Here is a 286,946-nt window from a genome sequence, read left to right as displayed (position 1 = left end):
GGGAAACAAGTGTTGTGTCCTCCGCCAACCCGGAGGGATTCCACCCAATAACAAGTAGTTCTGTTACTGTATTATATCCTACAGTAAACATCAGACTGTTCTGCAGTGACTCACTAACTAAAACTTTGATAACCCAACGGATTATCAGGCTAGTTCTACAATGATTCATAGTCAACCCATTAAGCGCAACACCTCCTCATTTACATAGTTACGTGGCTCTCACATATATGAAATATATAAGTATAACAGAGCTCCCATAGGAAAACTGGGACACTCCTCTTTATCCTTTTCAACTCCATCACTCTTCCACTCCTGGTAAAGAAACATCATCAACATTTATCACTTTTAGATTTTAAGTTTGACTTGAAATATGAATCAAACTAGTAAAATTTAATTAAGTTTCATTTGCAATAAAACACTCAATAATCGATTCTAAAACTAATTTGGACTGGGGTTAAAACTTGAACTGTAACGTTAAAAAAACTAATTAAGAATTAAGAGTTATTCATGCCAAGTACGAGCATATTCCTCCAAACCCAAATGTAGGGTGAGGTTTGTCAAGTAGCAAAAGTTAAATATTAAAGAAAATGGAATGGTCACATGCAAGCAGGGCATTCCTTTTAAGCCAAGTATCCACTCACTGGTTAAACAGAGCACAAGTTAAAATTGTCGTCAATCATGCACGCTGCTTTTGATTTCTTCATCATCTTTAGTCCTTCGAACTTCGAAAATAAATCCATCTCTCAATAATTTGCATTTCAGGGTTAATAATATTAAAATCCCAAACTATGCATATGGAAAGCAAAAAACAAAAGGTCAATGAATGATGCCGAATGCTGTAATAAATTAACAGGAAAACGACATTTGCTAATTGATTTCGCTGCTTTCCTTTTTGTCTGTTATTTGCATCATATTATGTTATAAAATGTGCATGGTTTCATTCGAAGAGTAATGCAAACCCACTCCCTAAGCAGAGAGATATGATGGGGAGGCTTAACTTAGCTAATTTCATTGTGTTGCTTTAGAACATAGGAAGTTTGCTTGCTTCTCTTGGTTGCCCTGAATGTCCTTAACGCCCAACTCCGCCGCCCAAATGCCCTCCGGCGCCTAAGTATCCCCCCAAACATCCTCCCATTGTGAAACCTCCGTTTCACCCTAAACCGCCCAAACATCCACCGCATCCTCCCAAACAACCGAAACCTCCGGCCCTCCATATCATCCTAAACCATCTAAACATCCACCGCATCTTCCCAAACCGCCGAAACCTCCGGTTGTTAACCCGCCCTATCATCCAAAACCACCTAAACATCCACCCCATCCTCCCAAGCCACCTAAGCCTCCGGTCGTAAAGCCTCCCTACGTACCCAAACCTCCGGTCGTAAAGCCTCCACCTTACGTACCCAAACCTCCGGTGGTTAAACCTCCAACACCTTATTATCCAATACCGCCGGTCATATCACCACCATTTGTGCCTCCAAAGCCTACGGTCCCCAATAGTGAATCCACCAACACCTCCAATCGTGAAGCCACCAACTGTGCCTCCTCCATCACCTCTTGTCGTGAAGCTACCCCCGGTGGAGACACCATGTCCTCCGCCTCCGCCACCCGTGCCATATCCGTGCCCTTCGGCGCAACAAACACGCCCCATCGACACGCTTAAGCTAGGCGCATGTGTGGACGTGTTAGGTGGTCTGGTGTTCATCGGCATAGGCAGCAGCGCGAAGTCCACGTGCTGCCCCGTGCTTCAAGGGCTGCTGGACTTGGACGCCGCGATATGTCTTTGCACCACGATCAGGGCCAAGCATTTGGATATCAATATTATATTACCCATCGCTCTTCAGCTCCTCATCGATTGCGGCAAGACTCCACCTTCGGGTTTCCAGTGTCCGGCACTGATGAAAACTGAAACAGGTTTTTCCGACAAAACAAATATAACAAATGTCTCATGTCATGTTATTTGTTTTTAATAATCTCTGGTGTTTTGCTGGTTGATGCAGAAGTGATTTGATTCTCATCATTAAGACATGTCGAAGTTTTTTATGTTAGATCTTTTAATAGATGTTGATTATCCATGAGAGATTAATGTAGTACGATGTTGTTTCTTTCTATTTTCTATTTCAAAGGTAAGCTTGTTTTCGGTTTAACTTTGCCGGTTTCCAGCTTTCTCAAGGAAATTATTCATTAAATGGTTAGTGATGTTAGAGTAAATTTCTCTTTTTCTCGTTAATATTTTAAAAATAATGATCTATTCACTGATATTATTAATTTCTAAAAAATTAATCACTCACTGTTAACTGTTGGGATAACGAAAGTGTTAATTTGACACATTAGATCGATTGACATGTCACTGTTTGACCATACTAATTAATTACATCAATATGTTATTATCTCAGTAACAACTGTTAATAATAAATAATTGATTTGTTATAAATCGATATGGTCTATAATTAAATTGTTACTTTTTAAATATCTATAAGTAAAAAATTTATTCAAATATTAATGATTATTTATATAATTTACCCTTATTTAATTTCAAGAAAGGGAAAGATGTAAAAGAATCACATGCATGCATAAATCATAATCAATTATATTCATTTAGATTTGTCCGTACCTCCTCCAATGTGACTGAGAGCCAGTCGAGGTCTGATTTTCCTCATCTACTTTTCACTTTTCATGTAATAATAAGAAATATATATATATTGAAAAATTAATTATTTTAAATAATTACTAAAGTTGTCTTGATAATTTTAACAAAAACATCCTCTATTGAATAAAAAGAATTGAAACTCCAAAATCCATCGTCAATAACTATTAGTAATTTTATCAAAAATTTTGACCATTTATAGACTACTTTGATATCAAAAATTAAGGGGGGGGGACTTTAAGTAAACTACAAATAAATAATGTAACTTTGGATTGAAAAAATTTAATGGTAATAAAATTTTACTTACACTTAAAGTAAATTAAATATATTAATATTATTATAAGTAATTAAAAATATTAAAATAATTTCTGATTAATTTAGCTAAGCATCCTAAAATTTGTTGTATAATAGTCTTTAAGCATGTGTATAATTTACTATAAAAACATCTGTGATTATACCACATGTAAAAAAACTTATTTTTTATTGATAATACACCAAATAATTGTCCATTAATAACATTTATCGTGTATAAATCTGGTAATATTTTCAGTCTCAATTATGTTTCTTTTACAGATATTAAATCCCTCCCCTTACTCCATTAACGAAGATGACAAAGTATGAAAGCTGTTGCCATTCTAGAGCCATCCAAACAATAATAATTAGTATATTAGCAAGAAATATTAGGTTTCTACAAATATTTTAGGTTTTTAATTTTTTTAAATAACTTTTATTTTCTATTTTTTTAAAAATTAAAAGATGTTTAGTAAATAAAAACAAAATTTATTTTCAATAATATAAAATATGAAAACATATTTGATTACTTATTTTTAAATAAGTAGCGTGATAAATAAAATAAAGAAAATTGTAACATTTATATGAATTTAAAGTAGGGTAACAAATTGTTAAAAAATATGTTTTTGTGATTACATAGATTTAAACTTGGACCAATTCATTAAATTAGTTTTTGTTTATGAAATATGTTTTTAGTGGAAACAATATTTTATTGTTTTCTAATTTTTAGATATTTTTGTTTTGCATTCATATTCAAGCTGGAACAAATAATAAATTTTAGGAAAGAATACAATTCCCCCACCGGCCCACCATATAAAAACAAAAATGGCTACATATAAATGTATAACTTTCAGTTTCTTCCTTAACAAAAAGTGCATGCCTTCTTCCTCCGAGAAAGAAAAAGGGAAAGAATCGAAGGTGATTTTAGTTTCATCTAAATTGCAACAAAACTGGAATTGATTCATTTCATCGTTGTCGACGCTGTTGGTAGCATTAGTGGCAATGACATTGCCACAGCTTTTGGTGAGGTTCATACCATTATTAATAGGTCAATTGTTGGGCTGAGATTGAGAACTCCCAATGATAGTGGTGATAGCGGCGGCTAGAGCTGCCGTGAAGTTCGTATCCGTTGCAATGGCAGCGGTGGCCGCATTTACGGTGTAGGCCAGTGAATTTTCTTTGCCCTGTTGCAACAATGCCGCAGCCGCCGTGGACGGGGAATTGAGGTTGTGTGGTAGTGGGGTGATCGGAAATGGGACATGGACTTGGCCTGAGAACTGTGAAGGACTTGGGGCCTGTGTAAGGTCCAGGGTAACAGTGGGGAATGGAGGTGAAGCTGATATAGTACCCATGCTGGAGGAACAACGCAGGAGAGTTGTTGTGTTCGAGTTCATTAGTCCATCTGTACTGGACATTGAACCCGATAGCAGCATTCGTGCCGCCGATGATGTCGTAGATGCCATCTCCATTGCCGTCGGAGGCAAAAAGTGGTTGTGATTGCCTTCATATGTGGTGATGAGCATTGTTCGATCTTCTGCACATCTTTGTACCTGCAACATTAATATTCAACGGCAATCAAGTTAAATCTCCACAGATTTTTTCATTCATTTTCGATCTCTGATTTGGTACCTGTTTTCTGACAGGGCAACCAGTAGCCATTGTACATCGATAATACGCTCGAGGACATGGACTTCCCTTGGCCATTTTCTGTCCGTACTTCCTCCATTGACATCCATCTGTAATCTTTTCAAGACAAAATAATAACAATAACCCAAATTAACAACGAACTCTAATTTAAACTCAAAGGTAAAAAAAAAAAAAGAATATTTTCAATCGAGTTACATACCATGGGAGACTCTGATCTAGCTCCAACCGAAACTCGAGCGTTCTTCATGATGGCCTCAGTTTGATCAACGTTGAACCTGAGAACCTTATTAACAGCATCCAAACTATCCTCATGGTGGCTCTTGCCTTCCGATGAAGAAGACGACGGCTGATCGGAATCGGCAGCAGCTAGACCAAGATCCATGAACCGTCTCGGCACTATTTGTCTTCCTTTACGTTTCCTTTGTTCTACTTTTTCCTCAATCATTCGGTCTTCGTCAATTTTTTCAGCTTTTCCACCATGGTGCTGCATCATGGAACCCATATGAATTTTCATCGTGTTGTAGTTCTTAGTTACCTGAATCAACATCTCCCTTAACCGTTGATTCTCAGCTTTCATTCGTTCCAACTTAACTTGTAAAGCAGCTACCTGAAAAAAACAAGAAGCAATCGCACAGTATTATGCAACATGTTTTGGCACCTCCAGAATCACATAAAAAGATCAAATAATCACCTCAACACTAGCTTTTTTATCTTCCATGGCGGGAGATATCCCGTTATATTCCACTGTGGATGGAACTCTACTGGTGTTCGTAGTTAACAGATTCAAACCAATCTGAAAATCAAGAAACAAGATTCATCAATTCTATCCATCGGAAACAAAACTTTTTAAAAGAAACGAAGGGAGCATAATTAACCAACGTCGATATTAAGCTCGAGGTCAGTTCGATCGGTGGAGCCTTTAATGTCGGCATCGGAGGTATGCACAGAATCGGCATCATCGACGATAAGTTTACGATGATTGTTTTCAGCGAAAAAATCCCTTTCGGCAACGACCCTCCATTTATTATCATCAGAAGGTAACAAAGAACGGTTTAGTTTAACGGGGAAGTGATCAACGGCGAATGGAGGAGACATGGTTGCTACTGTAACATGATGGTTCATGATACAGGGAGTAGTAGGAAACATGATTTGGTCGTCAGATTTGTTGATGATAACGATGTTGGTGTTGTCTTTAGTGGTATCTTCGGGGAAAGAATTGAGGACAATTGGTTTGTGAAGAGAGAAAGTGACAGGATCCAAATCAATGGAGAGTCCACTGGCTTTCGCCATTGATGAAGAAGAAGAAGAAGAAGAAAGAGAGTCTTTGAACGGAGCAAACGACTCGGCAATTAAAAGAGCGTTGAGACTATAGAAGAAGACCAAACAGTAGTAGTAATTTGTTAAGCATTAAACATTAGTCTTTTCTTTTTCTTTTTTGCTATATGATTATTTATTCTGAACTTTTAAAAAAATAAATTAAAATTTAAGCTCATTGGACGGATCTTAAAAAATAAATTAATTCCACCTGGTTAGTCAGTTTTAAAAATCTTATCCATTTTATTCATATTATAAAAATAAAACTAAAAGTTTATTCACATAATTAAGATTTTTAATATATAAACTGAAAAACAAATCAAAATTCAGAAATTTATCTGAGATAAATATTATGAATTGAATACTTTTTTATATATTTTGATATACATTTATGTACTTTCATGTGAACACCATTTTCATTTATAGTATAATAAATATGGCATGCTTATATTTGCATTTGGCTCTCTTTCTATCATGTTTTTCAGCATGGGAAGTAACTTTGCGGTTCGGCAAAATCACTTACTACCAAATCTGGTCAAAGGAGACAGATGGCAAACAGGTGGAGCCCACATGATGTATGAGTGGACAAAAAGGTATCCGAGTCAACTCAAAGATGCTGGATGAGCGTTTGAACAGGGCCCCACTTGTTAGGATACTTGTTGAATTTTGACTTTACTAGTAGGATTCGGTTGGACCGGTGCTAACGGATTGACTCAGCAGCCTTGCCTTGTTTCCTTTTCATATTGAGAAGAGAAATGGAATGGAGAACCGAATTCATTGCGTTCATCCCCAGTTGCTCTCTCTCAAGATTAATGCTCATGTTTTTTAATTAATGTTCAAGAAAAAATGGATTTATTTGAAAAGTTTAAAATATATACATCGATATTGTTTTTTCAAATTGATTTCCTCTAATTAAAATGTTGTAAAAATCTAGAAGACGTAACTATTAAGCATAATGGCTGCATCCCATTACAAGTTGAAACAAAGGGAGAAATAATGAAATGACTTGGCCGCATTATTTGAAGCGTAAGTCAAAAATAGGGGCCCTTTTTGGACTTTGGTCCTCCTCTCCACTCACCCAACATATTATGGAAATGTATATTTACTATTTGTTACCTCATTATTCATTTAATTGTAATGCAAAATTTTATTTTTTTTATTAAATAGTTTTAATTATAAAGCTAAGGTAAAATTTAAAATTTCAGATTTATTAGGAAATTCATTTGATTTTAAATGATAGGATTAAAAATTAAAAGATCAATTCGTACAAAATTGTTCTGATTTATTCAAAATTTAAAATTTAAAATTTAAAATTTCAATGTAATAATCTTGATTTTATTTTTAAAAAAAATATTACTACTACTAATATCTTATTTAACTTAATCAGATTAATTTTTACTTAGATGCAGGAAACAGATAAAAAACGTAAAAGATTATGGGGAAGAAAACGTAGAAAACTTGATCTAAAAGACAACTCGGGTTTAAAAGGAAAACCAAAAGGAAAAGTAATAAAAGTTTATTACATACGCAGAAAGTGAAAAGGGTTGGAACTGAAACGTGATTCATTTAATTGAGCTATATATTGTAGTCATTAGAAATTATGAGGGGTTACTGAAGGTATAATCCCTTATACTAGGTCTGAAAGTTACAATCAAATCATGGTAAGAGAAGTGAACAACGAAAGTTGATAACCCGTTTTTTAAAATATTTATAAAATATAATATCAAAAATAAACACATGCCACCATTATAAGGAGTTTAAAAATAAATATTTAATCTCATACAATATAAAATTGAGACTACACCTCTGATAGTCAAACTTATCATACACCTAGATAATATGAAAATAAAAGACAAACAGAATGAGCTATAAAGCTCAATGTGTCCTCTAAGTACAAACAATTAATAATATTATAATGTAGATAATTCAAACATGATATAATAAACAACATAAAAATTAGATATTTTACCATCAAAATATCACAACATATATTGATAACCTTACCTTTCGCTCCGGACTAACAGGATAGGGACTTTACTCTCTGAAGAGTAACCTAAACAAAAAACAGAAATTAGGAAGAGGACGTTATCCTCTGAAGTGTAACCTAAACAAAAGAAATTGAAATCAAGATGAAGACGTTATCCTCCGAAGAAGAATCTGAGATTTCCGTAAATAATCACAACTCTCAATACAAAAATTTATTCCAAATAGCATATCATGCATAATAGATCATTAATAATAAAAAAAAGATATGCTAGTGCAATATATATAAATAATTAGAAAAAATAGCTCATGGCATGAAAAATCAAACATACAGTACAGGTCAAGGAACACATCTAGATCATCTAATTGATACTAACTAAGCCCTACGTTTTCCATGGTCGATAGTACTAGCTCCTAAATAATGTAAACCTAAAATTATAATAATATAGAACTATATGAGTACTAAAATAATACATACTTAAACGAAAACAACTAGTAATTCATTTAACAACACTCCAGTTTATCTCAAGACGAATGTGAGAAATCGAGCTGAGTTGTGCGGAGGTACTCTGGATCTATTGGAGAGCAATGGGAAGACTTTTGATCACCTTCATAACATAATATCATAGAGTAAGAATATAAATTTCAGAATTTACTTAACATAAATGTAACATTAAGCAAAGAAAGATGAAAACGAGACTTTTGGGTATGAATTTAATAAAAAGGACCGCAAAACAGATTCAAAGACATCGTAAAACATAAGAGCAAAGGTTAATAGAAAAAGTCAATGGTAAAAGTTGGTCAAAGCCGACATGTTAGTAGTTCGGGTTCGAGTTCAGTCCGGTTAACGGTTCAAGACCGGTTCGGTCAAATCGATTAAGGACCAGTTCAGTCAGAGTGGTTCAAACCTTTAAACCAGTTTGGCTACTTTGTAGGAAAACAATTTCAAACGAGCGACGACGGCGTGTGGACCGTCCTCTGATGTTCGGATTCATATCAAAATTTATAGATTTACGTTTTAAAGTATAGGGAGTCCCTTATCGAGGCTAGTTTGAGGTGGAGGACAACGAAAATGGGATTTTTCACAAAACTCAAAACAATACCTCATTCTCGATCGTTAACGACGATGGCGATGGAGGATTCGAGGGCATCATACGAATTGTAATGAAGAGACGAGTCAAGTGACGCCGACAGTGAGACTCGTAACGGCCTAAACATTGATGAAACAACATAAAATCGACGATAGGAAAAATAGAAAATGGGTGCAGTTGGTGGCCGTTAAACGTGAGAAAAGGGGGGAAAGGAAAAGAAAAGTAATGGGTATTCAAATACACAAACCCTTAGATTAGTTATAGAATAAGTGCTACAAAATTTGTAGACTTACAACCAAGCACCAAAATTTTACAAAGATACCAATTTAGTCCCACTTTTAAAATTAAAAAAAATTTAACCTCTAAATCAAAGTGTGACAAAACCCTTTAATTTCTCTATCTCAGCCGACCCTCATCACAACCTAGCTTCACTCAGCATCATACCCACGAACAATTAACCGTATAGATTAATCATTAATGTACTAACAATTCAAAGACATAGGTTTGTAAGTATCGAAAATCTTTTTTGAGTATTGATATCGATCTTCTAAATAACAGAAACTAGTGTGTTTTAGAAACTAATACCTCAATTGATATTATCATGGTCTTCACGTTCAAGGAACTAAAATGAGTATAATTACCAAAATGAATAATTTAAAGTTAAAGAAAATCATTTATTTTTATCAATGAAGACACATAGGTATTGATACCACCCTTATATATCAACACCAACTTGACATTGGAAATTCTTGAAAAATAAGCATGATATAGATACTCCTAAATGAGTATTAATACTATTATAATGATATCGATACTCATATGTGGATATTGATGCTAAAATGAGGTTTGAAACATTAAGTTAATCCATATTAATTCATGGTATTGATAATTATATTTGGGCATCGATACTCCTATATAAACCGAGGGTACAAGAGATTTAGTCATTTGTCATCATCGGATTCAATTACACATTATATATCTGTCACTCCTACATTTACACATTATCGATCATCGTCGATTAGTTGTCTCCTCCGGCATTCATTTGACTAAAAAAAAAAACTAGCTTTCGGGACCTTGAGCACATTTTCGACGTTCAATTCACCTAAAAAAAAATCAAAACTCGTAGATTTATTGTTGAATTGTTTCGAATTCTTTTTTCTTCTATCTCGCTCATTCATCATCAGATCTTCCTGGTTTTCATATATATATATATATATATTGTTTTAATGCATTCTGCCTCTCAGATCAGATCTGAAAAATGAATCTGATTGTCGACAATAGTTGCGGATGAAAGGTAAGGTTGTTTTGAGTTTATTTCGTCGGTTTTTTTTTTTTTTTTTTGCATTCTCAATTTTTGACAGTTCTGTTTATGGGTTATTTTAGACAATCTTTTAGGGTCTACTGATCCATTTTAGGGTTTCTTTGATATGGGGAATGTAAGGGTTTTGATTGGCTATTTTAAGGTTTTGGATGTCATGTCGGGTTTTAAATAAGGGGAGATTGCTGATGTTTTAACGATGAGATCAGATTAGAGATAATGGAAATCAAGGCACGACGTTTGATGGAAGATAAAGGCGATTGTTGGAGTGTTTCAAATTTGGTACAACTGTTTTTGAGAGAAGATGACGAATAGGAGATTGATGGAAAGTGTCTCTACCGTGGGAGTGATGATCGAGATGGATTTTCCAGTCAAATTTATGTTGTGGATTAAATTAGAGTCCTGTTCGGTAGAAAGGTTTCCGGTCAAGATTTGGGCCCCAAGTTAGGTTTGAGTTTGGGATGCTCAGATTGGGTTTGGGCTAAAACTGGGCCATGTTTTGGTGAATAACCTTTGTTTGAGCCCAAGTTAAATTTAGGCCTAACTCAGGATTTTTACCGCTGACATATTCTATGATAATAATGAGACATGTAGTTCAAATTTAATCAACGAACAAACTTGCAACGAAGGAATAATCGAAGAAACAAAACAATCAAATTAGATTATTCAAACTTAAATAAACTCAATTCGAACGCGAAATCCAATCCATGAATTCTAATCACAACTCAAATCAAATAATTCAAAATTAAAAAGAAAACAAGTCAAATTTTACTCACCTCTATATCCAACTAAATATTTAAGGAAGAAGACAAACGTCCAGAATAGGATATAGGAGATAATTCAAAAATGTGGAGCAAACCAGAGCAAGAACCAATAATATAATAAAAACTCGAAGAGGGGTTAAAATGGCTCCCGGCCATTAGAATGTTAATTATATTCATCTACTTTTGCAGGTATTGAGAGATTACTTTCTAATATAAATGATAGATCATTCATTTGTGACATAAATTTCTCTATTTCATCACTTTTTGAACGTGTTGTTGCATTAGAGAGACCAACATCTTTTGCAACTTCAGCTTCATTACTGCCTCTTACATTCGCATCAGCCATCCTGAAACATGTGGAAAGCAAATATGAGAAATTTCTCCTCAGATTCTCTCTCGAGTGCACCCACAAGACAAGCATCAGAAACAACATTGTGCTTTACACGGGAGAATCATGACCCTGTACCTTTGTCTAAATATGTATCGGACAAAAATATGGAAAATTGAAACTTAAGAAAAGACGGGCATTAATAAAAAAGCTGTGAAAAATTAGGTCTATTTCTAGTTAGGCTTTGTGAAAAGAATCATTCTAGTTCCTCTCTGGAGCTCTACCTGTTTTGTCTATAATTAGTTCTTTCCCAAAATATACCCTCAAGTATTCTCAATAACAAATAAAATAATTGAGTAAAAACTTAACACTGTACTGATTACCATAATGATGTCGAATATGCTAGAACCAAATTGCAATATATGTGTGTGTGTGTATATTAAAATTTCAGTTTTGTTGGAAGTAAAATGACAGAATAAGCGTCCACACCTGTCTGAAAGAAGAGCTTCAGGCCAGAAAATATTAGCGTCAGTTGAGCCATTCTGATTGCTGAATGCCCCTGAAAAGAAATCACGTTGAGATAAACCACCAAACTTGTTATTGCTTGAATTGTTATCCGTACTGAACAACTGTACTCCTGAAGTTTCAACGGAAGGCTTTTCTTGATGGACATTTTGTTTCACAGACATACTTAAGGCATCTTTCACACTAGTTGAGCTAGCAAAATCATTCCAGGCAGCAGACAAGACGTTATTATCATCAATGGTCTGATTATCAGTTCTAACAGCTTGTTTCGAAGAATTACTAAGAGAATCTTGCTTAGTAGTTGAGCTTTTGAAGTCGAACCAATCACCAAATGAATTATCTGATTCATCAATAGATTTTATATCAGATGCCTTCTGGTTACCTGTTAACCATTGATCATCGGGAAACCAATCAACGTCCATGGAGGGAGGATTATGCACACTACTAGCTGTTTCAGAATCCATGATGCTACCAGTTTCATCCAAGTTTTCAGCCTGATGAGTTAACTTTGAGGTAGAATTAGACCATAGATCATCCAGAAACCAGCTGTTCACATCAGACGCATTGGAGCTATCTTTTGTTTTCCCATCAAATATATCTTTTCCTGATGCAAAGACAGTATCAATGCGATCAGAAAGATCAAATGAGGAACGCACAAAAGGATCAGTTGATTTGGATCCCACGTGATTATTTTTAGAATTAGCAGATTGGAAGTCAGGGTTCCATCCAGAAAAAAGGTCTCTACTCTTTACTTCAGTAGTAGTATGGATAGCATGTTCTTTCGAAGAACTAACTGAAGAATTCAGGAAACCTGAGCTTTTAAAATCATTCCAAGCTGCAAATGAATCATCAACTTTGTTGTTGGTTCCACCATCAGCTGCTTTGTTTCCAATTAATGGCCATTGATCATCTTGAATTTTGTTTATACTCGCAGAAGAACTATTTGTATTTACCAAATTCCCATCATCTTTCTCACCCACATTCTCATCCGATTGCTCAGCAGGATGAACCATCTTTGAGGTGGAATTACTCCATAGATCATCCTGAAACCAATTGGTAGTGTAGGATGAAGTTGTATTATCTACTGCTGCTCCCTGAAAGAAGTCTCCTGTTCCAAAGACACCATCCATGTGAGTAGAAAGATCGGCAGAAGAACCTGCAAAATGATCAAAAGATTTGGATACCCTTTTTCATACATTGACTTCAAACCACCAGCAAAATGATCAAAAGATTGGTAGTGTAAAATGATCACGGTGAGTTTCAAAAATAGTAGATTCAGAGCCAGCCCCCAATCGAGAAAAAGAATCACCACCTTTTTCATACATTGACTTCAAACCACCAGCAGTCTGGTCTGAATAACTCTGAGCAACATCTTGTGCAATGGTGAAACCCTTAAAGTCATTCCAGTCATCAAAGGAATCATCACCAACATCGTCAGTTCTCTCAACAGGGGTATTGCTGGCACTGATTTGTGCTTGATCACCTGAAATGGAATTCCTTTTCTAATCACCTTGAAACCAGTTGGTTGTTTTGGATTCTAAAGAAGTTTGATTGCAATATTCTTTTCCATCAAATAAGCTTGTACCTTGTCCGAATACTGTGTCCATGTTGGAAGAAATATCTTTTGAGGAACTCGCAAAAGGATCAAACAATGAGTAACTAATAGCACCATGACCAACTCTAGAATCGGCAGACTGAAAGTCAGCCTGCCAACCAGAGACAGAGCCCTGGAAATTCCCAAATGAACTAAGGGTTTCACGAGATTCAAGCTCATTAGTTCCGGTAGAATGGATCCCTTTTTTTACCGCCAATGTCTCTACAGAGGGTCCTGGAGCAGAACCTTCTTCTCTTTCAGCTAAAAATCATCATCAATTCCAGCCAAATTTAACAGATTACTCTTTTTTAAACCATAATCAAATCCCTCTAGCTCGGCATCATTCCACCTTATTTCTAAACCTAAAATATCAGATAAAGCAGACCCATCTCTACGTTCTTTCCGCTTTCCATTCCCGTCTAAAGACTCTCCCACAATTTCCTACACCACCCAGATTTTATTTAATTAATAAATTTCCAAACAACAACTAAAACCCCTCATTCTTTTATGATAAAATAAAAACATAAACAAATAAATTAACAATAAAAAGTGACTTACAGATCCATCTAAGTTAAGGGAGTGAAGGAACCATCGGTACCCTGAAGTGGACTGAAATTTGATGGGTGGGGGCGGCGTTTCAGTCGGGCATTTGCCGCAGAAAATGCAAAGGAGGGATTGAGAGACCCGGAGGAGATGAGCTTTGCAGTGGTGGCAGCAGAGGCGGGGAGAGTTGGCGGTGGAGTGAAAGAATGAAGGTGGAGCTGGAAGCGACGGGTCGTTCGGATCGTAGGAAGGGACGTTGGCTTGCTTGCGAAGTGTAATCTGGAGTTCGGCAATTAAATTCTTAGGGATTTCAACCGCCATTTTTTCTTCTTCTGATTTTACGATCTTCTTGTAGTTCTCGTCTGTGTCATATCTGATCTCATCGGCATCGCTTTATCATTCCAATGGCGAGCAGATGAATGACAAACCGAGGGTGCTGGAGATTCGGTTCGTATCGGGACGGTGTCGTTTCATAATTGGCTCTCCTTCTGGGTCTTCGAGTTGCTTTTTATTTAATTGGGTCTTTTAAGTGTCGGCCCGTGTTCTAGTTGGATCTGATCATATCAAATATTTCAATATTTTGAGGAGGAATATTTTTTCGTATTTGAGAGATTTTAGGTATTTTTTTAAAAATTTGAACGGTGATGAGTATTCTTTAAAGAAGATAAATAACATATTTCTAAAGTAGTTTTATCATAATACTATCGAAAAATATCAGAATATAGAATGATAAATTTTTATCTAGTTTTTAACGGCATATGATCAAAACGAAACTAAAATATAATATTAATATTGATTTTAAAATAAAAATAATAAACTACATTTAATTTTTTAATAACTTCGACACCTAAACTTAACAATTGTACTCAAAGTGGTACCTATACATTTTTTAAGATCACTTTAGTACTTTGACTTGCCAATCATCCTTATTTTGTTATGTTAACCATTTTAAACAATAAAGGTTTATTAAATAAATTGGTACATGAACTTTCCAAATTGGAATATTTGGACATTTCTTTTATCAGATATCTAAAATTGTAAAGAACCCTTAAATCGGAACTTGTATTAAATTGGTATTTCGACAACTAATTATGTTGTTGATTTAATATCGACAGTTGAAAATGAATATGTCCTTAAATGTCGCATATGACAATCTGATTGGTTGTTAAAATACCATATCAACATCAGGTACTAATGTGAGAATTTCATTAAATCCAAGTATCAATTTGTATATTAGGTAAAAATAATTAACTTTAATTATAGATATCACTTTAAGAATGACTGTCAAATTTATGAGTTAAAGTGGCCAAAAGAAAATTTAGGTACTACTTTAAGATTAATTCTTTAAGTTCAGACGGTTTTTGTTATATAATGCCTATATATTTTATTTTAAGGTAAGCTACACATTTAATAATTCGGAGGTCTTCTACAGAAGTTGCTCTCAACTTGGTGTTGGGGGCAGCCTACTATCTTACCTCTCCTTACTCCATTACATATGGGAACAAGGGACATCCATTACACATTTAATATTCCAATTATCACTTTTATTTTGTTATGGTCACTTAATTGTTTTTATTTTAAAATCATACTCAATATTATTTTAGTTTCATTTTGATCATCTGCTGTTAAAAAATTAACAAAATTACTGACGTGGCATTTTAAAAAAATCAACGATTATGTGGTATAATTTTAAGGTGACACATCAACATCACCGTTAATTTTTATCAGTAGGTGATTAAAATGAAACCAAATTTAACATTAGGAATGATTTAGAAATAAAAGTAGTTGGGTGACCAAAACAGAATAAAAGTGATAGTTCGGGTACTAAACCTGTAGTTTACTCTTATCAATGTCTCCCCTCATACACCGTACACGCCTTGGCCCATGCCATGCCGCCATGATCCTACGCGTTTTGTCGCTCTGTTAAATGATTGTAAAATAAATAACGACCGTCAAAGCCATTTCAATTGGAAAACAACTAACAAGTCAAAGAAGATTTGACATTTGCCGAATTTTACCTTAAATTGGTCTTCGAATCTGTAAGATTTTGGCAAAATCTATCTCCATTTCGATTTCCCTGTGAACCCAAAATTAGTGACCGATAAAAAGAGATGGCGGTAAACCAGGCGGCGGCGGTGAAGGTGGGGTTGGGTTTATTGGGCTTATGTTTGTTCGGCTACATTGTTGGTCCACCACTGTACTGGCACCTCATGGAAGGCTTAGCTGCCGTCAGCCGCACCTCCAACACTTGCCCACCTTGCCTTTGTGACTGCTCTTCTCAGCCGCTTCTCACAATCCCTGAAGGTATTTCCAGATCTGGGTTAGATCTCATTTGTTTAGCTTTTTTCACTTGATTTATCTTGGATTTCAACAATTTCCCAAGCCCAAAATTACACCATAGTAGTAAACAACACAATTTGGCCGGATCTGAAATCAATTTGTTTTTTTCCGGAGTAGTTTATGCACGTGATATTCTGCCAATGTGTAATTAGCCCCAAAAGGCGTTATCTTTTTACTTAATTACATTTTTAAATGTCGGTTCTGTTATGGATTAATTTTAGGGGGGAAATTAGACCCGTGTTTTGTGCTGGTATTTATGGTAATTATGCGGCTAATTGTTGTATTTAATGCCTGCTTTTTTATGTGTGCTCACATATGTTGAGTGAAGTTCTTTATGTTCTTTGTTATCTATTTTTCTTCATGGGACTCTTTCGATAATTATTGCTTTCTACTATCATTCCTTGTACTACTTTCTATTGGTCCAAGTCTATGCTAATTTTGTGATTCTGTCTTTAATCTGTGTTGGAGACCATCGCCAAGTCTACCGCTCTTATCAACATGGATTCTTATGGGAATCTACTCGTGGCCGACGTTTCGAAAGCAATGGAAATGCTTTCCTTTTTCAAAACGGATAAATTTGAAACATGAATATCTAATACTATAAAAAATTTATATGACCATTATTGTATTTTTCCCCTTAAAACTATGGTTTTTACTAAAAGGTGTGGCTAGCAATTGTCCGTAATTTGACTTTGAGAGTGACGAACGATCAATCAAGTGTTTTCATGAATAAATCCCTCAAAACATCCACCATACTTTAAATTATAAAAGTGGTTTGTATTCAAGAATAACAAAACAAGACAATGTCCTACTAAACATCAGACTAAAAGTGCGTCTTTCCTAAACAACAAAATATTTATATTAAAGAAGCAAAATCAACATTCATGAACCCACCTTCACTCGTCCTCCTGGCTGCGCAACCTAGCCAATTTGTTGGTAACAACAACATTCAACTGAGCTGCTCGTTCGACAATTTCCTTCCTCTTCTTCGTTGAGATATCATGGGCTGTCTCAGCACAGTATGTCCTGAGAATGCAGCAACAATCAGCAAAACGCTAGAAAATGCTCACCAACAAAATCTGAAAAGGGTTGAACACCATGTATTATAGTATTATACCTGTTGTGCATCATGAGAAGCTCCAGCTCTTCGACATTGTGCACAACAAATTTCTTAAACCCATTGGGAAGATAGTGACGAGTCTTCTTGTCTGAGCCATAACCAATGTTGGGCATCAAAGTGCATCCCTTGAACTTTCTCCTAACACGGGAGTCAATGCCCTTAGGCCTTCTCCAGTTTGTCTGCAAATATGTATATAACTTTTAACAACATTGAGAGGCATTTTGTGTTTTTTTCCTAATGACAAATCAGGGGGCCAAGATGCATCAAAATATAGTCATAAACATCTATAAAGACCACATGACATATTAGCAGAAACACAACATCAGACATCCAAATGGGACAGAGACTGAAAGTAAAGAGCAGAAAAAATTCTAGGGGCTCCGATACACAATTATACATTCCTGACTAATTGAACAGCTGCATATGCACATATCCAGAAACTCTACCCTGCATGAATCTAACACTAGAAAGAAAAAAAATAGTATTGAGTAAAAAGTAATATCAAGGCTAGGGTCATGGGGTGTGAACCAAGACAAATATTAATAGAGAATGGTAGGGATTGCTTCCATACAAATATTATTCCACAAAAAACCAATAAACTAAGAACAAGCTATTGATTCGGCAATTGCCCTATGCACACCAAAAGATGCCACACCCAATCTTCATGATCTTGATAGTGAACCGTGAGTCAGTGATAATGCAGAAACACAGAAAAAGAAGTTTGCAATACTCTTAAACCACCCTGATGAAGGCAATCTAGCTGTAAATAATACTAATTCTGCTAAGATTGTCTCATTGAATCATCTTTAAAGTTAATGAATTCAAACCCATTCAGCAAACAGGCAAACCTAAAGAATGCAAGTTCAGTGGCAGTCTTGTTATCCATCAACTAGAAATTTATTTAACAAAATCATTCTCTCAAGGCATTCAGAAAACAATACCAAGGAGTCCACTAGCATCCTACGAAGCAAATTCTACTATGCCAACAATAATACTTCAGGGAGATCTACCTGCTATGATTTTAAGATCACAGTAAAACCAAATTACAGCTAAAAAATTAGAAGGCAAAACTTATAAGATAAGAGAGAGCAGATTTTGGTTTTGTTATAACCTTGACGGAGATCTTGCGGTCACTTTGAGGCCTCTTGAACTTCTTAACGCGCTTCTTCACAATCTTCTTCGACAGCAAAGGAACCGCCATTTCTTCCTAGTTACCAATTAATCAAACAAGAGCCAATAAGTAAAGATAAAGCATTTGAAGATTCAAACGAGAAATGAAACTCCAAAATAAGAAATTAAGTAATATATCGAATGAAAATTGTTACCTGTTGCCGTTATGCGGCTGGTGGTGTAAACCCTAGGATGAAGAAGCTAGAGAGAGACTTAAGCGGATTTGTGTTTATATATGGGGAAGAGGAATGTTCTAGTGTTTCAGTTACAGAGTAGCGCTTATTGTTCTCGTTTCAAAGTCCATCTCCATCATCTATCCACTACTGGGGCGTGTGGCTGGTAATGAAGTATTATCAAGGGTTAACTATGTATTTAGTCACCCAATTATCACTTTGATTATGTTTTAGCTATCTAAAATTTTCTTTAAAATCATTCCTAACGTCACGTTTGGTCATTCGTTGTTAAAAAATTAACAGAATTATTGACGTGACATTTTTATATTTTTTAAATGATGACAATATTATTTTATGGTAACATATCAATATTGTCATTAATATTTTTACGGTGAGTGATCAAAATAAAACTAAAATATAACATTCGTGATAATTTTGAGAAAAAATAGTTAGATAACTAAAACAAAATCAAAATGACAGTTGAGGGACTACATACACAATTTACCCTAATCAATAGTACAAATGATAAAAAACTGAATTTTCAAATTTGATAAATTAAAAGTCAAAAATTTAAAATTACTTAAAAATAAAAAAAATCAAACAATGTTATTCAAAATAAAAAAAAATCATAATACATTTTCCGTAAATAATATGCAAATAGTAGGATTTAAATTATATGATAAAATTTTTAGTTTGCAATTAAAGGATTTGCTTAATAGTAAAAGACGATTATAAGGATAATACATGTTAATAATATTTCTTAATTATTGATAACATATGCACACACTGACACGGATTTAAATTCAGGATTTTAAAAAAAGATCAAACTTCTATTAACCTTTTAGGTCACTCAATAAATTAATAATTTAAAATTTAATTATTTATCATCTTTAATTAAATTTAACATATAATAATTATAAAAAACTGATGGTAACTACAATTGTCTATGTAATATAGAGTGTAATGTTGTAATAAAAGTTAACAGTGTTGAAGAAAAAGTAAATAACATGGATCCGAGGAAGAGGAATTTTGTTGGGATCTGAGGCTGAGATGATGTCAATGAAAATTGAGTAGAAATCTAGAAATTTTCCCCAACTAAAACCCTGTCGTGGTGGGTTGATGCCATTGGTTTATTGCTTGATTTTGTTAGGAAAGAACCGTCGGCAAATTCATCCTACCTACAATCTCATAACTCCATTTTGCTCCAAAAACCATCTCCCAAAACTATATAAACATTATTTCTACACAAGTTGCTCTTCATATTTCTTGTTTATTTCTCAATCTCATTTCATGTTCTGTTTTGAAATGGCTCCGTCGGCGATGGCGACGGCTTTTATTTGCTCCACCTTCTTGGCTCTGCTGATTCCGCCGGCGGTTTCCCTTACTTGCTCAGGCCAGAAGTTCACCAAAAACCAAGTTTTCTCCACCTGCCTCGACCTACCTTCTCTTTCCTCTTACCTTCACTTCTCGTACGACTCTTCCAACACCACTCTCTCCGTCGCCTTCGTCGCCGCCCCTTCCAAACCCGGCGGCTGGGTTGCATGGGCCATAAACCCCAAAGCCACCGGCATGGCCGGTTCCCAAGCTCTAGTCGCCTACAAAAATTCCACATCCAGCCTCGCTGTCGTCCGAACCTTCGACATCAGCTCTTATTCTTCGATCGTACCAAAAGACTTGTCATTCGAGATTTGGGATAAGACGGCGGAGAGCAGAAGCGACGGGAGCTTGGTGATTTTCGCTAAAATCAAAATCCCAGCGGATTTAGCATCGGGCGGGAAGATTATTCAAGTATGGCAAATCGGTCCCGGAGTCGGAGCCGATGGCATGTTGGCAAAACATGAATTCGCCGCCGCTAATTTGCAATCTAAAGGAACCCTCGACTTGAAAAACGGACACGCTAGCGGTAGCTTTAGAGGAGACACCACGATTAAGAACAAAAACGTGAGCTTTTCCTTCACTCTTTTTTTAATACATTACTATATTTCCGGTGATTCATTTTTCACCAAAAGAAAAAAAAACATTTTGATATCAGATTCATGGGATACTAAATGCCGTGAGCTGGGGAATTTTGTTTCCACTTGGAGCAATGATCGCTCGGTTTATAAGAGCGTTTGAATCTGCAGATCCAGCTTGGTTTTATCTACATATTTTCTGTCAAATATCAGGTTACGCCATCGGAGTTGCTGGCTGAGGAACTGGTCTTAAGCTCGGCAGCCAATCCTCCGAGGATCACATATTCCGGTCATAGAAATATCGGCATCGCCCTTTTCGTTCTTGCTACCGTCCAGGTATTTCTTGAATCCGATCAAATTTCAGATTTTTACAATAACAAATTTGGAATAAATTGTTTTTTTGGCAGATTTTTGCGTTGTTTTTAAGACCGAAGAAGGATCACAAGTACCGATTCTACTGGAACATTTACCACCATAGTTTCGGATACGCAATACTCGTGCTCGGGATCCTCAACGTGTTTAAGGGCTTCAATATCTTGAGGCCCGACCACAAATGGAAATCGGCTTATATGATCGTGATTATCGCGTTGGGCGCCATTTCCTTGGCGTTGGAAGCCGTTACCTGGGCTGTAGTTTTGAAGAGAAGATCTGGGAAATTCAAGAAACCTTACGATGGATACAATAATGGCCAAGGCAGACAAGATGAATTTTTTTAAATTAATAGGATGTGTATTCGATTGAATCGACTGATTTTTTTTAAATTAATTAAGTTGATGAATTTTATTTTGTTATTCTAATTAAGTTTTAAGTTATAAAAAATAAATTTAAGACGAAATATATTTGAAAACCCTTTAAAAGTAATATTAGAGAAAATAAAAAATATTTTTTAAGATAAATTTGATTTGATAATTTATTATTTAAGGTCTTAGATGTATTATTTTTAAGAAAAATATTTTTTATAATATAATATTTTTTATTTTTAATTAATTACATTTTTATAAAAGGTTTTACTTTCTATAATTTGAAAAACTAAATTAATTATCCACGCGCGACGAGTATTATAGATTTTTTGTTTAAATATAAAACTTTATAGAGGCATTTATCCATTTTCGTATTTTGATTAATCCATTCTGAATAATCAAAATCTTAAATTTTATTTTCTTTAAATAATAAAATACTAATTCCTAAACTGCACAATCACTCACCGAAGACTCACACACTTCATTTTTATTGGCCACTATCTAATACCATGTCAGATTCTTACATTGAGGATTTCTTTTTACATTTAATTCAACAGAGTTTATACATTATAATAATTGATTGAATATATCATATTTATATAATTACATTAATTATATTCGAATTCAATTACCATGACTTTTAACTGTTTAAAAAAATACCATGACTTTTATCTATGAAAGATTTGTTGTTGTATGGTGTGGTCTCATCATTTTCCAAATCAAGTTCCAAATATTCTTTCTTTTTTCCTAATGAAAAAGGAAAAGGCTAAGTAAATACACCAGCTTCTAATCCGCAAATAAGACGGACTATGAACATCTCTATGGAGAATACGGTGAAGGTCAATAGGAATCAAGTTGAAAATATCTAGGAATCCATCCTCTTTGGTAATGTGTTTGGCCATGTAATCCGCCGCATGATCTGCAAAAACTCAACATACAACGCTTTTTGCCATAGGCCAGCAATGGCTCTCATATGGAAAAAAGGACTATTTGGAGACGTTGGTGAAAGAAGGTTAAGAACTTCACTATTGTCGGTTTGCACAATGACTCGCTCGGAACCATATTGCCATAAAATTTTGAGACCTTTGAGAACGCCCCATAATATAGCTTCCAAAACAGAAGAGTAGCCACGAGATTTATCGAAAGCGAAGATAAAAGCACCACGATGGTCTCTAAAAACGCCTCCAACGGTACCTTTGTTATCAGAAGAGACTGTGGCGTCTGTGTTAAGGGAATAAGTCCCTTCTTTCTGGTGATTGCTATTGTATAGGCTTGGAGTCGGGAAAAGTTGGGGAGAGGCCCGTGGAAGATGTAGAAATATAAAGCTTGCTCCACATGATGCGGACTTGGAGGATTATTGCAGCCTCGGAGGGGATTTCCTGAAAGATGAAGATGTTTCGGCGCTTGCATATTTGCCAAATGATGGAGGAGAAAATAATATGTCATGGCCCATTTGACGCTTCCCAAAAGCTGTCACAATCCAGATTAAGCAGCAACCATTCCTGCAAAGTTAAAGCAAAGAAAATGGGATGATGCTAATAGTTTGTATGTTTCTGCCAGAGAGCACGAGCAAGTCGACAATCCCGCAGAATGTGTAACATTGTTTCATCGGTTGCGCCACAGTAGGAGCATGAAGCATCTTGGCCGAGATCTCTCATACTACGATCGTGGTTTGTAAGGGCTGTCTCGAAACGCTAACCATAAAAAACTTCGGATACGTCCTGCGACTTTTAGTTTCCAAATCAACCGCCAGCAAGGAACAGCGTCGTTCCATAGAGAGCTAGAGATGGCCATGTGTGCACTTTTGATGGAGAAAATATGTTTTGGATCTTCTTTCCAGTAACAGTGGTCGCTGCCAAGAGAGGGGCTTCGAGGTTGTATATTAAGGAAGTGGGGTATAGTTTCAGGCAGTAAAATCTCGTGTAAACGACTCCAATCCCAATCCAGATCAACATCAACTAACTCGGCCACATGGCTGCTGTGGAAGTAGCTAATTGGGATAATTGACCCAGGTTTGGGCATTCCAAAATTTAATGAGATTGCAATTTCCAATCGACCAAGCAATATGCTTCCGAAATTCCAACCAGACCGTAGATAAGAAGCGCCAAAAAAGAGAACAGTTCTCCCGGTTGATAGGATTCGGACAAAGCTCAAACATTCTATATTTTTCTCTTAGAAGCCGAACCCAAAGGACCGCATCCTGGAAGTAAATTACATTCCATTTTGTTTCTTAAAAAAATATATATTCCATTTTGTTTATTGTTGGTCCATAGTTTGGGCATTTTGGACCGCATCCTGGAAGTAAATTATAGAAGGCCGAACACATATATTTGATCTTCTATACCATGGCATGAAATATCATGATTCGGCTTTGCTCCATTATGAGTGGTAAACTACACAATTGATCATTCAACTGTCAATTGTTTATTTTATTTCGAAAACTTATAAAATGATCATTAAAAATATATTTTATTTTTATTTAGATCGCCCATAATGAAATTATTAATGATATGTGTTAGTATATTGTTATGACATATATCACCAGATGATTGATTTACTAATTAAAATAAAATAACAGTTTCATATTTGAAATTCAAATTAAGACCATTCCAAAAAAAAATTAGTTACACCTAATTATTGTACCCGCTTGTTGGATTACTTATTGACTATATTTTTATTTTAGATTAAAATCAATGTTTAAATAAAAGCAAAAGGTTTTAGATTAAACTAAAGTTCAAATAATTACAAATACTATTAAATCATAAAATAAATATATTAAGTAAAATTATAACTAAATAGGTTAATGAGTTAATGGTTGAGGGACTAAAATCGAACGAATTAATAATATAATGGATCAAAACCATTCTTTTTTTAAAATCGTTGACAAAAATAGGTACAAAACGAAAATATAAAGGACTATTTATATAGTTTTTTTAGAAAGATATGGATTTGAATATCTATCCCAAAATTATTGTTTTATTTTCATCTAATCTTGTGATATTCTTTTAATATTTAGAAGCACCTTAACTAATTCAGACCGACTCATGTTGTACACATGACTTTGGTGGGTGAGTCTCCCAATAGAGTTTTTTGCATACACAAGGACTCGAAATCAAAACCTTGCTTAAGTGATATCAAATTACTTACCACTTGAACCAACCCCTATTAGTTCTTCATTTTTTTCATTATACATATATCATGCAGAGTCGAGAGACTCAACTCAAACTTAAAAATTGATCCACAAATTACAAAAAAATTGAGTTTTATTTTATAACTCTGCTCGAATTTGAAATTTTTTCGAGTCAAGTCAAGTTTATGAAAGTACGAGTTCAGTCAAGTCGAGTTGAGTAAAAAAACTGATTTTTTTCAAGTCGAGTCGAATTTTGCTCACCCCTATGCATATCCTACAAATGTAGTTACTCGAATTCAAATTCTATAGAGAAAATGATAGTATCTTTTACCATTAAAACTATTTAATAGGTTCATATGAAACTTATCGCCACGATATAGTGACACATTTCAGTAACAAAATTTACCATAGAGTGATCAAAACGATTTTTGAAATATAATTTTAGTAGTAATTTTGCAAGTTATTGAATTTTGATGACTAGAATAAAATATTTGATAGTTTGGTGACCCAAACGTATAGTTTACCCTAAAAACAATAGTAGTTAAGAAAAAAACAACGGAAAGAAAGCGGGGAAAAGAGGAACACGTAGTTGAGCTTTGGAGTTAAGGCATATGCTTCTTTGGCATCTTCTAATAAAACTAGGTTCCGCATTTCGCTAGTATCTCTTTCCTCAAATCTCAATTGTTAATATACCCAAACGCATAAAATTAAAATAGAAAATGGAAGTAAAATTATTTTGATCGAATAATCGAATCAATGCAGAGCAGAGTGGAGACGTGGATCAGGGATCAAAGAGCCAAGATCCTCAAAGTCTCATGGAGTCCGCTTCAGTGGCGGATGAGGTGGCAGTGGCCGCCGTGGAACACCGGTGCTAGGGAACACCGCGAGAGGTTTCAACAAGAGTACGAGAGACGAAAGCGACAGCTACAAGAGCTTTGCCGAGCTGTTAAAGCTGAATCGGTCTCGGATTTGCAAGTCATTCTTTGCTGCATGGTCCTCTCCGAGTGCTTTTACAAGGTAATTAAGGCCAAATTTTATCTTTTAGGAAGTTTTTGTTATTTGATAACTGAATTTTAGAAACATATGATTTGAAGTTGAATGATAACATTAATCAAATATTTGATTGCATACAGAACTGCATGTTCTTAGTTTGTTTGAATCATGAGCTAAAAGAAATTGATCATATCCTCAAGGATGATAAAAAATTTATGACAAAATATTCTGTTTTCCCTTGCGTGGTAGAAACCTGCTAATGAGATGATGCGAGCTGTAAACAAATTTAAGGCTGATTTTGGAGGACAGATTGTTTTTATAGAGCGCATGCAACCTTCTTCGGATCATGTTTCTCACAGGTTATCTATTTTTTGTGCTGTATAATCTGCATTTCTTGTTTTATTCTTGTCCATTACGTAGTCCTAGAGAATCTTTCATATTTCCAAGAGTTCAGATCAATTACTTTGTGGCAGAATAGCAAGCAGTGTCGGTGAAGATGATTAGCTTTTGTAGAGTGCCATATTGCTTCTTTACCTGGTCATAAACCTTAATTGTTTGAAAATGACAAAGGTGTATGTAATGCAGGCCTGAAAGCTTTTTTCCAATAAATTTAACTCAAATTTTCTTGTTACTTTTCAACTTATTAACATGCTCGTGTAACTTTGTCAGTGCAAACAAAATAGGGTTAAGAAGAAAGGTAAGGAAGAAAAGAACATCATGAATAAATTGGAATGCATGTGTGTGCATCCATTGTAAATTCTAAAAAATGGCATCACAGTTAATGAGATTTCAACTAGGATATTGCTCGAGATAGAGTGGAATGACATAAGGTGATTAATTCAGATGATTTCCATCTTTGCTTTTAGTTTCGATCAGATCTTTGATGACACTCGACAATGAATTACTTGTAATCAGTTGCATACATTGTTGTCTGAGATAATAACCTTTGAATTCAGCAGTTGTTGTTTCTCTTATTTTTTTCCTCTGCATCTTTCTCATTGCAGGTATCTTTTGGCAGAAGCTGGTGATACACTATTTGCTTCCTTCATTGGAACCAAGCAGTATAAGTAAGCATGGTTAGTTTTATAGCTTGACTAATATTTGTTACTTTCAAATGCTTGATTCTTTTTTTTTCTTTCTTCGTTTCATCAAGGGATCTCATGGCTGGTGCAAACATACTTTAAGGTGCTATATTTAATGAGGATGTTATGGAGGATATCAAACATAATGAAGTTACTGAAGCAAACCAAGGTGAAAGACAAAAGGAAATGGGGAAAACGAGTTCATTTCATTGGAATCAAAATCTAAGCCGATGAAAGATAGGCCTGAACCTGCCGCTCATCGGGTATGATAATTATCATCATTCATGTATCATTAGAGTTTAGTTTCTAGGATATAACTTAAAGCTTTGAGTATTTTTGCTTCTTTCACATTTTTAAGTTATTAGTTATCATGTATGGTAATAAATACTTCTAGATTTTTTTTAATTTTTACTCCAATTAATAACGTTTAGGGTTTCCTGGCTCGTGCGAAAGGCATACCTGCTTTAGAGTTGTACAGGCTTGCTCAGAAAAAGAAGTGAAAACTTGCATTATGTGGACATTCACTTGGTGGAGCAGTAAGTTTTACTTAAAACTTACCTGGTATGTTGCCTCTATTTCATGCCTTTTTTGTGTGTGATTTAAGAGGTTGCAGCATTGGCTACCCTTGCCATTTTGAGGATCATTGCTGCATCATCTTCATCAAAAGAAAGTGAAAAGGTTCACGTGAAGTGTATAACATTTTCCCAACCTCCTGTAGGAAATTCAGCCTTGAGAGAGTAAGTCCTCTACCCTTTTTTCTGAAATAATTATTCTTTGATTTTTCTTCTTCTGAAGCTTGTGTTTGTTCTGCATTCCTTTTATGCATCTTTGCCGGTTATGTTAATAGAAAAGATTGGCAGCAATATTTCAAGAGTTACTGCATTCCTGAAGACCTTATACCGCGTATCCTTTCACCTGCTTATTTTCATCACTATTATGCACAAAGTTTGTTTATGTCCTCTGATGTGGAAAGTACCATTTTGTCAAAATCAAAGAATGAACAAGGTTCACAGAAAGGAAGTGCAGAAAAGCTAAATGAGAATGAAGGGGAGCAACTGGTTATAGGTGTAGGCCCTGTCCAGGGTCCCTTCTGGAGACTTTCAAGAATTGTTCCATTCGAAGGTGTTAGAAGACAATTTAAAAAATACACAGGAAAGCAAGATGTTCCTATAGAGCTATCCGCAGTTGACTCTACAACTGCAGCTTCAATTGACAATGTAGTTGTTGGACCACAGTCTCTTGAAATTCAAGAGGGTAAAGATGGCATATCTCTTAAACCATTTGCTCAGACTGATAATGGGGCATCAGGCACAGGATCTGGAAAGTTAACAGGAAAAACCAATGGTAGTGGGGACAACAAGAGATGGAGTAGAGCGCCTTCTTTACCTTCATATGTTCCTTTTGGACAGGTACATGTTCCGAAGGAATACGTCATTTATTTGTTTCTTTGTCAGTCATCTTAATATGTTAATGAAGGTGGACAATATTGATAATAATTTATCTTTTCTGTTTATTTGCTATGCATAAGTTAAATAGCTATTTTGAGATTTTACAAAGGGAAATTTGACAATCTTGTTGCTTTGACGTTGTGTGTAAGCTAGTCCTGATTTGGAATGGTCCTAACTTGTAGGTCTTAATTCTGCTGGCCTATTTCTATGAGGTTTAGATGTTGTAATTTCATGAAAGTTTAATGAGCTTTCTTACGCATCAATTTGCCTTATTGCGACAGCTTTGGGAGTTCTGTAATTTTTTGTGATAGATACAACTGACAACTGTTGTCACTCAACTGTTGTGTAGGTCATTATTTAGTTTTCTCCAGTACCATGGCATCATACTAAGCTGTTCTCCTAATGTTACAGTGCTTAATGGTTGCCACAAATTTGTAGCACTGTCATTCTATTATTTATATGAATAGATTATTGACAAAAACTCACTCTTGAGTCTTGACAGCTCTATCTCTTGGGCAATGCATCAGTTGAATCACTCTCCGATGCAGAGTACTCAAATTTGACATTGATATAGGTTTCCTTTATTTATGCTGCCTAAGATTTGGTTTTTTATACTTCATGATTTAAGTGGGCGTCATTTTGAGTGGTCATTAGCGTTTATGATTTTTGAGCTGCAGATTATGTCTTCTTCAATCTCTCATTTTGTTTGCTTTCTTCTGGCAAAGACATTTTCAGGTCAAATCTGTGTTTGTTGAATTAAAAGAACGATTTCAATCTCATTCAATGAATTCTTATAGGTCTCGATTTCAGAGGTAACGATTGATATGCAATTTGTTAACTCTCAGCGCTATTTATTTTACTGCTAAGTAAGTTCTAATTGTAATGTTGTGATTCTTTTCTTCTGTTAAATCAGCTAGATCTTTTTTCTTCTACGTTGCAAAATTGGACCTGTATGTTGTGAACTTTTTATTTTCCTTCAATTTATTTATCACGAAAAAGCATTGTACTTGATACAGAGCACTTAAGTCAATAAAGCAATTAAATATGGCCTGTTTGTAAAACAAATTGAAGAATAAAAACATATATACTCCTGAACATATCAGCTGTTGGTGAGACCAATGCTGTTGCTTCGTAGTCCCTAGGAAGAACTGCTGTTTAGTCTATTTAATAATTATCATGTTATCTACTATTCTACTGAAAATAAATAGGCACCGCTAGCGATTGCTGACCAGGTATAGAGCAGGAGTTGGAACGAGAGTGTAATTTATGTAATATTATTTATTTGCAATTATCCATATACTATGAGCTCATTATTTATCTAAGTATTCTTTATTGTTTCTTCTTCCTTTCTAAAAATATTAATTATTGCATCAATGGGGTGGACTTATATTAACAATAGCTTCAGATCGTGGCATTTTGAGGTTTTACGTCTTCAGGTTCCATAACTGTTTCCATCCATTTGAAAACGTTAAATGGAACAATCATAAATTGACTGGCCATTCAAAAAATTGCTTGTCCCAGTTCTAAAAGTCTGTAAGAGTGTGTCCGGATGAGTGATTTCGAGGAGGAGATTTATTTTTATTAAGGTTTTTAAAATCCCAAAAATGAATTTCCCTGTTTGGGTAAAAATAATGGAGAATTTTAAAATTTACGAGGCATTTTGAAAGGGGATTTTGGTAGCCCAAATCCCTTATTCAAATCCCACCTAAAGAGGTTAATAATGCTAAGCCTATAGAATATCTCCAAAATTTTAAAATTTATCATCCAAACACACTCTAATTGATTCTATGGTCACTTTGGATTTTTACTGCTATACTTTACCATGTTGCTGGCTGCACCCTTAAGCTTAAACTAGTGAAATTGTATATACTTTATTGAGTATTGAAAACCCACCAATAGAACTCTTGGTTGGTTGGCAATTGATGATCTCAGATGGCTTTTTCTGAGCTTCTCGTTGCTAGGCAGCTTGGCCATTTCCAGTTATCTTCAAATGATGTTTTATTAATCATCATGTACTAGATATTGTTCTTCTCGTTATTCATGATTCTTTGTGCTTGCTATCAGTTCTTTCTGTGAGTACTTTTGACTATTTTTATGCCAAAAAGTAATGAAATTTATGAAATATCTAACATATCACACATGGCATTAGGTGGAATTTTGGGAACCCAAATTCTGTTGAGCATTTCTCGTGGATAACATATATCCTTATTTGGGATATTGGAAATGAATACTTCATTAGACACATTTGTTACATAATTGATTCATTATTTTCTTCATTTATTTATTTGCAGAATTTATAACCTGTGCAAGAATGATAGTGCTTCATCTTTCTTTGGAATGGAGCAACTGCAACAGTTTCCACATCTGCAACAATGGCTTGGGCTTCCGGTTGCAGGTTCTGTAGAGCTTGGGCATACTGTCGAGTCTCCTATTATTCGTACAGCCACTTCCATTGTGCCTCTTGGGTGGAATGGTATTCCTGGCGAGAAGAATAAAGATCAATTGAAGGTTGATATTACTGGATTCAGGTTGCATTTGTGCACTCTGGTTCATGCCCGAGTAAATGGAAAATGGTACGATTATTTATCACCATTTTCTTATTTTATTTTTACGAAATGTTCTGTCCAGCCAATATGGTAAGATGTAATCATAGTTCTCAGGATATTACTCTTTGAATCAAATTTGCTTCATGACTCTTCCATTCAAATATATATTTTGCAGTAATATGTTGCTGACATTGGGCAGGTTTAAGGAAACCGTGAAGGAACCTCAGGTATTCATAATTTTTTTTCCATATTATTAAAGATATTCAAGGAAGAAGCCAAGTTCCCCTCTGATGTAGTCATCAGGTTGTTTTTTCTGCACCGGCGTAAATATTTGTTGATGTTGGTAAAATGAAATCTAAGATGTCATTTCTGGGTGAGGGGACTTTTTTTCCGTTCTATAGATGTACATTTATCAGAACTTGTCACTGATTTATCAGGTTCAGCTGCTAGTCTACTTGTAAAGAAGCATTGTAACATTGAACAGGTAATCCATGAGCAGTTTGTTTAAAGCATTTTTAACTATAAAATTCAGATGTATTGCATTTAGAATATGTTTTTATACAAGTTTCTCTGTATCTGAAAAACAATCAAGTTGAAACCTGGTCTCTCTATTTTTATGAACTTTATGGAGGCTCATTCTTAGTTGTTGGCTTTGCCATGACTTCAGGGAAAAGGAATTGCATCTCTGACATCGGTGAGGCCAGTGGTTAGGAGAACCATAAGGTCGAACCCTAGGCTGAATCCAGAGTGCTTAACAGTTCCATGCCTGCGTAGATCTTGGTACCATTCATATTGATCTCTTGACAAGTCAAATTCCTTGATTCTGAAATCAGAAAACCATAGCAGACAAGGGGAAAATTAGTTTTTTGTTTCAGATCAATAAGGATATATTGAGAATATTTCATTCCACAAGAATAAATCCAAATTATAATGGATTCAAAGTAATTATTTGAATAAGTGGGATAAATTTAAGTTCACATCAGTTGGTTCTTGCAGTTGTCTTTAACAGGTGGCATTTAGAAAGCTCGGGATTTGAATCCGGAAAAAATTCTCAAGTGGGAGCACTAATTATGTAAACAGGTTAGTCTTTTGCACTATCACCCATTTCATTTGAATCCAATATTTTGTTGGCAAATCATTTGAAGTAGGATCACTACTTAATGGTGCAATGAAATTACAGTTGTATAAGAAAGGTCATTACCTTGTAGTTAGCATGTCAAAGCGTCCTTCACTTTGGCTACCTGTGATCACTCTTCCAATCTGCATACCATTTGTCCATCTTTATAAGCAATCTAAAGCAGCCTCTTTGGTTCAATTTATTTGTTTCAAGTTTTAGACTTACCTTGGGTACAACAAGATCAAAAGCCGCCACTATTTTTCCATCATCATTCAAGCGTACATAAAATGGCTTAACTGCTTTTGGAAAATCATAAATAATCACAGGCTTTTTATAGTGATCATCAGCCAAGTAGCTGCCATAGAGTTGATGAATGGTAAAAATCTTATAGGAAAAGTCTCATATTCTTTAGGATATTTGCATTCGACAGTTTTTGGTTAGCCACACTATACGTACCTTAGATGTTCAGCTGTTAAAGGGACGCCCCATCGAAGTTTTGTTTTGAAAGCCCCATCTGTTACCTGGTGTTGAAGAATGAAAAGTCTGTCAGATGAAGTTGCTAAACATAAGTCAGATATGTTGGTTGGGAAGTTATGTTACTTGGACTTGAGTAAGTTTGGAGGACCGTACTCCCAAACCCATATTTGATTAAGTATCGGCTACGGTCATCTAACACGGATTCTTCAAGAAAGATGAAGAGTGAGTAGCATGATAGGAAGTATATGTTGTCAAGGTTTTACCTTTCGCAAAATTTCCACTGCTTCTCTATAGGAAATCTTTTCATAAGAACTTGATATCATATATTCAAGACGGTAGACCACAGTCTTGTATATTCTTTTTGAGACAAACTTCATGTCTTGTGAACAGTGATCCAATATCCATCTGCAGAGAAATTTGAAGCAGTCCTCTGCACATTTCATGGAATCCTGGAAACTCCAATCAAATATATCAAGGATATTTTAATAAATCTTTCTTCTTTATTATATTATTATTTTTCTGTTGCTTCAGAATGTTAAACCCTGAAAGCCACCAATTGAAATATCTAATCTACTATGACCATGAAATTACATAAGATGCTTGATCCTAGAAGATTAAAAAATATTACCTCGAATTGTGTAAAAGCCATTTCGACCTCAGTAATCCACATTTCAGCCACTTGCTTGAGGGACACTGTTTTCTCAGCTCGAAATCTGGGTCCGAATGAGTAAACATTCCCATGAGCACAAGCATAGCTCTCTAAATGAAGGCGACCTGAAACAGTTAAATAACTCTGGCGACCAAAGAAATATTCATTGTAGTCAGGCTTCAGCACAGTTACTGGCTCCCCCTTCTTGCTTGTATTTCCTAAAAGAGTTGTCACCTGAAACTTTTCACTGAAACCTTCAGAGTCCGTAGTAGTGATTATCGGCACTTGCACGTGTAAAAAGCCATTGTTCTGGAAGAATGTATGGATCACAAAATCGAGTGCGTAGCGAATTCACGAGACAGATACAACCTGCAATTTAAAGCATAGTAATTAAACAGTATGTTATGTTCAGTTTCTAATGTAAAGTTTTTAGGAAAGTATGTAGAGAATACCGTAGTTGTCCTAGGACGAAGATGAGAAAACTCCCTCAAAGAATCAAGGGGTATTTTTTCCTTGACAAAGGATATGTATCAGACTCTAGTGTTCCGATATGAACTTTCTCGACTTTAAGCTCAATAGTTTGCTTTCCATGTGTTGATGGTTTTTCCAGCACCCTTGGGCTAATATACATGTTCCAGTAGGTAGAACCTGGCTTGCTGAAACTGGAACTATAGCTGAATCTATCACAACCTGAGAAATTTTCAAATACCAATCAGGGGTTTGCATGAATAATCAATCACTTTATAAGAAGAGTGTAAAAACAATTCAGGGTTTTAAAGTACCATAAGACTTGAAACACGAGCCTTCATTAACTTGAAGATAGAATTTAGAAGGCGGAGGTGGTTTGGGAATCGAAGGCTCCAACTTTTCTCGAACAGACGAGGAACTAACCGAGCCACCAAAAACTCTGATGATTGACCTGAAAAAGGGGATTTGAGATTGAACCATTTCAACACAGCTAACGTCTTTAGGCCCTGGGGAGGCTTGGGCCACTGCCGGAGGCTTCGATGCCACCGCTACGGGCTCCCTTTTCACCTCCTTGGAAGATTTCACCCACCCTCCAAGCACAACCGTTTTCCCAAACAATCCAATCTCATCATCACCACATTCCAATATGGCTTGTAATGCCACCCGATTCGAGTACATCAAAGGAACCAAAGGAGAACCTCTGGTAACCTTTTGGCAGTTGAGATTCCATCTTTTGTGACTCCATCATCTTTTTATGAAATCTAAATAGAAGAGAGAGAGAGAGTAGAAACAGGAAAGGGAATTTGTGAGCTAAAATCAAGGTTTGTAGAGTTAAGAATTTGGGGAAGGGGTAAAGATAAGGAAGGGGAAAGAAGGTGCTTTTTGAGAATGGGAAGGAAAGGAAAGGAAAGGGATTGTTTGGATGGATTGACATGGTCGTTTCATTTGGACAGGTGAATGAAAGTGGCGAAGGCACAGATTATAGAGAAAGAAAGAGGAGAGAAAGGGTTGGCGGCAACGTTAGGTATATTTGTAAAGTTGGGTTTTCGCTGGAGTTTCTATACCCCCAAACTGTTTTTCAAACATATAAAGTAATGGAACTGAGAACAAGTTTAATAATATCTGACATATATTCGTATTTAAGATTTTTAATATGTTTTTTTATATAAATTACGAATCTATATATATATATATGTACCAGGCAAAATGGGGAATATTTTAATCAATGTATTGTTTTTTTCCAAACATGAATTGTGTATTCTTATCAAATGACTCAATTTAACAGATACATTTTTAAATCTTTCTTCAACTAATTGACTTGGATCCCATTGTGAGAGTGTGATGTAAAATGTCACCCATAAACAATGGCGAAAGTAGATATATATCGGGATGTATAAAATAAAATAAAAATCAATTAATTATTTATTTTATTGATGATACCTTCCCTAAAATTTTATTTCTAGACCCATCGTTACTCATAAATTTATTGAATTTGATATTAAAAATGTAAGTCGAAGAGAAAATTCCAAAATCTTTGAAACCTAATTGTGTTCAAAGTGTTGTGGCAACCAAGAAGACATACAGTTGATATCATTTAATTCATATTCAGTCCGTGGCCAGATCCCTACACGGAACGCAAAACGCCGTATACACATCTAATCTAATAATAAAATAAAGGCAATCGACTTTGTTCACAGTCGAACTTGTGAACATATTTTCTTATTTTCACGCCGTAAAAAAATTTTGATTTTTGACTACTTCCAAAATATGAACAAGAATACATCATGTCAACGTTAAGTTACTTTAACTAATATGTAAAATATCCCTTGGATCACAAACAAAAACTCTATTAAAACATTAATTCTTCTTTAATTTAGACACACAAATTATTTAAAATAAATTTATACATAAAAATTTAGTCAAAACGTACTGCAAATGCAAAAGATAACATTAACATATCCAAATACCTTAATGTATCGGTGTATATGTAAACCAAATTACTAGTTTGTAGAAAAATATAAATTTATAATACTTTAAATATATTAATATTTTTTATTTCAGTCCACCATGTTTTAATCTGACTGATATGATTAATATTGTAACATTTAAAAAGATATGAATTCGGACATACTCAATATCACATTATCCTTTGATTTAAGAATTTAAAGTAAGCATGGTATAAAAAATCAAATATTATTAACATGCTGATTTAATTTGCTAGATTGTCATTATTACCAATACATTATGTAGAAATATACAAGTCTTAACATTTTTAAATTATTCCTATAAGATCTGAGTTTGAGTAGTTGCGTTTACAAGATATGTATACATTACTACTTAATTAAAATAAATTCTAAACATATACTACCTATAACATATTATTAACATTATTTGGGTTGTACAATCATTCATTCATGAGGAAAAGAAATCATAAATTTGGAAAGAAATTTTATTAGTTGGATTCCATAAATGGAATGTAATTTTATGGTAGGTTAATTTCTATTTATCTATTAAAGTAAATATGTGAGCCTTGTGTTACTTTATTAGAATGAGACCCCTAAAATATATTATATTAAGACGAAATTGTAAAATATTAAAATTTAAGAAGATTGAAACTAAGATTGATAAAAATAATATTTTTTTTGTCCATTAAACATAATAAATTTAGTATTTTAAAAAAATTGATTACAATTGAATTGTTGAGATAATAAGAGAGAAAATTAGAAGTATTTTTGTTAAATATTGCCAAGAAAAAAATAATTTTTCTAAATTAACTTTTTTTCAAAATATGGACCCTTAAATTTTGAGACGTTGTGACGTATCATGTTTTATACTTGCCAACGAACCAGCCTGATAACAGTTCCATCAAAGCTCTTGATTCTTTAGCATATATATGATTTACCAATTAGCTCAAAAAGACAGCCTAACACAGTATTCAATCCCTTCGTCTCCAAGAGGATCATCGAAGCGTGAGCCTCGATCTTCTTAAGCAGAAAATGGCTGATTTCGCCAAGGAAATGGATTGGGGTCAGTTCCACAGCCCTAGGAATCTCCTCTTGGCCCTGGTATTGATCTATATGCTTGCTTCATACGATTTTATGGTTCTTTTTATTCAACGTTAGCGGTGGTCAGAGATAGACTGATTTTGTCCTAAACATAAAAAAAGTTGTCTATCCCGGTAGTGATTATTCATGTATAGGTTGGTGAAGTGGGGGAACTGTCTGTGATATTTCAGTGGAAAGGTGAGGTCCAGAAAGGGTTGCCCGATTGGAAAGAAGATGACAAAATTCACCTGGGCTAGGAGCTTTCTGATTTTCTGCTTTACCTGGTGAGGCTATCTGATATCTGTGGCATTGATCTGGGGAAAGCTGCTCTTCGTAAAGTTGAACTCAATGCTATCAAGTACCCAGCTTCAAAGCAATACACCGCCACCACCACCAACAATGGCAGTGATGGCACTGTGGAGATGTGTGATTGATGATCTGATAATGTTCTCTTCTTGATCTTTTTCATCTTTCAAAAACATTGGTGAAAACACCCATGGTTTAATAAACATGTTATGATGTTTAGTTTGTTGGTTCTTTAGGGTTTTATGATGACTTTGCTAGGGTTAGAAAGCTATACTTACACTGCATGAAGATTGTATGTTTGGAATTTATTTCCACGTATTTTCTTATTAAGATATAATGGGTATAATTCAATTGAAAAACTACCATTTTTTTAATTGTAAATGATTTTTTTATCACAATCTATTTCGTAAAGTATAGATGGAATTGTGATAATATATTAATTCTTCTATTGCTTTTAACTAATGCTTGTAGTACCAAAATTTATATCAACATTTGCTTATTTAGTTAATAAATTAATAACATTTGCTTTTAGGAGTGCTTCAATTTTGACACCAAGCTTTTAAATAGTTCATTGTTTGACATTACACTTTTTTGACCGCCTTTTACAGCAAATCATCGCCTTTCACCATTCATCTTTCATGATAGATCAGTACCAAAAAGTTTGCGTTTCACTCCTCTTTCTTCTCTTAAAATTGATTTTTTACGAGATTCACTCAAAATTGATGAAATTAAACAAAAAATCAATATTTTTAGGGGTTTGGAATTTCGTCTGATTTGAGGGGATTTGGGTGTTTATTCAAAATTTGAACAGTGAGAAGCATTATTTTAAGAAGACGAACAACATACCTCAAAACTAGTCTCATTAGACAATTATCACAGAAAATTTAAGCATTAGCACGTTAAACTTTTAAATTAATTTTCATCAATTTCGAGTGAATTTTGTAAAAAAAAATCAATCTTATAAGAAAAAAATTAAACACAAACATTTTAATGTCAATTTTATTGCAAAAGATGATAGTTGATATCACATGCAAAATAAATTAAAGAATTCAAGTACTTGATGTTATGTAAATCACTATTTATTAATGTGTAATAAATAATTGATTGAGTCTTTAGAAAAATATAATTTTATTAATAATAAATTTATTTTGTTAGAAATTATTTTGAGGTGGTCATTAAAATGGTTGGAGAAAAACCTTGTAACACCCTAACCCGTATCCGACCCGAATATGGGTCCGATGTGTCACATTAACTTTTCAAACTTTGACACTTAAAGAAAACAGAGAAATTTTAAACTTTATTAAAACCAAATACCTTAATTTACATAAAAGAAACCACAAAATACTAAATCAATCAGAGCATTCGTAACATACACTTTTCTTACATGCCAACACTATACACGACAAAAGACATACTTTATATGTTACTTCTGATCTGATCTTCTAGCAGTGTTGTTGTTCTTACCATCCTATTTTCGCTCTTCCTGATTCTTGGTACCTACATGTAAATCACTCACACGCTAAGTCATAGACTTAGTGAGATATGTAAATATAATAATAATGCATTCCGTATGAATATGAACATGCAATCTATCTATTCAATCATGTCATATACAATTCAATGTAAACAATAATAATATGATAACATATAACTATAACAATGCAATTACCTTTAATAACCTTTTATAGGCCCATGTACATTTTTGAGAACTCAAGGTATTCGAGTACATTGAGGTTGTGCACTATGCTGTCACCACAGCTCGTATGGGTCACACTAGGGGCTATGAAATTTGTCCCGAAGGACCTATGTATTGTATTTGTCCCGAAGGACCACTCCTTAAGAACCATATACATATTCCAATGGATCAAATCTGTCTCAAAAGACCTTGTAAATGTTCCAAAGGATACATATATGTCCCTATCAGCCGAAAATCGATCAAATATAAAAGGGGATTTGGGGCTTTTCGATGATATTTGGGGCCCTCTCCACGGAGAACAGAAGTGAGTCTCGACGAGTGGCTAGCGAGGTTTTGGTTGGAATGGGGTGATGCTCGTACTAGTACTGGCAATGACGATCATCGGTGACTGACGATAGAGATTAGGGATGGGTGTTCGAATGATTTTCTCATGATTTAGGACAAACGGCGGACAATGAGTGTGAATTGAGGATCGGGGTGTGGTCGGGAGGCGACGTCGGTGGCGATGGTGATGGCAGTGTAACCCACCGCTGATCAGAGGTGGGGTGAACTGGAGAAGAAGAAAAAAACAAAGAAGAAGAAGGGGTTAACGACAGTTAAATGCCACGCCAGCAAATGGTTACGATAGGAACCTTACTACAAACGATTAAAAGTTGGGTTACGATAGGGACCTTACTACAAACGATTAAAAGTTGGGTTACAAAAATGATAGCTCCCCTAAAAGTTAGATGACTAAATTATAAGTTTCAAAAGTTGGATAACCAAAATGCAAGCACCCTAAAAATTTAGGGATTATTTATATACTTTACCATAGATTTTTGTACTTTTAGATTTATTTTAGTGTGTTTATAGTTTAAGTGGACTTTTGATATATTTATTATTGAATATGATACTATTGATAATGTGTAGTGAAAAAAAAGTAACGATAAAAATAAGAGAAAAAAAATAAGAATAAGAAAAAATATGTATTATTTTCTCAATATGAATTCTATATAATGATTTCTTTAAATTCTATATTTATAAAGTTAAGAATTAGATACCATAATAATTTTAATCTTAATAGATATAAAAATTGTAATAATAAAATATATCAAAATTTTATTTAATGTAAAATTTTAATCATAATAAATAGCTAAAAATAACAAATATTCATAATATATTAATTTATTGATCATTTAAAATCCTTGAAGAAAGTTGAAAAAGAAAAAGAAAAAGAAAATTAACCTAAAAAAGCTCAAAGTTGTTAATTCTACATCCATAGCAAAATGGTTAACGGGTACGGGTCGGAGTCGGCGGGAAATGCTTTCTAACTCGAGAGTCGACTCGGAATAAGTAGGTAACATTAACATATCCTTCATCCAGTTCCAATCCTCTTTCCTTCCTCAACTTTTAATCCTTCTCTGTTTTATGTTTGTTTCTCTAGAAAAAAGGAAAGAAAAATGTTTCTCAGTCAAGCTCTCATTCTTCGACCTTCAGTACTCCTTCCCCCACGAAACTTTAATTCCCCAATCTCCTCCTCCAAACCCAGCTTGCCTCCCTTTTCTCTCCCCATCAAACCTCCAAAGCCCAACACCAAAACCCCCATATTTTTACCTCTAGCTTCCGTTTCTCCTTCCACGATAATACCCAACGAAAGCCCCCAAATCCAAACTCAGTCCCCATTCAACGATTCAACTCGAACACTTAAGACCCTTTTCTCCTTGGCCCTCTCCGCCACCATTATCTTGACCAAAATGATCCAGAATGTCTCCATCAAAACAATCAACCATAACCCTAACGCTCTTTTCCCCATGGGCCCGCTCTTCTTCGCTTCCTTAAAAGACCGCCCTAGTGGATACCTCAACACGCCGTTAACGGTGGTGGCGGCGGGTTTAGCTAAGTGGCTCGATATTTACAGCGGGGTTTTGATGGTCCGGGTTTTGCTCAGTTGGTTTCCGAACATTCCTTGGGACCGGCAGCCCCTCTCGGCTATTAGGGATCTTTGTGATCCATATTTGAATCTGTTTAGGAATATAATTCCCCCCATTTTCGATACCTTGGATGTTAGTCCACTTCTGGCCTTTGCCGTGTTGGGGACTCTGGGGTCGATTCTCAGTAGCAGTAGCCGAATTTATTGATTGCTCAAGCCGCGAGGAAAGTGAATAAGAGAGGATAATTCAAGTTCCATTGTTAGCTTCCTACTTTATTATTATTATTGAATGCGTTTGTCCTTGGATTATGTCATGCTATAAATTTGATATTCTGCAGATACATAGACAAATTTTGGCCGCTTTTAGAGTACCCTGTTTTTGTGTTGTTTTGATGAATTTTTATGGAGGAATGCATTATAACTGTTCTTAACATTTTTAGCATGAGAATATATATTTGGTTGTAGAGGCTCTTAAACTTATGGTTGTAGGATCGAGTCTCACGGTGGATAATTTATATTTCTGAATGTCGGAGGTCTCCCCAGAAGTTGCTCTCAACCTGACGTTGGGTGGTCAGTTAATTTATTTTCTGTTATTGGAATTTATAATAATTTGATGGTTTTGCAAATTTGAATATAAAAAAATTGCTGGTTTTAGACTAGGTAACTTGCCAATAATGAACCTATTGAGTGATCTCGACGATAAAATAGAATATTGTTCTCCCTAGATTATCTGGGTTCGAGCAGCTCTATGTGCAGGGTGTGTGTGCGTAATGATACTAATGCCATTATATCGAATTTTAGAACTTCTGCAACTGGTAAATACATTTGGACTCGAGCTAGTGAAACATTAATTCTCTTATGGAATAGCTGGCCTAATCCTATAGTTGTAATCAGGGTTAAGCATTAGGTTTTATGATCAATGAACAATAACTTGCTTTGGAGAATATGAATGCTATGATCTGGATTAGTTGATGAGTCCTGAAGAATCCAAATGTGACCATGACACCAGGGGCACCAAATTACTTAAATTCCTGCAGGCTTAATGATATTTTTCGTCCCAGGAAAATTCATTTTAGCTCTTAAACTTTTTCCCTTTTAGATAATTTTTTTAATATTTTAATAAATTTTACAATTTTTAATAATTTATATGTTTAACAAATCTATTTTTTGTCAGCTGATTTAAGAGAACAAGTTATTTTATTAAAAAAATTGAGGAAAGGTGCCTAATATCTTGGTGGTGTATGCCAGCTCTCCATATCGTCAAATTGGATTTCTGGTTGTCATATTACATACACTTCTCAATGTATTGAATTATATACCCAAGCGCTCGTCTGGTTTTTGGCTGAGGTTTTAGGATTTAATTTAATTTTTTTTAAAAAAAGAAATATTATTTGTCATCTAAGTTAAACTCGGGTAGTTTAATTAATGAATGGACCGAATTATAGTATTTTAATACTTTAAACAAGCTCCTAAGTTTTAAATATATGTATTAAAGTAATTATCGAAAATTCAGATTTAAATTCAATTCTAAATTTGAGTTGAAAAAATAAAAAAAATGAAAGTCTATTAGCAATTCTGTTAATAGTTAATGGTCGATGATTTGATTGAAATTAAATTGAGCGTTTAGTTAGTTTATTGATAAAAAAAATTTAGTTCAGTGGTCAAAGTGGAATTGAGCCAACAGTTTAATAATCTTAAGAGTAATTTATCCAAAAAGGCATAGATTAGTGAAGTAAGATTCACTTCGTTATAGACATGAATTTATTTATTGTTATTGTTATTATTATTATGAAACGAAGATTAGATTTGGAAAATTTATGTAGATTCTGAAGCATAAGACAATTTAAAAGTAAGACGTGAAAAAAGTAGATGATACGGAGCGGGGTAATTCACGTAAGATTGTTGGTCAAGTTCTGTCCAACAAATATCTCGTATATAATACATTCACATAATTGAATTTAAACAAAATATTGATTTTTAAAATAAAAATCCGAATTAACTTACTGGACTTGTAAATAAAATGGCATGTTCACCTGAGATGCTATACTTTCAAGAGGGAAAAAAGTTGGTATTAACAGTTCTAACTAAGCTTGCAATACGGTGACATAGAAATGAAGTTTTAGTTGGCATTAAATTCCGAGTTTAATCCTAAACAACTCTTCCTCTCTATGATAAATCACATAGTTAAGCTGCTCAGAGTGTATTAAATATGAATCTAAATCTAAGACAAATGGTTTGCGTTGTGCATAAAACCTCATGTCCCAGAAAATGAAAAAGAAACCAAGCTTTTTGGTGTGTCCATTTCAAAGTGGGTCAGTCAGCAAAGGAAGAATCTACATCTAATATTGACACAAGTGGGGCAGTGGAGGGACAAATTTCCACTAACCAAACAAGTTAAATGATGCTCCATTGGCCTACTGATAAGGCTCACCCAATAGAGCACATGAGGCCTAGCATCAAACCACAAATTTTACACAGGAAATCAACCAATATCACGCCAATTTTTCACAATGATCTTATACACTGAGCTGGCCAATTCAAAACATTCACGGTTTCTTTTCAACACTTCACAACAAGCTGCTCAAGCCAAAAAATGTGTTGGCTCACAGCATATATTTGGCAATCTTCATTCTTTTACATTCTTGGGGGGGGGGGGGATGGTTCATCGAGGACGATCAAGTGTATGCAGTGTTGACCATTCCAAAAGCCAATAACTTGGATGCTACAACATGCTATTTTCAAAATTATCTCCCTAATTTCATTACTTGCCTATAATAAGCATCGGTCTGTTAATGCCCAAAAGTTCACCAATTTGGCAAACAAATATTCCCTAAGCTGAAGTAAATAAACGGGAAAAAACCATAAAACTCAAACGCGAGTGTTAATTCGAAAATCCTTGGGAGAGATATACTCCCATGATCATCACAACACAGTCACAAACCCCAGTTCAAACTGTGATAATGAAACCCCATCCGCTCGAGGTTTAGACCTGACCATAAAAATGGAAGCGTAAGTCCCTTAGAGTTCTTTTTTCCCCCATCCATTTCACTCATGGAACTCATGGTATGCAATGTACAGGAAGATCCATAAAGCAACTGAAACACAATATTCAAACACACAGGTAATGAAGTGAACCAATACAGTTTTATTATTGAACATTGATCGATGTGTTCTTATCTGTCTCATCAAACTAAAGCTTCTCTACTCCAACAAAAAGAGACTCAATTTAACAACCATATGAATAACACAATGAACAAACTAACATATAAATAAAATTTTGCCGGATTTTTATCACCTGAAATCGCCATTCCCATCGCAATTTTATCTTTCCATATGGCAAACCAACCATGACAATCATCTTAAATATAGCTTCCCAAATCTTCCATTCTTCCTCAATGGCCGATGACTGCACTATATAGAATAAAGAAAGAAAACACAAGCAGAGCACACATGATGGAAGCGTGCAAATTTACAACCTGTGGGGGACATACCCCAAAATACCACTGATTTGATTGCAAAACTGATTGAGCTATTGCACCACTTCCTTTGCCCGCCTTTCTACATTTCGTTTCTCCCAAAAATTTCTTCACCATGTTCATATCGATTCTACAAGTGGTTGATTAAAATAAATAAATAAATTACAGCTATTCAATTAGCTTATATTTCAGAATGTGTTAATCAATTAAGAGTAATGGAAGTAGAATTGAACCTTGGAGATTGCATCAGATGACAACTCGACATCTCCAATCGAATGACCGGATTCAGAATGCTGAACCGCCAAGCAATCCCTCGGCGATTCGAACAACGACAACGGGAACTGCTTGAAAACAACACCGACGTCAAAATAAATAAGACCCGAGTTTGGATAGTCGACCCGAATCCCTTTAACCGGGAACCAAAGAAACAATTCTTGAGCAGAAATACCCGACAACTCCCCGATCTGCCCGTAACTCAGAGTCCCCGACACGTTCCTATCGTAATGCATCTCGCTTTCGAACTTGGTCTTGCAGGGCTGATCCAAATGAACCTCGAACCGACCCGTATCGTCAAAGTCGAAACGGGTTATTCCTTTGGGAAGAAGTCCCTTGGGCAGTCCATGGGCTTTTAGGATCCCGTAAATAGTATCCTGCTCGCCATTGACAACCATGACGAAGAAAACGAAGTGAAGAAACATGGTTGAAAAATCCGAAGGAACCATTTTTGGTGGGGGAGTTTTAGTGTTGGAGCATGAGAAGCTTTTAGAAGAGAAATTTAGGGGTAGGAATTGGGATAAGAAGAAAGGTAGAGATGTAGAAGGAGACAGAGTTGCCAGCTTGAGTACAGAGAGGATCAGGAGAATGATCAATTATTGGTAACAGGCTGCTGTAGACCTTGTTATTTCATACATCATATCATTGCCTCATATAATATAACGGTTCAATTCTATTCAAGTCCTTGTATTATACCTACAAGTTCATTTTAGTTCCTATATTATTAAAAAGAACATTTTAATATTGTACTTTTGAAAAGCAAATATTTTTGTCTAAAACGCCAAATTTATAATCAATTTGTTTAAATATTTTGGTTTTAACAGTTTTTAGGGTTTTTTTTTGAAGTCAAGCAAATGAATCCCTCTCAAAACATATAATAAATATTGAATGAATTTCTATATGAAATGTTTAAAATTTTATGGGATCTAAATGCAAAATTAATTCATATTCTAACTACAAACTCTGTTGTCTTTCACTTACAAAAATATTAAAATTGCAAGCCATACATAAACATAAATTAGCTTCTACTATCAAACAAAGAAATAACACATAAAACGTATATTTTGTATTATGTTTTGAATTTTAGTTTGTACTATTATCGCAATTAAGACAATAAAATAAGGAGGATGAGCAGTGGTGAAAGTAAAGGCCAAATTAGGTTAGAGAAGTGATTATGGCGGTCGTACAATGATGCAGGTTGAAGTGGTGAGTGATTCGAGCCGGATTATGAAACTGGCATTGAAATGGTGGTGGGTGATATGGATGTTCAATTACCCTTGAAGTTGTAAGTTGATTCGTGCTTAGGTTGTAAGATTTTAAATTTTAAGATTTAAGATTAAAAAGGATATATTATGCAAAATAAATTTTAGGGTTAGTATTATTTATTTTAAAATTTGCAGATAGATTTAAAACTAATTATTAATGAACCTAATATTCATGAATTGTTAAGGCAAAACTAAACACTGTTGTAACACTGGGAAGCACTGTACATACATATTTTTGCTTTTAAATTATAAATGTCACTCGAACATATTACTGCATAATTATTCATTCTACTGAGCCAAATGCAAGTAAATAAATAAATAAATCTCCTTCAATGCAAATAAATATTTGTTTCAAAATTATAAAATGGTGATGCTTCGTGATGAGCATGACAGCATATAAACCCAGGTTTTTGGACAACATTTTTATGGTATCCTATCTTGTTCCTTTGTCTTGTTATAATGTTGAAATGAACTCAACCTGTCCGTCACAGGTTTTATATCTTCAATTCATACATTAAACATAACCAAATGTAAAAACTTAATTTTGTTAGATAAACATTATTTTTATCATATTTTTATCATTTTTAAAAATAATATTTTTAGAATTTTATAATTAATTTTCGGAAGAGGAGATTTACTATCAAATTTGATAAAAAAAAATTGGAGGAACTTACAACGTATCAATCAATCGTGGAAAAGGAAAAGTGATACAAATATAATAGGGGTTGGATAACTTATTTTGGATTAGAATTTTTTTTTAAATTTAAAATATAAATCGACTTGTAATGAAATTTTGGATTAGATCTAAAATTTTATATATTAATTAATTTGGATCAATGTTGCGAGATTTAATATGCTGATGATCTTTTTAATTCAATTTATTTCATTTACAAATATTAAGATTTAAACATCTAATTTTACTTGAAAGATTTAATTTCACGTCACACTAATCCATCAATAATTTATTTTGATTAAAACCTTCACACTTGATCAATATTTTTGAAAAATTACCTTCTTCATCTTAAATTTTCATATCATTCAAAATCATAAATAATTTATTTAATTAAAACTTCCTCATTTCTTGAGTACTTTTCTCATTGCACACTCTACATGACAACAAACTTACATTACTGTATGCAAATGAATCCTCCTGATTCATAACTATTTCAACTCGAAGATCAAACTGCCATGGAAAAGCTCCCTAATCTGTCGGTTAAAAGAATTTGGAATCCCAACCTTTTTCCTTTTTGCCGCTTTATCTTGAAATTACTATGTAGTTAAGGACATTGATCAAATCTCCATCTTTTGTCATGAATCAATAATCCATATTCTATGATTTGTAGCAGGACTAGTTCATGGTGAGTCACTTGTCTAATTATTAGACAAATGAAAAAAAGAATGGGACCCAGAACCAGAAAAGAAGTAATTGGGCCACAAGCGCCACCGAGCTGTCTCCAATTCTAAACATGGCCTCCTGCCATTGCCATTGCCATTGCCACTTTCCCTTGTGACAAAAGCTTAAGAAATTCGGTTAACCCTTGTATTATTACAGCTCCTCAACTCCCAGGAAGAGAAAGAACCCATATTTGTCTTTACTGCAAAGAAGATAAGATACCCTAAAAACTTCTATTTTTTTATTCTTTTTGGAGTTAGAGCCCCAATGGTTCATGGGTTTCAGGTTTCTTTCTTCTTCTTCTTTGTTCTGGGATGTTTGGTGTGTGGTTCTTTGGCAGGTGACCCTTATATCTTCTATGATTGGACTGTCTCTTACCTCACAACTTCTCTTGGTGATAAACAACAGGTTCTTTCCTCCTTATCTTCTCTTGCACCTTTGTTTTTGCTTGTTGAATTGATGCACTTGTTTAAACATTTAATCTTTTTTTTCTTTATAATTTTGGTGGGAATTTTGTTAAGTTTGCTTAAAACATAAAGATTGATGAGTGTTAAAAGTTTTGGATGAATAATGCATGTTGTGAGTTATATGTTGAATTGTCTGCAGATTTCCATTCTTCTCTGCTTAATGTATGGATTGTAATTACAGGGAGTGAAATTATTGGGGTTTCTTTTAGAGTTGCAGTTAAATTATGACAAGAAAACCATCTCTAGAATCAAAATTTAAAAATTTATAGCATGTCTGCATAATAATTATTTTGAAAGTCCTTTAATGCCAATTTAATTCCGTAACCAATTACGACAATTTACCTACATTAAATAATAAATGTCATAGTGGGTTGAGTGGAACGCTTATTGCCATAGTCATACATTTATGGAGGTTGATGTGCATCTTACCTCTTTGTTTCTAGACCTTTGGTTTTCAAATGCATGGCATTTTGCCATAGTCATACATTTGAGTTTAACATGTTTTCTGCTTCTGTCTTTGATATATAGGGTGTTAAACATATTAACAGCCGTCGGCTGTTATTATGGTCAACAAGGGGGCTGCTAAGGGGTTGCTAGGGGCTTCTAAAAGGCTGGTTTTTTATTATTTTGTAATAAGGATAATTACAAAATTGAGTCATTGAACTTTAGGGTATTTTCAAAGATTAGTCCCTAAGTTTCAACTATAAATACCCTAGCTCATTTAGCTTCAAAATCATTCCAAAACATTTCTTTCTTCCTATACTAGAGAGTTTTCTTGTGAGTAGTGAGTGTTTTGTAAACACCTGTAAATTTTCTCTCTTAGTAAAAGATCTGCAGCAGCCCGGAGACGTAAACAAAATTTGCTGAACTCCGTTATTAATTTCGGGTATTATTTTTCCGCTTTTATTTCGCATTCTCACTAATCTGGTTATAGGGAAATTACTCGTACTCGGTTTATTTCCTAACAACTGGTAATCAGAGCTTTTGATTGTGAATTTTGTCAATTTTTGCGATGTTACTATTCATTATTATTCACGTGAATAGTGAATTTCGTGAATAGTAAACATTTTGTCGACGATACGAATTTATCGACAGAGGTGTTCTAATACACGGTGGTTCGCAAGAATTGTCAGAAACGATCCAAACGAAGCCATATTCGAGTGAGAGCGATGGTTGCAGACGAAGGGAAGGTGAAAATTGAAAAGTTCGATGGTGCGGACTTTGGCTTTTGGAAAATGCAGATCGAAGATTTTCTGTACCAGAAAAATCTATATCAACCCCTCTCAGGAAAGCAACCAGAGGGCATGAAGAATGAAGACTGGACTCTTCTCGACATACAAGCCCTCGGAGTTATCCGACTGACGTTATCCCGCAATGTTGCTTTCAACATAGCAAAGGAAAAGACCACGGCGGGTCTTATGGTGGCTCTCTCCAGTATGTATGAGAAGTCATCGGCCTCAAACAAAGTTCATTTGATGAGGCGATTATTCAATTTGCGGATTACGGAAGGGGCATCGGTGGCACAACACTTAAATGAACTCAACACAATTACAACTCAGATGAGTTCAGTGAAAATTGAATTCGATGATGAAGTTCGAGCTTTAATTCTTTTATCATCTTTACCAGACAGTTAGAATGCTACTGTTACAGCAGTCAGCAGTTCGTCGGGAAACAACAAATTAAAATTCGACGATGTTCGGGATCTGATACTGAGCGAAGAAATTCGACGGAGAGAATCGGGTGAAGCATCAACCTCCTCAGCCTTGCACACGGAGTCTAGAGGGAGAACTTCAGAAAGAAATTCAAATCGTGGCAGATCCAAATCCAGAACGGGAAAGAAAGATTTTACCTGTTATAATTGTGGCAAGAAGGGTCACTTTAAAAGAGATTACCGAGCACTGAAGAAAAATACCGGCGCACATGAATCTGCTAACGTGAAAGAGGAGATAGGTGATGCCATGATTCTAAGCGTCAATAGTCCGATTGAATCATGGATCTTAGATTCAGGGGCATCTTTCCACTCTACCCCATGCTAAGAAATCATGGAGAACTATGTCAGTGGTGATTTTGGGAAGATTCATCTAGCTGATGATGAAACCTTGAAGATCGTCGGAAAAGGAGACATCCGACTAAAGTTGCCAAACCAGACCACCTGGAAGCTGACAGGAGTGAGACATATTCCTAGCCTCAAAAGAAATCTGATTTCTGTAGGACAGCTTGATAGAGAAGGTTATAATACAACTTTTTCAGGCTGTTAATGGAAGATTACAAAAGGAGCACTCATCATTGCTCGTGGTAAGAAGACTGATACTCTCTATGTAACCTCAAACTTAGAAAATATCATTGCTGCAGCAGATGCTGATGGAAAATCAAACCTATGGCACTAAAGGTTTGGCCATATGAGCGAGAAAGGGATGAAAATACTTTTGTCAAAAGGGAAGCTGCCGGATCTAAAGAATGTAGATGTCGGATTATGTGAGGATTGCATCTTTGGCAAACAAAAGAAAGTCAGCTTTGCAAAGATTGGTAAGACACCCAAGGCTGAAAAGTTAGAGTTGGTTCATACTGATGTATGGGGACCATCTCCAATTCCATCTCTTTTTACAAGGAAGGTGTGGGTTTATTTTCTGAAGAAGAAATCAGAAGTCTTTGATACCTTCAGAAAATGGAAGGCTATGGTAGAAAATGAGACTGGTCTGAAAGTCAAGCGGTTGAGGTCTGACAATGGAGGAGAGTACAGAAATCGTAGATTCAGAGATTTCTGCGCAAACAATGGGATCAAGATGGAGACAACAGTTCCCATGACACCGCAGCAGAATGGCGTAGCAGAGCGCATGAATAGAACTCTGAATGAACGTGCCAGAAGCATGAGGATACATGCCAGATTGCCCAAATTTCTATGGGCTGAAGCTATCAAAACTGCAGCTTACTTGATCAACCATGGGCCCTCGGTTCCTTTGGATGGCAGAATACCAGAGGAAGTGTGGAGTAAGAAAGAAATAAACCTTTCACACTTAAGAGTGTTTGGTTGTATTTCTTATGTACACATAAACTCTGCTGAAAGAAGTAAACTTGATGCCAAGTCCAACAAATGTGTCTTTGTTGGTTATGGTGGTGATGAGTTCTGTAACCGGTTTTGGGACTACGAAAATCAAAAGATCATCAGAAGCAGAGATGTCATTTTCAATGAGAATGTGATGTACAAAGACAGATCAACCATAGAATCAAGTAGCTCAAACATCGAAGCTGAAACAAAGAAATTTGCTGAGTTCGAAGAGATTTCTGTAAATGATGTTCAGATCAATCCTGAAGCAGCTCAAGAAGAACCACGCACACCAGAACTGAGACGCTCCTCCAGAATTCCTAAACCAACCCAACGTTATTCGCCTTCTTTGCACTATTTGCTATTGACTAACAATGGTGAACCAGAATGCTATGATGAAGCAATGCAGGTGGAGGATTCAGTCAAATGGGAGTCTTCCATGAAAGATGAGATGAACTCGCTTATGTCAAATCAGACGTGGGAATTAGCTTAATTACCACCAGGCAAGAAATTTACAGGATCAAAGAAGAGCACGATGGGAGCAAACGTTACAAAGCGAGATTGGTTGTCAAAAGTTTTCAGCAAAAAGAAGGTATTGACTACAATGAAATTTTCTCTCTAGTCGTTAAACTTTCTACTATCAGACTGGTGTTGAAAATTGTAGCTACAGAGAATTTACATCTTGAGCAATTAGATGTAAAGACAGCTTTCCTTCATGGTGATTTGGAGGAAGAAATCTATATGAGGCAGCAGAAGGCTTCATAGAGGCAGACAAGAAAAACTTGGTATGCAGGTTAAAGAAGAGCTTGTATGGTTTAAAACAAGCTCCTAGACAGTGGTGCAAGAAGTTTGATAGTTTCATGGGTAACAATGGTTTTACCAGATGCTAAGCAGACCATTGTTGCTACATCAAGAGGTTCGACAATAGCTTCATTATTTTATTATTGTACGTTGATGACATGCTCGTTGCAGGCTTAGACATGCAAGAGATTATACACTTGAAGAAAAAATTGTCGAAGCAGTTTTCTATGAAGGATCTAGGCGTTGCAAAGCAGATTCTTGGGATGATGATCAAGAGAGACACAAAGTCGGAGACTTTGATGTTATCACAGGCTGAGTACATCAACAAACTACTCTCCAGGTTCAACATGCAAGATGTTAAACCAGTAAGTACACCTTTAGGTGTTCATTTCAGACTCTCCAAAGAACAGTCACCAAAGACGGAGGAAGAACGAGCACACATGGTGAAGGTGCCGTATGCCTCAGCAATTGGAAGTCTCATGTATGCCATGGTTTGTACTAGACCAGATATTGCTCATGCAGTGGGAGCTGTTAGCAGGTACATGAATAAATCCATGCAAGGTACACTGGAAGCAGTCAAATGGATCCTTAGATATATGCGGGGTACCACAAACAAAGCACTTTGTTTCAAAGGTAGAGATACAATACTAACAGGCTATGTAGATGCTGACTTAGCCGAAAATGTCGACATCAGAAGAAGCACTACAGGGTATGTCTATACTCTCGGAGGAACTGCAGTGAGTTGGGTTTCTCAACTACAGAAGATAGTTGCTCTCTCCACAACTGAAGCAGAATATATCGCTGTTACAAAAGTCAGCAAGGAGATGGTTTGGCTCCAAAGTTTCTTGGAAGAGTTGGGCAAGAAACAAGAAAACAATGTCTTGTATTGCGACAGTCAAAGTGCTATCCATCTAGCAAACAATCTGTCTTTTCATTCTAGGACGAAGCACATACAATTGAGATATCATTTTATTCGGTCTCTTCTGGAAGATGGGATTTTGAAACTTGAAAAGATTAGTGGAGCTCAAAATCCGGCAGACATGTTGACAAAGACGGTGACCACGGAAAAACTGAAGTTGTGTTCAACTTCAGTTGGCATGCTAGAATAACAAGACTAGAAAAGTTGCTGCATTGATCGAGGTGTGAAGACAGATTAAAATCAGTCTTCAAGTGGGAGATTGTTAAACATATTAGCAGCCGTCGGCTGTTATTATGTTCAACAAGGGGGCTGCTAAGGGGTTGCTAGGGGGCTGCTAAAAGGCTATTTTTTTATTATTATTTTGTAATAAGGTAATTACAAAATTGAGTCATTGAACTTTAGGGTATTTTCAAAGATTAGTCCCTAAGTTTCAACTATAAATACCCTAGCTCATTTAGCTTCAAAATCATCCCAAAACATTTCTTTCTTCCTATACTAGAGAGCTTTCTTGTGAGTAGTGAGTGTTTTGTAAACACCTGTAAATTTTCTCTCTTAGTAAAAGATCTGCAGCAGCCCGGAGACGTAAGCAAAAAATTGGTTGAACTCCGTTATCAATTTCGGGTATTATTTTTTCGCTTTTATTTCGCATTCTCACTAATCTGGTTATAGGGAAATTACTCGTACTCGGTTTATTTCCTAACATAGGGAGCCTTAGTTTTTGGTAGTTATTGTCAATAATGTCGGAATCTTGCCTGTTCAGAACTTCGAATCATGCTACGAGTTATGACCTATATATGTGTATATAAATTAAAACCAGTAATCCAGGTGATAGGGATCAATGGGTAGTTTCCTGGACCAATCCTCAACATCACTACAAATTGGAATGTTGTTGTCAATGTCAAGAATGATCTAGATGAGCCGCTTTTGCTAACATGGTACGATTCAGGACCGAATAAAGGAGAAAAATATCAAAAAAGGAACAGAAAAAATGTGATAGTAATCTTAATATTCGTTTATTCTAATGTAGGAATGGTATACAACATAGGAAAAACTCTTGGCAAGATGGCGTTTCAGGGACTAATTGTCCTATTCCTGCTGGTTGGAACTGGACGTACGAGTTTCAGGTCAAAGATCAGATAGGGAGTTTCTTTTACTTCCCTTCCTTAAACTTCCAAAGAGCTGCAGGCGGCTACGGAGGAATCATTATAAACAACAGAGATGTCATTCCGCTACCATTTGAGATGCCTGATGGTGATATTACTATCTTTATTAGTGACTGGTATACCAAGAGTCATAAGGTCTGCAAAATATTTTTATTTTTTCTCAATGCTTCTGGTGTCTGTCAGCTAATCTTGTTTACCTTTTCTCCGGCACTAAAAGATTTCTTGTGGAAAAACAGGGATTAAGGAAAGATGTCGAGAAAGGAGTTGACCTTGGTGTTCCCGATGGTATCCTAATGAATGGATTGGGTCCGTACCGTTATGATCAGGCCCTTGTTAATGACGGTATTGTTTACCAGATCATAAATGTCGAACCAGGTACATAAATACTTGGTTAGCTGCTGTTAAGGCTCTTGGAACATTATCTTGCTTGGAGGAATAAACTTGTTTTGTTATCATTCGTATTCATATTCATCTTCCATATTCTTTTTCTAGCTAGTCCCTGGTTATGTGTTTCACTTCTACATACTTCCATGATGGATGATAGAAGATAGATGATATTCGTTATATTAGACATTTAAATCTAAGTATCAGTTATAGCCATATTTTTATATTTAATTTGAAAATGGAAAAACATACCGCTTTAGGGTCCACAATGTTGGGATTTCAACTAGCTTAAATTTCAGAATCCAAAACCATAACCTACTTCTCGTTGAGACTGAAGGATCGTACACAGTTCAGCAAAACTACTCGAACATGGATATTCATGTGGGCCAATCATACTCATTCTTGGTTACCATGGATCAGAATGCTAGCAGTGATTATTACATTGTAGCCAGTCCTCGGTTTGTCAACTCCTCTGATTGGGCTAAACTTAACGGTGTCTCTGTCTTGCACTACTCTAACTCTCAGGGACTTGCTACAGGTCCTCTTCCCGATCCTCCTAATGATTACGGCACATATTTCTCAATGAATCAAGCACGATCGATAAGGTTTTAGCTCATCTATTATCTTTTTATTTGAGCTGCTATAAAGAATGCATGCTTTAGAAAATCTCGTTTAAAATATATAGTAGTAGGAAATATCACTTTATCTTAGTCTTCCTGGTGCATTTATAGGTGGAATGTCTCTCTGCTGGTGCTGCACGCCCTAATCCGCAAGGATCTTTCAAGTATGGCGACATTACTGTGACAGACTTGTATGTGATCCTCAATAGGCCTGCTGAGTTTATAGATGGAAAAAGCCGTACGACCCTTAATGGTATTTCATACTTACCACCCTCAACACCTTTAAAGCTTGCTCAGCAGTTCAAGATACCTGGGGTATACAAGCTTGATTTTCCTAATAAACCGATGAACAGACCACCCAAACTCGATGTGTCTCTAATTAATGGCACTTTCAAAGGTTTTATAGAAATAATCTTTCAGAACAATGACACCAGAGTTCAAAGTTACCATCTGGATGGCTATGCATTCTTTGTTTTAGGGTGAGCTTTTAGCTTCTGATATCTTTCTTTATCCGTGGATGCCGGGGATACATGAAATTGACAATTTTCCTGCTCTTTCGTAGTATGGATTTCGGGGTATGGACGGAGAATAGCAGAGGCACGTACAACAAATGGGATGGCGTTGCACGCTCTACTACACAGGTATATCCCTACCTTGTGATCTTGATCTCAAATGCTTTCAAATGAAATTGCTTGGCAAAAAGCTTAAGAAGAAAGCACAAATTCAATGGAACTTGCAGAACAATTTTATATGTTCAAAATATCATGTATGGACAACCACTTCTAACTTATACCTGGTTGCAGGTCTTTCCTGGAGCCTGGACAGCAATTTTAGTTTCTCTCGACAATGCAGTCATCTGGAATCTCCGTACTCAGAATCTCGATTCATGGTATCTAGGCCAAGAAGCTTATGTAAGTGTTGTGAATCCCGAGGTTGATAATTCGGAGGTTCCGTTACCAGAAAATTCTATATATTGTGGAATCCTATTGTCGTTACAGAAGTAAGATATCAAAGCAACGCAGTTTAGTTGCTTCTGTAATTTTGCTTTATCTTTCCTTCGTATTGTTGTTAACATCTCTAATTTTCCTTGTCCTGCAGGGATCAGGCTCAGAGAGTTAATTTCTCAGGCGCAACATCGATTTCCAATTCAAGTAAAAAAGTAGTCATCATGTTAATCATAGTCTTAATTGGACGTTCATTCAGGTAAACATGGTGTGGGGGAAAAGAATGAAGCAAGCTCCATGATTTGGTGAATCAATCAGCAATTCAAAGTTTCTGTCACTGGCAAATAGTAGATCAGAGACCAATGAGATGGCTTTTCCTTGGTTGGAGAGAAAATTTATGGTCAGAGGAGTAGCATTCGGTATTGTTTCCTGTAAAGTCTTGTATAGTTTTTGGTGAACTTGGTATCATTCCACATTGTGTAAGAACTGTATGTTATGCCATTGAAATAAGTACAATGTAGAAGTTTTTGAATAGTTGACCGTAAAGGAAATTGTACGTGTTATGCAAACTGAGAATGCCGGCTTTTTGTTCTTTGAGTAAATGACACGCGAGGTACATTCTCAAACCTCAAAACTCTGATGTTAATATGAGCCCTGAATGCTTTATCGACATCTTTGTTGTTCAACAAGTTGATGGCAAGCTTTAGACCCTGAGCTACCAGGGACAAGAAAATGAAGAAACTGAAGGAGAGAACCTCCAAGATAAGGAGTTGTTTAACTACATCAATGTCGGTGTCCCAGGGGGCTCATTCTCAAGGCTTTCCTGGCCTGGGGTTGTTAGAGAAAGGCTGACGAAGACGGAAAAGAGGGAGTTGACATTGAATAGACTGTCCAAGGCTGTAACTTGAATGCTTGTTATTAATGACGAAGAAGTGGATGATGTTTAAGTCATTCTTCTGGGGTTACCGTAGTTGGTGCGATTGTCTTTCGGGTGCTGATCGGATCTGGAAAATAGATGAATTTAGTGTCAATGATCTTAAAGGCAAAACAGAAAGTTTCCAATGAAAATGAGGGGACATTAAAACATTATTCATTCTTTACTGATGTGAAAACACTTATGTTGATAGTATTTAGAGCTTAAAAAGGCAATCAATTTCAGTTGATAGTATTTTAGTTTTGGCCTTCACATACTTTCAGCACAGTAGAGCTAAATGGGAAAAGAAGAAAAAAGGAAAACACTTATGGATACAATCTTAGCAGGTAGAAGGGGGAAACAAGAATATAGAAGGAACATAAGAGAGAATGCGTGCACACTGACCTTGCATGCATAAAAGAGAAACAAAATGAAAGGATATTTCTAATAATGAAGGTCCAATACCAATCAATTAGGGGAAACGGATCTAGATTCTTTATGTTTTAGGTGTTGGTGATAGTTAAACAAGGTACAAAAGCCTCCGTGTCCAAGCTTTAAACCAAGATGATTGCAGATAGGGGTCATGCTATTCAATTGTAGGAACCTACTCGTCAATTCTCACCAAAGAACTTTAACTTTTAAGTAGTCAAATCATTAGATTTAGTTTAACCAGAACGTTTAACTAATCGATGCTTAACACTAGTAAACCTAAAAGTTCAGAATCAATAAACCAATTCTCAAGCAACAATAAACACTGTAAAACATGGTTTCAGGTGCTATTACCCACTTAACTCAATCACAAGCTCAACACCAATTCAAGATGATCACATTCTGTTTTCCCTTTTTATTTTGTTGAAGAAAATAAAGTGGTGCATAAATGATCAAAAAAGAAGAATCAAGGGCTTGAAATCTGCGAGTCCCTTTACCATTGAAGGGGGTAAAACTCCCTTGGAGAAAACGGGGCTAAAGAAAGAGATGAAACAAATTAAGGCATTTACTACCGTGTTTACCAGTATGAGATTTGAGAATGAAACACTACAAGGATGGGAGGTTTCTTGATCATGTTGCCTTGTAAGAAAGCAGACACAAAGGAGCCTAAAAATAAATAATCATGACAAACAAGAACCATTGGATTTCCATTCCCACTTTCAGAAAATCATGGAGAGAGAGAGTGCAAACTATCTTTAATTTTGCAAAGGAAGCCGCAGCCTTTAGTTCGAAGAAGGATACCAGAACCGGTTCTAGTTCAAGTATTTCCTCCTCGCTAGCTGATAGATTCAACTACCTCTTGAATATAGTTAACAAGCCTTATCCAAAGGCCAAATCTCTCTGTAAAAGCTGGGGGTTTTGAGGGAATATTAATTGAGTTGATCTTCTGTATTGCTATTTCACGAGAGCCTCTTTATCTTAATTATTTCATCTGTTGGTTGCTGTTGCTTTAGTGCTTTTCAACATCTTTTGTTATCTTTATAATAGGTACTCCAGCATTCTTGCTTCCTTTTGATGAACAAAAGATTTCAATTAACCTAGAAAAAATGTTTTAGAAATTTGTAAAACCATGGTTCTATAGCTTCTAGGCTCTAGAGTTAATTGAGGTAATTTAAAAGGATTGATCCTTGTGGAAATATTAGAAAACTATTCAGCTACTATGCTAGGACTGTAAACAAGAAATTAGGGTTAGGGTTGAAATCTGATGGGTCTTTTTTGAAGAAGGTTAGGGCTAGTTAGAATTTGGTAGATACCAAGTCTTTAAAAACGTAACAGCTGCTCAAATCTCATAAAAAGAAACATAGCCGCTCAAATCTCATAAAAAAGAAACATATTTGGCAGAAGATAAAATACCATTCAAAACCTGCAATTTCCAACAGATAAAAAACATGAGTTGTTCACTAATGCATGCAATTAATAGCTTATACGCTAAACTTCACATTATGTAGAAGAAATTTGGAAAAACATACCACCTCTTGTCTATATTTTTGTGTTATGCACTGTATGTTGAATGCCCTAGCAATAAAGGTAGGGAACCAAAAAGTTACAGAAACAATTTCAACTTTCTTCGTCGTTATATTGGCCACAAGTTGCCTCAAGCCCCCCTGCTTCTGCTCTTCTTATCATTATGACATATGCCTATGGTTCAACCCCCTCCTCTCTCCTTAAACACTAGTCTTTTTGTTTTTATCATATTGCTTTGGTATTGGAAAGACTATCTGGTTAATGGGTATTTTTATTTTAAGGTTTTCTCTTAAACAGCAATGAGGTGTTGCAGATGTTGATAGACCTTTCTCTGTTGTACTGAATGCAGATGATTCTTGCTATCCATATAAATTCGAATGACAACAATTAATGGTTCGTCCAAAATACATAGATTTACATCAAGTAACAAAGTTAAAAGCATATATATACGATCTACTTGATGTAGTAAGGAAGATCAAGGACATAGAGAAGGAAGTAAGCCCAAGTAACACCGGAGATTCCACCGAAGAAGAATCCTCCGGTGAACTTAGCCCATCCATCAGCCGTTTGCAGCTGGTCGGGCTCCTTCCTCCTCCCAGTCAGGGTTAAGCTCGGGGCTGTCGAGGGCTCTCCTTCGTTGAACGATGCAACGCCATACATTGTCAAGCAAATGCTGAGGATCACGACCAGACCTGCAGCTGCCAACGACCCGGCTTGACCTGCAACGGCTGTGTTCCTTAAAGGACCGGCCTTGACGAATGGACCCACCAGGAGGAAGCCGTGGGCAGACCCACTTCGATGCCTCTGAGAAGTGGGTTCACTGCCGTCCTGTAGGCCGGAAGGTTGGAGAGGTACCAAGCGATCAAAGGGCTTGATGTGATCGGAGTCTCGAGGCTTCCGATGAAAGGGTCACCGTTGATGGGTTGAATCACTTGGAATGTTGGCTGCAAATGGTTAAAAAGAAAGAAATTTATTCAGTTGCCTATCTTGTCGCCATTGATGGGTTTAAGGAGTTTTTACTTCACCTTGTCTGATTGAACAGCTTTGACAGTGAAGCAAGGAGTCCGGGTGTTGCCGGGTGAGACTCTGAATGGAGCTCCGGAAATGCCCTTGGGGATCACTAGGACTGCTCTTGCAACAGATGACGTGAAGCTGCTCTTGAGTTGAGTTGCCATTGGAGAACAAGTGGTAGCCATACGTTAATCAAAATTAAAACAACAAAGGGACTTGAGAAACTTCAAATTTGTACAAGCAGAAGCCAAGATAGAGACGATGGCAAAGAGGACATATGGCCAAGAAAGATGATCACTTTGCAGATTTTTTATTGGACGGGAGAATGTGAGAATCTTATCCATCTATCGCACCAAATATTGCTGGCATGTCATATTATCCGAGTCTGTTAATATTTTTTAATAATTTAATATAATGATTATATTATCTAATTTCTTTCTTTTATAAATTAAAATATTTAAATGCATTTTATCTTATATCTTTATTGTACTAGCTATAATATTGATTAAATTAAAATTAATTAAATGATTTTAAAAATTTTAAAAAAATATTATTCTTTTTTAAAAATATGAATTTGAGTAACTGTACATGTAAAATAAGTATATATTATTAATGAATTAAAAAAAATTCTAAATAGATATTATTTATAATTATCTCATACTTTAAAAAATAATATTAAATAAAAATATAAAATTTTTAATTTCTCAATAAAAGTCCAAATTCATAAATTTCGACAACGACAAATATTCTGTAGATCATAATTTGATAGTCGATAATAGACCTTAATTTGCTTCATGGTAGCACATCCATATTAATATATTAAATATAAACCCTTTTTTAAAACCATATTTTGACAAAACACAATTTTGATGAGCCTCGATAACCTTCGTGTGTGATACCAATCATAATTCATTATTCAGTTTCATATGCTGTTTATAGGAGCTAGTCATATAATATCTAGCATTATTCATTTCAACCCAAATACGTCAATCTACTCGAATCCAAAATGAAGGTAAAATTTTAAAAACACAAATAATCCCAACCTATAGTTGTTTTTTAAAGGATCCTAGCTTAACTCGGGGAATAAACCCATCACTTAATATAGGGGGAGCATGTCATCTGGCTATTCAAACACAGCCGTGTCAAATCCCACGATCCATACGAAATTTGGGGCAAAAGCATAAAACAGGGGGTATACATATAAAACAGACTGCATATATTAGAGGATCAAAATGTCTAATCTACACCATATTAAAATTAACCACGCATTTTTTTTTTCATTTTTTGTTGTTTCTTTTCAAATACTAAATTCATTCTTACACTGCACCTGCAAGGTTAAGGCTAACGGCTAAAGTGAGAGGGGTTACCTTTTCGCCATGTTTTTAATTAGTGAAGAAACGGAGCCTTATACCGGTATTTCCGAAGTAGTTGCCGTGGTTGGGAGAGAAGTTGTAGGTGGCAGAACCAAGAAGAGTGGCTGTGGTTGTCAACAGGTCCAGGATAAACATAGGGTCTGTCATACACGTACTGCACGTATCTATCGGTGACTCTAGGATAGAATGCTTTGTCAACAGCTACGTTAGTTACTCTAGGACCATATCCAGCACCATTGGCACGAGGCCTCTTCGGTTGAGGCTTGGCAGCTTCAGTTGCCTCTTATTGTCAGCCTTAGCCTTCTCTAACAGGAGAACCGCTTCTGAAGTGGGTCGACAGGGTATTGCTCCTCAAGATTATGCTCCTCAATGCACTTGATCACAGCCTTTAGAGCAGTCAACTCTCGCTCACTAACTTCAGTCTGAAAACTCAGAAGACAGTATTTCATTCATTTTCAATAATGCAGAAGAAAAAGAACTGAAAAGAAAAGGCTCACAAGCATGAATATTAGCAAATTATACTCATATATTCAACTTGCAAGGACAAATCAGCACATGAAAATAGATGTAAGCAATTTACTAACAAAATAGTCGGTTTGCTGAAATCTACTTAAGTAGGAACAAACTAGCCAAAATATACTTTAATGGTCAGGCAAGACCAGGGATGGACCGAGGAGGGCTGTCTCCCCTAAAAATTTCAAATTTCTATATATTTTAGATATTTTCTACATAAAATATGTTTTCGCCCCTCCAAATTTTTTTTATAAGTTCACCTCCTTAACATAAAATTCTGTGTCCGTCCCTGGGCAAGACCCAAGGGTGTTACATCCAGAAAGCTGGTCCAATCTGGCTTAAGACAAGGCCCTATTGGCAGAAACAAAATAAGTGTTGCCTCTCAAACATTGGTTAATGTTCAACTGAAATATAATCAGTCAATATACGGGAATCCAATCACCTAGAAGAAGTGGGATAAAGAACACACCGGGGCAGTGGGAGAGGCATTTCCAAGCTTGACAGGTGAAGCAGCTTTTCTTGCATCCTTCAAGTAGGATTTCATCAAAGGTACAGGTGAAAACTGCTGTGTCAGCTCAAATGCAACAGCCAGGTTAACTGCATCAATCTGTCTTCCATTATTCACCAGAACTTCAATTACACCTGGCATTTTCTCAGACAAGCCAAGGGAACGACAGAGATCAGCTGCTTGTCGACGACGAGAGACCATTGGTATCAGCCTCGAAAATTCTTCTTCATTGAAGTCAGAAACAATACCAAAAGTGGTGAGAAGCTGCAGAAAAGCATGAGCTTCCAATGAGTTACCATTACTAGCATCCATGTAAAGAGAATCCAACTTCGGTTTCCATTCCTCGGCAATTAATTTTGCTTGGTCCTTAATATCTTCTGAGATTAGAGAAGAAACAGAAACTGTATCCAGATTAGATAGCAAGAAGCTAAGACATTCCATCAACATGATACAGGTTCGCCTAAGCCCCAGTCGATTTGAATCTTTTTTTCCATCTGCATTTGGCACTTCTGAACGGTAAAATCCTTCCAAAGATTCCAGGACCAAGCGAGCTGGGCTTGCTGCAGTTTTCAATGCCCAAGGAATTTCCTCCTTCAGTGCAGCAAGGTTCTTACGGTTATTTGAAATAAACTTCTGCAGTCCTTCATAGTCCATCTCTTCACATAGTTTTACTAATTGAGGATAAGATTTCACCTTGAAATTTCCATTTTCAAAAGAACTTTTAACATCCTCAGAGTTATTTTCAGTAGCAGCTGAATCCGGTGGTTTCTCCTCAACTGAGAGTTCACCACAGCGTGCATTACAGTCAACATCGGCAGGCTCCTCAGATGATAATTTCTCGTGCTTCTCTAGAGCATTCGTAATGGCAAAAACAGCAGCATCTCTCTTCTCTTGTAGCCTCGCCAATGAATCTTGTTCTTTGGCTACTACAGCCGCTTCACGCTTCAGCAACATTTCACGTGCGTTCCTTGTTTTGTTTCTAACTCCTTTTCTTGGTCTTCCAACTCATGGAAGCGTCTCTTCAAGGACTTCTCTAGACCACTGAAATGTTCAAGTTCTTTCCATTTCAGATTAAGTGTTAAAGCACGCCGACTTTCAAGTTCAGCAAATGCTTTCTGAAGCTGTTGTATCTTAGAGGCTGTCGAGTCTATGAGTGTTGCAACTGACCGTGTATCTTCCATGGCATAAAAACTGAAAGAGAAAGAAATCAGTAGGTGTCAGATCCTCAGTGCGGTACGAGAGAAAGGATGTATAACCAAACAGATTTTCTAAAGATCGCAATCCTTCTTCGAACCAAAAGGAAAGATGAACACAACATAAAATAAGAAACAAAATAACATGGAAGATAAAGTTCAACATAACCAAACCCATTTTCTTCGAAATTTGAACATTGCCTCTGTAAACCAATAGTAAGCTACTAATCATACAGTAGTATCAACTGATCAAATTGAATAAAAGCAAAAAATGAGGACGTAGTTATATCCATAACTATGGGAAATACCACAACTTCAACACAAGTATCAAGAAAATGTCAAGTTGTCAACAGCTAGAACTATAATCCATTTTAAGAACCATATGTTAACTATGAACGAACACCCCGGTAAAATGAATGATGACTGCACCAAGCACAACAGCAGCCATGGTACTAGATGTTGCATTTAAAGTGAGGAATATTCGCAACAAGAATGTTCACCAACAATGCAACAACAACAATTGGTAGGAATAAGATAACTTCAGAAAACATTGTGAAACCCAAGATGCAGACACTAAGGAACTCTTCAAATCATCCTAATTCCAAAGAGTTTAAGATTACTCCTAATGACACTTTCTACCTTTACCAAGATTTCCTTCCCACACTTTCAGGATAAATAACAAAGTCAACGAAGACATAGGTACACATCCTTCTAAACTTTGCAGTATGCAAACTACATAGATACTTACAAAAGATAAGCATTGAATATATCAGTATTCTCAAAAAAAAAAAAAAAAGTGGGATACGGATCAGGCAGAGTCTGCTTGCTTGAAATCAATCAATCCACTGTAAAAGATGTACTTATATTACTCACATCACATAATGGAGCTGCTTCTAGTCGCAGAGATACCAAAAAATTTAAAATAAAGGGAGTGGCAATCCTTCAGTCTATTTTTTTTTAGAGGAAAAAGATGCATCTCAAGTTATCATAAAACAGAGAAACCGGACAAAATTACCGTCAGAATGTTACCGTTTACCCTTCTACGAAAGAAATACCATGCACACAACAGGCAAGTCACCAAGCAAAATTTACAACACAATTCCACTGGACCCATTTTCTAAAAGAATAGTAGCACCTTATAGGCAATTCTCTACAATTCTCTCTCTCCCCCCCCCCTCTCTCCTCTCTCTATGTCGTGTTTCAAAATTGGTCCTCAAAAATGATATCATTCCTTGATTAATCTCAATAAATAATTCAGAAAGCAGCAAGTTTACCTTGATCAGAAAGAAATTTTTTCCTCAACAAAAAATATTACTTATGCGGCAAATCAAAGTCCTACCTTTTTTATCTCCTAACTCAATAGGACCACTTAACAATAAGGTTAGTGCATTAATACGATCAAACATATTAACATGTTTCCAAATTTAAAAAATACAATTATCACTCAAAATTTGTGACATCCAAGTTTAAACCCTACATCAAATGCCACAAATAAGCTGTTAACACAAAAAGAAATAGATATGAGAGAGAGAGATCTCCAGCTTAACCCTAGAAAGTCTAAAATAGAGTCATCACTTACAAAACAAAAAAATAATTCGGATACAGAATTTTACAACAACTATAGATGCTCTCAACATTGATTTTACAAGCTACAAATTCACAAAAAGACGACGCCGAGTCCAAGATCGTAAACAGTAAACCAAGAAATCACCAACCTTAAACTACAGAAACACGACCAGAACAATGTAAAATTTCAATTTTCCCCGCAGAAACAAAGCAGATGAAAACATAAAATTTGTCTGCTCAAAACGAAGGACCCTGAAGCTTAAAAAGAAAAGGGAAAAAACTAAAGGAAAATTCGACGAAATAGTGTCGATCCGGAGAGAAGAGTGAAGACGAAAGGAATAGAGATACAGATAGGAAATTACCTGACTGATTCGAAGCGACTGGAGTTACAAAGTGACCTAATTCGACGGAAATTTGAACAAATTCATTTTTGGGGGTTTTCTTCGAAGAGTGGATATGCGAGGCTGATATGCCAATACTCTTCAAGGAAAGCGTGGTAAAAGCCAATGTTTTTATATTACGCAATAAGCACTGCTGTCAATGCATAGCAAATAGCATTTTTATTATTAAATGGAGCACTCTGGATTTTTGCTGTTGGGCATTTGAGATTTGTGTGTGCTTTCGTTGTAAGTAGTAAGTTAAGGCAAAGGTGGTGTCGTGGTGCTGTGTCAGTGAAATGAGGGTTGCTCTTCAAGTTTGATTCAGACAAAATTTGACCACTGTTTCTTACAATAAGATAACAATCTTGTCGGAATTTATGAACGTGCTGGGCTTGGCCCAATAACAAAATAGTTCAAGATAAATGCATTTGGAATTTTAAATTAATATACAAAAAATAACATTTGTCCTATATTTTTAAAGGGTTTTTGCGAACACTAAATCTATTGTCATTTAGAAGAAGATAAAAAAAATCATAATTATTTTCTAATTATAATAATAATAATTTTATTAAATAATAATAAAATAAATTATATTAGAGTACATTAATCGCATACTCAATTTTTAAACCATTAAATTATACAAACTAACCATAAGGAAGATAGAACCATATAAGAAAGAGTGAAAATTCTAACTAAACAACTTGAAAATGATATATTATATATACAACATCACTGTAATCAGTGAAAGATAAACATTATAAACACTAACATAAAAATACATATAATGCTGAACATGACAAATAATTTTACTATAATTCAATTGTAATCTATCTTTAGTGATTATTAGCACCTATCATATAAGATAATCAGTATAAGAGTTTAATCAAATAAATCAACAAAATAACTTATAGACAACAATTAAAAAGACACGCCCCAATCTATTCTATAAAGAAAAAGAAATAGATAATTATTAAAAGAATAAAGAAAGCAAAGAATACTTGTTAATTAAAATATTAAAAAACTTCAAATGGAATAAATAAAAAAATTAAAGACGAAAAGAAAAAAATAAGACGATAAAGAAAAAAAATCAGGATAAAATGGGTGATAATTATTTTTAATCAAAGACGGCCAATATTATTTTCTTAAACAAATAAAGAAAAAAACCAAAAAAATGAGAAGAATGAATTGTTGAAAAAGTTATGATAAATTAGATTAAAGATGGAGATTTGAATTATGAATTTATTTATTTATATTTTGCATTATAAGATATTTACAGCGTATTTTATATGCTTAAACGGTTGAGTGATGAATACGAAATTGATGCTCAAAGTAAAATACTTGAATTATGCAAGGAAAATGAAAAATTTATTTCTTATTGGTATATAATAAGCATGAGAAGAATTTATATACCAACTCAGTAATTATGAATAACTTGGATTGAATTGTCTCATGTGCAAGTATAGGGTGATGCTAGTTTAATTTGTGTAAGAAACTTATGCAATTACAAACTTTAACTCATTTCAATCTACTAATTTGTCAAAAATAAATTTTAAAGTTCTCTTCAGTTATTTATAAAAATATTATTTGTTCATTTTCGTCTCGAATTATTATATTAAAACATTAATATAAATTTATTCGATGTGGGAAATCCTAACTTGCCGGTTCCGTTTGCAAGCTGCTGACCAGTTCGAAATTGCTGGAATCTGCAGCTTTATCTTTTATCATGCTTACGACCGAAGAGTTATCGTACTCTACCAAAACTTGTCTGTTTATGCATTAATGACTGTCTGTATTAACCATTAAACAAACATTGATTCTGCCGCTTGCATGAATCTTGGATTTCGCCCATAGCCATATCTAACCCTAATAGACGGATGATTCTCGAAATGAGCTGTAATGTATCTTCAATTGCAGATGCATGTATGTAATCATATACACTCACCCAACAGTGACATAAACTTCACGACTTGGTTAATTTTGTACCCTCACTAACATGTAGTTGCAAGAAACCACCTTTTTCACATATATTACGTAATCATAGTTTCGTACAAATTTCTATCATAATAATCATTGATGAACCAATCTAGACTAGTTTAGCTACAAATATCTAGCTTTTATCTGAACTTCTATTTCTTCCATGGCCTTTTTTAGCCAAATTCTTCACTTATCGATTCTCCTTAACCTCTCTGGCATTTTCTCCTTTCACCGGTTCTTTAAGCACTGCTCGATCATCTCTCTTGTCACTAATCTTTCTCATTTCGGCGAGCCTTAATCCCATGCCCATACATCCTCCTTGCTTCGCGTCGTGATCTGATTGGTCCACAGCGGCGTCGCCAGCACCTGGACTCCGAGGCTCAATGCTTCCAGAATGGAATTAAGGCCGCAGGCCGCAGTGTTTGAGAAAGCAACATATCGACTCGTGAGACGGGACCTCCAATTGATGGCACCAAGTCACCACAAAGCCTTTCTCCCTAGTCTCCTCATTGAAATGGCTTGAAAGTTTGGCCTTTTCTGCTGTTTCCCTTACGACCCACAGGAAGTTGCAGTCTGACCATTTCAAACCCCAAGCTAGCTCTTCCATTTGCTCGACTTCAAGTGATTCAAGGCTTCCGAATGAGACGTACAGGACCGAGCCCTTCGGCTTGCCATCTGGCCAACTCATGCAATTCTGGCTTGAAGAGATTCACGCCGTAGGCTACGTCGCTATCGAGTCGTTCGTCCAAATACATTGATGGAACTGTTGGTCCTATTGCCCACACCTTCCAGAAACTTGACATCCAATCCAGCACCTCTTTCTCTAATTCGTAAAAGGTGTTAAAAAACACCCAATCAGCTCCATCTACGTTGGAAAACTGAATAACAATTACATCAAACCAAGCAGGGGACGATCCATAATCAGAAATAAAAGACGGCAGCTCTGAAACCTGAAGCGGTGGAAATCCAGGGATAGAAACAGTACTGTTCAGTGGCAGTGGCAGCTGAATAAGTCCCCTATTGACATGGTAATACACGGTGTTGACAGAACAAGTTTGAGTGAAAAACACAGTTTATGGTACTCCAAACTGCTTTGCAACATCGAGTGCCCAACTCAAGAGGCGTCGCCAGCACCTGGACTCCGAGGCTCAATGCTTCCAGAATGGAATTAAGGCCGCAGTGTTTGAGAAAGCAACATATCGACTCGTGAGACGGGACCTCCAATTGATGGCACCAAGTCACCACAAAGCCTTTCTCCTAGTCTCCTCATGAAATGGCTTGAAGTTTGGCCTTTCTGCTGTTCCCTTACGACCCACAGGAAGTTGCAGTCTGCCATTTCAAACCCCAAGCTAGCTCTTCCATTTGCTCGACTTCAAGTGATTCAAGGCTTCCGAATGAGACGTACAGGACCGAGCCCTTCGGCTTGCCATCTGGCCACTCATGCAATTCTGGCTTGAAGATTCACGCCGTAGGCTACGTCGCTATCGAGTCGTTCCAAATACATTGATGGAACTGTGGTCCTATTGCCCACACCTTCCAGACTTGACATCCAATCCAGCACCTCTTTCTCTAATTCGTAAAAGGTGTTAAAAAACACCCAATCAGCTCCATCTACGTTGGAAAACTGAATAACAATTACATCAAACCAAGCAGGGGACGATCCATAATCAGAAATAAAAGACGGCAGCTCTGAAACCTGAAGCGGTGGAAATCCAGGGATAGAAACAGTACTGTTCAGTGGCAGTGGCAGCTGAATAAGTCCCCTATTGACATGGTAATACACGGTGTTGACAGAACAAGTTTGAGTGAAAAACACGTTTATGGTACTCCAAACTGCTTTGCAAATCGAGTGCCCAACTCAAGAACCCGTCATAGGCAATAGCACCAATAGGATGATCACCGGCATCAACAAGTGTCTTAATTAAACTTGCCGAACTCTTAGGACCACCGACCAGAACGTTTGCAGGTAAACCGCCGCTAGGAGCCCCGTTATAGCCGAGTAGTTGAAGCCATTGGAGACTGTCTGAAGATCGATAGAGGCGTCGGAAACGAGGACTTGGAAAGGAAGACGGTTGTGACAGTGGCTTGACGCCTTGGAGGCTAAGCGTTTTGCGAATTGGAGCATGGGTTTATGTGACCTTGGAGAGGGAACGGAAAGATTAAAACTTGGGTTTTCTTGGTTTTATGTTCCTCTGCCATTGTAATCTCTATCCACTCACTATCAGTTTTGCTTGCTGTGCTGAGGCGTTCTCCAATCCTTTGCCCTTGTGTTGTATATATAGATAGATAACTAAGAACGGTGTAACCATTATGTCATATTCTTGATAAAATTATAATCATTTGATTTCAAATTTTTATATATTGAAAAATGATTGAAAAGGAACAAAAATAACTTAGAATTACTTCTTGACGTTCAGTTGCAGATAAAGTCATCCTTCTCTCAATTCTCCTTATCACCCTCTGTGTGTGTTTCAAAATTGGTCCCCAAACATGATACCATTCCTTGATTAGTCTCCGGTAATCACGGATGGACCGAGGGATTGGGGCGACCATCCTTCTGAAATTTTCTTTATATTTTTATTTTAATTTAATTTTAACTCATAAAATTTTATAATTTATTTCGATATAAGTCTTTGTATTTATCCTGTACATACAAGTAATAATTTTGGATGCACTAAGTTTACCTTGATGAGAAAGAAATTTCATCATCAAACAAAAAGGGTTACTTCATGCAGCAACAAAAAGTCCGACGTTTCTCGAGTCTCCAACTCAATAAGGACCAATTAACAATAAGGTTAGTAACATTAATAACAATAAAAAAGATCAAGATGTGATCTCTGCATATTATAACTTTGTCTGCAACTCAGTTTTGTTTGATGTGCTGAGTCGGTCTCCACTCTCTACATATTATAACCATATGATATTCCAAATTTTTATATATTGGAAAATGATTGAAAAATAGAATAAAATTTAGAAGGGTAAACTACACGGGACACCACTCAACTATAGTAAAAAATCAATGTGACCACCGAACTTTCAATTAAATCAATCAGATCACCCAACTATTTAATTGATTCAATCAAACCACCGGCTGTTAGTTTTTAACAGAGGTAGTGACTTGTCCGTTAAGCTTAATTGACATAATTATATATTTGGTCCTTAATATTTACATATCTATCAATTTAGTCACTATTTAATTCAATTAAATAAATTTAATATCTAATTAGAATGTGACATATGTCATATATGATTAGATATTTATTTATGAATTTTAAATTATTTAATTAAATAATTTTTATCCATTAGATGGTGACACGTGTCACCACCCAATGGAAGTGAAAATTAAAGGGACAAAATTATGCTGAAGGGAATCAAACCAGGGTCTTGGGGGATAGATCAACACCCAAACCATTATGCCAAAGGTCCCCAATAGTTTAAAGTCACAGCAATTTGTATTTGTCTTTTAAATGTTTGTTAAGGATAAAAAAAGTAAACAAATTATTATTTAATTAAATAAATTGCTCAAGACTAATAATTTTCAAATAAATTTGGTTCGTTTAAACGGTTAAAGAAATTTTTTTGATTAATACGGTTCGGTTAATCGAACCAAAATTTATTTGAAAATTATTAACCGAACCAAATTAATTTAAAATTATTAACCGAACCGAATTAACCGAATTAATCGAAGCAAAAATTAGGATAACTCAGTTCGGTTAATCAACCAAAATTTATTAGAAATTATTAACCAACCCGAAATAATTTTAAAATTATTAACCGAATCGAATTAACCAATTTTTTAAAATTATTAATTGAATTAATCGTAGCAAAAATTCGGTTAATTCGGTTCGTTAATCGAACCAAACTTTATTTAAAATTATTAACTAAACCAAATTAATTTGAAAATTATTAACAAAACCGAATTAACTGATTTTTTAAATTATTAATTGAATTATTTGAAGCAAAAACTCGGTTAATTCGGTTCGATAATCGAACCAAAATTTATTTGAAAATTATTAATTGAATCGAATTAATTTGAAAATTATTAATCGAACCGACAAATTTCGATGAATTCACTCAATTTTTTAATTAACAATTTTTTTAATTTTCTAATTTATATAAAAATTAAATATTTTTAATTAAAAAATAGTTTACAATGAATTTAATAATTTATTTAAACAAATAATTATTTAATTTTTTATCCTTAACAAACATTTAAAAGACAATACAAACTGTTGTAACTTTAAACCATTGGGGACCTTTGGAATGGTTTGGCGCTTGCTCTATTCCTCCCCCTTGCGTGACTCTGGTTTGAATCCCTTGGAGCACAACTTTATCCCTTTAATTTTCACTTCCATTGGTGGTGACACCTGATAGGATAAAAAATTATTTAATTAAATAATTTAAAATTCATAAATAAAACATTCCAATCATATATACACATATCACGTCTAATTGAATAGTTAAATTTATTTAATTGAATTAAAATAGTGACTAATTTGATAGAATATAAATATTAAGGACTAAATATAATTATGTCAATTAAGCTTAATAGACACATCACCACCTCTGTTAAAATTAATAGCCGGTAGTTAATTTAATCAATTAAATAATTGGGTGGTCTGATTGATTCAATTGAAAGTTCGGTGGTCACATTGATTTTTTACTATAGTTTAGAAGTCTCCCGTGTAGTTACCCAATTTAAAATTAACTCTTGACGCTGAGTTGCAGACAAAGTCATCTATAAGACCAGAGGGCTTTCTATGGTTAATTTTGGGAAAACTACACTTATAGTCATTTAACTTTTATGATACTCTAAATTTAATCACCAAAATAAAAGAACTTTCATTGCAGTCTTTTATTAAGGAAAATTGTTATTTTAATCACTAATCTATTGAACTGACATGACACGCCCACATATTATAAGTAGTTGAGTCAACATGTTCACATGTTATTTATTTAAAATGTGAACCATCTTATTAGTAAAAAAGTTGTTGAAAATATAAAAATATACATTAGGTGAGGGTGGAATTCAAACCTAAAACCCCGGTGAAGATTGACCTAACCACTAGTCAAGTTCTTAGTTTGATATATTCTTCACGAAATAAGATTTGAAAAAAGACTTTAGATCAGTGTAAAAATATGAAATAGCCTTGTAAAAAATTATATAGATTATGTATATAGCGTATATATAATAGAAAATCTGCTTTAGTGACCAATTGGCTTGCATAAAGTCCAACCATTCAGCAGGCTGCCTTGGTTCTTTCCAATAAATAGCCTCTCCCCCATATTCATTTATAGAACATAAATGCTCCCCAAATATTGTACAGGATCTGTACAGATATGAAAATTAAGAAGAAGAAGAAAAAAACTTAAGATCTAGCAGGCATATGTTTTGACATGTTGCAAGCTGCAAAACAACTAAGGTGATGCAGTTTCGTCATCAGAACCATCGTGTGGGTTCCCCTGAAGTCCGGGGAAAGACTGCAGCATCACGGATTCACCAGAACTGGGAAAGATTGTTGCATCATTGGGTTCACCGGAACTGGGAATTTATGTGCAGAACTAACAATGGTTCGTTCATTATCATGCCGACTTCCTTGCAGACCCGATTGAGAACTGTAAGGAAATCCCTGACCACCAGAAGATTCTAAATGGATGAGCTTCTTCCTTAGCTGAGTTCCCATGGAAGAATTGCGTAATCTCCTTCACTAGAGATAATGCCTCGTTCTCGTGGGCTTGAATCCTTGGAATCTCCTGCTCAGCCCATTTTCATAAACCTGTTCATCGATTCCGAAAATTTCTCTTTGCTCTCGTATGACCCATTGTTTCATTTAACCTTAGAACCTCACTGACGTGTTCAAGGCCTCTAGAAAGCTTGGAGACCTCGCCCCTGAGTACCTCTGAATCCATCGCGGCAGCTTTTTAACGTTGGTGAGCTCTGAACTGAGACCCGAAACAACTTGTAAACCAAACTTACTGCACCGAGCATCTTCGGTTGAAGCGGAGTTTGGTGTTTGGTTGGTATTTGAAAGACGAGCACCCTCACTTCTTATGATTTCTTGTACAACAAATGCAGGAGTGTGGTCTTACCATCAGCACCCTTGACATCGACAAGCTTAAGAAGTGTATCGAGTTTAAAGGCTTGCGCATCGCCTCGATTTGTCCGCAATTCATGCGGTTCCCGGTCTTGAGGACAGCCTCTAGAAGCTTCAAAAACGTCCTACTATTTCTCAATTCCTCACAGCACCTGTGAAAAGGAAAAAAACAAATGAAATTTATGAAACATTGACAGTGTTCCTAGGAAAGAACCATTGCTTGCATGCTTAGGTAGTAACAAGTGTGCAAAACAGATAGAATGATGGAAATCAAGTTGAATTACCTCTAGAGTTTCGAAAGAGTTCTTAAGATATTCGACTTCAGACTCGAAGTTGGCTATGTACAGCATTGCATCCACCCTTTTAAACGCAAAGGGTATATCGAGAACTGTCTTCAAGAATTTCTCAGCAGAACCAAGCTTAACTTGTGAATCATCTTTGTACTCCTCCAACTTACATTCTTCCTTTGTTGGAGCCATTCTCAATAAACTTTGAAGCAGTTCAGTACCGAGTGTATCTGCATTACCTGTACCATCATAGATGTGGAATTTTCGAGTTAGGATCATACAAACTTTTACACTATTAGTAGTTTTCATCTAATAACTCTGTTCAACCATATCAAATGTGAACAATTCTAGTTTGTTGTTTTAATTTTACCTTCTAAGAGGGCTTCAGAAACTTCCCCACGGTCACATTGAGTGCCTTCAACAAAATTGCAATGTTCTGTGCCATTCTGGGATCCAACACTCTGTTCTCCGGGTTTGATGATGGACAACCGAGCGCGGAGTCAATTGTTTTGGTTTAGAATTCGGCATATTTACGACAAATAATGTTTCAATCATCTCCTCATTCAACCTGCAGAAACAATACTCACAAATTATTCAACACAGAAGTAGAACAGCATTGAAGAACTAAACAAGAACTCCACAATTGAGGAAGGATCCCAATCGTACTTAAATGAGCTTGATCTAAGATGATCCCACACCATTTCACGATCAGAGCTGGCTCTCACTTTATCCCAATGTAATTGCTTTAACTTGGGTTTTGAACCTTCCTCCGACTCCTCCACTGCCTCGGACTCGGACCTTGTAGGCACTTCGAGAGGAGAAATCCTAAACGGCGTTGAAGATGATATAAGAGGAGGTTTTTCCCATTGTCGTCGAAGTGGTGGAGGGCGTGATGTTGTGAAAAAGGTACTGATGAAACAAGTTTTTCCCAGAGCCGTCGTTTCTGTGGAGGTGGTGGTGGGGGCGGTGGAGACAAGATAGGCTTCCGTAAAGCCTTGCTAAGTCTTAAAGGAGATTCATCAGGACATTTTTCCAAACTTCTTTCGGGTGATGAAGAAGCTAAAGATGACAAAGAAGGAGCCTTGTTGTAATCCGAAAATTCAACCTTCAAAGGAGACATCTCTGGGCTTTCCTCGAAAACTCTGTTTGGTGGAGATGGCGAAGCTGGAGATAGTGAAGGGGGCTGATTATCTTCATTCAAAGCTCTGACTGGTGATGTAGAAGCTGAACAAACTGAAGAATCATTAATTGGAGAGTCTTTAACCGGTGAAGTAGAACCACCAGCTGAAGCTAAAATCAAGGAGCCTTCATGTTTTGAACGAAATCCTTGAATTTTTAATGGATGCATCAAGTTTCTCGATCAATACTCTGTTTGGCGAAGACAATGAAGGATCGCACGCTTAAATTATCTGATTCTTTTACAAGAGCTCTATCTGGTGATGTAGAGGTCATAGACAACGACGGTGATCGAATGTGTGCATCAATGGACGCATTTGAAACTCGTGGGGAATCAGTTAAAATCCTCTCCGGATATATATAAGGTTGAATATGCACGGGTTCTGGAGATTTCGGGTCGGATCTTCGTGGACTCAAGCTAACCGGTGGAGAAATACTGAGGGACTGAGACCTGGCAGGTGAACACGAACTCGAAGATGAACAGAACAAGTACCGCTAGACTCCATTGTTTTCACATCAATCGCCGTAAATACTCTTCTTGACCCGGATCCGGTTCCACTCGAACTCTCTTGACCGCCCAACGATCCTCTTGGCGAATAAAACTTTTCTTCTTCTTCTTCTACTTCACAATCGTCTTCTGTACTGATTCCACTTCACCGTCTCGAAAGTTCCGGCCCGTGTTTTGTCGTGACAGAGGCGGTAATGGGAGGAGCTCCGGAGAGTACATTTTTTCCGAATCCAACCCGACATTTTCCGGAGAATCATTGGAACCGTCTTCGAACCGGCTTTGTGAATTTACAACAGTTCCCAAATAGAGGAATTCGGAACTAGTCGTGGAATTCGTTCTCTGCTTCCGAACACCAACATCGTCATTGTTATTATTATCGTTGTGGTAAAAATTTAATCTACCGCTGTTGTTGGATCACGGTCTTTTATCGCTAAAGCAATTATGCTCCCGCCTACGTCGTCTGCAGAAGACGAAGGCGATAACGCCGGCGACAATGGAGGAGGATAAGACGGCGAAAACGACAACCACAAGGAGCTTTTGGGAATTATGCTTGGGGGCAGGAGTGTGGGGGACAAGGGAGGAGATGTTGGCGGGAAAGGAAGCGAAAGTGGAAGGTGGAGGAGGCGGAGGAGCGGAAGGAAAGGAAGGAAGAAAGGGGAACCGGGAGGAGAAGTGACGGAGGAAGAAGATAAAGGGTATTCGGGAGTGGGAGGAGAAGGAGGGGAGGAAGACGGTGGATCAGAGAAAGGGTGGAATAAGGTTCGTGGAGGATCCTACGACTAGGAACGCAAAGCGTTTCACATGTTGAAAGCAAGCACCGTGAGAAGAAGAAGAAGGAAGAGGAAAGCATGGTGGGTTTTGGAGGTTTAAGGGAAGGGAGACATACAGGGAAAGAGAAAGAAAATGTAAGGAAAAGGATTTCAGATTCAGGGTATAGTTGTAGTTGAAGACTTCAAGTACCAGTAGCAGTAGGAGGAAGACTGATATCAAATTTTAATACTTTTTAAATTTAAATAAATATTATAAAAAAAAACTTCGAATCAGTGAGCAGAAATTTTGGCTTCCGAACGAAGAAATGCATCCAGCTAAGATTCTGCTGATGGTGGTGGAGCCATTGTTTACGGCGGGGAGGGTTTTTGCATTTGGTGGGGAAGAAAGGACTCTTCTTTTCTTTTCTAATTTGTATTTCATTTCCACGTAAAAACAAAACGGTGCCTTTAATTGGCAAAACTTTTGAGATAATGTTTCGAAAAAAATTAATTTACGAGCTATTACACTCTCAATATTAATTGTTTAAATAGGGTGAAATCCACGGTGTTGACCGTAGGTCGTCATAATCCGGGCGACCTTGTAGGTCTTGTAGGTCGCCACCTACCATTGTTCAAATAGAGAGAATGAACGTGTTGCATGGCACATGCACGTCCCAACACATAGGTCGCTATGTCCTCCGGGTGACCTACCCTCGTTCGGCTTGCCTCGGATTCCCTCGCATAGCTCGCTCGGTTACCTTCGGATGCCCTCGCATAGCTCGTTCGGATGGCCTCGGTCGGATGGCCTCGGATGCTCTCGGATGGCCTCGGATGCCCAGCGTGTTGGGACGTGCATGGCACATGCATCTCTTGTAGCTCGCCGGGAAGATATGGCGACCTACGCCCAACACTGTAGATTTCACCTTATTTGAGCAATTAATCTTGAGAGTGTTTTATCTCGTGAATTAATTTTTTCCATAACATTATCTCGAAAGTTTTGCCGCCTTTAATTTATTGTAATTTATGTTTATTTAAGAAAATTAAAAAAATAATTTAATTATCACAGTTAAATGGTACCTTTAAATCATTGATCTGAAATTTAATAGTCTTCAGTTTATATGATAGAGATTAATTAATATCAACAAGTGAATAATTTATATATAATAAATTTACACAATAAATTTCAAAATCATGTATTTTTAATAACTGGATTGTCAACCTTCCATCAAATCTTAGAATCTCATGAATAAAATTATTAGATTTGTCAAATGTAATATTGATGGGGGAGAGAGGAAAATTACAGGAGGGAGAGAAAAGACGAGGACGAGGGTTGGTTTTTATTAAAGGAAGGGAAGGGAGGACGGTTTGGGGTTATTTTTCTTTTAATTTATTTAATTATTTTTTAAAAAAATTAAATTAATTTTTTTAATATATATATATGATATATATATTTAACGAATTTTTAACAACCATTATGACATAAATACCTAAAAATATAACAAATACACCTACTTTTAACTAAAACAATTTAAAAACTTAAAATTAATTTAAACACAATTTTTTACATTAAATTTATTTTAATAAATTAGTCCGCAAGCATTCTGTAGTGCTTAGAGCAAATAGCAAATTAGAAAGGGAAAAAAAAGGACTATTTGATTGATAATAAGCAAAAAGGGCGCGAACGGGATATTCAGACATTGATTACCGACAATTACGTCCCGCATATTTAGGTCAATTTAAACGGTCGGACTTTCAACCTTTTCACTCTATTCTGCCTCTTGAGGGCTCTGATAAATAAATACATTGCCCGTCACTTCAAACCACACCTTTCCTTTCTAAATTCACACTATTAAAAAATACATTTATGTAATATTTAATATTAAATATTGAAATGGCAAAATAAGCCCTTAATATCTATTAAAATATTAAAATAATAATCATATTAATCAAATAATTTTATTTTATTTATTATATGATGATTAAATTAATTAAAATGTAACGGTATCAAAAGTCTACAGCTATCCATAATTCCATAATATATATAATTGATTTACACATTTTTTTATTTTAATGTTATTTATATAATTTAAAGTTTAAGATTTAATATAATTTAAATTATTGTACAATTTATTTTATATTTTAAATTTTAAAAACTAAAAAATAAATAAAAGTTTTATTAATGAAGATAAATGTGATTTTATTATTGACTACTGATTTTATTTAATACTACCACTATTATTAAAGAATGATTTGATAAACAATAATCAATGATAAATATCAAATAATAATCTATAATTTATTACTTATAAAGCATTAAATCTATTCAAAAAAGTATATACATATTATATATATACGTATATATGTATATATCTATTAAAAATATATATATTGAATGAAATGAAAGTATGATTTATATAAACGAACTTACTAAGTAGTTACAAGAGTCATTATTATTGCTAAAGGTTTATGAGTTCAAACACCAACGATTACAAAAATAATTAAATTATTATTAAATAATTGATAATAATTAAAACATATAATACTTCGTATATATTAACTTAATAAAAAAATTACAATTTTTAATAGAAAGGAAAATGAAAACAGTAAGTGTCGGTGCAGTTGTAAACAAGAAGACCTTTCACACGTGCTTTGGAGGATTTATTTTTTTGCATTTCCTATAGATATATTTATTTTTTAGTTGTCGCACTACTGTTTTGATTTTATATTTAGACTATATTTACATTACTCGACTACTAGTTAAATTATATTTCGATTATGAAATTAAATATTTTTGTTCTATATATTGTTCTTAATTTCTAGTTATTTTTACTATTTATTTTTATTCTGTCACTTCAAATGTGAAGATGACCATGTTAATAATTAACATAACAACTTATTAATTTTATATATTTTATCATTTTAATTATAATTATAAAAGTATCCTCGATATTTTATTTTTTAAATATTTATTTGTTAATTTGTTTTTTTTTTTTTCTCATGCCAATTATTAGTCTTGCTTGTTATATTATTCCGTTATTTTCAGAAAATCAAAATTACATGAATAATAAATAAGAGATTTTATTTATTAACGTCGTAAAAAATAAACTTATTCAAGAGAAGTACTAATACTCTTTTTATACTGATATTACCCTTTGATCTTAACTTATTAAAATCGATATCGACTTATAACAATAGTATCATACTACCCTTTATAATATCGATACTGTCATAATCCACGGCTATAGTTTTAATTTTAAACAGGTATCGATACTACTGTGTTCTAAGTAGCTTCTTTTGCAAGAATTAAACCCAACGATTATAGTTTTAATTTTAAACAAGTAGTATCGATACTACTCTGTTATATTATATTTCGATTATGAAATTAAAATATTTGTTCTATATATTTGTTCTTAATTTCTAGTTATTTTTACTATTTTAATTTTTATTCTGTCAACTTCAATGTGAAGATGGCCATGTAATAAATAACAACTTATTTAATTTTTATATATTTTATCATTTTAATTTTATAATTATAAAAAGTATCTCGATATTTATATTTTTAAATATTTATTTGTTAATTTGTTTTTTTTTTTATTTTTCTCATGCCAATTATTAGTCTTGCTTGTTATATTATTCCGTTATTTTTCAGAAAATTCAAAATTACATGAATAATAAATAAGAGATTTTATATTTATTAACGTCGTAAAAAATAAACTTATTCAAGAAAAGTACTAATACTCTTTTGATTATACTGATATTACCCTTTGATCTTAAACTTATTAAAATCGATATCGATACTTATAACAATAGTATCAATACTACCCTTTATAATATCGATACTGTCATAATCCAACGGCTATAGTTTTAATTTTAAACAGGTAGTATCGATACTACTGTGTTCTAAGTAGCTTCTTTTGCAAGAATTAAACTCCCAACGATTATAGTTTTAATTTTAAACAAGTAGTATCGATACTACTCTGTTATAAGCAACTTCTTTTGCAAGAATTAAACTCCCAACGACTATAATTCAACTCTCACAACTTCAAACGACTAAAAACTCATTTCAACATATAAAAACAATCTAAAAACACTTGAAGAAAGTTACTACATCTATCTAAACTTAAAGATCAAAAAAATAGAGTTTTCATTCTTTATTTCTTTATTTTCTCTTGTGCATAATGTATTGAGCTTTATTGAATATATTTGTATAAATTTTTTGTGAGCTAAAATTTGTAAATATCTACCTTGAGAGGTTTTTTTGTTTATCAATAACTTTATGGATCATTTGTTCTAATAAAGGAAAACATCTACCTTGAGAAGTTTTCTTGAAATACCTATTAATAGCGACGTATTTCGACAACTTTATGTTATCACACGAGGTGCATGATGGCACGAGCGACCTTATGGATCATTTGTTCTGATATAACATGTATATGGATATTTTGGAAGCTTTTGATGAGCTCAAACGTAAAGTCTTCTCAATCACCCTCCAAAGAGGTATTCTTAACTAGTACTATTCTCTTCCTCATAGTTCTATTTATGATTTTAGAGTACTGTCACAATATTTTGTAGGACACTTCTTTACCAATAAGATCACCATCAAGTCTGGAGTAACTCTCCTTAAAGTAGTGCAAGAGCCATGTAATCCCTTTAGGATTACGTTTTGGGGTTCAGTCAAACCACTCATAATAATAAGGATTGAAGTAAGATCTAGAAATTGTTGCTTTGTGTCAAGTTTGACACACGAACACTTGTGTTACACGATCGTGGAAAGAAAGTTGGACAGATTAAACAATATATATAAAATGAAGACCGAAGAAATCGTGTGAATAGTAAGCTCTACTCAAAACCAAACTCCGAGTACCAGTAGGACCATCTTATTTACAAAAAAAACAACATAAACCTTAGCCAACCTTCATTCAATACGACATTGACCCAAAATAATAAAAAATATTATTTTTATTTAATAAAAATATTAATTTAATTAAAAAAATATAATATAGAAAGATATTATTATAATTATTCATAAATATATAAAGTAAAATTATTTTTTCGGATCAGGTCAAATATTTTTTATTTTAAATCTAAATCCGACCCGACTCGAACATCATCTTTAAAAAAAATCCGACCAGATTTTATGTCCATCCCTAGTCAATTCAGTCCCCATTATATGCGTCATAAACCAATTTAACATCTTTTAACAGGTTGGATTCACAATCTATCCATATCTATATCTATATTGCCTTTTTTTTTCCTTTCAAATCTTGGTGACTTTGTCCTATTTCTTTATGGACCTTTTCAAGTTTATAAATAGGAAAATAACAAAAGCATTTGAAAATGTGTCTTCTCTACCTCATCTTTAGGGCACCATATGGCAGAAGCTATAGCCAAAACCTGCAAAGTTTGACCTAAAAATGAACCCACCCAACCTAATACAGTAATAAACATTAGTTTAATTAGTTCATGTATAGAGCAGTTCATATTTCAAATTTCTTTCTTGAACTTATTTCTAACTCAGGCTTTTAGTTTAATTAGTTCATGTATTATTTTTCGAATCGAACCTTTCATGGTAATTTTTATCTTCTCTTATTCAAACCAAAAACATCTTTAGGCATTTGATGGCAAGAGATTTTGCAGGCAAACTTTATAAAGATGCCTGATGGAGAGAAAAGGGAAATGAAAGTGGAATAAAGTTGCTGTATCATTGCATAAATGAAATTTTCATAAAGATTTTGCAGGAATTATCATTGGGGATATGCAGAGGAAACGAAATGATTGGGGATGTTAAGGTAAAAGCAATGAAAAAAAAAGGTTGAAGGATATCCTAGGGATTGATGGGAGCATGAACATGAAGAAATATATAGCAAAGGGATATTCAAAGATGGAGTAGGGTCCAAACTTTGACTTTGCCAAACAGCATCTAAGAGTATTTTCAACTTTAATTAACCCTTTTTCAGACTATATTTTGGAAGAATATAGAAAAGGGGATGCTGGTCACATCTTACGTTTTTTCCTGCATCTTATCGGTTCTGGTTTTACCTATCCATTTGGGTTGGATTTGAACTATAATATTAGTGGCCCAAGCTTAGCTCTACCCTACTGATTTTTCAACTTTTTAATATGCTATTTATTTTTATATAGTAGGTAATTTAGATCGTATATAAATGAAATAAATTATATATTACATTATAATGTAAATATTAAAGTATATATTTAAAATTTTAATAGAATATTTTATTAAGTTAAATTTTGTTTAAAATCTCTATTAATATTAAATCTTTAAGTGAATTAATGCCAACTATTAATTGAAAATTAACTTTAAAAAATATTAAAATTTAGTTTTAAATTAAAATAAATATTATTATAATGGTATTCTGTCCTTTCATATTTTATATATAAAATCACACAATAAAATAACTAATGTGTTTTAAAAATGTTACTATAAGAATATTTTTCTTCTTATATTTTTAAATAATCTTTAAACAAAATGATAAAAAAATTATTTAAGAAATTAAATGTCCAAAAAATTAATATGATTGATAAAATATATATTATCACTTCACTTATATTTTTTTTTGTTAACTTTTATAAAATAAATAAATTACTGACCCTTATTCCTATATGTAATGAGGTAGGGGGAGGTAAGATAGTAGGTTGCCCCCAACGTCAGGTTGAGAGCAGCTTCCGTGGGAAACCTCCTTATATGAAATGCCCTCCGTGGGACTCGATCCCACGACCTCAAGATTAAAAACATTGTGCTCTACCAACTGAGCTGATTGATTATTTCATAACTTTTATAAATATATCTTTAAATATAAAATGTTTTTCTTTCATCTTATTCTAAAAGTGGAAAAATTATTAGATGGACTAGGTTAACTACCTTATATATGGTATTAGTTAGAGGTGAGCGTTTGATTGAGTCGAGTCAAAATTTTTTAAATTATTCGAGTTGACGAGTCATATTTTATAATTAGGAGTTAACTTGAAATTTTTTCGAGCCGAATCAAAATTTTGAGTTTCTATTTAAATTTAATTGTAAATATTTACAATATTATGACATCATTTAATTCTTATTTAAATTATATTTTATAATCATATACAATATATATATATATATATATATGTTTTTTTGTATTTTTTTCATATGTGATTTACATATATCATACAAAGTCGAGGACTTGACTCAAGCTTCGACCTAAACTTGAAAATCAATCTACTAATTAGTAAATTTTTCGAATTATTCGAGTTGTATTTTACAACTCGATTTGAACTTGAAAATTTTCGAGTCGAGTTTATGAAATTACAACTCGAAGTCGATTTGAGTCAAGTTTTTTCAAGTGTAAAAAATCGGTTTTTCAATTTGTGTCGAGTTTTGCTACTCCTATTCCTGGTCAATAAAATTTATACATCTTATGTTTTTTTTTAAATGAATCTTTACCTCTTTCCTACATGTAAATAAAAAGTTGGTAGTTATTTAGAAGTTATTTTGAGATTAATGTATCTTATTAGCTGATATCACATATGACATGGTGAACCGAATTCATATAATATTTTTTTCGTAAAAGTGACACAATCTAATTTTAATAAAAGGGAAAACATATTAAATTATTATATATTAAATAAAAAATCATAAAATAAAAATTAAAGTGGACAGATTTAAAATAACTTTGAGTTTATATACAAAAATACATGATATACATGAGATGGAACTTATATTTACCTTTCGAAAATGCAAGGAGTAAAAAAAATACAAATAAAATTTTTAAATTTGATCTCATCAATTTAATCTAATAATTATAAATAAGTATAAATCCTATCTCAATGTAATAATATTACGTTTTCAACCCGACCCGATCATACCATGAGAGCGCCTGTTTTTTAAGCGTTTCAGCCAGGTCTCCCCTTTTAAACAGAAATGAGAAGTTTTGGTTGTTTTCAACTAAACGTTGTCGTTTAAGTTTTATACAATCGTACGGAACCCTAAAGCTTTAATGCTTATGCGTCAAGCCTGGTGTTTCAAGTCTTCTCCTTTCAAATTAAAAGGTTCCCCTTTCCATATTCAGCGGAAAATCCGCATTAAGGATTTCAGGTAATCTACTAATTTTCACCTTAATGATTTCTTTTGTGTGTGTGCGTGTTTTTTGGGGACTGTTTGCTTATCTTGCTTATTTCGATTATGTACCTGTTTTTCGATGATCAAGGTTCTTATGAGAAGAAAACCAGTTAGTCTATGTTTTTTAACCCTTTTTCTGGTTGAGTTTTTAAATGATTCTATTCTACACTTACGTTAATGTTTTCTAGTTTTGATTTTTGACTCGTTAACACTCAAATTTTCTACATATAATAAACTGGGCGAAGCTGATTTCATGTGTTACTGTCTTTAGGGTTTGAATACCCTTTGCGGCATTTGTTTCTGTGAATTTCTATCCAAATTTCATTTTTTTAATCTGCATTTTTATCAATATTTAAAGCTGATGGTGGGATTTTCGTGCTATTTTGGTGGGATTTCTTTCCTCTTGCATAAAGGCAACATGTAATCTAAATGTGATTCCAGTTTTCTCTCTGATATTGATAAATCAGGTTATCTAATGTTGTGTCTCTCTCTCGCCACTGCTTATGGGCCACTCTGATTTCTTGATTTTGTTGTTTGCTGTCGGTGTGCGGTGTACTGCATATATTACAGCTGCTATTATCGCATCATTACGGCTAGTCAATTCCTTGTGCTCATTCTGACTAAGTGAAGAAGGTTGGCAATTGGGAAAAACTATCATGGGCTATGCACAACTGGTTATTGGTCCTGCAGGCAGTGGGAAGGTGAGTTGGTCTATCAACTATCACATTCGGGGTTTGAAATAACTATTGCTTTCTTCAGTCTGCTTAGCTAATTATTTTTTGTTTGCATCATTTATTTATACTCAAGTGATTTTGTATTTTTGGTATCAGTCAACCTACTGCTCTAGCCTGTACCAGCATTGTGAAACCCTTGGACGGTCAATACATATTGTGAACCTAGATCCTGCTGCAGAAAATTTCGACTATCCAGTAGCCATGGGTACTCAACCTTTTGCTTGAGTGTTTCTCACTGGTTTCAACATTTTTTCTGGTTTTATTGCAAGGATGTTTTGTTTGTTTTTCAGATATACGAGAGCTCATTAGTTTGGATGATGTTATGGAGGAGCTTGGATTGGGTCCAAATGGGGGCCTTATGTACTGCATGGAGTATCCTTTCTTTTTTTCTTGTCTTGTTCTATATGTAGAATTTATATTTTTCTTCACCTTCCTATTACTTTGATTGTTTTGTTACTGGAAAAGACCTTTCTTTCTTTTCTGCTTATCTTATGCTGCTACATCATTGTATCAATATTTATTATTGATGGTGCTTTGAGTGTTATGGAACTTTCTGCTGGCTAACTTTTTCTACCTGCCAATGTTTTCAGCTTTGTATTTTGTCATATGAAGAGCTGCATTTTATTCCTTTCCTAGTTAGATTGTGAGAAAAGAAATATAAACCTTAATCACCAACTAGACATCTTGAAGATAATCTTGATGATTGGTTGAATGAAGAATTGGACAATTACTTGGATGATGACTATCTGGTGTTTGACTGCCCGGGTATCTATTCTTTCTTGGATGTCTATGTTAGTAATCTGGCAGTAAAATCTGGAAAAGTAATTTTAAGTTTGTTACCTTTTACTTTGGAAAAGTTTACACTTTGCATCTTATGTTATTGAGTTAGGCTGTCTGCCATAATATATTCTCTCTTGAACACTTCTAGAAATGGGATAATCTTGCTAACCTTCAGTTATTTTATATAGGTCAAATTGAACTTTTTTCACATGTGCCTGTGCTCCGCAACTTTGTGGAGCACTTGAAGCGTAAGAACTTTAATGTTTGTGCTGTATACTTGCTTGATTCCCAGGTTTGCAAAGATCTCCATCTTTCAAAATTTGAGTCTTCTATTCAAATTTAGTTGTGTTGTCTTCATATTTGGTTATGTGCATTTACCATGTCTATTTTTTGTCAGTTTGTCACGGATGTTACTAAGTACATAAGTGGATGCATGGCATCACTTTCTGCAATGGTCCAGCTTGAATTACCTCATATTAATATCCTCTCCAAAATGGACCTTGTAACAAACAAGAGGGAGGTTGAAAAGTGAGTATTGGTGTATTTTATTGAAATATTCTCCAACCCGGAGTCCCTTTTTTTTCTTCCATATTTTCTTTTTCTTATTTTTAATCAATGTCTTTGTTATTCATAGGTACTTGGATCCAGAGCCGCATCATCTACTGTCGGAGTTGAATGAGCGGATGGCTCCTCAGTTTAAAAAGCTAAACAAATCTTTGATTGAACTGGTGAGATGGTTTGTCACTTAGGATCTAATATCTACTTTTGGTTGGCTATTTGGAGTTTTCTGATTTTTTAAGGAGGGGGCATTTCATAAATGCATATATGTATATTAACTAGTAATTCAGAAGAAAGGGGTTTGAATTAATTTATTATATATAAATACAAATATTTTTGTTAACAATTGTTGTTAAAACTTGTCATATTATTGTTTCTTTGCATATCAGGTGGATGAGTATAGCATGGTCAGCTTTATTCCCCTTGACTTGAGGAAGGAAAGCAGGTGCATTGTCTCTCTCTTTCTCTAAATGTATTCCGTTTAACAAATTAAGTTCTTTTTAGTTTTAGTTTTCACTTGATATAATGGTGAACTGTCGCTATTTTCACAGCATAAAATATATATTGGCGCAAATTGACAACTGCATTCAATATGGTGAAGATGCTGATGTGAAGATCAGAGATTTTGAAGAAAATAACGATGACGAGTAGGCCTGTTGGTGCTGCGGAAAAAGCATTATCTTTGTTCAGAATTTTCCCATGTAGATAACTGAAGTGAAAACCGTATGAAAACTGGAATTTGGAAAGATGACACATTGAACTAAATATTTTGGTGCCATGAATGCATCACTTTCCGGATTTCTTGTTCACTTCTTTATTTGTTGATGACTCGATGAAAACATTGTTTCTCAACCGCTGAAACCTTGTTCTCAAATCAGTAAAACGGCTAAAAAACATGATTACACTCAAATTTGGCTCCATCACTTTTGAATTGAAGTGGATCATGCATTGATCGATACATTCGGAAATTTCTCTACGACGAGATCAAATCATTGTTTGTTCTACACATGGGGCTACAAACTGGCTCCAACTGATTCGATCTCATCCTTCCCTCTGCAGACTGAGACTAGCAGAGTTCGATCCTCCATCTCTTTCCGTTTTATTTCTTCAAATTATTCATCTGTTCACCTGATTTCATCTTTTGCTCTTTCTTCTGTTGTCGAATATAAGTACCAACTTGGGTGAACTCAATTTCTCTTTTAATCATTTACCGTGTTCAATGCATGATTCTTTCCACAGCTCGCTCTTGAGCGCATTAATTTCTGACAATAATCTCCAAGGTGGAACACCGATATCCCTGAGGTCCGATTTCTGCTCATATGCTTGTAATAATATAGTGTGTGTACAAGTTTACTGAACATTGTAAATTAGTTTTATACTAATATAAATAAATCCTTCTGCACTAACATAAATAAAGTACTTTGGCTACGAGCTCGATTGAACAAGATCAAGTAGTTCAATTTTTATTATGGATATAACTCAATCTCTGAAAATGAACTCAAAGATACTATAATTGCAAAGGGTAACAATCTGTCTGCAACAACATTGCTCGAGAATCAAAATGTCAAAATAAAGGTATTCTCCACTCATTGTTTCAACCTGCCAGAAAGAATAGACGACTGGATTAAGCAGTTTACGGGCATCAATCGATCAAAAGGTGAATTGATGAAAAAAATCTCCAAACAAACCAAAAAATGATTGTACGCGAACTAGCAAAATGAATTAAATTAACTTGGGAAACAGAAGTTTTTATCATGAATTAACCATATCATAAAGTCCTAAATTCTCAATGAAAGAACCAATGAATAAAGGTGTTCAGTACACACGTCTGACGTGGCCAGATCAAATTCCATTTCCTTGCAACCTTTTCAGGTGAAAAGTGTTTCCCAATCTGTAAACTAAAGAGTAAGTTCCTACCCAGAATATGCCTATTGGTCACAACTCTAACTACTAAAGGCATTCCACAACCAAAAAGCTTGTTTTGCGCCCGACCAGAAGACCACCAATAACAGAAGAAAAAAATAGAACAGAGTAAAAGAGAAAAGGCATAGTGAATCCTCATCCCAAATTTAGACACTGATGAGACTGAAGCCTTCAAATTCCCATCTTAGAGAGAGCAAAATGCAAGATAATTGCACTTGCCCAATGTCACTAGTGCTTAATCATACATTATAATTATTTTTTACTCAAAGAGTACAAACAGCATAAATACTTGTTATTTCTACCAATTCGGGGAATCCATAAAAGCCTTTTGTTTCTTAGTATATAAGGAAGCTCGTTGAGTTTTGAACTGCACTGATGGAGTATATAATCACCATATACCATAAAAATTATGAAGCATCCACAAGATAGTGGTCAATACAACAAGTGGATGTACATTATGTATATAATCATCATATACCATAAAAAATTTGAAGTAGCTACATGATAGAGGTCGACACAACAAAAGGAAGTACATTGTGCCTATCCCCAAAGATTAATTTTTTTTAAGTACCAACACGACAGGTCAATACAAGTTTAACATTCTTGCATCTAATCCATATCATGCGATTAGAAATTTCCTCTACAAATCATTAGTATTTGAAAGCCAAACCAACAAAAGATGAAGATATGCAGTAAATTTGCCAGAATTTCACTCTTTATATTCCAAATGCATTCCACAAAATGTAACATTTAAGAACTTATTTTTTGCAAAACTAATGCTATTATATACGTACACCTACACATGCTAAAACACAAACAAATAATATTATCAAGCGAAGCATCAAATTTAACCAGTTAATCGACTATAAAAAAAATCAATAGAAGTTAAAGTTTCTAGTTCAGAAGAAATTTAGGAGCACCTGATCTGGATTTGGATTCTTCGTAGGGAACGGATTCCAGATTCGAAACCCTAGCTTCTAAAGCATCAAATTTCTGCTTCATCTGCAATTTTGTTAAAATAACAAATAAATTAAAATCAAATAATACTAATGCAATTACTAAAACTTCTTGGAGAGGATTCATATTCCAGAGACCCAAAAAAAGGAAAAATGTTAGTACATAAGATTTAAGGGCGTAACGTTCGGTCCATAGGTCTTTATATATGAATTGAGAGATTGAAGCCGATGTGACCGAAAACCCAAAGGTGAACCATAGCAGCCGACTTCGAATCATTTTTCCAAGAGAAAACAGCCAGAATCCTGAATAGAGAGGAAGAAGATCAAAGGTTTTGTTTTCGTAACTTGTTTTTGGGCTGAATTTCAGCCCAAATTTCATTCTTGGTAATACTTTTTTGTACATTGAAAATTTAGTCCTTCTAATTTCATTTCTAAGAATTTAGTTAAATTCAAATCCAATTATTAATATCATAAAAATATATTGGTAAATTCAAATGTGATTTTTTTAATAAAAAAATTATTAACTTCGAAGTCATGTAACCATAAAATTAATTTTGTAATAAACATAAATTTAATAGGTTTTTTAACACAACTAGATTTGAATTTTTAAATTTGAAAAGTATAGAAATTAAATTCCTTAAAATAAAAGTAGAGAAAAATCCAAAGGAAACCTTCTAATTTCATTTCTAAGAATTTAGTTAAATTCAAATCCAATTATTAATATCATAAAAATATATTGGTAAATTCAAATGTGATTTTTTTAATAAAAAAATTATTAACTTCGAAGTCATGTAACCATAAAATTAATTTTGTAATAAACATAAATTTAATAGGTTTTTTAACACAACTAGATTTGAATTTTTAAATTTGAAAAGTATAGAAATTAAATTCCTTAAAATAAAAGTAGAGAAAAATCCAAAGGAAAGAGTACAGGGATCTAAAGTCAATTTTAACATGCTTAAAATTTTTGATTGGATGTAAAAAGAAAAAGAGTTTAGGGACTTTTGGAGCATATTTCAAAACATTCAATAAAGGTGAAACATGTTTAGATGTACGAGTCAACTGTTTCCCAAGTCCTTAAATATTAATTTTGTCGTTACCATATTTTGTCCGTACCAAAATTTTAGGCCCAAATTTAAACCCAATATGCAAACTAAAACCAAGACACATTAATCAACCCCAAGATTTACCCAAAATCCAAATCCATTTAAACCAAGCCAAACACGGTTAATCCATCAATCTTTCAACCTCTCCCACTCGCCAATTTCTCTATTTTCATGGCACCAAAATCTCCATGAATCTCGGCCAGTTAAAGAACCAAATTTTGAGGCATTATAAATGATGATCAGTTACAATGAATAGGGGGATTTGGCTACTGCACAGAGAGTACAGTGTCAAATAAAAACAAAGAAAATGAGACTGAAAAGAGAGGTGCCGTGGCTTTTCGGCCGTAGCTCAAAATCGTTCCGTTCATTAATCCGAACGGTTAAACAGTAGGCGACGACGTGAGAATCAACATATTCTGATCACAGCTCGATTCAACGGAAGTTCCATTTTGATTTTTGTTAGCCCACGGAAATTCACGTCACTTTTAAGCATATTTCATGTTTTCTAAAGGTATCAGGAAGTTGTGAACGTACTCTAACATTTCCCACATGTAATTGACTCTCGAAATTATTTTATTCAATTTTAAATGCAAATCCAATTTAAAGGTATTCATTTGTACCTAGCCCAAATGACTAATAGTGACTCATGTTTTCAAAATATATTTATTTGCCATGACTATTTTCAAACCACCAAAATGGTTTCTACAAATTCTGCTTTAAATTAGTCCATAAAAATCTTAGCGTTTTAATGTCACCCACAATTTATGACTCTCATTTTAGATTAGTCCTCAAACTTTTAAACATTTTAATTTCATACTCAAACTATGACAGTTATGCTAAATTGCTCCTCAAATGATTGAATATTTTAAGTTCATCCAAAATTATTGATATATGTTAATCACATCGTCTATTTTTAATACCATTAGGCCAGGCCAGTGGCGAATGTAAATACTTGCCCACCCTGAAATCCAAATTTCATTCGGTTAATTATTTATTTTATTGATTATAGCCACCATGAAATTTTATTTGTATCTACCTCAAACAAAAAGTTTATGTAGTTAATAGATGTGTGCCCACTTTCAAAAATATTTTTGAATTCGTCGGTCAGGCTATATAATTACATGTTTGGAAAAAGAAATAGGTTAAACTATAGTTGAAACTAATTATATATTTGAATGAAATTGGAGATGAAATTGAAAGATTGAAGAGTTTGGGGGATCACTGCCAAAATGAAATTGGAGATGAAATTGAAGATGGCATTGTGTCAGTGTGAGGGATTTTTTGTTCGTGATTCCAACACTACTGCTGCCTTGTATATTGCTCGTGATCCCGGAAACATTAACTAGATGGTATGAAATACATAGTTTTCTTATGGGAGAGTAGCATGAGTTTTCGTTCAGGGTTCACCCTCTATTTAAAACAATATATTTGATGATGTTATAGGTTCATGATTACTTTTTATTCTTTTAATTGTATTTAAAGTTTTTTCTTAATAAAATAATAAAAACAATGTATTTGATAAAGTTTAATTATGTTTTTATGATTTTTGTCACACCCCATAATTGCATTATAATATAATACATAAATATATCTTATATCACTATAAATAAACTAATAGCACTATAAATAAAAAAATAAACATTATAAATATTATAATAGCATTATGAATAAAATATAATGAAGTGGGAGACAATGTCATAACCACTTAGTTTTTTATTGTAAACATTAAATGGTGGGTTTATATATTATTAGGAGATAACCCATTAAATCTGAAGAAAAAAAAACCCTCTCCTCGTACAGAACCAAAAACTGATTTTTTTCAGTAAACCCATTCTTGATATCATTCAGCCTGTTTTCTTCGATCGGTGGTGTGGTGCACCGTCGTGTCCTTCAGTCTCGGCAGCAACAATCGGTACAACCCCGACTAACCCAGTTCTGAAATCTGTCACATATAGACTGAATCGAGAAGGGAAATCGACACTTAAAACCCCGATCGTCGTTTTAAGTTTTGTCGATTCTGGCCATTCCAACAACTGTCTTGTTTCGTTCATCCGCCGTAGGTAAAGTCAGATCATTTAATTTGGATAATATTTCAGTGTTTAGATTGAAAACATATTATAGTTGGTGTTGGTTTAGATTGCTGATAAATAATTTTAAAAGAGTGATAAATACGTAATTAATTTCAGTTATGGTGTTATTTTCGTAATTATTTTTAAAAGTGTGTTATTTTTGTATTTATTTTTAAAAAGGGTGTTATTTTCGTAATTAATTTTAAAACGATGATATTTTGGTAATTATTGTTAAAACAGTGCTATTTTGGTAATTATTGTTAAAACGGTGATATTTTGGTAATTATTGTTAAAAACAATGATATTTTGGTAATTGTTTAAAAATTGATATTTCTGTAATTTTTTACTGTGGACTATTGAACCCCTTTGACCATAATTTTGACCGATTTTAAACGGCCATTAAACGACATTTGATTTTGTTCGAGTATACTTATTCTGACATTTTTCACCGTGACGAATCCGTTTTCGAAGTCTGTTTCGCCAAATTCAAAACCGAAGGTCTCCAAATCATCAGTCAAACCTGTTGACTTTGACCAAAAATTTAAATTTTTGAAAAGTCATAATTTATGTTTTTCGACGTCCTAATTCTGATTTCGTAATATGTTTAGTTAAATTCAGACGCTAAAGTCTCCAAATTGATAGTCAAACCCAAAAAAGTGCATATGTACTTACGAGTTTTAGCTTTGAATGATTAAGTAAGACTTGAGACTGATAAATGATTATTATTTGAAGGTACAAGAGACTATTCTGATCACTCGACAGCTCGACCCAGCTCCTCTAGATCAGTTAAACCGCGTGTGCCAGTATTTACCCGTATGACCCGTAAATCTTATAATTTCAGAAATTGATTATATTACCCTCTAGTAATGTAGTGTTATTATGAATTAGGTTCGAAAACTGTAGCAGAGCGTGGCGAGGCCAGTACTCAGTAGATCTATAGTTTGATCCTATTATTAAGGTGTGTTCCCTAAGTACTATTTAATTGTTTTATCTGTTTTGAAATATGGTACATTGAAAGCTATGATTTATTGTTTATTGATGGTTTATGGACAATGACTAATATATGACTATTGGTTTTCATTAATATACGATAACGATGTTTACTGATTTATGGAAATTATGCTTACTGCGTAAATAGTATTTTTGAAATAATGATTTTTGGGTTAGATTGAATTACGGAAGTATAACTCTGATCAAGCTGGTAAACCTTACGGACTTAATGGACTCTAGGGTAGGCTCACGAGCCCCAAGATGCTCTATTAGGTTGGCCCTCTTTGCTGTGTGCTTAGAGTAAGCCCTACGGACCTAAGGATACAAGCCCAAAAGCTTATCCTTAGGTAGGCTTCCTTTTTGCTGTGTGCTTAAGGTAGCCCTACGGACGCGGTTCTAGGGAACTGCAGTTGTTGTATAAGAGAAGGGATTTAAACTACGAGTTTCAAAAGTTAAACTTCATTATGATTTTATGATGATTTACTGAACTATTACTCGGTTATTGTACCTACTATGATTTTATTGTACTATTGGGACACACTGAGCCTAGCTCACTTTTCGAAAATATTTTTCCCCTTTCAGATATTGTTAGTTAGATACCCCAGATCGAGCACTTGGAGAATCAACATATATCTTGAAGTACATCTATTTGTAATGCTTTTATATTTCAAGTTGACTTTATTTTGTTAACATTGGCCTTTATTTGAAGTATTTGTTTCAAAAATGAATATTATTCCGCTATTGATAATTGGTTTATAGTGATCCAAATTCTAAGTCATGTTTTAAAAATTAAATTTTTAACTATTTAGTTTTATATTCATGAGTTAGGTTTTATCGTAATTTATTATATCCTTTTATAAATGTATTTATAATGTGATTTTACATTGATCAAATAAGGGTTTCGGAAAATGTCTTTAAAAATCATGGATGTGATCAGCTAGACTTAGTCGAAACGCATAGGCTGGGTCTAGGGGTTACTTTTAATTGGTATCAGAGCTTTTAGTTTTTAAACCTCGGACTGTGTATGAGTTCAAATTGAAAATACGTTTTTGAAATATTTTTTAAAAAAAACAAGTTACTAAGGCCATGTCACAAAGTTTTTTATGATTTAAATTGTGTTCGAGACTCTAAGTGCTTATCTAACCCTAGGTTTCATCTTCTGTAGTAAACACGAGATCCACCAAAATGAGTACTAGACGTGGACGTCGAACTAGACGTGGGCGAGGTCGAGTGGCTAGATTCGCAGACCCGATCGATGAGATTCGAGTAGATCCCCCACCTCCGATAGGTGATCCTGCTCCTACGACCCCGACGAATTTGCCTCATACTGCTGCTACTGGCATGACTACACCGATCATAGGAGCGACTGATATTGAGTCTGAGTCTACCGGAGTTGCTTTGGATGAGAATTTTGGCAGACAATTTCTGCAGTTGATACAGGGAGCGGTAAGAGCTGTTGGTGATGTATCCGAGGTTCCTATTTAGCAGACTTTAATTGCCAATGGAGTCAGAACTTTTGGGGGACAGATTGGTGAAGCTCCTACTGAAGCTGAAGATTGGCTCCAGGATACTGAGAGACGCATGGATCAGTTGGGTTTGGACCCAACTAAGAGATATCTGGGTGCAGTTGCGATGTTAGATGGCAATGGCCACACCTGGTGGGAGTCATTGGTCAGTAGTGTTTTGGCTGATCGTTTGACCTGGGGTTTTTTTAAGGAGCGCTTTCGGAGCCGTTTTCTGGGAGAGCGCTATTTAGCTCAGAGACGACAGCAGTTCCAGGACCTGGTTCAGGGAGACATGACCGTTTCTAAGTATGAGATCGAGTTCTTGAAGTTGCTAAAATATGGAGTCAGTATGGTACCTACCGAGAGAGATCGATGTCGTAAATTTATCCTTGAACTCATATACGAGCTACGTAGGCAGGTTGTGACCCATCAGGATGAGATTTTTGATGTGCTGGTAGGCAGAGCAAAGGATGTTGAGGAGGCAGAGACCTTGTTGATCGAGAGCGGCCCGGGAGATTTTCTGGCCCAAACGAGTTCTCCGCACGTCCTGGAAAGAAGACTCGTACTTCGGGTCATTTGAGAAGCAATACCAGTTCTAGGCCTTCACCATATTCACCCTCAGTTGTCAGTCGAGCTGGTTCTTCATTGTGGCCTCATGGACCCCTTTGTGAGTATTATGGTAAACGACACACAGAAGAGTGTCATAAGAAAATGGGGGTATGCTATCAGTGTGGATCCAGTGATCATTTTCGGAGGGATTGTCCACAGTTAGCTTTGTCAGAGCAGACCGCTACCCAGACTCCTGTGCGTTCTTAGACTTCAGTACAGACCCCAACTAGAGGTCGTAATCAGGGAAAGCTAGAGATGAGCCTGAGGTTATTGCATGTACATTTACTATTTATTCTATTCCATACTTTGCATTACTTGACAATGGTTCGACACACTCCTATATATCGAGTTCAGTATCTCGAAACCTTCATATTCCGATTGAGAACACTGATAATACTGTTACGGTTACGAGTCCAGTAGGACAGTCAGCGTTAGTGAATAAAGTACTTCGGCGTTGTCCACTGGAGGTTCAGGGAGAAATTTTTCTCGCTGATCTTATGGAACTTCCTTTAGAGGAGTTTGATTTAATTCTTGGGATGGATTGGTTGAATGAACACAAGGTAAATTTGGATTGCGAATACAAGAGAGCTACTCTGAAGACTTCGGATGGTCGGAATGTTGTGTTAATTGGTGAACGACGTGGCTATCTCTCCAATATAGTTTCAGCTATGGAAATTGATCGTATGATCAGGAAGGGATATGAGACTTTCATTGCTTGTATTTTGAACACTAAAGGATCATTGTCCACGATTGAGGAGATTCGTACAGTTAACGAGTTTCCTGATGTCTTTCCGGAGGAGTTGCCTGGGTTACCTCCTGATAGAGAGGCAGAGTTCGAGATTGAGACTTATCTAGGATCTGCACCTATTTCTATGGCACCTTATCGCATGGCTCCAAAGGAACTTAAGGAGTTGAAAGTTTAATTGCAAGAATTATTCGATCGAGGATTTATTAGGCATAGTACCTCACCGTGGGGAGCTCCAGTTCTGTTCGTGAAAAAGAAGGATGGGTCGCTAAGGCTATGTATTGATTATCGGAAGTTGAGCAAGATAACGATCAAGAATAAGTACCCACTACCGATGATTGACGACTTATTTGATCAATTGCGATGAGCTACTGTATTCTCTAAGATTGATCTTCGTTCGGGGTATTATCAATTGAAAGTTTAAGGATCTGATGTTGCAAAGACGGTCATTCGCACTAGATATGGTCATTATAAATTCTTAGTAATGTCTTTTGGTTTGACGAACGCTCCTGGAGCTTTCATGGATTTGATGAATCGTGTGTTCCGACCATATTTGGATCAATTTGTGGTTATCTTCATTGATGATATTCTGATCTATTCTCGTACTGAGGCAGAGCATGACGAGCATTTGAAGATCGTTCTACGGACTTTGAGAGAGCATCGTCTATATGCCAAACTAAGTAAGTGTGAGTTTTGGCTTCAAGAAGTGTCGTTTTTGGGGCATATTATTTCTGCGCATGGTATTCAGGTCGATCCAAGCAAGATCGAGGCTATTTTGAATTGGAAGCGACCCAAGAACGTCTCTGAGATTTGCAGTTTCTTGGGCTTGGCTGGATATTATAGACGTTTTGTCGAGGGCTTCTCGATCATTGCTGCTCCTTTGACAAAGTTGTTAAGGAAGAACGTGTCATTTGACTGGGGCGAGGCACAACAGGAGAGCTTTGAGAAATTAAATGAGGTTTTGACTCAAGCACCAGTGTTGATTCAACCAGAGTTCGGGAAGGATTTTACAGTGTATAGTGATGCTTCACATTCAGGACTTGGTTGTGTTCTAATGCAGGATGGTAAGGTAGTGGCTTACGCGTCCCGTCAACTGCGACCGCATGAGTGTAATTATCTGACCCATGATTTGGAGTTAGCAACATTGATTTTTGCCTTGAAAATTTGAAGACACTATCTTTATGGAGAGAAGTGTTACATTTTCTCAGATCATAAGAGCTTAAAGTATCTCATGACCCAGAAATAGCTTAATTTGAGACAACGGCGATGGCTAGAGCTTCTGAAGGATTATGATTGTGTGATTGATTATCACCCTAGTAAAGCTAACATTGTGGCGGATGCTTTGAGTCGAAAAGTGGTATCGGAGTTAAGGTCTTTAATGGCAGGATGAATTTATATGACGATGGCACTCTGTCAGCATGTCTGCAAGTTAAACCGACTTTGGTTGATGAAATTAAAGCTAAGCAGCCTCTTGATAGCTCCTTGCTATCATCTTTGAGCAAGTAGAGCAGGGGGTAATCTCAGATTTTGCCCTTGATCATGATGAAGTTTTATGCTTCAAAGGTCGCTATTGTGTGCCTGATGATGTTGAGTTGAGGCAGACAATCCTTAATGAGGCTCACAGTAGTCCATATGTTATGCACGCCGGTGGAGATAAGATGTACCAGAATTTGAGAGAGAGGTATCATTGGGTCGGCATGAATAAGGATATCTCGAATTTTGTGGCTAGGAGTTTGACTTGTCAGCAAGTTAAGACAGAACATCAACATCCATCAGGTTTGTTACAGCCTATTAAGATTCCTGAATGGAAATGGGAGCGTATTACTATGGATTTTGTTACTGGCTTACCTATGACTCCTTCGAAAAAAGATTCAGTTTGGGTGATTGTTGACAGACTTACAAAGTCAGCTCACTTCATTCCTGTGCGGGTAAACTATACTTTGGACAAGCTGGCGAGATTGTATATTTCAGAGATTGTCAAATTACATGGTGTTCCATTTTCTATTAATTCTGATCGAGATCCGAGATTTACTTCGAGATTTTGGAAGGCGCTACATACGGCTATGGGAACAAGATTGGATTATAGTACATCCTTTCACCCACAAACTGATGGTCAATCTGAGAGAATGATTCAGATTCTGGAGGATATATTGCGGGGTTGCGTAATTGATTTTTGTGGTAGCTGGGAGAACTTTTTGCCGTTAGTTGAATTTGCTTACAATAACAATTATCAGACCAACATTCGTATGACACCCTACGAAGCACTCTATGGGCGTAGATGTCGCACCCTGATTTGTTGGACTGAGTTGCGTGATAGGAAGACTTTGGGACTTGAGTTAGTACGAGAGACGGAGAACACATTCAAATTAATCCGGGACTGTCTGAAAGAGGCATTTGATAGGCAGAAGTCTTATGCAGATCAAAGAAGAAATGATATACAGTTTGAGGTTGGAGATCAGGTCTTTTTAAAGGTATCCCCGTGGAAGAAAGTACTGAGATTTGGGCGTAAGGGTAAGTTAAGTCCAAGATTTATTGGACCTTTTCGTATCATGAAGAGGGTAGGACCTGTTGCATATCAGCTTGAGTTGCCTTCCCAGCTTAGTCGTATTCATGATGTCTTTCATGTATCAATGTTAAGGCGATACCGTTCAGATCCAAGTCACATCATTCAGGTTGAAGAGGTAGAGCTGAGACCTGATTTATCATATGAGGAAGAGCCCATTCAGATCTTAGAAAGGGATGAGCGATTTCTTCGAAATAGGCGAATTCCAATGATCAAAGTTCAATGGAGTAATCGAGGCCCCTCAGAAGCTACTTGGGAGACATTGGAGTTGATGGAGGCTCAGTTTCCTCATATATTTTCATAAGGTAAATTTCGAGGACGAAATTTCTTTTAGAGGGGAAAATTATCACACCCCATAATTTCATTATAATATAATAAATAAATATATCTTATATCACTATAAATAAACTAATAGCACTATAAATAAAATAATAAGCATTATAAATATTATAATAGCATTATGAATAAAATATAATGAAGTGGGAGACAATGTCATAACCACTTAGTTTTTTATTGTAAACATTAAATGGTGGGTTTATATATTATTAGGAGATAACCCATTAAATCTGAAGAAAAAAAAACCCTCTCCTCGTACAGAACCAAAAACTGATTTTTTTCAGTAAACCCATTCTTGATATCATTCAGCCTGTTTTCTTCGATCGGTGGTGCGGTGCACCGTCGTGTCCTTCAGTATCAGCAACAACCATCGGTACAACCCCGACTAACCCAGTTCCGAAATCTATCACAGATAGACTGAATCGAGAAGGGAAATCGACACTTAAAACCCCGATCGTCGTTTTAAGTTTTGTCGATTCTGGCCATTCCAACAACTGTCTTGTTTTGTTCATCCGCCGTAGGTAAAGTCAGATCGTTTAATTTGGATAATATTTCAGTGTTTAGATTGAAAACATATTATAGTTGGTGTTGGTTTAGATTGTTGATAAATAGTTTTAAAAGAGTGATAAATACGTAATTAATTTCGGTTATGGTGTTATTTTCATAATTATTTTTAAAAAGGGTGTTATTTTCGTAATTACTTTTAAAACGGTGATATTTTTGGCAATTATTATTAAAACAGTGATATTTTGGTAATTATTGTTAAAACGGTGCTATTTTGGTAATTATTGTTAAAACGGTGATATTTTGGTAATTATTGTTAAAACGGTGATATTTTGGCAATTATTGTTAAAAACATTGATATTTTGGTAATTGTTTAAAAATTGATATTTCTGTAATTTTTTACTATGGACTATTGAACCCCTTTGACCATAACTTTGACCTGTTTTAAACGGCCATTAAACGACATTTGATTTTGTTCGAGTATACCTATTCTGACATTTTTCGACGTGCCGAATCCGTTTCTCCAAATTCAAAACCGAAGGTCTCCAAATCATCATTCAAACCCGTTGACTTTGACTTTGACTAAAAATTCGAATTTTTGAAAAGTCATACTTTATGTTTTTCGACGTCCTAATTCCGATTCCGTAATCTGTTTAGTCAAATTCAGACACTAAAGTCTCCAAATTGATAGTCAACCCCGAAAAAGTGCATATGTACTTAAGAGTTTTAGCTTTGAATGATTAAGTAAGACTTGAGACTGATAAATGATTATTATTTGAAGGTACAAGAGACTATCATGATCGCTCGACAGCTCGACCCAACTCCTCTAGATCAGTTAAACCGCGTGTGCCAGTATTTACCCGTATGACCCGTAAATCTTATAATTTCAGAAATTGATTATGTTACCCTCTAGTAATGTAGTGTTATTATGAATTAGGTTCGAAAACTATAGCAGAGCGTGGCGAGGCCAGTACTCAGTAGATCTACAGTTTGATCCTATTATCGAGGTGTGTTCCCTAAGTACTATTTAATTGTTTTATCTGTTTTGAAATATGGTACATTGAAAGCTATGATTTATTGTTTATTGATGGTTTATGGACAATGACTGATATATGACTATTGGTTTTCATTAATATATGATAACGATGTTTACTGATTTATGGAAATTATGCTTACTGCATAAATAGTATTTTTGAAATACTGATTTTTGGGTTGGATTGAATTACGGAGGTATAGCTCTGATCAAACTGGTAAACCTTACGGACTTAATAGACTCTTGGGTAGGCTCACGAGCCCCAATATACTCTATTAGGTTGGCCCTCTTTGCTGTGTGCTTAGATTAAGCCCTATGGACCTAAGGATACAAGCCCAAAAGCTTATCCTTAGGTAGGTTCCTTTTTGTTGTGTGCTTAAGGTAGCCCTACAGACGCGGTTCTGAGGAACTGCGGTTGGTGTACAGGAGAGGAGATTTAAACTACGAGTTTCAAAAGTTAAACTTCATTATGATTTTATGATGATTTACTGAACTATTACTCGGTTATTATACCTACTATGATTTTATTGTACTATTGGGACACACTGAGCCTAACTCACTTTTCGAAAAAAAATTTCTCCTTTCAGATACTGTTGGTTAGATACCCCATATCGAGCACTTGGAGAATCAACATATATATTGAAGTACATCTATTTGTAATGCTTTTATATTTCAAGTTGACTTTATTTTGGTAACATGGGCATTTATTTGAAGTATTTATTTCAGAAATGAATATTATTCCGCTATTGATAATTGGTTTATAGTGATCCAAATTCTACGACATGTTTTAAAAATTAAATTTTTAACTATTTAGTTTTATATTCATGAGTTAGGTTTTATCGTAATTTATTATATCCTTTTATAAATGTATTTATAATGTGATTTTACATTGATCAAATAAGGGTTTCGGAAAATGTCTTTAAAAATCATAGATGTGTTCCGTTAGACTTAATCAAAACGCATAGGTTGGGTCTAGGGGTTACAATTTTAATAAAACATTAAATTAGTTATTCAAAGTATTAAATATGCTTTGGTTCTATCAAAACTCATTTGTAAATTTTTGCTTAGATTCCCTGAAAATGTAAAAAAACAACTATGATAAAATTCTTTTGAAAAACACAACAAAGTAAAAAAGATAAAGATAAAGATAACAGTATGAGAAACATTAATTAGACAGGTTGAGTTGAAGACTTGGAGTGAGAGGCAGAGGGGTGAGTGGAGCGGAATTCGATCTTGCAGCTGAAGCACAAACCAAAGGATTTGCGTTTCTTGCTCATATGGTAAGCTATTACCAGAAGCAGAATAGCTATTAATATTCCCGCCGCGATCCAAATAAGGGTTGTTGAAGAACTGCCGCTATTTTTACTAAACCACGCATTCGGATCACTGCCGTCGGCATATGAAGTCGACATTATCAACAACAACAAAGAAGAAGAAGAAGAAGAAGAAGAAGTAGAAGAAGTAGAAGAGGAAGTAGTAGTAGTAGAGTGTTTATTTGGCAGCGACTGGTATTGTTTTCAAGTTGAAGCAAAGTGGGTTGATTGCTTACATCATACTGTTATGTACCATGTTAACTCAACTTTAGATTCTTAAAATTTGAAACCCTGTTTATATTATGTATATTTTCACTTTTATTTGAAATCCTTTACGTGTTTTATAATTTATATATTTCTTAAAAGTCGAAGAAAAAATGTTCAACTTTACGTTTCCTCCCCCCCTCCTTTCATCATTTCATTTTTAAAGTCGTCAAAATAAGAGTTACACATTCTAATACTACTTTAGAATCATTTATGATGCTAATACAGTTACAAGTGCATTTTAACAGTTTTGAAAGTTGTCTGTGATTTCTATAAGAATAACGGACGGTGACAGTAGAGTTTCCTATTTGATAAGACCAGGGGTAGAATATTAAAGCATGTTTTGTATTTGATCGTTACACATATGAACAGTTCGTCTGGAATATTAAGCATAACTCTTTGAAGTTGCAGTAAAATTGCAGTTTCGTACTTAACACGTCGTGTTCATAAACCCAAGAATGAAACCCTACATCATGAACCAAGTATGGTCCCTCCATTGTGGTGTAACTTGTGTTGCACGACATTATAAATCCACCATCTCAAGATGAATGTTTAAGATCCTTCAGCGTCTCAGACACAGCTGAAAAGTCCAAGTCTCCCAGTCCCATGCTTCTAGCCTTCTTGAAAGCCTACAAGCCAAATAAATCAATAACAAGTTTTGGTTTTGTCTACAACTATTATAAAGATAAAGATTGAAACCTCATAGGCAGCAGCAGCTACTGGCATTGGAACTGCATTTTCATCCCCAAGGGCAAGAGCCAACCTCATGTCTTTCTGTTGATGTTTCAAAGGAAATGCAGGGGAATAGTTGTTCTGGAGCATGGCCGGTCCTTTTCCTTTGAACATCGGGTTAGCAATGGCACCCAAGTCCTGCCAGAAAGTAGGTCGGTCACTCCAAGTTACCACAACTTGACAGAATATTAAGCAGTTGCAGCAATCTTACCAGCACATCAAGAAGGTCATTCGGGTTCAGTCCGCTTCGATCAGCTAGTACGAGTCCCTCCGAAAATGCATTCATCATACTGCAGAAGAAAAATAACTATGGTGAATGCCTTGACCTTTGAGTTCATGGAGTTCTCAATCGATAGTAGGAAGGAAGCTAATGTATAAGCAAGTTGCATAAAGTGTTGACAACAATGCAAAACTGATCATTCCAATTCTATTACAAAAATAATTTAGTAATACAAAAGTTCTTTTGCTTTTAATTAAAGGTTTACCAACCATTCAAAATCGATCATTCCAACTTATTCATCAAAGAAAAGCTACATTACTTGGATTCGAGGGCAAGTTTTTTTTCTTAGAGTCATTGAAGGGTTACATGCTAAAACCCAGTTCGAATATGAACAGGACATCGAAAAGAGCCACCATTACCTGCCCATGATCATGTTGACAACGAGCTTCATTTTGGCTCCATTTCCAACTTTTCCCAAGAAGAAAGACTTCTTTCCCAAGATATCAAAAGCTGGAACTGCTGCATCATACAATGACTACATTTACAGAGAGTGACGTGTTGCAGTTAATACCAAAGTGAAGATAATCTTGCATGGTATAGACACACTACCAACAATAATGAAAGACAATGGATGTGTCTTCCGCTCTTTATCTTCTTTACATTTTTCACTATAGACACGAAAATGGATGTGTTTTATCATGATATGAATATAAATGGATAAATACGGGTATGTTAGTTTCTTCATGTATTTTGAGAGTGCAGAGAGCCATAACTCCATATATGTGTACAAATATGCGTCGAATATGAGTGACAGACAAGGGTACTTCAAGAAAAATGAAACGTTAGAGCAACAGATAAAAAAATTCACACTGGAGTCTGTTTCCAGAAAATGAGGTTCACTAATTGATTATATAGAACATGGAATGAGAAAAAAGGAAGCTTAAGCAACCCTGTCTTTGGATCAAGTTGAATACAGAACAGTACTTGTAAAAGAAACCTCCAATGGCAGGAATGTAAGGCTTCTTGAATTGAGATAAATGTAAAACTCGTTAATTTATTCCTCTTTTCTCTTTTCTTTTCAGTAAAAAATGCTCAAACTATATACAATGAAGTATGAACTTACAGTTTTCCTATGGAAAAAACCTGAACTTCTATGTACTCCATCTACGTTTTGAAAAGATGGCACATTTGATTCGTTTCAATTGGTCTAATCATAATTCTACTATCTTGAAATATATGTCCTTGGATTTGGATATAAGTATCCATTATGCAGATACGGATATGTTTCAGATACGGATATCAAAACACATACTTCACCGATTTACCTTCTCTCCAGCAGCAAGAATCACCAATTGACCAGTTTCTGCAGGCTGTTTGCTACCAGAAACAGGGGCCTCAAGGAATTGGCCACCTTTTGACGTGATCGCCTATAGATATCCCATGGAAGAAAGAAATGAGTTGATTCGTTCACTGATAAGTCAGTATGAGAATGTCAAAGTGTAAATCATATTTGTTTCGTTAGAATCCACCAGTAACGAGGTTTAAAAACATTGTTTTCTATAATGTCTTTGGTCTTTTATCATGTAAAAACAGTAACATAATAACATTGACACCATTTCAACAGTTAAGAGTTTCTTTGCATTCATCATGTGACAAAATGAACCTTTTTTTATGGGAAACATACATGGATTAAATTTAGACCTCAAATAATATAATACTTAAGTTACTCGGATTGGTGGAGTGTCATCAAGGTATGAACCCTTGGAAGGTCATTGTTGAAACATTAATGAAACACGATGAATTAATGACTAAGGAGTATCTAATTACCTCACTGATTTTGCGTGAAGTCTCCGGATTAACCGTCGACATGTCGATGTAACCTTTACCGCTGCAAATTTGCTCAAGAACACCATCTTTATCGAAGACAACCTAACCAATCACAAAAATACATATTCTGTTGTGATGACAGTTTATTGAGACTTAACATATATGTACAGACCACACCAAGATTTGTATTTACCGAAAGAGCGGCAGCAGGATCAGACAGCATGGCAATGGTGATCTTACACTTCTTAACCACTTCTGCTGGGGTTTGTCCAACTGAGGCACCATGAACCACCAGTTCATTACACTGCAATCACAAAGTTTCAATGCCACAAACTTTGACTGTCACAAGAAAACACAATCAACCATTTTGAAGCTCTGATTATTGTTAATCAATTCAATCAAATTCCCATACACAAAAAAGAAAAGAAAAAATCTTTGAACCCATAACATAAAACTAAAAACTAACACCAACCCATCAATCAGATCTCAAAATGGAAACAATCTGGAACTGATTGATGATGATATTCCAAAAAAAAGTAAGCTAAAAATGGCTGAGAGTAATGAAAAAAGTACCTTAGAAAGAGTTCTGTTCCAAACAGTGACCTTGAATCCATTCTTTAGCAAATTCATGGACATGGCTTTTCCCATTATTCCTAGTCCCAAGTATCCGACTTCCATTGTCTTCTTCTTTGTTTACTCTTCTCTTTCACTTATGATTTCTTTTACAAGTTCATCTACCATTTCTTACCTACCAGACTCCATCATCTATGTATAGCCAAAAAATGGTATAGAAAAAGTTTCTTATTTTAATTTAATAGGTTACTGAAATATGTTACTACATTATCAAGCACTACAATGTTTAGCAAGTAAAGTAGTCGTATAAATTGTGGTTAGTGGATGGATGGATGGATGAGTTCCACGTAAGCTCTTGCAAGCAGGGGTGATCGTGCTCCACTATTCTCGGAATCCTCAGAGGATATGTTACTCTGTGGTTTATGATCCAGGTTAACTGAAGTCGGGAACCAATCATATTTTGCCACGTAGTAGGTTAAGTGAGAGAGTAAAAATCTAGAAAATTTCAGAATACAATTTATTAATACAAAGTTAAAAAATTGACAAAACTCGGTATCAAAAATTAAAAATTTTAAAGTCGAATTAAGTAATTTTTTTGGTTAAATATGTTATAATTGAAAATGTTAATTTTTTTTTTGTTATAAATACTAAACTCCTTAACATAATTTTTTTATTATAATAAAAACTATTATAAATTTATATAATCTTTTAATTAAAATTATTTTTAAATTAACCTTAAATACATCAGAATTATCACAAAAATCTCGTATTTACAACTTGAGTCGTTGTAGTGGGTCGGGTTTGGGTTCGGTTCGAATTTGGGATGGTTGTATTTCTTTCTCACTCGCCCTTGCACCCCCGCGCATTCGAATTTCAAACGGCACTTATCAGCAGCAGTAGCAGAGCTCACTTCAACGAAATTGACATCAACTTGATATCTAATCTATCAATGGCGAAGAACAACAAAGGCAGAAATACGAAGATACCAAAGTCGATTAAACAAGAAGAAGAGATAGCGGACATGGAAGATTTGTTTAGCGAAGGAGACACCCGCAAGATAAGAGCTTCGTTGTTGGATTGGTACGACGAGAACCAGAGAGACCTCCCTTGGAGAAGAAGAGCAACAACAAAATATGGAAATGGAAAAGACGTCAAAGAAGAAGAAGAAGAAGACGAAAAGAGGGCATATGAGTTTTGGGTTTCGGAGGTGATGCTGCAACAAACAAGGGTTCAGGCTGTCATTGGCAATTATAACCGTTGGATGCAAAAATGGCCCACCCTTCAGCACCTTTCTCAGGCTTCTCTTGAGGTCTTCAGTGCTTTGAAATTGTATTAATTTATGGTAATTGGGTTTTAAACGAAAATTTGTTTCTTTTTCTTTTCCATGGTATTTTGCAGGAGGTGAATGAGATGTGGGCAGGGTTAGGATATTACAGAAGATCTCGTTTTCTTTTGGAGGTTAGCGCTAATTTTCTTTTTGTCCATTGATGTACGGTTTCTATTGTACAAAGGAATTGCAGTTTGATGCTATCATGAAATCTTGAAGCTAATTAGTCGACGTGGCAATGCTCATGATTCCCGGTTTAGTGCTTTCAAGCATGGTTATGTCCATGATGATTGTATTGATTTTGATTTCAATTTCTGCACGTTTTCCAAAATGTTTATTGATGCATAAATATCATTAATGCTCATTGCTTCGTTGTTTTGTTAGGGAGCCAAGATGATTGTTTCTGGGGGAAGCGAGTTTCCAAACACCGTTTCTGCCTTGAGGAAGGTTCCAGGAATAGGAGATTATACAGCTGGAGCAATCGCTTCTATAGCATTCAAACAGGTTATCTGCAAGATTTTTTTCAAGATATAACGAGTGGAGTCTTTCTGATATTTGGTGTTTCAGGTGGTGCCTGTAGTCGATGGGAATGTAGTAAGGGTGCTTGCCAGACTAAAAGCTATTTCTGCGAATCCGAAAGAAAAGCATACTGTGAAGAACTTTTGGTGAGCTTTTACTTGTGTCTGCAACACATTTTGTTTCAATTCCTTTACAATTATTCTGTGTCTGGGAATAGGGATAGTGAAGTTTTTTCTTGTTACAGGAAACTGGCAGCTCAACTCGTTGATCCTTTGCGACCAGGGGATTTCAACCAGTCTCTGATGGAACTAGGTGCAACTTTATGCACCCCATTGAACCCAAATTGCACTACATGTCCTGTTTCAAGCCAATGTAGCGCATTACGCAATTCCAGAAATGATGAATCGGTTATGGTAACGGATTATCCTATGAAGGTGGTAAAGGCCAAACAAAGAAACGATTTTTCTACTGTTTGTGTTGTGGAGATATCTGCAGCAAGCCAAGATAGATCACAACAAAGCAAATCCGACAGCAGATTCCTTCTCGTCAAACGGCCAGATGAGGGTTTACTTGCTGGTCTTTGGGAGTTCCCTTGTGTTACATTGGATGAAGAAGCTGACTTATCTATGAGGAGAAAGTTAATTGATCAACTATTGAAGAAGTCAGTTAGGCTTGACCCTCCAAAGAACTGTAGCATAATTTCTAGGGAACTTGTTGGGGAGTTTGTCCATGATTTCAGTCACATCCGCCGTAAGATTTATGTTGAGTTCTTGTCGTTACATCTCGAAGGTTCCAAACTCTCTTTCTCTTTCTCCCAAACATATACATACACACATATTTCTTATTGTTAAGTATCCATTGTTTTCTCTCTGTTGGTATGTAGGTGGAATGCATGACTTGTTCAAAGAGGATGGCATAAAAACCATGGATTGGAAATTTTTGGATGGAGAATCCGTTTCAAGTATGGGGTTGACATCAGCTGTAAGGAAGGTATTGCAGTCATGTCTGAATTCCATGCTTGATATTTCCAGTAGCTTCTAAATTTTGACATCTTTGTAAGTTGTGGCTGGATTGATATAACAGAAAGTTCGAAAAAAACTGAGAATCTTTAGTGCAAAACTCCATTATGTCCAGACTCCTCTCTCGTTTGTTGGATAAGAGTATGCATCCTACATCGGTATATTTTTTTTCTGTTTTGCTAAGGGTCCTTGGAGGTTCCATCAACATAACCATCCTTGAAAAATGAAGAATCAGAGCAATATATATAGCTTAAAAAGTTTCCACTTGTTGTTATCAATCTCCTTCAATCTTGTTTCCTGAATGCAGGTATACTCCATGGTCCAAAAATTTAAGCAGAACGTATCATCCAGCAATTCCATCCAATCGAGAAAAAGGCTGAAGCGTTCATGAACCTAGTCGAACATGGATTCAAACATCGAACCGATTCACCATGGAAGATACGGACAACCTTTGTTCATAAGGGTGTACAACATCCATGTTCTCAGCGACTCATGGTGTCTTCATGACGGGATTGTTTTAGCCTTATTTTTTGAGAAATATGAACTTGGTGTATCATATCTATAATATCATTTTCCCTCTAAATGCTTCCATTTTTGGTTCAACTCAGTCAGGTGTGGCGGCCTTCAATTTTACATACTAAACTGACCATGGAATTCTCTGCTCAAGGAAATGATTAACATTGTAATATTTAAGCAAATTTATGTTGTTTTTGTTATTTGTTACGATTTATGTTCGGAGTTTTTATTTATTTCTCGTAGTAATGTTGTTGTTATGATTATTATTAAATTAAATGTTATGCAATTTGATAGATAATTCTGCAATTTGCCTATTTCGGGGTAAATTAAGAAACGCCAAAAATAGACAATTGGTATAATTAACTTAACTACGTAGATCTAACAGGAACAGACATCCTTGTAACTGTCACTCTAGCTCAAATTTCCTTTTCGTTTTGTTCATGTTATTACATTCCTCACCTACGTATATAAAATCCAAACTCTGTTTGGTTCTCTTCAAAATTCCTGATAAGAGAGATAAAGAAACAAAAAGGCAAGGAGATTCTGCTCTGTTTTCACCCGGCATTTTCTGTGGCGCCAAAAAGATCCAAGATCCAATCAGTTTGGATTTGAAACAGACTTCAAATCTCCCAGATCTTTCTCAGGTTCTTTCCTTCAATCTTCTCTTCTTGTGTTTTATGGATTTAAATCTAATCTGCCAGTTCTCAATCTGTTTTTATGATTTTGTATTATTATGTGAAAAAGTGAGTTTTTTTGGGATGTTTTCTTGCATTTTGGTATTGGATGGATCTACTGCCTTTAAAGTTGATGCAATGTAGTTGTTTTGTATATAGGCATCTGAGTTTTCCTCTTTCTGGATTTTTGTTATTTTAGTTAAATGTTTGGTTGGGACTTATTCGATTGAAATCGGTTTTTCTGCGTAGATTCCCTTTGATATTGAATGCTTCGGTTTTAGGTAGCTTAGATTCAAGACGTAATCTTCAAGATCTGCCATTATCATGGCTTTCTCACAAAGGAAGATGCCTGGAATCTGTTGGAGTTTTCTATTACTGGTTCTGTTTGCGCATTCTTGTCGCGGATTTTACCTGCCTGGGAGTTACATGCACACGTATTCGACTAAGGATGCTATATATGCCAAAGTTAATTCCTTGACTTCCATTGAAACGGAGCTTCCTTTTAGTTATTACAGTCTCCCTTATTGCAAGCCTATGGGCGGTATAAAGAAAAGTGCCGAGAATCTCGGTGAACTTCTCATGGGAGATCAGATTGATAATTCCCCATATCGGTTTCGAATGAATGTGAATGAGTCTGTCTACCTCTGCACTACCAGCTCCTTGAACGAGCATGAGGTTAAGCTTTTGAAACAAAGGACTCGTGATCTGTATCAAGTGAATATGATTCTAGACAATTTGCCAGTGATGAGGATTGCGAAACAAAATGGGGTTAACATTCAGTGGACAGGATTCCCGATTGGGTACACTCCGCCGAATAGTAATGATGATTACATTATCAATCATCTGAAATTCAAAGTCTTGGTTCATGAGTATAAGGGGAGTGGTGTGCAGATAATCGGAACCGGGGAAGAAGGAATGGGTGTGATTTCTGAAGCTGATAAGAAGAAAGCTTCTGGTTTCGAGATTGTTGGTTTCGAAGTGGTTCCGTGCAGTGTTAAATACGATCCGGATGTCATGACGAAACTCCACATGTTCGACAATATCTCCTCCGTGAACTGTCCCTTGGAGCTAGAAAAGTCACAGATAATACGAGAACAAGAGAGGATCTCTTTTACTTATGAGGTTGAATTTGTGAAAAGTGATATCAGATGGCCGTCTCGTTGGGATGCTTATTTGAAGATGGAAGGTTCGCGTGTGCACTGGTTCTCGATTCTAAATTCTCTGATGGTGATCACTTTCCTAGCGGGTATTGTGTTTGTCATTTTCTTGAGGACTGTAAGGAGGGATTTGACTAGGTATGAGGAACTGGACAAAGAAGCTCAAGCACAAATGAACGAGGAGCTTTCTGGATGGAAGCTCGTTGTAGGCGATGTTTTCAGAGAACCAAATCATTCGAAGCTTCTATGCGTGATGATTGGAGACGGAGTTCAGATTACAGGAATGGCCCTTGTCACTATAGTTTTTGCAGCTTTGGGTTTCATGTCACCGGCTTCACGAGGAATGCTACTCACCGGGATGATCGTTCTCCATCTTTTCTTGGGTATCTCTGCCGGATATGTTGCTGTTCGCCTCTGGAGAACCCTCAAGGGAACGACAGAAGGATGGAAGTCCCTTTCCTGGTCAGTTGCATGCTTCTTTCCTGGAATTGTCTTTGTCATCCTCACAGCATTGAATTTTATTCTATGGGGCAGCAAAAGCACTAGTGCAATTCCCATTTCCCTGTATTTTGTACTACTATCTCTCTGGTTCTGCATTTCCGTGCCTCTCACTCTCGTAGGAGGATACTTAGGGACTCGAGCTGAAGATATTCAATACCCCGTACGAACCAACCAGATTCCTCGCGAGATCCCTGCACGCAAATATCCATCATGGCTTCTCGTTCTCGGTGCCGGGACCCTTCCGTTCGGAACCCTGTTCATCGAACTCTTCTTCATCCTTTCTAGCATCTGGCTCGGCAGGTTTTACTACGTGTTTGGCTTCTTGCTTATAGTTCTCCTCCTACTGATCATCGTTTGTGCTGAAGTATCAGTGGTCCTTACCTACATGCATCTCTGCGTCGAGGACTGGCGATGGTGGTGGACCGCTTTCTTCGCCTCCGGTTCGGTTGCACTGTACGTGTTCCTCTACTCCATCAACTACCTGGTATTTGACTTGCAGAGTTTGAGCGGTCCGGTTTCGGCCATTCTTTATCTTGGTTACTCCATGATCATGGCGGTTGCAGTGTTGTTGTCTACAGGCACCATTGGCTTCATAACTTCATTCTATTTTGTTCATTATCTTTTCTCGTCCGTCAAGATTGATTGATTAAAACATCCATTTGTTTGATCTTTGGAAAGACATTGAAACGTATAAGAGGATGATGAGTTTGATTCTTCATTTTGATTTCGCTCAATTTGTAACTTTTTTCTTTTTTAATCTGATAGAAAGCTTCATTTTATTTAATAACATCCTTTGCTATTTTCTTTCTTGTCTTTTAACATTATTTTTTAATGTAGAAATTAATTGCTTTTATTTTTATATTATTTTTAAAGAAATATGATAATTTATTTAAGTTGGTGTCACATAATTCATAACCCCAAATTTGATTAACATGAAGAGATAATATATGTTTAGGATTTTTGTAATTATTGATAACATATACACTTCTTGTAAACATGATTATTTGAACTAAGGCTTCAACAGAAAACAACACTCTCTCATAGATTTAATTCGTTTTTTTTTTGCTTGATACAATTATTGTAATTTTTAGAGATAATATATTTGAATTCTATCAAGTAATAATAGCTTCTAATTTAGTTTTTAAAGGAGTATATCTAATTTAAGCATTGTAGAAAAAAATTCAATGAGTAATTATATATATAAACTAGGGTGGACTACTCATATTATTATAATTTAATCTTGGTTTAAAAAAAAATCTTCAACATTTGAAAATTATATAAATTTGACTTTTTCTACATACATGTTTTAGATCATTTTCCTGGCAAAACTTTCGAGATAATGTTCTAGAAGAAATTAATTCACGAGCTAATGCACTCCCAAGATTAATTGTTCAAATAGGGTGAAATCCACAGTGTTGGTCGTAGGTCGCCATGCCTTAGTTCAAATAATCTATGAGAATGAACGTGTTTACAAGATTAATTGCATGTGTCGGGCGACCTACACTTGCTCAAACAGAGAGAATGAACGTGTTGCATGGCACATACACGTCCCAACACATAGGTCGCCATGCCCTCCGGGCGACCTTGTAGGTCGCCATGCACTCCGGGCGACCTACCCTTGCTCGCTCGCTCGGATGCCCTCGCATAGCTCGCTCGGCTGCCCTCGGATTCCCTCCCATAGCTCGCTCGACTGCCCTCGCATAGCTCGTTCGGATGGCCTCGGATTGTTGAGACGTGCATGGCACATGCAATCTCTTGTAGCTCGCCGGGAAGACATGGCGACCTAGTAGGTCGCCCGGAAGGCATGGCGACCTACGACCAACACTGTGGATTTCACCTTATTTAAACAATTAATCTGGAGAGTGCATTATCTCGTAAATTAATTTTTTCCAGAACATTATCTCGAAAGTTTTGCACATTTTCCCTCACCAAAAATGTCCTATCCAATTTCTCTTTACTCACTCAAAACAAAACCCAGAATTCGGTGCATAATGTCTCGTTGACCTTGCGTTTGGCTCTTACTGATAACCACTTGTTGTATCTGCTGACGCTACCGCACTTACAGATTGACTCGGGAGCATGATGGAGCCAACTCTCCAGCCACTGGGATCACGGATCACCGGTAACTTATGGCAGTTGCATATGTCGATCATGAACCCATCCGGGTCGTGGAAGAACAGTTATTCCACCTTCTTCCACCATTGTTCACACGCGTAGTCTATTTCCATGTCCTTCAGCTTCTTCTCCACTGCCCCCATGCTCTCGCACTGAACAAATTAAGAGATTGATTAGTTAACTAAGCTGCAAATCAATAGCTGCTATTATTAGTTCTTTATCAACTTATAATTATATCTTCTTCTTATCGTTCATATCACCATATGCATACAATACAAGGACCCATTCCAGCATGAACTTCAAAAAGAAAAAAATATATAAAAAAATTGTCACCTTCGTTTTCGTTTTATTCATTTTTTATTATTAATTTTTTTTAAAATATTTAAATTATTTATATTATCAACTCATTAAATTTTAATCATTTATGTTGTCCATTGTTACATTTTAGTTATTGAATGGTTAAATTATATTACTTTGATGACATTTTTTGTTAGGATATAATATTAATTTGGTCTTTGAACTTTTAGCTAAAATATTATTTTGAGATTAAAATTTATATAAAATATCAATTTCACTCTTAAATTCAAACAAATTCTCTCATCATCAATCATCATTGTCAGTCACTATTGGTTATTGATTATCGATGACTATTGAATTCCAAAATATTTAGTTTACTTATTTTAAACCTCTTGAATTTAAATCTAATGTGTTTCACTAAATACCATAATCTCAATAAATCTAGCCTAACATCATTCGATTTTAATTATGATATAATTTTAAAAATGTTAAAATTAAAATCAAATTATAATAATGTGTAAAAATCAAAGGTTAAATTTTATTATACCAATTTTGGTAATTATACAAAATATTAAAAATTTAATAAAAAAGATTAATTTATTAGTATTATTAGTTAAATAATTATTTTATAGTAACATTTTATAATTAAAGATTTAAAGGACTAAAAAAATGCCGAGTAACTATTTATTCTATCTCCTCTGATTTGATCCCTCTCAATTCATGCTCCTCTAGTGCCAGACCCAAGCCCTCTCTTGCATCCATGTTCCCGATTGATCATGAAATCAAATAAGGTAATTTTTGAAACCCTAAACTTACACATTTCTAAATACTTTAATCTTGGCTCGGTTTGCGTCATCTGCTCTCTGCTTCTACATCACTCTGATATATTTAATTTTCTGATTTCTTGTTACTCTTTCTCATCTCACACTCTCCCTCTCGCTCTCGCTCTCTCTCTATGTTCACTTTGTTGAGAAGGAGAATTTCTTTAAAAGGTATCGGGTTAGCGGAAATAGGAGACCCTTTATCGCCGCTATTTTCCGATAAACTATTATTTGCGGCCGTGATACGCCGCTGCTAATGTGAAATTTGTTCACACGCGCTATTGAGGTCTTTAGTGGTGGCGGACGGCGCCGCTACCACCACTAACTGAAACCATAAGAGTCATAAATTTAGTAGGACTTTTGGTTGTTTCTCGAGAAAAATGAAAAATCGTGGAAAATACTTGAGTTTCGAAGCGATTGAAGCCTTTTATAGGTAATGTCATAGTGTTCATCTGAAAAAACGTTTTACGCGGTTTAATGTCGAGCTTATATGACTCCTTTATCAGTTTTATGCTAATCCGTTATATTAAACTTTTGGCATAGGATGAAGCTAACGGAGAACACCATTTAGATGGTAAGAATCATGGAGCATCTGGGGATGCTGGTTCCAGTCAAATAAAGGATAATCATAATAATAGTAATGCTGATGCTGATGTTGATGGTATGGGTAATGTCAATGTTAATGATGACGCCCATGCAGACCTCGATGACAAGGTGGATGGTTATGAGGAGGTGATGGTGGATCCATGTGCTAGAAGTTACCATGCCAGAGACTTCATTGTTGTTGATTCTTTTAAAGGAGAGTATTGTTTTGAATGCAATACCAGAAGTGGTCAGGTTTTCGTCTGCAGCAAAAATGGATGCCCAGTTGTTTTCCATGTGGAGTGCATGGCTTGGAAACCCAATTTGATGATATGGGTAAATTCTACTGCCCTTATTGTTTGTACAGGCAAGAAGGGTCCAGGCTCAAAGAGTTCAGACCGAAAGCTATGTTGGTGGAGAAGGAAACATCCAACTTTATATGTTTGATAAGGGGTGGTGGAAGTCATTAGAAGAAGGAAGGTGGAATGGTGAGCATGAAAGGAGCAAGTGTATTAACAATGGCAAGGGAAGTGAGTTATGGTGATTGTGGAAATGGGCTAGATTATGTTGGCAAAGAGACTATACATCATAATCAGGATGAAACACTGGGTGTTAAATTCAGAAGCAAAGAAAAATCCCTTGAGCATAACATCTCTAGAGCCCATGGGTTTGACAAGGTCGGGAATGAAGAACCGATGCAGGAGGATATAGAAATTCCTAATGGTGAATATGATGAAACTGATAAGGTAGAGCCGGTGCTCCCAAATGCAGTAGGAACTACCTTCCACAGGTGTCAAAACCATTACAAACAAATAGCTATCAAGGCACAACCGCTTGCAGTTATTTTACCGGATAATTCATCATTTCAACCAAGTACCAGTGCAAATAATCTGGATTTGAACCAAGAGAGAAAAACTATAACAGAAAAAACCTCTGTGGAATGCCGAAAATCAACCAAGCGGCCGTAAGTTTATTCATGGTTTTTATTTTGTTTAAGGAAGGCAACATTCATAAAAAAACCATCTTGGGCATGGGATGCATCATAGTATAGGGCCTTGGTTTTTGGTTAACCACTACGCTCTAAAATACCTTATTTTTTCATCTAAATTGCAGCTTGAGTCCCATAGTGGGTACTGAAAAGCGTAGGAAACTAAACTGGACAGCTGAAGAGGAAGATATGCTGAAGGTATGAAATTATTGACGTTTTCCTCCCTTTTTCTAATTCTGTATTTGCTAACATGTATTAACTTTGTATAGGTTCAACTTGATTTTTACTATGTTTCTGTTTCCTTTGTTCTTCTTTACATTTGAAACATAAATTTCAATGGTTAACATGCATTCCCGCTTTCCTTTCTGTAGATGTGTATGTTATATTTATTTCTAAAAGTCCATGCATCCTTTGCTAATTTATTAAAAGGACGTCTCTCCTCAGTTCATGATCCTTAGAAAGATCCCATTAAATTAAGAATTTTAAGTTGTCAGCTTCTGATGCACAACATAACCACGTGTAGTTTTCTAAGTGCCAGTTATGCTAACAAAATGGTTTCTAGTTCCCCTTTTTTTAACAATCTTTAAGACTTGGTGCAAAAATCTCCAAGAGGTTAGGCATGCCTTTCTTCTGCCTTTTACCCTTACTGGTACATGCCCACGAAAGGTGCCTTGACTCTTGGAGTGGTCTGACTCTTGGTGCTTTTGCTAGATTGCATATTTTGGTAGTGTTTAGGCATGTATGTCTCTTGACTACACTGATCGGATGGACTAATTTGCTGGAATTGAAGAATTAATTTTCCCGACTGCAGGAATTAGTGCAGGAATTTTCAAGTAAAGTACACAAAAACATCCCCTGGAGGAAAGCTTTGGAACAGGGTCATTCTGTTTTCCACTCGACTCGACTTCCAGCTGACCTTAAAGATAAATGGAAGAATATTGTGGCTAAAGAGATCTCTAAAAGGTAAAAGAGGTACAGATTACAACTTGAAGTTTTGAACAGTAAGGTAATAGTTTTTTGTTGTTAATGGTTGTCATGCAGGATTTGGAATTCTCTCATGAAAGTAGGTAGGTGGTTCAAAGCCCTTTTGTTGTAAATATGTCCTACAAATTAGGTAGGCATGTAGTTCAATGTATCTTTTGTATGCCTTTGGTGACATTTACAGTAGGAAAAGCAAATGCGCCATTAGGATTCCATAAATCAAAGATTGATAGCAAATGTTGATCACAAAAAAAGAAAAACTATAGCAAGGTAGGTAAGATCAATGAACAAGAACATAATCAGGCCATGCAAACATCCCCCAAGATTGCTCTTTCATTCAAAGTTAAGTTAATTTTGTTCCTTTAATTATGGTTCAGAACTAATGATCAATAAATTTGGGGTCCAAATTCAGCATTTCCCCCCACTGATATGTTCAGATTGATATCTTCTTTCTTTGTAGTAAGAAAATAAATTAATTTGAGAACTTTTCCTGGTAGTTTGAAAAAGTGTCGATATGCCCGACATTCTCCAGCATGTATTTATCTGCTTTTTTCTTTTTGTATTGTTAGGTTAATCTTATCCGGATGATCTAAGCTCATGTTGATGCGTAGATTGTTAAATTTGTATATCGATTTGTCAAGATCACAACTTTATAGCCAAAGCATCAAGAAAGAGTGTAGTCAGCAAAGCTGACTGACTATTTCAAGCCGAGTTTCTTATAGAAGACCCAAGACCGGACCTTAATTTCCAACATACGAAATCTTACCCTACATTGATTCGTGTGTGTGTGTGTGTGTAAATTATAACTATTACTCATATAATTATAAAGATTTTTAATTATACAAATAACTGATCCGTATATGGAACAAGACTAGAAACTAATTATATTCAAAACAGACATTTACCGGGGCGAAAACTTGCTTCTAAGCCAATATTTTTTACATTTCAAAAGACTGAAAATTTAAAAGTAGAACGGACTATTTCAAGTTCACATGAAGTAGAGGATGTTGTTTTCAATAAATAAATCTTTAAGTTATCACTATGAAAAGAAATTGAAAAAAGAAGAAGAAAACATAAGATATAAAAGGGAATAGAAATGATAGGAAGAAGCAGCACCGTATGTTCTTTGTTGTTGGTTTATCTAACGTTTTGGTGGCTTTATCTATCGCTCGCCCATTCAACAATCCCTCAGTTTTCACCTTTACAAGGTTCAATTCTTAACCCCCTTTTTACGCATTTGATTATAATCTAATCCTCGAAATATTAATTAAATTCGTTAGCATATTGTTGTTTACATGCGTATTGATTGTTTATTTGGATATGATATGAAATATATGTGAATCAAAGTTGAAAGTTTTTACTTATTGCATAAACGATATAATATTTAAATTGTCTCTCTTATAAAAGTGCAATTTCGTTCAAAGTTTGATTCACATTTTCCAATATGCTTTGAATTATATCCAAAGCTAAATAAAAGGCTGATATTAAGGACTTTATTACAATATCTTAAAGTTTATGACATGATATAAAATTGATTTCAATCTCCACCGTACGGCAGAAAATCCGGTTAATCAAAGTTTGGCTCGTTGGAGTCTGCAGAAGGGTCCGGTACCCAATCGTCCCTCTTCGCTACCAAATAAACCGCCTCAGCATAGGAATCCGTCGCCTCCGAAACCAAGCTAAAGTCACAGCAGTCAGATGAAATGTAACCGAAATTTGAAAAAATAGATAATCCGCACGTTATTATTATATGTATTCATTTATTTATTTTTATTGATAATTTATTTTTATTTTCTAAAATTTTATGATTTATAATTTAAAAGACAATATTTGTTCTGGATATTTATTAATTATTGGCAATGCACACATCTTGCAGACGCAACTATTCGAACTCAAAATCTTTAAAGAAAATAATATTCACTTCAACTATCTAGATCACTTAATGGATTCATTTTTATAATATTTTAAAACATAAAGGACCGCCTTTTTTATGTGTATTGCACACTTAAAATACATTGGAATGTGGTGTGACACAATTATTAAGCTCAGGTTGGCAATAAGGTAAACATAAAGATGTCCCCTTTACCTTTCTTGTGCTCCAAAGGAAACATGTTAGTATTAAAATTGACCATTACCATATTATTTAAACAATTTTGTGCACGTATCTGTAACCTACATCCAAAGTTATTTCAATTTTGGATGCTCTTACAACAACTCAAATTAGGTATTAAAAGAGTGAAAGAGCCATTTAAGTGAAGAAGGGAAGAAAATTAAGGGAAAAGTTAAAAATTTGTAAATTTTTTAATGTACTTAAAATTTATTAATATATTTTTTTACGCTTCGACAATTTGCTTTAGTTAGGTTTTTTTAGTTCATATTATTATATTATTCTTTAATTAATTTTATTCTGATTGTCTTGTATTCAGTGATGGATTCAAGATACTAACTTAAGAGATAATGTGTAGTTGATAATTAATAGGATATAAAACTAAAATAAATTAAAATTAGGAGGTATAATTAAATATTTATCCATATATATCTTTTAATAAAAGAAAAGTGAGAACAGTGAGCATAGCTTCCTCCCTGCTTATGCTTTAATTTATTCAATATTTTGTATAGTTATAACAACGATTTAATTTATTCAATATATGTGTTGGTCGTTAGTCAATTAACGATTTCTACTGAATAGAGATTATTTTAATCAAAATTGAAACGTTAGAAATTAAAATGTTTCAAAAAAATTAGGGATCAAATAATCATTTAAACAAACATTGAAACTAACTTTATGATTATATCTATCTTTAAAATTAAAGGTGTAAATAGGTTATCAACAGATTATACGATGGTTAGACATGCAAGACGTATATTAATAAAAATACTTTTAATTTACATTATATGTTCCATGTTAAATACCTTTCGAAGCATTGAATTAAGATTGGTTGTTGGCGGTTTGTTAGGCATGAAACCTCCTGCCACACGTCAGTCTGCGTGTCACTTTTTGATTTGCTGGTATATTATTATTATTATTTTTGTTAAAAACAAGGAAGATTATTGCACATCTCCATTCGGATATTATAATTTAAATCCGAATTAAATATCATAACAAGATATCTCAATGTTGATATAATAATAAATTGTCACAATGTCATTTAATGGTAATTTTAAAATATTTTGTAAAAATGTATATTAATGACGTAAAATGAACATAAATAAGGAAAAAATCCTCGGATAATGCATTGAAATAAAAATTCTTCAGATATTGATGTCGAAGAATTATTTCCTGAAATGGAGTGATTACTATATTAATATTCAAGCATTGTTCTACACACAAAAGATTCAAACGCGAAGCACCTAAGATTTTGTTTAACAAAAACAGCACCCGGTTCAATGGCTTTAACGGCTATATCGAGATCCTGATTAGCTAACTCCGTTTCCTTTATAATTAATTTCATAAAAATACGAACCGATCTCAAAGCTTTATGGAGAGAATAAAAGAAGCTAGAGAAGGGAAAACAAAGGAGTTGGAGTTGGGGAAAGGGGGTGGTGTTACGGTGATGTTGGCGGAAGAGAGAAGCGACCTAAGTGGTCGCATGGCTTGCATGGCGACCTGCACAGGTCGTTCGGCTTGCATAACGACCTGCATAGGTCTTTTGGACCACCTGTCGACCAAGCAGATTAATATAGTAATCACCCCATTTCAGCAAATAATTCTTCAACAACAATATTTAAAGATTTTTTTTTTCAATGCATTATCTGAGGATTTTTGCCCATAAATAATGAAATAACAAATGTATATAAATTCACACTTCATGATGATACTCTACATCCGTCATTGGCATGATTTGTAGATATTGTGAAATAAATAACCTTAATGGGATAGATTTCGAAATTCCGGTTCAAAGTGAGGAGGATGCAAATCTTATACCCTTTTTATTCCGAATTCGTTACCCACTCTGGCACAAATGATGGATAGATCATAAATACAGGGATAAAGTGAGGTCGTATAAGAGTAGTATATTATCTATAATATATAGTATAAAAATATAAGGGAACATTTTTTGAATGGAATAAAAAATAATATATAGTATGTAAATTAATTATTATTTCATGTATTAATAGTGAAAAAATTATATACACGTTTAGAATATTATCATATATCTTATTTAGAGACCTTAAATTTATAAATCATAAACAATAAACTATAGATAAAACATACGATAATATTTAAAATATTTTTTAATTTTTTTTAATAATTAGTGTAAGATAATGATCCTTAATATTAATATTTTGATTATTAACAAATACTATAAACTATTTGAAACATATCTTTGCCTTCACCTCTTAGTCTTGTTTGAGTAAATGGAGTGGTTGCCTCATCCCTTAAAATAAAAGCATTTCCTTTGAAATAGGAAAGGGAGATTTTTGTTTGTTTAAAGTTTAGATATTTAGAACAAACACGTCTAAGAATATAGAAAATATCAAACAAAATTACAAACGTCCTTGTCACACACAAGGAAAAAGGGCCTACTTTTTTCACTCTCCCCATTTTGCCCTTTTCCTTTGTTTATATTTACTTGTTATGTATTTAGATAGATAAACCATTTAATAAAATATAATTATATAGAAAGAACGCAGTCTTTATCATACACAAGTACCCATAGTTTTATAGATATTAATTAACTCAAATTGAGTATAGTTTAGGTTTATGAGTTTTGGTAATAAATGTTGTTAGGCATGACTTAAGATCAAATTAAGTTTATTTAATATTACTCATTTAATAATAATTACACTATATTATTGAAATATTAAATCAGCCTATCCTGTATGGCCAAGTCGTATAAAAAACATTGTACTTTTTTAATATTTTATTATTTGTTTTTTTCTCTCTCTTTGCACTTTTTATAAGCTTATGTCATCGCATTTTCCATATGCACCACCCACCGATATCTATCTCTTCACTTCCATAACCAAAACTATCAGAGAAAGAAAAAGATCTGGAAAGCTCAAAAAAAAAATCAATAATTTTTCCAGTTCAATATTAAGGTTGTTACCGATCTTGTCCTTTTATTTTTTTTTTCTTGGTTTCTATTGGGGTAGAATTCAAATTCTCCTATTATTTTAGTTCTTAATTTGATTTTCCCGGGTTTGTTTTTCTTTCTTTCTTTGACTTAATTTTGATCTTGTTTTGGGTTTTGGATTTGCCCTTTCTTTGTATTTCTGGGTCTCTGCGTTTGTTTCTTTATCATCTGTTTTCCTGGTTTTGCTTATGTGATTTTGTTTGATTATGGAGTTGAATTATTCGGATTAAAGTTGCAATTTTTTCTTCGATTTATGGTAAATCATTGTACTTTTTTGTGTGTGGATATTTTGATTCCTTTATTAACATGTTTTTTAAATGGAATTGATCGTGCTTAGAATTCTATTCATGGAACGCTTATTCCCCTGTTTTTTTGTTCTATTAAAAGAAAAAGGTTTTTTTTTTGTTCATTTTTTCTTTATTTTGTTTTGACTGTTTTATTTGCCATCCTAATGCTTGATGAGCTATCTTTTGCTTATTTACTTATCCTTTTGTTCACATTATTTTCTTGTTTTATGTTTGTTTCTGGGTGCTAAAAACTGTTCACTTTGTGCCTGTGATTATATTTGAGAAATTGAGACTTTACCTTTTATTGTGCTGATCATGTGAACCCTTCCATCGTTATTGAATTTGATTCTGTGCTGTATCAATCTTGTATGATAAAGTTTGAAGTAAACCCAGCTACCCCGTGTTGTCGGTTGTTCCAAGTTTCTTTAATGCTTAGCTAGCTTTTAAATAAAAAAATGAATTTAATTCTCTTGTGACATTAATCTCCCATATGGCAGCTATTGAAGTACAAGAAGAAATAGTGGAGAGGGGGATCATCTGTGAAGCTACTTGTCTTGGTTGATATATTGTTTGCTTAAAAGATTGTAAATTGTGGAGGGAACTTTTAGGTTTTTGTCTGTAGTAGTGTGATTAGGAACATGGGTTATGCTTGTGATTTCTGCGGAGATCAAAGGCCGGTGGTATATTGTCGGTCCGATGCTGCCTGTTTATGCTTGTCGTGTGATAGAAATGTTCATTCCGCTAACGCGCTGTCCAAACGCCATTCGAGAACATTGTTATGTGAAAGATGCAATTCGCAACCTGCTTTTGTTAGATGTGCAGAGGAAAGGGTTTCACTCTGTCAGAACTGCGATTGGATAGGACATGGTACCTCTACCTCAAATTCGACACATAGGAGACAAGCGGTCAATTGTTACTCTGGTTGCCCGTCATCTGCCGAACTTTCTTCCACTTGGCCGTTCTTTCAGCAATCTCCTTCAGCAGGTCAATCTACATGTGAACAAGAACTAGGTCTAATGAGCATCAATGAGAACATGGAGAGTACTTCCTGGGACCCTACAGAGAACAACATTAGCCAGGACAATACTGGTTTGGCTGTGGTTAATGAAACCTGTGGGAGGGATAACGGAAGTGGCTTGGGTGCGTCTTCTGGACTCAAATCTGCACGACTTCTGGATCAGCCATCTGGACCAAAAGATGCGTCATTTTCCAAGGTAAATGATGGATTTTGAATATTTATCATTAAATTTTTTGGATAAACTGTTCTTGAGGTACTTTCAGGCCCATGTTAGTTTATATTTGCAAATTTACTCTCAAAACTTATTAACAGCGAGTGCTCAGTGATAACTGCTCTTTTTGGCCAGAAAACCAGCTTGAAGTTCTAGTAACAACTTTCTTTTCAGATTAGTTCCTTATGCATAAAGGAACTATATGGAAATATCTGTCCCTTGTTTTTCTTGATTACATTTTATGATGGAAATCGAAAGCGCTTCCAAAATATCTTCTAGACTTCTACTTGAACTTAATTGGGTTTTTGCATAAAAGTAAAGGATGTCGATCTTTCAGTAAGCCTCCGGTATACCTTGATCTTATATTTACTGGTCTCTTTAGATATTTCCATTTCTTGACCCAAAAACAACCTAACTTTTAGGTTTATATTGAATATAAAACTACTCAGTTAGGCCTTGAATGTACTTATAAAAAAAGGACAGGCCTGTCCTTGATAATAATTTAGAGGTACTTTATGCTTATTTTGCCACAGATTCATAAATTTTAAACCCAATGTCTCCTATTTGCAGACATTATTTGCTTTGTGGGTTGTACTTTTATTTTTATTTGAGAGGGAGAAGGGGAAAGTTTCTTGAGATTATTGATGATAGATATCAAAATTTCATTTTGATCATAAGAAAACTGATTAGAATACCCTTTCCTTTATTAGTAATTCTAAAGAGTTTTTAGCATTTGGTGTTTAAAGTTCACTTATTGAAAATCCCGCAGGATTCCTTTAATAATTAGCATTTAGCAGAGATAATATTTTCCTTTTGGGGAACCTTCGCTAATTTTTACTTTATTAAGTGCAGTCATGTTGCCCTTCAACAAAGTATCCTGGACTTTGTGAGGATGATCTCTATGATGACTTCAACATGGACGAAGTTGATCTGAATCTTGAAAAGTATGAAGAACTCTTTGGGATGACTCTCAATCATTCAGAACAACTTCTCGAGAATGGTGGAATTGCTAGTTTATTTGGGATAAAGGACATGCCTGCTGCTGATTCAGACTGTCAGGCGGCAGCGGTTGTTGAGGTTCTCTCATCTCTTTCCATCTTGCTTCACAGAATTTGTATTATATTTTTCTGATGATATTGTTGTCATATTTTCTAAATGCTATTCTTTTTCTGATGTTTTTAAATATATTCCTATTTATGCATTATCACTTTTATTTGATTGTCAATAGTGTCAATAACATCGATGTATATTCATGACTGATGTACCAAAACAAAGTTTACTGTCCTGTCCTTCCATGTGTTGGCTCTTCATTTTTGTATAGTGAGTGGAAATTCTTATGGTTAGCTCTAAATGTTCTTGTCCAGGGCTCAGCTGTTGGAGTGGGCAATGCAATCCAGCCAGCATGCAGCAATGCGGCATCTGCTGATTCAATGATGAGCAATAAAACAGATTCAATTCTGTATTTTACCGCTAGCCATGCCCATCCTACATTTTCTGGCCAAACCGGAGAGAGTACTGCTGGAGATTACCAAGATTGTGGGGCTTCCACAATGCTTCCCATGGGGGAGCCTCCTTGGTGTCCCTCAGGTACCGAGAACTCCTTATCAGCAAATAGAAGTGATGCTGTCTTGCGTTACAAGGAAAAGAAGAAGATGCGAATGTAAGTATATGCAAATAATCTCTATAGTTACTAGACTGGCAAAGAACATAAAAAAAATGGTTACTTGACGAGTGAATTTGTCAGTTTGGTGCTTCTTGTTTAACAAAGTTCTGGAATTTGAATCTTCTTCCTTGTAAGTTCTTTTCTGGTTCTGAACATCTAGTTCTACAGAAATGGCAATATGATTACTCTTCCTGCCATTGGAGGAGTTTAGTAAGAATATGGCAAATTTGCCTTCCATTGTTTATCGACACTCATTTGGAAAGTGAACATAAAATCTATACTGTGGGTCTCAACTCAGCATTTTATTTTACTAAGTCTTGTCTGAAATCCTCATTTTAAAATAATATATTTATACATAATCCCATCTTTCCAAGGAAAGTGTATGTTTAACTTCGTCCTTATTGCCTGATAGGTTCGAGAAGCGAGTGAGATATGCGTCTCGCAAAGCAAGGGCTGATGTGAGAAAGCGTGTGAAGGGACGATTTGTCAAAGCTGGGGATGCTTATGATTATGATCCATTGAGTCCAACCAGAAGCTTTTGAGAGTACAATTTTTTAACCATGCTTTCTTTAAAAAAAAACATGTTGGAAAGAAGTGGCTATTCTTACCCCCAAACTGGTGAACCTGACTCTCATACTTTCAACTTTAACTATTGACAGGTTGTATGGTTGTACATAAGGCACCAGTTTTTTGTTATTCCAAAGTCGGATTCGAAAATGACATGAATAAACTACCAAGGCCTGGTTCCTAGTTACGATAAAAGATTGATGGATCCCGGCACCATTCGGCAAGAATATGTCCGGGACACGTTTGCCGTGAAGCTGCCTCCCACATCTGCCGTATTATGTTCGAGCAAGTTCACTTGCTCAAATTCTTATTATAGTATACCTTCAGTTGTTTTATGTGCTTCTGTAAACGCTGCTGCAGTCATGACATGTACTAAGAAACCACACATTCGATGTGGAGTCTCAGTCAAAAGCATGCAGCCGTAATTTTGCTTCTTCTTCTTTTGTATTTCGACATATGTATGTATGTATGTACGTGGAGTTGAGAGAGTTTTAATGGCTGCCAGTGAACATTAGTTAGGTCAAAGAATGAGACATGGAGTTGTAATATTCTTTCTCTTGTGGTGGACGTGTACAGCACAGGATTAATCCTATATGCACTTGTGATGAAATTGTGTGTACCTTGGGACAAGATTTTATAATCAAGAAATTGATGACACACTCAACTCAATGGCCCCCTCCTTGTATTATTATTATTATTTGAAAGTGAAATGGTTTCATGAAATGAGTAGAAAGGGCAGTGTTTGTGTGGAGATGGGGAGAATTGACTTCTGAATGGTGCAAGTAAGATGTGATGAAGGTTGATTGAGAGCTCCATCAAAGCTTGTCAAATTGGGTATTTCGTAAAGCAGAACAAATCTGGGACGTTGTGTAACAACCCGAATATTTACAAAAATAATATTTAATTGAAATTTTAGAGGTTAATTGTGAAAATTGGTAAATTGTTGGTGACTAAATCAAAATTTATGAGAGTTTATAGGCCATTTTAGAAGTGAAGGAAATCCAAGGACCAAGCCTTGAATTTACCCTAAAACTGTCGGCAGCTTTGATTATAAGCGTACATTTGGTTCTGATTTTTAGAACCAAAATGCTCCCAATTTTCCTTTCCCATACGCAGTTTCCAACTCCGATTCCGACGCCGTCCAAATTCCGATCATCGTTTTAAACCCACCGTTGTGTTCATCATCGAGCGAGGAACAAACCCTTCAAATTAATTGAAGCGAAACGCGGCCAAACGTCGGGAATTTCCAGTCAAAGTAGCGACGGTTTTGTTAGCTCTATCGCCGAGGAAATCTTAAATTCACCGCTGATCGTTGCTCCGTTTACGACATCTCCCGCACCATCGTGTTCCTTGTGCCGTTCCGAGTTCACCGGTGTCAACCTTGTCCGCCGTAGACGGCGGCGCGTGAGGAGGTGGTGCAGTCAAAGATTCGGCCGATTTGAAATCGAGCTCTCCGCCGTTCAAAAATTTGAACCGATTGTTGTAAGTATCTTGAAATCGCTCAAAATAATTTTTAGAAATTTTTCCGGGATTTTTAGGGCCCCCGGAGGACGCCTCACGCGCCGCCGCAGGGCGAGTGGCTACTGGAAACCGGTTTAACCGGTTTTCAACCGGTTCTGACCGGTTTCAACCGGTTTGACCGGTCTGAACCGGCTTGACCGGTCTAACCCGACCCGACCCTTGACCCGACCCGACCCGACCGTTGACCGTTGACCGTTAACCGTTGACTTGCTTTGACCAAAACTTAAAATGGCTTTGACCGAGCATTAAACGACCGTTAATCTTTTCTGAGTATACCTATCCTGATAGTTTTCGACGTGCCGAATCCGTTTCCGTAGTCCGTTTTGTCAAATTCGAATCCGAAGGTCTCCAAATCTACGGTCAAAGTGGTTGACTTTGACTTTGACCAAGAATTTGAATTTTTGAAAAGTCATACTTTATGTTTTTCGACGCCCTGATTCCGATTCCACAATCCGTTTGGCCAAATTCAGACTCAAAATACCTCAAATTGATAGTCAAACTCGAAAAATACGTATATACTTAAGAAGTTTAGCTTTGAACAATTAAATAGGATTTGAGACTGATAAATATTATTGTTTGAAGGTACAAGAGACTCTCCGGATCGTTCGACAGCTCGACCCAGCTCTTCTAGATCAGTTAAACCACGTGTGCCAGTATTCACCCATTCGAAAACTGTAGCAGAGCGTGGTGAAACCAGCAATCAGTAGATTTGTTATTTGAATCTATTGTCGAGGTGTGTTCCCTACTTGTTATTGAACTGTTTTATTGGTTTTAATACGTGGTACACCGAATTCATTGGCTATTGTTTTATGGATGCACCAATTTAATGTGACAATTTATGGAATATGGCTGCTATCTAATTTTTGTTTTGAAATGGTATATGATTACCATGTTTTTGGATTTATGGAATTTATGTCACGGTGCAATTGAATTTTGGAATTGAAATACGATGGAATAGCTCTGATCAAGCTAACTGGGCCTAATGTGACTCTTGAGGGCCCCAAGATGTTTCATTAGGTCGGCTTTCCTTTGCTGTGTGCTTAGGGTAAGCTATATGGACTTATTGACTTGGGCTTAAGGATACAAGCTTCAGAGCCTATCCTTAAGTCGGCTTTCTTTTTGCTATGTGCATAAAGTAAGCTATATGGAAAATAATTTTGGGAACTACTGATGGTGTACCAGAAAAGGGTTTAAACTATGATTTTCAAAAGTTAAACTCTTTACGAATTTGTGAGATTACTGGACTATGATTTGTACCTATTGTGATTTTATGGAAATGTTGGGACACACTGAGCCTAGCTCACCTTTTGAAAATGTTTTCCCCCTTTCAGATACTGTTGGGTAGATACCTTGGTTCGAGCACTTGGAGGATCAACATATCTCTTGAAGTAAATCAGATTGTAATGTTTTTATCTGGCAAGTTGACTTTATTTGGTGACATGGACCTTATTTTAAAATATCGGATTTATAATGATAACACTTTTGCTACTACTCCTTGGTTTATTGTGATTTTGAATTTGAAGACATGTTTTAAATTAAATTATTATTATTTGTACTATATTTACGAGTTGGATTTTGATAGTATAATTGTTTATAATTTCATGTTATTTATAATGTGATTTTATATTGATGGAATAACGGTTGCGAAAAATGTATTTAATAATTATAATGTGATCCACTAGACTTAGTCGAAACGCATAGGCCGGGTCTAGGGGGTTACATTTATTGGTATCAGAGCTTTTGGTTTTTAACCCTCGGACTGTATATGAGTCCACATTGAAAATACGGTTTTGAAATATTTTACAAAACGAGTTACTAAGGCCATGTCACAAGTTATTAAGATTTAACTATGTATGAGACTCCAAGTGCTTATCTAACCCTAAGTTTTATCTTCTGTAGTAAACTTGAGATCTATCAAAATGAGTGCTAGACGTAGTCGTCGAACTAGCCGTGGACGAGGTCGAGTGGCTAGATTTGCAGATCCGATCGATGAGATACGGGTAGATCCCCCACCTCCGATAGGTGATCATGCTCCTACGACCCCAACGGATCTGCCTCATGCCGCTGGTATTGGTATGACTACACCGATAATAGGCGACCGATATTGAGTCAGTCTACCGGAGTTGCTTTGGATGAGAATTTTGGTAGACAATTTCTGCAGTTAATACAGGGAGCAGTCAGAGCTACTGGTGTTGTATCTGAGGTTCCTATTTCGCAGACTTTGATTGCCAATGGAGTTAGAACTTTTGGGGGACAGATAGGTGGAGCTCCTACTGAAGCTGAGGATTGGCTCCAGGATACAGAGAGACGCATGGATCAGTTGGGTTTGGACTCAACTAAGATATCAGGGTGTTGTGGCGATGTTAGATGGCAATGCCTACACTTGGTGGGATTCAGTGACCAGTAGTGTTCCTACCGATCGTTTGACCTGGAATTTCTTTAAGGATCGCTTTCGGAGCCGTTTTCTGGGAGAGCGCTACTTAGCTCAGAGACGACAACAGTTTCAAGACCTGGTTCAGGGAGACATGACTGTTTCTGAATATGAGATCGAGTTCCTGAAGTTGCTGAAGTATGGATTCAGTATGGTACCTACGGAGAGAGATCGATGTCGTAAATTTGCCCTTGGACTCAGATACGAGCTGCGTAGGCAAGTTGTAACCCATCAGGATGAGATATTTGATGTGCTGGTGGGCAGAGCCAAAGATGCGGAAGAGGTGGAGGTTTTAGCTTCTGGTAGAGAGCGTGTTGATCAAGATCGATCTAAGAAATTTTCAGGCCCGATGGAGTTATCAGCACAGTCCGGAAAGAGGACTCGTACTTCAGCCCCTCAGAGAAGCAATACACGTTTCAGGCCTGCAGCATCCTCACCTTTAGCTGTCAGTCGAGGCGGTTCCTCGTCGTATTATAATGGGCCCCTTTGTGAGTATTGTGGTAAACAGCACTCAGGAGAGTGTCGTAAGAAGATGGGTCTTTGCTATCAGTGTGGATCTAGTGGTCATTATCGGAGGGATTGTCCTCAGTTAGTTTCGTTTGAGCAGACCACTACCCAAACTCCTGTGCGTTCGCAGACTACAGTACAGACCCCAATTAGAGATCGTAGTCAAGGAAAGACTCGAGGATCAGCGTCCAGGACAGACAGTAGATCCCGACCTCAGCAAAATAGAGGGCCAACAGCTTCTGAGGCTAGACAGCCAGCTTTAGTTTATGCAACTAGATGTCGTGATGACAGAGATGAGCCTGAGGTTATTGAAGGTACATTTACTATTTATTCTACCCCATACTTTGCATTATTGGACAATGGCTCCACTCACTCCTATGTATCGAGCTCAGTATCTCGAAACCTTCAGATTCCGATCGAGAACACTGAAAATACTGTTACAGTTACAAGTCCAGTAGGACAAGCGGTATTAGTGAATAAAGTATTTCGGCGTTGTCCTCTTGAGGTTCAGGGAGAAATTTTTCTCGCTGATCTTATGGAACTTCCTTTAGGGGAGTTCGATCTAATTCTTGGAATGGATTGGTTGAATAAACACAAGGTAAAGCTAGATTGCGAATACAAGCGGGCTACTCTGAAGACTTCAGATGGTCGGACTGTTGTGTTAATTAGTGAACGGCGTGGTTATCTCTCCAATAGTTTCAGCGATGGAAATTGATCATATGATCCGGAAGGGATATGAGACTTCATTGCTTGTATTTGAACACCAAAGGTACATTGTCCACGATCGAGGAGATTCGTACAGTTAGCGAGTTTCCTGATGTTTTTCCGGAGGAGTTGCCTGGGTTACCTCCTGATAGAGAGGTAGAGTTCGAGATTGAGACTTATCCAGGATCTTCACCTATTTCTATGGCACCTTATCGTATGGCTCCAAAGGAACTTAAGGAGTTGAAAGTCCAATTGCAAGAATTATTCGATCGAGGATTTATCCGACATAGTACTTCACCATGGGGAGCTCCAGTTCTATTCGTGAAAAAGAAGGATGGGTCGCTAAGATTATGTATTGACTATCGGAAATTGAACAAGATGACGGTCAAGAATAAATACCCATTACCCAGGATTGATGACTTATTTGATCAATTGTGAGGAGCTACTGTATTCTCTAAGATTGATCTTCGTTCGGGTATTATCATTGAAAGTTAAAGGATCTGATGTTGCAAAAAACGGCCATTCGCACTAGATATGGTCATTATGAATTTTTAGTGATGCCTTTTGGTTTGACGAACGCTCCTGCAGCTTTTATGGATTTGATGAATCGGGTGTTCCGACCATATTTGGATCAATTTGTGGTGGTCTTCATTGACGATATTCTGATCTATTCTCGTACTGAGGCAGAGCATGACGAGCATTTGAAGATCGTTCTGCGGACTTTGAGAGAGCATCATCTATATGCCAAACTAAGCAAGTGTGAGTTTTGGCTTCAAGAAGTGTCATTTCTGGGGCATATTATTTCTGCGCGAGGTGTTTAGGTTGATCCCAGCAAGATAGAGGCTATTATGAATTGGAAACGACCTAAGAACGTATCTGAAATCCGCAGTTTCTTGGGCTTGGCTGGTTATTATCGACGTTTTGTTGAGGACTTCTCGATCATTGCTTCTCCTTTGACAAAGTTGTTAAGGAAGAATGTGCTGTTTGACTGGGGCGAGGCACAACAGGAGAGCTTTGAGAAATTAAAGGTGGTTTTGACTCAAGCACCGGTGTTGATTCAACCAGAGTCCGGGAAGGATTTTACAGTGTATAGTGATGCTTCACATTCAGGACTTGGTTGTGTTTTAATGCAAGAAAGTAAGGTGGTGGCTTATGCATCCCGTCAGCTGCGGCCGCATGAGAGTAACTATCCTACTCATGATTTAGAGTTGGCAGCAGTAATTTTTGCCTTGAAGATTTGGAGACACTATCTTTATGGAGAGAAGTGTTACATTTTCACAGATCATAAGAGCTTAAAGTATCTTCTGACCCAGAAGGAACTTAATTTGAGACAGCGTCACTGGTTAGAGCTCCTAAAGGATTATGATTGCGTGATTGATTACCACCCTGGTAAAGCTAACATTGTAGCAGATACTTTGAGTCGAAAGACGGTATCAGAGTTGAAGTCTTTAATGGCCAAGATGAATTTATATGACGATGGCACTTTGTTAGCAGAATTGCAAGTTAAGCCGACCTTGGTTGATGAGATCAAAGCTAAGCAGCCCCTTGATAGCTCCTTGCTTTCCATCTTTGAGCAAGTAGAGCAGGGGACAAACACAGATTACGCAATTGATCAGGATGAAGTTTTATGCTTTAAAGGTAGATATTGTGTGCCTGATGATGCTGAGTTGAGGCAGACTATCCTTACTGAGGCTCATAGTAGTCCATATGCTATGCACCCCGGAGATAAGATGTACCGGAATTTGAGAGAGGTATTTTGGATTGGTATGAAGAAAGACATATCTGACTTTGTGGCTAGGTGTTTGACTTGTCAGCAAGTTAAGGCAGAACATCACATCCATCAGGTTTGTTACAGCCTATCAAGATTCCTGAATGGAAGTGGGAGCGTATTACTATGGATTTTGTTACTGCCTTGCCGATGACTCCTTCGAAAAAGATTCAGTTTGGGTGATTGTTGACAGACTTACAAAGTTATCACTTCATTCCGGTGCGAGTAAATTATACTTTGGATAAGCTGGCAAGATTGTATATTTCAGGGATTGTCAGATTGCATGGTGTTCCATTGTCTATTATTTCTGATCGAGATCCGAGATTTACTTCGAGATTTTGGAAGGCGTTACATATGGCTTTGGGAACAAGATTGGATTATAGTACATCCTTTCATCCACAAACTGATGGTCAATCTGAGAGAGTAATTCATTCTGGAGGATATGTTGCGGGGTTGCGTAATCGATTTCATGGTAGTTGGGAGAACTTTTTTCCGTTGGCTGAATTTGCTTACAATAACAGTTATCAGACCAGCATTTGTATGGCACCCTATGAAGCGCTCTATGGGCGTAAATGTCGCACTCCGATCTGTTGGACTGAGTTGCGTGATAGGAAAACGTTGGGACCTGAGTTAGTGCGAGAGACGGAGGACACAGTCAGATTAATCCGTGACCGTCTGAAAGAGGCATTTGATAGGCAGAAATCTTATGCAGATCAAAGAAGGAAGGATATACAGTTTGAAGTGGGAGATCGGGTCTTTTTGAAAGTTTCACCCTGGAAGAAAGTATTGAGATTCGGGCGTAAGGGTAAATTGAGTCCAAGATTTATTGGACCATTTCGTATCTTGAAGAGGGTAGGACCTGTTGCATATCAGCTTGAGTTGCCTTCTGAGCTAAGTCGTATTCATGATGTCTTTCATGTATCAATGTTGAGGAGATACCGTCCAGATCCAGGTCACATTATTCAGGTTGAAGAAGTAGAGTTGAGACCTGATTTGTCATATGAAGAGGAGCCCATTCAGTTCTTGGAGAGAGATGAACGAGTTCTTCGGAATAGACGAATTCCAATGGTCAAAGTTCAGTGGAGTAATCGAGGCCCCTCAGAAGCTACTTGGGAGACATTGGAGTCAATGGAGGCTCAGTTTCCTCAACTATTCTCATAAGGTAAATTTCGAGGACGAAATTTCTTGTAGAGGGGGAGAATTGTAACAACCCGAATATTTACAAAATAATATTTAATTGAAATTTTAGAGGTTAATTGTGAAAATTGGTAAATTGTTGGTGACTAAATCAAAATTTATGAGAGTTTATAGGCCATTTTAGAAGTGAAGGAAATCCAAGGACCAAGCCTTGAATTTACCCTAAACTGTCGGCAGCTTTGATTATAAGCGTACATTTGGTTCTGATTTTTAGAACCAAAATGCTCCCAATTTTCCTTTCCCATACGCAGTTTCCAACTCCGATTCCGACGCCGTCCAAATTCCGATCATCGTTTTAAACCCACCGTTGTGTCATCATCGAGCGAGGAACAAACCCTTCAAATTAATTGAAGCGAAACGCGGCCAAACGTCGGGAATTTCCAGTCAAAGTAGCGACGGTTTTGTTAGCTCTATCGCCGAGGAAATCTTAAATTCACGCTGATCGTTGCTCCGTTTACGACATCTCCCGCACCATCGTGTTCCTTGTGCGTTCCGAGTTCACCGGTGTCAACCTGTCCGCCGTAGACGGCGGCGCGTGAGGAGGTGGTGCAGTCAAAGATTCGGCCGATTTGAAATCGAGCTCTCCGCCGTTCAAAAATTTGAACCGATTGTTGTAAGTATCTTGAAATCGCTCAAAATTTTTAGAAATTTTTCCGGGATTTTTAGGGCCCCGGAGGACGCCTCACGCGCCGCAGGGCGAGTGGCTACTGGAAACCGGTTTAAACCGGTTTTCAACCGGTTCTGACCGGTTTCAACCGGTTTGACCGGTCTGAACCGGCTTGACCGGTCTAACCGACCGACCGACCCTTGACCCGACCCGACCGACCGTTGACCGTTACCGTTAACCGTTGACTTGCTTTGACCAAAACTTAAAATGGCTTTCCGAAGGTCTCCAAATCTACGGTCAAAGTGGTTGACTTTGACTTTGACCAAGAATTTGAATTTTTGAAAAGTCATACTTTATGTTTTTCGACGCCCTGATTCCGATTCCACAATCCGTTTGGCCAAATTCAGACTCAAAATACCTCAAATTGATAGTCAAACTCGAAAAATACGTATATACTTAAGAAGTTTAGCTTTGAACAATTAAATAGGATTTGAGACTGATAATATTGTTTTGAAGGTACAAGAGACTCTCCGGATCGTTCGACAGCTCGACCCAGCTCTTCTAGATCAGTTAAACCACGTGTGCCAGTATTCACCCATTCGAAACTGTAGCAGAGCGTGGTGAAACCAGCAATCTTGGCTATTGTTTTATGGATGCACCAATTTAATGTGACAATTTATGGAATATGGCTGCTATCTAATTTTGTTTTGAAATGGTATATGATTACCATGTTTTTGGATTTATGGAATTTATGTCACGGTTGCAATTGAATTTGGAATTGAAATACGATGGAATAGCTCTGATCAGCTAACTGGGCCTATGTGACTCTTGAGGGCCCAAGATGTTCATTAGGTCGGCTTTCCTTTGCTGTGTGCTTAGGGTAAGCTATATGGACTTATTGACTTGGGCTTAAGGATACAAGCTTCAGAGCCTATCCTTAAGTCGGCTTTCTTTTTGCTATGTGATAAAGTAAGCTATATGGAAAATAATTTTGGGAATACTGATGGTGTACCAGAAAGGGTTTAAACTATGATTTTCAAAAAGTTAAACTCTTTACGAATTTGTGAGATTACTGGACTATGATTGTACCTATTGTGATTTTATGGAAATGTTGGGACACACTGAGCCTAGCTCACCTTTTGAAAATGTTTTCCCCCTTTCAGATACTGTTGGGTAGATACCTTGGTTCGAGCACTTGGAGGATCAACATATCTCTTGAGTAAATCAGATTGTAATGTTTTTATCTGGCAAGTGACTTATTTTGGTGACATGGACCTTATTTTAAAATATCGGATTTTATAATGATAACACTTTTGCTACTACTCCTTGGTTTATTGTGATTGAATTTGAAGACATGTTTTAAATTAAATTATTATTTATTTGTACTATATTTACGAGTTGGATTTTGATAGTATAAATTGTTTAATTTCCATGTTATTTATAATGTGATTTATATTGATGGAATAACGGTTGCGAAAAATGTATTTAATAATTATAATGTGATCCACTAGACTTAGTCGAAACGCATAGGGGGTCTAGGGGTTACACGTTGATCATAACGTAGCTTAGAAAAAATCATCTTGGTTTCCATAAAAACCAACTTGCCAATTTGTTTAGCTTATTAAAGATGGAAGCCGGTGGAAAGTAAAGTAGCCAAGCCTACTTGTAACCGTGAAACATCTTTTTTTTCATACACTTTGAACGAGGTAAAGCATGTTTAATAGATTTCTTAGTATAAAATACAATTCAACACAATATAAAAGACAATAATATGTTATAACATTAATATGTTAAAATTTAAAAACTATTAAGAACGGGGTAAATTATATATTAGTCATCTACCTATTCTTGTGATTCTGTTTTGATCACGTAACTATTTTTTTAAATCGTATATAACGTTACGTTTTGATCACTCTCGTAAAAGATAATAGAAATAATTAATATGGTACCTTTTTATTTTTCAATGATAATATGATATTACCTTATAGTAACACGTTATCATCATCGTTAATTTTTTAAAGGTGAGCGACTAAAATATAACAATAGGTATGATTTTGAAAAGAAAAATAATTGAGTGATCAAAATGAAACCACGAAAATAGGTGGCTACCTAAATATATAATTTATCCTAATATATTAAACACGATTATGCATAATAAACTATATAAAAAAATGATTGGATATAAATATTGTTAATTTAGTGCCATTTGGATGCCCCATGCAATTGGTCTTTTGACGGTTAATTTCAATCTTGTTCACTCCACTTGTCTTAAACCCTAAACATGTAGAAAGAGAAATGAACCATGTATATGCGTTGTGATTTATACTATTTTATATTAAATATAATAGTAAATTATACTATTGACCACTTAATTATTGTCTTTTTTACCTTGATCATCGATCTTTCAATTTTATTAATCAGGTCATTTAACTATTTAAATGTATTCAATCAAGCCACTTACCGTTAACCTTTAATTTAAATGTATTCAATTATGTTAAGAGAAAATAATCTCACTGACCGAAAATGCCTTATAATATACGATTTTAACCAACTTTTTTTGGATTTGCCAAAATGACCAACAAAATCGCAACGCGAACTCTAATTTTTTAACTCAGTTTCCAAATTCGCAACGCGAATATCCAGATTCGCAACGCGATTTTGAAAAATGTGTTGCGATAGTGAAAAATCCAAAATAAGTTTACATTTTAACTATTCCAAATTCACGTGGAGTTTGAAACAATAAATAATGTGTTGCGATAGTGTAAAAGATTCCCAAGCCATTTGTAAGGTCTTAGTTTGAAACAATAAAGAATGTGTTGCGATAGTGTAAAAGATTCTCAAGTGTTTGCAATGCTCAATCCACATAGTATGGGAAACACTATTGGGAATGGGTATTTAAGGTTGGATTTCCCACTTCCTTGTTGAGTGGAAGAGAATAAAGGGGACTCTCGCGCACCGCCGCCGCCGCCGTCCCACGTGTGGTCGTGGTAATACGTGTCTTCGACACGTCCGCGCGGATACTATCTTTTTAGAGAAAATTTTAAGAAATCGCAACGTAAACTTGGACTATCGCAACGAATTTGGACTAACGTAAATTTGAAAAATCGTATTGCGATTTTGTATTATCGCATTGCGATAGTTAGAATCGCGTTGCGATTATGAATTATCGCGTTGCGATTATGTATTATCGCGTTGCGATTATGTATTATCGCGTTGCGATAGTCAGAATCGCGTTGCGAATCTGGAAACTGATTTGCGATACTGGAGATCGCGTTGCGATTTACATATTCGCGTTGCGATTTTAGAAAATCGCAACGCGAATTTGGAAAATCGCAATGCGATAGTCAAAATCGCGTTGCGATTTAGAGATCGCATTGCGATTTTGTTGGTCATTTTGGCAAATCGAAAAAAAGTTGGTCAAAATCGTATATTACAAGGCATTTTCGGTCACTGAGGTTATTTTCTATTCTGTTAAAGGTTAACGACAAGTGGCTTGATTGAATACATTTAAATAATTGGATGACCTGATTGATAAAATTGAAAGATAGATGGTTAAATTTAAAAAGGTGTAATAGTTAGGTGGTCAATTATATAATTTACCCTAAATATAATTGAATAACAGCAGGATGTACAGGAAGGAGAGCCACTGGAAACCGCCAAGCACAGGTGCGATAAAACTTAACACTGACGGTGCCATGAACCAAGCTACTATAACTGCTACTGGTGGAGGTGCTCTCCGTGATGGCAAAGGTGATTGGATTCTAGGTTATGCCAGGAATATAGGTCGTTGTGCTCTATTCCAAGCTGAGCTTTGGGCCCTTCTCGATTGTCTCGACATTGCTTGGAATCATGGAGTGCGACGGCTGGATCTTGAGATGTACAACCTTGAAGCTGCCCAGAGGCTCAACGCCCCCGCTCAAGCGAACGAGTCCATTTTATTAGAAGAATTCGTAGCTACCTAAGTTTGCAATGAAACATCACGGTCAGCCACTGTCCACGTGAAATGAATAACTAGCTGATGCTTAGCTTGTCTTGGGCGTCAGCTGGAGTATTTTTGATTTAACTCTCAAGCTTTTAAAAGTTCATTTTTTCTACCTCATAAAAACCCTGAAAATGACTTTTTTTGCTAAAAAGAATCTGTATTCTCTAACTCAAACCCTAGACTTGATGTCATTGTCATCGTTTGTATTACCTTTGGTGAATAGGAACTCCAGAAAGGTTGGGAACTATCTTGACAACCACGGCTCCAATCGTCAACTTGCCAAGCGTACTGATAACTGTAACAGACCTTATATCTATAGCAACCCAACAAACAGCTCTAGTTGCAAGACCCATCGTCACGTTACTCCAAACATCATCACATTCAATCACTGCCACAACCCCGCTTTCTATCCTTGTATAAATCAAGCCCACAACATCGATTATATTCTCTCATGATCAACATGTATAACCCGAATTATTCAAGATCCGATTGATCTTGAGTTTCAAAGTATCGTTTTGCTTAAAATTCTTGAGATTTAAGAAGAGTTCGACGATTGTGTATGACATAATCACACAAATAAGCAGAGTCGATATAGAAGGTCAAATTTTTGCCTCAGGAACAACGTTGCTGAATGATTTTGATTTAGGGTTATTTACGATAACTCGGAAATTCAAGCTTTGGTATGGATTGTAGAGACAAGTGTTCAATTTTGATGTGCTTGGTCCAACTCCCTTCATCGGAAACAACACAAACACCAACTAAAGATGTCAGGAGCACCAAATTTAGAGTTTGAGTTAGAAAATAGAAGTTTTTTTTTTAAAAGAGTGTTTTTAGATTTTTTAAATGATGAAAAATAAGTTTTTCAAAGTATAAGAGTCAAATTTGAAATTAACATTTTTTTTATTATTGTGTTAGATTAAACTAACGAATATTACGATTCAGTGACTAAAATATAATAAACTAATAACATAAATTATCATACTCCAATATGAGATTAGATTTCTTTCCGTTTAAATATGAGTAATGATATGAAATTGGTTGACAAATAATTATTTATCATATCATTGTATTAATAAACAAATTGAGAATGATATAGTAGGTAGAAGTGGATAAATTATTGAGTTGGCATTCTATGATTGAAAAAAAAAATTATTATACAAACTCAATCATAAACACAAAAGTCTTTGGAGTCTGACAGAGAAAGCAACTATGATTCATCTTTTCGGTTTGTAATTCGATTATTTTCTTTTATTATAATAGTGGTGCGCCCAATAATACATATATTAAAGCAATCAACACAATCCAGAGCTTGGGCATATACTTAACTATTCTAGCATTCTTCGATGGATATTAGAAGCTGCAAGGAACCCTGAACTCATGCGTGAATTGATGCAAAACACTGACAGTGCTATGAGTAAAATTAGATTCTCTCCTGAGGGGTTTCAGAAACCATTCTCGGCGAACTAAACATAATTGTTCAACAAGGCGACGATGAACTCAAAAACAAATGTGTAGGAGATTGCTGCCCGAGGAACCTGAAGTCCACCTACGAGATCGGGAAGCGATTCTTTAAGAAGATGGATTCCGTGACGGAGCTGCTGCGTAAGGCGGAGTCTTTCTACTCATACTCTGCCATCGTTTTGAAGCTACCACGTAACCGAGTTCTAATGCCCGAGTGACCATTGGAGAACACTGTTAGCTTGGATTCTGCGGTTGAGAAGGCATGGGAAGCAATTGAGAATGAAAATGTTAGGACCATTAGATTATGTGGACAAGGCGGTATTGGGAAGACGACCCTTTTGAAGAAAATCTGTAATGAATTCCATAGGAGAAAGAATAAAAAAAAAAAAAATGAGGAAGCAAGTAAAGAAAGTATGCGTGAAAGAAAGTATGGAGTGAAGAAATAGTAAAGCACGTGGGTTGTGGGGAATTGTAGATATCATGCAAAAAAGGGGTAAACCACAAGGTATGTCATCCAAGTTTGGTGAGATCTTACCTTGTCTCTTAATTTCCAAGTGGTTATAGTTATGACATAATAGTTTTTACAAGATCAATTTAGTCCATGATGTTAGTAATTAAATATTACCAGCTCTTTAAGTTTTTAGTTATGCAAATTGGGTTTCCAAATTATTAATTAGATTTTAATAAGTTATTTTTTTATTGAAAGGAAAATTATTGGAAGTCGTATTTGTACGATAAAGTATCTGTGTTCATTAGAAAAAATATTGGAAGCTAGAAATCAAGTTGGTGAGCTGGAATTTAAGACTAATATCTTGGGTTTTGTTGATGTTCTGATTTTGAGGTCCGTTTCGCCAAATTCAAATCCGGTAAGATGTTTGTCACTGATTAGTCACCCGATTCGATCCGTTTTTCGGAATTAAGTTCCGTTTTGATAAAATTTCTGTTAATATGTATTTGAGGAATTATTGGAAGATGATTTCAAGATCGAGGGCGTTCGAATGGAATTTAATGGTCGATCAGTATTGCACAAAAATCGAGGTAATACTTTACTATCTCTTTATGCTTTATGGAATATGTTGATATTGATAAATGCATAAATAAGATAAGGTTTGGTTTTATTTGTGTAGTTAATTCTTTTCTACACTCGATCCAAATACGATAAAAATGCGGTAATGAAATATGGTTTAGATGATTAATATAAGGAATTGGAGGACAGTTGGTATTAAACTAAGTTTTGTGATTATGTTATAAATGAATCATTCTGGTTTTGCAACTTATATTTTTATATCATCAAAGGTTAAATGTTAAAGGTACTTGTATGGAAAATTGAGAAAACTTCGGTTTGGTAAAATTACGAAAATACCCTTATGTTGAAAAATGACAATAATTGTTCTTGGAAATTGATTAATAACTCTTGAAAGACTTATTGATCTGATAATACTACAGATGTGCATAAGAAATGCTAGTTTGCTTATAAAATTTGAATAATCGATTTTTAACCCTAAGAGGGTTGTGCAAGATATTAGAAGTCTGTTAAGGAATGATTTCAATATCAAAGAATGTTCGGGAAAGCGATTAATCATAGGATCTCTAAATTATAGTTATTTTTGTTAAGAGTTAATACTGAAATTATCTGGTTAAGAAATTATGAAAATGCCATTTAGTGGTAAAAATAATCCAAGTTGACGCTGAATGAGAAAGTAACCTAAGAATTTGTATTTAAACTGATAAATTACTGATTTAATTGTTGAGATCATACTTTTGTATGGAAAATTCCTGATAATTCGTCAGTAATATCTGAAATGACTTTTAACTTGGAAATCTCCGAGTTGTGAGTAAATACCTGAAGAATAAATTTATCAAGGGTGCTATTCTGTCAGAATTGTTCGAAGGGAATGAAATATATGATAAGTCTGAATTAAATAATAAGATCGGACGGAAGAGACATATTGAAATGCATTGGATATGCAAAATAACCAAAATACTCCTGTAATAGAAATGACTTAAGAATATCACCAAGCCCAGGAATAAATGGATATCATCAAGCTTTGAAATGAATGGAAAATATTGAACATCAAAATGACCAAAATGCCTTTATGACCTAGACTAAGTAAATGTCTTGGGTTAATTAAGGAATTCAAATAAACATAGGTGTTGTACTACCCTTAAAAGTAATGGACACAATTTAAGTGAGTAGATCAACCCTAAAGCTATGTTAATACTTGAATGGCATAAATATCACTTGAATGTGTGTTCGTCTTCTCAAGTTTAGATCGATGACAATTCTGGAAGCAATTGGCTCAGCTCAACTCTATAGCGTATTCGGTACTAAGAAGTGGATATTCATGAGACAAATCAACCACGAATACCATATTGACATTATTATATGACTAAATTAAATTGAATGGAAATACCATATGTATCTGAAATTCAGAAACATCTGAATTACTATGGAAAACTCTAAAGTAACTGGGATAGAATTGATTGTTGAATGAATTAAGTTACCTCAATGACTGATGATTAAATAAGTGATTGGATGAGTTTGGAAACACTGTTGAACTTACATGATGAATTGTCCTAATGGGTTGTACCATGAATCAAGTACGTCTGTATTTCCTGACATCGTTGAAACGTAGAAATGAAATAAAGACCGTTGGAAGATCTATTCAGCGATGATTATGGGGATAATCTATGGATTTACATTATGGTATTAAAGAGTGAATACACTGGAAGGATAATGAATTGAATTGTTGACATGCATCAGTTTGGTAGTTGTGTAACTCCAGTTGTTTGATAATACGATCGATAGTCATAAATTGTAAATGACTTGAATCTTCGATTTTATATTTTCATCTAAAATCACTTCGGTCATATTTGAAAACGCAAGTAACGCAGAGGAAAAGATTATGAATACCTCATTTGGTTCAATTGGGCTGAAATCCTATGAATTCAAAGTATATTCCTGAATACCCCTGATTGTTTGGGTAATGGAATCAATCGTAGTAAATCTGAATTTAGAATTATTATGTATAAAGGTTCCTGAACGTTTTCCTAATGCACATGGAAACTTAGTGGAATTCTAAAGTATCAATCTGAAATGTCTGATTAGATCGGTTAGAAATGAATTCTCTTCAATAAGATCTTATTCCTGGAATCCGATCAAATTGCACAAGTTCATGTTATCCATTCTGATAGCTACAAAATGCATCTGAAAAATATTTGGATTCTCTAGTGTGTTCCTTATATTTTGAAAAAGTGTTTTATTGTTTTAACATGTGGTACACTGAAATTTATGGTTACTGTTTTATGGATGCACCGACTTAACGGTGATGGCTTATGGATTTGTATCATTGTATAAACTGTATCTTGGAGATACAGATTTGTAAAGTACAACTCTGATAAAGCTGAAAAAATTTTATGGACCTAATGTGACTCTTAGGTAGGCTCTGCGACCCTGAGATCATTATCGGGTAGGCCCTGCGGCCCTAAGATGTGTTCTTAGGTAGGCCCCGTAGCCCCGAACTTTCTTGGGTAGGCTCTCAGGCCCTAAGATGTTCCCTTAGGTTAACTCTTTGTAAGATGGTTTTAAAATACAAGTTTAAAAAGCTCCACTACAGTATGGTTTATGGGATTTTACTGAACTATCATTTGATCAGTGTACATATTATGATTTTATCGTACTGATGGAACACACTAGACATCCTATTCAATCTCCTGAAAATGTCATACTTTGAATGCTTCCTATGAACTATGATCTTCATGGCTTCAATTTGATGAACTACTGATGGAACCCCAGATTATTTCGCAACGGGTATACGTCTGATTCAATAAGGAAATTATATGGCTTTCAATTTAACTGCATGTCATGTAACATCATCTGGTAGTTCTGTATTACTGAGTTTTCCGAAGCTCACTCTATTACTCATCATGACAGGTTACAAGAATTGTACCAGTGCAGCTGTCGACATCAATAAGGGAGTTCTTCCGGCGTTGCTTTCAGAGAATGGTACATGTGATTAGGGGGCATGTAGATTTTATTTTGTTTTATATCTGAGTTTGAAAAACCTGTTTTATTTTTTAATAATGATAAACCATTTTATGATTTTACATATTTTAAGAAAAGTTTTAAATTTTCCATTATTTTTTTTACAGTGGGTCGCTTCAGTGGCCTAATGTGACACTCCAGATCGGATCGGGCTATCTGCATGGGTCTGAGGGGGTTACATAAATTATAAAATGTAATATTTTTAAAATCAATGACCAGAATAAAACAAATCAAAAATTAGTGTTTACTCATATAATTTACACTTAATTTTTTTATAATTACAAACATCTAATTTATTATTAATCAATCAATCAAAATTAAATATTGTAAAAAATCATTTATTAATTTACACTTAATTTTTTTTATAATTACAAACATCTAATTTATTATTAATCAATCAATCAAAATTAAATATATAAAAATCATTTATAATATCAAAATTTAAAAGTACCTTACTTAAAAGTTAGTGTCTTTGATAGTATTTATTTTTTAAATATAATATTTTAATTAAATTAAAAAACGGTGTACAACAGCTCAGGACCTAGTATAGTCTAATGTAAAAATGGAGGTTACGAGGCTTAAAGACACGAAAAGACTAAGCTGAAGTAAAAGACAGATTGATGATATAAAGTAACCACGATAAAGAAGCCGCAAAACCCGGAATCCTAACCACAGTTTGTTTCAGAGTTAGGGTCGGGGGTTTGTTATATAAACCTAAAAAGGATCATCCCAGCAGCCATTGCCAGAACTTCAAAAAGCTTACATATTTCTTTCTCTGTTAAAACCCCAGTTTCCTCTACCCTCTGTTTCATCGGTATCATTGAAAGAAAAGTTCCTGTTTACTTCTTTGTACCTTTGCTTACCAATTTTGTGTAAGTTTTTTTTTTGTATAAAGAAAAAATGGATTCCACCCCTTTCTATAATGAAAGCCAATGATGGATATTAATTAAACTTTATGGGTGTATTTTCATATTATGGATGGATATGTTAGATCTCAGATCACCTTGTTGATGCATAAAGTACCATCTTTTTATTACAAATTTGATTTGATTACATGTTTTCAGCATGTTTATTACCATCAAGGTTTTGGGTATGGCTAGATCTTGGTGGTGGAAGCAAAGCTTAAGAACAAGGTGGTTTGTTTAGCATTAATCTTTAGTGGGGGATGTTGTTAACTTGATAGACAGTATTGAATGCTCTAAATTCACTTATTGGGTGCTTTTCATTTGAAATCACAATTGGCCATTTGTTTTCCAGATGTTTCATCTTACTATTTCTTTGAGCTTTTACTTCATGGAGTAGGTTGGGTGTCTTAACTCTTGTATTTAAATGAGGTCAGTAACAAGATGCCATTTTTAACCCATCCTTGTCAATGTTGGACTAATTATTTATCGTTATGTCAAAAATAAGAAATCTTGGGTGATTTTTCAAGTGGTATCACTTTACAAATTGAATCCTGGTTCTCTTGCAGGTTACCTGGGTCTTGAAGGTGTCCTCCCCTCTGCTTTCAAGGTAATTTTCAAAATCAATTATGGTGATCATCCTTCACTTTAGGAATGGTGTTTGTGTCTTGGTCACTGATTTGTTTATCTTTGAGGCTGTAGATTTCATGATTTACCTTTTTGATTTGCATAATTTGATAACTTTTGCATTGATTACTATCTTTGTATGCTATTCTAATGTGTGTTTTATGTTCTCCAGGTCATATATATCAACAAAAGAGTTTCATCATTTCCATCTTTGCTTGATTAGTTTTAAAATCATTTGTGCTAAACTAATCCTTGAACATCTCAAATTGCACAACTTTTTTTCTATTCTGGATCCCACAAAAATTCTTGCTTGATACAAAAATGGGTCTCTCAAGTCTTCCAACTCCATCAGAAGGAGTGCTATGTATACTCTTAGTAAACACAGCTTAATCCATATCTATAGTTAAAGGCATAATCCGATCAATCCTTCACATTGTTGGTATTCATCTCTAGTCATCCTCGGATTTTGCTGAAATTCCCTCAGAACCTTTTGAGTTCCACCTTAATACTCCTGATGGTTACGTTGAGGAGTTCCGGAGTAGGACCCCAGCAATTCGGTTTGATGCCCTATACAGCTGCAAGCAGCCACAGCATGACTGTTCGGTTTGCCTGACTCAGTTTGAGCCGAAATCCGAGATTAACTACTTGTCCTGTGGTCATCTCTTTCACAAGGCGTGCTTGGAAATTGGTTGAATTATTGGAATGTTACATGCCCTCTTTGTAAAACTCCTCTCCTGCCTGAAGAGGGAGGCTTCCTGCATTTGGTGAGAGAATATTACTAGGCATGCTGAGTTGAGGAAATTTCCATGTACATCGTATTTATTGTACAGTATATAAGTCACTGTTGTCATCGTAGGTTTTGTGTTAGGCTAGAGTTACCGTTACCCGCGAGTTTATCTTGATGTGGTGATGTTGTGTTACTGAATCAATGCACATGTTGGGAGTATTTCTGATGTTACATGCAGTCTTCACTTCTTTCTTGATCATCTATTGTTCATGGAGATTTTGTTTTATTTATTGCCTCACTTTTGGTGCAATGAGATAGATTGAAAAGTGGGGTAATAACAAAATAATTAGTGGAACTAAGATCAGTTGGCAGGATCTGCCTTGTTTTTGCACTTGGCTGTTCTAGTATAATATGTTGATGTTAGGTTTATGATGTTTTTATGGTATTTATCTGGCTTATATCTTGGAGCATGTTTTAAGTTTGTATGGTGTTGTAGATAATGAGATTCGAATCGAATATATGAACAACGAGCTCAGTTAAACTTGTTCCATTTTAGCTCTTCTGAAAAGGGAGAACAAGGAAATTGAAATGCTCTCTCATCCTCAATGACTGTTTAATTCACTGTTGTGTAGAATGAGTAAAAAATAGCATCTTCCAAAGTGTACTGGTGTATGTATTGAGAATGATATCCATAATCATATTCACAACAATAACAGCCATACAACTACAAATACAATGCACCTCTTTCTCTGCTTGTACTACAAAGCATGAACCTCTGGTTTTGTCTCTATATTCAACAGATGGCCTTGTCAAAACATCTGTATCCAACTCTCATGGGCACCACCTGCAATTTTGGCATTAACTGGTGTTTTTAATTTTCATCACAGAAGACATCTGAAACAGATTCATGTCAAGTTAACATCAAGGTGGTGTGTAGACATCGGAATCATGACAGAAAAGCAAATCTCCATTGGATTTAGTTTTGACCATTGCACCTAAGTTTTTACAAAGCTCCATGGCATACAGTCATAAACCACACCAAGAGGTTGAAGAGGAATACAAAATTGATTGGCTAACTTTAAGGCACCGCCAGAATAAATGTTTTTATGTGATCCCTGATCTTTGATGATCGTTCATGCATTTTCTTTGCTAAGTGTTCAATTTTGTTCCCCGTGGTGCTTGACTGAAGGTATCAAAAGTGAGCATGTAACTGTTAGAATTTGACTTAACAATGACTCAAAATCTATAAAGATTTCATTTTTGAGATATTTGTGGGATTCACTAAGATACTGTTTGGTGATCAAATTTATTAATTTCAGGGCTGTGGCTGTGGCACACGTCAGTTTAAAAGGCAAATTCTACCACAGGACAAGACAACAATTAAAGGCAGCAGATCAAAGTTTGCCTTAGAACCTCAAAAAATGTTGTGTAACATTGATAACCAATATTCAATTACAAGTAGAGAATTGAAAAAAAGCCACTCAATGAAAAAAACTACCAGGCAAGACAATAGCTAAAAGGTTACACGTGGATGGATGTGTACCTAAATGTTTCAACTGTCTTGGACCTCTTGCAGGTGTTAACACCATCTTTGCAATCATTGGATAGATCATTGAAAGTTTCAATCTGCTTCTTGCCTCTCACGAAAAATTCAACAGGAATTCCATTGTTAAGTTCTTTTGTCTCGGAATACCACTCACTGTTCTCATTTCAAAGATCCTGATAGTCACTAAGGAAATGAGTGGAATATTTATCTTTCAAAGGATCAAAGAAAGATATGTCAGGTTCATTTGTTGCAATATACACACTCCTCCCATCTTCAATCTTATCCTGCAAAGTTGAGATAAGGGCATCCGGTGAGGTATCTTGTGCAAGATTAGGCCACATGTTCATGTTCATCACTTTCTCCCCTCTCACGATGTGAACAGTCATAATCCCAGTTCAACCTTGATGAAATTGCTGACAATATCTCCATCAACCTTCTCGATTTCCATACCAGATGCCATGGCCTTCGAACAACAGATTCCGTCTCTCCTTCACAAACCCTATACTAGTAATTATCTGGCTCCACAGGTCCAAACCTTCTCACAATCAAAGAGTCTCTCACCTCAGAAAGTTTCATCGGTGTCACCCTAAAATCCTCGACGAGATAAAGACTCAATCCATCTTGTCTTTGCCATTGGTTCCAATCTTCCCAAAACTGCTGCTGATCCAACACTGATGCCGTCTCCTTCAGATGCTCGAAATCGAAGTAAAACCTGAAGTCCTTCCCTTCCTCGTTCTGATTTGACAGTGTGTAAACTGAAGACAAACAAATTGTCAAATCCATAACCAGAGTGCGATTCAGATACTGTGCTTCACCCAATGCACACAAGAAACTCCACAGATAATGGTACATGTTCTTGCACCTATCTCCACCTCCCACATAAATCAAGTACTTACCACTACTGAATGCATATTCAGACTCTACCACCGGAAGTGAATCATTTACTGTTTCCCCAACAACAGGAAAAGACACACCACCTTGCTCCTGTCTGCTAGGTGACTTGTCAAACCCAGGCTTTTGATACTTATGCTTCTTCCTTGCATTCATACCTGAATGATAATCCCCGATGCTCACAACGCTAAGCTTACAATTCTTCAATCTTTTAACAACAAAGCGCCTATAATCCTTATAAAAAGCAACTGTCTTCCCTTCCTTAGGCCTAAACTGCCATGCCATGTCACAAGTATTCTCTTTGGGACCAGGAGTCGGTTTCGCAAACTGATAAAAGTGGATATCCTTAAAACGCTCAATCAGCACTTTCATCATCAAATGGTACAATCAATTGGTCCAATCCAATCAGACTTGTATCGAGACAAGCTAGTTTCATCCGCACTCACGTCCTTGGTTTCTACTACATCCGTCACATTGATAAAAGTGGAAAATGCAGTCTGGTTGGCAGCCATAAAATCCTCTCCGGTTCTAACAACCGTGTTATCCTATTGAAATGTGGCATTTTTCGTGGAAGTGAGGAAAGTTGTGATCTTTGTTGAAGAGTGGAAAAGAGGTCCTCTGGCTCAGTAGCAGCAGCTATAATAGTGAAAACTAGTACACCTATTACAAATATAGTGAAACAAAGATTGCCAAATACTTATTAACCCAGAACGACCGAACATTTTCTTATGAACTAAATATACTTAGTAAGGCCACAACAGTACCCAGATCACTTAAAATGCAAGATTCAGTAAAAAGATTAACGCTTTGCAGACCAGGGATCATAGACCATATCAAACTTAAAATGCAGCAAGTGATTTGTGAACTTGACTTACCTTTTTGAAGAAGAAGATGAAGCTAAATCAAAAGAGAATCAATAAAGAAATTCATAACCCAGGAAGTGGCGCGAAATGCTCATGTTGGTTCTGATTATTACACGTGGATTTATAAGGTTACGTAGACGGGTAAGATTCGAGGGCAGGTGATGTGGTTGGTTCGTTTGCACTTGTGCTATTTTAGATGAGAATTAAAAGATGGCTATTTCTTCTTAATTTTGCATTAAACAAATAATATAGGCAAGCTTTTATTTTCTTCAAAGGCATATGTTTGCTTTTAAATGTTTTGTTACAATTACAATTGATCCAAATAATTATTAAAAATCAATTATTATAAATATAATCAGAAAGAAGATACTATGTTAATTAATTATTTGTTTTTGTTAATTTTTAGGTTCTACATAAATTATTGGCATTCCAGAAGGATAAGAAGTTAACTGAGGTTGATTCAAGGTTCAAGGACATGGAGAAATTTAAGCAACAAATCTTGCACTATGCCAACAAAGCAGCTTGCTTCAAGAAATAACATGCTATCCGGAATTCTTTGTTCTGAAACTATGCCGCTCGTTTGGCTGAGTGTCTGCTTTAGAGGGGACATTGTATCCATGGAGAAGATCGCAGATTTTCAAATAGGTAGACATCTGTGAAGGGTCACCTCCATTACTGCTTTGAGATGCCCGTGAGCTCTCCTGAAGCTTTATCTTTTCAAACAAATACTTCTTCTCGGCCTCTGCCTCGCTCAAGCGAAGTTTGAGGTAGCTGCTCGTATACTCTTCCTCTGATTTATCAGACTTAGCAAGAGCGATACTCTGAAGCTTCTCAGCCTCTTGTTTTGCCTCATTGGCCTTGAGCTGGAACATATCTGCCTCTGCGTGTTTAAGCCTTACTATTTTCTCCAGCTCTTCTATCTGCACGTTCTTTTTCTGCCTCTCCAGCTTCAGTTCTGCTACTTCTTTGGCCTTTTCCTCGAGCTCCCGCTCACAAGCATCAAGAGCCAAGCGAGCTTTCTTGAACATCCTCAACTTCTCATCGGCCACCATTTCCATCTTCCTTATGGCCTCCTGCACTACATCTGCGATTCGATTGCATGCCTCTTGGGGTGCTCCCAACTCCCCTCCTTCACCATTTTCCAGTCTTGTTGAAGATTCCATATCAAGCTCTATAGAGAGGAGTAACAATGATTAAAAGGAGGAGAAAAAAACTCAAAAGGAGCATGGAAAAATTCAGCAAGAATCACACATGTCAAAGCAGCGGAAACTTGCATATTGGACCCAAAAAAAAATGAAACCATTAAGTCAACAGAAAATCAGAGGGGAAAAACAGCAGGCGCTGTATAAAAAGAATTATAAATCATCCATTTTAAATAACTTTCACATTGTACTAATAGCTGCCATCAGGCTCTGATAAAATCCTAGTTTAGACTGGTGTTTTTGTTTTGGACCTTAAATCATGCTCACCTGTGGGAATGCAGGATCACCAGAAGGTTGATGAGGAAATGATTATGGCAACTAAGTAGGGTTCCCTACTTCAGTTAAGTACGAAAATAATTCTCGTGTTCATTAAATTCCATTGAAAGAAAAGAAAAACAAATGCATAACTGAGCATAGAACTTTCATCCCCACATATTTTTCACCGATAATTTGCAGGATAAAATAATTTGCACATGTTGTACCTTGGAAAAATATTAATATTGATCTGCAAGCTGTCGACTCTGCTAGTCCACCCCTCATTTTTTCTAAAAGTTCCTCACACTTCAGAAAGAGTTTCTTCCCTCTGAGATCATCACTGCCACGAAAAAGCCTACTAACAAAATCAAGTTCTCTCCTGAGAGCCTCCCTATCCCAGGCTGGAGCACAATGTTGGAAGACATCTTTAACCCAACCCAGCAGCTCAGATGTTCGATTGCAAGCTTGGCAGCGGAAAACCATTTCAGAAAGACCTGCACCACTTTTAGCATAAGGACCCATACAAATTTGACCATCACAAATGGCGCAATCTGTATGAGTCCAATGGGAACAGAAATCACAACCAATCCAGCGGCACGTATTTACTTCAAAATCAAATTTGTTGCAGATAACACACATGCAAAGATGGCAAAATCCACTCCTATTGGAACATATTTCACAGGCACAGTCATCTGCAGGTAGCTGGTTTTGGCATGCAATATTTCTGCATCTTTTGTACACAAAAACCTCGATGAGAGAGGTTTGGGATAGACTGATATTAGGATGCAAGAATGCCTGAATTCCCATATTTATTGCAACGAGGATCTCAAGCTGTGCCCGGTGTGCTCTAATCAATGTCTTTGCTGTTAAATCAGATCTGCTTTGAACAAACTTCTGAAGAATAAAAAATTCCTCCCGGCTCTGTGAACCACCATTGCCTTCTAGAATATTCTTGAGTTGATTCTTTAGCTCATCTAGAACCTCATCAGGTAGGCGATGCATCTTTTCAGAGATAACATCAATTCTTTCTCTTGCAATGTCTCGAAGGGTTATCTTATCAGCACTAGAAAGACGATGAATAACAGACTGCTCAGTGCTATCATTTTCAGTTTTCCCATTTACCATCTTCTTTGCCGTAACAGCATCAGCAGTAGGCCAAGTCTCTCGTGAGCTAGCACTCTCAGTAGGAGACTCATGAATGTTGTCTGAGTTAAACCTGGGCTCTTGGGCATTAGAAGACATGTGAGGATCTGAGGATACTAAGGACAATGAAGTCTGTAAGCTCCCTGGCTGTTGTTGTTGACGCGGGGGCAACATCTTTGACATATGCTGGTGGTTAATATTAGAACCAGATGATGTTCCCATCAATGAAGTCTCGATTACTCTGCAAATAAAAGAAACTCTAATGCATCATCACTCATCATCCAGCAAAGATTATAATATAAACTCAAGAGTTCCTTTAAAACTTAAAGCAACTAGTGGAAACAATATCTTAATTGTTCAAGATGAAGACTTGATTAACAATTTTAAAAGTAATCGTATACCAATATAATTGTTCCACATAAAACTAAGATCGTACAATTCAGCACAAAAAAACTACATTAAAACAATCCGTACTCCAAACACGCAGAAAAACAGGTCTTATCCATATTTAATCTGCGATCAGAATTCAGTTGACAAAAGATTTAAATAAAAAATTCCAAATCCATACCAATATCCAAGCACTGCCGTTCCAGAACTAACCCGAAATCCGTTCCTTCAAACAACTATTCTTCAGCTCTCGTACGGTCAATTATACGACACAGATGGTCAAAACCCTAATCTGAGTCAACCCCAGCTAGAAAAATTCAATCAACAATGAAAGACTTGAATAGTCGAGAAACATAAAAATAAAACCGGCAACCATCTTATTTCGCCAATCAAACAAGGACGAAAACTCAAAACTAAATTGAACTCCTGAAAGAAAACACTGTAACTTAAAAAGAGTACAAATGAAGGAAAGGTTATACCTTTAACACAGGGAGGTCGAAAGGACCGATCGGCAAAGAGAGGATGAAAGATCAGATCGACCAAAGTCAGAGTACCGTTGGTGGAAATGAGGAATTCGTATTTATGGGCTTCTTTGATTCCAACCGTGGTATCATTGTTTGCTTATCATATAAGGCTGCACACGTCGTTTCCTCGATGTCTACTTTTAACCAAACCAAAGAAAAAGTCAAAAGTAAGAAATAAAATAAATATATCAACATATCAGCACTTCCATCCCCACTTATATAAAATAAAACTAAATGATCATCTCCTATAAATACATCTAACATTACCCATAATCATCAAGCAATTTGCCATAAAAGAAAGATTTAATTAAAAAATTAGTGTTCAAATTATATATCTTATTAACTTTAAATGTTTAAAAAAAATTCTCAAAGTACACGTCTATTATCTTTTTTTGTTATCATTTAAAGTGTTTAGTTAACGATAGTTAAAAATCAGACATGCATTGCTCGGGAACGATAGACGCATGGTTTCTTAAGATGTTGGGCCTATAGCTGAACTTTTTCTACTGTTTGTATTCAATAATAATAATAATAATAATAATAATAATAATGATGATGGGATTTGTTTTTTTTCCTTTTTACGACATGTTTTTTTCTTCTATTTCTTAGTGTATTTTTTTCTCTCTCATTTTTTTTATCAAATGTTAACTGTAATGGATAGTTTAATAAATGATATGATAGAATTTATAGTTAATAACGGTGAAGAGGAACACATCCCGTTTGGTTTGAAGATCACACTCTCGGTTGCTATTTTTATGTAAGTTATTTTGTGAAATGTTTTCTCATATCTTGTGTTATGAATTTTTAATCAATAAAGTCTACACTGAAAAATATGCGACATCTAATGAAGTGAATCAATGGACCATCATATCAGATTTGAAAGAACCAATCTATGTTTAGGGTTTATTATAAGTACGACACTAAGAGGATAAAAAGGAGGGTATGTGAGATTTTAACTATCAACTGGTGTAACACAAATTGAAAGAAGGCAATGAGCCCACGATCGTTCCATTAGGTCGTACAAAATTATTAGGCGATGATGATAAAAATAGAAATTTGATATAAAACTTTTTAAACATGAACAATTATATTAATAATATGTTCAATATAAAACTTTTAGATAATAAAATGCAAATAATTCTACAAAATTTTATGTAATTTTTTTTAATTTAATATAAAAAGTTTAACTTATTAAAAATAAATATTACATGAATAATTTGATAAAATATAATTCAAAAAATAATTTTATATTTCTCTAATTGAAGATTGTAATCTTACATATTACGAAATAATATAATATAATATTTCCAGTAATTTATCAAATAATGTTATATCCTAAAAATTCTATTTATAAAAATAATATTACGTTTTTTGAACAAAAATATCCTATTATTAAAGATAATATTACATTTGCTAAATCAACCATACCCTAAAAATACTTTTGATAAGCAAGGGTGAATGAGGCCATATCAAATCTAAGTAGATGGAAATTTCAAATTTCAGCAGAGTAGAGGGACTTAAACCATAACAAGACATTTAGTAATTTAATGCACTTCAACCCTAATATCATCAATAGATGCTGAAGCTGGAATGAACAAGAGATTTCTTTTTGGTAATTTAAGGATGCTTAACGCGTAAACACGGTTCCTCAGTAATATTGAATCCTCAAAATTCATCAGGAGTTAATGTTTTGCACCGGCGGAAAACAGTAACCATGCCATGTGTGAAATGTTTGTACAGTCAATCTAAATGTCGTGTAAGAATGGTAAATCAAATGTCAAACAAATCATGCTTGTTTCCTGAATGGCTATGTTATGTTAAGCTTTGGCTTCCGATGCATCATGAAGAAGTTCCTCCGGAGTTGCAGCCGGGTCTAAATCCCAACATCGATCGGGCAAATCACCGGATGCTCCTTCAAGTAACCAAGCTGGAACCGGGTGTGAAAGCCGAAACATCTCTTTCCTCGGGATCCATCTAACTGCATCCTTGTCTGTGTTTCTCTGATACACCGTCTTGAAACCAATCAATTTGACGATGGGAGTACCCCAAGCTCCAAGTTCTTCGGAGTAATCCTCGAGCACCTCCACCATTTCATACTGGTGCCTCACATCGTCCGGAGTTGACCTGTTCCAATCAGGCGACCAATTCCGATAAACGGCCCAAACATCTCCTTTTTTCGGGAATATGCAAACACAACCTCCCCTTCCAGCCTTTTGTCCTCTCAGAAGATGAGAGAAGATGTTTACTTGATCAATAATGTCAGAATTCCATGCCCTGAAGTGTCCACAAGATTTAGTAAACCCAGAATCCACCCAGTTCACTAACCCAAATTCATTATCAGTTTTGGAGTTCAGGTAAGTGATGTGAATCTTGAATGGTTTTTCAGAGATAACCTGGCGAATCAGACAATACAAACGAGGCATTCCGTCGTCTTCATCATAAAGGGCCCATATTTGCTTTGGTTTGAAGCATTCCTCTGATCTATCTTTGTCGAAATCATGAAAGTCGGAGTCAGGGACTGTAATAGAGACTGATGCACCTTTATTTGATGCTGATTGATAAGCAGAAACAACTAGATTTGTCCTCTTGAGACCCTTTCCAGCTGCTAGTGATTGACCATATTCTTTAGCGCCTAATTTAACTACTGAAGCTGCAGCAGCTGCCTCCGAAGAGAACTTAATCTCTTCCAATTTCTTCCGAATTCCAGTCCTCGCCTTGTCAATTAACAATTTTCTGACATCAAATGCCGGTGTCTGTAAGCACCGCCTATTTTGGGGTTCACTTGGGTTGGAAAGCTTTGGATCAGGCTCACTCCCAATTCCATTTGCTAATCCTGCTTCTGAAGATTTTAATCCCTTGTCTTCAAATCCATTTCTATATTCGAGATCATTAATAACCTTCCTTTTCTTTTCAACCTTACTGGGCTTAGATACTAAAGATTCATCATAGCCATTGAACAAATATGGAGTTGGCTGAGAGGCAAAGCTTTTCGAGGTTTTTCCGTTGGCACCAGATTTCACCTTCGACCCTGCTACTCTAGCATCTCCATTGCTCTGATAAATGGCATCGGTGGAAACAGCTGATACTCCAATATGACGCACAAACTCAGTAGAAGTTCCAGAGAACGAGCTCCTTTGAAATGACATGTTAGGAACATTCTCGTAGCCATGCCCAGAATGATAACCTGAGACCCCATTTCCAGTGAAAAAAGTAGCGTTTGTTGGGGCATGCGTGACCCCATTTCCATGACTTCCATATCCGTTACTTGTCATATATGACCAAGGACAATACGGGAAGGAACCGTTCACAGGGGCTGATCCAGTTTCAACAGCAATGAACGTACCACGGCAGTTCTTACATGAAAGTCTCTTATTCACGTATTTCCGAAGATATTCATACTGAATCTTACAAGTTGTGCATACAGTCCAAAAAGTATCAAGTCTACTTTGTGAGGTTGCATTAACACATGCTACCCCAGCAGCATATGTTGAAGTTCGAACCACTCCCGAAGGCATCTGTTTGTTTCTCTTGATATCAACTTTTATTCTTATCAGGATAGAGTAACACTGCCAACTTTCTATACTGTTTCTTCACAGCATCTCTGTCTGCTGTAGGCTTCAGCCCAAGAATTGAATAATAATTGGTTTCACCACTACACTTAACCTCAGAGGCGGCATGCACTTCAAATGTGGATACCATCTGCGATATACCTTCCAATCCAGGATGCAGTGATTTTGCCTTTAAGGCATAGGTCTTAGCACCAGCAAAGTCTCTTTCACAAAATCGCTTCTCCGCGATCTCTTTTACGTTAAGGGCTTCCTCTTTGTTCGCTTCCATTCAGAAAATTTAGGTAAATTTCAAAACCAAACTCTCAAACAAAAGTTGTCATATCCCTCCCAACATGCTTAACCTTTAAGAATGAATTGACATATTCAACCATATCATCTTTTCTGCATATGGTCAACAGGAAAACAGTTAGTTCTTTCCCAAAATCAAGCTTCGTTTTTATAAGTAAAATACTAATACATCAATTCATGCAAGTATCAAACATCCGTAATTAATCATAATTACTAGTCTTTGGTTTCAAGATAACTCTTTCTGCTGTATTTGATTTCGGAAAACCCATAAAAAGGCAAGAGAAAGATGAAATTTTGAGCTAAAACTATCAAAATTAACCTCATCCAATCATTATTAGGTTATAACTTATATTAGAACCAAAAACATGTAAACCTTGGAGGTTATTTTCCTTTCTTTTCTCGTCATTTCCTCAAGTAAAAGAAACCCATTTGAACCGCCCCAAAAAAGGCAGCTAAATTTGCAGAACTCGAAAACCCAGATCACATTAATTTCGAAGCTAAATGACAAAAAAAAGCAAACGGATCCAAGTTCAACATGTCAAAAAATACTTAAATCAAGTAGTTTGACCAGCAATTTCTACTAAATGGTCAAGGATTTCTACAAATTTGAAGTGTTTACAAGTAAACGTTTCCACATAAACTATACTAGGGAAGAAAATGAACTCACCTAGATTTGAGAAGTGAAGCAAGATCTAGATCGCCACGTGCCCTTTACATCTTACAAAAATCAAGATTTTTACCTAAGTTCTGGATCTCGGTACGGATAAAAGGGAAACAAAAAATCAGATTTCTTTTCCTATTTTTGTGTTGTAGGGGAGTACACTGAACTAAGTGAAGGAGCAAATTAGGGATTCAGATAAGGATTAAAGAGGAATTAAAATCGGCAGCGGGGAATAGGGATTCCGTCTATCGCCGATCAGCAAAATGGGATGGGGTAGAATTAATAATATTATTAATAAAATAAAAACGATAATTTTCATGAAAAGTAAACGATGTTAGTAGCATTTAATGGTGTGTGCTATTACAGTCTGTATTTATTATTTGTTTTTATATTTTAATATAAAATTATATTTTTATTAAAGAAAAAGAATAATTAAGTTTTGCAATAATTGTAATAATGGAAATTACTATTTGTTTTGTTTATACAAATTTTCAAAAAAAAATACAAAATTAATAATCAAAGTAACATTCGTTTCAAATTATTTTTGAATTGATATCCTTTCTATAAAAGCGCATCAAATCAGAAGGGTTTTAACTCTGTTAATATGATAAAAGTCATTTAAAATTTTAAATATCAAGTTAAAATGGAAGAAATCAAACAAAAAATATGCAAAAATATATAAACTTTATCTAAAAATAATCCATGTATGTGGTATGTGTCGAAAACATATTTACACGAGCATGTTATGAGTAATGACAACATACATATATTATGCAAGTCTTCAATCACTCAATGAGTAAATGTTTAAATGTCTATACTAAAATACTTCGGGGGAAAACACATATCTAAATAATGTGAAATTTAACAATCTTTTGATAAAATATATAGATTTTGAACTATAAAAAAACATGTCTTAAACTATGTCAGTTATTGAGTATTGAAATATAAGGGATCCTAATATTAAAAATTATTTTTGATTATCATACTGACATAAGTACGATTAAATTTAGAACTTTTTTTTTTGGATAATCAATTTCATCACCCAAAAAAGTACAAGAGAACCAGGTCCTTACATTGCATCAAAATCTACTAAGCTATAAACCCTCAGGTAAAACACGAAACAAGCTTAACAAATACAGTAGGAAGACAAGGAGCAGTAAAGAAGGAGACTGCTTCGCAGCTTCACACAATGCCCCAGCTTACATAGAGGGCAACATTTCTCAGGTTCGTTTTATTGATATGTCAGGCAAACATCTGGATTCGAATAGTATCTTTACTATCATCTAGGATTTTCGTCATCAGTCTAGTCTTCCCCCCAAACAGTCTGTTATTCCTCTCTCTCCAAATGCCATATAAGTAACTCGTCAGAGCAAGCTTTAACACTCTCGTAATGAGAGACTTACCCTTAAAGCAGTGAACAGCCCAAGCTAGCTCACCGTCCCAATGGCAGACACTACGATTGACATCAGAGTTGGAGAATGGTTGTCCATAGACTTTTTGCTTAACCACACTCAAAGAAGATGTGGCTCCTAGTCTCATGCAACATGTTACAAAACAAGCATTTGTCATTCTCAATGATTAATCCCATCCGCAGAAGCCTCGCTCGGGTAGGGAGTCTATCTAAGATGGTCATTCATAAGATTATGCTATGTTTGGGGATATGCCGAGAGAAGCAAACCAAGTGGTGCCACGCAACCTTCGGGGCCATGGAACGCATGACCTCCCAAATCTGTCTGGTGCTAAGCTCCCTGTCTCGGCCAATAAATAAGTGATGAACGGCAGACCTCATCTTCAGTAACTTCCTAAAGTTCCAGCTGGCATTTGTAGGAGACTTCATCTGTAAAAAATCATAGCTTCTTATTACATAGGACCGAATCCATGCCACCCATAAGGAGCCCTCCTCTGCCAGTAAGCTCCTAATCAGCTTCACAACACAAGCCATATTCCAGCCAAGTAAATCAATAACCCCGAGACCCCTTTCAAACTTCAGTAAGCAAATCTGTTTCCAACTCACCCGAACTCCCTTGGCAGGCAAATCAACTCCCTCCAAAAGAAACGAGAGCAAAGTTGTTCAACTTTCTTGATCACCACAGCAGGAAGTACAATTTGTCTGCACCAGTAATTAGTTAAACTAAATAAGACTGCACACACCAATTGGATAGAACTTTTTGACAACTCAAAATCAACATGTATAAATATTAACTTTTCAAGTTTTACATTGTTTAAATATGAATTTAAAATTGCATTTTAAATATACATTTATTGAGTGATTGAAGATGAGACTAATATACACGAGTTATTATTATTGTTTAACCCAACTTGTACTTGTACAAATATGTGTATTTAATATGCATCAGACACATTTACTTTTTAGACAGAATTCATACAATACTATTCATGTTTTTTACCATTTTTTTATGTCATTCATTTTGGCTCAACTTGAGACCAAATTGCCAATACATAGACAGAAAGTGCGGTTTGCAAGGCGCCTCTACCGTGACACACATTTGTTTTAAATGACACAAAAAGGTGCCAATTGGATAAACAATCTAAAATAAATAATTTTTTAAGGTTTATTTGAAAAATAAGTGTTTTAAGTGTTTAACTTTTTTTTTATCAAAATAGGAGTTATCATTTTAAGATAATTTCTATTAAGACCATTGAAAAAATCGTTAGGACTCAAAATATGACACTTGATGCGTTTATAAATTAAAAAAAATTATTTTAGAAAAACTTAATATTATCATTTAAAAAAATCCCTAAAACCCCTAATCGTCACCGACATTACTGAACACCCATTCACCCATCATTGAATCTCATTGTCGATCATCTTTATTGTCATAAACCTCTAAAATTCCTAAGCTTTAAATCTCTAAAACTCCATAACCCCTAAATTCTCGAAATTTATGGTACCCAAATTCATGATCCATATTCCCTTCTTCTTCTATGAGAACTCACTGTTGGCCAAAATTGATTTCGACGATAACATTTGAGATTTGGGTGGTAGGGCTAAAAGTTTTAAGGTTTTAGATATTTGGAAATTATATATTTATGTTTTTTAGATTTTTTTTTAAAATAAAAAAATAAGAGTTACTTTTTAAATATTTTTATGATTTCTTAAAAAAAATACAAATTTTCGCTTAAATCTTTTTTAAATGTTATATTTGAGCAACAAAAAAAACTGTAAAATGTATACTTTTGTAAAATAAAATAAAATAAATTTCTTTTTCAAATATTGTTTGTTTATTCGAAATTATTCCTCCGTATAATATGAATTAATTATTGAAATTGAATTTAAATTTTATTTTATTATTTAAAATGTTTTTTCCAATTTATTAATCTTTAAAAATATTTAATAGCTAAATTTCATTTAAGAAAGATATCATACGACTGAATACATACATAATTTCCATTTTATTTGTAAGAACTTGTTTTTCAAGCTATATAATATTATTAATATTTAACTTAATTGAAATTAAGCTGATGATTAGGACTTCATAAGATCTCTATGTGGGATTTCTAATCTCAATTTTCTTGAATTTCACACAAATAAATATTTTAATTGCTACAACGACATTTCAACAGAAACTTTTACGCAAATTATTGAGTGTGCCATGAAATATATGACATCAATAACCATAACTTATCTTAAATTAGCTAATGAACAATTAAAAAAACATTATCACGAATTATCTGAAGGAAAATAAATAAATAATTATCCTTATTTAATTTCCAATAATCACATTATATGTTAATTATATGTGGAATTGAGATAAATTAAAGTTTAACTTCATTTTATTTATTTATCATATTCAAACTTTTATTTAAATAATGTTTATTTTTTCCTCAAAATCTGATAAAAATAATTATTTTTTATATACGAATAATTATATCAGTAAAAATTTACAAGATGAAAGTAAGTAGGAAAAGGCGTCGATTAATCAAACGTTGAGGGGCTTGCAAAGGAACATTAGAGACGACGATGAGGATTCCATCGCGACCTTGCCTCCGTTACTATTAATTCCGTCAACGCCGCCTAGTCTCTCGTAGCAATCAACGCAGAACAAAGACAAGGAGAGCTGGAATCCGTCGCAAACCATGTAGAGGCGTTTGTAGCCACCCAGCGCAGCGATGACGGAGCGCACACTGGAAGGTGGAGGAGAAACGTGGCGGAAGAAGAGGTGCTCCCAGAGGGAGTCGTTGCGACCGACGCTGCACCAGAGGATGCAGACGCAGGCGGTGACGCCGAGGGAACGACCGTCGAGGCGTTTGAGGATTTCGACAACGATGTCTTGGTGGTCGTTAATGAAGAACACGGGTCTCTTCTTTTCGTTGCTCTCGGTACTGCTGCACCATGGCTAAAGCTCGAGGGGAAAAGGAAAGAGAAAAAGTGGTGGTTTATACATGCAGTTGGAGAAAATTTAAAGAAATTTCATTTACAGTGTGCATGGATTGGTTTGGTTTAACGATGCCTGATATCTATTTTCGTCAACATAAAATAGTTATATTTTATGTTTGCTACTTTAAAACATTATATATTATTGATTTAGTATTTAAATTTTCATTTCGTAACTATTTTGGTACCTCATTGTTTTCTATCAAGATTTTTGTTACAATTTCCTATTTTTAGTATTATAAATACTTTTAAAATATTTTAAAATTAAAATTTTTAAAATATTACTATTATTTGTTTAAAAAAATTAATAAAATTTAGAAGCTTTTTAAAAAAGTAATTTTAAATACCTTTTTGTCCGGGTTTACAAAAAATATTTATTATTATTATTATTTTAATTTATATATTTACAATTTTGTAGGCCAGCCCAATTACAACATAAGCCTAACTGCTGACCCGAAGCCCAAACCAACTGGCTCAATCCAGAACACAGAAGCTGACCAAGTGACCCAGCATTTAACCCGACCCGAGCCAGTCTCCAGTTGAAGCCCAACAGCAGCAAACCCGATCCGAACCGGCCCATTAGCAAACTCAAATAGATTAAGGTTTCTAAACCCTAATCCAATAATCGCCGCCGCCTTTTTGTGGGAGTTGAGCAGCCATCGTTGGCGCATGTGGTACACGCGCCCGACGTTTCGTCTCCAGACCAGTGCGTGAGTTTCACAGGAGCCTCCTCAGCCGCTGACATCCATCGCCATCAGAACCTGCGAACAGTGAAAATATCACCAAATCAGCCCATATCTCATCTACAGTAGCCTAAATCCGAAAACCAATTAAAAAAACCAAACTAAATCCCGAAAAATTAGGATTTAATACTACCAAGTCAGAGAGCCATGCCCTACAATCTATATATTACCATCTCACCAAATAAAGCAGGAAGAGACGACAAAAAGAAAATGAGAAGAGACTTTTGAAGAAAAAAAAAATCAGAGAAAAAGGGTAGAGGATTCGTGTAAACAAAAAAAAAAAAAACAGAACAAAAACCCATCAAAAAGAAAGAAAAATCACTCACCTTTCGCCGAGATCTGGTTGTCGGTAACGCCATCGGACTTAGGAGAGCTCAGCCGGAGAAAAAATTTTTTTCTTCGGGTTTTTGGTGAAGTGTTTACATTTGTATTTTGGGGCTTTGGGGTTTAGGGATAAAAATATTTGGGGGTTGTTTCCCTCGCCGGAACCACCTATTTACGGTAGCTGGAGGGATTTGCGGGTAGCCTTCATCGGCAGTGGAGAGAGGAGGAAGAGAGAGTTGAGAGAGTATGGTTCTCTCTCTCTCTCTTGGGGTTGAATGAAAATAGAAGAAGTGAGGAAAGTGGCCGGTTATGACCTTGTGATTAGCCATATATATGGCTCTTGAAACGACGTCGTGTGTGAGAGAGGATCTGCGCGTTTTGAGAAAAGGAGAAAAGCACACTTTAGGTCCTCTTTATTTGTAATGTATATGTTTTAGTCACCAATGAAGCTTTGTGAAATCTTGTTTTGGGCATCTATTTTCCTCATTTTATATTCAAGTCCTTACCTTTTGTATTTTACCATTTTCATGGATGTTTAAATCGGGACTGACATGTTGTAATTTTTTCATTTTAATCAGTGAATAGAACTTTGAATCTTTTGATTTCCAGCTTCAAGTTTTGATTGCTCGTATTTTAGTCATTATCATTTTTTAATATACATTTGGTTTAATGTATATTTTAGGCTATTGATTCATGATTTATTTCATTTAGATCCTTATTTGTGTAATAGTGAATTTATCAGTATTTATGGCTTGGTTCTTGATTTTTTTCCCAGTCCTTAAATATTACTTTAGAAGATAAATTTTGAATTTGTTTCATAGATTTTAGATTTCAATTTCAGCTCATTTCGGTTACTGTTTTGGTCTTGTAAGTAAAATTATAGTGTTTATTACATATTTATGCTTTATTATTTTGTCTTTTTATAATTTAGTCCTTTTGTTATTTAATGTCTTTCGATTATCATAGTTCAAATTGTTTAATTAGTATGTTTTATTTATTTATTTATTTATTATACATATTGTTAGATGTTTTATTATATCATATATATATATATATATATGTTTAATTAATTTCTCTTAATCTTTGTATGATTATGTACTGTTTATTGCGTTATATTATTTTTTTCTCATTTATATTAATTTATATTTTAAAATTAACCCTTTGTATCGATATTGTGTGTCTCTCATACTCTATTAAAATGTTTAAGTTATTTGAATATTTTCAATAACAAAGATTTGTAGAATGGACGTGGAAAGCACTGCTTGATTGAAGTAGTGCGATCCGATACGACATTTGAACGAAATGTGTACTTGAAATAAATCAATTTTATTTTGCTAATTAATTTTTTATTTTAAGTTAAACAATGGCGTAATACATGTTTTTTTAAATAACAATTTTTTATTTCACGCAAATGTTGATTGTCAATTTATATTCGATTCACATTTTTTATAATCGAGGTGGAGTATTCTTTAACAATGAAAAATAGTTGAAATATCTTTCCCGACATATGATTGCAAATTTCAAGATTTTTATCGAGTTAAAGAATTTTCTTTAAATAGTTAGTTCGAAGTAAATTAATTATATTCAATAAACGGATCATATTTTTAATTTTATATTCAATTTATGATTTCTACCAGTTACGACTGTGTGAGCGACACAATACAAATTTTGGGCATTGTGGGGGTGTTAATCCCACACGTAATCGACTTCCGAACCCATTTTAATCGAATCTTTGTAAACACATATTAGTTTTTGTTTGAAAAACGTTTTTCTTAAAATTGTTTTTAAAAGTTATTTTTAAGTATTCGACCTACCTAGCCCAAAGGTCGATCCACTTTATTCCAAATCAATTCATAAACCCCCAATTTTCAAAATAAAAAGTCATAATTATTTTTTAAAATAATATTTAATTATTTTATTAAAAAAATGATCATGACAGTAATCTCACATAATCATTGGTACATAAACAATGATAGTAACAAACCAAACGTTAACGTAAACACAAGAATAATTAAGGGCAAAATCAATAATTAAAAGTACTATGTGATGTAATTTGTCAGTTCAAAGATATAGCACATGACCTGGTCGACAACTACTAATTTGATGCATATTTTCATTTTAAATTTACAACCACAAATTGGATCTTTTCAGCCCTAATTCTTTTTATAGTAACGTTTTATATAAATAACTTTGAGATGACTATCCAACTCAGTTGGTAAAGCACAAGGTTCTTAATCTTGAGGTCGTGGGATCGAGTCTCACGGAGGACATTTCATAATTCGGAAGTCTTCTACGAAAGTTGCTCTCAACCTGATGTTGGGGGCAGTCTACTATCTTATCTCCCCCTTACCTCATTATATATGGGAACAATGAACAACAATTTTTTTTATATATATAACTTTGGATTATTGAAATAAAATCATATTTTACATTTTTACACCTTTACAATAATCGGAGTTTCAAAAGCTCAAATGAATCTAATCTATTTTTTTCATACTCCCAACACTCCAACTCCTGCGGTACTTAATCTCGATACTACTACAACTGCAAATAATCAATTTCGTCACTGACATTTTATATCATATCTAATAGTATAAATTGTAATTATATAAATCTAAATTTTAAAACAACATTAATTATAAAATTGAAAAAACAGTTTAGTTACTAATCCTCATTTTATCATAATCAATTTAAACAGACTTTTCACAAACGAAATTAAAAAAAAAACCGATAAGCGGCTAAAAAGGTAACAAAAAAGGTCTACCATTCCGAAACTTCACGTTTACCGAAACTATTGTTCATATAAAGTTATCTAATACACCTTAAAAGTAAAAATTTGCCTCTTGTCTAGAAATACATGAAAGCTTAAACTTAATTTTTTTAGTATTACATATAAAGATTTCACCAAGAACTGACGTTGATGATGTTTTTAGTGGTACATCTTTTGGAGTTCGTCTTTGTACTTTGCCTTGATCTGTTCCCTCTTTATTTTGAGTGCAGCTGTGACCAACCCTGACTCAGGTGTCCATGGATCCGCCACCAACTTAATCTTTGCAGGCACTTCAAATTTGTCCAGTTTTGCATCCTTGGCCACCTGCACTTGCACAACTATCCCCCATTACTCACACCACCTATAATACCCCTTGTTTTTTATGTTCACTAAACATATCCTATGCATACTAACCGAAAACCTAGATGATACATGCAGGTTGTAATGCAGTGCGTTATTAATAATTTAAGGAAAATTCTGAACATATACGTGGAAGGCAAAACATACTTATGAAAAGGGGAAAAAATGAATGCTAATTTCTTATACCATAGATGACACGGAAAGCATAACCAATGGCAGCCATACAACAATGACACATAGTCCTGAAGAGATGGTCAAATTGTGTATAATGATAATGACCTCCTAAACGTGTTTAATTTCTGATTTGAAACTTATCTTGGTTGTTTAGTGAAAAGTCGATAGTATATAAAAAAAAATAAAGAAAATAAACTGACCTTTGAAAGGGATTTTTGGACCTCACTAACAGTTTCAGCTTTGTCACACAGTTCTGGGAAATCTTTGTACTCCATACCAGCTTCTTCGGCCCACTTCTCAAGAACCTCTCGTGACAGAACAATCAAAGCCACACAATAGCTGTGGAAGGGATCCGCATGTACCATCAAATTGTCGACATATTTGCTCGACATTAGTGCTGCCTCAGCCTGCAATCAGCATTTTAAAGAAAATAAGCATCCGACCCTGTATCGACAAATAAGTATTGGGATTTATTTTCTAATCACCTTTCCGAGAGATATATACTCTCCATGTTGAAGTTTAACAATATCCTTTTTCCTATCAATTATCTCAAGGGATCCATCAGGATGAAATAGTCCGATATCTCCGGTGTAAAACCAGCGCATGCCCCTCTCATCAACCTGGCAGGTGAAAGCGAACCATGGTATTAGTTGATACAAACTATGAGACAGTTACTTGTATACTCAAAACCACGCCCACTACAAATACAAAGCACGAACTCCACCTTGTAAACTTCATCAGTTTTCTCAGGATTGTTGAAATAGCCAGAAGTTACACTAAATCCCCCAACAACAATCTCTCCTCGAGGCATCGGTTTGTCGGATATTGTATACCCACCTTCTGCCCAGTTAACAAGCTGCAAAAGTAACCCGATTATAAAAGTTTACATTATGAAACTTGAATAAATACCGACATGAGACTCTAGTACTTCCATCATTTCTTTTCATTACAAAATACTCTCAAGGATCCAAGGGCTAAAAGGCACAAGCAGAAATGTGCTGGCAGCAATAAACACTTGAATAACCCTTCTTCAGAAAACAAACAAAACTGTAACTGAAAGCTTACTCGATTCTCTTATATTATGCAGCATACCTTAATGTAACAACAAGGAACGGGTGGCCCAACTCGGCCCACAGTTGTCTCATCCCACTCGGTGAAAGCAGATCCAGCACATGTTTCTGTCAAGCCATATCCTTGAGATACGGGGGCTCTAGTGAAGAAAAAAGACTTGTAAATAGAATTTTGCTGAGAAAACTAACATGAGATTATTTAAGCAATTTACAAGAGCAAAAGTCAACGTGAGAAAACTAATTTGCAATAATATTTTAAGGACCAACTGATTGGAATCAGCCCGAAACAAATGAGAAACTAATTTTTCATCGAACTAAATGGTAAGTCGGGGGAAGATAATAATTACCCCATGCAAATGTTGATGAAGCGTTGGGAATTTCCGGATAAAGGAGCTCCACCAGAAAGTATGAGTCGAATGTGACCTCCAAGGGCAGCACGTACCTTTTTAAAAACAATAACATCCCAAAACCCTCTCTCAAGTCCCCAAGCACCAAACCAGCTTCCTTCTATAGCTTGCAATCGCCGTTTATAAGCAATATCAAAAAGTTTCTTTGCTAATCCTCCGGTACCCTCAACCTACATAAAATCGGACCAATTTGTAACAGGTCAGATCCCTGTATATGAAACTCGAAATAGCAGGAATGCCTGCTTCACATGTAAAAGAATTAGCAAAGAGCAAGGAATATCCAAGTGAAAAGGCAGGGTCTTCACTAAACAATAGTATGAACTATGTTTTGACCCTTCATATTTTTCACTTAGCCCTCTTTATAAAATTTGTATTTTGACAATTTATTGAAATTTTCAGTTTAGTCTCGTTCATTATTGTCCTTTTCTTATTTGGTGGTTTTAGTTCGACCATTTTTTGTGTCTTTGATTCTTATTAAATATTTTTACATATGCAATATCAATTATAGTATGTGAATTCTAATTTTTTTCATAAAAGAAATTTATACATATTTGCAAATTTAATATCATTATTATAACTAGATCTGTTATTTTGGTATATAAGTTCCATTGCTCTTTTCAGCTCTACATATATAATATCGAACCCCAGGATTGCTAAAAAATTGACCCGACTACAATTCCATCCATTTCCCCTACAAGAAAGTCGCACCTTTTTCAGAACTCCATCCCGAACACGATCCAAAATAGCAGGAACGGCTGCCATGAGAGTGGGTTTCAATACAGAAGCATCTCCCTTGGTCCCTCTCATGATTTTACTAGAAGTATCTGTTAGTGTCAAAGGTGAACCGTAGCCAATTGCAGTACCTGCACCCAGCATCACTGACTGGATAACAACCAACCATAAGAATAATCTTGATACCATTTTATAGGCAACAAAAACTGGATATGAACCTACCTCAGCTGCCAGTTCTAAAACATGAGCTAAGGGCAAATATGCCAAGTATACATCATTTGTTCCCAGTCCTCGGATAATAGTCATAACCGCTGCAGCAATGGCTACAATGTTCCCATGAGTTATCATGACTCCCTAACTCATTAAAAAGTACATCATGTTAGCCTTTATAAACAAAAACAACCAGGGAACAAGCAATTTCTTAGTTGCATAAGACGATTTATCAGGAGAAAATAATTTCTTAGCATAATTTAAATAATGGTATGCAAACATGTAAATTGTATTAGAACTGTGTTCATTTTATTCCTCTACACTTTCAAGTAACTTATATGAATGTATACAAACCCTATATTGTCTTTCAACATGCAATCTATATAAGGGTAAATCCACAGATTCTGGCCATTCCAACCTAGGCAAATTAGCAAAGTTGCTAGCATTGTGCTAGGTGGGTACCTAAGTTTGCACATAAAAAAAATACTTCACAGGAAAAATAAGGAACTAAATTTAGTAGTGAACCTTTGGCAGACCCGTACTGCCGCTTGTATACATTATAACAGCTAAACTATCCTTGGAGGGTAGACTAGGAGGAACAGGTGCTCTTTCTCCAAGCAATTCAATTTCATGAAAAGAAGAAACATTCCAGCCACCCATGCTTCCAAGCAAATCAGAAATATTTTCATTCTCATCATCTTCGAAGTAGATGATATTTGTGATCGTTTTCAGGCTTGGACGTATTGCAGCCAACTTTTTTAACTGCTTCGATTCACAGATCAAGGTTGATACCTGGGTCTATCATAATTTTAAAACATTGAATGAGGACAACAAGCATTGCAAAAAGAAAGGCAAGAACTGAGGAAAAAGAACAATATTGTAACCATATAATCACATTGAACATTCAATTAACCACTTCTGTGCTGAATAATTCAGGATCGGAAAATAAACAAACGTGATAAATTTCTCACCTCATTCAGAGAATGAATCAAGGCATCTTCACCTAGTGAAGCATAAATAGTGACAACTGTTATATTCTGCCTAAGGCAACCCTGGAAGTGAAGAAAGAAATATGCCACTGCATCAAAAACTTTAATTGGAAAAAAAGGTGTTAAATTGAAGGATCATAGCAATACCTGAAAGGCAATTTGACACTCTGCTCGAGTTTCAGAAAAAATTGCAACACGAGTATCAACATTATGACCAAAATTAACAATCCCAGATGCAAAAAGGCAAGCACGTTGATAAACCTGTCCATAGGTTTGCCATTCATAATCCCCTAGGTGTAGCTTCTCGAATTTCCTTCCATCACTAGCAGTAACAAAGTCCTTCTTAATTACTTTTCTTGTTCCCATACATGGATTTTGTGAATACTTCTTACAACATTGCTCGAAAAGTGCAGCTATTGTATTGGCCCCTTCCCAAGGGAACTGAACCAACTGGGGAATGCGAGCATTGCGCACAGCATAACCTGCTTCACCGCCCACTTCAACTGGAACTCCTCTTTTTTTCCCCTTTTTCTTTCCCATGAGAAGGGAGAAAAACAATACATGTATAATCACAGTACTAGCAGCAGCAGCCACAATCCCATATGTTCCGTATCTATTCGTAAACGATGACAAATAATCATTGTCATCTACTTTTTGTGTCAAGGATTCGGTGAGCCTTGTTGCTTCATTATTCTCCATTCTGAATGTTTATATTAAAAGCATATAACATTCCCTTACAAGACAGACCGGATAATGTCCTAAAATACACAGAAAAAAGAGCTCAACAACTTGATTAACGTTCAATTACCACTCAATTAAGTTTTGTAAACAGAAGATCTGCCAAAAATAAGAGACCTCTTGATGTTTAACTATTCATGACTAAATTAAAGGTATAATGATCTTGACAACCTATATAGACCTAAACATGGACACACATATGACATAAGTCAAATTTCATAAATCCAAAATAAAAAAGATTGGCAATAGGGAGAATCATTAATCCTTTATCAAAAGAAGAAGAAGAAGACAAGAACCTAGAAAAAAGAAGCAAACCAACCTGTTGTCTATATTGAAACAGGCGTTTTTGACAAGAACCCAGAAACAGAAACAAACCCCAACTTGTTATTCTTTTTTGAAGCAATTAAGCAAATCAAAACCCAGATCCAGAAATCATCAAAAGAACCCAAAAAATATATAAATGAAGTAGCCACCTCGATATGTCTAATAGCAAAACTTAATCAACCAAAAAAGAATAACAGTAGAAATAAAAATAATCTAGAAATGAGATAAACAGATAATATCGATTAACAAAGTAAGCTGCTTCAGATTTACCTTCAACGCAACTCCAGACTTGGGGAGAAGGTGTGAGAAGAATAAATCGGGGGGGAATTGGAGTGTATAAATATACCAAAATGAAGTAATAAAAAAATGGAAAAAAGGACAAGGAGAAGAAGAAGTTGACGTAACCGATATTTTTCCCAAAAGGGTATTCATGCATGAACAAAATGACGCACTTTAATGCACTTTGAAGTGGTCACCCGGATTTTGATGGAGGGTAGTTTTGGTAGTAGAAAAAGAACACCATGGAAGGAGGTACACAGCGGAGAGTTATATTACGCTTTGTATTATTTTCCAAGGAATCAAGTGTCGGTCCGTGACACGTGGCGTAGGCGATGGCGTCATTTAAATAGCCACGTGGTTTTTTAGCCTACAACTTATGCACACATATCATATACTATGATTCACGTAATTAATAACGTGTTCACACTATACTTAATTTTATTATAAAATAATTATATTTAATAATATATCCACGTGTATGTTGAAGTTGGCACATCCCTCAATAATTTGTAATGAATGATGATTTCTAAGAATCTGAAGTCGAGTTTCAATGTGTCTTAAGGGTAATTTGCTTTTATTTTGAAAATTGAGTTTTAAGGTGCAGTGACATTTTTTTTTATTAATTTTTTATATTAAATTGAGGTGAAATTTACCCTCAAGTATTTATAAAATACTCCTTCTGAATTTTATAACTAGTTTTTATTTTTTAAATTATGTTTTTTATTTTTATAAAATTTTATAATATATATTTTAATTTTACTGTCAATGACAAAATTTCTAAGATTATAGATGATTTATTCATTTTAATTTGAGTATAGAAGATGGTTTTATAAAAAATAATAAATTGGAAGCTCTAAGAAGTATAAGGAATAACACGTGGAAGTGCAGTCTCATTGTTATCCCAATATGCATAACACGTGTTGCTATTGGATAAGACATTACATCATAAAGTGATTATGTCGGTAATCCACTGTATATGTTTTGTAACACGAGAATGCTTCACACGAGTTGCTATTGGATTACGACATTACACCGTAAAGTTCTAAAATTGAGTAAATTATACTGATAGTCATCCAACTATATACCATGTTGTTACTATTTTGATTTTTCAACTGTCATTAACATTGTAAATTATCGTTATTTTAATCACTCTTTGTTAAATAATTAAATGATGATATATTTTTTAATTGGTATAACAAAATATTTTGATCATTCAACTGTAATTAAATGATGAAATTGAAACTGGTTTGAACTCTAGCATGAAACTTTTGTATATTTCAATTTCATCCCCAAATTATGACTTATATTCTAAATTGGTCTCTAAACTTTCTGAACATTCTAATTTCATCCCAAAATATATGTATATACTAATTACTTTTTTGGATGAATTTAGGGATGAAATTGAAATATTAAAAAGTCCAGGGACCAAATTAGAAAGAGAGTCTTAGTTTAGGGATGAAATTATAATGTTTAAAAGTTTAAGGACTAATTTAGAATAAGATTCATAGTTTGGGGATGAAATGAGAATATTTAAAAGTTTAAAGACCAATTTAAAAGAGAGTTATAGTTTGGAGACATATTATGTAATTAACTAATATATATATATATATATATATATATATATAAGCATGCATTCTCATTAAAAGCTTTACACTTTCTTGAAAACTCAAGGTAATATTTTATTATGATGATTAATGAAATACTCTTCAAAATAAATGAAGTTTTATCTTTTTAATTATTTATAATAAAATAATATTCTTTATAAATTGAGTGGACGATGATCTTTAATTAAAAATAATAATTTAAATGCTTTTGATTTTAAAGAGTTAAGTGCATCATATGTCCATAGACTATGACCATCATTGCAAATTGATCTTTAAACGTTTAAATATTCCGATTTCATCCCTAAACTATGACTTACATTTTAAATTAGTCTTTGACTTTTGAACATTTTAATTTTTTCATAAGCAATGACACTCGTTCTAAATTGGTCCCAAACTTTTGAATCTTCCATTTTCATCCATAAATTCATCAAAATATATAATTAGTTTAAACCATAGTTTAACATAAATTTAATTTTTTCGAATATATAATTATATAACTTGGCATAACAATTTTATTAAAAAGGGGTGTGATTAGTATATACATATAATTTGGGATGAAATCGAAATGTTCAAAAATTTGAGGACTAATTTAGAATGAAGATCAAAGTTTGTGGATATAACTAAAATATTCAAAAGTTTAAGGACTAATCTAGAATGATAGTTATAATTTAGTGATGAAATTGAAATGTTCAAAGTTTTTGAGGACTGATTTAGAATGAATATCATAGTTTGGGGACAGAACTAAAATATTCAAAAGTTTGAGGACTAATCTAGTATGATAGTTATAGTTTAGGGATGAAATGGAAATGTTTAAAAATCTATAAACTAATATAAAATAAGAATTGTAATTGAAGGATGTGTGATGCAATTAACTCAATTTTAAATAAACTTCATTCTTTTACTAAGCTTGCATTAATAATTTTGAAGATAACATAATTTAAAATTAAATTTGAATTTGTAATTTTCAAAATCGAGACAATATGTATTTAATAAAACATCAGTTTCGAGAGTACTCTGACCTTTTCAATGACTCTTAAATCTATTTTCTATTATAGCTTAATATACATGCTTTTAGAGTTATATTTTAAAAAATATTTTAAAAATACTTTTATAAAAGATGATTTATATGTGATTGGTCATATATATAGCATAAAATACTACATTTTTAAAGCATACACACATTTTTAAAGATTAAATTATCGTCACACTAAAAATTAAGGATTAATTTAGAGTGAAGATCATAGTTCGGGGATATAACTAAAATATTTAAAAGTTTGAAGACTAATCTAGGATGACAGTTATAGTTTAGGGATGAAATTGAAATGTGTAAAAATATATAAACTAATATACATGCTTTTATAATTATATTTTAAAAATACTTTTGTAAAAGATGATTTATATGTGATTGGTCATATATATATATATATATATATATATATAGCCTAAAATACACATTTTTAAAACATACACACATTTTTAAATTTTATGGTAAACTACATCCATGGCCACTTAACTATTAAGAGATTTTATTTTGAGCATTGATCTTTCAAAATTTTCAATCAGACCACTTAATTATTTATTTTTTTGCATACAACTTTGCACTTAACTATTTAAGTGTTGTCAATCAATCTACAATTAAAAGATATATATTTTTACACATTTGATCCTCAAATTAGAAAAAAAAACAAATTGAAGGAAAAACGACATCTAGGGAACACATGACATAAATGTAAAATATAACCGAGTAACTTTCCATATTTGTTAATGAGTTGATACGTTTGTTATAAATCCTATTAAAGTTAATGATAGGAAAAAAAATGCATAAATAGTTTAGAGATGATTTAATTTGTATTTGTTAAAAATTTATTTATTTTTGTACTTTTGTGTATAAAGTGATATGACACTGTCAATTGATTTGTGTCATATTTAGTTACATCATTAATATCTGATAATGATTTACAGTTAACATAATTGATCTTATTTATATTCGAAAAAAATAATTTTGATATGTATGAAATAAAATTATAAAAATAAGATAAAATCTATAAAAATACTTAAAAAAATTAATTATCAACCGATCAATAGGAATGCAATGGCGTTTGGGTCATCAATGGAAAAAAACTGATGCGATGCTAGAGAAAAGTTGCAGACTACAAGAATGAAGAACTAGAGGAAAAAAACCCCGATGCAACAGGAACGAAAACACCACAAAGGAAGACCCCGAACCCTTGGATTCGACCACCAGCAGGTTGGTTCAAAGCCAACACTGATGCTAGTCGGAATCTAAGCGACGACAACACAACATGTGGGTGACTAACAGACCATACCGACAAATGGATCATAGGATTTTACAAATATATTTGAATCTGCTTGATACTTGAAGCAGAGCTATGGAGTATCTACACGGGAATGACTTGCGCTTGGAACTTAGGAATCACACAGTTGAAGGTGGAACGGACAGCCTATTCGTCTGATGCAGAAAAGGTAGGATCGGCAAACTATCAGCTCACACATTCAAGAGTTGATGAAGAAAGAATGGGCGGTGCGATTCCAACATATACCACAAGAAGGCAATCGGGTGACCGATTCACTTGCCAAATATGCGAACTCATCAGACTTTGAAGTACACTGCCTACCCAGGCCACCGCCTGCTGAATCTAACCTGCTTCAGGTTGATGAACCACTAATGTAGTAGATAAGTAGAAGTTTCCAGTCATTGATTCCACCAAAAAAAAAAGAGGAAAAAAATCATCAACCAATTTATCGAGAATAGACGAAATTAATAGTATAGTTAAAATAATTTTTTAGGTATCATAATTTAAAATTTATATAAAATATTTTTTATGACGGATGTGATAAAATATCTCTAATACATATCAATTATTTTTTAAGTGGTGTCAGTATATTATTAAAATAATATTAATTTTATCTTTAATATTTATATATAAATATAAATATATTAAAAATTAAGATGTTTATTGACACGTTCTGAACAATTAAGAGTACGTTAATAGATATTATCTTATAGGGATGACGATTATTTATCTAGATTTTAATTATTAAAATTAGTGTTAATTAAGATATTAAAAATATAGTTATATAAAAAGATTCTAAAGAAAATGATGAGAAAGAGGCACACTAATTCACCATACACAAACATTATATACACTCCACTCCACTCCACTCCACTCCACATATGGACGTTGCTCCTCACTAACATTTTCTTCTTCCTCTTGCTTTAATCAATTTAAATAAGCATTTTTGTAAAGCTATACACTCCATTTTCTCTCTTCTTTTTTTACACTAAAAATAGCACAAAATAAATACTATTATTATTAATTTATATTCTAATCATATAGAAAAAATATATAGTTAATAGTGGTATACAAAAGGTAATTGGGAAGGAGAGAGCGCTTTGTTTGAAGCGGAAAGTGGGAAACAAGAAAAAAGGGGGAAAACCGATTTGTCTGAGAAGATGAGCGGTGGGGGGTTTAGGGTTTCATCAATCCCCAACAGTGTGAGGAAAACGATCCAAAATATAAAAGAGATCACGGGTAATCATAGTGAAGATGAGATTTATGCAATGCTCAAAGAATGTTCTATGGATCCCAATGAAACCACTCAGAGGCTCCTCCTTCAGGGTACGTTTTCCTTTTTTCCCCCGTCTCTTTCTCTTCTCCTTTGAAGTTTCTTTTTAGCTAAGTTTTCGTTTTTCTTTTGCATATTTTCAATGGGGTAGTTGTTTCTTCCTCGGGCAGGGGTTGAATTTTTCTGTTAATTTTTTTTTTTGGTTTTTGTTGTTTTATTTTGATCTATGTTTTTTGAGTCTGTCTTTGATCTTAATTTCATTTTGGTGATTTGGTTGTTAATTGTTATTGGTTGGGACTGTAGTATGTTATTTTGGTACCGATGGATTGCACTGTTAATTGGGTTATATTAATTAAATCCTGTTTTGATATTGATTAATCTTTTCTCTCTCCCTCTCTCTCTCTCTTTGCTGATTCTTTCATATATAAATGTCAAGCTTTGTTTTTTTCCCTCTGCAAATTACAGAATTGTTTGTCATCCCATTTTTTAACTTAGCTCTAGAAATGGTGCTTTTGATTAAATTGCTTCTTAAATTATCGTATTCTCTGCAAAATTTTATCCTCTTGAAGGTCATTTTTTTTAAATTTCCCGCCTTCAATAAGTCAGAGAATTTGATTCTGTTGCATTTCACAAATCCATCTTTTTCTGTTATTAGATTGGAATAAAAGGTTTATGCTTTCAATATCCTCATTTTTTTTTCCGCCTTCGAATATTTTATTTTTAGGCACATAGCTACTACATGTGGCATTTACCATCATAACACTAATTGTCTTTCTAATGAATTGTAAGATTGTATGCCTGTTAAGTGAAGCTTTTAGTCAGTATTCAATACAACATCAAGTGTTTTGAGGAAGTTTAACGTGGCGATATGTATCTGCTCAAACTGTGGCTTATTAGCCCTGAGAAGTTTTAGTGGGTTAAGTTTTTCTTTTATCTTTTGTTATTGTTTGTTCTTATTCTATGCTTTCTGATATTTAGATGTTGGTCGTTACTTCAGTTTGGTATCAAGTTGAGCATTGATATCATATTATGGCCTTTTTCATGTAAGCTTAATGTTTCCTTTGTTCATATGAGTTATGGCTTGGTCTTTAGCAAAGAGCTGTAAGAAATATATATGTAGTTATTATCTTATGGCACTTTCTTGTTTATAATTTATTGCTTGCTTCTCATATATTACAATTTTAGTTGGTGCATTCTTTCTAACCAATTCACTATCATTTCGTTTTGCTTCCAAATACATGACAAACTTGTATATTGTTCCTCAGATCCTTTTCAGGAAGTCAAAAGAAAGCGTGACAGGAAAAAAGAGGTAAGTGATTCTAAAGAAGAATTTGAAGTGTTTACTATTTTTTGGGTTTCTGTAAGTTCAACATTTTTCTGTTTTTGCTATGTTGAAACTTCTTATTGATATTGGTTTAGAAGAGTTGCAATGGTATTATATGATGAGTAAGCAAAGCAAAAATTTTCTTAGTGGTAGAGGACGGAAGGCATAGATAACTACCTCCCATTTTTTGTTTTACCCATAGTCAATTACATTTCCTTTTAAGGTCACTCTGTAGGCAGGAAAATTTGGGGTATGAAGTGTTGATGGTGCATGGGTTGGTTGACAACAGCAGGATGGAAGTTTGAAGAGAGAGTACAAAAGGTACTGGAGAGACTCTTTATTCCTTGTGTTAATGTGCTATTGTCACTTGTTATTGCAGAGTTTGAACAACAAAGAGTCTGCAGAGTCTCGGTGGCGACCTGGCTCACAGGGAAGGGGGACTAGGGGTGGCCAGGGGAATTTCCCTCCTCGTTACGCAGCACATGGTAAACAGAAATCTCAGAACCCAAATTAGTTGACTGTACCTCATAAATTTGCGTTTGTTTTGCCCATGTGACTAATTTACCGCTATGTCAATGAACAAGTTAAGTTTTGTTTTGAACATGCTTTTCGCTTGTTTTTTTACCCACACCCTTGCATTTTTTGAGTTGATTTAGACATGGTTTCAGTTACTAACCTGTGCTGCTGCTGCGGTGGTTATTGATGTGCTATTGTGATTATACTTTGCAATTCTTTTAGTTTGATATATGAAATGGTCATGAATCTGTGCTTATTTTAATGTCATAAATCTTATCCTATATTTTTATATAATTTTTTTGTTAGTGATTGTGTTTATTGTTATTGTCGTACTCGTCTTCTTATCTCATCAGAGACCGGTGTTTCTAAGAGTTCTGGTCCTGGGAGGGACAATGGAATGAATAGAGCTGCTGAGAAAGGCAGTGGTCAATCCTTGTCAACCCTGCAGGAGACAAAACCTAAGGAATCTACTCTCATTGCCAGGTGGCTGCAACTTACATATCTGCTATCTTATAATTTTAATTTTTTTGTCCATTGCTGAAAATATGGCTTCACGCAAGTACAGTTTGTTTGAATTACATTTTTATGTTTTATAGTCCTGTATCTGCAATGGCCCATGGTCCTACTGGTGTAGTGGTTGAAACCTTTTCTGCACCTGCAAGAAAAGCTGCCAATCCACCTCAAGAAAATTCATCTGTTGGTAACAGTGAGTCTAGCAGTGCACCATCCTCTGTTGATGCAATAAACAAACCCAGTATTGCATTTGGAAGTGGGGACATGAGTGGGCAGCCAGCAGCAAGCTATAATGACTGCTCCATGTCTAGTGCTCCAGCATCTTCATCAGCAATCTTCTTCTCGTCTTCAAAACCTGAACTAGTTCCATCCAGTGTTCCTCGGCTCCTCGGCACTTCAGACACTATCAAAGGTGAAAGCAACCAAGCTTCTACAGAACCAAATGCAGTTATTCCTACTGAAAACAAATTAGCAGTAGAACCTTTCCCTTCTTCAGAACCTGCGTTAGTTCCATCCAATGTTTCTTGTCTCCTTGGCTCTTTGGACACAGTCAAGCACGAAATAGGAAATAACCTAGCTTCTACAGAACGAAATGCAGTTATTCCTACTGAAAGCAAATTAGCATCTGGTCAGGACTTTGAAACCCTATCTGTTTTGAACAACTTTTATTCTGTTTAATCATGAAACTTATTAATTTCTTTCTTTGACTTATAGCTGCTACTGAGCTTAGTAGCTCTTTCCTGCAAGGAAAGATGCCTAGCAAGTTCCCTGCAGTCGTAAAACATCCACTGGGTGAGTCTTCTCATCCTTCATCTACAGCAACCCATGGTTCCTCTGCAACTAGGCCTTCATCCAATTATAATGGCCGCTCACAACAAATAACTGGCCCTCATAAAGGTAATTGGGATATTCTATTGCACAAAGCTGCACAAAATATTGCGGATTTTGTGCTATAATCTTTCCATCCTTATACATAGACAAATAGAGAAAGAAGCTATTGGTGTACTAATGTGTCTTAACTGGATCCTACATAGGTGCTTATATTTTCTGGATCTAGCCTTGGTGTCAAGATCTATTGGTTTTTGGAGATGGCATTTATGTAGGTTTATTACTCTAGGAAAATTTTCTTGATTACATGTTTGCTTGAAAAATGTTCAGACTCGTTAGTTTGCCCCTTATAATAATTGGAATATGTAACCATCTTTGTTAAATGGGCATCATTAACCTTTTTGTTTTTAACCTTTGAGCAATACTAAATTCTGTAGTTGGGTGAAAACCATCATTATAACTTTGTAGGATAGATGATGACTTCTTATGCGAACAAAAGTAGAACCTTAAATGTCAGTTTAACTGTTAGAAGGGATAAAATGGCTAATATATTGTATCTTTAACTCAAGTTTGCTTGGTTTTTTATTTTCATATTATTACTAATGGTTGAACAATCTTCAACGAAAATGTGTGGTCTTGGAACCTATTTAAGCTGATACTGACAAATCATTGAACCACTTTATGTTCTTATCTTAACATGGTTGAAAGGTTTGCTAAAGATAAGTATTAATAGTTCCCTATGTGCCATCAACAGTTGGTTCTAACAAGGAGTGGAAACCAAAGCCAGTAACCTCTAATGTTGTACCAGGTGCCAGAACGGCTGGTGCATCTGAAGTTCCTATTGTTTCACTTGAAACTGATGCTCAGTCGTTGCCTGTTTCAAATGTTCTCAACTCAGAAGTAGACACTTCAAAATTGCAGAAAAAGTTAGAGGAATTACATCTCCCACAACGTCAACATGTAATAATTCCCAACCATATCCATGTTCCGGAATCTGAAAGAACGAAGCTGAGTTTTGGAAGTTTTGATGCTAGTTTTGGAGTAGCGTTGAATTATGTTGGAGGTCAGGAGAGTGATAAGTGTTCTACACCTTTGTCTGAGGCTTCTCAAGATGTTGATGAGACTGCAGAAGAACATGGCTCAAGGTTTGTTAAAAGTTTCCAATGTATGTAACTTTTTATTTCTCTTTCTTATTAGCAATGTTGGCCTCTTTTTTCCCCAGAATAAGAAACTACCCTTTTTAGATATCATAATCTTGATACTATTTGGTCTCTTTTGGAGTACTTGTCTCATGTTATTTTCTTGTTATATTGTTGATTCCAGCAATCAAAATGCATTGGAGACTGCTGAGGAAGGAGATTGCACTGATCGTCCTCAATCACCTGCTCATGCACCTGGAAATTTGTCTGGTGCTGGTGATGTTGCTAGTTCCATTCCAAAGAAATAAACAAACAGGAGAATGCATTGCTCTCTGGAAGCCATCATCAACACTCTGCAGTAACATCTCCTAACTATAGTTTTGGAATTGTGCCTCCTATGTTAGCACCGTTCGGAAATGCTGAATCTCAAGCACGTGAAGTTTCTCGCCTTTCAAGCTTTGTTGTGAGCATCCACTTTCACCGTTCTTTTCATTAATATATGTCGCTCTTTTGGTTTCTATAACTTTTTCGAACTTAATTTTTAGCACTACTTTTATGTAGACAATAGAATAAATAAATCGAATTTCGAATTTGCAGGTTTTTATATTCTCAGTTTGCATTTGGTTTTGGTCATTCTGCTGGTTGCTATAATCTGAAATATTGTTTAAATAAAGTCAATTGCACTATGCCAATTGTTGGCTCTAATACTGCTTCCATTATTAAATGCTTCAATCATCAGGTTCCTCAGCCATTTGACCCAGCAGCTTATTACGCCCAATTCTACCGTTCAAGTTCTGATACTGATGGCCGTGTTTCTCCCTTTGCCTCTGGAGTTGCTACAAAGTACAATGGGAATGTCGCAGTTTTTCCTCCACAGACTTCACAGTCTCAAGAGGTTTGCAGATATTAAGATTCAGTACCTTGCATTTCTACTTTTTGAATATGTTATATATCTGTTATTGGTTGAATGAGAATATTGCTTTTTGTTCACAAATTTACTTAGGTTGAGGTTTGCAAGTTATATTATGCTATATACTGAAGAGCTGTGGTTGGCAGTGTTCTGGTAACATTGTTGACAACACATCTTCTTTGCTTTAGACTTTTGCCTGCTTGCAATTTGGTCCCAGGATACTTTTTGAACTTCACATGGTTAATGGATAGGATTACTCAAGGCAATTAATTTGGGGAAATTGACTTGGTAAATTATATCTCTGGGGGGTTGGTGTATTTATTTTATCAAACTTTAGGGTAGTAAGAGAGTTTCTTTCAAACTTAATAACTGTTGGATATTGGAGCTGATTTTCATCTCTTGGCAGGGTGGAAACTCTTTGGTACTGACTACAACTTCGTCTCCAATAGTGACTCAAGCTGCTGGGATGATGCAAAGTTCTATTGCTCTGACTCAGCAACCAGTCCCCGTCTACCGCTCAGCAGCGGGGGTGCATTTACCGCATTATCCTCCGAACTACATTCAATATGCCCCCTTTTACTCTCCTTTTTATGTTCCTTCTCCTGCAATCCACCAATTTATAAACAACGGGGTGTTTCCTCAACAGACTCAGGCTGGTACTGTTTATCCTTCTGCACCAGCAGGACCAACTACAGGAGTCAAATTTTCACTACCTCAATTTAAGCCCGGAAGTAATACACTAAATTCTGCTCATATTGGAATGCCAAGTGGTTATGGACCATATGGCTCCTCCCCAGCTGGTTATAATCCAAGTTCTGCTGCGACTACTGGAAACTCAACCACAAATGAAGATCTTGGTGGTGCTCAGTTCAAGGAAAACAATGTGTACGCCAGTGGGCAGCAGGTTGACACCGTATTCCCATTTCTGTCTCTTTCTGTGATTTATTCATCTTATTTCTTAAAGAGTTTTATTTATGACATATGATGATAATGTTTGAAACAATTATTTTGTAGGTTCATGGGTCATGGCCCAATTTTTTCTAGTTTTCTTTTCCCAGTAATGATCACATGTATCATATAACACAATCTTTATATTATAGTAGATACTAGCGAACCAGCCACATAATATGGATCAAATTTGCAAAATAAGACAAGAATGTAAGAGCGGGCTAAGTGCGGAAAATAAGACGATAATGTAAAACTAGTAGCTTTGATCTTGGTTTGTATTTACAACAAACCAGTGCATACTCTGTAAAGTGTTTGTAACGGCAGAGAGAGGATGACCTTTCTTTTATTTTTGGGAATTTTTAGGGCCATTAGTTCATTGCTAGTGGGAAATGTTGTTGGTGTTTGAATTGGGCCCCTCATTGAGTGATTTTTCTCTCTTCATTTTCCATTTCCTTACATTGCAGTTTTGAGAAGCCTGTAAATGTAAGTGGACTTCTTTTTCTGTTTGTTCCGGTATAGGGGGTCTCTGTGGTGAAGTTGATCCTTAGTTTGTGCTTCATAATCAGGATAAATCCCTATCCTTTCTTGGACCAAGGACATTGACGCACGAAGTTCATGTTAATTAATTGCCCAGCATGTTTTCATCACTTGATTTGTTTGTCTATTATGGTTCTACATGGGACAGTTGCTTTTTTCCTTTAAGCATTTTCTGTGCTCTGATCAGGATAAACATGGGTTTCGGAAAGAAAATGTCATTGGGATTTTGACATTCTTGAAAATATAGTGTTCCTTTTTATATCCAAACAACCTTCCCTTCTAAGATGATTGTTTAACCTATTTACTTTCTTGCAGAGTGAAGGTTCAGCTGTATGGATTGCTCCCCCTGGGCGAGATATATCAAACCTGCCAGCAAGTTCATTCTATAATCTTGCCCCTCCAGGTCAGAATGTAACTTTTGCGCCAACGCAAGTTGTACCTGGTTCCTTTGCTGGTATATATCATCCACAAGCGGCAACAGCCGCAGCTGTTCAGCCTCTTCTACAACAGGCTCAGACTATGGCTGGAGCTGTTAATATGGGGGGATCTGCTGCCGGTGTTTATCGGCAGCCTCAACATGCACAGATGAACTGGTCCAGTAACTACTGAAACAGTGACAAATATCTTTTTTTGTAAACCAACCAAGACGTTCAATATCCAGTCTTAGAGTATTTTTGGGAACTCCAATAGGTTTGAATGGAAGGGAGCACCAAGAAGATACATCATTGGCCAGAATTGAAAGTGTAAATCCGTTCGAAGAGGCCGAAAAAGAAAAACTCGTCAATAGTATCATCTGTTTTGCTAGGGTTGAGAGCATAAATGATCCAGTTCGCTTGTAACTGTTATTGATCATTAAATGTTAGTGAAGATAAGGATCTGCAGGTCTTTCTCTTGCTATGTGGTATTACCAATTTTCCTTTTCTTAGTTTAAAGCTACTGCACCTCCCCACCATTTTTTGTTTTAAAGTTTTTGAACCAAGAATTTTAACTATCGAGTGGTGAGAATATGTTCCATTCTTTTTGATTCCCAGGTTTTTTTTGAGATTCTAAGGTTGGTGGACAATTCTTTAGTCTTGTCATTTACCTGTAAAGAGAATTTCAATAGTAAGGATGTACGGATCTGTTGTAATTGGTATACGCAAAAGCCAACATTTTCCAACTGTTTCACTCGAGTTGAGACTCAAGTAATTTGTCACTAGTCTTCACAAAGATTAATATTAATTACATTAAACATTTTTCTTAGATCCTACTGTTAATCGGTACTACTGCTTAACATTTCTGTTGTCAAGGCAGAAGATTAAAAAGAAACGGCCACTATAAAAGCCCGTACTTCTACTCACTTCACATGGCTCCTACAACGTTTTGTTACTACTATCTTCTTATTTTTGCAAATAGACGAACCTAAAATGACAATTGACACTTTATCTCAAGGTTTTCAGTATATATAGTATGTATGGGTTTTGAGATTTGCCGGCGTACAAACCGTTTTCTTTTCCAAGTTCTCTGTATCCCTCTCTAAAAGGAAAAAAAATGTCCATCTTCTTGGCCATAAGGGTGATACTTCTTCTGCAACTCATGTCAGTAATCCCTCCAAAATCAGGTTTCGTTTCTGCTAACCTATAACTTGTGTTTTTGACTTTTTCAGACTCCAAATATTGCCATGATTGTCAACTTTGATCTACATATATGGGTGCTTAATAGTGTCGATGTTGTTATATGATCAGCCGGGGAGTTTGAGCAATGGTGCATAGCTGATGAGCAAACCCCAGACGATGAGTTGAAGGCAGCCACGGACTGGGCTTGTGGGAGCGGCGGTGCAGATTGCAGTAAGATTCAGATGAAGCAGCCTTGTTATTTTCCCAACACCATGAGAAACCATGCTTCCTATGCCTTCAATGATTACTTCCAAAAGTTCAAACACAAGAGCGGATCTTGCAACTTCAGAGGAACTGCCATGATTACAGAACTCGATCCCAGTAAGCATAGTTACCTAGATTAACTATACATTTTTTCCCTTTATTATTTTGCATGTAAAATAACTTCTGAAAAAAAAAATCCCATTTCCATGCATGCATGTGCCTGGAAAGTATAAAGTGCAAGCCATGTGGGCATTAGCTGGGGAACACGTAATATAGGAAGCAACTTGCGTCTTAACAATGCTAAAAAGCAAAGCATTAGGGTATTAGCTGAAGCAAAAAGGAAGATAAACATGTTAACAAATCAGGATTATAATCCATGTGGGTGCCACTTTGAGTCAATCTCAAAAGAAAAGCAAATAAAAAAAAAAAACTCTTGTAAGAGTAAAAAATGAGATGTGTTTAGAAAATGAATCAGGGCTTTAGATACTCTTGTTTCTGATTGATCTGGTCTTTGTAAAAATACCTGCTGCAGGTAATGAAAATTGCCGATATGAGTTCATTCCTTGATCAAGGAGCAATTGCTGATGATTGAAGCAATACAAATCAGATTCAGATGTTGGTTTTGTTTAGTTTTGATTTGTTGAGATTATGGAGATGTAACATATATTGTTGAAAACAATTTGGCCAAAAGCTTTCCCATTCCAAATATGGCAGATCCTATTTTCCTTCATTTTGTATTCGTGATATATATTTATATAATTATGAAAACTAATTGAAATACGAACTGATTATTAGAATATATTATTATCTAAATTAAAATAAATCTGAATTAAGTTAATTGATATTCTCAAATTTGATACATTATTTAAGTATATTTTGCGTTTATGATAATGGAACCATTTTGAGGTCAAGGGAAATATATAATACTCTAAAATAAAATACATAACGAAATGATTAAATTTTATCATTAATTTTTATATTATAATAAATGAAATTATATATATAACACGAATTTAAAGTAATTTAAAGAATTATCTTATGTGGTTGGTTGTCCCTTGTTCCCATATGTAATGGAGTAAGGGGGAGGTAAGATAGTAGGCTGCCCCCAACACTAGGTTGAGAGCAGCTTCCGTAGGAGACCTCCAAATTATGAAATGCCCTCCATAGGACTCGATCTCACGACCTCAAAATGGTTATCCCTTATTCCCATATGTAATGAGGTAAGGGAGAGGTAAGATAATAGGCTGCCCCCAACACTAGGTTGAGAGCAGCTTCCGTAGGAGACCTCTAAATTATGAAATGCCTTCCATAAGATTCGATCCCATGACCTCAAGGTTAAGAACCTTGTGCTCTACTAACCTAAAGAATTATCTTATGTGAGTGGCCTAAATTGTGGTATGCGTCATGTCTAAATGATTGCCACATCAACCTAAACTCTATGTGGAATGAATTAATTCTTAATTTAAATTTGTAAAACAATTATAATTGATTTACTATTTCAGATTATAAAATTTAATGTTATATATTAGAGTATAACTAGTATTTTTTTTCACGTATAAAATAAAGGTTTTAAATTTGAAATATTATAATTGTTTTAAATATATATTTTTAACTGTCTTTTCACTTTCCAATTAAGAAAAATATATTTAATGGTATAATTGTTTTTAATATATTTTGCTCAACAATATAAATTTATATTTAAACATGGTTGGTATTTTTACGTAAAATTGTCTTGAAAGCAACCTTTTCTTTTTAAGACAAATTAAGGAAGAAAATGAGGGTCGTGTTCCATTTTTGCTGAGAGTCTGTTTCTATTTATAAGTATATATTTTCCACAACATCTCTATATCTTCATCTTCCTCCCTAAATAAAGCTTGCGCATTACCAATTTGTCTAAATATTTGTAACTGAATTTGCATTTTTGGGTATAAAAGAAAAGAAAGATTGGAATTATTTTAAAGAAAGGCTACCATTATAAGGAAATATTATTTGAAGGGAGAAGGCAAGTAGAAGAGGGGGATGAAATTAACCTCCTCTGTTCTTAATTTTATCGTGCCTCCTCTCAGATCTTAGTTTTCCTCCCCAGATTTGGCACTTGGGGTTTACTTTGATTGGTGGGTCTTTTTGTTTTGCTGAATCTGACTCTGGATTTGAGATTTTGTTTTAATTTGTTTGTTTTATCTGTTGCTTGAATTTCCCAAAAACTTCTGCAGCTGTATTGATTGATCAACCATCTGAGTTTTGTATTTTTTTGGTTTTTTCCTTTTCATTTCTGAATTCAGGTGAAGTTAATTTCTGGGTTGGTCGGTTGATTGATCGTGGAAAGAGCTGCTTGTTTCTGAATTTTGAACCAAAGAGAAAAAAAAATCCTTTTTTTTTTTGTATCGGATTATTCTTGTTGAAATAAAGGTATTGAATTGTATATTCATTATTGTGATTGGATTGCTATATATAGTCAATAAAAGGCACCCCTTTGATGTGTTATTAGTAATTTGATTCACCTAAAAGGAATGGTTTGGTATTGGTTTTTGATCGGTCTATTGTTGTTATTGTTGAAAATAATTTTTTTTATGTATTGCATTGAATCCAATAATGAAATTGACTTTCTATGTTACGAATTTAGAAAAAGATGTTTGAGAATGGAAAGCTATTTATTGGTGGGATAGCTTGGGACACAAATGAAGAGCGTCTCAAGGAGTATTTCAGTAGTTTTGGTGATGTGATAGAGGCAGTGATCATGAAGGATCGAACGACGGGGCGTGCTCGTGGTTTTGGTTTTATTGTTTTTGCAGACCCGGCTGTTGCCGAGAGAGTCATCAAGGAGAAACACAACATTGATGGCAGGATGGTGAGTTATTAATCTATAAGCACACTTTGTTAGATTATTGTTGTGCAATGTACTATTGATCAATTCTATTAGGTTATTGAAGCAAGTGGTGAAACTTAAATTTCTTCGGAATTCGCATCATCTTGGTTCCTTGTCCAACTAAATTTCAAAGTTGAGCCTTGAGTAATAAATTAATAATGCTTCTTATTTATCTTCTTTCTTTGCAATGATGTTGGTTATGATTGATTTTCTCTTTGATTAGTATTGTTACTTATATTGAGCTGAAAGAGTTTGCGTTGTATAAGTTTTATTTTCACCAGAGTTACTTATGCTCAGGTTGAGGCAAAAAAGGCAGTTCCTAGGGATGATCAGAACATTATGAGTAGAAGCGCTAGTAGCAACCATGGTTCACCTGGTCCAGGCAGCACAAGAAAGATTTTTGTAGGAGGTTTAGCATCAACAGTCACAGAGAATGATTTTAAGAAGTATTTTGATCAGTTTGGGAATATCACAGATGTTGTGGTGATGCAAGATCACAACACCCAAAGGCCTAGGGGTTTCGGGTTCATCACTTATGATTCAGAAGAGACGGTGGACAAGGTGTTGCTAAAGAATTTTCATGAACTGAATGGTAAACTGGTTGAGGTAAAACGAGCAGTTCCCAAAGAGTTATCGCCTAGTCCCAATCATAGCCCTCTTTGTGGATATAACTATGATGTGAATAGGATCAACAACTTCCTTAATGGCTACACTCAGGGATATGGTCCAAACAATGTAGAAGGCTATGGACTTAGGATGGGTGCGAGATTCAGTCCGGTTACTAGTGGCCGAAGTGAGTTTCCTCCTTTTGGTTCTGGTGATGGAATGGGCATAGACATTGAGCCCAGGTTAAATCCCGCTTTTGGCAGTGGTGCAAATTTTAGTAGTAATATGAGCTATGGACGGGGATTGAGCCCTTACAATGTTGATGATACGAATAGATTTGGTAGTCCTATTGGGTATGATGGAAGTAGCGGAGGTAATACTTCATTTTTCAGCTCAGTTACCCAGAACCTTTGGGGAAACAGTGGACTCAATTATAACACAAAAGTTTCTCGTCCCGGTGCATATATGGGATCTGGAAGTGGGAGTACCGGAGGAAGTTACTTTGGAAACAGTGGAATAAATTGGGGTTCTGCAATATCCAGTCAATTTGAGGGGAATAATGTTTCTAGCAATAGTGTTAAATTTGGCTATGGAAGTGATGATAAATGCTGTGGCTTGGGGACAACAGGGCATGGAAGAAATAGCCAGACCAGTTTAGCGCCAACATCAAATGGTGGTTATGATGGAGCCTTTGCGGACCTTTATGGTGGTGTTTCGGTTTATGGGGATGTCACTAGGCAATCATCAACATCTGAGCCTAATGTTTCCGGTTCCTTTGGCTATGGACTTGGCGGTGCCACTTCTGATGTTTTGGGTAAAAGCTCTCCTGGTTATGTTGGTGGCTATAGTGTTAATAAGAGACAAACAAATATAGGTAAGTATTGTTACCTGCATCCTGAGATCTCTCTATAGTTTTCACTTGAGGAAATTTCTGCTAAATGCTTCACTAGTGACGTTCGTTGGAGTTTAGTAGCCCAATCTTGTTTAATATTGTAGAAGCATAGCTTAAAATCTTTCGTATGAGGAATCTTCTAGCTATTTTTCGTTGGGCATAACGTCTTAAATTTGGCAGCACATTCCTATTTCTATATGATGTTTCATTTCTTAGTAACTGCATCTGCATGATGTGCTTGCCAGTTTTATTGTTAGGTTAATAGACAACCTTGGAACATGATCACCGGTCATTCATTCATTTACTAATGTGCATATCAACGGTCCTGATTGTCATTTTAAAGTTCTTTTATGATTGAATGATGTAAAAGTATTAGACTCAGAGTTTGGATTACTGATTCATTGGTTGTGTGAAAAGTTTTATGTTTGCTCATTTCCGCCAGATGATCATTTCTATATAAGTTTGGCATGATTTAATTCAGATTAACATACAGAATCGGAGAAGACTGCTCTAGTTGTGCCTTTATCAGGGCAAAGAACCCCTCCACATCCTGCATTACCTTTCTTAGCCAAACCATGCACACTAGATTTTACATAACCAGCTTCCACATTAGTCCAAACCGAGGAACATTGGGGACCTGCTGTGAAACATCTTATTGGGTTATCCCACCACTCATCAATAGGTCTTCCTGTACTGCTTTTATCCAAACCAGGGATCCAAGTTTTGAATAGAACATAAGATCTTTAATATTAGTTCCCTTCTCATTGAAAACCCTACTTCTTCGACAATCCTTAAAATTTACTTGGAATTATAAACTAAAAACTCCTCAAAATATCCGATGGCTTACAATTTAATGCATTCAATTTCAAATCGACAATCCAAATACAATTGTAAACAAGTCTAATCTTCGACAATCCAAAATATCCAAATTTTAGTTGAATTTCTATTAAGTTTTGAATGTGTTGGATGTAAGTACATTATTTGTAATAAACAGAATTAATGAAAACACCTAATTAAAAAAAATAATTCTTACTAATATCAAATAAAAAACAATAATTAGCTGAAAAACTTGATCAAAATCTAACCTAAGTATTCTAAAAAGAAGATTAAACAATTGCGCCCATTTCACGGCTTGGGAAAGCTTTGACATCATCTACATACTTGCCCCAATAAGGGTGATTCTTCCAAACAATGGTCATTTCTTTGATGGGGACTCCCTTTGTCTCGGGCAATAACTTATAGATAAAAACGCTCATACCTACCGCACAAAATGCAAAGAAAATAAACATTCCAAACTTCAAGTTGCAAAGCATAACCGTAAAGACTTGAGCAATAGCGAATGTGAAGATCATGTTGACTGCAACCGTTGTACTTTGAGCAGCGGGACAGATTTCAAGTGGGAATATCTCACTGGGAACTAACCAATCCAAAGGACCCCATGAATATGCAAAACCGACTATGTAAAAACACATTGCTACCACAACGACAACGGAAAACCAAAGTGGAAGTTGACCCAGATTCCCACTCTTACCGAATTTGGAAGCAATTGCAATAGTCATTACAAGCTAAGTAGAAAGGAGGGAAAAAAACGATGAATTTAGTAAGCAAAATCAAAATGCTTAAATGTTGGTGAATTGAAATAGTCATTACCTGACAAAGAAACATTTGAAGGCCACCGGAGAGGAAAAGAGTCCTCCTTCCGTACTTGTTGACGGTGGCAATGGAAACAAGTGTTGCACAAAAATAACAATGCTAGTGATGAGTGCGGACATAAGGGAAGCGTTGTTGCCAAATCCCATGCTCTTGAACAAAACAGGAGCATAAAACACGAACACGTTCATGCCGGTTAATTGTTGGAACAAGGGAATCAATATAGCGAAGGTGAGCTGAGGCCTGTATTTCCTGCTTATAATATCTCTCCAAGGGTTTTGAACCTACTTGGCTGCCTCACTGGCCTTTGCCAAATCTTTGAACTCTTCATCAACATTTTCGATGCCACGGATCTTTCTCAGCAGATCTTTAGCCTCTTCTAATTTGTTGCGTTCAAGCAACGAGTTTGGCGAGTCGCAGAGGAAACAACAACCAAAGAAAAATATCAAACCAGGGACGACGGCTCCGCCCAAGCTTATTCGCCAACCCCACCCACCTTCGATCTTTGCAGTGAAGTAGTTCAACAAGTTGGCAACTAATATACCAATGGTGATTGACAATTGGAACATAATGTTCAAAGCTCCTCGGTATTTAAAGGGAGCTATCTCAGATAGGTAAATCGGAACAGACTGCAAATAAAATTCAGATTAAACACAAACATACTTATATGATATCCAAACAAATAAATGAAAAACCGATGAGTACCTGATTGGCAAATCCAATGCCAAAGCCGTGCAACAACCGGCCAATAATAAGAATGGGTACGTTTATGGCTAAGCCGTTGAGAACGGAACCAATGGAGAAAAGAAAACCTCAGAGCATCATCGTCGTCCTCCTCCCAAGTCGTCGGTTGATCCGAGATGCTGTCATGGATGACAGAAGAGCAGCCAAATATAACGAAGACGTAAACAACGTTAATATTTGGCTGTCAAACTTACAGTACTGATCATCTGAAGGTTGGACAGATATTTCTTTATTATAAACTTCCGGGATGAATTTTTTTAAAAAGGATCCATGGATGTAACTTCAAGACCACGGCCACGATCAGTCGTTGCGATTTTGAACTATCGTAACGAATTTGAAATAAATCGCAACGCGAACTTCGACTATCGCAATGAACTTGGAATAAATCGTAACGCAAACTTCGACTATCGCAACGCTAACTTGAACTATCGCAACGAATTTGGAATAAATCGCAACGCGAACTTCGACTATCGCAACGCGAACTTGGACTATCGCAACGAATTTGGAAAATCGCATTGCGATAGTCGAAGTTCGCGTTGCGAATCTGGAAACTGATTTACGATACCAGAGATCGCGTTGCAAATTATCGATCGCGTTGCAAATTATCGATCGCATTACGATTTAGTTGGTCATTTTGACAAATCCAAAAAAAATTGTTAAAATAATATATTATACATTTTTTGTCAAATTATTTTCTCTAAAAAAAAAAAAAAGGAAAGAGAGAATGTTTTTACCAGAAATCCCAAGATCATAACCAAAGATTAATCCACCCGAAGCCGCAACAGCGCAAGCGAAAAAGACCTTACAAGTAAAATTTCCGGCATAGCTTTTCCCGGGACCAGAAGAGATACCTCCACCGCCGCCCATTCTAATAACTCTGAAGCAAAGGAAATCGCACTGGCACCAAAGGCGTGAGGTAAAGTAGAAAGATGATGATATGTTTTGTCTGTTTAATCAGTATATATAATGTATATGAAACTTATCCTATTTCAACGTTTACTCCTAATAATACTACAACTAAAACTCTATTCATTCTTCTTAACTTCTAAAACATAATTATATTTTAAGAGTTTGATTTTATTTGTACGTATGTATCCATGCAACAACTATTCAAGTATTGCTATGTTAATTATTACTATCTTCCTTAATAATCTATTTTATTTAAAAATATTTTAAAGATAAAATAATTTTATCATTTTAAAATTTATGTAAACTTTTATGTAATGTAAACTTTTATTTTTTATTTTATTAATTTATTGATTTAATATTTATTTTATTTTTTTATTATTACAGGATAAGACAATTCTACTGTCTTAATTAGAATTTATGTAAAACTTTATTTAATGTATAATTTAAAATTTTTAATTTCAGTAATTCAATAATAATTTATTAATTAATCGACCTGGATTACCACTTTTCGGATGTAGTTTACCTGATGAAGTCGATAAGGGCAAGTGCCAAGTAGTTAAGAAATACGGCTCTATCTTAGAGATTTAAGATAAAGGTCCTCTCAAAACAGAAGAAAGAAAACGAGAGATAGTGCGATCAAGAAAATCAAAATGAAAGGCACTGGGGATAGCAAGATAGAAATTTCTGAGACTTCCCTTTCGGAATCTGAGAAACTAAAAATACCATAGAACTTGGGAGAATATTAGGGATTCGGTTTGAGGACAATAAGGAAAACATCATCGAAGACTTTGTTCAGGTTGAGGAACTTTGAAGACTTCAACGTGGTAAGAGCGAAGTCGTTGTCGCCTCTTGAGGATGTGGTTTTGTTGTTGAACGTTAGGGAGATGGGTTCTAGTGAGTTGTCGCTGATCCATAATATGGAAATGTCTATGGAGGGTCAAAATCATCAATCAGTAGCTCAGGGATCAACTGTGTTGATAATATATGATTGGTCCGCGTGGTTCTCTTCTTTGGTGTGTTTACTACTCTGATGTTTTGGGAGTTTCCTTTTGAAGTGTCAATCATCATGCATTTCATCGTGAGTCGGTTGAGAATCGATCATTTTAGTAATTATCCAGCTCGATTGTCATTGAGAATGTTTTTCCGGAGTCTCCCCTTTCAAAAGTGGAATTGGAAAGATAAGTCGTTGTTGTGTCTTTGATCTAACTTAAATTCGGGATGATAATCTGCTAATTGCTTTGTTTGCATGTGTTTGAGGATCTCTGCTTCCATGCGAGTTAGGCGCGGTAGTCTTCGTTATTTTGTTGAGCAGATTCAATTTGACCTTATCCTGCAAAGCTTTTGTGGTATTTCTATGGTGCTTTTCTTCGGTTTTTCCCTGTTGGAGTGATGCCAAAGCCCTCTTGATGTTCAGCTTTGTCCACCCGAGAGTTGTTTGAAGGTCTGGACAAGCTGGTGGCAAAGCCCTTTTATTTAATGTACTATTTTAATTTTTTATTTTATTCAATAATAACTTATTGATTTAATATTTATTTTAAACTCCATCAATTAATATGCAATCAAAAAAAGTATTGATTTAGAAAAATATTATTTGCCATTAAATAGCTGAAAATTTTCAGATATCATGCGATCAAAGAAATTCAAAATTGTTCATAAGATAGTCTTATAGACAAATATTCCCTAGTACTAATACTATAATATATAAACATATTTTAATAAATTAATTCAATTTTTTATCAAAATAAATGTATCAATAGTCAATAATATTGAAAGACTGAAGTTAACAGCTCATGTTATTTTATTAAATAAAAATATTTTTTGTTTTCTTAAAAAAGAAATTAATAGTTTAATTTAAATTATATTAACAATAACCACTACAAATAAAATAATAAACAGTGTCCTGGTCCTTAACTATTTTTTTTTTTTGGGGGTTACAAGTGTCCTGGTCCTTAATTAATTTCAATAGTTAGAGTAGATTTCGGATCACCACATGACCCTTTCCAACTTTGAACAAAACACAATTAACAAACCAACACCGAGAGCTGTCCCCTCTGTCGTGCCTGCATTTGAGTTTTCAACACCAAAAAGAGGCTATCAGACAAGGACCAATCTATCCACAGAGACAAATATTGTTACCTTTTTTGTCTTTTTTTTGTTCGGGGGAGGGTCAACAGTACTGGTTTTTGGTTCTTCTTTTCCTCCACTGTTGATGTCTTTGTCTGTACCAAGTCGAAGTTAATATGGCGTCAGATGGCAACAAGGGCAAGGAGGAAGCTAAAGACACGACCGGGACCCATCCTGAAGACAGTGATGATGATCGTGATGAGGCCATTCCATTGGGTCCACAGCGCACCCTGAAAGAACAGCTTGAAAAAGACGAGGTTTTGTTTGTTTTGTTCCTCACGCTGTCTTGTTATTATGTTCTGTTCCTGGATTCGTTATTTGTATCTGTAGGATGATGAGAGCTTAAGGAAATGGAAAGAACAGCTTCTCGGAGGTGTGGATATTAACAACATTGGAGGTACACACCAAACTAATGCATACAGGTTCAATCCAGTACCAATGCAGAATTATGAAGCAAATACTCGTATACGAAACAGAAACACTTGATCCAGAAGTGAAGTTCCTTAGCGTGTCGATCGTCTCGGCGGACAGGGCCGACATGGTTCTTCCGATTCCGGAAGACGGAAAGCCGCAGGGCTTATGGTTTACACTGAAAGAAGATAGTCAATATCGGTTGAAGTTCTCCTTCCAAGTAAGCAACAACATTGTATCGGGCCTCAGGTACACTAATACTGTATGGAAAACAGGTGTCAAGGGTAAGCCTTCTGTGTCTTAATTGATGAAAACAAAATTGGAACGCTTAAAAGTGTTCTTAAAAATGTATATTATTTTTGGTTCAGTTTATAGCACAAAAGATATGATTGGGACCTTTAGTCCTCAGCTAGAGCCTTATACACATGAAATGCCAGAAGAGACAGCCCCTTCTGGTTTTTTGGCTAGAGGATCATATACTGCAAAATCAAAGGTTTGTTCAACCAACTTCTATCTAGTCTGCAAAACACAAATCACCCAACTCGCAATTTTGGTCAAGTTCCCTTGAACCTTTTTTCTCATCAAATTAACCCCTAAACTTGATAAATCTAATCAAATTAGCCCCTAAACTTTTCTTTCAGTAAAATTGCCTCTAAATTTAGCAAGTTTGATCAATTTATCTCCTAAACTTTGAAAACGTAACACAAAATAATCTCTAAAATTAACACAATGATATTTGAAAATAGAGTTTAAAGACCTCCTCCTTACAATGATATTTGAAAATAGAGTTTAAAGACCTCCTCCTTTGTCGATAATATCACCACCTTAGTGGCCCGCATTGATGGAATATTAACACACACATATATTGTTAATCTTAAGGGTCATGTCACCTTTTCAAAATCCATGAGGTAATTTGTCCAAAGTTATTTAGTTCAGGGGCAATTTTAATTTGACCTAACTTGCAAAGGGGCCAATTTGATAAGAAAAAATTTTGGGGAACAACTTTGATTAAAGTTACCAAGTGCAGGGATGATTTGTGTTTTAAGTCTTTTTATTATCATCAACTTCGTCATTATATTCATAGTTTCTGCTTCATTGTTTAACTGGTATATGTATAAAATGGTATATGTGCCCATGAATTCATTCGTTTAACTTAAGCTTATATATCAAATAGGTCCCTCTAATTGTACTAAAAAGTTAAGTGAATCCCTAATTTGAATCATGGATCAAATATATTCTTATTTGAATAATCACAATTAAATAAGTGTTTAAACAATGAAAAAAATTACAGAAAATATGATCGTTATTTTTTTAAGTAAAGACTCGTTCGATCCATAATTTTTTTAAACAAGGACTCATTTGATAACGTTTTATATAAATACTTATTTGATCCATAATTTAAACTGGAGATCTAATTTTTAAGTACAATCAAAGGAAGCAATTCACAACTTTCGTTTCTGTTTTGTTTCAGTTTATTGATGATGACCAGAAGTGCCACTTGGAGATCAACTATACATTTGACATCCGCAAAGACTGGACTTAGAGCTCTACCACCCTTTCATTCACTCAATGTTCTTATCCTATTTTTTATATGTTTATTCGCTAAGAAAGCTTGTCCCCTTCGGACATTTTTCATCTGCTACTTCTTCATGCAACCAAGTGAAGTGAGAAACAATCTCTCTGCGAAAATATTTGCTATAATCTAAAGGCAGAGTTAGCGATTTTTAGGAACATATTTGGTTGAATTCTACATATTGTTCTTGTTCCATACTTGTCTTTGCGTCAATGATTTTGTCTTTCTTGTTGTGTTGGGCAAGTCTTTTGCTGCCGTTTCTTTTCCTTCTGATGAATACCGTTGGCGTTGTTATTTAGTCTCAGGAACTTGTTTGAATGTCCCCGACGAGATTTTTCTACGATGATGTTATTCAACCCATATTCATGTTTCTAACTACACTATACACACACACAAACATGTATGGTACTATATATAAAACATGAATCGGTTAACTCTAATTACCCAAACATATACGACGAGATGTTTCATGTAATAAAACATAAATTGATAAGTCAAGACAATCTAATAAAATATAAAACCCAAGTTAACTTATTTATTCTTTGCATGTTTGTATCTCAAATTATCCTTGATTAAAATGACTTTCAGAATCTCCCACGACAATCACTTGGTACGAATCAATATCCCTCATAAACATGTTAATACAAGAGCGAAATAAAGATTCTACAAAATTAGTATTAAAAATAATTTATTAATAATAATATAATTTTCTTGAAAAAATAATTCACTAATAACAATAAATTTTAATTTTTAAGATATCATACTAGGAATTATATAACTCCTTAATAAGAATGTTTGATAGGAGAATTTTTATTCTAATATTATCAATTTTGTACTTTTTCTTCAAGTTTACTTAATTTGAATATGAATCATCTGACAGGTTTATTTTGATAAACATATCTTTATACGTCTTGTTGTCTTATAAATAAATATAAACTCTTCCGTGACTAAAATTATCATTACGTTAAAAATCACATCAGTGAGTGTAATCGACACCCATAATCAAAATCTTTGTAAAAATAACTTTAAAACTAATTGTCGACTTATCAATTCCAAAATGGTATCCAAAACAAGAAATTCGAACCAAGACCTTACATTTTGTATGCATTAAACTTCAGATGAAATTAACTTTACTTGTGGCCAAAAATAATAATATTACTTTTATCATTTGTTATTATATTAAGTTCTAACTATAAAAGAATGTTTGTGAGAAATCCCTCTTTACATTTTAGCAAAATGCATGTGCAAATTGGGGGCATGTCCACTTTGAATAGGCGCTCTGATTTTATTTTTTTTATTAAGTTTATATAATATGATTAACTGGTTGGTAAATGCAATTATGCATAAGCTTTGAATCAATTTAAAAAATCGTATGATTGGGTATGATTAAAGCTTTGCATCTACGGTTATTATGACTAACGAATGAAAATTGAGGGAAGGAGCTGTCCATAATCAAACACGGATTGATTATAAGTTAATCCAAAGGATCTATCTAGTTTATTTTTTTAATAGTCAGTGGAGTGTTGTTCTCCTTTGAAGTATTGGGTTCGGACAATTGTGTTTAAAGAGTGTATGTGGATTGTTAATTAATTAAAAATATTCTGAACAAATACTACTTTATAAACATTCTAAATATTAATTAAAATTTTGAATGAAATCAAGATTGAATTACAAGTATACATTACAAAGTTGGCGGTTCAGTTATTACCTAAACTCAAATGAACAGTTGACATTCCACATAATTATGCAAACACATATTTTTACAATTAAAAATAATTATAAAACATAACAAAATTTTGTAATAACTAAAGACTTAATTATAAAAATAAGTGTAAAAATTATGGTTTTATTGACTTTACGTGTTTAAAATTTTATTTTTATTAAAATATATGTTTAACGTTTCATTTTGTTCTCATTTATAGGTCACCCATTTAAAAAGATTTGTCCAATAAATACGTGACACATGACCTTCGTTTATCATCTTCATTTCAATTTTCTAGGAAACGAAGACATGTAAAACTTAGTTTTGCAAAATAGATCCTTTTTTTTTATTAATCTAGTGTAACTATAAGGAGGAAATATATATTCAAACATAACTTTCAACCATTTGACAGCGAACGATCATACATTTAATATTTATGGTGTTCAAATCTTAGATCTAAGAAATAACAATAATTTTTTTACTACTAAAATCACTTGGTTTATGCAAATGATACTTTTATTAAAAATTTCATCCAATTTATCATTAACGATGTAGCATTTTTTAAAATAACATGAAAATTAGTGTTGATTAAGATTAATATTAGACAAATGGTCCTTTTATTAAATAGGGACCTTTAAACCACACACTTTTCTTTTATATATATTTTTACAGGTTTATACCATGTAAGTCAAACCCATATCTAGTTAAACACCTTTTCTACAAAGTGTAATTAATTGGTTATGTTTTTATCTTATATGATACAAATAAATATTGTTTTTAGTAAATAATCTTAGAAGAATGATAATTTAGTAGAAAACCTTAGGAATTGGTATATATGGATAAAACCAGCACAGATCGTAGACCCATCGACAAATTTACTTTATTTGTTTGTTTGTATTTTTATATAGGGTAAACTATACGGGTGACCACTCGACTATTTCACTCTTTCATTTTGACAACCAATGTTTCAATTTCATCAATAAGATCACCCATCTATCTAAATGCTTCAATCAAGTCACTGATCGTTAACTTTTAATGGTGAAGGTGACGTGGCTGTTAAAAACTAGAATAATTGCACATTTGGCCTTTAATATCTATACATTTTATCAATTTAATCCTAATTTTGTAATTAAATAAATTTAATCTCCAATTAACTTGGTTCAGTGGTTCAATCGTTTGTAGAGTGCTCCCATGTCCTTGGTTCAATAGTTTAATCTGGTAGTGACATGTGTCATTATCTAATTAGAGATTAGATTTAGTTAATTTAATTAAAATTGAGATTAATCTGATAAAATGTATAAATATTAAAGACCAAATGTATAATTATATCAGTTTTTTAATAGCCACATCACCTCCACCATTAAAAGTTAACGGTTAGTGACTTGATTGAAGCATTTAAATAGTTGGATTGTCTTATTGATGAAATCAAAACATTGATGGTTAAAATGAAAGGGAACAATAGTTGACTGGCAACCCGTGTAGTTTACCGTTTTATATATCTTAGAAGAAGAAGAAAATTTCTTTATATTCTCCCACTTTATTTCAATCTGTTACATTGGTACCCAAAGCACCAAACTCTCTCTCTGGATTCATCTAGTCAGGTTGGTTTCCTGCATTTGTCAGCTCTCATTGTAGTTTTCCTTTTGTTATAGTTCCATTTGATGTACATTGTGCGGCTGTGGTTTCTTCTTCCTTTCATTTTCTCCTTTTGGTTCTTGAGGAACTTACTAGGCTTTTATTTCTGGGAAACTTCTAGTATGAAGTACCCAGAAGAAGTAATGTTTAGTTCGAACCATTTGTAAATTCAAGGATTTCTTGGGGCATATGGTAAGTAGTAATTTGTTGAAGGAGTTCAAGAAAAAGAAAATGATCATATATAAATTCAGTTTATGGTTATCAATCTCAAAAGTTCAATGTTCATTATTTGATTTGTTAGATGAGCTAATCATGATCTGGTTTTTAATTACTTTACATTCCTGCAGAAGGTTGTAGATGTTGTTTTATTTATAATGCTTACTTGGTTTATACAGAAGATGGAGCCCTAGATTCTGATCTGGATTCTGACGGGGCTGTTCTTATGGAATTGCTTGTTGGTTTTTTATTGAGGTTTTCACCATTTAGCTGCAATATAATTGTGAAAGTTTGATTCTTGTAGGAATTTGGAGTGGCCACCGCTGAAGCAAAACCAAATTTCTTGAGGGGGGGGGGGGAAATGGAGTTTTCCAGGATTCTTATGATTGGTTCTTCTGTGTTGCTCTTATGCTCCTCCTTGGCATCTGGTCAAGCTGCTAGTCCTCCGGCTCCTGCCGCGATGAGCCCCAGTCTGACACTGGCACCAGCACCAGCTTATGTAAACCTCACTTATCTTCTTTCTGTGGCTGGTCCATTTCACACTTTCCTCAACTACCTTGAATCCACTAAAGTCATGGATACCTTCCAAAACCAAGCCAACAACACCGATCAAGGCATTACGATTTTCGTGCCAAAGGACAGTGCCTTCAAGGCCCTTAAGAAGCCTTCTTTATCCAATCTCAGTGACTACCAACTTAAGTCGCTCATTCTTTTCCATGCCCTGCCCAAATTCTACTCCCTTGCAGACTTCACTGACCTCAGCGCCAAGGGGCCAATTAGTACACTTGCTGGTGGCATGTACACTTTGAATTTCACAGACAATTCCGGCACTGTGCACCTCGATTCAGGATGGAGCAAAACAAAAGTCACCAGCGCCGTACACTCGACTGACCCTGTTGCAATATATCAAGTTGATAAGGTACTTCTTCCAGAGGCAATCTTCGGCACTGACATACCTCCAATGCCTGCTCCTGCCCCGGCCCCGGCCCCTGATATTAGCCCCGTTGCAGATGCTCCATCAGCAGACTCCAAGGGAACTGCTGCTTTACCTTCAACTTCATCATCCCATAGGATTATGAACTTGGGCATATGGAGTCAGCTGGTTTTGGCACTCGTAGGTGGGTGGCTTCTGTTCCTCTAAGACAGGGACTTCATTGAGTTTAATTTATGTTTGGAGGGGGAAGCATATCTGGTTTTCTCAAATTACTTTTGAATTTTTAAAACGATTTATTCATTTATTCGTTATTGAGATTGTGTTAAGAATGTGAGTTCTTGTGTTGCTGTTTCGATTCAAATGGCTGTTTGCCTGAATTATCATCCCTTGTAAGAACACTGAATAAACTTGCAAATTTTGAAGTTCTTAGTTGCTTACGTTCCCACCATTGCCATGCATCAAGAATTGTTTTTGCTGGTGCTAACTCTAGCATTAACAGCAATTCTTTCAAGTTTATGCACACAAGCTTTCTATCATTTTTCCAGGAAAATTTTAATTTGTTTCCCATACTCGTATTTGAATTCGTCTTATTGAAAACAAAAATAAAAAACCAAACAGCAGAGAACAATTTTGCATAATGGAAGAATGCAACGTGGTAAATACAGAAATGAGAGGTTAAAGATAAAGGATTCAAGATTTGAAGATATTTTTTATTCTGATGCCCTTTTTATTATAAAGGAGGAATACACTCATGCTGATGCAAAATTAAGATTTATTTTCTTACGGATATTAATAAAAATACAAATAAACACTCTAATATAATTAATCATCAGACTTAAGTCAAACGTTAGTTGAAGTAAAAAAAAAAAAAAAGCAAACGTTAGTGATCAAGTTTGTAAGATTTCAAAATATCTTTAAAATTTCAAAATATTTAAACAAACTCTTTATATTATTTTACTAAAACCCGTCATAAATCAACACAAATAAAAAGTACTACATATTTACCGTATGAAATAATAATTTTGTGTTTAAAATTATGAATAAAACGATGGATTAATCATTATTTGTTAGGAAGAAGTGGTACAAGGAAAGAAATATCACAATAATCATGCAAGCATGAGATCAATGGTGGATCCATCCATTTAGGGTAGATATGTGTTCACTTTAAATTTTAAATTTATTTCGATTAATTATATATTTTATTAATTATATTTATATATTTATTCTCAAATATATTTTTAAATCCGTGATCGTATGAGAAGCATATCACTCGGAAACTGGGAAGATCAACAGATGAAAAGTGGGTTCATCATAATCCCATGAGAAGTGGAATAATGTGACATTGCTGACAATTCCATCAGCTACCTACACCTCTACTGATTACACCTTTAATTTATGACCTTTTGAATTTAAAAAATCGCTGGATATTAATTTAAATAATGTCGATGAAAATCTATTATAAGAGTCGAGGCCTGCCCGATGAATGATCTTTTTAAAATCTACTTGTTCTAGATTTTTATATTCTATATACACTTGTTATCGAGAAAGGAGCATAGGAAAACCAATAGGGAGACGAAGAAATAATTTTCTAGATACCTACAGCTTAATTAATGTGCCTATTAACAGGACCCCAATATGGAAATTAAATGTACCTATGGCTATCAAACCTAGTTAATGACAATCTATAATAATTTACTTATTTCTATTATATTTTTTATAATTTATGTTCAAATTAAAAAAAAACTTTATTAGTAAAGAGGGACTGTTTATGTTAATTATGAATTAATTAAGAGGGTGGGTAAAGGAATTAATTAGCAGTGAAAGCGACGCCGCCGTTGATGAACTGTACCAACCAACCAATTACGTTATTAGGAGGAGCAGGCTTAAAATGGGCACTGTTTTACATTTTTAGAAACATAAACTAATTCATCCAATTTCGATTTCGTTAAACTAAAACAATGTTTTCTGCTAATTTATCCTATCTAATGTCAGAGAATAAATATCAGTTGGTACTGGAACATTTTCCTTTTTGTAGAGCATATATTTTTATATTTTGCAATCATATATGAATGCTGATGCTTAATATATTTAGAACAAAAGTTACATATTGCTTTAAATTCTGATCATAACGAAAATAATCAGGTAAAATTTGGATGAAAGAAAGGCAGGAAACAAACCCAGAAAACAGCGTGAAAGAAAGAAATGCCTGGCTTTCCCATGTACGCCGCTGAAATGAAACCCCAAATTTACGCCCGCCCTACAAGTGGCCGATGATGTTCATCCGTAGTACGTCGCCATAAGAGAAGAAAAAAAAACTTGAGAAACTCAGAAAGCATTCCAGAAATCACTATCAAAGAGATGACATTGTTATAGCACCCAGTCTCCAAGCGAGAACATCGTATTTCTTCCTCTTCTTCATAGCTTGTTGGGTTTCGTGCACAAACCGAGATTTGTAAGAAGGAAACAGAAGAAAGGGATTGATCGAATTGTCGAAAGAGAAATAATTTTTGTTGTCGAAGAGGACTTGACGCAAAAGAAGAAGATAAAATAAATGGGGTGAAAGGATAATAAGAGGGAGGAAGCTAGCTAAGAAAAAGGGAAGAAAGGTGTTCCCAAGAAGATGAAGAGCTAGCGTTTCCCGTTGTTGCTTTTCATCATTTTAAACGTCAAATATAATATATGTATGTTTATATATTGAGTGGGTGGTTCATGCCAGCTCATGCAAGTTTAAATGTGATTGTATAAAATAAATTTTGAATTTTATATATTTTTCATAAATTATTTTATAAAACTATGTATTTAATATTTTTTTTATCACATTAACTAATTCGAACCGATAAAAAATTAAAGTAAAAAATTATTTTAATAATTAAGATATGATATATTAAATCTTTTAAATAATATATAAGATTTATATTTTATACTGTATCAATAGTAATAAAAATATACACACGAAATTATATTAAATTAAAATTGATGATAAAAGAAAGAACAAGCATATTTAATTAAACCAAGTAAAGAAAACCCTGGGTCAAGTATAAGACAATAAGTTACTTTATGTTAATATGTATTTAATTAAACCAAGTAAAGAATTTAATATATTGTGATTATAAAATGATAATTATTTAAAAGATTTTTAACTATTTAATAATGAATATTTAAACAACTTTACAAATATTATATTCATATTTAGAACATTTAAAATTTACGGTTATCTTTGAATCGCAGCTAACCATATAATGTAAAATCAAACAGACAAGTCTACCTGCGGGCTGCGAATAAGCGTTTCCTTAACCCTATCAAAGAAATATAATAGTTTTAGTTTGAAGGTCCTTTAAATGACCCGGCCGACTTTGTTGGGTATGTTATTTATTTGTCAAAAACCATTTTTATATCTTATATTATTAAATTAAGGGTTCTCTCAAATCATATCATATTCCGATAATTTATTAATTTTATTGTACAATTGTCTTCATGAGACTGTAAGTGTTGAAATATATTATTTGCAGATATATTACATTAATTAATTACGAACCAATCAAATATAAACTCGTTATATATTTTTTTTCTCTTTTGGATATGTAAATTGCCAAACGTACTGTTTTAATTGGTTAATAATTTTGCATATAAAAAATTTGTATTAGACTTTAAAACATCACTATGGTAATCCACGGTAATTTTTCCCATAAAAAAACAAGTATGTAGTTACCTTTATTATTTAGTCGTACTGAATTTTAACTGGCTTGCCTTTTAATGAAGTTAATTTTTTTTACAAGTATATTATTGTCGTGTGTCAGCACAGAGATTAAAAAGTGAATTCTTTATTCAGTTGATTTAATTTTTAGAATCAAATATGTGGGCAAAATACAATCGATACAGTCACACCAACTGAGTTATAAATTAATGAAACTTGTAGACCATATTTCACCTACATCTTTATTTTATAAGGCGCAATGGTTGGGCAGTTAATTATTAAAGTTTGAAGTTCACCTGCACATATTTTTTTTGTAGATTTTAAAATTTAATATATGTATATGTATTACTGAAGAAATTTTAATCCGATTATGAAATTAAAAGTCAAATTTGATTAAAAAAAATTTACCTAAAAAAGATAAATTGGATAAATGTGCTCTACATAGGGAATTTGTTTATTTGATTTTTATTCTCAAAAATATTTTCATTCTTTTAATTTATAAATTCAAATTCAATTGTTAGTAACATTATATTTTTCATATTAAATTCAAGTTTATTATAACATTAGTTTTTTAATATAAGATTATTAAGTTGATATTTTTTATTTTAAAATATCACATCAATAGATTTAGCAAAATAATTTCAATTGTATATATTTGACTTTTTTCTAATAAAAAAACTTTTAGGTCTAAATTTAAAGGTTACAAAATTAAGAGGTTCGATTCATAAAAGTAAATATATCTCAAATATATAAAAGTTACAAAAACTTGAAATATATTTGAACTTTTTGAAAAACTCACAAATTATTTATCATTAAATAAGTAGTTTGTTAGCTCCCAAATTTAATGATACAAATCATTAACTACTATTAATAGTAACTCTATTTCGGTGCACAATAATTTGATATAACAATCTTGAGTTCTTGGTAAATAGTACATCAATTTTTTTACACATTTAATTTTATAAATTAAATTTCCTTGTTTAATAATCTTTTATTTTTTAAAACAATATTGGCTGTGAATCTTATTGCTAGTTTAAGAAGTGGGGTAGAACTCACCCTAAACTAATTAAAGTGGGGAATACAACATCGTCTAATGGTGGCGGTAAAGGACAATCATCGCCCTTTTATGGTGGCGCTGGAGATAATGGTCACGGTGGTGGTGGGGCAGATTTGATGCTTCAACCACGGTGGTCGACGGTGGGACATCGCCAATTTCTGAGATAAATCGAGATAAAAGTTAGAAAAGCAAAGAAGAAAAAAAAAACGATAATTTTAAAGTCTAGCCCAAATATTCGATGAATTATTTTAAATTTGGATCGAGTTTAATAATTATATAAGTTTTAGTGATTTAAATTATTATTATACCATGTTATATCACCATTTTTATTAAGTTAATGGTTAAAATTAACAGTTAAGTGACCAACATACGAAAAATGTAACTTTTGTTAAAAAGTACCTAAAGTATATTTTTGTATCTAAGTATCTAAAGTATTTTTTAATTAAAAAAAGTACTTAAACTTATCTTTTTGGTCAAAATAAGTACTTGAACTTATCTAATTATATCATCTTTTTCATTTAAGTATCTAAAGTATTTTTTTTGCTCAAAATAAGTACATAATTTTTTTTGCCAAAATGGATACTTAGAGTATTCAATTTCTTTCATCTAAGTACCTAAAGTGTTTTTCAATTAACGCCACATGTCATTTTCTTAAAACTTAGATAAAAAGATTAAATACTTTAGTTACATATTTTGACCAAAAAGATAACTTTAGGTACTTATTTTGATCAAAAAATACTTTAGGTACTTAAATGAAAAAGATGATATACTCTAGGTACTTATTTATGATATAAGCCTAAAAAAGAGAAATGACATGGATGATATATGGATTATGTGTCAATAAAAAATAGACCACGTCACCATAAATGACTGTCATGTTACCCTTTATTGTAAAATTTAACACCTAAATGACTAAAATAAAAGCAATTCAAAACTTTAGTGAGTAAACTTTAAAGACCAAAATAGGAATATGAGGAAAGCTGAATGGTGAAATTTATAATTTATCCTTTAATTTATCGGGTCACCCGAATTGTTTCTATTGGGCTACAAATTTGGCCTTTTGAATTTGGAGCACCGTAATGGGCTTTTCCCAAATCTGGTCCATCACATATTTTACGAAGGGGTGCGTTACGGAAACGCAGCGTTTTCCCTCATCCCCACTAGAACCTCACTTTCCAAACCCAAGCCAACTCCCTCAAGACCTCCTGCCATTTATCCAAGATAAGCCGTGCCATAGATGAAGAAGAGTACCGCAAAGCCAGAGCTGCTGTCACCAGGAAGGGTATTGAAGTTGAAGGCTGCTTCATTGAAGGACTCTCTATTGGTGGCCATTAAACGGACCTGTGTCATAGTCCCTGAATTGAAGTCTGCTTTTGACATTGGGAGGTGCCCTTCTCGTGCTATTCATCAGAATTTCGTTTTCATCACTCATGCACAACTTGACCACATTTTAAGTTCCATGATTTCGCCAAAAGATGATGTTTTCAGCCATGGTTCGAAAATCGTGTACATTATTCAGTTGTTTTGGTTTGTTCAACTTCAAACACTAAGTTCTGGGTATTACTATACTCTCATATGGCGTTTACTGTCTCAGGGTGGGCTTCCAATGTATGTAGCTAGCCGTGGCTTGTACAACTTAAAGCCTCCGACAGTATTTGTACCTCCATGTATTAAAGAAGATGTGGAGACGCTGTTGGATATTCACAGGACAATGGGAAAAGTGGAACTCAACCTTGACCTGGTCCCGCTTGATGTTGGTATCTTGGTTTCATCACAAGTTTCTTTGTGTTTTCATGTTTTGTTTTCCCTTTAAGATGACTTTACTAGGCTTTTTCAGGTGAAACTTATGGACTGCGGAATGACATTGTCGTCCGACCATTTAGAACTCATCATGTTATACCAGGCATGCCTTATCAATATTTCTTCTAAGTATGTTAATTTTATATAGAATAGAAAATATAGACTATGAGTTTTGAGTGGGATGTGCAAGAAAATATGACTAGTTTCTGCCCTTGGTAAATACATTATTGAGGTTGAAACATGGATGCAGATGAAATTTTTGTTTAAGTTATTTAAATTTGGATATTTTACAATCTAAAGTATGAATTTGTGTTTTTCTTTTCTTTTCAGGGTTATGTCATATAATCTGTTAGGAAAAAGCTGAAGAAGCAGTATATTCATCTGAAAGGGAAACAGAATGAGAAATTGAAGAAGTCTGGTGTTGTGGTCTGTAACTTCAGGGAAACAAAGTGGTCAGATTCCTTAGTTTTTTTTTTTTTGGATAAGTTGAATTTTATTTATCCAAGTAAAAGTACATCAAACAACACTCATCCCAAAACAAGGAGTATAAACACCAATATACAACAAAACAAAGTTAGTCTATACTCCAAGAAGTACAAACTCTAGAATTTACATAATCAAGTCTATTAATATTTTTATCTTTAAGTTTGATCCACACATGCTCCTTAATAGACTTGAGAAGATGATCGGCTGGTCTTGTTCCTTTGTTGAAGATTCTTCTGTTTCGTTCTTCCCATATGAAGTAAATAAAGGCTGTCCAAGCAATCCTCAATATGATGGAAAGCAAAGAATTTCCCTTCCATTTATGTGCAGCCCACTCAATTTGAGATTCCCAATTCCTGTGAGCATTTCTTATGCTTGAAAGCATCATAATAGAGTTCCAAAGAGAAGAAGCATAAGAACATTCAATAAAAAGATGATTTCGGGATTCATTTATCTCATTACACAGAACACATATTATGTCAGAAGTAATGCCCATCCTAAAGAGTCTGTCACGAGTTGGAAGACGATCCAGAATAGCCATCCAAGTGATCATGCTGAATTTAGGAATATGATGAGGAAACCAAATCACTTTGTGCTAGTAAACCTTTTCTCTTGGAACTCTGATATCTTCCCAGATGTCTTTAGTACTCGAGATTCCAGCAGCAATCGCTGAGGTAGTATCATTCCTGAGTTTTAAAAGTTTTCTGATGGTCCAACTATAGGAAGTGGTAGCACTTATGTCACTTATAGCATTATTTTTAAAAACATAGCAGTAAATCCAAGCTACCCATAAAGATCCCTGTCCAGCCAGAATTTTTCTGATAAGTTGAATCATACAGGCTTTATTCCAAGAGCGAATGTCCTTCAAGCCGAGTCCTCCTTCAGATTTGGGGCAACAAATTCGATCTCAGCTAATCCTAGCACCTTTGGCAGCAGTATCATTACCTTTCCAAAGGAATCTAGAGCAAAGCTGTTCAAGTCTATTGATAACCTTCTGAGGAAAGATAAATTGTCTATTCCAGAAGTTAATAACACTATGTAAAACAGTTTTAATAAGCTCTAGACGCCCAACATAACTTAAATTTTTTCCAGACCATTGATGAAGTCTTTGTTTAATATTATCAAAGAGAGGATGACAATCTTTTTCAGTTATTTTCCTAGTGACCAGAGGAACACCAAGATACCTTACCGGAAGAAAGCCTTGTTTGAAACCAGTGGCGGATTTAATGGAATCAAGAATTCTGCTCGAAATACCAGCAGCAAAAAATTCAGTTTTGCTAACATTTAAGTTCAGACCAGATAGAACATAGAAATGATTGAGGATACTGATAACCCCCATAATAGAATCAAGGTTTCCTTTACAAAAGATTAAGAGGTCGTCAGCGAAAGCTAAATGGGTGATACCCAATTTTTTGCACTTAGGGTGATATCCATAAATACCTATGGCAGCAGCAAGGTTGAGAAAATTAGAAAGAATATTCATAGCAATCACAAAAAGTGTTGGTGATAGGGGATCAACTTGTCTAATACCTCTCTGTCCTTTAAAGTACCCTATGAGGCTACCATTGAAGGCTATGGAGTATCTAGCTTCTTTGAAACATGTTTCAATCCAACCTATGAAAATATAAGGTAACCCTATGGCTTTAAGAATAGAGGAAATGAAATCCCAATTGAGGGAGTCAAAGGCTTTTTGTAAGTCAATTTTGATAGCACATCGAGGAGAAATATTTTTCCTTCCATAACCTTTTACCAATTCTTGGGCAAGAAGAGTGTTATCAATAATGGATCTACCTCTCACAAAAGCAGTTTGGTTGAGTGAAACAAGGTCAGGCAGCAGCTGGATTCCTTAGTTTTAGGCTTTTATTTGACTTAAAAGCCTTCCTTGGAAGATAACAGACACTGTATCGTCTCCAGAGGTGACTTTTACGGAGGATACTTGATCCACATAATGCCGATGCCTTGAGGGCCAAAGTTCTTATAACTGAGGTATAGACTGAAAGTATTTTTCGCTACTTCTGTGGTAATATTGTCTTTTTATGTTGCGACAAATAGTGTAATCTATGATCTAACTTAAGGTTAAGGACAAAGCACAATTGGATGATATGATGAGACAAGTACAATGCTTCATGAAATCCATGATTAAGTCGTTATAGGATCCGTCGTTCATGCGTGTCACTTGCCAATAAGACATGTCTTCTCTTTCCCTTCTTGCAAGTTATAGCAGGCGTGAGCTTAGCTGTAAACTCAAACAGAAGACCTGAACTATTCTATACCTGCAGTTTGGGAATTATTTTCTTGCTTTGTCTAATATATAACTGCACAGAAATGATTCCATTAGTACAAGTGAGTTTCCATGACTATGAATCTTAACCTTTATAATAGCGGAGCATAAGTTTTCAAGTATATGCACTGATTTTCGGATTTCGATTTTGCTTCATATAGAGCTTTTCCACCCCCTCTTTGGACCATCATTTGCAACTTTCTGTAATTTGTAATATTCATGTTGCTGATGTGAAAATATATTTTGCAGGCAACGTTCCTTGATGAAGGTTATAGCATTGATCATGCAAGACAACATGGTCATACTCATTTTTCCGAGGTATGTTTGATCTTTTATCGTCCCATTGTATTGTTACAGCATTGTTAATGACTTTTAACGTTATCCGATACAAAATTTTAGATCATTGAACATGCTCAGTGGATCAGGAATAAGGTTGTCTTGTTAACTCATTCTCTTCCCGCTACAGCATAGAGATAAACATTTAATCGAATTACTCGTCTTTGTTAACATGCACGAGGAACACAACAACTGTAAGTCATATGATATTCCATTCTTTACGTTTTGCAGGAAATTCGTCAAGCTGTTTCAAAGTTGCAGCCTAAAGTGTCAGCAAAGGTGATTCTTCCAACAGAGGGTTTCAAATCAGGGTGCACATGGTCGTCTTGTCAGGTGATTCCTTTTTGTAATATATCATTTTACAGAAATATCTATTCACGTTGTCTATTAGTCTTGAATTTTTGTGGGTTTGTTTACGTATTAATTAATGTGGGATATAATATGAAGTTCAATCACTTGGTTCATAATCAATATAATCATTATGAAATATGATCTCAAGTGAGCTCATTTATGCAACTACGGACAGATCACAAGTCAATTTCTGCTTACTGAATGTTAAGATTAAACGTCAGCCATTATCAGCATTCGGTTGTAAAATGAAGCTTTTACAGCTAAATTCAAGGACGGATATAAAAACTCATATCAAGGGCGTAAACTTCGAAAGTTAGATTTATAACTTTAAAGGTGCGAAATTAGGTCATTAATAGAAAATACAAATAAGACATGCCAATTAACCTAAAAATTCCCTTAGTTGAACAATATTACAAAATTTCCAGCTAAATTCAAGGACGGATAAAAAATTTATATCAAAGGCGTAAACTTCAAAAGTTAGATTTAAAATTTTAAAGGTGCAAAATTATACCATTAATAGAAAATACAAATAAGACATGCCTATATTCAAGGACGGATATAAAAATTTATATCAAGGGCGTAAACTTCGAAAGTTAGATTTAAAATTTTAAAGGCACAGAATTAGATCATTAATAGAAAATACAAATAAGACATGCCAATTAACCTAAAAACTCCCTTAGTTGAACAATATTCCAAATTGTCACCGAAACTGAGGTTCACTCCATCTCATCGAATGGTTGATTATGCTAAATTGTATGTTTAAGCATGTTGATGAAGCCATGCAACAAGAAGTAATATTCCGCTAAATAGTAGAATCAAAGTTGGAACAATAGCTAGAAAAATTTGCCCTCATAGTTTAGGAGAGAGAATATCCACATAATATTAAAATATGCTGACAAAAAGAAGGTAAAATACCCATTGTATTAAAAAAATAATAAGGTAAAAATTGCCCTTGTACTTGTACAAGATTTGACCAGGGGGAAAAAATCCTTGCTTCTTTACCTTATGGATCCTCAAGTGAGCTCATTTATGCAACTAAAAACAGAAGATCACGAGTTAATTTCTCCCTATAGAATTTTTAGACAAACTTCAGCCATTACCAACACATGGTTGTGAAATGAAGCTGGAAAAGCTTCTCTCCAAGTTTCTTGCCAAATCTTCTCTGCCAGATTTCTGGAGATGCTTCAAGATTTTCATATACACTGAAAAGTTTGGTTTTAGACCCTTTTCTATCATCTCCGAAAGCACAATTTGTGCGGTAACCGGTTCTCCCCTTTTTCTGTGAAGGTTCGCCAACAAACTGTAAATCACATTGCTTGCAGCCTTATACTTATCACTACTAACAGCCACATACTGGCGTGCCTCCTCATACTGCTTTAATTTGAAGTAACCCTTGATAAAGGCAGCATGTGTGGTCGGCCGAGGATCAATGCCCTTTGATTCCATTTTATCAAGCCACTCCAATGCCGTATCTAATTTCCCATGGCTGCAGAAATGACAAATGAATATCTCAAACGTTAATGCATCAGGAGGACAGCCCCTTTCCAGCATGAGTTCAAGCAGCTGATCAGCCTCGTCAGTTCTATCATTCTTGCATAAACAACTGAGTATATAGTTAAAAGTCTGGGAATTCAGTTGACAGCCCATTTTGATCATCTCATCAAGTATGCGCCTTGCTTCTTTGAAATGACCTATACGACACCGTCCTCGAATCAAAATACTGTAATTCGACAACCTTTTCTTTGTATTTGCAATCGCATATTCAGCCATTTCAAAGGATCCTAGAAAACACAACATCTCTATCAAAGCATGAATACCAGAAACACCACATGACCCACCTATTTTATTCAACACTTCGATCACTTTGCATATAGAGTTCCTCGTTGCAGCTTTACTAGAAATCTCAACACGTAAATAACCAAAAGCCTTTTGATTCAGACATATATCATGTAACCTAAAGTCGTTCAAAAGATTAAATATCGAGTCAAAATCACCTAATCTCCCACAATTATCTATAACCAAACTACAAATATCAGAGCTATGATGAAACGCAAGATGGGAGTGTCGAATCCAATCAAAGAAACGCAATGCAGAAACTTTCTGGTAAGTTAAAGTTTGAAAAATGGCGTTCAACGATACCTCGGAAAGACGTACATTCATGGCATCCAACTTGGATTCTAAATCGTTATCGCCCCTTCTAATCAAATTGGTAATCTCTGAAATTTGCTTTCGACTCACAGTAACCCTTGAAGAAGAAGCAGAGAAACTACGAAACCACCAAAAATCGGATCTATTGAAAAATCGAGAAGATGGGTATGGCGTAGAAGAAAACGAGGAAGACCCAGATGAGGAGATGGCGAAAGTAGTCGAAGAGTAGGAAGAAGAAACGGTGTGACGTTGATGGGAAGTGAGAATTGGGGTTTGGAGAGTGGAAGAGGGCGATTTGGAGGAAAGAGCAAAGAGCCTGAGATTGAGATGTTTTCGGGAGAGACGATACATCTCCATTTCGTTAGAGCAATAATTTCAGGGTTTTATGGGAGGTACCGGAGAAGAAACCCTAAAAGCCTAAAGCAAAGCAACCATTGTGTTGCCTGCATCGATGTCTTTTTTTTTTCAAGAACTGTGAGCTAGGGTTTTATCTGATAATTTTACAACATAATTTGATGATTTTACGGTTGTACAAGAATACCACTTTATAAAGGTAAATTACATATTTAATATTTAAACTATCAATTTTCATTTGATTTAGTATTTAAACTTTTATTTTTCAAAATCATACATAACATTTAGTTTTTATTTTATTTAGTACTCCGTCGATAAAAATTTGACGGACGAGCTAGCTGACAGTCGCTCCTCAATCGTTGTTCGTCAAATCCTTCGATCGATGAAGCCCAAAATTTTTAGTCTATATCTTTTTGACCCTTTGAACGCAATTCCGACATTCATTTCACCAAAGAATGCCTCAATCTCCTTAAATCGACAATAGACTTTATGATTTCTTCATCATCTGATCTCTATGGTCCATCGTCCGATAGGCTTGAAACTAGACAATGTTGGCCAACTCGTCATTCTCTCGTGGTCTACCGTTCGGATTGGTCGTCTATCCAACGGAGCTATGCCACGTTATCCCGTCCATTAAGTTTTTAACGGTGGGATACTAAAATGAACAAAAATTAAATATTAAGTATAGTTTTGGAAAAAATGAAAGTTTAAGTATTAAAACGGATCAAAACTAATAATTTATGTTAAACACTTAGTTTATCCTATTTTTTAAAATGGTTTTGATAAATGTATAATTCTTTTTATGTTTAAATAAAATATTAATTTTTTTAAAATATTGTCAATAAAATATTGTACTATATTAAAAGAGAGGAAAGACCAATCAAATATGACACATCTTAATTTAGGGTAAATTCCACCGTTTTCATTGAACTATATTCTCTTTCTTATTTTTCTTATCTAACTTCTAATTTACTTAATTTGCTCACTAAACTTTTCAAAGTAAATCATTTTGCTCACTCGGTCGTTAACTATTTAATAGCGTTATGACATGACAAAAAAAATGACATAAGCATTAAACCGATGTCGTTTCAAATCCATTATAAAATCTTTTTTCTTCTTTATTTCTTTATTTTTTTCCCTTTTTCTTTTCCCTCATTTTCTCTAACTTTGCAACTGGTTGCCGTCACCGACCACCACACCATTTTCATTCTAGCTACCGTCCATCGTCGTTGATGGTGGTCGTTTGGTCCCAAATTTCATGGGTCGGTACATCTCAACCCCTGAGTCCGAATCTGATGGTTGTTTAACCGTAAAATGTCTCCAAACCATGATTTTGGACTGAAACGCTTCGATTTTCTTACTTTTAATTTCAAATTTGTGGACTTCGAAGCAAATTCTGACAAAATATAGGTTAGATTCGGACTCATGGTGTCGAGGTGAAGCAACCCACAAAATTTGAGACCGAACGATCACCATCTACTGCGATCGACGATGATCGATAGTGACATCCAACCACCTTTAATTTTTTACTTTCTCAATTATTTTATATTAAAAAATAATAAAAAATGACATATCATTAAAACATTGAAGAGATAACAGGGAAGTGAGTAAAATAATTCAATATGTAAAGTTCAATGAGTAAATTAGAAAAATCAGAAGTTGGGTGAGGGAAATAGGAGAGATAGTATAGTTCAATGAGGAACGGTGTAATTTACCTCTTAATTTATATAAAATTTTATAAACATGAATTCAACTCTTTCGGTGTTTAAAGTGAGTGTTGTTCCACTTAGAATTTTTAGATTTGAGTAGTTATGTGTGCACTATGCAAGATGTATATTGCCAATGACTAAAAAAATAATATGAATATATATTATTTTGTAATCACCTCAAACTATTTTTTTTTTAAATCTTATTAACATAATTAAGAAAACTCATAAATATACAAATTAAAAGGGTAAATAACATTTGTGGTTTCTTTATTTTCGGTGTATTTGATTTTGGTCATCGATTTTGAAAAGGTTTCGTTTCAATAACTTATGTTATCAGTTCATTATATTTTGATCATTGAACTGTTAATCTTTATTATTCCGATGACATGATCTATTAGTTAAAAAAGGTTAAATTTTAATTGAATTATCTAATGTTAGATATAATAATTATTATATCTTCTTGATTTATCCAAACTATTTTAGCCATTTCGTTCCTTTATCGTTACTGATTGGAGAGGATCAAGGACGATTGCTCTAATGTTCTTCTTCCAATTCTTCTTGGTCCGTCGGAGTGTCGATGACGACAACAACAACAACAGCTCAAGAAGCACCTCCAGGAACAATGTCAAATTAAGAGAGTTTTGTAGGGACACTTGATCGGAAAAGCCATTTTCTACACACTATTAATTGTTATCTCACATTGATTAAATCAATGTTCACATCATTCCCAGAACATATATATAAGAATTATTAAACTCATTTTTATTTTAAATCTTACTGTTTAAATTTTATATGGAACGTACACAATTATAAATCATATATCAAATTTATTTTAGCAATTTATATGCTCTCATACCTTAAATTAATATAAGTTTAAATCCTCACTTCCAATTTTACTTGTTTTCCTACCATTAAATATAATATGAGATGTTGTCTTTCGTCGGATTCTGTTTCTTTGTTTATGGATATGTTATCAAACTCTTTACATTGGCAAGGTTCTTGGCTGATTTTGGTTTGCTTTGGTGAGACTCAAGAATTGCTTGAGTTTGGTGAGTGGTTGTCAGGGGCTGTGGAGGTTGAAGGGTCTGGTCTTGAGGTTTTATCGGGGTTTAAGAGGAGCTGGAGTAGTTTGATAAATAGTTTTTTAGTGTTAGGATTTTAGTAGGCTGTTTTGCTGTGGTACAAGGTTTATTGGTTGATATGTTGCTTTCTGGTGGATTTCTTCATCTCACCGTTTTCTGTTTGGTGGGTGTGGTTGTATAGGGGCCTGTGTTATGATGGGTGGTGTCGTTCTTGTGCTTTGGTGATCTGCCATTTTGAATGTGTGTTGTTTCTGCAGCTGTTTTGTGGTTGCTTTTGTAAGTTAAATGTTCCCTGGTGTTGCTTATTAATGTTGTCCTCTGTCCGCTCCGGTGTTTGCGTAATGCATTGTGTGATCATTGTTACCACTCCGGCCGGTGGTGGAGCGACAGATACATCATAAGTCGGTGATGCATTGTTTTCTAGGTTGCAGGAGAGTTCTGCCGCATGGTGTTCCTGTTGTGGTGAGTGAGGGAAATAAGAGAGATAGTATAGTTCAATGAGGAACGGTGTAATTACCTCTTAATTTATATAAAATTTTATAAACATTAATTCAATTCTTTCGATGTTTAAAGTGAGTGTTGTTCCACTTAAAATTTTTAGATTTGAGTAGTTATGTGTGCACTATGCAAGATGTATATTGTCAATGACTAAAAAAATAATATGAATATATATTATTTTGTAATCACCTCAAACTATTTTTTTTAAAAAAATCTTATTAACATAATTAAGAAAACTCATAAATATACAAATTAAAAGGGTAAATAACATTTGTGGTTTCTTTATTTTCGGTGTATTTGATTTTGGTCATCGATTTTGAAAAGGTTTCGTTTCAATAACTTATGTTATCAGTTCATTATATTTTGATCATTGAACTGTTAATCTTTATTATTCCGATGACATGATCTATTAGTTAAAAAAGGTTAAATTTTAATTGAATTATCTAATGTTAGATATAATAATTATTATATCTTCTTGATTTATCCAAACTATTTTAGCCATTTCGTTCCTTTATCGTTACTGATTGGAGAGGATCAAGGACGATTGCTCTAATGTTCTTCTTCCAATTCTTCTTGGTCCGTCGGAGTGTCGATGACGACAACAACAACAACAGCTCAAGAAGCACCTCCAGGAACAATGTCAAATTAAGAGAGTTTTGTAGGGACACTTGATCGGAAAAGCCATTTTCTACACACTATTAATTGTTATCTCACATTGATTAAATCAATGTTCACATCATTCCCAGAACATATATATAAGAATTATTAAACTCATTTTTATTTTAAATCTTACTGTTTAAATTTTATATGGAACGTACACAATTATAAATCATATATCAAATTTATTTTAGCAATTTATATGCTCTCATACCTTAAATTAATATAAGTTTAAATCCTCACTTCCAATTTTACTTGTTTTCCTACCATTAAATATAATATGAGATGTTGTCTTTCGTCAGATTCTGTTTCTTTGTTTATGGATATGTTATCAAACTCTTTACATTGGCAAGGTTCTTGGCTGATTTTGGTTTGCTTTGGTGAGACTCAAGAATTGCTTGAGTTTGGTGAGTGGTTGTCAGGGGCTGTGGAGGTTGAAGGGTCTGGTCTTGAGGTTTTATCGGGGTTTAAGAGGAGCTGGAGTAGTTTGATAAATAGTTTTTTAGTGTTAGGATTTTAGTAGGCTGTTTTGCTGTGGTACAAGGTTTATTGGTTGATATGTTGCTTTCTGGTGGATTTCTTCATCTCACCGTTTTCTGTTTGGTGGGTGTGGTTGTATAGGGGCCTGTGTTATGATGGGTGGTGTCGTTCTTGTGCTTTGGTGATCTGCCATTTTGAATGTGTGTTGTTTCTGCAGCTGTTTTGTGGTTGCTTTTGTAAGTTAAATGTTCCCTGGTGTTGCTTATTAATGTTGTCCTCTGTCCGCTCCGGTGTTTGCGTAATGCATTGTGTGATCATTGTTACCACTCCGGCCGGTGGTGGAGCGACAGATACATCATAAGTCGGTGATGCATTGTTTTCTAGGTTGCAGGAGAGTTCTGCCGCATGGTGTTCCTGTTGTGGTGAGTGAGGGAAATAAGAGAGATAGTATAGTTCAATGAGGAACGGTGTAATTACCTCTTAATTTATATAAAATTTTATAAACATTAATTCAATTCTTTCGATGTTTAAAGTGAGTGTTGTTCCACTTAGAATTTTTAGATTTGAGTAGTTATGTGTGCACTATGCAAGATGTATATTGTCAATGACTAAAAAAATAATATGAATATATATTATTTTGTAATCACCTCAAACTATTTTTTTTAAAAAAAATCTTATTAACATAATTAAGAAAACTCATAAATATACAAATTAAAAGGGTAAATAACATTTGTGGTTTCTTTATTTTCGGTGTATTTGATTTTGGTCATCGATTTTGAAAAGGTTTCGTTTCAATAACTTATGTTATCAGTTCATTATATTTTGATCATTGAACTGTTAATCTTTATTATTCCGATGACATGATCTATTAGTTAAAAAAGGTTAAATTTTAATTGAATTATCTAATGTTAGATATAATAATTATTATATCTTCTTGATTTATCCAAACTATTTTAGCCATTTCGTTCCTTTATCGTTACTGATTGGAGAGGATCAAGGACGATTGCTCTAATGTTCTTCTTCCAATTCTTCTTGGTCCGTCGGAGTGTCGATGACGACAACAACAACAACAGCTCAAGAAGCACCTCCAGGAACAATGTCAAATTAAGAGAGTTTTGTAGGGACGCTTGATCGGAAAAGCCATTTTCTACACACTATTAATTGTTATCTCACATTGATTAAATCAATGTTCACATCATTCCCAGAACATATATATAAGAATTATTAAACTCATTTTTATTTTAAATCTTACTGTTTAAATTTTATATGGAACGTACACAATTATAAATCATATATCAAATTTATTTTAGCAATTTATATGCTCTCATACCTTAAATTAATATAAGTTTAAATCCTCACTTCCAATTTTACTTGTTTTCCTACCATTAAATATATGAGATGTTGTCTTTCGTCGGATTCTGTTTCTTTGTTTATGGATATGTTATCAAACTCTTTACATTGGCAAGGTTCTTGGCTGATTTTGGTTTGCTTTGGTGAGACTCAAGAATTGCTTGAGTTTGGTGAGTGGTTGTCAGGGGCTGTGCAGGTTGAAGGGTCTGGTCTTGAGGTTTTATCGGGGTTTAAGAGGAGCTGGAGTAGTTTGATAAATAGTTTTTTAGTGTTAGGATTTTAGTAGGCTGTTTTGCTGTGGTACAAGGTTTATTGGTTGATATGTTGCTTTCTGGTGGATTTCTTCATCTCACCGTTTTCTGTTTGGTGGGTGCGGTTGTATAGGGGCCTGCGTTATGATGGGTGGTGTCGTTCTTGTGCTTTGGTGATCTGCCATTTTGAATGTGTGTTGTTTCTGCAGCTGTTTTGTGGTTGCTTTTGCAAGTTATATGTTCCATGGTGTTGCTTATTAATGTTGTCCTCTGTCCGCTCCGATGTTTGCGTAATGCATTGTGTGATCATTGTTACCACTCCGGCCGGTGGTGGAGCGACAGATACATCATAAGTCGGTGATGCGTTGTTTTCTAGGTTACAGGAGAGTTCTGCCGCATGGTGTTCCTGTTGTGGAAATGAGGTGGCTAGGTAATAGTTTAGTCGCTGTGCCCATATTGTCGTTTGATGGGCTGACGGGTGTTGCGGATTTGAGTGGAGCTTGCTGTTAGGCGACAAATTTGCAGAGTGTTCCTATATGCAAGTTTCTGTTATCGATGAGAATTTTTTTCTTCTTTGCCAGATGTGTTGGGATAACTGGATATTCAAAATTTGCTGGAGATTTACCTTGTGTCTGTTGGTAATGCTCAATCCCACATAGAGTTGGAAATACTAGTGGGAATGGTATTTAAGGTTCACATTCTCCATTCCCTTGTTGAGTGATAGATAACAAGGCATGGTAATATGTGTCTTTGACACATCCTCACGAATACTATCTTTTTAGAGAAAATTCATAAGGAATTTTTCTCCGAAAGATTAAATAATAATGTGAAAGATTCATCTGATATTTATAGGCTACTGAGATTGTTAAAGTTTGAATATTTCAGATGATAATAACTGATTATTAGTTGTCTGAAATTAAATAAATTAAACTGTTATTTTCCTAAATTAAATCAGAATTTAAGATATATCTGGACTGATTTCAAGCTTTGTTCATGGGAGAGACAAACTGTTAATATAAGGAGTTACAAGAGTTATCTGATTTAATTTCAGGAGTTATAACTGTTTAATTTTTATGCAATGAACATGGACTCTTTTTTGAGCCAGATTCATCAAGTGGAGTTACAAAAAGGGTTTAAATTCAGAATTAAAATCAAATTTAATTTGATTTTCTTGTTGGACGGATTTACCCTTACTTCTAGCCTATAAATAGAGAGTTAAATTCAGTTTCTCAACTCACACTCTTTACAATTAGAATTCACTCCCTAAGTGTTTTCTAAAGTTGTTCTCTCTGTGCTTTCCGATCAGAAGTGCAATACCACTAGCAGTCCACTCCGGTTTCGGGTGTATGGAATTCGGAGCGACCATGTTAACATTGGGGGACGGTCCGCCTATTGCAGCGATTACACACATCGGGGCGAATTCGTTTCTAATGCAGTGGTTAATACCACGACACGGTTAATTGGTTCTTTGTTTACATATTTCAATATATATTTTTCCAGTCAATGCTAATGCCTCGTTTTGCAGTAGTCTATTTTACCAACAATTTAGAAACGAATTCGAACTGTTGCATGATATTTGTAAAAGGAACGATGAAACTACATGTTGGATTCGAGTTTGTAAGTGTGAACTCAAATGTCGGTTTAACCTTGCATCAAAGTGGTACGTAATATTTTGATATAGATTATTATTATCGTGGTTCGATGCAGCCTGATGCAAGTGACGATGCCATGAATTTGAGTGGTTTCTATGTTTTAATGCTTGAATTATTAATATTTATGTGCTTTCAATGTTTTAAATATTAGCTATTATTTGGTGTAACATTATGCTTAATGATTTTAAGATGGATATACCTTAGGTACATTTGAAAGCAATTATAAATATTTTAACTACAATCAACGTCCTATAATAAATGCTTTATGAAGTTTAAAAGATAACAATTTTATTATTAATTTGTAGTTTTAATGTTGTGTTATAAGCTTTTGTGCATGATAATATGTTATCATGATTAATCTGGAATGTTGGTGTTTAATGTACATCGGTTGAGTATACATTAGTAGTATTTTTTTTAATTGATGATTCATTTGAATTTTAAATGGATTAATATTTGAATAAAAAATTAAAAATATTCATGTGAGTTGTGAATAGATATTTATTAGAAATTATAGCACTTTAAATGCTATTGTGAAGAATGGATGTACATAAATTATAAAATTTATAGTGGTAACTTATGTAAATAAATGTTTTTGACGTTTGCATTGTTTGCATTGTTTGCATTTATAAGTGCATAATAATATATTAATCATGTGGGTTGATAGATTAATATTATATTAATACATCATCAATATGATAATCTTTGAATAATATTTACATGTTCTATCATGTGTTAGTTAAGTGAATAGTGATGACTGATTCATGAGAAGATATGTAATTATTTAATTATGTTTTGAGGAAATTAGTATGACACTTGAAAATCAAGGTGAAATAATTATAAATTATTTTATCATACTAATAATTTCATTTGCGAAATTTATTAAAGACAACATGATAGTTGTAATTTTGGAGAATCGCGAAGATGATGATGTTGAACGAGAATATTCTTCAAACCGAATAGTTATTAAATTCGGGTTTGATTCCATAATTTCTTGAAGATAAGGAACCCAAATCCTAAAGATAAGGATCTTGTCACTATCAATAAATTATTTTAATTATTGTTAGTAAATTAATTTCGTGACTAACCATGTATATTCTTCATTTGACTTTAGAAGATACAAAATAGATGTTGGTTCAGATGAAGTGATTGTCACGATGAATTTTGGGATCATGTTGATTAAAAATGATGATGCAAAGAATGAAGTTGTATGCATGGTGAACAAGTCTATTTGGAATTGTGATTCTACCTACGAGGTCGGATTATTTATACTTGTTGCCTGTTAATTCATGCCTTTTAAATACATGAATTAGATTGCATGAGCCTTTAAGATAGTCTTTAAAACTCGGTGGATACTATGAAATGAGATAAAACCACTAGTAAAGGCTAAGGTAATACTACTAAGGCTAAGGTGATAGTGTGAGGCCAAAAATATATATGCTTAATAAGATACTATTATGAGTAAAAGTATCAAGCATAATTCTTTAAGAAAGCCTTAAGAAAGAGAAAATCTATAAATAATTTATTGGAAAATAGTGTGATGAGTATGAAAGTGCATGTCTAGGATTGGTTCTATGAAGACTTGGTACTTAAGCGTGCCTAGTGCACCACCTCTCTTTCATAGAAACCTACCTGGTGCATTGTTCATTACTATGCTCACTATTCCAATTTATAAAATACTATGACAAGATAAAAACTCTTAAAACTTAGTGCAGAAGTTAAAAGAGTAGAGATTAATTTGGTTGAGTGGAATACCAAATTTAGTCATAGTAAATAAAATATATGATGATCTCTTTAAGGCTAATATGTTGAATATCATGAATGAGAATATGCTAGACACTATTGCTACTAAAAGTGTGTTGTAGCTATTAAATCTCTTTAAGTGATTTTCCTAAGTAGTGGAAAGAAAAGAGATTATTTATTTCATAATGGTTTATGAATTTTAATCTTAATGATTTGTAACTTCTCAAAACTTTGAGAATTATGTGTAAATAAAACTTGAGTTTGTTAAAATATAGTTTTATGGCTAAAACTCATAACAAACTTTACTCTAGTATGAGTGAGTATTTGTTTACACGTTTTACAATACACTTATGGATATCCTAAAATGTTAGAAATGTGGGGTGTCTTAAAATGTAGATTAAATGCATAAACTTAAATAGAAAATATTCTATCAACTTCTTCTAGTATTCCTGCTAGGTCTTCTCAAGAAATTGATTTCGAGACTAGAAGAAGTAAAAGGCTATTTGGACAAAATTTTATCACTTCCTTTATTTCTGAGATAAATGATTTAGACTCTCTTTCTGATCATATAGCTTAAATATTATAAGAGGATCCTAAAAGGCTATAAGATCTATCGATACTAGTTCTAGAAAAGCGCTATTAATGATGAACTAGAATCGATAATGTCTAATCATACTTGAGAATTAGTTTACTTGCCTAGAGGATTTAAACCAATCTGTAACAAATGAATCTTCCAGAAGAAAATGAGACCAGATGGTTTGATCCATTGGTATAAGGCAAGGCTAGTTGTCAAAGGGTTCACTCAAAAGTTTGTTTTAGACTACTTTGATCCTTACTCTCCCGTTATGAACATCTCAATGATCCGTGCATTATTTGCACTAGTCTCCATTCATAAGTTGCGAGTACATCAAATAGATGTTAATACTGCATTTTTGAAAGGAGATCTAGATGAGGAGATCTATATGAGAACAATGGTACAAGAAATTTCATAAAACTATACTTAGTTTTGGTTTTGTTGTGAATGGTTCGGATGCTTGCGTGTATTCGAGGATGTTTGATACTGATTGCGTCATCATAAGTTTTGTATGTTGATGATATGTTGATTTTCAGTTCTAACATTGAGTCCATTAACAAAACATATTGTTTCTTGTCCACTAAATTTGAGATGATGGATCTGGAGAAGTTGATGTAATCATAGGAGTCAAAATTACTGGAAAGGGATTTTCTTTATGTCAAGCACACTATCTTGAGAAAGTGTTAAAGAAATTTGACAGTTTTGATGTCGTCCCTGTTCGAACTCTTGTGACACTAGCATATATCTCTTTAAGAATAAAGGAAGTAGCGTTTCCTAAACAGAATATGCTAAATTAATCGAAATTTTAATGTTCTTAAAGAACTATACTCGGCCTGATATTGCTTATGCTAAGAGTAGACTAAGTAGATATACTCATAATCCGAGTGGTGAACACTGGATTTCTCTTAGACGCTTACTGAAGTATCTTAAGTGTACTTTAGATTGGAAACTTGAGTTTGTTGGCTATCCTGCGGTACTAAAAGGATATTGTGATGCCAACTGGGTTTCTGATAATGATGAGGTAAGCTCTACGAGTGGGTATGTTTTTACTTTAGATTGAGCAACAATTTTGTTAAAATCATCAAAGAAGACATGTATTGCTCGTTCTACCATGGAGTCAGAGTTTATAGCTCTTGACCTAGCTGGGCAAGAAGCCGAGTGGCTTATAAGCTTGTTAGCAAATATTCCGTTGTGGGGAAGACCGACTCCTCCGATTTCATTATTGTGTGATTCACAAACTGCGATAGGTGTGGCTAAGAACCAAGCTTACAATGGTAAGAAAAGACACATTCGCATAAGACATGAATCAGTTAGACACTTAATAAAGAATGGAGTGCTCTCTTTAGAGTATGTGAAGTCGGAAAGGAACCTAGCAGATCCTTGGTCCTAGATTCGTCGAGGGGATGGGCCTAAAGCCCATTGGTTGAGGAATTCATGGTGGATACACAACTTAGTTATCTAAGTTCCATGTGGTCAAACGAAACCATGGAAAGACTCATAGTGCACATTCATACTGCCTATCCCTATGATGAATAATGTGCATGCCCAAGATGAGCTTAATTGCTCTTAATAAATTCATAGCCCAAGCTTTGGGTAGTCTTAGTGAGAAAGACTTGATGAATTTACCGATTTTGGTTGAATATCTATTCTTAATAAGTTCATAACCCAGAGTTGAGTGGGTAGTTCTAATCGCGAAGGACTAGATGAACTTACCGCTTGAGATGATGAGTTTTATTAAACTCTTAATGAATTCAAACCCAAGAGTTTGGGAGTTCTATTGAGAAGGACATATTGAATGGGAGTTCCTAGTGAGAAGGACATATTGAATTCACTAAATTATGAGGTTGAATATTTATTCTTAATGATTTCTTAGCCCAGAGTTTGGGTGGTTCATTAATAATGAACTTGAAGAAAGTCACCATACCCTTTGTGAAGTTGAGCTTTTATAAAAGCTCTTAATTATTTCATATCCATGTTAAGGGTGGTTTATATCGAGATAAACTTGATGAAATAACCTATGTAAGTGAGAAGGGTTAGCCGCCTTCTATGAAAATTGTTGGGCCATTTTTCTAGCACACTTACTAAAATCCTGAGGTAAGATGGCCAAATATATACTTTTGTATATATATATCTTACACATCGAGGACTCAGGTGGATGAAGGGGTCAGTTGTGTGTTATGAGTTTACCCCCATCTTAGAAAGTTCCAGACTAGTTTCACTTACCTAAGAGAATGATTGCTCATCATCACTATGTGCAAGTTCCAGATACGTTCATTAGTGCTTAAGCAACTAATCTTGCTATTGCTCTTCTGGAAAGATTGTTTTCGAGTTTTAGAAGAATTCTTTCGTAATAGTGGGGGAATGTTGGTAATGCTCAATCCCACATAGAGTTGGAAATACTAGTGGGAATGGTATTTAAGGTTTACATTCTCCATTCCCTTGTTGAGTGATAGAGAACAAGGCATGATAATGTGTCTTTGACATATCCTCACGAATACTATCTTTTTAGAGAAAATTCATAAGGAATTTTTCTCCGAAAGATTAAATGAAAAATGTGAAAGATTCATCTAATATTTATAGGCTACTGAGACTGTTAAAGTTTGAATATTTCAGATGATAATAACCGATTACTAGTTGTCTGAAATTAAATAAATTAAACTGTTATTTTCCAAAATTAAATCAGAATTTAAGATATATATGGACTGATTTCAAGCTTTGTTCATGGGAGAGACAAACTGTTAATATCAGGAGTTACATGAGTTATTTGATTTAATTTCAGGAGTTATAACTGTTTAATTTTTATGTAATGAACATGGACTCTTTTTTGAGCCAGATTCATCAAGAGGAGTTACAAAAAGGGTTTAAATTCATAATTAAAATCAAATTTAATTTGATTTTCTTGTTGGACGGATTTACCCTTACTTCTAGCCTATAAATAGAGAGCTAAATTCAACTTCTCAACTCACACTCTTTACAATTAGAATTCACTCTCCAAGTGTTTTCTAAAGTTGTTCTCTCCGTGCTTTCCGATCAGAAGTGCAATACCACCATCAGTCCACTCCGATTTCGGGTGTACGGAATTCGGAGCGACCGTGTTAACCTCGGGGGACGGTCCGCCTACTGCAGCGATTACACACATCGGGGCGAATTCGTTTCTAGGGTAGTGGTTAATACCACGACACGGTTAATTGGTTATTTGTTTACATATTTCAATATATATTTTTCCAGTCAATGGTAATGCCTCGTTTTGCAGTAGTCTATTTTACCAACAGTGTCAAGGGTCCATTATTGATTGAAGGCAGAGTTTCATATCGGACATTGTAAGATTAAGGTCGATTGCATCGTGAACCTGCCTGCAGTGGTAGTGGTGCTGGGTGAACATATCTTGTAACATCCCAAAAGCCGGATCAGTGACTAAAATGTAAATTTTGGAAACTGTGTGCTCAATTTTGAAATAAGTTAAAAGTGTTGGGATTTAAGTAAAGAATTTTGATGATGGATTGAATAGCATAGATGGATAATTAAAGGGGCAATTTAGTCTTTTCAGCTTAAAGGATATTTTGTATTTCCTTTAAATACAGGTGAGATACGTGGGTTTTGGGAGAGTTCTGGAAGCCTTCTTCTTGCTCTCTTCTTCTTCTTCTCGTAGCTCCAGCTTAAAGGTAAGTTTGATTTTTAACTGTTAATTTCTGGAATTTATAAGTTGGTTTTGAATCTTTGGGGGGTTATATAAGCTTAAGGAAAGCTTGTATAAACTTAAAACATCAAGAAGGGAGAATTAGAAAGGAATTTCTATTAAAAGATTAGAAATGAAATTTTGATATAGAAAGGTTTTTGAAATTCTAAGGATGAATTTGACTTGTCATCAATCTAATTAAGAAGTATAAAGTGTTAGAATTGGATTTAGAACACATTGAAAATTGGTATGATTTTTTGAATCTCGTATGGAATATAGGATTTTGAGGTTTAAGATGAAATAAATGAATATAGATTGGTTTAAGTATGTGTACTAGAGTTAAGAATGAAAAGGGGATGATATATGAAGTGTTTGAGAGGAAATGAAGTAATTTTCGGGTTAAAAATATGATTTCTGGGCAAGGGGAATCGGTACCCATTCAAGGGGAACCGATACCCCTTCAAACGACAAAATTTCCAGAATGTCATGAGGGAATCGATACCCCCTCAGTAGGGAACCGATTCCCCCTAAAGGAAAAATGGGAATATTGGTTTAATAAGTTCGTTTAAGTTGCTAGTATCTAATTAAAAGGTGTAGGTATCTAATGATTACCTCGAAATGTACATTTATATAGATTCTACGCATAAAGAAATTCCGGAACGTTTGGCAAGTAAGATTGATCAAGGGAAAGATAAGAGATTGGAATTGACTAGTGAGGCCAGGTGAGTGCATATTCAATAGTATACGATGTGCGATGGGAATAAGACTTGCGATGAGTCTATTTCCTAAAGTGTTACACATGAATTCATGATTAAAGGCATGAGTGGAATATGCATGTATGTATGCTTGATTATATGGATTGATCTGTTCTTTTATGTGTTGGATGATAAAGTATAAGTAATTCCATAAGAAAGGTTATGAATTATATGAGATATAAACTATGTGATCATAGTAAAATATAATTATTATTATATGATAAGTGAAATAAGCTGGATAATATTGATCTATAGGATGAAGTGAGAATAGTACACTAACTAGGAGATTTGAACATAAATGATAAGATGAACATATAAGATAAGCTAGATGGGAAAGATTTATATGTTTAAATAAAACTATAACACATGGGTTGTATGATAGAAAATTATGAAGTTATATGAGAAGATTATAGGAGTTATATGAAATTGAATTAAGTAAACAGATTAGATTATATATAGAGAAATAATAGAAGTGAGATATGTTTATAAGTCTGCCCTAGATGAATATGAATACGAAATATAAGAGTGCTATATGATTTATATTAGGATAATCTTGAGGATATATATATATAGATAGATATGAAATGAAATGAAATGAGTTATATGAATACACAATTATGTGATGAAATGGTGGATTACCTGAACATGTGAATATATATATATATATATCTAAGAGAAGGCATAAGATTAAGATATAAGCAATGTGACTATAAATATATGTGCTCTAAGTGATATGACTTATAAGTATTTCTATTATAATGTTACACGATATGTTATGTATGTTAAAGGAATTATGTGATGGTATAAGAATTGATATGAAATATATATGTGAAAACAAGTATATGTTATGAGACAAAACTTATGATTATAAGCTACGTGAAAGTGTTCCTATCTGTTATATGAAGTATATGATCATATGTGAACAAGATATGATGAGTATGTGTACATGAATAAAGGTGATTGGGTGAGAAATGATAGAAATTATATGAAAACATGACATATGTGACATGTGAATTATATGGAAATGATATACGTGTAAGTGAACTACGTGACTATGTGATCATATGAAAAGAAGCTATGTGATAAGTGATATGTGAAAGTGAATTACAAGTTTATGTGAATATTTGAAATGAAATAAATGATAACGCCCATGTTATGTGTCATGAGAGCTAGGGGTATAGTTGGCATGCCAAGAGTCGAGGGTCTACGCGGTTCTTCGGGACATATGCATATTCTTTGGAACATGTGTGAAGTCTGGAAAGACACATACTTGATCCCTAGCATATGTATATGATTCTTAAAGAATTATATGTGGTCCTTATGGACATTATTATATGGCACTACGGTGCAATTCTACGCGGTTCTTCGGGACATATGTATATTCTTTGGAACATGTGTGAAGTCTGGAAAGACACATACTTGATCCCTAGCATATGTATATGATTCTTAAAGAATTCTATGTGGTCCTTATGGACATCATTATATGACACTACGGTGCAATTCTACGGGGCACTTCGGTGCATTTATACGAGCTGTGGTGACAGCATAGTGCACAACCTCTATAGACTCATATCGATAGTTCTCACATATGTACATGGGCTAATCCAGAGATATGAACAAATATAAGTTAGTGGTATGATAAATGCTATAGAAATGATATGATGTTGTGTGTGTATAGTGTTTGATTGAAAAAGTATGTGATTATATGATAAACTGTTAATGATGAATTATGTGTATGTATGTATTTACTGCAATTAATCTGATATGATTTTATACGATATGAAAAATGCATGGAATTGCTATAACATGATAGAACAGAACATGCATGTATCAATATATGTTTTAAAGTGCATTATAAGTTGTTATGCCTCACTAAGTCTTCGACTTAGCGTGTGATTGTTTCACACGTAGGTTTCGAGAAGAGTAAGGAGTGATGCGGAGCAAGACAGGTCAGTTTTCCTTACCAAAAGATCAGATCAGAAATATTTGACAAAGTATGTATTTGGTTATGTATAAAGTGTTGGCATGTAATAAGTCATTAAGTACGAGCACTCTGATAAAGTCTTTATTTTGATTTAAATAAAGTTTTAAAAATTTTCCCGGGATTTTTCTTAAGAGTCAAGGTTTGAAAAGTCAATGTGACACTTCGGAATCGTATCCGGGTCGGATACGAGTTGGGGGTGTTACATTTAATGGTATCAGAGCCATGGTTTAGCCGATTCTCGGCATAAACCGAAGTCTAAAATGTCATAAAAGGTGTACATGCCAACATAGATTGAAAAATTTCTGATCTGATAGTGTAAGGAATACGTTGTCTTGCTAATAAAACAAGAATAGTTTATTACAGTAGAAATCCGATCGTGATAATTTCGAAGTAAGTGAAAGGTGATATTCCTGATTGTGATAGCTATTCACTTGCTCTGGCCAGGCAGGATGAAGAGCGGACACCTCAGGAAATGCCTAGTAAGATCAAAAGTTGATTTCAGAAAGCTGAAATCATATCTGAATAATGATAGAAAATTTTCATCGTTTGGAATCGGAAAAACGATGTAGAGTAGTTTTGCTATTATGTGAATAAGATAGAAGATGGTGAACGGGTGTCACCATAAGAATGTTAAAAAGATCTAATGACGTGATGATTACGTATAGAAGAACTCAAGGATAAGTGCATCAGTGACAAGCGTATAAGATGTATAAGTCAGAGCTTATGAGTTTGAAACGAAGTGATAATATTGCGCATAAACAAGAGTATGTTTATGATAAGGGTTTGCAGTTAAGATGGAAAGAGTTAGCATTGGCTAACTAGAGTATGTGATAAAAATGTACTGGAATTATAAGATTATAAGATATTGTCAGGATATGATAACCAGATCTGCAATGGATCTGGATATAGTTGCATATTTGGATCATAGTAATGAGGTATAGTAAAGGAAAAGGAAGTAAGAATTTGTATATTTAAGTAAAGCTGAGGATTGATAAGAAGAGTTTGAGAATGTGTATATCGATGATCAGATTATAGGACATAGGAAGTCAGAATGTTGAGTTTGAGCAAAAGAAATTTCAGGGTGTATGAGAATAGAGGTGAAATTGATAAGTGGAGTAAGCGAATTTTGAGATAATCTAGATTGGAAAGGATGTATATGATTGGTATAATAGGGCTTGTGCCCTAGATTTAACAAAAGTTATTATCTAACGGTCAGAGTAAAGGTGCTAGAGTTTTAAGAGTGGAGGAAAGATATAGTGGAGTTAATTGATTATGATGTGAATTTGAATATAGTTGTATATTCTGAGCAGATAGCTATGATGTAGAAACAGAAATAAGTATTTGCATGGAACCTTCAGGAAGGAAATACAAGTATAATAAATGATAAAGAATGAAGCTATGTATAAGAAATGGGTTATCAGAGTAATGAGGATGCAATGAAGATTGGTACATAAAGATGAGTATAAGTGATAAGACCAGAGTATGTGAATATGAAAGGAAATATATGATTGATGTATAAGGAATAAGGAATAAAGAAACGAAAGGGATTCATTTAAAAGAATCAGATACGATAAATATGGAAGTATAGAGAACAATTTTGATATAGAAATAAGACAAGTGTGCAAGGTGATGTGAAAATATTGTTTGATTCCTTAAAGTATATGTTTAATCACATTGAAGAAGATCTAAAGTTGTGTTTTGGTCAAATGATGACGAAATACAAGTTTGGTATGGTTATGAGGTAATTAGAGAGTTATGAAGAAATAGATGGATTTATGATATAGAGTAATGAGATGGATGTACTGTCAACGTGATGAGTGACATTATATGGAATTTTAGAAAGGTCAAAGGAAAAATGCATAATCGAATGAGAGAAAAGACAACAATGGATTGGTATTACTGGTTATTATTTATATGATAAGCAACAGAAGAGGAATGTATAAACGAAAAAGATCGTTGGAAACTTAAGGATTGAAAAGTAAGTTTCTTATGATGACAAGAAAGAATAAGTCAGGGAAGCAACATAAGAACATTAGAAGATATGTTCTTACTAAGATGTTCAGTGAAAATTCGAGGGCGAATTTTCTTATAAGGATGGGAGATTTGTAACATCCCAAAAGCCGGATCAGTGACTAAAATGTAAATTTTGGAAACTGTGTGCTCAATTTTGAAATAAGTTAAAAGTGTTGGGATTTAAGTAAAGAATTTTGATGATGGATTGAATAGCATAGATGGATAATTAAAGGGGCAATTTAGTCTTTTCAGCTTAAAGGATATTTTGTATTTCCTTTAAATACAGGTGAGATACGTGGGTTTTGGGAGAGTCCTGGAAGCCTTCTTCTTGCTCTCTTCTTCTTCTTCTCGTAGCTCCAGCTTAAAGGTAAGTTTGATTTTTAACTGTTAATTTCTGGAATTTATAAGTTGGTTTTGAATCTTTGGGGGGGTTATATAAGCTTAAGGAAAGCTTGTATAAACTTAAAACATCAAGAAGGGAGAATTAGAAAGGAATTTCTATTAAAAGATTAGAAATGAAATTTTGATATAGAAAGGTTTTTGAAATTCTAAGGATGAATTTGACTTGTCATCAATCTAATTAAGAAGTATAAAGTGTTAGAATTGGATTTAGAACACATTGAAAATTTGGTATGATTTTTTGAATCTCGTATGGAATATAGGATTTTGAGGTTTAAGATGAAATAAATGAATATAGATTGGTTTAAGTATGTGTACTAGAGTTAAGAATGAAAAGGGGATGATATATGAAGTGTTTGAGAGGAAATGAAGTAATTTTCGGGTTAAAAATATGATTTCTGGGCAAGGGGAATCGGTACCCATTCAAGGGGAACCGATACCCCTTCAAACAACAAAATTTCCAGAATGTCATGAGGGAATCGATACCCCCTCAGTAGGGAACCGATTCCCCCTAAAGGAAAAATGGGAATATTGGTTTAATAAGTTCGTTTAAGTTGCTAGTATCTAATTAAAAGGTGTAGGTATCTAATGATTACCTCGAAATGTACATTTATGTAGATTCTACGCATAAAGAAATTCCGGAACGTTTGGCAAGTAAGATTGATCAAGGGAAAGATAAGAGATTGGAATTGACTAGTGAGGCCAGGTGAGTGCATATTCAATAGTATACGATGTGCGATGGGAATAAGACTTGTGATGAGTCTATTTCCTAAAGTGTTACACATGAATTCATGATTAAAGGCATGAGTGGAATATGCATGTATGTATGCTTGATTATATGGATTGATATGTTCTTTTATGTGTTGGATGATAAAGTATAAGTAATTCCATAAGAAAAGTTATGAATTATATGAGATATAAACTATGTGATCATAGTAAAATATAATTATTATTATATGATAAGTGAAATAAGCTGGATAATATTGATCTATAGGATGAAGTGAGAATAGTACACTAACTAGGAGATTTGAACATAAATGATAAGATGAACATATAAGATAAGCTAGATGGGAAAGATTTATATGTTTAAATAAAACTATAACACATGGGTTGTATGATAGAAAATTATGAAGTTATATGAGAAGATTATAGGAGTTATATGAAATTGAATTAAGTAAACAGATTAGATTATATAGAGAAATAATAGAAGTGAGATATGTTTATAAGTCTGCCCTAGATGAATATGAATACGAAATATAAGAGTGCTATATGATTTATATTAGGATAATCTTGAGGATATATATATAGATAGATATGAAATGAAATGAAATGAGTTATATGAATACACAATTATGTGATGAAATGGTGGATTACCTGAACATGTGAATATATATATATATATCTAAGAGAAGGCATAAGATTAAGATATAAGCAATGTGACTATAAATATATGTGCTCTAAGTGATATGACTTATAAGTATTTCTATTATAATGTTACACGATATGTTATGTATGTTAAAGGAATTATGTGATGGTATAAGAATTGATATGAAATATATATGTGAAAACAAGTATATGTTATGAGACAAAACTTATGATTATAAGCTACGTGAAAGTGTTCCTATCTGTTATATGAAGTATATGATCATATGTGAACAAGATATGATGAGTATGTGTACATGAATAAAGGTGATTGGGTGAGAAATGATAGAAATTATATGAAAACATGACATATGTGACATGTGAATTATATGGAAATGATATACGTGTAAGTGAACTACGTGACTATGTGATCATATGAAAAGAAGCTATGTGATAAGTGATATGTGAAAGTGAATTACAAGTTTATGTGAATATTTGAAATGAAATAAATGATAACGCCCATGTTATGTGTCATGAGAGCTAGGGGTATAGTTGGCATGCCAAGAGTCGAGGGTCTACGCGGTTCTTCGGGACATATGTATATTCTTTGGAACATGTGTGAAGTCTGGAAAGACACATACTTGATCCCTAGCATATGTATATGATTCTTAAAGAATTCTATGTGGTCCTTATGGACATTATTATATGGCACTACGGTGCAATTCTACGCGGTTCTTCGGGACATATGTATATTCTTTGGAACATGTGTGAAGTCTGGAAAGACACATACTTGATCCCTAGCATATGTATATGATTCTTAAAGAATTCTATGTGGTCCTTATGGACATCATTATATGACACTACGGTGCAATTCTACGGGGCACTTCGGTGCATTTATACGAGCTGTGGTGACAGCATAGTGCACAACCTCTATAGACTCATATCGATAGTTCTCACATATGTACATGGGCTAATCCAGAGATATGAACAAATATAAGTTAGTGGTATGATAAATGCTATAGAAATGATATGATGTTGTGTGTGTATAGTGTTTGATTGAAAAAGTATGTGATTATATGATAAACTGTTAATGATGAATTATGTGTATGTATGTATTTACTGCAATTAATCTGATATGATTTTATACGATATGAAAAATGCATGGAATTGCTATAACATGATAGAACAAAACATGCATGTATCAATATATGTTTTAAAGTGCATTATAAGTTGTTATGCCTCACTAAGTCTTCGACTTAGCGTGTGATTGTTTCACACGTAGGTTTCGAGAAGAGTAAGGAGTGATGCGGAGCAAGACAGGTCAGTTTTCCTTACCAAAAGATCAGATCAGAAATATTTGACAAAGTATGTATTTGGTTATGTATAAAGTGTTGGCATGTAATAAGTCATTAAGTACGAGCACTCTGATAAAGTCTTTATTTTGATTTAAATAAAGTTTTAAAAATTTTCCCGGGATTTTTCTTAAGAGTCAAGGTTTGAAAAGTCAATGTGACACTTCGGAATCGTATCCGGGTCGGATACGAGTTGGGGGTGTTACATATCTTATTGAGTATGGGTGATTACTTCTTGAGTGAATGGAAGAGCCGTTGATGTTTCATATTTATCTTTGCCTCCATCTGAGTCTGTCAATTTCAGCAAGTGTGGCTTTCCACGACTCTGGGCTAGTGTTCGTTTAAGCTCTGGTTGCGGGTGATGTTTGTTTGATGTGTTGGGCTGGAGTTTGGTTTGTGTGATGTTTCAACTTTGTGTTTTTTATTTGGATTATTACCACCTCAAGGCACACTCTTTTTTCTCCATTTAGAATTAGGGAGGTTTTTTAATGAGATCCTTGAAGTGGTGTACTTTGTAACCGTTCTTAATACAAAGTACCCTCTTTCAAAAAAAAAAACTTCTAGGTACAAGTCTTCGTATTACCAATTTTGTTTCCTTGTTTTTCTATTTACTAATTATAATATGATATATAAAATATGTTAAAAATTATTGTCAAATTTAAGGTAGGCCTAACTCTCATTCTAAATTTCAAGGTTAATCTATTTTCAAGTCAAATTTAATTTATTTTGTCTGTTTTTGATTTGAAAATTAAATTTATTTAATTAAATTAAATTAATTAAATTTATGACATACCTACTCTTACTCTAGGACTCAGGTTTGATCTTGTCTTCGAATCAAATTTAATTTATTTTATCTGTTTTTTATTTGTAAATCAAATTTATTTAATTAAATTAAAACACGAACCAAGCAAACTCATTGATAAAAAAATTATTATTATTCATGAGGTCCCAAATTCGAGCACCATAAATATCAAGAGTATGAGCATTTAATTTCAAATGGTTGAGAGATATTGAACACAAAATACTTTGTATTTACCTTAAACAAATAAAAAAACTAAAATTAAGATCAAATTGATTAAATGTGTATGCAATGAAAACTAAATATATAAATATTTCTAGCTACCACGTTAGTCATTCCATCAAATATTAACAACAAGTAACTTGATTAACAATGTTTAAATAGTATCCCTTATAATTAAGTGATCATTGGTGTACTTTATCTTAAAGTTAATATCACTTAAAAATTTTAAAAATATCTTTTCCTTCTAAAAATCTGTTTACTTAAATTATATATATATATTTGTGTGTGTGGGTGGTATGGTATAATCTAATATAAACAATTTATAAAAAAATGTCATTAAAGCACTAATTACTTGTAGACTATAAATGGTCTAATGATATAGAAGCATTAATCATGAGACGAACATAACTCCAAGAAATAAAGGATCTTACAACTTTTCACCTGCGTTTTATTCACCACAAAAAACAAAACTTGCCTTGTCCCCCAGAACTTTGCACATATCAAATATTCAGGGGGGGGGGGAACCTACAACACTGTCAGATCACAGGTGAAAGGAGGTGCAAGAGGTACAGTATCATGGAAGTCTTCTCCGATGGTTTCGAATTAACAAAACAAAACAAGTTAAAAAAGATGATAAAATGACATGGATTAAATCAGTTTTAATCTTGTGAGGTTTTCGACGAAGTCTGCAATGAATGTGGTAAAGCAACATGTTCGAATGGATCGTCTGAATTCTTAGTTTCCAAGTTCTGATGTTTCTTGCTCACGGGGTTGGCTTTTCGTGCCCAATCAGGAAGTCTCGATGGCAAAGGAGCTTCGGACAAATGGACTGTTGGTGGCATTCTTTGATATGCTAGAAGAGATGTACCGAACACAGGTAAAGGAAGGCTTGGAGCATAAGGATATCCCAAATAAGGGTGATCGAATCTGCATGTTGGCCCGTACTTGCACAATCCATACATACTGTAGCTAGAACATACAGCTTGCCCCTACATACAAAGAACAACAAATCAAACAATTATTTAGCACGAGTATTTATTATCAAAAGTGAGTTCCCCCCCCCCAAAAAAAAAAAAAACCTACTTATAACTGACGAAAATGGAAACTGGCATATGAATTCCCGGGTCGATATTTAGTACCCATACCTAATCATGTAAAAATACACACGAAACTTACAGGTCTCGAAGGAAGTCCAAGAGGGCCAACACTATTAATGGCTGAATTTGCAATCCTCTCCTTTGGATGATGGTACTTGCAATCAGATCCATATTTGCAAGTTCCAGTGTTCATATAATACCTACACTCTGGTTGATCAGGTCTTTCAGGATGGTTAGAAGCAGATGTGGATGACAAAAGCATCTGTCCACTAGAACCAGACTCTGTGGGATTCATCGAGTTGTAAGCATAATTGGATCCAAGAACACCAGCTGAAGATACGGCACTCATATTTCCCTGATCAGAGTTAAATTAGTAATGAAGAAAATAAAATGTGGCAAAGGAAAGAAATTCCAATCGGCAAGAGCTACCCATAAACATTGTTTTTCATATAAAAGAAAGAAAGAAATAAAACAAAAGCAAAAATAAACATGCTGTGTGAGGCATGTAGTTGCAGGGATCTGTCAGATATGTACATGAAATATGCAAAGCTGCCATGAGTCACATCTATGTAACTTTGTGGTGATAGACGTGCATGAAATATCAAATACGTATGCAAACACAAATTTGCAGAATACATAGCAACGCTCTCTTTTAGTTTTCCGAAAAGAAACATATAGTAACACATTTAAGACACGATTTTGTTTGTTTTGGATAACAAATACTTGAATAGCAACAAAGTTAATAATTTTAAGTATACATTTCATATATAAAGAAAAGCATTCCTTTCAGACTTCCTCAGTAAACAGCTAAAGAAACAAGTGAGCAAAGATGAAGAGATCTAACGGTCTAACACTTACAACTATGAAAAAGAAAATGTGCCTGATAGTAAGTGAGTTCGTATAAAAGAATGGAGTCAAGACCAGGTAATTTTATCATAACATCTAAATGACATTCACTTCCGGTTAGAACAAGTCATTAACTAGCCATTCGTAGCCAAATGTCAAACAAATTGTCAAATGTAACAGATATGGGATGTAGCAACATCATGAACACTGAAAACAAACAACTAATAAAATGACGTTAGCTGATAAGATGAAAAATCATATCATGAGTCTTTCTAAAAAAACAAAGTAAAAGAAGAAAAACAATAGGACCGACCTTCAGGTCTTAATTACATATGGAAAACGAAAGTTCATAAAGCAATATGTAAACAATAAATACTGTGTAACTTCATTTTAAAAAATGGCAACGTTCACATTATTCTCATATTCAGCGATTGGAAACACGACATTTAATTTGGCAATCAAAAGTTAAATTGAATTGAAAGTCAAGGAGATCAACAAATTGTTTACACTTGCAGAGAACTTTATGGAGCTTGCTTTAGGACAAGTGAAACATTTCACAAGTTAAGAAGTCGGTCCAATATACTTTGCATTTTACACTGTCAAAGAATGGAAAAAGGAAAGCCTCGAATGATGGCACCTTGCAGAAATTAGATTTCATTGACTACATTATATTGGAGCCTGAAGTTCAGAGAAACATTACTCAACAAAAGAAACATTCACTTACAATGTAGGTGCTCCAGCCATTTGCAGGAATTATGTTTTGAGGAGGAGAAACAACAACAGGCATGTAGGTTTGGGTTTGTAAACGCGGGCCAGAGACAAATGGTGCCCTAGGTAATGACAATGAGGGTAATCCACCAGCATACGGCACACCTGTTGGTGGCAAAACTGATGGTCCCACAGGTCCATTTACAGGTAAGCCAGCCCCAGGTGAAACAGGCTGGGGATGATGGAACTTGCATGCAACTCCAAATTTACATGATCCGGTCCTCATGAAATAAGGACAAGATTTTTCATCCTGAAAAATATAAAGCCAGCATGAGACTACATAAGGTCAGGCGAGCACATTAAAGAAGAGAGAAAGAAAGAACCTGTCGCATAGGAAGACCAAGAATGTTAAATGTAACAGGTCCAGCTCCATTCCTGTCCTTTGGATGATGATATTTACATGTGGATCCATATTTGCAAGCTCCTGTCTTTAAAAAGTACTGCAAAGGAGGTTAATGAAAACTACAAAATTAAAAGCTTTCTAAAACAAATGCATTGTTAATCTTGACAAACATATATATATGACAGAGAGACAGCATAGACATATTGTCAAAACAGTTTAGCACTAGATCAAACATATCAACGAAGACCCTGAGCTACATTAGCACACTGGTAAGATTAAGAAGATCATAGTCCCTGCTGTCCACCGGTTAAACATTATCATTGACATTACACCACCCAAAATAAAAGCAACAGTAAAATGATGACTAGCACAATCAAAAACTCCATAATGCCACGTATCATGTTAACAATCTCGCACATCTACACAAAATCATGTATGCTATGTATTCCAAAGTTCAAGTGAATGATAATCCAAGCAATATTCATTCCCCAAAATTTTGTTTCTAATTAAATAACATCTACTTGCATAACCAACCGCATTAGTTGTCTTCCATTTTCTTAGGGAGAGTTAGCAGCACAAAATAGTAACACAAACACCTACTAGAAAAGGAAATTTAAGTAACCGATCTTAAATGAGAAAGTAATAATACCCCACAGTCTGGCTGTCCAACTCTTTCAGGGAGTTCTTCCTGATATTGGCCACCCTGCACCAAAAAATAACATATTGAACCACTACACCATGAGAACAATATCTATGTAAATAAGAATCTGAATCCACGGGTTTTTGATATTGAAATAATCTGTCAGTATATTCAATTCAATTCAATTCAAAAGAAGAACAAAGACTTCATTACCTGAGTATCATAAGCCGGATGATTGAAACGACAATTACTTCCATAACCACATGATCCAGTCCTTAAATAATAAGAACAATCCGGTTCACCAGGACGATCAGGGTACGTGGCTGATTTTGAAACACCCACCTCTTGATTATTAGCATTAATTTTCAACCGCAAAATTGTTTCTGAAAACATAGGGAGAAAAAAGCAGGATCTCGAAATTAATCAAAATTAGAATAACTCAATCTATGTAACAAACTTGATCACATTTAAGAATTGAAGTAACGAACTTTGAAACAAAATTTATGACTACTACAATTTACAACAAAAAAGAAAGAAAATATAAAACAATTGTAGAAGCTCCAATTAAAGAATAACAAACTTTCAAATTAAAGTATACGAAGTTGCTTATTTTTATTTACTGGATAGAAATTTACCCTTTTCACGAGAATTTAAAAACTTTGATCACAATGGAAATTGATCACAGCAAAGAAATTCTAAAATATAAAAACAACAGGGAAAGGTACGAAGCGGCATCAGATCTTTGTATGATTTGAAGTAACAAAGAGCGCACAAAGAATCGGTGCTACCTTCAACGTTATCAGCGGATTGATTCGACACAACATTGTTCTGAACTTGCCGATTATCTGGCATCGGTGGGTGCGGCACAGAATTCTGTGAAACCGTGATCAAAAGGATCAAAAACCAAACAATGAGCAACAAAAGTTAATTTCTGGGCATAAACCAAAGCAAATTTGTCTGGTTTTCAAAAAAAAATAGTTTGATTTCAAATCAAATGATGATGACGACGACGATCAAAATACTGAAACGAGAGAAATTTCGGGGTCTTTTTCTTTTTGTGGAAACAAGGAAAGAGATTATAATGAAACAAAAAAGTGAAATCCTATAAAATATTCCAATTTGATTTTTTTAAATTAAATTATTTTCTCCTGGATTTTTTTTTCAAGTAAGCTTTGAACAGAAAATAAAAGGCTTAATTTACTTTTAAGTGTCTAAACTATAATCAATTTGATTTTGGATGCCTAAAGAATTTTTACTAAAATTAGATCTCTAACGTTTTCTCCACTATACTATAGGTGTCTGATAGTTAAATTTAACCCTTATCTTACATGTACCAAACTTATAAAATTTTAATTTCTTTATTTTTTTAAAAAATATTATTATTAAAAAAAACATTTTTTCGAGAGAAAAAAATGTTCAAATTCCAGTCTTATAAGTATTTTGTGACGTTCTCTACGACATTTGATGACAATTTACGCGGCGTGGTTGGTAGGATTTTGACAATAGCAAGAAGACGTTTAAAATGTCATTGGCGGTGACGATCATGGGTTGACGATGATTGAGACCGAAGACGAGATGAAACGATCACTCACGATTTCTGACTAACTACGGACAACGAGGGTGAACGGATGGTTGGGGTTTGGTCGATGGACGACGACGTTGCGGGGTGGTGACGATGCGCACCACGAATGGCCAGGGAAGACTGATTAGCGATGGCAGCAACTTGTGAGTTGGTTCGATGAAGTTAAACGAGTTTCAAAATCCTACAAGTCATTTTGATATTTTTTTAACATTTGGGTTGTTTTTATAATTTTATTTTTAATAAAAAATTTAAAAAATATGAGTTCAACATGTGTCAATTAACTGTTGAATTTAATAGGCGTTACAACTCAGACATTTAAAAGTGTAACGAAAAAAACGTTATGTACTTATTTCAAATGAAAAATTCTTTAAGCAACTACTGTTAATTTTGGGTATAGTTTATATACTTATTTTTATATTAAGTCAAAATAAAAATTTCTTTTAATCAAAATTTCGAATGAAAAATGTCTTTTTGACATTGTTGCCCACAAGTTCAACTACTCTCCTTGAGTTATTGACCGCAATGGTTTTTTTTAGTTACAGTGACTTGTGTTCTACGAGGAAAGTGATGAGTTAAATCAACTAACCTATCCTATCCTATCCTATCCTATCCTTATTTAAGAAATTTTATGAAAAAATATACACAAAAAATATTTAATAAATTATGTTAAAATTTAGAGTAATTAAAATAAGGGTAAAGTACACAAATGGTCCTCCAATTATATGATATTGCTTTCGTTTGAGATTATATTTTATCATATCTCAATCAGCAGGTTAACGTCCAGCTTACACTGTCGTCAATTTTTTTTAACAAAAAATGACGAGCTTGAAATATAATGAATAGTCGAGTGACCATTTTGTAACTTTTAATAGTCGATTAACTCAACAAAACAATGTCATATAATTGGAGGACCATTTTAAAATTTTAATAGTCAGAAGACTTAATAAAATAATATTCTATAGTTGAATAACCATTTATGTACTTTACCCTTAAAATAATGCTAGATAATACAATTTTATCAAAATCCTCCTTTGCTTAGGTTTTCAAAAAATATTGTTATTATGAAAATTATCGATAACGGCAAATAACTCTGATAAAATTAGTAATGATTTTTAAAATATTTTTTATAGACAAAGAAAATAAAAAATATTTTATTTTTTAATAATATTTAGTTTTAGAATGTTTTAGTAATTATTTTTAATATTATATAAGATATTTGATTTTTTTATTTTAAAATTATCAATCATAATTAAACACGTACTAGAAGAAATTTTAATTTCGTAATATGTCATTCTTATTTAATTACTTTCGAAATATATATGGATTAAATTATTATTTTTAGAATAATAAATTCCCTTAATAAATTAATAATTTGATATGAATTTAATAGATATTTAAACTCAATATTTTGATTCAATTAATAATAAACTAACATTTGGATTGAAATATATACTTTTTTCAACGTATAGTAAAGGGACTAAAACAGATTTTTTTTAGTTTAGTAGACTTTTAATTGTTGAGTGATATAATTTAAATTTAATTTTAGTAAATATGAAACTTTAATTATTTTAAATTAAAGTACTATCTATATAAAAAAATTCTTCAAGTTTTATATATATATATAGTAACATCTTAAATTATTTAAATATCATTGTTTAACTTGGGCCATTAAATAACAAACCTCTTTAAATTATAGTGATCATTTAATAAATTTAGTTTATTAATATTTATTATGTTAATTTAAATCAAATTGTAAATTAAACGTTATGATTAAATTTTGTTCAAAATAATTACAGTGTTCAAGTAAGGAAAAATTACAGTATTTTAAACATAATTGATTACCAAATTAAATTTGTGCAGAAAAACGAGGGTATTTATGTCCTTTTACTTTTATTAGGAAGAGACAGATAAGCGTGAAAGTTACGGCAATAAAAGCTCTTTCTCCTTTTCTTTTTACAATATATATTTTTAAAATATTTTAAATTGAAAAAATCGACACCGTCAAAAGCGTGCGAACTCGGGGGCGTGGATGAGGTCTGAGCCAGTGGATTTGAATCTACGATGGAGTGTGACCCGATATAAAGTTTTCTTATACGGATGTTTCACCCCAACGACGAAACTGCCCCTAACTGTCACATGGTGCACGAAGCAGCTGAAAAGGGATATAACTGTCCTTCCATATTGTTCAGTTATAACGTGGCGCTAAATAAATAACTACATTAATTAATTTATTTCCGCTTATTTTCCTTTTAAACAGAGAGAGAAAAAACTGACACGTCGAAGCTACTGTGATATCCGAATGGGTCGTTGGATTTTCGGAGGAGTGGGACCCACGTTAAAGCATTGTGTTTGTGTGATCTGCACCGAACCCTCGCTGCTTTTCTCGGAAATTTAATGTTAGAACAAATTTTAAACGAAAATTGTTTTTCAGGTTAAAGGTTAAAATGATTTTTTATTAAAAGAATGCAGAAATATTATTTAAAATTAATTCTGAGATTTAATATTAATTAATATTAAAATAGTATTTTATCTGTATATAGTAAATTGAAGGCTTTAATGTACGATTGTCTTCTAAAATATGTCATTTAATTGGGTCTTAAAATATTTTTTAAGACGTTTTGTCCTTTAAAATTTAAATCGCTAGTTGATTTACTTATAGCCGTTAGCTAACTCAGTTAGAAAAAACAATGATAAATTACATATTTAATCACTAAACTATTAATGTGATTTCGTTTTGGTCACTCTACTATTTTTTTTCAAAATTATCACTAAATTTAAGTTTTATTTTGTTTTGGTCACCCAATTTGATTCAATTTATTTTTTAAACTTGTAACATATAAGAATTTATTTATATCACATATTTTTTATTCAATATATAAATTTAGTTTATAATAATAAATAATATTATAACATAAATAATAATAAAATTGGAACGATAAATTCATTTAATTTATAATAACCGACTGAGAACTCATTTCCCTTCAACTTATTTAGCTTCCTAGATTTCATTTTATTTCATTACATTACATGCTGCTGTTTGAATGAATGAAATCGAATATTTGTTGAATTGAGCTCGCAATATCTTCTGCGCTGAACCCAGGTTCACCCGATACATACACATGCAGATGCTTTCACAGGTCGAATCTTAAAGCAGTTGTTTGTTTTTTGTATTTGCAATGATAAAAATTAAGAAAGACAATAAATATATTAATTGTATACCTTAACATTGAAGGAATATAGAACTGTTTGTTGAATGGTGGTGTGAAGGATATTGAGCTGCAAATCTTCGAGAGCAGCCATGGTTTTAGCCAGTTGGCCTGGTGGTCTCCTACACGGGATCTTAATCATTGCATAAAACCTTAAAACCTTCACTTCAACATCGGTCAAGCATGATTTGTTTTCGGCCGTTCCTTCACGGAGTCCTACTCCATTAGCTTGGTTTGATCGTTTGGGAGAGACGACATGGGAGGAAGCAACGGTGGTTGTGGTTGTTAATGTTGTTCAGTCCGCATGGATGTATCTCCCATCTGCCTTGAAGCTTCTCCATACATTCTTCTTCTTTTCTGAGATTCCATACATTGGAATTGTTCTAATTCTCTCTAGGCTTGATCTCCCTATAAAAATCACCCAATACGAATTAAAACAATGGAAAACAAGAGATCGATTCATGAAATAATCGTGTTCGATCGAGAGATTACCCTTTGAACTGCCTAGCATGAGGGATCTCAGGACTCGAAGATACTCATTCATTTGCTTTCTTCGACTTCTTTCCATAGCTATATGTGAGTCATCCTTTGGCTTTCAATTTCTTCACTTATTTTGATAATTCTTGGCCACTTTCTCTTGTTCTTAGCCGCTTCTGGAATTATAGGGGTCTTGTTTTGAACATCAATATTCTGCAAAGAAACCAAGTTGAATCGCAGCATTACATTATTGTTCCCCTTTTCTTCCATAAATCCTTCATGAGGAACATTGACAAATATTATTTACGTTATAATAGTATTTATTATTATAAACTAAATTTATATATCGAGAAAAAATATGTGATATAAATAAATTCTTATATATTATAAATTTAAAAAATAAATTGAATCAATTATGTGACCAAAATAAAACTAAAACTAAAATTTAGTGATGATTTTGAAAAATAAATAGTTGGATGAACAAAATAGAATCACATGAATAGTTGAATGACTAAATATGTAATTTACCGTTGCTTTTTTAAAAGAGTTAATAATTTAGAACAAACAACGCAACTATACATCCCGAAGAATACTTTAAAGAGCAACTCAGTACAAATGGTATATTTTAGGAGACAATAATGCATTTAATTCTAAATTTAATCATAAAAGTTTAAAATTATGTTTTAACGAATTAAATGAAAAACATACAGATTGTTTTATCATAAAACTATCAAAATATTTACTCTTGTAATGTATAAATTATATTTTTAAAACATATTGTACATATTTTCAATATAAATGCACCAGTTAGGCTATTTGAGATGAAATATTAATTCACATTGAATATTTAATTTGATGTAGATTAAATTAAATTAAATTAAATTAAGTGCAAGTAAAATAATTTTAATGAGTTAAAATTAAAAAGGGTAAAGTACACAAATGATCATTGATGTTTGAGTAGGTTTTTCTTTTTCTTACTGATGTTTTAAAAGTAACGATTTGATCATTAAAATTATCGATTTATAACAAACCGGTCACTCACAAGTTAACACTCTTTACTTAGGATAACAGAATACTAACGTGACACACTACAATCAGGTTAATCATACTTTGAATTCATAAAAAAAAGAATATATTTATTATAAGCTCCCTCTCTTCTTTTTAAACCTTCCCTTCTTTTTATCTTTCACCATCTTCCAAATGAGGACTGCAACAATGAACTTCAGTTTGGTGGGTGCATTTGGTGTGCTCGCTCCCGGACACAATATTCTACACACCACATGCCTCGAAAACTTTTGCTATGACTGCAGCCGAGATTTCTTTTGTCAATTGCTTTGCAGCTCTTTTCTATATATGCAGCAGGTAATATAGTGACATTCAAAACCTATGCGACACACTACGAGTTTGAAGCTAAAATTCAAACTCGGTTCAAGCTCGAACTCGAGTCCGAACCAGAATCTTTAGTACATGAAAACTTTATATTATAATTTCTATAAAAAAATAACAAAAAAATGTTAATATTATTAATAATAAAAAACTATATATTTTTTCAAGTTGCTCGTGAGTTTTTCGAGTCATATACCAAGTAGCTCGTTTTGTTTCATTAAGAACTTGAGTCGAGTTCGAACTCGAGTCGAATCTATTCAATTCAAGTGTTGATCAAACTTTTAACGAGTTGAATTCAAATAACTCACGATCTGTTTCGTCTCATTTATAACCTTAGTAATAGGGTTAGGGTATTCGTACGCTACATTTCTTTTTTGTTGTTGTATGTTTTTTTTCTAATTCCCTTTGCTTTAAGATTATGTGGGGTCATGTATAATATACAAGGTTCGTAAGTTGACAAGATACATTTAAAAGGGGACCAAAACACTAGCGTACTTCACAGTGGGAAGAAGCTTTTTTTCCAAGGCATAAAATGAAATGAAGTATACGAATCAGTATTATATCTAAGGTATTATTCCCTTTCTGTTATCGATCTTGTGCCATTTGGATAAGGGACAATGTAGTTGCTATTATATGGAGGCCTGCGGTGTGCAGAATGTTGCAGTCCCCATTTGGAACAGTACGAAGGACAAAAAAGGAGAAAGAAAGGTTGGAAAAGGAGGGAAGGGGCTTAAAAAAATAAATTCTTTTTTATGGAGTCAAAATGTGGTCAACATGGTTATAACATGCCACATTAGTATTCGGTTAGCTCAAGTAGCGGCTATTAACGACGAGTTGTTGATTTATTTTAAATCGATAATATTAATGACTAAATTGTTATTTTTGAAACATCAGTGCAGAAAAAAGAAATTTACTCAAACGTAAATGATCATTTAATGTAGTTTACCCTTAAAAAAATTAAGGTTGGTAACGACGGGGTAAAAGCTAATGTAAATGTGCTTAATAAGAAAGGTAAACTACATTAGTCATTAAAGTTTAGATTTGTATTAATTTTAGTACTAAATTTTAAAATATTTTAATATGAATTCTTAATTTAGTTTCAAATTCAATTAAAATAAAAAAATTAAAATGAACTAATAGCATGATATTCGTTGTTGATGTAAAATAAAAAAATATTTTATTTACCTCATCATCTTCTTTATTAAAATTCAAACTTTTTCCTCAATTTTATCTAAAAGAATTACTACAATGGTCTTCGTATAGGTGTAGTGAACTGAGTTTGAATGAATAGGATTGTGTTTGTGTTTGTTTATTTATTTTTGAAGTTGTTCGTGTTCGTTCGTTTAGCATTTTTGAGAACATGTTTGTTTTAATCATTTATATATTCGTGAACATGTTCGTTTAACGTTCATTTAGTGTTCGTTTATATGTTCGCGAATATGTTCATTTAGTATTCGCGAACATGTTCATTTGCAAGCTAAAAATTGGTAAAATTACGCCACTAGAGTCCTTAAGCTTCATAGTTTAAACTCCAAATTTCGTCATGTGATCAATTTAAACCCTATATTCCCTAATATTTAAAATATAAAAAAATAAAAGTAAACGAGTTTGTTTATAAACATAAACGAACATGTTGATAAACTTACTTATAAACGAGTTTACTCGTAAACATAAACTAATTGAACATACCTCTTTACATGTTCTTTCATTTATTAAATGAACATAAAGTTTTGTTGATACTCGTTTATTTAATTTAAGAAAAGAATGTTATACGAATAGTTCACGAACAGTTCATCGAACGTTGTGCTCATTTACACCCCCTAAATCTTCTTATATGACATAGGTAAATGCTCCCTTCCTCCCATCTTAGAAGGAAGGACACCGTGCATGAGTGTCGGACCTCGAGTAAATTAGTTTTAAAATCGAATATTTTGGTAATTCGTTTATTAATCTTCCAATATTTCCCAATACATACACCAATCATTCTATTTTTTTTAGCAACATGTTAAGAATATAATGTTATCGCAAGTAGTAGAATCAAATCAGTGATTTCAATTCACAAAAATAATATACTACATATACCTAAGTAGCTGCAAATAAGCCCTTTCTGTGAAGAACATTCATATACACATACATAACATAGATAATTAAAGAAAAAGATTAAAAAATATATATAATGATAATATGACATGAGAAAAACTATACGTAGACGTTTTCAATAACCAAATATTACATCTCAATCAAACATTAAATTTAAAGAATAAAGAAAACATTAGAATAAAGGTGATGCCATTCTCAGTGAAGAGTTCTTCTGGCCTAGTAGATTTCCTAAACGGTTGTGCTTGGGTGATCCAGAAGATGAAGTTTTATCTCCTGAACAACACGAACCGCCAAAGTTTACGTATATGCAAAATAATGTAATATATCAAGATGCTTATGTGTATATGATCAGGGGCGGTCGTAAAATTTTATGTTAGGTAAAATTTTATATTAGGGGGACGAATTTTTAAAATTTTAAGAAAGAGCGAACTTATAAAATTCTAGTGAGAGAAAACAAGTTATCAATTAAAATACATAAAAACTATTTAAAATATATTAATTCAAATTTTTAGGAGGATAATTGTTCCTACCCGTCCCCTCGATCTATCCATGTACATATCTCACTGGCTCGGGTCGCAGGTTAGAATTGTTGTTCAGGAGACTCCTTCAGTACCAATACCATATGTCTGTGCTCATGAAACTGATGAAAATTGCTTATATACCAAGAGAAAACTTCTGAAAGCATGTATGTCTACGAAATTGGAGCCTCATGATCATCACTTCATTTATTGTCAGGATTGTCCCTTAGACAAATCGAAGAATGAGTATAAGCCTGAGAAATACAAGGGCCACTTTGTCAGGTAATTCATTAAAGAGTGCTAGAGAAAATGTAGATGTAACATGCAGTGCGGAAATCGAGTTGTACATAGAGAGAGGTATTACATGTAAATTGCAGGTAAAATTCAATACATTTATTTGTGAATATGTTGGAGAGATCTTGACTAACATCATGTTATTCTAGCGGAGTTCGAAAGGTTGTGGCAACGAGAGACATACATATCATGTTACACTGAATGAGGAATGGAGCTCTGAATTTTTTTTAAAAGTTCATTAATCATAGGTAATTTTCTTGACCTGAAATAAAATATATGTTGTTAAGCATTATTGCAATCTTGGTCTTATTTCGTTTCTTTCTCGTATTATCATATGAAAAAAACAGGATCAAAGACTCTACAGAGAACATGTAGAGTAAATATTGTTTGTGTGATCTTGGCATTTATTGTTCAGATCAGGTGCATGTAGTTCAAATTTTGTCAAAATAGACTTAAAATGAAGGGGAAATAAAAAAAAATATAAAAAAACTAAGTAAAATTGGGAGATTAAATTGAAAAATGTTGTCAAAAAGAAGAGTTGAATGTACATAGATATTCTACAATCATTTAGGAAAATATGGTTCAAATTTGGCAAATATAGACTTCAAACACAACTTGAATAACTCAAAAATAAATAAATAAATCAATTTTCCCCTAATTGAATTGAGTTGTGTTCACTCATATTTGTCGATTATTATCATGGAAATATTACTAAAAACATAGCTTGTGGCTACGACATTTTAGATCTATATTTTCCTTGAGAACTCAATTTTTTAACCTTAATCGTAATTTATGTCTTTGATTTAAGATAATACACAATTATTTTTTTTTTTGGTGCTTCATGCTCTCTTTTCTCTTTTACTTGCTCTTAAACATGAGATTTCAGACACTCTAATTCAAGTCCATCAAACCATCAACCCATAACAATAACCAGAAAATAATACATTGTTGTAAAGTAAACATCTTAATTCGAAAACAACAATGCTTAATGTTACTGATTATTGTATTCTAAACTTTCTAACATTTGCAAGGACGTTGGAGTTCTTTTTTAGTTGTCTTTCATGTTTTACTATATAGATTCTTAATAATGTTGAAAATGAACGCTCATACTCCTATATATGTATTGCTTAAATCTGAGACTTCAGGTGATAACAACAAATTTCTTAATCACTAGGGTTCCCTTTAAATGTATTAAAGTCTACAATTTTATTGAAAATAACATTTTCATTAATATGTATATTAAAATATAATCTTCTTGTCAACAATCTCTAGAACATATGGTTAAAAGTTTTTAATTGACACATCTTTTCACTAAATTATGGGTTCAATACCTTTTAGGAGCAAAATTCCCCTTCTCCTCCTCGTAAGTAGGAATTATTAAAAAAATATGATCTTCCTCCTACATTAAAGCATTTAGAAAAAAATAACATACTCATATTCAATACATTCATATGATACAATTAGAATAGAATAGAACACTTTTATTAATACAATTATAATATTAGATACTAACGCCACTATTATTGGATTCTCTAACTCTAAGCTCACATACTTACATAACTCACTCGTAGACACTTTTGCACACTTACAACAATGAAAACCCTCACCATTATTTATAGATTTTAGCGATTATTGGATTGTTGACACATGTCAACATATTAACCATTAATCTTATAAATATCTAGATTCTTCTATAGATAATTCTAGACATGGTATAAAATATTATAACTATCTAAATTATTTTATAAGTATTTCTAGAATTATACTATTAGTATTATTTTAATAATAAATTTCTAGATAATTACTAAAAATTATCTAGAAAGAAAAAAATTGATAAATATTTAGCATCCCCTCAACGAATTTCTCCACAAATGATTTGTAGATCATTCTGAGTGATTCTATAAACTTCTCAAACTTTGATATACTCGCTCTTCGTGAATATGTTTGCAACTTGCTCATCTATCTTTATTGGCATCATCTTGATATTTCCTTCAAGGACTTTCTTGTAAATATAATGATAGTGCGCTTCTATAAGTTTCGTCTTTGTATGAAAGTTCAGATTCTTTGCTAGACGCAGTAGCGGATCCATAAATTAAAAAAATGAGATCCAAAATTAATACTCATCTTTTAACAAAATGAATATGCAAATTTTATTATCCAAAATAATGGGATGCCTATTAAGATTATTAGGATTGCTCGTGTATCAACTAATCACTCTAACTATATAAATTATGTCTCGTCAACTTGGAGTGAGTTAGATAAGGGTTTCAACCAACTGTTGACATATGATTACATCTTCTAAATATTTTCTTTCTTATGTTCATTGTTTTAGATTAGGATTCTTAGTAGATACTTTTGTTTAAAAAAAACCTTTGTATATTTTTATTGTCTCAAAAATAATATTTTCTTTATGCATTCTACTCTGAGTCTAAGAAAATGTTTAATTTATCCACGTTCATTAGCATGAAATTTGATATTTTCTTTCTTATGTTCATAGTTTTAGATTAGGATTCACATAGTAGATACATTTGTTAAAAAAACCTTTGTATATTTCTATTGTCTCAAAAATAATCTTTTCTTCATGTATTCTACTTTTAGTCTAATAAAATGTTTGATTTCTCCACATTCTTTCGCATGAAATTTGATAGAAAGAGTTTTTTTTTTTTAGATTTCCTCACAAATAAATTAGAATTTGAAAGAGCAACTATAAAACCACCATGATTATTATAAGATAGTATATGTTTATAATTTTCTTAGTACATGATAATGTGTACACACCTTGCATATATAATTATTCGAACTCAATTCTTTAAAAAAATAATATTTTTTTACTATTGAGGTCAAGTTCACGGCGAACTGATTTAAGAAATTAGATATGGGGCAGTTTGAACTGCATAGAGCCCAAAAATCTATGTTGAGTAGATTTGGGCCTAGAACTGACCCGTTGATGGCTTTGGCAAACCTGATGACTGGATGTGGACAAAATATAGTGGCCACCAAATATCATCAATGCTTTCCGTTCCCTCGTGTCTTTGCAAGGCAACTGCTCACAATTCTTATCGTGTCATAAGTTGAAGTGCTCTTTATCTTTTTTTCACCAGAATCTGAAGCTGATGTTGATAAACTACTATTACCAACCTCATTCCACGGTATTGATTTATCCATAATCTCCTCATTACTCCAATACTCAAAACAGCTGGAAATTCCATGGCTAATTCCCATCCCGCTGCCCTTGTCACTAGTTGCACGATTAACAGTTTTCTCATAAAGTAAAAAAAATAATCATAACTAATATCAATATTAAAAAGAAATCCGGTTATCTTAAATTTTGACATAAATCTTTGGGACAAAGCATGCGTTGCCTGTTGATGTAGTTGCTTTGAGTTGTCTTCCTCTGTGGCTCTAAGGAAAGTTGTTGAGGATACATTGAATCCGTTTAAATTTCTGCAAACTTTATGCAATCTGATCCTTGTGCATGCGAAGATCCACCGCAACTGCTTTTGCAAAAGACGGAAAAGGAAACTCCATTGCCAACAAATTATGATGAGAAAAATCCCATTGTGGGGTTTTTTTTTTATCCTCAACAAATGCTTTTAATACGCTACTTTGTGTTATTGCTTTTCGTCATTGCATGCATTATCACCCATCAGAGAGATTCAGATATCTTTAAAAGTGGAAAATAAAGATGTTTGATCTCTCTCTCATGGATTCTTTCTTCATTCTCCTTTTACACTCTCTCACACACTAAGATATATATCGATCGACATATAATTATATTAACGTCTTATTACTTCTTATCATTTTGTTAATTCAATTTTTTTCTAAACTATTGTTAACTCGAACGACGATTGAAGATAACGATAAAAATAATAATTTTTTTAAAACGTCACATTATAACGACGATAAAAGTTTAACAACCCATTGATTAAAAATATGAATTTGAATCAACAACCAATTAGTCTAGTGGGATGAGGCATTAGGTCTCTCAAGCAATGTCATGATTCAAATCCTGACATTTGCGAATGGAGCAAACTGGGTTGGGAGGGTCGTCCTTGCTTCTGCAATATCTGATTTAGATTAGTCGATTAATAGATCGGATACCAGTTATTAATTTAAAAAAATATATATGAATTTGAAGGTGGTCGCAACCACATTTATAATTCCTTTCCGCACAATTCGACTGTAGCCCATCATGAACTGCTCGGTGCTCATAGCTCTGCTTATAGAAAAAGAAAAATATATTTTTTATTAGTGTTATGATATCAAGAAAAATGATGAGTAAATAAATAATATTGTAAAATAAAATGATATAAATCTATATAATAAATAAATAAAAATATTATAGATTGAAGAGAAAATTTTTATTATGTTGACAAATAGAATATAAGAGAGATTATGAAAAGTATAGCAACCGTAACACACGTGCATTATATACATATTTAATAATTATGTTCACACAAAAAATATTTTTATCACATGTAATCTCTAAATATCTTATATACATATTTAACATCATACTTTGGATGATATCTTATTTTATTCTCTTCTCATTTTGCTCATTAATTTAATAATTATGTTAAGACATTGATGTTCTTGTTTTGTGACTTTCCTGTCCCAAGTTTCTTTTCCTCCAAAAATCTAGCCCCAGTCATAGGAATATTTGGTTTGTTAAAACATTATTCGCATTATGAACCCATCAATTATTTTAGTGATTAAAAGAAGTGTTATTCTCTTTAGATGTTTTAAGTTTGAACAACAACAGTAATGTATGTTGACAATAATTAACAATGATTGTGAACACGTACTATTACAACCATCCCAAATTATTAAAAAACACTAGCTTATCATGAATGTTTGTTTCCCATTTAATAACTAATATTTAACTACTAAATTAGTCAATACGGACTTTTTTTAGAATTCTTTAATTCAATTTTATTATCTTATTATTAATTAAATCTATTTTATGCTAGCAAGTTAATGAACTATAAGTGAGGTCACTTGACCAATTGAAATTTGAAACTTTATTTTTTATAAATGTTTCTGTGCAAGATAAATGATATTTATTTGATGCATGTTTATAAATTAAAATTGGACTATCGCAACGCGAACTACTATCGATACGATTTACATATTCGTATTGCGATAGTCCAAGTTCGCATTGCGATAGTCGAAGTTCGTATTGCGATAGTCGAAGTTCGCGTTGCGAATCTGGAAACTGATTTGCGATACCGGAGATCGCGTTGTGAATTATCGATTGCATTGCGATTTAGTTGGTCATTTTGGCAAATCCAAAAAAATTTGATTAAAATCGTATATTATAAGCCATTTTTGATCAATGAGATTATTTTCTCTTAAAATTGTGAACAAATACAAAATTTGAGATGAAGAAATGGCAGGTGTGAATTAGTTTCCTTGCATAATAAAGATTGTTCACGCGTCAACTGGAAAGCCGACCAATTGGGTGTCAAGACCGACATATCAAGATTGGACATCATAAAGGTTGCATTTCCTGCCCTCCATAGTCCATACTGTCCCAAACTTCTAAAGCAATAACTGGAAAACAGCATCTTTATCAATCAAATTCCAAACTTTCTATAGGAACCCAGTTTTGAAGTATAGGTAGAATTAAATATGATTAAATTACGTTTCAGGTTGGTTAATTACAGATTAAGAAAAACAAACATGAAATCATTTCATTATTGCAAATCTTTATATTCCGCCTCTTCTTTCTTGTGTTTATTTCTCATTCATGCTGAGTTTTTTAATAAAAAAAAAAGAATTTTTGGGTTTATTCTACGATAATATGTCATAAGATTCACCCACAACAATAGAAAATTCAAAGATATTATTTATTGAAAAATACATAATAATAAAATGGCAGTGTAGAAGTAGACATTGTTGGTTACTGTTTAGAATAGTCACCAATAGTAAACTATTGGTTTTTTTAACACGCCACTAAAATGCTCAAAATAGATGATTAAGAGTAGCCATATCTTGATCAACTCAAAATAAAATGCTCAGGTATGAAATTTTCTTAAGCTGTTGAAATTGGAGCCGCTGTTTCTCTGGCTTTCATGGCTTCGAACCTCGGTTCCTTGGCCTGAAATTTCAGTGCTGCGTAAAGCTCATGTAATCTTCAAACACAAATTTTGGGTACAACTTTTTCTTCTCATCCGCCGCTTCTTCTCCAGCAGGGCCGGTGCAGGGTAGATAACGGCGTCGCTGCCAGGGTTGTAGAACGAAGCGATGGACATGCGAGCACCGTCGGTTTGGGCAATCACCCTATGCTCCACGCTCTTGTACTTGCCATTGGTGATGACCTCGAGCTGGTCCCCGAGGTTGATCACAATGGAGTGGCGCATGGGGGGAACATCCACCCATTCGCCGTCTTTGAGAAGCTGCAGGCCGCTCACTTGGGCGTCTTGTAATAGCAAGATGATGCCACCGGCATCCGTGTGAGCTCGGAGACCCTGATTTTGTCTGGGGTTGGGCATGGTGGGTAGTTTGCAACTTTGGTGCCAAAAGTTGGACCTTTTGCCCCATAGAAAGCTTTTTTCAAGTATCCCTTCTCTAGTCCCAGGTTCTCACACAACAAGTCAAGGAGCTCTTCTGCTAGTTTCTCCAATTTCAATGCAAATTCTTTCATCACTTTCCTGCAATTTTATTTTTTATTGAATCAAGGACACATATATATGTGTTGATTTGATTGAGGGAGTGGTGAAAATGGGTGTTTGTTTGGATATATACCTGTATTCATCAGATAGACTGGGATTTCAGCTATGTTTGATTGGGGTAAATGGCGCAAGTGGAATGTACTTTCCCAATCCATATCGGTAACCTCTGCCTGGAGACCCTCAAGGGCCTTGGTTGCCACCAGTTCCTTGAACCTCTGCTCCATGCATTCTTGTAATGCCCTTTCGTCAAGCTTTCAACGGTGTCCAGGAATTCATGGGGAATCCCATGTTTCAGCACCTGCAACAAATGAACCAGCAAAATATCAAGGAAGAATAATATACATACAACTATATGTATGGTGGTGAGTTTTGTTACATACCTGAAAGAATCCCCAGTTCTCACAGGCATCTCTGATTTGGTCCATGGTGGCTGCTCTCTCCTCACCATTGAGTTTCTCCAAGTTTATCACTGGGAAATTTGCCATTTCTCTTGCTACTTCGAGTGTTATGGAAAAGCTTAGAATTGTTTAATGCAGAGTGAAGGGAAGGGGTAGGGTGGGGGCTATTTATAGATAGTTTCGAGATAAAAGTCATGTGGACATGAACTTGTTTTGTGGGTCAGAAAATAACATAAACAAACAAGGAAATAGGAAAACAATAGTGTGAACTCGTAAAGAATTCGGCCATATCAATGGCTAAAATTGATTTGGATTGTGGAAGTAGCTATCAAGTGGTAGGCTGTTGTGTTGAGTCATTCTCTCTTAGTATTTTGAATACAACTGAGTTTGGTCCCCCCCCCCCCCCCAATTTCTTAGAAGGAAGGTGCTCCTTCTTTCACTCTTTTACTGTAGACATGGTTTTAGAACCGGATCGGTTAGCGAACCGGTCATGCTATCGGTTCACTGATTTAATCGGTCGAATCGGTCCGACAGGCCGAAAGAACCGGACGACGTCATAATTATTTAAAAAATTAAATAAAATATCAAAAATATTTAATAAAAAATAATTTTTTATATCACAATTTATATTCAAAGCAAGTTATAACATATATATAAGTTAAAAACCATAAAATTAAGTGAAACAAAATGATTCAAATTAACTACAACATAATATTTAAGGTAAAACATATTAAATAATAAATATAATTATATAACTATAATTAAAAAATAAATTTGGGGCTAAAAAAATCATAACAAAATGATATTGTTTGGTTTAATTTTTTTTTTAAAACAATCTCACATGACTAAGAAACATAGAAGATCATCCCAACTAACTTCTATAAATAATAGATGTAATTTGACATTCAAAATCATGGAGCCTTTTGGTAAGCATTGAGTGAACTATTCTTTCACTTCAATCAAGCTCGAATTTTAGGCTTCAATCGAGCTTCTAAATTTTTTTTGAGTTCAAGCCTTTTCGAGTTTAAGTTTCAATATTATATTTCGAGTTCAAGTTTTAATACACTACAACAAAAATGTTCTACAGCGGCATTTTTAGCGGCGTTTTAAGAGTAAACGCCACTAACTTTAAATATATAGCGGCGTTTATATTTCAAACGCCACAAAATGGTAACTTTAGCGGCGTTTTTATACAAACGCCGTTATAGACTCGTACTTTAGTGGCGTTTTTATATAAAACGCCACAATAGAGTAGTACTTTAGCAGCGTTTTTATACAAACGCCGCTATAGACTCGACTTTAGCGGTGTTTTTATACAAAACGCCGCGATAGAGTAGTACTTTAGTGGCGTTTTTATACAAACGCCGCTATAGACTCTAATTTTGTGGCGTTTGTGTTTACAAACGCCGCTATAGGCTTGTACTTTAGTGGCGTTTTTATACAAACACCGCTATAGACTCGTACATTAGTGGTGTTTTTATACAAACGCCGCTATAGACTCGTACATTAGTGGCGTTTTTATAAAAACGCCGCTAGACTTGTACTTTAGTGGCGTTTGTTTTTTAAAACGCCGCAAGTTTAAAATTTTCTATTTTTGGCTTAGGATTTACCACTAGAAGATATTGAACTAGTAGTATTTATCAAACGAAATAAGCGCAACCCAGAAAAGGCGGATTTGGAGTTGGAACTTGAAATGCTCCTTCAGCCACCGTATTCAAGTTTCCCGTATTTTTCTTCACAGGACTGAAGTTCAAAACAAAAAATAATAAATCTGCTATTTTCCATTTTCCAATCTCGTCGTAAGCTCAGTTGTGTTCCTTTCCTTTCATGGCTTCCTTTCGCAGGCTTCTTCCCTTTGCTCTCTCTCAACGTATGTTCATCTCTCGCTCTCTCTCTATTTTTTTCTCTCATATTTTTTTAAAACTATTAGCAGCAATGATCTCACTTTTCATGTATCTTTCTTGCAGAGAACGAGATTTTCTTCTTCTGGTGTCTTTTAGGTTTTCCCCTCCTTTTTATTCTTTGTTTACTGTTTGTTGTTTTTTTAAAGAAATCTGTAAATCTGGACTTATATATTTTTGTTTTTGTAAATGTTTCAAATAGGCATGTTTCGATTGCAATCTTATTTTCTAACTTTTAAATTTATTATGTTCTCTTGGTACAAGTTGTGAGTTGTTGATTATTTGAGATTTATATTATTGTAAAAAAAAGGATTTGGCGCAAATGTCCGTGGCTACAACAAACAGTATCCAAGTTCGAGGAACGATAAAGCGTGCAGAAGCAGAAACTTCGGAGTCTAATGATGACATTGACAGGGTTCGGACGGAGTTTCATGCTGCCAAACGGAGTTTCCTCGAGATTCCAGAAGCACTCAAGGCAATGCCGAAGATGAATCCTGAAGGTTCATTATGTTCTGTTCCTTTATGTTTAATTTGAATCTGTTTTAGCAGATTTGCGGATCCTATATACCCTGTAGTATTCAAAATGTTTTTCTGTTTGATGTTAATAGGTATATATGTGAATAGGGGTATTAGACTGGATCTTATTCAGGATACGGATTTGATTATGATTTTACATTGGTACATTACTCTGCGAACTTGCAAAGTTTGATATATGATCTCGCAAAGGAACATATGGTGAATGAGGTTAGCATTTATGTGATTTTATAATGCAGCTATGTAATTGATCTTTTTTACTGTGGCTTATTGTTGGTGTGACATATTGTTATCTATCGCATTCTTGCAGTTTAGGTATCCAGAGGTTTGTTTGAGTTTTAAATATGATACTTCCTTTCCCATTAGAGGATTGTACTTTGATAGGTAGCATGGATGTCTCTTGAAGTTGGATTTTTTTTGGTTCCATAGAGCTAGAGGGATGCTTCTATGGTCGTCGCCAGGTACTATTAATTATTTCTGGTGACCTGGCTGTTCTGCTTATTGTGCAATGCTGGAACTAGGTTTGCCTTGATGATTAGTATGGGTTATTTATTACCAAACTATAGTGGTGTATGATTGGCAATAAAGGGAGAGAGGAAAATATTAGATAAAACCTGCCATGTTTAATATGAATGGTTTTGACACCTGGGAAGATGTGAGTTTAAAGTTTCTTAAAACTTGTAACAACTCGTCATTTTTATTAATGATCACTAGCAATAGCTTGAGGCTTCTTATCAGTTTGTATCATGTGCATGTGTTGGGAAATTCTTACATGACTATATGAAATATCCTGCTTCTCATTTTGCAACTTATGATGCAGCTTAGTGAGAAGGAAATAGTAGAGACATATGGAAAAAGACATATTGGCCATGACCAGGCACGCCGTCTTGTGGGCTTGATGGACTTTTTCTGCTTTAGTGAGGTTGGTTTCAGTAATTGCATTGTTTGTATGTATAACAATATTGTACATGTATGTCTAAATAATAACATATGTAGTCTTTCACATTTGTAAGACGCATCTATGAGTGTTTGTCAGAGCATTATAATCAGATGGTGATATTTGGGCTAGGGGATTCCAACAAATACTTACACATGCATGCTAATGTCTCATAATACCTTTTGATTGACTGTAATCTTAGTACTTCTTTTAGTCATTGCTGCTGCTGCCTTTTTCTTCTTCTTCATTCCAATGTTATTGATGAAATAAGATAACAAGTTCACTTTTCAATATATCTAATAAATGTCAAAATATCCTGTCAATTTGAAAATCCACTTGTGGACATTGATATGGATAGTACATATTTCAGGCTTGCCAAATTGTATTATCAGGTTTTGTAAGTTTTTTTGCCTTTTCTTGGACTATTTGCCTTTATGATAAGCACATGTTTTGTTCTATTTTTAAGTTCCTGATTTTTTCCCTTCCATAATCTTTTAGGCATGTCTCATTGCCGATATTGTGCAATATTTCGTTGATGCTAAACTAGAATTTGATGCCTGCTATGTATATGAATATGTCAATCGTTCAATTCAGCATGTTCATCGAAGTGGTTTGATGCATAGAGGAATTCTTTCTGATCCTCATCGATATCTAGTAAAAAATGTAAGTACTAACTATTTATGTTTTAGTTATTTTTTAGTGCCGTTTAGTATCAAAGAAAGATTTCTGTGAAGCTTGGCCCGTCCTCTGTGAAATATGTTCTTTCCTCCTGGGAATACTAATTTTGGTTTATGTTTCAGGGCCAATTATTACACTTTCTTAGGACGTTAAAGGAGAAGGGGAAGAAAATTTTCTTGCTAACAAACTCACCTTATTACTTTGTGGATGGAGGGATGCAGTTTTTGTTGGAGGTATAAATTGTTGTAGCACTGATGCCTTCTTATTTCATAGTTGTTATTCATCTTAATGGATGATTAATATTTATTGGTTATAAATTCTGTATTGCTTGTGGTCCATTTTTGAAGCAATACAGAATATTCTTTCTAAAGGTAGAGAAGATATAGTTGATGGAAATATTCTTCAAATATATTTAATTAACATTCTACTGATGATGTTCAAGTGGAATTTAGATACATTCCTCACTTATGTTATACTTAAATGTTAGAAGCCCTTGTTTTGTGCTTTTCTTTTAAGTATCTATAATTTTTTTCCAGTTAATTTTGATTCACTTTAGGTGTAAACGGAAGGTTGAATGTAGAGTATGATGGGCTTTTGTTTAAGCATAGATTATATTTATGGCACTAACCTTGTCATGTAATGTAGGGTGTCTGCCATCTTTTTACTAATATAGGAATCTATTGTAAAGAAGGCATTTCAAGTTCATTTTATGAGCGTCGGTTAGACGACTCTGGCAATGACTTGGAATCTTTCCGAAACGGTCAGGAGCAATACTCTGAAAGTCATTTTGTAAACGGAAGGTTGAATGTATAGTCAAGTTCCTATATTTTATTTGCATAAAGTAAATTAACGCAATGGACCAATGGCACATCAACAATTAGAAAATCTTACTGAATTTGGGTCACTTTGCCCTCTTCTTTACCAAGTTATGTTTGCTCTCAAGATTCTAATTTTTCATTATTTAATATCAGGTGGCATTTCAAGCTTTGAAATTTGCTCCACCAATCCTTGAACTTGGTAAGATCTAGTTCCAAGTTATGCAATGCCATGGATAGGGCCTTTTCAAGTGGCATGCCAATTGGAGTAAGACCTCATGAAGCAAAATATCTGTGCAAGAAATGACAGGATGATACTAGCTCTGCATCATTGTTTTCCCATATAAACTGGATTTATCTCTTTGAATTTAAGCGCCTCATTGTGACGAAGAATTTTGAAGAATGTGTAAGATTAGAAGCAAAATATCTTAGATATTATTGTTTATTATAGTTAATAATGTTGAACTACATTATATTTTACGTTAATGTAAACTTTGATTTATTATTATGGATTTCATTTTTCTTGTTATTGATTTTAAGTTTGTTGTTATGGATGTCAAGTTTATTGGAAAATGCTACAGGTTAAATTTGGGTAATAAAAGAGTAGAAAACAACATTTGACAAATTAGTTTTAATTTGCAAAAGAGTAGAAAACGCCACTAAATCTCAAGACCTATTGCGGCGTTTGTGGGAAAAACGCCGCTAAATCTCAAGACCTATTGCGGCGTTTGTGGGAAAAACGCCGCTAAATCTCAAGACCTATTGCGGCGTTTGTGGGAAAAACTCCGCTAAATCTCAACACCTATTGCGGCGTTTGTTGAAAAAACGCCGCTAAATATCAACACCTATTGCGGCGTTTATTAGACAAACGCCGCTATATATCGTTACCTATTGCGGCGTTTTTTGTTACCAAACGCCGCGAACTTTAGCGACGCTATTTTCAGTGGCGCTTTTTGCGGCGTTTGTCATAGCGCCGCAGGTGTTTTTTGCAGCGCTTAAAAACACCACTATAGGTAAAAAAAAACGCTGCAAATGTACAGTTTTGCTGTAGTGATATTATATTTCGAGTTCGAGTTAAACTTCATTCTTTTAGCTCGTGAGTTTGAATCGAGTTGAACTTACTTTTAAATTTTTCAAGTTCGAGTCGAGCTCAGCAATACTCGAGTTCGACTTGTCTCGTTTAACAAATGACGTCGTTTGGTTTAATTTTTTAAAAAAAAATTGTGGTTTTTTCCGGTTTTTCCCGATTTTTTTCGGTTTTTAGCCGGTCCTGTTTGAATGGTTCAGCGGTTCAACCGGTCTAGATTGAACCGGACTAGGCAATGGTTTTCAAAACAATGCTGTAGAATTTGATTGCCCATATATATTTAATTTTTAGAATTAATAATCACTTTTGTCCTGTAGTAGTCTTAGTTTATCATTTTTGCTCATATCGTATTTTTACATCAATTTTATCTTCGAAATTCCTATCCCTAACTTAAAACCATAAATCAAGGGTTTTAAGTTAGGGTTTAATGTTTATGGTTATTAATTTTAGGTTTTGAGTTAGGGATAAGGTATAGAATAATGCAATTGAACAACTTCGAGGGTAAAATTGATGCGAAAATATGATATGGACAAAAATAGTAAATTGAGTTTACTATAAGGGCAAAAGTTACCCTTTTACCTTATTTTTAGATATATTTTTTGTTTAAAAATTAATAAACCCTTAATTTTTTATTGTATTACATAATATATGAACTATCACATTAATAAATTTAACGATCATATAGCATTACAATTATTAAAAACAAAATTCATATTTTAAGTAATTTATTTAATATATTTTTAATACATTTTTAAAGAAATATTTTTTTAAATATACTTATTATTTGAATAAACGTATGATTTCTTGTCCAACATTAACTATAATAAATTTAGCACGAGGAATTTAATATTCAGCCAAGAAAAACTATATTAGCCTGCAGTTTGCCGCCAGGATGTCGTTGTTCGGCAAAAAACGTGGGATTCAGGGAAAATAAAACTGACAAGTAAAATATGGTCTGTGACCAAAGTCCTGATTATTTCATCATGATCAACTTAATCCAAATACCGGACATGTCAGGCTGATTTGTTCGGTGTATAAAAAAAAAAAACCAAATTCGTAAATGAGTTTGGAATATTCTAGGAAAAAGGAACATGTTCTAAATGTGATATAAAATTTTAATAAATATTTTTGTACTATTAAATACTAATAAATATTATATGTAATTGTAATAAACATTGTATTTTTAGGGGAAAAATATACATTAAATTTCAAGGCACAATCATTGAGTAGGACAAAAATTTGATCTTATTTATCATACAATAAATATAACGAATAACACAATAACAATTTTAATCTTAATCTTAATGTTTACACCTTTATAATCCGCATCGGTACAAACCCTAATATTGATCATCCATCGTTAGTATATGTTGTTTTTATTTTATTTTTTATGTCATATTTTCATTTTTATTTTCTTCATTTTTTTTAGTTTTTAATAACTCTATCTTTATTGCATTTTTCGATCGTTTGATCATTATTTTCGTTTATCATTTTTCTCATGGATGAGTTTCACATCGTCACGACTGATCAAGATGGCGCTCATTTGTTATCACGTTGATCTTTCATGCTTTGGACCCTCTAACTAAATTTAGATACGCGATTTGTGTTCGTTGATAGTTTTCTCACGTTGCTCGATTCGAATTTACAGTTTGTCAGTGGTCTTTCAATAGTCTGGTCCCCTTTTGTGGTTCATTTACAGATGCGATCAGATTTGTTCATATCTACCTTTTATTCAAGTTTATTTGGATAGGTTTTTAACATTTTCCTTATATGGTTTTTTTGTGATCTTAAGTGGCTAGTTTATTATGTTAATGATTATAGGAAAATGTTCTTGTGATGTGTTTTAGTTTACCATTGTGCTTGTAAACTTTTATTGTAATTTAAATATTTTTCTATTTAATAAAACTAGTGGCTTCTATCTTGTCAAAAAAATCTTAATGTTTACACCTTTTATATATCAATTTAATTGTTTATTTTTTTCATTAATTTTAATTTTAATCTTTTAAATTATAAAATAATATTACATTATAATCATCATAGACTATTAAAAAAAACTTTAAACTTTTAAATTCTTTGTTTGGCACGCGACAACACCAATATTGGTACTAGTCATCAGTACCAATATTCATTGTTATTTCTTTATTTTCTTATATTGTATTTTTTTATGTTATTTTCTTTTAATTTTCAATAATTTTGACTCTATGACACAATTTTGTCGTCTTTATAGCATGTTTTTCTGTCTTTTGACACGTTTTCAGTCATTTGACATTTTTTCGTTTAATTTCTCATGGTTGGATTTAAAGACGCCTCGACTAATCTAGATGATACTTATTTGTTATCATGTTGATATTCTTTACTTTGGACCATCGAATTGAATTTGGATACGTATTTTGTGTTCGTAAATAGTTTTCTCACGTTGCTTAACTTTGATTTAATATTATATTGATCTTTCAATAGTTTAGTCTCATGTTGTGATTCGTTTATCGATGCAGTTAGACTATTCATATTTGTCTTTTGTTCAAGTTTCTTATACGAGTGTTTAACATTTTCTTTGTATTGTTCTTATATAATTTCAAATAACTAGTTTATTGTTTTAATAATTATAGTGATAAATCCTAATTATGAGTTTATTATATAATTGGATATTATCTTCTTTTTTTAATAAAACTAACAGCTTATATTTGCATAAAAATTAATCTTTCAAAATAATTAAATTCATTTTATCAATAATTATCAAATGATTAAAATTTGTATAAACATATACTATCGGGAGATTAATTAAAAAAAATGGTAAAGAAATAGGAAGGGTGAGATTGAAGCAGAGGCGGGTGTGGATTTGTTCCTTGCAGTACTAAGATTCTTTAAACGTCCATTTGGATAACTAATTGTACGCAAAATAATTGTGTCCCAACGCTGTCCCCTCCACACTGTCCCAGACAATAAATAACTGAATAACAGCTTTTTTTCAATCAAATTCCAAGTCTTCACTACTTTTTCCACGTGTACCTGTTCGGCTGTACCCCTTAAATACTTGGAGAAAATTATTCAGTAACTAAATACTTATGACTTTTTCATATTGAAACTCAGTTTCCAACAAAATTTTTGGATATTTCAATTAAGTTAAAAGTTTAATGTTATTAGTTTATTCATGTCAAGTTCCTTCTTAGGAATTAAGATAACATACGAATTAAGATACAGCCACAAATAATAAGAAATTCAAAGATAGAATCTTTTTATTACATAATAATACGAATAATAAAATAGTATGGAGTCATAGGCATCGTTGGTACTGTTTAGATTATTAAATCGCAACACTAAAAAGCTTAAAATAGATAATTAACGGTACCCATTACAAAGGCCGTAGCTTAGGTGTAAAATTTTCTTAAGCTGTTGCGATGGGAGCCGTTGTTTCTCTGGCTTTCATGGCTTCGAACCTCGGTTCCTTTGCCTGGAATTTCAGTGCTGCATAAAGCTTCATGTAATCTTCGAACACAAATTTTGGGTACAACTTTTTCTTCTCATCCGCGGCTTCTTTCTCCAGCAGGGCCGGCGCCGGGTAGATAACGGCGTCGCTACCAGGGTTGTAAAACGAAGCTATGGACATGCGAGCACCGTCGGTTTGGGCAATCACCCTATGCTCCACGCTCTTGTACTTGCCATTGGTGATGACCTCGAGCTGGTCCCCGAGGTTGATCACAATGGAGTGGCGCATGGGAGGAACATCCACCCATTCTCCGTCATTGAGTAGCTGGAGGCCGCTCACTTGGGCGTCTTGTAAGAGCAAGATGATGCCACCGGCATCCGTGTGAGCTCGGAGACCCTTGATTTTGTCTGGTGTCGGGCATGGTGGGTAGTTTGCAACTTTCGTGCCAAAGGTTGGACCTTTTGCCCCACAGAAAGCTTTTTTCAAGTATCCCTTCTCTAGTCCCAGATTCTCACACAACAAATCCAGGAGCTCTTCTGCTAGTTTCTCCAATTTCAGTGCAAATTCTTTCATCACCTTCCTGCAATTTTATTTTGATTGAATCAACAACATATATATACATACGGTTGAATCAACTGAGTCCTTGTTTATTTATACCTGTATTCATCAGAAAGATCTGGGACTTCAGCTATGTTTGATTGAGGGAGATGGCGCAAGTGGAACGTGCTTTCCCAATCCATATCAGTAACCTCAGCCTGGAGACCCTCAAGGGCCTCGATTGCTACTAGTTCCTTAAACCTCTGCTCCATGCATTTCTTGTAATGATCCTTGGTCAACCTTTCAACGGTGTTCAGGAACTCATGGGGAATCCCATGGTTCAGCACCTGCAACAAATGAAGAAAATGTCCAGGACGAGGAGCATACAATTAAAAGTAGGAAGGTGGTAGGTTTCGATAGATACCTCAAAGAAGCCCCAGTTCTCACAGGCATCTTTGATTTGCCCCATTGTTGCTGCTCTCTCCTCACCATTGAGTTTCCCCATGTTGATTACCGGAAAGTTTGCCATTTCTCTTTGTTTCCTCTTCTTTTCTCTCAAAAGTACTAGGAGTGTTATGGAAAAGCTTAGAATTGTATGATGCGGAGTAAAGGAAAGGGGTGGGGGTTATTTATAGATAGTTTCCAGTGAGGTTTAAAGGTCAAGTGGTGGGTAAAAAATAAATATTAAAGAATATAAAAATAGTCATTTTCTTCTAAAGAAACACCTAATGGTAAAATTGTGTTGAAGTAGCTATCGGGTGTTAGGCTTTTTGGGTCCATTCCCGCATTTTGATGGCTCTGCTCAGTTATTTCTTTCTTCGTAATTTTGACCAAAACAATATTCAGATTTAACTTATCCTTCAATAAAAAATTGAAGAGAAATCTTGACTCAATTGTTTCAAAAAAACATATATACATATAAAGAAACTTATCTAATTCGAATTATATACAAGATTTAACTATTATTAACTAGCCGCCGGGATGTCGTCATTTGGCAAAAATGTGGAATTCATGGAGAAAATAGTAAAAATAAGGTGTGTGACCAAAGTCGTGATTATTTGTTAACGATGAATCCAAATCTAAACAGTCAGACCGATTTGTTCGGAGTATCATAAAATTTACAAAGTTTAATTTATAAATTTATATTTTTATTAATTTAAAGTGAATATCAAGTAGTATATGTTGTAACAAAAATAATAATATGTGTTCAAAGATTATCAAAATATTAACATTGAACATTTATACCTGCATATGCGGTACTCTAACGTAATATCTTAAAGAATAACAATAATTCTTTAACCGCTGAGATCATTTGGTTCGTGCTCAAATTTACAAATTTAATACTATTAAAATAATGATAATATTAGCCAAATTAAAATCTTTTATAATTTATAATTTATCTTTAGTTTATATATCAATGCTTTCCGGATATTTTAATTTATATTAATGGAGCTCATTGAATGCCCTTAGTGATTAAAGAGAGTATTTTTTTAGGTTTGAACAGTTGTGCACGTGGGATGTATATATATTGTTAATAATTAAGAAATATTATGAACGTATACTAATGAAAAGGTTATAAAAAGGAGTAAATTTCATAATTATATTTCATTTTTATTTTGATCACTATGTTATAAGTTTCATTAATTACACTGTCTATTACATGATTAATTCAATAGTTAGGTGAAAATAAAATATTGGCGTTGGGCTTATCTTCCATTAAACAAAGATAAATTATAATTGTATAATTATATATGCAAGCATGTCTTATAAACGCCCGATATTATTATGAATATAAAAAAAATAAAAAAAAAGTCCTAAAACACACCTTTCCAATTGAGATGTGATACAATATCCAAGTACATGAGCTAATAGATTGTTGCATCAAATAATTTGATCAGTCTCTTATGATTGCATGCACAGAAACACCCACCGTAGGAATCCACCAATTCACATGTCATGTGTGAATAATGACAATTGTGTATTATAATCAGTAGTTAGATATGGACAAGTGAGCATGAAATACATATCCTGAGCTTCCCAAAAAATTTATCATGTCAAATCATTTGGCTCGCCTTGTGTCATTCATTTGGTTATTGATACTAACTATATTTTAGTTCAAAGCTAGTGTTTAAATAAAAACAAAATATTTTGAAAAAATATAGTTTTTTATATTTGATTTTATTATTTATGTATAATGTGAAATTCACAATTTTATTTTTAGTGTAATGAAGTATCTAGCTTTAACATTTATGTGCTATGTTACATCTAAAACTTTTTAATGGTGTAATTAGGTATCTCAATTTTTATTTTTTTAAACGGGTGTAGTGGTTAGGCATGTGAATGCTTACTGTATAGACTTGGGTTTGAATTTTTTTTCCCGAATAGTCTAGGATGATTATAAGAGATTATTGTTTAAATTTTTTTAACTATTGATAATGCTATTGATAATGTATAAATACCTACGAACATAATTGTTTGAGTCTAAAACTTCTAAAAAGAATAATATTTCTTATAATGACCGAGTACACTTAATGAGTTCAACTTCTGTTTGAATCTTAGATTTGACGATGTTTTATTTCCATCTATTCTTTAAACCAATAATGTAATAATACGTGTTACCACAATAGTAATACATGTCATTAACATAATTTATAATCAAGTTTTCAAAATCTAAATAAAATATAACCAATAATCAATCGGTCTAGTAAGATGAGACACTAGATTCTTTAAGTAAAGTTAGGGGTTTGAATCTGGGTGATTATGAATGAAGCAAACTTGGTCGAAAGGATTGCCCCTGTAATGAGCCTCTATAAAGCCTAATTTAGATTAATCAATCAATAGATTACATACAAGTCGTTGATTCAAAAAAATAAAATATAATTTTAGTGATCATTTTGTAAGTTGTTGAATTTGAATGATCAAATATGTTTTTCTTATAATCAGGCGACCATCTGTATAATTTACCCTATCTGCACGAATTAAACGCGTGATGTGATTTTTCTTATGACACGTTAAATCAAGTTGTATCCTTTTACGAACCAGCCAAAGAAATCAACTTTGTTTTTTTCTTTTTTGAATCCTCGTCTGTTTTTTAAGCAAAAACTATTCACGCCGAGTCTATGCTCCTTGTGTGATTCAATGAATGGTTCATTTTAAATATTACTACAATATTTCAAATTACAATTAAGGACCTATAAAAGAATATATAAGTAATAACGAAGGCAGAAACGTATTTATGATTTTATCAAACCTAATCAAGCTAACGTGTTAAAATGAGCTCAAATTCAAATTTATTTATACATTTCAATGTCATAAACTTTGAATTAGAGGTTGATTTGACTTCACTTTTATCTATTAATAAGTAATTATTTTTAAACATATCAAAATTATATAAAAGTAATTATTAATTTTGAAATTCGTGGTATACGTGTGTGTTCATTAATGAGTCTAGAAAGATGTACAAATTATACGTGAATAATTAATTAATTTGAAATGCGTTGTGATAGTAGTAGATAGAAGAATATTCAAATAAAACTATTTGCAAGACAAATATTGTAACTATATTATCAACATTTGTTAGTATAGTGGGTTGAGGTATTAGATTTTTTTAAGTAATGTTAAGGGTTTGAATCCTGATATTTGCGAATGGAATAAACTAGGGTAGGGAGTGGCGTCTTTGCCTTTCTATATAGTATCTAATCTGGATTAGCCGGTCAAAAGATCAGATAATAGTGATTATAAAAATATTGTTTTCCAATTCTTCATTGAAATAAATAACATTAAATTTACCAAAGGAAAAGGAAGACGTGGACGTTAAAGCCTTTATTTAATTTGAAATAGCTAAAAAGCTTGCACTTATTTAGTGAGATTATTAGTTTCTGAAAGGCAGTGCTTACTTTTTAAGTATCATGTAGTGGGAGACAGTTCGAAAGGCCCTTTAGTTATGTTGGAATCACAATGTAGGTAGTTTATCATATTTATAATTGTTTGATTAAACATAAAAGAACCGTAGCCGTTCTTATATTATATCACATAATGCATTCTGGTTTTTTATATATATAAAGCTGAGTTCGAAAGGTGGTGGGGGCTTGATTTTTATTAATCAAGATTACATTTGCATTAGTAGTGTTTACACTTGTTGATACCACATTTGAGGATCGTACGGAATGTTTTGATAACGTAAGACGGCCAACCACACTCTCTATTATTTCAAACATTCTTAATGGTCTAGAAAATTCGCAATTTCCTAAAGCTTTTAAATACCTACCCAATGAATTTTTAAAGGTTAAAGGGTTTAAATACTCTTCAATTTTCTCCCTCGAAACAACAAGTCAAGTTTAGTTTTTATTTATGTATTAAAACCGTAAAAATCAAATATCTTAATTAATATTAATTATTTTTTATTATTTTATCCCACGTCATCTTATTAAGATCATCAATTTATTTAAAAATACCAACACCAATAATGGTGGGGTTTATAAATATGGGCATGGAAGTTCTTATCAGGGTTTTCTTTTTAAATTAAATAAAAAAATATGTTCTAAAAAGAAAAGGCCAAGCAATGTCTGCTTCTGCTAGATGGTAGCTACCGAATTGCTAAATTAGACTATTATAGTTTGTATTTTTCTTCTCAATTCGTTTTACGTGGCTGCTACCTATTTTAATCTCTTTAATTTTCTTTCCATATATATTCAATAATTTTCCATTTTATATAATTATTATTCATTAAATTGTCTTCCACAAAAAACGGTACAATGAACTCTTTTTCCCCAAATAATAAACGTGCAAAAAACAAAACAAAATTAAACGAATAATCTATCCGTTTATTATTCTTTATTTATTTTTTAATTGAAAATTACAAGTTTCGGTGGTTTAATTGTTTTAATGTGTTTGATGACAAATATAAAATCATATTTAATTGAATTTTTCAAAATAAATATTGTCAGAGATCGGTAAGTATTGAAATAAAGGTATGTTTCACTTGTGTTACAGTTGTACGTGCGTCGTTGCTTGATCCTTGTTCATATTATTATTTTGTGAATACTGATTGTTTAGGTGATATTATTATACCTCGAGGTAACGTGCTCTAATGTTTGTACGTCTTTCATTGCATATTCTGTAAATATGCATGTATGAACAATTTTTTAATGATTTGATATGTTTAATAAATATGTTAACTCTTATGTCTAGATTATTTTGTGTCTGTATGACGTGATGTATGTTTTATTTGTATATATGAGTAATCCATAGGACATTTCATATTGGATAACCTAATAAGTTTATTTTAAATCTGAAATATAATCATATCTCATATTACATTATGTATGAGATAGATTGTATATGAGGAAGTTATCGATAAATTAAGCAACATTTCTTTCATAATTACCTCGTTTTAACTTTGCATTTAGTCAAACGAAATAGTAGTTCATAGTAAATGGTCATCCTACAAAGTCTATAGTATTGGCTTTAATATCATCTTCGAGATTATTGTAATGTTTTTTTACTATTCTTTTACCTAAGCATATAAACGTGAAAAAGCCGGGGAGGGTCCATCGATTTTACAGCTGTAATCCAATTAGGGTAAAATCTTCAATATATATATATTTAAAAAATTAATAACAACAAGAATGACGGTTGGGTTCATAAATATGGGAATGGAAGTTCTTATTAGGGTTTTCTTTTAAAATAAAAGATATGTAGTAAAAACAAAAGGCCAAGCGCTAGTTGGTAGCTACCAATGGCTTAATTAGACTATAATACTTTGTATTTTTCTTCTCAATTCCTTTTACGTGGCTGCTACGTTTTTTTTTTTGAATGAAGGCTGCTACCTTATTTTAATCTCTTTGTTTTTTCTCTCTTCATATATATATACACAATAGTTTTCCCGTTTTAAATAATTATTATTCAGTAAATTGTCTTCAACAAAAATGGTACAATGAACCCTTTTTTCTCAAATAATAAACGTAACAAAACAAATAATCCATTATTTTTTTGGTGAATACAAATAATCTATTTTTTAATTAAGCCAAAATATAATTATGACACGTGTCACTTGATGATTTTTAACGGTCATTATTACATAGAAACCTAAAAGTGTAACGGATAAAACGTTAGACACCTATTTTTAATGAATTTTTTTAAACACCTAAAATTAACTTAGGGTATAGTTTGAGAACTTATTTTTATATTAAGCCTTTTTAGAATGATAGAATTGAAATCTTGTCATTTAGGGAAACCGAAATACAATTTTTACTATTTTTCATCACTAAAAAAATAGTGGGTGGAACTAATTTAGGACTAAAAATTGTTAAATTATGAGTTTAGTCATTTTAAAGTGAAATTATAATTTGGGGGTGAAACTCATTACATTTAATAGTTATTTTTTCATCACTTAATTTTCAAATTTTGGAACAACAACTTAATTAAAAATTTAAGATCTATGTGTTTATTTACAAACTATTGGATGAGATAATGATATATTATTTATGCTTGTTTTTAAAACTTATCATCATATGATTTATTAATAATGAATAAATTATGGGATCAATTTTATGTGCCATTTATTAATATTGATAATAAATTTTTGAAATGAAATTATGAGAAAATGAATGGCAAATTTCGGTGGAATAAGTTTTCATAATTATAATGTTCATTGAATTTCATGGCATTATGTTTTGCTGACAAAATAGGGATCAAAAAGAGAGGTGGGCCATAGCTTTCTTTGAAACCCAACTTTCTATTTATTTATCTCTTCTCATAGTTGGTATTGGTAGGTCCTTTGATTTTGAAAACTCTCTTCATCCACTTGCTTTTTTTCTCTAATTTCACTCGGAAATTCCCATGCGTATGGGGATTTACCACACTATTGATTTTCGTGTAGATTCATATGGGTTGTACATTACAAGTGTGTCAAACGATTAGATAGACGATGGTTTAAGATTTTAGGATGGATTATTAGGAGTGAACGCAAGATTTTATGTTACAAAATGAACTTATGAAATTTTAGATGAATGAAAATAGATTATTAGAAAAAATACAAAGAAAGTACTTAAATTATATAAGAATTTAAAATTTTCCGTCTTCTTCTTGATCCATTCCTGGTAATCAGCCTATTTCAACTACAGACATCCCGAATGCTGTTAGGGTTGAAACTAAAAGTGGTCCAAAACAGAAGGATAGGGTGAATAGAGTGTAGACTTCTTGACAAATAGAAGATGGTTAGGTTTGAAATCTGTGAAACCCAATTGTCCATTGCATACCATAGCTGTATCCTTTGATCACTTTTGTCATCATACACCTCAATATCAATCTCACTAAATTAACGCCTCAACTATTTGCTCATTATTTTATGGTTATATATGTAATTGGCTTTTTCATTGAATATGATTTTATTGGGATTAGGAGAAACTGATCCAATTTCTAATAAACCATCTTCCTGTTGTGATTTACTTGGGGTATATATGGAAAAAAAAGCCCCCAAAGTCCACAAGATCTGCGAGCCTTAATACTTCACGGGCTAATCATAAACTAAACATCATGGGCTATGTATAACAAATCTGAAATTCTGCTATTCCTATTATTTGCTTATAATCTTTTTGAGGAATTTTATCCATTAATACTATGTATTCATATAAATTGCAGAACAATATGTAAAATTGTTATGTCTAAAAGCATGTAAAATGTGCCAGTGGCATTCCTGCAGCAACCAAAGTTAGGAGCATGACTCGCATTATAATTTCTTAAAGCCCATTGTCAAACTTGTTTCACCCGAATTTCAAGATACCGTCGGATAATTTTTTTTTAAAAAAATGTTGAAAAATTAACCATTGCATTTAAGCAGTAAAAAATGTTTGGTATAGTAATAAATTAGAGATTAATAGTTGATGCATCATATACATTATATGCCCCATCAAATTTTAAAATTGAATTTATTTTTGATGATGCATTATGATCTCATTCATTAACGGTATATAAAATTATATACCATCAATGCATCAAAATGTACTGTAAAATTAACCATTAAATGAGAAATAAATTCTCATTCTATAAGATAACTTTTATTTTGGAATATCAAATCTATTCAAAAATTAATTAAGTTGAACCAATCAGTAAGATTGGACGGGTCCAGTTGCTTATTGATGTAACTATTAGTAAGATATCCGAGTGATTAATGTTGCAACCTATAGATTAGTAGTTGAATTCGTGGTTTCACAAATTTCGTCCTAACCCAAGAAGCAAAGCTAATAATGCAACTGAAAACCAGAAATATAAAAGCTTGCTTCAACAGTTGACTATTAAATAAGCAGGGCATCCATGGGGTTATTTTGTAACCCAAATGGGTTATCTCAATAAATGGCGACAAGCAATAAGATAAAATGCACTCAACATATCTGTAGTTTGTATTCACTATCTCAAGACCATATTATACTAGGAAAAACAGAAGCAGGCATTATTTCAAGCCGAATATCAAATATGTATCAAGGTTGTGATACGCCGGAGCTGCGAAATTCGTTTAGCTTCACTACCTGGGCTTTAAAAGGCACGCCCGGGACGCGAGGCACAGCCAGGCACTGAAGGTAGTTCCCGCCTGGGTTGAGGCGAGGCGAATTACAAGAGGCGACGGAAGGTGTGCGCCTAAGGGCTTTAGGCGCCGGGCACAGCACCTTTGCGCTTTTCAGATTTTTTTTAAGATATTAATATTTTTAATAAATAATTATATTTTAATTTAAAAAAATCATCTAACTTTAATCTCAGTCTCTCAAGATGTAAAATTGGGGGAAAAAACTCACCAAACATAATCCCTAACATTCTCTCTCCATTGTCCTCTTCACTATAATATTATATAAAGAACTATAATATTATTTATCATGTTAGTTTGAGTACAAAATATAATATACACTTGATCTATATTATATTACAAACAGTGAGGCCCTCACATACGAAAGGGACGCGCCTACGCCTAGGCTCCAAGGATCTTTTCACTACTCTATATTCTCACAATCTCCTAATCATAATTACAGTCAGCCTCAACAGGCACAGCTTCAATGGCACATCAAAGCCAGCTATTTCAAACCCACAATCTTTATAATGTAAAGCATGTAGTTGGAACAATTTTGGGCAAATTCTATCCGGAGCCAACACAGACAAATAATTATATAAAAAACAGAACACCAATCAAATGCAACTCAAAACATTCATTAAACCCAAAAACCATGCACTAAATTGAGAACAGTAGCACATATATAACACCTCAAAAAGACAGTCTTTCTAAAACCCCTCAAGCTGATGCTAAAATAAAGACATTTTTAACACATCAAAAAGATAACCAGACCGGGAACATACAAAGCTCATCCTCCAATCGTCCCAATCGGATCAGATTTAGTCACCCTTCTTCCTGAAAGAGCAACCTTCAGTGAGCCTAGCTCTACCGCCAGTCGGCTGGCATAGAACCGTCTGGCAGTTTCCACACACCACCACAGTTTGAGAGTGGCTAAATACAGTCGTTCTGCCATTTAAAGAAACCCAGAAATTTAGATTAAATATCCCTCAAGAAAATTCCATTTAAAACAAACAATAACCTAAAATACCAATGTGAACTTACATGTTGAAGCAGCCTTGGCATTTGACATCCTTTGAGATAGCAAAAATAGAGGAGAACCAAGTTAACCCACAATACAGAACAAATCATGATATGAAAAACAAAGAAAAGTCTAAACATATTACCATGAAGAAGGAATTGGGAGACTGAACGAGACGCTTGAGCTTGTGCTTCTTCTTCTCGAGCTCGGCAGGAGGATTCAACAAATCGACATCGTTTTGAAGAACCTAAAACCACACCCAACATAACAACATAAAAAACATTAACAAAGCGAAGTGCAATGTTATTGGGTTAAAAACTATAAGAGAAATACAAAAACAGAGCCTGAAAATTGATAAATAAATAAAAAACGTGAAGTGAACAGATGGAAATGCCTAAAATGAAGATGAAGAGGAAAGTACGAAGGGAGATTTACCATGTTTGCGTTTTGCGGAATGAAAGCTTGAAGGTCGACAGCGCCGCCGTGAAAGGATTTTAGTTTAGGGTTTGGGATTTGGATTTTTGGGCCTCCCGATATATAAATGTTTTATTATTTTATTTTGATCAAAAATAATATTTAATTAACAATTAAATATTATTAATTAAAAAAGAGTTTACAGTTTTTGGATGAGCCCATACGAGTAAATACTATTTACGCATGTGAGATTTTCAGAGGAATATTTTTATTCTTTTATATACATTTCAATAATCTTTTATTCATTTAACCAAACACTGTAATCTTACATTCCTGCTAAATGAATCAAACACAACAATACAACATTCCCATTAATGTGTTAGGTAATGTTACATTCCGGTAATCCTATTCCGGAAGGTAATGCTACATTCCATGAACCAAACGCACCTCTAAAGAAATAAAATTTCCAATTCCCAGTTGATGTGAGATTCCGTATGTATAAATAATCAACCTTGATATCAATACAAGACTCGTCAACTCTCAAAATCGTTTTATTTCAGGGCTCTAGTTTTCCTCTTCAATGGCAACGGTTTCCATTCCCTATCAATCTAATGTTGTTTTCCACCGTCTTCGTCGTATTATTGCACTACAAACTTCTCCTATACTTCCCCATCACGCCCAAGTTAGGTTAAGCATCAACATTAATCTCGTCTATCGTGATCCTGTAACTAATAATTTGATCCCTTCTTCCATCAATCCCTTTCCCTCACAGGAACTCATTTGTTTTAGTCTCAACGTATTGCAAGACCTTGACATGTTTAGTGATATTGTTACTCCAGTATTTACAAGACTTGGAATTAATGTACATTTTTATCTTACTCTGATACCCTTATAGAAATCGTACAACGTGGAATTGGAATTACAAGTGAAGCGTATGACAGAGGACATTATTGCAGACTCTTGTATTTAGAATTTGTAGCTTCTTTGAAAGAAAGCCAGGTGTTTGCATATTCTTAGTAATATATTGTTTTGATTATATTTGAATAAAAGTAGTGGTTTAAGTATCAAAAGCGGTGTATTCTTATACAAGAACCATGCTTGTACCCTTTGGAAGATAATCTTCTTATTAATATTATAGTTTTTGGCCTCTCTATTCTCATACAGCAATCTGCTTAACACGTCCATTGCATTTCTGTTAGTGCGATTCAGAACACACAGATCGGAATACTTAGTGCAGGTTTTGAGGTTTCACACATAAATCAATGGCTCTCAGGGAACTAGAAAATCCTTTGGTTTGACAAGATATAGGTTTTGTCAAATTATATGATAGTTCCATCCAACTTTGATGTTTATGCATTTCCTTCTACCTTCATACTTGGCTTGCCTTTCTGTTGCTTTGCCTTCTATGTTTACGGCTTTCGTATATCGAGTAATTCTGGTTTACAGGCAAATGCACCAGACACTTGAGAAGATTAAGCATGTGTATACTACGTTGTTGAAATCTGAATCTCAAACTTTAAATTCATGAAGATATTATATTATATTTTAAAAACAACAACATATAAAAATTAAAATTAAATATTAAATATTAAATATATTATTTTTTAATTTGCTCGCGAATTTTTTGAGTCGGATATCAAATAGCTCACTTTAGGTCGTCAAGAACTCGAGTCAAATTCGAGCTCAAATAGAATCCATTTGAGTGTTGATAGAGTCAAACTCGAGTAGAAGGATGATAAAGAATCAGTCAAGGGAGGAACAAATGAGCTCGCAATCTGATATTATACCAAATAGAGGATGATAAATTTGGGGTTTGATCAAAATAGTTGACAAGATTGCATAAGTTTTAGGACTAAAATTGTTATTATATTGTGATATATCATTATCTCCGTTAAGTTTTTGTGATCAATATAGAAATAAAACGTAACATTAAGTATGAATTTACTCTAAAAAACAATGAAGTGACCAAAACATAAACAAGATAATACATGGGATACCAAATAACGGGTTTCGACTCGACTTGACTTGATTGGGTCGAATTTTTGTTTAAAAAAATTGGGTTCATGTCAGGTCGGGTTAGGGTTTATGGTAAAAAATATTCAACCCAATCTGACATGAGAAAAATAAATAATTTTATCTTTATATTTATGGATAATTTCAATAATGTCCCTCTATATATTATTTTTTCAATTAAATCCCTATTTTTATCGAATAAAAATAATATATTTGTAATAAATATATTATTTCGGGTCGAGTCAGGTCAAATTCAGTTTTTATCTCAAATAGTCGGGTTAAATTCAGGTCGGGTGGAGGGTATATATATTTTTGGTCAGGTCGGATTCAGATGGAGTATGTATAATCTTCAGGTCGGGTCAGATTGACCGAAAATCTGACCCGACACAACCAATGCCCTTCCCTTATACGTCTCTTCTGAACAAAATTCAAAACTCAATTACCTTAAAAGAGAAAAAGATACATGGACATAGAAACTTTTGTTTAAAATCAAAACTACTCTCATAATCTACTTAAAAAAATCAAAACATAAAATGATTTGACATTACTTATTTACAGTAATATCAAACAAACAACGATTAAATTATTCAGCCCTATTGTACATTTTCACTTTTGACTATACCACCGGGATTGTCTGTATACTAAACCCTAGCTCTACCAAACATGCACGTTGATCTTATTCTCACGTGACATTTTCAAGCACATATAGCAAAAAAATGGGTCTTAAATGAGTTTTTCTTTTTCCATACCAAAAACAAAGAATATCATTTGACAGGCACATGAAACGTACCAATGGTGTGCAAGAAAGACCATTTCCATTATCTTCCGGCCATAAGGTTGACAAGAGCTTGATTTTCATAGAAAGAACCAACATCCCAATCCTCTGTCGAGGATGAAAGTGTCATTAAAGCAACCACTATGGATCTCATACTTGGTCGTAGCTGAGGGTTTTCATGTGTACACGCTTTGGCAAGCTGAGCCATCTGCAATTATATAACATCCTTAGCTTTTATCAAACTGAAAACACAATGAAATGAAAATCATAGCATATTCTTTCCCAGGAACTGGTCTCACCTTGAACACAGCGTCTAGTGTGTAATTTTCTTCAAGCCTCTCATCAATAAGCTTGCAAAATGCTTCTTTAGGATCAGGCTCATTAAGAGCATCCTCAAACTACAGAAGGAAAGGAGAGAAAAGGGTTTTAATTTGCCAAAAGAATTACTCAAACCACATTCCAAATTTCAACAATTGTATAAATCATTCAGCCAATTTGCTACAACTTCTCATGAATTGGAGTAGAGGGATTGAAAGAATATTAACCAGGGCAACAAGACCCTTTGATTCAGCAAGAGAGTCATTAGCCTTGACAATAGCTTCTTTAGCAGAAATAAGCTCATAGAGTACTACCCCAAAGGCATATACATCTACTTTGGGAGAAACATCACCGTATTGCGCATATCTGCAAACAAACATGAATTAAGTAAGTCCATTTTTACATGAACACCAATTTTTAGGCAGATGATAAAGCTCCTTAAGTACCGACTTCCAATGAGGGCATTCCAGAATACTAAACAAAATCAATTTTTTTTTCTATTCCAGAGCTAATGTAGTCTTATGTAGAATCTTTCAACTGAAATTCCTACTAATAAAAGAGCATAGTTAGCTTTCACTCCATTAGAGTAAACAGAAGCTGTGCAAGTGCAAAAAAGGGTAACTGATATTATATTTATCTTCCTTGCCAAATTAAAATTGGTATGTGGTGTTTTCGGTTAAAAAAATTTAACATCAGAAATATGGAGTATGATAATTGAACACTAATATCATGTCCATAATGATTGCAGAATTAAGTTCTGATATCCTCACCTCTCATGTGAAAACCACTTGCTTGTAGAAAAATCAAGCAAAATTAAATGGTAGAAAAATTCAAGAGAGTTTTTGTGGATATCCAGTAACGAGCAAGGAAGATTCTTGTATAATAATCATAACTACCGATAATAAGGACATGATTAAGCATCCCTCAAGTTAAAATCTCATAAAGTAAATGCATCAATATACTTTGACACAAACCTAGTACTGATATCAAGCCATATACTGGTAAGTTTCTAAGTTTCCCACCAATAATACAGAGTTCCTATAATCATGTGAGAACTCCACTTTTCCGAAAAGTTGTATCCTGGTCCAATTTATAGGCTTTCTAACAATAATGTTCACGGCATCTAGTTAAATTTTAGAAGTTTTCATGCCGACAATTTAACTGATTGCAAGCTATGTTGTTAGAACTCTTCATTTTTCTTAAATTACTAGTGTCTAACATTTGTTTCCGATACATGAACATAAAGATATGACTTCCAAGGATCGCACAAATACATGAAAAACTTAGAATAATCTAATCATACTCAATGTCCCATACATATGTATCTGACACTCACACCTGAGTTCCGAGTAACTTAGACTGTCAGTGTTTGTTCACATTTAGTTAAACCATTTTGGATTTGCTTTTCTAAACTAAGGTAGTTTTTAGCTCTGAGTTTCAAAAGTTCTTTTGGGGCTTTTATTTCAGAAAACACAAATAAGAACCAAACCAACTTAAAAATAAATCTAGCAGAAGTGAAATGATATATTTTGGTTTCTATACCCAACTGTTTTTGGTTTGATTTAGAAAATTATGAATTTTCTTATCCAAACTAAATCCCGCACAAACTATCTGATCTACCTCCAATCGCAAATTCATTGACGATATGAAGTTTCTAAATAGCAACCATTAAATTAGGTGAATGAAAATTTTATAAGAACTAGTAATTTCTCTAAAGGATCATTCGCCACTCTAGTCATAAGATCTAATGACAGTTAGTTTAGCCAATTGTTGAACTTAGGCATTGTCATTTACAATAGAATCCAATGAATTAAAAGTTGCATCAAATTAATACGAACAAAATTGATCTTACTCTGGTGGCATGTATCCAAATGTCCCAACAAGACGTGTGGGTAGTGATGCACTTCCGACTTCTGTCAGTTTTGTTAATCCAAAATCTGCAACCTGCATGCTACGTTAAATATGATTCAGTATAATAAAAACAAAAAGCTTTCAAACAGCCCACCTGATAAGAGATCAAGAAAAAAAAATAACCTTTGCACGAAACTTTTTGTCTATCAATATATTGGCTGATTTAATGTCACGGTGAATGTAAACAGGGACAGTATGCTCATGGATATATTCAAGACCTCTGGCTGAGTCGAGGGCGATTTGCACTCGATTAGACCAAGGAAGTGGCTCCCTGCCTGGAAATAAACAACAGATATCTGTTAGTGCTGCTTTGAGTCGATGGAAGTAGCAGTAATTTCCACATAAGGAATCTCACTTTGGCCTCTCAAATGCTGGCTTAGATTGCCATTCTCAATGAATTCGTAAACTAGGAAGAGAGAGCCTTCAACGCAATATCCAATTAAACGCACCTGAATTGGGAGTCCATATTAATATTCAATTTGAAGATAAATAACAGATAAAGATTCAGGCCATAACTTAAATGGATCGATGTCTAGAAAGGATACAAACTTTTTTTTTTCAAGAAAAAGAAAGCTCACTGATTAAGAAAAGCTAAACTACTTAATTAGTTGTGCACTATCACAGCTGCGATCAGATGCATAGTCAATTCAACGAGAATCTACTTAAACATTATACCTTATCTACATTATATTTCTTAAATTAAGAGAAAAGAGGGATTATGAAAACTAATGCATGAAGACTGTGTCGTAGGTGGATATAGACAGTTCCTCCGACTCATTGTACAATGGAGAACTCAAACAGGGCCTTTGGTTGTTTACCTATGGTGTTACACTTGAGTATCTACAAAATGGTATTCAGATTGACAGATGGAACAACGTTAAAGAAATATTTTCAATTTTCTATCCAACGATAGACAATTATTCAAAGATATATCATGCTCTAAAAGTTTCAGTTTGTCATTCACTCGCAGAACCCAAACACGAATGCACTTGATACACCTTTCCAAGCATGAGAAAAAGAAAGTACATTACCAGGTTCAGGTGATGAACACGTGTCAAAACCTTTAATTCAGCTAAAAATTCTTTGGATGCTTGCATATCCATCTTCTTGATTGCAGCTTCCTGCACATTGAGTAATAAACGCATGACAAATGTAATCAACATGAGAGGGCAATGGTTCGTTGATTCAGATGCACGTATATTTTCCCTCAAAAAGCATTAAAAAGAGTAACTGTACATTCAAGAACTGAAAGAAAAAAATTGCGTTCCTAGTAATTTTTATTGGTAAATTTAACCATATCTTGGCTTATTAATAAAAATGCAAGAAACAGCAAAGCTGTGTTTTCTCTGAATATAGGATACAATACGAACGGGTAATTCTGCCGTACGGCAGTCTAATATACGACTAAGAAAAAGCGTTATTAGAAATGTTAATGTTTTTTTAACATTTCTAGTAAAGCGCTACTAAAACTTTATTTTTTTCTACTTGAAATGTTAATTTTGCTATTGGAAATGTTAATTTTGCTACCTAATTTCCGATAGAAAAACCGGTAAAAAATAACATTTTAGGTAGCGCTCAATATTAACATTTCTGGTAAAAAAATAATATTTTAGGTCACGTTTTACCTTAAAAAAAATATTAATATTTTTAATAAAACTTTTTTTTAATCGTATATTAATTTTATCGTACTTTAGAGATCCCCTATACGAAAACACAATACTGACAGGCATGTTCAATAAACATGAAAACAGTGTAATAGATGTGACAGAACACATCAAACAACTCGTATCATTATCGACAGCTAATAATGACTTGACTAAATGTAATCAGACAATAAAAAATATACATTTATGAACTAACCTCGCCTCTCAAATTCGCATAGTAAACAGCCCCAAAGCCACCTTCACCAATCTTGTTAGCCAGACTGAAATTATCAGTTGCCTGGGCAAGTTCTTCATATGAGAATTCAACTGATTTGTCTACAGTAATGCCAGTTAGGCCCGGAGAAGCAGGAACAGCTGCAGTTGATTCTGCTGCATTACTTCCATAAACTAAACAGATCCCCCGAACAAAAGAAACATTGAGAAGAAAAGAAAAAGCAGGAACCAGTCAGCAATTAAGATAATGGTAATCAAGATTTACTAGCAAAGTACACTGGTTTTCATCGAAAATAAATAAATAGATATAATACAAAGTGTAGAGATAATGTTGTAACATTTATCCAAGAACAGAACAAATGATAGCCTAGGTTCTGAGAGAGGATGTAAAGTGCTAATTCTTGAACAGAGAACTTTAGGATATTAGAATGAAGACTAAAAGTATGTTCTTTTGCTCTACGTTCTGGAATAAAGGGCAGTAAATCAACTGGTTTTGCTAATTAATCACCTACTTGAACAGTGTTTTCAAATATTTAACTGGCAGAACTGTCTGAAGTTACTTGTAAAAAGCATTAAATTTGTGAAAAAGTCATTTTAGTTTAGTCGAAGTACCACAAACAAACAAAAAAGGGATAGAGAAGCAGTGCTCTACCATTCCCACCTTCAGCAGGTAAGTCTTGGGAGATTGTTGAAAGTAATGTTGTTCCCTTTCTCCTTCGGAAAAATCTAGCATAAATACCAAATGCCAGCAACAGAGCTACCACTATGGCTGCTATAGATATCCCAGCGATAACTCCACCTGAAAGTCCTGTTTATATGAAGGCAAGATATGAAGTCAAAAGTAAAACAAATTATCAATCAATGAACATCCCAATATCATAATCATCACAAAAGCGACATGCAAAGAAGGCCAAACCACCTGTGCTGTAAACAGAAAGAAGAAACAAATTTAGAACTTCCGAAGTTAAAAATTTAGACAAATGATGATAATAGATTAACTGATTTCAAAATTTAATGTTTTATTATCTACCTTGATTTGAGGGGACGGAAACTATTGTCAGCATCTGCAAAAAAAAGTATCCCTTAGTGAGGCAAACTACCAGTTGTTTATGACACTTGGGATATACAGCCACAAAGCCATACCCTTGGCGTTTAAATATCGGCAAGTGGACCATATTGTGTAAAACCCACAGGTATCTAAACAACAGCCTAGTAATGAAAATATTTCACGTATTGAAAACAGATTGATACATAAATATACTCCAAACATCACCTGGATGACAATTAAACACGGAACACAGCAAGTAAAATGAATGGATACATTTTGATGACAGTGAAACAAATGTTGACATCATTTACAAAAAAATCAAACTCCCCCATCACTCTATGCAATAACATTGACCTTATAAATTTCCTACGTGAGAAAATCATTGTTGCAACTCAACTCCTAGAGAGTGAATTCTTTCTAGATCATCAACATTAGCTAACCTATGATCAATATTAGAGAGAAAAAACCGATGAAGCGGAATTTAAACTAAGTCAACTATTCATCTATCGCTAATGCAACCACTCACTAATTGGAAACTAAAACTGGTAATCATAGATCAAAATTAACCCTTTCTTTGTGCCATAAAGTCATCTTAATTTCACTTGCCTAAATAAACAAATGTTAAAGGAATCACCTCTGCCCGGAATATACACCAAGCCAGCCCCTGAGCTGAAATTTTCCCCGGGGTTGTAACTCTGCACCAAGCCAGATAAATCCGATGACAAATTCGTCTGGGTCAACACAGTATTCAAAGTCTCTTTCGGTCGGAGCGGGTACGTAATAAACAAACCGTAATCCCTGGAAATAACAGGATCTCCGCACGAACAATTAACCACCACATCAACCACCCCACTGTCCGGTATATTGGTCGGAGGGTAGCTATTAAAGCGCTGCAACCAATCAGCCGTCGTCAAACCTGAATAATATTCAGAAGCGATTTTGTCGTAAGTGTCGCCTGGTCGAACTGAGAAGGTGAAAACGTGGCCAAGGAAATCGCCATTGATGCAATCGCAAGGGAAAGGAACGTTGAGCCTGCTAAAAGCCTGAACACTGTCTTTGTTATGAACTTGCCTGTTGTAAATAAGGATTGGATCGAAATTAAGTGTCGAGAACGGTACGATGCTGGAGCTGAGAACCTCGGATATGAAGGTCAAGTTCACTCCTTGCCAAACGTAGTATGACGCTAATGCTAAATCGCATCCTCTGCTGCATCTTGATTCTACTGAAATCGACGAAATTGAGATAAAAAGCAACAGAATTGAGATTAATTTCAGCATTTCGGGAAACTGAAAACCCAAGATTTCGAATTTGGGGGGTTTAAAAGGGAGGAGAGTTGAAGGCGAACGGAGGATAAATTTGAGAACGTTGACCGGAGATATTTGAAAATTGGGTGATGATGAACTGGGAAGGAGAAAGAGATGTGACGTTGAAGTGGTTAGTAGGTAATTTTGGCGCTTATTTGATTATTGTTTTTTCTATTGAATTAATTTAATTGTCGCCTTGCTTGCAGCTGAGTGTGTCGTGCCAAACAATTATGATTTCCCGCGGTTTTATTTTTTGTATTCGGAGAATGGTAGTCACACTCTCGTCACCCTGTCATGTGTAATGCACCACCTTTTGGAAGGCGGCGATGCCGGCTGACTCTGTCCACGTTGCTAGCAAATATTAATTTTATCCTTTTTATTATGGTTTTCTTTAAAGATTGAAAAAAATAATTTTAGGAATAATTTTTAAATATATTATTATTTAATATATATAAATATTTTTTTTTGTTACAAAGAGAGATTGCTAACAAGCAGGAGAAAATCAGTTAAGTCCAAAGATATGCCCCTGTCCAAAAGAGGTCGAGTTCCAGCAGGCGGATGCCCCAAAATGGTAAGACCCAAATTATTATAGAGCCAAGACGAGCCAACGAGTCAGCAACGATATTTGCATCACGGCTGATATAAACGAACTTAAGGCACCGATGCTGGCTTTGTTCGGCCATTTCCCAGTCCTTTTCTACTTTTTAATATTATGTTGTTTAATTTTATTATTTTCTACTTTTATTTTAACGTATTTATAATTTTTTTTCTCTTAGTCTTTTTCTGATAAAGAGTATCATGGCTATCGATATTTCTTGAGTTTCCGGAGTAGGCATCTTTCATTAATTTTCTTGATATGGGGTTTTACGAGATTTATTGGTTTGTTTTTCTGATGTTTGATATCCTCAATCATTTTTAAATGACATTTCAATGACTTTCAAATATATGTATCAGTTATTTTGCTCTATGTCTAGTGCTCGAAGATGTCAAAATGAATCATCTCTTTTTGTTGTTGTCTCAACCATTTACGTTATTACGCTTAGAACTGTTACTAATTACTTACTGATATATTTTAATTATGATTATCCTAAATGCATATATAAGATTATTTTAAATGATGTCATTTATAACTAATATAATCTTCGTACGTTTTACAAAAAAATATTATTTATAAGTATATTTTTATTATCAATACATCAAATATAAATAATTTCTTCAAACGTATATAAATTTATAAAAAAAAAATTGGACATATTTATGGTTAATAAATAAGGGGTAAGGAGTTATGGATAACTAAAATCAATTCAAAAAAAATTAAATTTTTAGTTCAATTTGTTATTAAATTTTGACTAAATTCAAATAAAGTTTGAGGTATAAAATATGACTCGAATAACTCAAAACTTTTAGTAATTAATAGATTGATTTTTAAGTTTGAATCTGAGTCTCTCAACTCTGCATGATATATATTTCACATATGAGAATATATGAAGAAAGATAATACATATATATCGTATATGGTTATAGAAATCATTTAAATTAGAATTAATTAGTACCATAATATTATAAATATTTACAATTAAATTTAAATAGAAACTCAAATGACTCAACTCGAAAAACATTCAAAGAAAATTTGAGTTATAGAGTGGGATTCGTCAACTCAAAATTGTTGAGCTTGATTTGACTAGATCAAATGCTCACTCCTATTAATAAAATAAAGGGTAAACTACGTGTTTATTACATAAACTATCAATTTTATTTCATTTTAATACCTAAACTTTCATTTGTTTCAAAATCATACCTAACATTTACTTTCTTTTCATTTTAGTACCTCGTCGTTAAAAATGATTGCACGTGACATTTTTATGGATAAATTGCATCATTAATCACTCAACTATCTTCTCACTCCTATTTTGGTCACTAAAGTTTAAATT

General features: G+C 34.3%; 23 protein-coding genes, 2 long non-coding RNA genes and 19 pseudogenes across 38 annotated transcripts; 20 read left to right on the top strand and 24 right to left on the bottom strand.

The window, feature by feature from the left end:
- Positions 1 to 1,073: 1,073 nt before the first annotated feature.
- Positions 1,074 to 1,967, top strand: LOC120114006 (annotated as a pseudogene).
- A 2,017-nt stretch (positions 1,968 to 3,984) lies between these two features.
- Positions 3,985 to 5,897, bottom strand: LOC120114038 (probable WRKY transcription factor 31). Its single transcript, XM_039135070.1, has 5 exons — positions 5,462 to 5,897; positions 5,274 to 5,375; positions 4,782 to 5,189; positions 4,565 to 4,678; positions 3,985 to 4,485 (listed from the first exon to the last, which is right to left on the bottom strand). The coding sequence occupies exons 1-5, from the start codon at positions 5,870 to 5,872 to the stop codon at positions 3,985 to 3,987; spliced, it is 1,536 nt and encodes a 511-aa protein (XP_038991001.1). The 5' UTR covers positions 5,873 to 5,897.
- A 5,289-nt stretch (positions 5,898 to 11,186) lies between these two features.
- Positions 11,187 to 14,492, bottom strand: LOC120114037. The gene is made up of 5 exons (XM_039135069.1): positions 14,058 to 14,492; positions 13,491 to 13,940; positions 13,218 to 13,388; positions 11,870 to 13,061; positions 11,187 to 11,399 (listed from the first exon to the last, which is right to left on the bottom strand). The coding sequence occupies exons 2-5, from the start codon at positions 13,510 to 13,512 to the stop codon at positions 11,216 to 11,218; spliced, it is 1,569 nt and encodes a 522-aa protein (XP_038991000.1). The 5' UTR covers positions 13,513 to 13,940; positions 14,058 to 14,492; the 3' UTR covers positions 11,187 to 11,215.
- Positions 14,493 to 17,109: 2,617 nt separating this feature from the next.
- Positions 17,110 to 19,775, bottom strand: LOC120114039 (60S ribosomal protein L32-1-like). 3 transcript variants are annotated; one of them, XM_039135073.1, is made up of 5 exons: positions 18,828 to 18,974; positions 18,614 to 18,709; positions 17,500 to 17,681; positions 17,253 to 17,408; positions 17,110 to 17,212 (listed from the first exon to the last, which is right to left on the bottom strand). In XM_039135073.1, exons 2-4 carry the CDS (start codon positions 18,701 to 18,703, stop codon positions 17,279 to 17,281), a joined length of 402 nt encoding a protein of 133 aa, XP_038991004.1. In that variant the 5' UTR covers positions 18,704 to 18,709; positions 18,828 to 18,974; the 3' UTR covers positions 17,110 to 17,212; positions 17,253 to 17,278. The 3 variants fall into 3 exon arrangements, with proteins under 3 accessions (XP_038991004.1, XP_038991005.1, XP_038991003.1); XM_039135074.1 differs by lacking the exon at positions 18,828 to 18,974 and adding an exon at positions 19,771 to 19,775 and having other exon boundaries at positions 17,204 to 17,408; XM_039135072.1 differs by having other exon boundaries at positions 17,204 to 17,408.
- Positions 19,776 to 20,112: 337 nt separating this feature from the next.
- On the top strand, positions 20,113 to 21,513 carry LOC120114005 (annotated as a pseudogene).
- Positions 21,514 to 25,399: 3,886 nt separating this feature from the next.
- Positions 25,400 to 31,456, top strand: LOC120114036 (annotated as a pseudogene).
- Positions 31,376 to 34,381, bottom strand: LOC120114004 (annotated as a pseudogene).
- On the top strand, positions 34,380 to 36,925 carry LOC120114003 (annotated as a pseudogene).
- Positions 36,926 to 39,897: 2,972 nt separating this feature from the next.
- Positions 39,898 to 40,850, top strand: LOC120114033 (ylmG homolog protein 1-2, chloroplastic-like). Its single transcript, XM_039135067.1, has one exon. It carries the CDS (start codon positions 39,933 to 39,935, stop codon positions 40,608 to 40,610), a length of 678 nt encoding a protein of 225 aa, XP_038990998.1. The 5' UTR covers positions 39,898 to 39,932; the 3' UTR covers positions 40,611 to 40,850.
- A 2,682-nt stretch (positions 40,851 to 43,532) lies between these two features.
- On the bottom strand, positions 43,533 to 44,708 carry LOC120114034. The gene is made up of 2 exons (XM_039135068.1): positions 44,112 to 44,708; positions 43,533 to 44,008 (listed from the first exon to the last, which is right to left on the bottom strand). Exons 1-2 carry the CDS (start codon positions 44,598 to 44,600, stop codon positions 43,961 to 43,963), a joined length of 537 nt encoding a protein of 178 aa, XP_038990999.1. The 5' UTR covers positions 44,601 to 44,708; the 3' UTR covers positions 43,533 to 43,960.
- Positions 44,709 to 46,722: 2,014 nt separating this feature from the next.
- Positions 46,723 to 56,254, top strand: LOC120114032 (annotated as a pseudogene).
- Positions 56,255 to 58,410: 2,156 nt separating this feature from the next.
- On the bottom strand, positions 58,411 to 59,253 carry LOC120114031 (annotated as a pseudogene).
- A 996-nt stretch (positions 59,254 to 60,249) lies between these two features.
- Positions 60,250 to 64,781, bottom strand: LOC120114030 (annotated as a pseudogene).
- A 1,884-nt stretch (positions 64,782 to 66,665) lies between these two features.
- On the bottom strand, positions 66,666 to 69,087 carry LOC120114002 (annotated as a pseudogene).
- Positions 69,088 to 71,749: 2,662 nt separating this feature from the next.
- LOC120114000 lies at positions 71,750 to 75,574 on the bottom strand (annotated as a pseudogene).
- Positions 75,575 to 83,357: 7,783 nt separating this feature from the next.
- On the top strand, positions 83,358 to 86,332 carry LOC120114029 (GPN-loop GTPase 3-like). Of its 3 annotated transcripts, none has more exons than XM_039135064.1 (10): positions 83,358 to 83,438; positions 83,930 to 84,163; positions 84,293 to 84,401; positions 84,487 to 84,568; positions 84,876 to 84,961; positions 85,165 to 85,268; positions 85,374 to 85,504; positions 85,611 to 85,704; positions 85,924 to 85,979; positions 86,086 to 86,332. In XM_039135064.1, exons 2-10 carry the CDS (start codon positions 84,119 to 84,121, stop codon positions 86,183 to 86,185), a joined length of 807 nt encoding a protein of 268 aa, XP_038990995.1. In that variant the 5' UTR covers positions 83,358 to 83,438; positions 83,930 to 84,118; the 3' UTR covers positions 86,186 to 86,332. The 3 variants fall into 3 exon arrangements, with proteins under 3 accessions (XP_038990995.1, XP_038990997.1, XP_038990996.1); XM_039135066.1 differs by having other exon boundaries at positions 83,393 to 83,438; positions 84,060 to 84,163; XM_039135065.1 differs by lacking the exon at positions 83,358 to 83,438 and having other exon boundaries at positions 83,730 to 84,163.
- A 1,921-nt stretch (positions 86,333 to 88,253) lies between these two features.
- LOC120113999 lies at positions 88,254 to 88,729 on the bottom strand (annotated as a pseudogene).
- A 13,126-nt stretch (positions 88,730 to 101,855) lies between these two features.
- On the bottom strand, positions 101,856 to 104,947 carry LOC120114028 (glyoxylate/succinic semialdehyde reductase 1-like). Its single transcript, XM_039135062.1, has 8 exons — positions 104,803 to 104,947; positions 104,423 to 104,533; positions 104,230 to 104,331; positions 103,728 to 103,829; positions 102,822 to 102,937; positions 102,394 to 102,472; positions 102,150 to 102,320; positions 101,856 to 102,079 (listed from the first exon to the last, which is right to left on the bottom strand). The coding sequence occupies exons 1-8, from the start codon at positions 104,905 to 104,907 to the stop codon at positions 101,990 to 101,992; spliced, it is 876 nt and encodes a 291-aa protein (XP_038990993.1). The 5' UTR covers positions 104,908 to 104,947; the 3' UTR covers positions 101,856 to 101,989.
- A 678-nt stretch (positions 104,948 to 105,625) lies between these two features.
- LOC120114027 (adenine DNA glycosylase-like) lies at positions 105,626 to 108,093 on the top strand. Its single transcript, XM_039135061.1, has 7 exons — positions 105,626 to 106,111; positions 106,201 to 106,260; positions 106,514 to 106,633; positions 106,697 to 106,794; positions 106,893 to 107,437; positions 107,532 to 107,638; positions 107,975 to 108,093. The coding sequence occupies exons 1-7, from the start codon at positions 105,626 to 105,628 to the stop codon at positions 108,056 to 108,058; spliced, it is 1,500 nt and encodes a 499-aa protein (XP_038990992.1). The 3' UTR covers positions 108,059 to 108,093.
- Positions 108,094 to 108,742: 649 nt separating this feature from the next.
- LOC120114025 (transmembrane 9 superfamily member 12-like) lies at positions 108,743 to 111,233 on the top strand. Of its 3 annotated transcripts, none has more exons than XM_039135058.1 (2): positions 108,743 to 108,827; positions 109,107 to 111,233. In XM_039135058.1, the coding sequence occupies exon 2, from the start codon at positions 109,182 to 109,184 to the stop codon at positions 111,159 to 111,161; it is 1,980 nt and encodes a 659-aa protein (XP_038990989.1). In that variant the 5' UTR covers positions 108,743 to 108,827; positions 109,107 to 109,181; the 3' UTR covers positions 111,162 to 111,233. The 3 variants fall into 3 exon arrangements, with proteins under 3 accessions (XP_038990989.1, XP_038990991.1, XP_038990990.1); XM_039135060.1 differs by having other exon boundaries at positions 108,744 to 108,827; positions 109,143 to 111,233; XM_039135059.1 differs by having other exon boundaries at positions 108,758 to 108,827; positions 109,139 to 111,233.
- A 2,405-nt stretch (positions 111,234 to 113,638) lies between these two features.
- Positions 113,639 to 116,585, top strand: LOC120114046. Its single transcript, XM_039135079.1, has 4 exons — positions 113,639 to 113,718; positions 114,292 to 115,294; positions 115,444 to 115,516; positions 116,130 to 116,585. The coding sequence occupies exons 2-4, from the start codon at positions 114,816 to 114,818 to the stop codon at positions 116,283 to 116,285; spliced, it is 708 nt and encodes a 235-aa protein (XP_038991010.1). The 5' UTR covers positions 113,639 to 113,718; positions 114,292 to 114,815; the 3' UTR covers positions 116,286 to 116,585.
- A 4,687-nt stretch (positions 116,586 to 121,272) lies between these two features.
- LOC120114024 (zinc finger protein CONSTANS-LIKE 9-like) lies at positions 121,273 to 125,696 on the top strand. Of its 2 annotated transcripts, none has more exons than XM_039135057.1 (5): positions 121,273 to 121,342; positions 122,162 to 122,878; positions 123,746 to 123,970; positions 124,258 to 124,553; positions 124,969 to 125,098. In XM_039135057.1, exons 2-5 carry the CDS (start codon positions 122,303 to 122,305, stop codon positions 125,096 to 125,098), a joined length of 1,227 nt encoding a protein of 408 aa, XP_038990988.1. In that variant the 5' UTR covers positions 121,273 to 121,342; positions 122,162 to 122,302. The 2 variants fall into 2 exon arrangements, with proteins under 2 accessions (XP_038990988.1, XP_038990987.1); XM_039135056.1 differs by lacking the exon at positions 121,273 to 121,342 and adding an exon at positions 125,216 to 125,696 and having other exon boundaries at positions 122,303 to 122,878; positions 124,969 to 125,100.
- Positions 125,697 to 133,327: 7,631 nt separating this feature from the next.
- On the bottom strand, positions 133,328 to 139,509 carry LOC120114023. Its single transcript, XR_005515356.1, has 3 exons — positions 139,311 to 139,509; positions 134,980 to 134,986; positions 133,328 to 133,338 (listed from the first exon to the last, which is right to left on the bottom strand). It is a non-coding gene; the product is annotated as an uncharacterized LOC120114023 (long non-coding RNA).
- Positions 135,498 to 145,888, top strand: LOC120114022 (annotated as a pseudogene).
- A 1,236-nt stretch (positions 145,889 to 147,124) lies between these two features.
- Positions 147,125 to 148,412, bottom strand: LOC120113998 (annotated as a pseudogene).
- Positions 148,413 to 149,255: 843 nt separating this feature from the next.
- Positions 149,256 to 152,465, bottom strand: LOC120114021 (OBERON-like protein). 3 transcript variants are annotated; one of them, XM_039135055.1, is made up of 4 exons: positions 152,370 to 152,465; positions 152,072 to 152,182; positions 150,588 to 151,744; positions 149,256 to 150,074 (listed from the first exon to the last, which is right to left on the bottom strand). In XM_039135055.1, exons 3-4 carry the CDS (start codon positions 151,723 to 151,725, stop codon positions 149,446 to 149,448), a joined length of 1,767 nt encoding a protein of 588 aa, XP_038990986.1. In that variant the 5' UTR covers positions 151,726 to 151,744; positions 152,072 to 152,182; positions 152,370 to 152,465; the 3' UTR covers positions 149,256 to 149,445. The 3 variants fall into 3 exon arrangements, with proteins under 3 accessions (XP_038990986.1, XP_038990984.1, XP_038990985.1); XM_039135053.1 differs by lacking the exon at positions 152,072 to 152,182 and having other exon boundaries at positions 152,370 to 152,456; XM_039135054.1 differs by lacking the exon at positions 152,370 to 152,465 and having other exon boundaries at positions 152,072 to 152,199.
- Positions 152,466 to 153,996: 1,531 nt separating this feature from the next.
- LOC120114020 lies at positions 153,997 to 157,269 on the bottom strand (annotated as a pseudogene).
- Positions 157,270 to 160,873: 3,604 nt separating this feature from the next.
- On the bottom strand, positions 160,874 to 161,521 carry LOC120113997 (F-box protein SNE-like). The gene is made up of 2 exons (XM_039135037.1): positions 161,517 to 161,521; positions 160,874 to 161,279 (listed from the first exon to the last, which is right to left on the bottom strand). Exons 1-2 carry the CDS (start codon positions 161,519 to 161,521, stop codon positions 160,874 to 160,876), a joined length of 411 nt encoding a protein of 136 aa, XP_038990968.1.
- Positions 161,522 to 165,318: 3,797 nt separating this feature from the next.
- Positions 165,319 to 169,846, bottom strand: LOC120114019 (long chain acyl-CoA synthetase 8-like). The gene is made up of 11 exons (XM_039135051.1): positions 169,255 to 169,846; positions 169,090 to 169,170; positions 168,644 to 168,916; positions 168,131 to 168,262; positions 167,885 to 168,058; positions 167,117 to 167,346; positions 166,792 to 166,909; positions 166,424 to 166,555; positions 166,185 to 166,319; positions 165,900 to 166,106; positions 165,319 to 165,489 (listed from the first exon to the last, which is right to left on the bottom strand). The coding sequence occupies exons 1-11, from the start codon at positions 169,804 to 169,806 to the stop codon at positions 165,325 to 165,327; spliced, it is 2,199 nt and encodes a 732-aa protein (XP_038990982.1). The 5' UTR covers positions 169,807 to 169,846; the 3' UTR covers positions 165,319 to 165,324.
- A 5,485-nt stretch (positions 169,847 to 175,331) lies between these two features.
- Positions 175,332 to 183,250, top strand: LOC120114018 (annotated as a pseudogene).
- A 622-nt stretch (positions 183,251 to 183,872) lies between these two features.
- On the top strand, positions 183,873 to 184,890 carry LOC120114007 (glucan endo-1,3-beta-glucosidase 4-like). Its single transcript, XM_039135039.1, has 3 exons — positions 183,873 to 183,955; positions 184,080 to 184,331; positions 184,747 to 184,890. Exons 1-3 carry the CDS (start codon positions 183,886 to 183,888, stop codon positions 184,779 to 184,781), a joined length of 357 nt encoding a protein of 118 aa, XP_038990970.1. The 5' UTR covers positions 183,873 to 183,885; the 3' UTR covers positions 184,782 to 184,890.
- A 1,123-nt stretch (positions 184,891 to 186,013) lies between these two features.
- On the top strand, positions 186,014 to 188,736 carry LOC120114015 (heterogeneous nuclear ribonucleoprotein 1-like). 3 transcript variants are annotated; one of them, XM_039135049.1, is made up of 4 exons: positions 186,014 to 186,328; positions 186,497 to 186,623; positions 186,838 to 187,062; positions 187,378 to 188,736. In XM_039135049.1, exons 3-4 carry the CDS (start codon positions 186,844 to 186,846, stop codon positions 188,596 to 188,598), a joined length of 1,440 nt encoding a protein of 479 aa, XP_038990980.1. In that variant the 5' UTR covers positions 186,014 to 186,328; positions 186,497 to 186,623; positions 186,838 to 186,843; the 3' UTR covers positions 188,599 to 188,736. The 3 variants fall into 3 exon arrangements, with proteins under 3 accessions (XP_038990980.1, XP_038990979.1, XP_038990978.1); XM_039135048.1 differs by having other exon boundaries at positions 186,833 to 187,062; XM_039135047.1 differs by lacking the exon at positions 186,497 to 186,623 and having other exon boundaries at positions 186,015 to 186,328.
- A 948-nt stretch (positions 188,737 to 189,684) lies between these two features.
- Positions 189,685 to 191,839, bottom strand: LOC120113996 (annotated as a pseudogene).
- A 2,080-nt stretch (positions 191,840 to 193,919) lies between these two features.
- On the top strand, positions 193,920 to 196,098 carry LOC120114016 (rho GDP-dissociation inhibitor 1-like). The gene is made up of 6 exons (XM_039135050.1): positions 193,920 to 194,262; positions 194,336 to 194,402; positions 194,482 to 194,700; positions 194,785 to 194,909; positions 195,888 to 195,969; positions 196,030 to 196,098. Exons 1-5 carry the CDS (start codon positions 194,122 to 194,124, stop codon positions 195,957 to 195,959), a joined length of 624 nt encoding a protein of 207 aa, XP_038990981.1. The 5' UTR covers positions 193,920 to 194,121; the 3' UTR covers positions 195,960 to 195,969; positions 196,030 to 196,098.
- A 3,778-nt stretch (positions 196,099 to 199,876) lies between these two features.
- LOC120114044 (fasciclin-like arabinogalactan protein 7) lies at positions 199,877 to 200,919 on the top strand. Its single transcript, XM_039135078.1, has 2 exons — positions 199,877 to 200,697; positions 200,733 to 200,919. Exon 1 carries the CDS (start codon positions 199,904 to 199,906, stop codon positions 200,681 to 200,683), a length of 780 nt encoding a protein of 259 aa, XP_038991009.1. The 5' UTR covers positions 199,877 to 199,903; the 3' UTR covers positions 200,684 to 200,697; positions 200,733 to 200,919.
- A 5,278-nt stretch (positions 200,920 to 206,197) lies between these two features.
- On the top strand, positions 206,198 to 210,686 carry LOC120113995 (annotated as a pseudogene).
- Positions 210,687 to 211,567: 881 nt separating this feature from the next.
- On the bottom strand, positions 211,568 to 212,983 carry LOC120113994 (pentatricopeptide repeat-containing protein At5g01110-like). The gene has a single exon (XM_039135036.1). The coding sequence runs from the start codon at positions 212,981 to 212,983 to the stop codon at positions 211,568 to 211,570; it is 1,416 nt and encodes a 471-aa protein (XP_038990967.1).
- Positions 212,984 to 230,957: 17,974 nt separating this feature from the next.
- On the top strand, positions 230,958 to 238,719 carry LOC120114014. The gene is made up of 3 exons (XR_005515354.1): positions 230,958 to 230,970; positions 231,228 to 231,231; positions 238,542 to 238,719. It is a non-coding gene; the product is annotated as an uncharacterized LOC120114014 (long non-coding RNA).
- On the bottom strand, positions 235,958 to 240,332 carry LOC120114013 (zinc finger CCCH domain-containing protein 3-like). 2 transcript variants are annotated; one of them, XM_039135045.1, is made up of 7 exons: positions 240,018 to 240,328; positions 239,443 to 239,612; positions 239,239 to 239,292; positions 238,570 to 238,686; positions 238,203 to 238,496; positions 236,712 to 236,987; positions 235,958 to 236,524 (listed from the first exon to the last, which is right to left on the bottom strand). In XM_039135045.1, the coding sequence occupies exons 1-7, from the start codon at positions 240,079 to 240,081 to the stop codon at positions 236,195 to 236,197; spliced, it is 1,305 nt and encodes a 434-aa protein (XP_038990976.1). In that variant the 5' UTR covers positions 240,082 to 240,328; the 3' UTR covers positions 235,958 to 236,194. The 2 variants fall into 2 exon arrangements, with proteins under 2 accessions (XP_038990976.1, XP_038990977.1); XM_039135046.1 differs by lacking the exon at positions 239,239 to 239,292 and having other exon boundaries at positions 240,018 to 240,332.
- A 14,406-nt stretch (positions 240,333 to 254,738) lies between these two features.
- LOC120114010 lies at positions 254,739 to 256,010 on the bottom strand (annotated as a pseudogene).
- A 2,061-nt stretch (positions 256,011 to 258,071) lies between these two features.
- LOC120114047 lies at positions 258,072 to 260,942 on the top strand (annotated as a pseudogene).
- Positions 260,943 to 265,187: 4,245 nt separating this feature from the next.
- On the bottom strand, positions 265,188 to 282,541 carry LOC120114009 (1-aminocyclopropane-1-carboxylate oxidase 3-like). The gene is made up of 5 exons (XM_039135042.1): positions 282,536 to 282,541; positions 278,744 to 278,746; positions 266,202 to 266,310; positions 265,898 to 266,124; positions 265,188 to 265,820 (listed from the first exon to the last, which is right to left on the bottom strand). The coding sequence occupies exons 3-5, from the start codon at positions 266,304 to 266,306 to the stop codon at positions 265,199 to 265,201; spliced, it is 954 nt and encodes a 317-aa protein (XP_038990973.1). The 5' UTR covers positions 266,307 to 266,310; positions 278,744 to 278,746; positions 282,536 to 282,541; the 3' UTR covers positions 265,188 to 265,198.
- Positions 274,943 to 275,873, bottom strand: LOC120114012 (40S ribosomal protein S27-2-like). The gene is made up of 4 exons (XM_039135044.1): positions 275,791 to 275,873; positions 275,501 to 275,602; positions 275,379 to 275,407; positions 274,943 to 275,282 (listed from the first exon to the last, which is right to left on the bottom strand). Exons 1-4 carry the CDS (start codon positions 275,791 to 275,793, stop codon positions 275,156 to 275,158), a joined length of 261 nt encoding a protein of 86 aa, XP_038990975.1. The 5' UTR covers positions 275,794 to 275,873; the 3' UTR covers positions 274,943 to 275,155.
- LOC120114008 (lysM domain receptor-like kinase 3) lies at positions 278,359 to 285,112 on the bottom strand. Of its 2 annotated transcripts, none has more exons than XM_039135040.1 (13): positions 284,346 to 285,112; positions 283,694 to 283,727; positions 283,583 to 283,587; positions 283,316 to 283,471; positions 282,647 to 282,837; positions 281,818 to 281,907; positions 281,142 to 281,235; positions 280,910 to 281,061; positions 280,728 to 280,819; positions 279,103 to 279,241; positions 278,857 to 278,955; positions 278,587 to 278,765; positions 278,359 to 278,456 (listed from the first exon to the last, which is right to left on the bottom strand). In XM_039135040.1, the coding sequence occupies exons 1-12, from the start codon at positions 284,986 to 284,988 to the stop codon at positions 278,601 to 278,603; spliced, it is 1,860 nt and encodes a 619-aa protein (XP_038990971.1). In that variant the 5' UTR covers positions 284,989 to 285,112; the 3' UTR covers positions 278,359 to 278,456; positions 278,587 to 278,600. The 2 variants fall into 2 exon arrangements, with proteins under 2 accessions (XP_038990971.1, XP_038990972.1); XM_039135041.1 differs by having other exon boundaries at positions 278,362 to 278,459; positions 278,590 to 278,765.
- Positions 285,113 to 286,946: the final 1,834 nt, after the last annotated feature.

This window comes from Hibiscus syriacus, unplaced genomic scaffold (assembly GCF_006381635.1).
Source record: "Hibiscus syriacus cultivar Baekdansim isolate YM2019G1 unplaced genomic scaffold, ASM638163v2 tig00110216_pilon, whole genome shotgun sequence".
Classification (NCBI taxonomy): Eukaryota; Viridiplantae; Streptophyta; class Magnoliopsida; order Malvales; family Malvaceae; genus Hibiscus; species Hibiscus syriacus.
Note: the sequence above shows the minus strand (reverse complement) of the source record. Positions and strands in the feature narration are given on the sequence as shown.

Coding starts and splice junctions, on each gene's coding strand:
- LOC120114015 (XM_039135049.1), top strand. CDS start 186,844: ATGTTTGAGAATGGAAAGCTATTTATTGGTGGGATAGCTTGGGACACA. Junction 187,063..187,377: donor ACAACATTGATGGCAGGATG/GTGAGTTATTAA, acceptor ACTTATGCTCAG/GTTGAGGCAAAAAAGGCAGT.
- LOC120114021 (XM_039135055.1), bottom strand. CDS start 151,725: ATGGGAACATCATCTGGTTCTAATATTAACCACCAGCATATGTCAAAG. Junction 150,075..150,587: donor AATATTAATATTTTTCCAAG/GTACAACATGTG, acceptor TCCTCTCTATAG/AGCTTGATATGGAATCTTCA.
- LOC120114034 (XM_039135068.1), bottom strand. CDS start 44,600: ATGGTTCCTTCGGATTTTTCAACCATGTTTCTTCACTTCGTTTTCTTC. Junction 44,009..44,111: donor CATCTGATGCAATCTCCAAG/GTTCAATTCTAC, acceptor AACCACTTGTAG/AATCGATATGAACATGGTGA.
- LOC120114038 (XM_039135070.1), bottom strand. CDS start 5,872: ATGGCGAAAGCCAGTGGACTCTCCATTGATTTGGATCCTGTCACTTTC. Junction 5,190..5,273: donor ATAAAAAAGCTAGTGTTGAG/GTGATTATTTGA, acceptor TGTTTTTTTCAG/GTAGCTGCTTTACAAGTTAA. Junction 4,486..4,564: donor GTTGCCCTGTCAGAAAACAG/GTACCAAATCAG, acceptor TTAATGTTGCAG/GTACAAAGATGTGCAGAAGA.
- LOC120114019 (XM_039135051.1), bottom strand. CDS start 169,806: ATGGAGAATAATGAAGCAACAAGGCTCACCGAATCCTTGACACAAAAA. Junction 168,263..168,643: donor GCAGTACGGGTCTGCCAAAG/GTTCACTACTAA, acceptor TTAATGAGTTAG/GGAGTCATGATAACTCATGG. Junction 166,910..167,116: donor TTCATCAACATTTGCATGGG/GTAATTATTATC, acceptor TTTCTTCACTAG/AGCCCCCGTATCTCAAGGAT.
- LOC120114008 (XM_039135040.1), bottom strand. CDS start 284,988: ATGCTGAAATTAATCTCAATTCTGTTGCTTTTTATCTCAATTTCGTCG. Junction 279,242..280,727: donor TTTGGATACATGCCACCAGA/GTAAGATCAATT, acceptor GTTTGTTTGCAG/ATATGCGCAATACGGTGATG. Junction 278,956..279,102: donor CAAAGGGTCTTGTTGCCCTG/GTTAATATTCTT, acceptor TTCCTTCTGTAG/TTTGAGGATGCTCTTAATGA.
- LOC120113994 (XM_039135036.1), bottom strand. CDS start 212,983: ATGGAGATGTATCGTCTCTCCCGAAAACATCTCAATCTCAGGCTCTTT.
- LOC120114029 (XM_039135064.1), top strand. CDS start 84,119: ATGGGCTATGCACAACTGGTTATTGGTCCTGCAGGCAGTGGGAAG. Junction 84,569..84,875: donor GGCCTTATGTACTGCATGGA/GTATCCTTTCTT, acceptor ATCACCAACTAG/ACATCTTGAAGATAATCTTG. Junction 85,980..86,085: donor GACTTGAGGAAGGAAAGCAG/GTGCATTGTCTC, acceptor CTATTTTCACAG/CATAAAATATATATTGGCGC.
- LOC120114007 (XM_039135039.1), top strand. CDS start 183,886: ATGTCCATCTTCTTGGCCATAAGGGTGATACTTCTTCTGCAACTCATG. Junction 183,956..184,079: donor AGTAATCCCTCCAAAATCAG/GTTTCGTTTCTG, acceptor TTATATGATCAG/CCGGGGAGTTTGAGCAATGG. Junction 184,332..184,746: donor GATTACAGAACTCGATCCCA/GTAAGCATAGTT, acceptor TACCTGCTGCAG/GTAATGAAAATTGCCGATAT.
- LOC120114012 (XM_039135044.1), bottom strand. Junction 275,408..275,500: donor CTCCCAATTCCTTCTTCATG/GTAATATGTTTA, acceptor GCTATCTCAAAG/GATGTCAAATGCCAAGGCTG. Junction 275,283..275,378: donor TGCCAAGGCTGCTTCAACAT/GTAAGTTCACAT, acceptor TTTAAATGGCAG/AACGACTGTATTTAGCCACT.
- LOC120114028 (XM_039135062.1), bottom strand. CDS start 104,907: ATGGAAGTCGGATACTTGGGACTAGGAATAATGGGAAAAGCCATGTCC. Junction 102,938..103,727: donor TTCTTGCTGCTGGAGAGAAG/GTAAATCGGTGA, acceptor CTGTAAATGTAG/TCATTGTATGATGCAGCAGT. Junction 102,321..102,393: donor ATGACCTTCTTGATGTGCTG/GTAAGATTGCTG, acceptor ACTTTCTGGCAG/GACTTGGGTGCCATTGCTAA.
- LOC120114009 (XM_039135042.1), bottom strand. CDS start 266,306: ATGGCAAACTTTCCGGTAATCAACATGGGGAAACTCAATGGTGAGGAG. Junction 266,125..266,201: donor AGAACTGGGGCTTCTTTGAG/GTATCTATCGAA, acceptor CATTTGTTGCAG/GTGCTGAACCATGGGATTCC. Junction 265,821..265,897: donor GATCTTTCTGATGAATACAG/GTATAAATAAAC, acceptor ATAAAATTGCAG/GAAGGTGATGAAAGAATTTG.
- LOC120114046 (XM_039135079.1), top strand. CDS start 114,816: ATGGTGAGCATGAAAGGAGCAAGTGTATTAACAATGGCAAGGGAAGTG. Junction 115,295..115,443: donor CGAAAATCAACCAAGCGGCC/GTAAGTTTATTC, acceptor TCTAAATTGCAG/CTTGAGTCCCATAGTGGGTA. Junction 115,517..116,129: donor AAGAGGAAGATATGCTGAAG/GTATGAAATTAT, acceptor TCCCGACTGCAG/GAATTAGTGCAGGAATTTTC.
- LOC120114044 (XM_039135078.1), top strand. CDS start 199,904: ATGGAGTTTTCCAGGATTCTTATGATTGGTTCTTCTGTGTTGCTCTTA.
- LOC120114039 (XM_039135074.1), bottom strand. CDS start 18,703: ATGGCGGTTCCTTTGCTGTCGAAGAAGATTGTGAAGAAGCGCGTTAAG. Junction 17,682..18,613: donor ACCGCAAGATCTCCGTCAAG/GTTATAACAAAA, acceptor ACATATTTGCAG/ACAAACTGGAGAAGGCCTAA. Junction 17,409..17,499: donor CTTCTCATGATGCACAACAG/GTATAATACTAT, acceptor CTGCATTCTCAG/GACATACTGTGCTGAGACAG.
- LOC120114037 (XM_039135069.1), bottom strand. CDS start 13,512: ATGGACACAGTATTCGGACAAG. Junction 13,389..13,490: donor GGACACAGTATTCGGACAAG/GTACAAGCTTAT, acceptor ATTCCATTTCAG/GTGATCAAGCACAAATCAGT. Junction 13,062..13,217: donor GAAGTCAATGTATGAAAAAG/GTGGTGATTCTT, acceptor ATCATTTTGCAG/GTTCTTCTGCCGATCTTTCT.
- LOC120114025 (XM_039135058.1), top strand. CDS start 109,182: ATGGCTTTCTCACAAAGGAAGATGCCTGGAATCTGTTGGAGTTTTCTA.
- LOC120114033 (XM_039135067.1), top strand. CDS start 39,933: ATGTTTCTCAGTCAAGCTCTCATTCTTCGACCTTCAGTACTCCTTCCC.
- LOC120114016 (XM_039135050.1), top strand. CDS start 194,122: ATGGCGTCAGATGGCAACAAGGGCAAGGAGGAAGCTAAAGACACGACC. Junction 194,263..194,335: donor AACAGCTTGAAAAAGACGAG/GTTTTGTTTGTT, acceptor TTGTATCTGTAG/GATGATGAGAGCTTAAGGAA. Junction 194,403..194,481: donor GGATATTAACAACATTGGAG/GTACACACCAAA, acceptor TATACGAAACAG/AAACACTTGATCCAGAAGTG.
- LOC120114024 (XM_039135056.1), top strand. CDS start 122,303: ATGGGTTATGCTTGTGATTTCTGCGGAGATCAAAGGCCGGTGGTATAT. Junction 122,879..123,745: donor AAGATGCGTCATTTTCCAAG/GTAAATGATGGA, acceptor TATTAAGTGCAG/TCATGTTGCCCTTCAACAAA. Junction 123,971..124,257: donor AGGCGGCAGCGGTTGTTGAG/GTTCTCTCATCT, acceptor GTTCTTGTCCAG/GGCTCAGCTGTTGGAGTGGG.
- LOC120114027 (XM_039135061.1), top strand. CDS start 105,626: ATGGTTGTATTTCTTTCTCACTCGCCCTTGCACCCCCGCGCATTCGAA. Junction 106,112..106,200: donor TTTCTCAGGCTTCTCTTGAG/GTCTTCAGTGCT, acceptor GGTATTTTGCAG/GAGGTGAATGAGATGTGGGC. Junction 107,438..107,531: donor CTTGTCGTTACATCTCGAAG/GTTCCAAACTCT, acceptor GTTGGTATGTAG/GTGGAATGCATGACTTGTTC.
- LOC120114013 (XM_039135045.1), bottom strand. CDS start 240,081: ATGCCAGATAATCGGCAAGTTCAGAACAATGTTGTGTCGAATCAATCC. Junction 239,613..240,017: donor ATCCGCTGATAACGTTGAAG/GTAGCACCGATT, acceptor CTATGTTTTCAG/AAACAATTTTGCGGTTGAAA. Junction 236,525..236,711: donor TTGGACTTCCTTCGAGACCT/GTAAGTTTCGTG, acceptor CTTTGTATGTAG/GGGCAAGCTGTATGTTCTAG.